This window comes from Cynocephalus volans, chromosome 4 (assembly GCF_027409185.1).
Source record: "Cynocephalus volans isolate mCynVol1 chromosome 4, mCynVol1.pri, whole genome shotgun sequence".
NCBI classification, from domain to species: Eukaryota; Metazoa; Chordata; class Mammalia; order Dermoptera; family Cynocephalidae; genus Cynocephalus; species Cynocephalus volans.
The window spans coordinates 10,740,827-11,029,184 of record NC_084463.1 but is presented as its reverse complement, the minus strand read 5'-3'; the positions used below and the strand labels follow the sequence as shown (position 1 = coordinate 11,029,184).

At 45.5% G+C, this 288,358-nt stretch overlaps 2 protein-coding genes, 1 long non-coding RNA gene and 1 pseudogene across 9 annotated transcripts; 2 read left to right on the top strand and 2 right to left on the bottom strand.

The window, feature by feature from the left end:
• Nucleotides 1–31,290: 31,290 nt before the first annotated feature.
• Nucleotides 31,291–48,299, bottom strand: NNMT (nicotinamide N-methyltransferase). The gene is made up of 3 exons (XM_063094415.1): nucleotides 48,011–48,299; nucleotides 46,925–47,132; nucleotides 31,291–32,438 (listed from the first exon to the last, which is right to left on the bottom strand). The coding sequence occupies exons 1-3, from the start codon at nucleotides 48,162–48,164 to the stop codon at nucleotides 32,009–32,011; spliced, it is 792 nt and encodes a 263-aa protein (XP_062950485.1). The 5' UTR covers nucleotides 48,165–48,299; the 3' UTR covers nucleotides 31,291–32,008.
• On the top strand, nucleotides 36,397–37,803 carry LOC134374940 (dnaJ homolog subfamily C member 8-like; annotated as a pseudogene).
• Nucleotides 48,300–89,126: 40,827 nt separating the features above from the next.
• On the bottom strand, nucleotides 89,127–272,219 carry ZBTB16 (zinc finger and BTB domain containing 16). 7 transcript variants are annotated; one of them, XM_063095889.1, is made up of 8 exons: nucleotides 271,462–272,219; nucleotides 270,856–271,025; nucleotides 266,465–267,822; nucleotides 180,703–180,800; nucleotides 151,175–151,261; nucleotides 101,860–102,030; nucleotides 96,697–96,864; nucleotides 89,127–94,688 (listed from the first exon to the last, which is right to left on the bottom strand). In XM_063095889.1, exons 3-8 carry the CDS (start codon nucleotides 267,730–267,732, stop codon nucleotides 94,459–94,461), a joined length of 2,022 nt encoding a protein of 673 aa, XP_062951959.1. In that variant the 5' UTR covers nucleotides 267,733–267,822; nucleotides 270,856–271,025; nucleotides 271,462–272,219; the 3' UTR covers nucleotides 89,127–94,458. The 7 variants fall into 7 exon arrangements, with proteins under 7 accessions (XP_062951959.1, XP_062951960.1, XP_062951962.1 ...); XM_063095890.1 differs by having other exon boundaries at nucleotides 270,856–271,022; XM_063095892.1 differs by lacking the exon at nucleotides 270,856–271,025 and adding an exon at nucleotides 268,715–268,749.
• Nucleotides 262,657–267,822, top strand: LOC134377254 (uncharacterized). Its single transcript, XR_010023436.1, has 3 exons — nucleotides 262,657–262,867; nucleotides 263,337–263,464; nucleotides 263,940–267,822. It is a non-coding gene; the product is annotated as an uncharacterized LOC134377254 (long non-coding RNA).
• Nucleotides 272,220–288,358: the final 16,139 nt, after the last annotated feature.

Below are 288,358 nucleotides of genomic sequence, written 5' to 3'. Positions count from 1 at the left end.
TATTTTTCTAAGGAGGAATGTCTCTCTCCTGAGGATTCCTGGAAAATTAACTCCTTCAGGGCTTCTCACTGCTCAGAAGAAATGGGCTTTGAGTAATCCTTTGCATCTTCATCACCCCGAGTGAGGCAAAGTGACACAAAAATAGTATTTTTAACAATGTAAGTGAAAGATAATATAAATACTCTTTTAAAATAATTATTATATTTTACTAGTATTTTTAGCAAGGACACTCTGTTTTATTATTTTTGAAACTTGAAAAAATACTTCAAATTAAAAAAAAAATTCAATCTGAGAGTCTAGCTTTATGTTTGCTTTAATGCTAGGTTTTGGTGGCTGTAAGAGTAGAAAAAGACCCTTCACAAATATTTATAGATTTAAATGGAAGAAGTTTATATCCCTGGCTGTTGTTTCTGAAAAACGAAACCCTATTTCAGTTCCATTCCCAATTTGTGAAACTGAGCAATATATTACTAACTTCGCTAATAAAAACCATTGTCCTTGAAAATTAATTGAAATTTTCATTTTTATTTTTAAGAAATGTGCTCCATTAGGAAGATTTTAAAATTTTATTCATTTATTAATATTATTATTTTTTCACATTCCAAGATGTTGTTGTGGAGCAGTTGGTGGGGGAGAGGTAAATAGGGCGGAAGGAGAGGGGGTGTTGTCGAGGCCCATGGCACTTCCTCATTCTGGCAGGGAAGACCAGGGGACTTCTAGTGGTGGCTTGGTCATTGCTGGGCTGGATGCAGATGTCAGGAGGGTGAGACTGAAGCCCTCAGCACCCCACCCCCGAGCTCAGGAGGCTGGGACACTTCCAGTGGCAGCTCGGTGGTCATTGCTCCATTAGGAAGTGCTCCGTTGGGAAGATTTTTGAAAAGCTGGAAAATTGTGTTCTTAGGAGTGATGACACACTGACATAATTTTTAGCAACAAAATATATCACAGTTAAAACATTTCTAAAATACTCTCTGAAAGTAGGATAATATAATCCTTGAACCCACTTAACTGGGTGGGTATATATAAACTGTAATATGTCACAATATGCTGAAAGCTAACAGACAGCAGAGGGAAACCCCATTCTGCTTTATGGAATTCTCTGGTCTGTCTCGAGACACATTGATGAACAGTGACCTGAGTGAAGCTACTGACTTCAATCTGTATTTTTTAAAAGTTTTTAAAAATTAGTGAATTAAAACAAAAAAAAAGAAATTGATGTTCTATTATTTTCTTCTTTCTATTTTGGAGGGGCCACTGGCTTAAATTGAGTTTTATTATCTCCAATAAGTTCAGAGTGACTCCAACATGGTTAATTCAGTAGCTAAAAGACATCAAGGACTCAAGTTCTCTCCATTTTTATGCTCTGCCATCTTCCCTATGGTTTTATTTTTTGTTCTCAGGTCTGACCCCTCACCGTTTCAAGATGGCAACTTCAAGCATCAATCCTCATCCAATAGTGCCCAAAGGCAGGGAAAAAAAGTTGGTTTCTCCTTGTCCATCTCTTTTTATGAGGGAAGAAACCCTTCCCAGAAGCCTTCATGAAGATTCCTTCTCATTTCTCATTGGCCAAATTACATTAAATATACACAACTACCAATTACTAGCATGGAGGATGAGTTCATAGACTTATCATGATTTACCTTCTGGGTTCACCAGGAGGCCTTCCTCCTCCAGCCATTCAAAGAAAATAATGATTCTGCTACCAAGGAACAACGAAGAGAGTGTTATTGGGTAGGGAACCAACGGTGTCTCACAAGCTTATGCAGATGTAATATTACAGAGAGTGAGCATGTTAGCAAATGGATATAGTTCCCAGGTAACACGATACCAGTTGTTTCATGCTGATGTCTTCTTTGCAGTAAAGGAAAACTCATACTGGATCTTGCATGAAATTATGGAATCATTATTTTCTTTTTATTCATGCTCAGAAAATACATATACAATGTGAGATGTACATTTAAGAATAAACTTTTCAGGGAAGACTTTCCAAACACTGTCACATCACATTTAGAAACTCAGAGTATTCCTTTGAATTTAAGTACTATGCTTCATGCGTGTCACTGAAAAAAAAAAAAAAAAAAGCATACAAAAAGCCACCCCAGGCTGATCATGAATTATGCCACATTTACCTATAAGTCGTTGATAATCTCTTATTCATTTATTGCTATTTGCTGCAAAAGCTAAATGTTTGTTTAACTGGAAAATGCTATGTTAATGTCAGACATTAGTGACCATTACCGAAAGAACCTATATTTCTTTCCTGTGAGTGTGGCACATATACAGGTGGTCTCAAACCTGGCATAGTCACTCTCAGAGAGTGATATCTAACATCATTCTGTGATATGCTGGCAAAACTCACATCCAACTAATGTAAACAGTATGTATCCTGAAAAATACAGAAGGCAGGATATAAACCCTCATGAGTGTAGGAATCTTTTCTACAACCATATCCCCAGTACCTGGAATAGTACTTGACACATAGAAGTTCAATAAATACTTGCTAAATGAATAAGTTAATATAAATGGAATAATACACCTGTTAATAATATAAGCTTCATTAATCCAAATAAACTGTGTTTCATCATTATTGAAATTATGCTGTCATTGGGATAATGTAGCTAGCTTGTATAAAAACAGCAAATGAATAGTGAGAATGTGTTAGTGTCTATTCAGTACATTTCTAACGGGAGAGAGAGACTACATTTGGTGGGCAAAAACATTCCCCTCAGTCTTCTTTCTATAGAGTAGGAAAGGTTTCTGTAGGCTTGCATATGGTGAATGAATCCCCTAAGACTATCCAAGCTGTGAACTGCGATTATGTGCCCACCAAGTAGGCCTTCAACCACTGATATGGATGTCTAGACACTCAATACTATGAGTGGGTTCTTTGGAAGAAAGTCACTTCCAGTCACTAGAAAAATATAGCCACCAATTTAAATTAATAAATTGGCATTTTGTGGTATATAAGAAACATCATGTCAATGCTTAAATCTCCAGTGTTGTGGGGAGGGCTAGAGAAGGCCTGCCTGTGGTGCCAGTTAAGAAAGGAGCTGAGATGTTCAGGGTTCTGAACCTGTTCGTCCCTCAGAACTCTCAGAACTCTCCTGTATCTGAAGCAGAACAGTACCCTGCAGGTGATACTTTCAAAATGACAGCTGGAATAGCACCCCAAATCCGATGGCTCCAGTTACCTGGACCCATCCCTGAATGAGCTGCTGGGTGACAAGGTAACTAAATTTTCCTCTGTGGGACATTCAGACCAGATGAAGGTCAGAAGGCCCATGTAACCCACTGACAGAGGCTTGCCACATCTCACACATAAAATAACCCATTTCTTCATTTTCCCCCTACCATGGACTGAATGTCCCCCAAAACTCTCTGAAGCTTAATCCCCATTGTAACAGTATTAAGAGGGTGGGAAATCAGACTATGGTAGTGTGCTAAGAGGTGAGGCCTTTAAGAGGCGATCAGATTGCGATGACCACACCCTCATAAATGTATTAATTCATTCACGAAGTAATGGGTTCACGGTTTAGTAAGTTGGAATGGGCGTGATGGCTTCATAAGGAGAACACATGAAGGAGCTCCAGCCATTCTCCTCGTGTGACACCCTGGTTGCCACGGGACCTGCAGACAGTCACCACCAAGAAGGCCCTCACCAGATATGCTCCCAGGGACTTTGGACTTCCCAGCCTCCAAAACTGTAAGAAATAAATTTCACTTTTTAAATAAATTACCAGTTTCAGGTATTCCATTATAAGCAACAAAATCCACCCCCAAATCATAAATCCTGGTTACAAATATTTATGATTTGTATCTGTATGAGGAGGCTAGGAAATTGTTTCAAATTATCTTAAAATATTTGGGAAGTTAAGATTATCCTGAAGCCTCCACAAATGAGTCAAGGAGTGAAATGGCTCTGTCCTCACTTCTGCTAATTATCTACTAAGGTGGCAACCTGCCCAGCAATAGCTTTCTCCAGTGTACCCTGTTTTTCAAGTGCGGGGACTGCAGAACACCTAAATCTTTTAATGCTTCCATATAGCTACGGCTCTAGAACTGATATGTGTGATAAATCTACACTGCAATCTCCTGGAAATCTGTGAAGACACTTGTGACTTCTCATGTGGATTGCAGCCAAAGGGAACATACAAGGGTGAGATCCTACCTGAGGAGGTCTAGAACAAGAAAGCCTAGGGTGGAGTCTGATCCATCATCTTTGAGGGGATTAGAATGGCAGCAAGTTGCCAAAAGGTGATGAAAAGCCTGGACTATTGCTGCAAAAAGATTTGGGACGTCTACAACTTAACCTCATTGGTTGCTAGAGGTATGGAATATGACTGTACTTATCCCACCTAGAAATCCAAGTCTAGCCAAATATTTTGAAATACCCTACGGCGATTAAGGCAGTTTTGAGACACCCCTGGGCTCTCCCAATCAATACTCGTGATGGATTGAGGGACATTCTTAAGGTAGTTGCTGGTTCCCAAGATCACTCTTTGGGTAAAGCCCTCTCTATATCATTAGGTGATGAAGCTGGCAGTGATAGGAATGTAGTTCCTGTTTCATTGCATGCATCACAGATTATAAAGGCCAGCTGAGTTATGGAGAGTGGCATCGATCCAGGTTCAGAATAGCTGGAATGTTTTACTAGATAAGGTGACCTTCAAAGACAGGGATAGAGGTGAAATAGATCAGAGAAAGGAAGATTCCAGAAGATTGTCCCAAGTAATATTAGCATATTTGAAGCTCACTTTTATTGGTCAGTTTTTCAGGGGCTTGATCAGCTCTGGATAAACTGATAAAATCCACCTTGTGGATTTCTAGAACTAGGCCCATAACCCGGACCACTTCCTGTGACCCAATCTACAGCTGACCTTTCAAAGTCCTTCTGTACAGCTAGGCATTCCTAGTTAGCAACACTGATATTTCCTGGGTTTTTTCCCTCAAAATTTCTGAAATTTTCTTCTGATATCTTAAAATTCAATATTTCAGATTGCCAAATTTGTATTTATTTTTGAAAAGTGCTTCAAAACTGACCTTGGGAGAAACAAAAAGAAGATCAGCCATAAAGCCACTAGGGATAGATCCATGAGAGCAGAAAATAATCAGAAGCATAGCTGAGAAATTTTCCATAAGCAAAGGTATAAATACATATAATATCTCAAAGCTAATAACCCAAGAGGGTAACTGGAAGAATATCTTCATGCAAAGCTTAACGAATATAAAGTAGTAGGGGGGCGTTGAGTAGAGAGTGGCTACGAGCAAACCTGTAATTGAAGGCATGGGTATGTAACTGGCTACACCAACGAGCGGTGGAGGTGGAAGGGATACTGCAGTGATAAATGAAATAAATGATGCTCTGTGGGCCCCAAGAGAGTTGCTTAGTAAAGGCAGATGAGTTCTACTACCAATTAATTTCAGGTTGGGAGTAAGTGTAATTGGGCTGAGTTTGTACCCAAATACGCCAACTTTAGCGTGCATTAGAATTACCTGGAGGGCTTGTTAAAACATAGATTACTGGGCGCCACCCTCAGAGTTTCTGATTCAGTAAGCGTGGAGTGGGGCCTGAGAATTTCTACTTCTAACAAGTTCCTAGATGCCGCCAGTCTGGGACCACCCATGGAGAACCACCAATTTAGAAAAATAGCAAAAAGGCTTATAACCATTCAGTTCTTGACTTAGGCACTCACATTCCACACAAATGAGGAACTTTTCATTTTGTGCATGTGTATCAGAGAGTTAAAAATCATATTACAAAAAAATGAAACAACACTTTTTCTAACTATAATTTATAAATCATAAATTTCTTTTTATGATTTAAAGAATGGAAGAAATTTAAAGTGGAAAATAATGGTAGGTAGAATTATATAAAAATGTAAAACAGTAGAAAAATGAAATTCCACAAAACCAAGACAAAAAGATGTAAGAGAATAAGAAAGATGTTGGCTAAAAATAGGGCTGCACATTTAAAGTTTAATATCTGTAATATATTGAGTAAATCTAAACCAGTTTCCTAGTGGGACCCATATGCACACAGACAGTTCATATGCCAGGAGAGCCAACATTAAGCCAACATTTGAAACACTAAACATTGCAAGTTGCTTAAAGAAATTAAAATGAAAACAATTATAAGGGGCCATTCAACACATATCAAATAAACAAGCATAAAGACAAATGAAAAAATTCAGTACTACTGAGACTGTTGGGAAATGGTTGCTGGTGAAAGTACAAATTGGTTGTTTTTTGGAGTCAGAGCCATAAAAAAGATCATACCAAAAAATGAATACCATATAAGTAATTCATAAGAACAAAATCATTACAAAAATATTTATAGCAGAATTATTTATAATAGCTAAAAAATTAAATTACCAACACACTCAATAGTAGGGAAATAGTAAAACAAATAATGCTATGTTAGCCTAATATTCATTCATTAGAAATGAAAGCATATGAAGATTCTGCAAGCAAAGTGTATTCTGCATGGAAATGTTAGGGGAAAAAAAGCACCAGACTTGGAGTCAGGAAGACCTGAAATTAAATGACTTTTGGTAAGGACTCAACGTCTTTGAACGTTGCTCATCTTCTAGCAAAGCAGTTTTCCTCTAATCCAGCAGTTTTCAAGCATTTTGACTACTACCTAAAAAATTTAATTTTTTGTCTTTTTTTTCCCTTTTGTGGCAAGAAGGCTTAACACAATAAGATCTACCCTCTTAGCAAATTTTTAAGTATGCAATACAGTATTGTTAATCACGTGCCCATGTCATACAGTAATCTCCAGAACTTATTTATCTTGCATGACTGAAACTTTGTACCCTCTGACTGTCACCTTCCCATTTCTCCTTCCCTGCATCCCTTGGCAACCACCATTTTACTGCTTCTATGAGTTTTACTATTTTACATTCTACATATAAGTGAGATCAGTCATACCTCAATAAAATGGTTAAAAAAAAAGAAAAGAAAAGGAAATTCTACATTCTGACCCACCATAAACACACACACACACACACACACTTCTACTAATGGTCATACATGATGGTCTAGTCTATTCTGTTCTCTTCTCCATTTCAATAATTTTCACTTCATTTAAAAATGCTAGTCACTAAATTGATTTCAAACCCACTGAAAGCTGGCATTACAACCAGCAGTTCACATAATACTGGTTTAATATATAGGAGTACTCAAACGTTACTGTCAGCCCTTCTCCTATCTCTCTCCAACAACCTATACAATATACCCAAGGAGAGCTCTAATAAAAGCCATGGCCAAAAGGAGCCATAGATGGCAGGAATTGTAGTAGGCATGCAACATTTACATCCTACCATATATAGGACGTATGTGTTGGGAGGAATAAGGGGATGGTCAATACAACTAGACTGGGTTAACTTGTTTCTTAGGTAGTGTCAACAGCTCTTTTGAACCTCTGTTAGGTTATTTCTTCCTTCCCTCTTCTCTCCTGCAGCTTAAAAACCCAAAGGCCATATAAGTTATTTATAAAAAATAAAAAAAATTTTTAAAAAAGTCACATTTTTAAGCACATCTATTTCTACTGGTTTGATTGTGTCAGGACAGGCCTGGAGGTATCTTCTGCTCAGACAAGGGGCTGGCTGCTCCTCCTGTCTCTAGTCTTGGCAAAGTCTGTGGTGGTCTAGCCCAGCTCAGAAGCCCTGGTTAGTAGTGCTGAACATTTGCCTGTGTGTCTTCTATGACTTACACTGTCCAAAATAGTGGTTCTCAAATTTTAATATACTTACGAATAACCTAAGTATTTGCTAAAATTACAAACACATATGCCTTATCACTGAAGTGTCTGACTCAGTGATGTGGTAGGTTCCAGGAAATTGCATATTTAACAAACACCGCAAGTGCTTTCTCCAAATTTGGAGAAATCCTTCAGCAGGGTCTACAGCCAAGGTAGAGGGCTGACAGGATTTGGGAACTGTCTGTGGTGGCCACCGCTACTTTCTATCAGGCATTTCCAAAAAATCTTAGTTTTATCATCTTTAAACAATAGGGGATATACTAGATCTGTAGACTTCCTTCAGCTCTACCCTTGTATGATGTGTCTATAAATAATAATATTAAATGAAAGAACAAAGAAGTCTTTCGTATATTGTTTTAAACTCTTTCAAAAAAGCTATAAATATAGCTAAAGTCTAGAAAAGATCAGAAAGATACATATGTCGTTTCATTATGGTGAAATCATGGATATACTTTACAAACTAAGCAATTGAAATATTAAGTGATTTTCTTTTGAGAAAAAAAATGGTGAACAACAATGACAGGGACACCAAGGAGGATGAGAACTAAGAATAGACCTTTGAATCTGAACATGATGATTATGACATCATTGGTGACATTAGAGGAATCAACTCAGTCCAGTGATGGGCATGAAAATCATGCTGGGGCGAAGGAGTAATGGGTGGGCAGTCAGGGAAGTGAAAAGAAGTGGAGTGAGTGTAGTTGGGAAGAAAAGGCAGAGTTAAGACGAGGTATCTTTCAAGCTAGGAGAGTGCTCTGTAGTGAGGCTGAAGTCCCGGGAGACACAGAAATTCAAACACATTGTAAGGAAGAAGACTTAACACGAAGATACGTGTTCTGATAGAGGAGGAGGAAGAGAGGATCTGCTGCTATTTGCTCCTCAAGTTGGGAACATCAGTCACCCTCTGAGCAGGGCCCACTCCGAGTCCAGTGTCATGACACACTTTTATTCAAGCCACATCCGGGAGGAGAAAACCGCCCAGCTAACAATCAAGGTTCGAGGGTTTAGAGGGGGGACATTCCTTACAGAACTGACATCTGTGCAAGGCTAATTCCCAGGACAGGCATCACTCCTCCATCATCAGCCGGGAGGCTAGTACCGCCTTACAGATGTGCTCGGGTGTGATTTCATTTCATCCCCACAACTCGGCAGGACATTAGGGGAGTGGGATAGGTCCTTTCCCCCATCCCCAAGTCCTCACCTGGATTCCTGCCAAGGGAGCCCATACGCAAAGATTAGTAGGCAACTGGGAAAGAGCACTAACTTCATTAAAGATGGCAGGACAAGAACCCAATATTCTAATGCAAGGGTCTGGTAAAGGCGGAATTGGGGGTGGTGAGCCCATGTCAAAGGTGGGGGCTGCTTTCTCCAATCCCCTATGTAAATTTGGGAGCTGAACGCTCACGGGTACGTGGCAAGAGAGTTGAGCTGATTCCAAAAGGAGCTCTGGCTCAGTTTACCAACTCCACTCAAGCAGGGATGGGAAAGGATGCGCGGGCCCGCCTGGTCTGCTTATCCACAGCAGCAGGAAAGGCAGAAGACGCAGGGGGCTGCCCCGAGCGCAGTGCTGGCCTTCAACCCTTCCTACCTAAGTAACCCCGCTCGCCAGGGGGCTCAGGAACTGGTAAATGGCTGACCCAGCAAATGTGCAACTCCTCCTTTCTTTGGGAGGAGCTAGTAAGGGGAAGAGAGAGAGGCCAGAGGTCTGGGGGTGGAAGTAGCCACTTGTGGGCACCAAGGCTAAAACGTGATACATAGAACAGAACAGAAACAGTCCCTCTTTTTTTTTTTTTTTGACACAAAATAGGCAAGGAGGTTATCATTATCTCCATTTTACAGATGAAGGAAAGAAGGAACAGAAAAGCTAAATGATTTAGTTATCACCACAAAGCTGGTGAATACTGACTGCGGTCTGCAGATGCCTCTCTCACAGTCAGTGGTGCTAATGGTGAGAAGACAGCCAGTGTCCTGAATCAACAGTTCCTGTAACACCCCCTGTTAATCAGCTGCCTGCTGCTGCTACCCCGGCGGATCCCCAAAGCATGCATAGACAAGGAATTCTGGCTGAAACACACCGTCTGTTACCAGCTAGGGTCTTGCTCTCAAACGTGCTCTTCTAACCAGGAGAGCTGAGGGGACACGTGAGTCTTCTTGTCTCTCCAACTCCAGGGCTAGACTTTCTTTCCCGGGGCCTCGTCCCTGTGCTGGCCGGGCCCCCAAGTCTTTCCCCTCCAAGACCAGAGTAAGGAAAGGGAAGACACTTCCCTCCTGAGGAAATATGCCATTTTGGAGCACCTGCCATCTAGTTTCTCTGGCTCAGTACCCTGACTTCCATGCTCCCTCACACAGCCCCGGTGCTTGAGGGAGAATGCCCCCTCAGTTCCCAGGACGGACCTTGACATTAAGGCAATCAGTGCAGTGCATCCCACCCCCGCCCCATGACCAGTTCAGGGATGGACAATGACCTCATCAGGGTCGATCAAAGTCAAGAACACATTTTCTGGGAGGATTCTGGAGAAAACGGCTACACTCTTCCTTACAAACTGCCTGAGGGACGTTCTTTTGGATGTGAACGAGGACGCATTTGGAGTTGAAAGCTACCTGGAGCCATCTTGTGGCCGCCTGGGGAAGTACATGCTGCGAAGGGCAGGGTGCAGAAATGCCAAGCTTGGGCGTTGTCGCTGCTGCTGGATCAAGTCTTGACTCAAACCTGGTATCTCTAAGCTTTTCAGGCATGTGAACCAACAAATCTTCTTTAATCTTAAGCCAATTTGAGTGATATTTTCAGTAATTGAAGATTTCTAATTAACATGTACTGTAACACACAAACATTAGTTTAAAGAGCCTGTACCACTGTTCCCCCCAATCCTGCTAGTTTTCCAAAGACAAGGTGACCTCCGGAGTAGGTCAGATTTTTTTCTGTATTATCCGCATGGGAGGGAAAGACGACCAAGCTAAGAAAACAAAAAGATCTTTGATGTCTTTCCTCCAACACACACGTATCCAAATGAAAAAGTAAACCGCCTGGTATATAATATCAAAACCTAAAACAATACTGTTATTACTATTAATACTTTAAAAAATAGACTTCAGTTTTTAAAGAAGTTTTAGTTTAACAGCAAAATTGAATGGAAGGTACAGAGATTTCCTATATACCCCCTCCCTCCACACATGCACACCTCCCCATTATCAACATCTCCGACCTGAGTGGTACATTTGATGCAATTGATGGACCTACATTGACACACCACTATCACTCACATTCCACAGTTTACATTAGTGTTCACTCTTGGTGATGGATGTTTTATGGGTTTACACAAATGTATAATGACATGTATCCGCCATTATAGTATCATACAGAGTATTTTCACTGCCCTAAAAATTCTCTGTGCTCTGCCTATTTATCCCTCCTTCCCCCCAACCCTTGGCAACTACTGATCTTCTCACTGTCTTCATAGTTTTGCCTCTTTCAGAATATCCTACCGTTGGAAGCACACAGTACGTAGCTTTTTCAGACTGGCTCCTTTCATTTATATATGTATTTAATTCTCCTCCATGTCTTTTCATGGCTTGATAGTTCATTTCTTTTCATCACTGAATAATATTCCATTGTCTAAATGTGCCACAGTTATTTAACCTTCACCTGCTGAAGGGCATCTTGGTTGCCTTCAATTTTTGGCAATTATAAATAAAGCTGCTATAAACATCCATGTACAGGTTTTTGTGTGGACATAAGTTTTCAACTCATTTGAGTAAATACCAAGGATCATGATTGTTGGATCTTGTGGTAAGAGTATGTTGAGTTTTGTAAGAAACTGCCAACCTGTCATCCAAAGTGTCTGTACCGTTTTAATTCCTATCAGCAATGAATGAGCGTTCCTGTTGCTCCACATTTTCATGTGTGTTTAGTGTTGTCAGTGTTCTGGATTTTGGCCATTTTAACAGGTGTTATCTCAGTTTTGATTTGCATTTCACTGATGACATATGATGGGACATCCTTTCATATGCTTATTTGTCATCATATATGGTTTGGGGGGAGATATTTGTTTAGTTCTTTGGTCCAAGTTTTAATTAAGTTGTTTTCTTACTGTTGAGTTTTAAAGTTCTTTGTATATTTTGGACACCAGTCCTTCGTCAGATATGTCTTTGGCAGATGTTTACTCCCAGTCTGTGGCTTGTCTTTTTATTCTCTTGACAGTGTCTTTCACAAAGCAGAAATCTTTAATTTTAATGAAGTCTAGCTTATCAATTCTTTTTTTATAGATTCTGCTTTTGGTGTTGTATTTAAAAAGTTGTTGCCAAACCTCAGGTCATTTAGATTTTCTCCTATGTTATCTTCTTGGAATTTTGTAGTTTTATGTTTTGGTCTGTGACCCATTTTGAGTTAATTTTTGTGAGAGGTGCAAGGTCTGTGTCTAGCTTCATTTTTTTTGCATGTGGATGTCTGGTTGTTCCAGCACCATTGTTGGAAAGACTATCCTTTCTCCATTGTATTGCCTTTTTCCCTTTGTCAAAGATCAGTTGACTTTATATGTCTGGGTCTATTTCTGGGCTCTCTAATCTGTTCCATTGATTTGTCTGTTCTTTTGACAGTACCACACTGTCTTGATTACTGTCATTTTATAGTTAAGTCTTGAAGTCAGATAGTGTCAGTTCTTCAACTTTGCTTTTCTTCAATATCATGTTGGCTATTCTGGGTCTTTTGTCCTTCCATATAAACTATAGAATCAGCTTGTCAGTATCTACAAAATAAGTTGCTGGGATTTTATTAGGATTTCATTTGAACTATAAGTCAAGTTGGGAAGAACGGATATCTTGACAATATTGGGTCTTTCTAATCATGAACATGGAATATCTTCATTTGTTTAGTTCTTTGATTTCTTTTATCAGAGTTTAATAGTCTTCCTTATATAGATCACATAAATATTTTGTTAGATTTATATCTAAACATTTCATTTTTCTGGGGTGCTAATATCTTTCAAATTCCACTTGTTTATTGTTGATATGTAAGAAAATAATTGACTTTTGTATATTAACCTGTATCCTGCAAAGTTACTATAATTGCTTATTAGTTCTAGGAGGTTTTTTTAATTATTTATCTTTGTCGATTATTTCAGATTTTCTATATAGATGATAGTGTCATCTGCGAACATGACAGTTTTACTCCTTTCTTCACAGTCAGTATACCTTTCCCCCCCTTTTCTTGTTTTATTATAATAGCTACAATTTTCCCCCCTATGATACTGAAAAGCAGTGATGACAGGGGACATTCTTGCCTGTCCTTAATCTTAGTAGGAAAGCTTCTCATTTTTCACCATTAAGAATGATGTTAGTTCTAGGTTTTTCAGATATTCTTCACCATGTTGAGGAAATTCCCCTCTATTTCTCATTTATTGAGAGTTTTTATCAAAAATGGGTTTTGGATTTTGCCAAATGATTTTTCTATAGCCCAGTGATATGGTGGATTACATTAATTAATTTTTAAATATTGAACTAGTCTTGCATACCTGGGATTAATCTCACTTGGTCATGGTGCGTAATTCTTTTTATACATTGTTGGATTTAATTCATTAAGATTTTATTGAGAATTTTTGTGTATTTTCTCATGAGAGATATTGGTCTATAGTTTTTTTTGTTTGTTTTTTGTAATGTCTTTTTCTGTTTTTGATATTAAGGTGATGCTGGCTTCATAGAATGAGTTAGGAAGTGTTTCTTCTGTTGCTATCTTCTGAAAGAGTTTATAGAGAATTGTTATAATTTCTCCCTTAAATGTTTGGTAGAATTCACTAGTGAACCCATCTGGGCCTGGTGCTTTCTGTGTTAGAAGGTTATTAACTATTGATTCAATTTCTTTAATAGATACAGGCCTATTCAGACCGTCTATTTTTTCTTGTTTGAGAAAATTATGTTCATCGAAGAATTGGTCCATTTGATCTAAGCTATCAAATTTGTGGGCATAGAGTTGTTCATAGCACTCCTTTATTATCCTTTTAATGTCTGTAGGTTCTGTAATGGCATGCCCTCTTTCATTTCTGATATTAATAATTTGTGTCCTCTCTTTTTTTCTTAGCCCGGTTGGAGGTTTATCAATTTTATCAATCTTTGCAAAGAAAAGCTTTTGGTTTTGTTGATTTTTTCTCTATTGATTTTCTGTGTTCAATTTCATTAATTTCTGCTCTAATTGTTATTATTTCTTTTCTTCTGCTTTTTTTAGACTTCATTTGCTCTCATTTTTCTAGTTTTCTAAGGTGGAATAAGTGATTGCTTTTAGATCTTTTTTCTTTTCTAATATATGCATTCAGAGCTATAAATTTCTCTTCGAGCACTGCTTTTGCATCTCACAAATTTGATAAATTGTGTTTTCATTTGCATTTAATTCAAAGTATTTTTAAATTTCTCTCAAGATTTCTTCTTTGACCTTTGTGTTATTTAGAAGTGTGTTGTTTAATCTCCAAGTACGTGGGGGATTTTCCAGCTATCTTTCTGTTACTGATTCCTGGTTTAATTTCATTTGTTTCAAGAGAAGGCATTGTGTGATTTCTATACTTTTAAATTTGTTAGAGAGTATTTCATGGTCCAGAATGTGGTCTGTCTTAGTGAATGCTCCATATGAGCTTGAGAAGAATGTACATTCTGCTGTTGTTTGATGAAATAATCTATAGCTGTCCAGTTACAGATTATATATTATATCCAGGTGATTGATGGTAGTTTTGAGTTCAACTATGTCCTCATTGATGTATTTCCTGCTGAATCTGTCCATTTCTGATAGAGGGTGTGCAAGTCTCCAAAAATGACAGTGGATTCATATATGTTTCCTTGCAGTTCTATCAGTTGTTACTGCACATATTTCAATGCTATGTTGTTAGGTGCGCACATGCTAAGGGTTGTTATGTCTTCTTTACCCCTTTATCATTATTTAATGCTCCTTTTTATTCCTAATAACTTTCCTTGGTCTAAACTCTGCCCTGTCTGAAATTAATATATTTGCTTCCACTTTCTTTTGGTTAGTTTTATCATGGTTCATCTTTCTCCATTCATTCTTTTAGTCTATGTGTCTCTATATTAAAGTGGATTTCTTATAGGCAACATATAGTTAGGTCTTGTTCTTGATCCGTTCTAACGATCTCTCTCTTCTAATTGGTGCATTTATACCATTGATATTCATGGTGATGTTCTGACAGAGCTGAATTAATATATACCATATTTGAAACTGTTTTCTATTTGTTGCTCTTGTTCTGACCTATAATTTTCCCTTTTTCTAAAAAATGTTTTTTAAACATGCCTTGCAAGGCAGGTCTACTGGCAACAAATTTCCTCAATGTTTGTTTGTCCAAGAACTTCTTTATTTTTCCTTCAATTTTGAGGAATAATTTTGTTGTGTACAGAAGTGTAGGTTGGTGGGTTTTTTCTTTCAACACTTTAAATATTTCTCTCTACTCTCTTCTTAGATGCGTGGTTTCTGAGGTAAAGTCAGTTGTAATTATCTTTGTTCTTATATAGGCAAGGTGCTTTTTTCCTCTTTTTTCCCCAAGATATTTCCTTTATCACTGATTTTTCTGTAGTTTGAAAATGATATGCCCAGGTGTAGTTTTTGTTGTTGTTATTTGTTTGTTTTCATTTATCTTACTTGGTGTTCTCTGAGCTTTCTGGATTTGTGATTTGGTATCTAACATCAATTTGGGGAAATTTTCAGCCTTTATTATTTTTTGTATTTCTCCTGCTTATTTCTCTCTTTCTTCTCCTCCTGGTTTTCTTATTAGATGTATCTTATACCTTTTGTAGGTGCTCCACACTTCTTGGATATTTTGTTCTAATTTTTTCAGCCTTTTTTCCCCTTTGTTTTCAGTTTTGGCAGTTTCTGTTGAGGTCTCCTCAAGCTCAGAGATTCTTTCCTCAGTTGTATTCGGTCTATTAGTAAGCTCATCAAAGGCTTCATTTCTGTTAAAGTATTTTTGATTTCTAACACTTCTCTTTGGTTCTTTCTTAGAGTTTCCACCCCTCTGCTTACATTGCCCATCTGCGCTTGCATGCTGTCTACTTTATCCATTAGAGCCCTTAACATCTTAATCATAGTTGTTCTAAATTCCTGGTCTGATAATTCCAACATCCTTGCTGTATCTGAGTCTGGGTCTGACACTTGTTCTGTCTCTTCAAACTATGCTTTTTGCCTTTTAGTATGCCTTGTAATGTTTTCTTGAACTGGGTACAAGGAACTGCTCTGAATAGGCCTTTGGTAATGAGGTGGTGAGGTGTAGGGGGAGGGACAACATTCTGTCGTCTTACGATAAGGTTCAGTGTTTAGTGAGCCTGTGCTCCTGGTCTGTGAACTTCACAGTGCTTCTCAGCTTCCCATGCCTTTCCCTGTAAGTGGTACTGAATGATCAGCATGAGCCGGAATTGGGTATTTCTCATTCCCCTGGTCAGGTAAGCTCTGAAAAACCCCTAGCAGATTAGGTTTTTATTAAATAGTTTCTCCTGATGGCAGAATGTTAAGAAAATCACCATGCTCTGGCATATTTCAAAATGGTCCCTTTCTTCTCCCCCATGCCTCCGGCATGAGGGACTTCATCTACCCTATTCACTGTGAGAACCACATTGAACTCTTAGAGGTAAAACTCGCACAAGTGTGGGGGCTCCTATGGATGGGTCCCCTTCGAGTTTTTAACTCTCAGAGTTGTCCATTCCAAGCCTCCAGCAATTTGTAAATTACATTTTGGGTTCTCCTACCCCAGTACTGGTTCCTGCAGAGGTTTCTGCTTATGGGTTTCTCCTCTAGTAAGTTATGATTCTCTGTATTCACCTGTCTCTCCAACTTTGGGCACAGCAGCTTGCCCTGTGACCTCACTTCTCTTATGGATCTAAGAAGAGTTGTTGACTCTTCAGTTTGTTCCATTTTTTACTTGTTGCTAGGGTGGAGTGCTGACTTCAAAGGTTCTTACATGCTGGATGGACTGTTATTACTTTTTTAACACCTCTCACTGAATGTTCCATCCCCTGCTATGATGGTTCCATCGTGTCTTTGCAAATCCCGTTTTAACCCAATTGTGGTGCTCTGGAGGAAGGACAAACCTTCAACTACCCTCATAAGTTAGAAAATATGACCACTAGACCCCACTGGTATAGTATAGTTTCTTCAAAGAAAGGAACAGTTTGCAAAAGATACAGAACTCTACCACATAGTATCTTGTGTCATCTGAGACAGTACAATTTCTAAATGTTTGAAAGTGAAGCCAACAAGAAAATTCCTATATTAGGAATCTTCAAATTCTAAAGCCAGTGGGGATAACTCTTCAACTTGCATTGAAACAGCAGCACCCACCACAAGCTCACCAGGTTTGGGAGGAGGCAGTAGGATTAGGTAAACCTCATAGTGATCCTTTGCAAAGAAGGTCTGGGGCCTCTCCCCTTGTAATCAGTGATTTTTCTTGCCCTAATGAAACTCAGATGCTTCTGATAAAAAACAATGGCTTTCAAGCCATTTGCAAATTCTGCCTAGAGGTAGAGGGAAAGGAAAAAGCTGTGCGCCACATCATTAATTTTAAATATCCTGTTTTGTTTCATTTTCAGAATGAAATGGTACGGAACAGTGTAATGAGCAATAGAAATATGGAACCAAGAAGCAATTATATCTTCAAAGGAGCAAAATGAGAGCAAATAAAAGGCCTCGTACAAGTTAGCATACAAACAGGCAGATCAGAACTTCATTTACAGAGTCCAGATACATGCCTTTTGGTTTTGTCTGTAAATTATCTTTCATAAACATCATGTTATATCACTGGAGACTCATTTCTGGGTTACAATAAAAATTAGATTTCTCAAGAGGCCCTAAAAAACCTCAAATTCAATTTCGCCAATATTGAATACCTCTTTAATCTGCAGCCATTGTGCTAGGCACTGGGGCAGCAAGATAAATAGGGCATAATGTCTACCTTCAAAATGCTTGCAGTCTAGTTAAGAAGAGAGAATTATACACAAATAACTATAATGTAATGTGTGCTGGGTGACATAGAAGATGGCACATTTAATCCTGTTTGAAAAGATAAAGAAAGGCTTTACAAAGAGGTAGGCTGAAACTGAAGCCATGCGACGCAAGAAAAGCTGGGACCAGCTAGAAGGTGTAGAAAGCTGGGCTTCAATCATTCAAGGAGCAAAGTGCCCTGCAGTCCCTCGGGAGTGGATGGGCATCAGAATCCATCTCTCTTTCTGAAGCCTGGGGCTAAGCCAAAGGTATCCACCAGCAAACTGGGACTATAATAGCTCTATTATAAATGAAATTTTAAAACTAAATTTTTAGAACCTTTCTGCTTGGAGTAACAGGAAGCAATAATTCTTGTATAAAAACAGAGACTGAACCTATGCTGTGCCTATGTATAACATCCCAAAGTGGTGCTGTATAATGGTACAGAAGGCCCAAATCCTTATATGAAGACCTGGTTCAGAACTGTGCATCTCAGAGGACCAGGCCGAGGCAATAGTAAAACCATTTAACAGGGAGAAGCAAGCATGGGAAAAATCCCCATGCATGATCAGTTTTCATACAAAAATTACAAAGCACATAATGACATCCATAATAAGGAGAGCTGCTTGGCAGTCCCAACTAATGAAACAAATCACACCTAAGGAAACAGAAATGATGGAGTAACTTGCCAAGTTGTTTTTAAAAGTTTGCTTAGAATCCTTAAAGAGATTAATAAAGAAATAGCATTCTTAAATTGACAACAGGTTATGAAACTGGAAAAGACATTTGTTAAAATGAACCAAAAATTATTGAAAATTTTAAAAATGAGGAAAAAAATTTAGTAGATGTGATTAAATAGTAGGCTAGATCAAGTAAAAGAGAATCAATATATTGGCAAAGAGATCTAAATAAATGTGGTAGAAGCTGGTTAAATATTCCCCAATTTTATCTCCTCTTCTTGGGCACATAAAAAAAAAACAACCCATATTTCCTGGATGTCCTTGTAGTGAGATCAGGGCCATGAGATTGGAATGTGAGTGAAAGTAATGTGTATAACTTTTAGGGCTGGCCACAAAGCATTCTGGTGATCATCTTCTTCCTTGGAAATCTTGAAAACCAAGCGTTGATGATGGCAGCATCACAAGATGAAAGAAGGTTAGATCTCTGAGGCACAGTGTGGAGGAGACCTGACCAAAGAGCCCCTCAACCTGCATCCAACTGTGACGTAGGCAAAAAAATAAGCATTTGTTTTGCTTTCTGAGTTTACTCGTTGTGCAGCATAGCATAGCCTACCCTGAATATACAGGAAATCACCCTGAATGCAATAAAACAAGATAAATACATAGAAAAAAGAAAACAAAATTATAAAAGATCAACTGAGAAGCTCCAACATATGTAGAATTGGTGTTCCAGATGGAGAGAATAATTAAAATAAGGGAGAGGAAATATTATAGGAGATACTGAGAATTTTTCTGAAAAAATATAAATATAGGAAAGATATAATCTGTAGAGTGAAAAAACAAAGTTATTTAGTGTGCTGGTTTACTTACAGTAGTACATTTCACCAAAATGATGCCCCAAAACAAACAAATTGACCAAAGCTGAGATATACACTACAATATTTTTGTAACTCTTTATTCATTCATTAGTTCTTTCATTTATCCATACAAGAAATATTGTAATGAACCCATTATATGTCACATTCTTTGAGAATTTACAATATAGTGGGTAATCAGAGAGGTAGGTGGCAATTACTATAGAGAGCATAGTACAGAGAAGGGAGGAACTGAGGGCATTCTGACACAAAATGGCATAATGCATTCAAAAAGATGCTAATAATCAAGTAAGATTGAAGTGAAGGAAACATGTAGGCAAACAGCTAGAGGTAATACTAGAATAGAAATCAGGAGCTAGATTCTGAACTAACACATCTGGGACACAGGTTGAAACCTTAGAAGCAACGTGCTCACTGGATGATTTCAAGAATGGGGAAATGTTTTCCTAAAAACAAATTTCTGTCCCACTCACCTATCTGAAATGCCAGCACAGCTCTAAGGAGCCATGGGTTTTGCCTTGGACAGTGCATTTTGCATACCTCTCCCCAACACACACAGGAGAAGAAGCATATCGGCCAGGTAGCACCACTGCTGTTGTCCATTCTCTTATCTGTGACACATTGCCTTCCTTACCACCTGGGAACTTTTCTTTATGTTGTTCTACTGCTAGGATTTTATTGTGACAAGTGGGGAATTGGGTACAATGCAAAACTGAGGAAGAAATATGGGATAGAAAATGGGTCAGAAAATGGGTCAGAGAATGGGGCTATGGAGGGAAGGATATCCAGGAGGCAGGAGAAGGGGGTGGCAGTAGGGTGGCAGGGCCATGAGGAGGGAGGGACAGCCAGCTGCTTGGGGCAGAAAAGTTTTGAGGAGAGATAGAAAGAGAGGGGGGAAATCTGCTATTGTGAGGAATGGGACTGCAGAAAGAAATTCAAAAACAGAATATTTAGGAAGTCTTTATGTTATGTAACATAACACACTGTTGCCTCAGGACACCTGGGAAAAGACCTGTGTTACCTTTCAATGCTTTTGGAGTCTGATTTTTGTTTCATTTTAAGATAATATTGGAGGAGGATGGTGACAAGGGGGCCCAGTTTTGGGGGGTTATGTATTCATACGCTGTTTCCTAATAGTGAAATTCCCAAGGCTATAGTACCTGTAATTGTAAAAGCAATCTGTTGCTGTGTGAGAAAGAGTTGGAGCCATCAGAAGTGGCCCGAGAGCAGGAAATATTCAGAAAAAGAAGGGAACTGGCTGGTGTGGGGTTAATGGAGATAAATTTCATCCACTTCATCATTTTGACCAGATCCATTCTCCTTGTACAAATGGTCACAAGGCCTTGGAGGAATTAGATGAGACCTGAATATTATAAATTATGGTCAAGGGAGAATTTGTTAAAGGTGAAAATGTTACCCACAGTTCTGGGGCTGTACTAAGACTTTGACTATCCTTAGAATGTGGGAGGGAGTGAAGGAACAGTCCTTAGAGAGGATAAGTTACTTCAGACATTCAAGGGTGGGAAGGAGGTGAGTTTGATGAAATCGTCAGAGCAATGCCAGGCAGGTGGGCCATGAGGGAAAACTGTGCAGAGCTGGTTCTTTATTCATCTTACAAAGGGGGATTGAGACAAATGCCAAGCACTCCCTCTGGCAGAAGGAGAATTTGTGCATAGGCAGTGATCGTCCCTTCTCTAGAGATCCTGGCCTTTCTGCTCCTGGAAAGGTCTGACAACCTGCTCTGATGTATGGAAATTGCTCTCACTGGAGACATTCCAGGGTCTCCTTCCAGCCACAGACATTCTAAACCGGCTCCCCGAATCTCCTGTGACCACTTGACGGACTCAAATGAGGATTGTAAGCAGCTCAGGATGTGAATGGCAACAGTGTTTTTTGAGAACCAAGTGCAGTTATGTTTAAAATCAGAATATCCAGGCCACAAATAAGGCTTTGATTCCCTCAGAGCTGAAAGGAGTTCCTCTCTGGCCAGAGGAGCTATAGATGTCCCTGTACCCAAGGTGATATTTCTTTTCATGCTCATTCATTCCCTGAGCATACGGTCATTTCCTCAAGGTTCGGCAGCCTGAGTGCCCTGTCAGCCAGATCATGTTAGATAACTCAATGGCTAGAGCTTTGCTCTGGTCCTTGTACTCTACTCTGACCCCAGAGAGTGTGAAGGATGATCACTGAGGTGTCTTCCCTATGGGGGCTTCTCCCATGCTACACATGACCTCCTGCATCCTGGGTGATTGAGGCATGACCTTATTCTTCCTGACATCATCAGGTGCCAGGCTGCTGTATGAAAGACCCTCATATCCCAAGGTCATGTCCCCTCTGGGCCCCAAACTTTGCTGTCTTGGTACCTGCCTTGTCACTCCACTGCTGTTGAGTATCTACCAGGGCCCCCTGCTGCGCCAGTGCCACTGTCTTCAGACAATTAGGTCCGATTTGGGTGATTCACTTGCCCCAGCTAAGTACAAACCTTCCTTGTTCCACCCATAAACAGAAAATCCTTCCTCCCACACAATAGCTTTGACCTCTCGCCTTCTCAAACCAATGAGTGAAGTCAGTCCTTGAGGGGATCATGCATCAGAGCTCCTGCCATTGACTCTGCTTCCTCTCTCTCCAGTTGGGCCAACTGCCACTCTCAGAAATTGATCAGCCAGTTATGCTGAAAGTCTTGTATTTACTTTCTAGACATTTCTCCAAAAGGGCTTAAATGCACAGGTAGGATAGCACAGCGTTTAAGCCCATGTGAAAGTCTTGCTTTCACCACTATTACTCTAGGCAAGTATTTCTATCATTGCTAAGCCTTGGTTTATCCATCTGTAAAGTGGAAATAATAATAGTACCTAACTCAAAGAATTCTTGAAAGCACTAAATGAGAAAATGCATATGGAAACTGCATAGTAAGATCGCCACATTAGTTTGTTGTTGGCATTATTTCTTATTGTATGCTAATCCCTCAAGGAGCTCAAGGTGTGGCCACCAAACACTAGTGGAAGAAAAGACACAAATTTCTAACTTCAATTCAAAGTAATGAAATGCTATAATATAAAATACAGTTGATTTGCAGATTCACTTACTCAATAAAACTTGTAAACCCCAGATCAATACTTACATCACTTTGGTGGTTATTTATAGACATGCACAGAGCGGTGAAAAATTTGAGCTGCTCACCGCTCACATTCTTAGCTGAGATTGAACAAGGCAACACCCTGTCTTCCTATGGCAGCTCTCGTACTGTTAACAAGTGTCCTTTTCATGGTCTAGCTGGTGCAACCCTCTACCTGCAACCTACACCTTGCTAACTCTATGCATTCTCTAGATCTCAGCTTAGAAGTCACTTTCTCCATGCATGCTCCCATATGACACTCTTCACACTGAATTGTTTTGCTTGATTTATTGTCCATCCTTGTTGCCTTGGTCAGTTCAAGCTGCTCTAACAGAACACCATAGGTTACGGGACTTAATAAACTTTTATTTCTCACAGTTCTGGAGGCTGGGAAGTCCAAGACCAAGGTGCTGCTAGCACATCAGGTGTCTGATAAAGGCCTGTTTCCTGGTTTGCAGGTGGCTGTCTTCATGCTATATCCTCACATGGCAGAGAACACAGCAAAGGAGTGAGGTCCTGTGCCTCTTTTTATAAGGGCACTAATTCCATTCCTGAGGGCTTCCCCTTCATGATGCAATTACCCCCTGATACCATGACATTGGGAATTAGGTTTCAACATATGAATTTTGGAGGGACACAAGCATTCAGTCCATAGCAGTCATCAATAGACCGTAAGCTCTGAGAGGGCAGGGACCATGTATGTCTGATTTACTTCGTATTCCTAGTACCTAGTGCCTGACACTTTGCAGGTGCTTATGAGCCTGTAGGAAGGGAAAAGAACAAGTTTACCCCAAGGGACTTGAGCATTCAGCTCACCTAGCCTATGAATTGGTGGAGTTTTCCATGAAGTTAAAGGTTGAATGTTCCAATCTCCACTACAGGGACACTTTCTCCCGGGTCCAGGTTTTCTGAGTCTCATACTCTCCTAATGATTATCAATTTGCCCTCCAGCCAGCAGGACCTTCTGTGAACTGTGAAACAATTGATTCTTCTCAAATGCACTAAGTGCACTTAAATGTGTATAATTACAGTTGCATTTTCTAGAAGGACACTAACTATCTTTAGTTCATGGATTGTACTCACTGCCTGGGAGCAAGAACCTGAATGGCACATTGCACTGGCGGGGCAGTGTTCTGCTTCTTTGCCTCATAGTGGGTCTTGGTGGAGTTCTTCCTGCTCACCCTTCAAGGTCCAGGCCTCTACCCTGCTCCATTACGGGAGGTCTTTCACCCTGATCTCTAGGGGATTAAGGGCGGGAGGGAAACACTAGACTATTTCAGGTTAAGTCTCAGAGAGTACCAGTGTCTTGATTCAGTGTCTGGTTTTGTAAGTTTAGAAACATAACTTGTCATTGATCCATGGTTGGTCTAGTCACTGATCTACACTAACCAGACTCATAAGAGACTGAGTCATAAACAGGAAGCAGACTCTTTCCGCTTGGTGTGAGGAGTGTACATTTTCAGAACTTGTGATGTTGGTGGTTGTGATCCAGGGCATTCCTGTCCTCATATCCCAGAAGGTCAAAGGACATTAGAAACTCTTGAAGTATGTTTTATTCTAGCTGTGCCCTGATATAAAGCAGAGAGATCATGGATTGTTATTCCCACTTTTTAAAGAGACTGAGACTTTTCAAAGAGATCTAAATGGATGTATCACTTAAGAATTTTTATTGAAAATGGTAGTCACTAAGTCAGTAAAACCTTAACTTGCTAATGGATGGGGTTCAAATTTGAACCAAATCTGGAGAATTCAGTCACAACATTTCTCTGTCCCTGTCTTAGCTAGGTTTTCCTAGGAGCAGAACAGAAGACAGGGATTTAGGAACATGCAATTTACCTTCAGGGAAGACTGGCAAGGGAGGGAGGAGAAAGCCAGGCAAAGATGTGATCTCAGGTAGGATCTAGCCTTGTCCTGATCCATGAGGGTGAAGGCACAGATGCATAAACTGCATTGTGTCCCCTTGCTGCAAGAGGACAAGACTTTTGAAGCCCCATGTCAGTCAGCAAAGGCCTGTGGACTGCCCCTGGTGGAGAGGGAGGGGGTAGTGGTCTATAACTTCCCAGATGAGGTGACTCCTATTAGCTAAGAGCAATTCTCCTGAGAAGGGGGCTGTGAACCGTGAGCCAACACCACTCAGAGCAGCTAGGGGCTGACCTGGAGAAGAGGGCCTAGGTGGGGCACTGTAGCATCTACCATGGTCACCAATCCTGTGCACTGTCCCTCTCACCTCTGGGCATTTTTGTGCTTGATCTTGTCTCCGTCTGGAACTTGTTTCCTTCCTTTTTTCTCAGGTAAATCTTATCTCACCTCAGACATCATTTCCTCCAGGAAGCCACTGCCAACTCTTCAAGACTACTCTGGACGCTCCTATGTGTTCCCATCTACACCGCATTACATATTAAAGCTGAGCACCTGCTTCTCTGGTGCCACCTTAACTATAAGCTCCAGGAGGTCAGGGACCAGGTTTGCCTTGAGTCCTTCTATGTCTAACACTTAGAGCCATTCCTGGCACTCAGTACATCCTTTTGTGAACAGGAATTCACAATGCTCTTCTAGGGGCTTTAAACTTGGAAAAAGTCAAGTTGCAATTACTAACTGAGCTAGTCCAGGTATATCACAGTAGAGGCAGGTGGGTGAGAGTGATACATTCACCATGTCCCCACTATCATGAACTGTGGGAGAGTTTTCAGAGAAACGTTATGCTTATGCTGAACAACAGCTGGTTTGCTTTGAATTTACAAGCACAGTGAACCTTGTCACTGATACTTCCCTTCTTTGCTTTGGGTGCTAGGAAGCTCAGAGCCTGAGCCCCTGATTAGGTAAAGGGAATGAATTTTCTAATTTTAAATACAAGCACCAAAGGTCCTTTCAAGGAAAACACCTTGAAAGCTTGAGGGAAGGGAAGCCCCAGGGGTGTGGTCTAGACTTGAAGAAGCAAGTGAAATAGAGAGATGAATACAGGTATTTGGGAGGGGAGGCAAGTGGCCAGAGAGGAGGGGGCAAGGGACCAGAGAAAGGGGGGCCGGCAGACAGCAGAGCAACAGGGTGAGGGGCAATTGGAGATAGTGAGTCACTGAGAAACTGCCCACAAGATTAAGAGCAAGGGTGCTAAGTATTTTAAGTTGCTGTGGCCCTATGCATGAACCTCTTTTTACTGTCCTGAAACCTCAGTAAAGTCTACTACTCATATATCCCTGTATTAGGGCCAGTGAAATTTCAGAAAATAAAGGGATCAGGATAGGTCTGGTCAAGGGTCATGTGGTGCAGAAAAGGATCAGTACATGCTTGCAGTGAATGATTCACAAACTGAAACATAGAGGAAGTGAGAGCTTTGGCCCAGGGGTTACCAGGAGAAATGCAAGTCACTGCCCCCCAAATTCCCTGAAAGATGAGAGGAATTATTATGGGTTATGTAAAGGATGAAAATTTGAGCCAACTTCACTTAAATCTTAAAGGATAGGATTAACCCAGATAGTACTCGTGTTAGAGTTCTATTTTAACAAGTGTTGTTCTCTGATTCATAAATCAGAAAATGTTGGATCTCACAGGTACCTAATTTAAACTCACTTTTTACAGTAGAGAGTGAGGCGCAGACAGGTGAAGTTGCTCGCCCTGATCACAGTCTCAATTTCTTCACCTATAAAATAGGAGGTTTTGACTTTTAATTTTTAAAATCTTCACTCACAAGCAAGATTACAAATTCTGCAATGGCAAGGGTTATGTTATGCGACTGAGATTTCTATGGCACTTAACAAATATTAGAGGGTGATAAGAGAGGACAGAAACTGACCCTTGAGAGGTAAGGGGACAATGAGCTGACAGCTTGCCCTGCTCCTTCTAGAAGGACCTACCTACTTCCTCCCTTTGCATATGTAGTGTTTACGTCCCTGTTCTCAGAGATGATACCAGTCACTGGGGTAGTAGGCTTCAAAGTGAGTTATTCTAGCTATGACTGATCTTTCTAAAGATTAACCTAGTTACTGTTTACAGTTGTTGTTGTTTTTTCTTTTTGGTGGCTGGCCAGTACGGGGATCCAAACCCTTGACCTTGGTGTTACAACACTGTGCTCTAACCAGCTTAGCCAACTGACCAGCCCTGTTTACAGTTTTTTAATACTCCTCTTGTGTTTAAACATTTAAGAGCTTTTCTCTGAAAGGAGAGAGCCAATAAGCTATGAGGAAAGAAATTATTTCCTGGTTTTCAACACTGAAGTCAGAACAAAGGCAATATTAACTCATAAATATTTGTTGAGGGTTTAAAATTCAACCCCAACTCTTGCCCTGAACTCATCAGACAGACACTATTAAAGTAAAAATTAAGGTTTTAAGCATAGAGGTTTGGAGCAACCTTAGCCATTAGGAAGACTTCTTCACTTTTTAAATATTAAATAACCAGGGTTTGAAAAAGCATGAAAACTTCTTTCCCTTCTTTGAATAACAGGAAATAGGTGGTTGGTGATGAGTTAACTGCATAATCTAATATTTAACATTTCTCATGCTAATCTGACCAAAAGAATCTGTACGATTTATTAAATTTTGCATTTTGTGTATAGACCTAGAAGGGAAAAATTTTAATGTACCTATAAAAATAATTATACATATTTTCTTTTTAAGGAAAAATATGCTGAATTCCCCTTCCCTTTTCCCTAGAAGCCTCATAAGTACAGTGTTCAAAAGAAAATACTGTGGAGAGGCTTCTGGTTTTGGAAGGTTTAACAAGTTTAATTCCTTCATGTATAAATGGGCAAATTCAGGAAAGGGCTTTAACAACAGTCACCTGCGCCCTCTGCTGGCAATCAGGGAGCCAAGGAAAGCGATTGCACTCGGCGGTTTTCTTTGCAATAATCTTCCATCAAAAAGAAAGCACTTCATCCATCGTGCACAAAAATTTTTTGAGAGAAGCTGACTTATACTTGGGAAATTAAAGCTATGAGAAAGGTGTGGTTTGTCTCATTTTGGGCCTATGTCAGAAGGACAAAAGGTCCTAAATGGCTGACTTGAGAATCCAAAAATCTAGTACTTAAGGGCCTGTAAGAATGCATTCTTTAGGATCTCCCTCAAAAGGATGTAAGTTCCATCAGGCCAGAGCCTGTGTCATCCTCAGTGTAGGATCCTCAGCCACCAAGCCAAATGTCTAGAGCATAATAGGGATGCAATAAATATCTTTTAATATATATTGGACACTCTGGATTCTAGGAGCCCACGGTGCTGACAGGTATAAAGTGCATGCAGGACAGGTTTTGAAGGCTGTGCTTACACAGTTCATTAAGGGAATCTTAATGAATGTATCAACATGTGGTTTCACAGCTGTCCTAGAAGGGGCTAGTAACACCAAAGTTACTTAATGCAGGTGGAGCATTCCTAATCCAAAATCCAAAATGCTCCAAAATCTGAAACTATCTGAGCACCAACATGATGCTCAAAGAAAATGCTCATTGATACATTTCATATTTGGGAATTTGGGGTTAGAGATGCTCAATCAGTACGTATTCTGCAAAGATTTCAAAATCTGAAAAATCAGAAATCTGAAACACATCTGGTCGTAAGCATTTCCCATACCCAACCTGTATCTATCACTTAGGTTACAAAATGCCTTCACAGGTATCTCATTTGATCTCAATACAGTCCTGGGAGATGATAATTATCTCTGTTTTCCAGAGGGGTCCTGAACCTGAGAAAGGTAGAATGATGTTCTTATGGCAATTGAGCGATTAAGCTAAGACTCAAGTGTTTTCTGTCCCTCGGTGCTGAGGTTTTTCCACCTCTTCTTAATCTCCATAAGATTCACTGGTCGCTTACACTCTCCACATTGGCTGAAGCTAAATTTAGAGGGGGAAGTTACAGCTTTCAGAGCTCAGCCTACTAAGTCGTATCATGGACATCGCTTTTATTACTCTTGTCAGCCAGACGGTGGGAATTACCAAGGCTGGGCTGCATGACATCAAATGGGTTAACAATCTTTTTTATAGCTTTCTTTCCCCAGCCGTCCCCCAGGATATTACACACAGACTTATGGCTCCCTGCACCATAAAAGTTTGCTTAGGGTGAGACTGAACAACACTTCCCCAGAAAGTAGACCTAAAAAAAACCTGAGCTGGATCAGCGGTCAAAGAGATTTACGAGTTAGAACCAGAGTGACCCCTAGTCCATGTTTGCTCATGATTTGGTTGGTCTGTTTGATTTCAGGGAAAGCAAATGAAAAACCAGAAGCCAAATGTTTGCTTAGGTCCCAGCTCCTCTCGGAGAACAAACCTGTGTGGTGTCAGATATCAGGAGGAGGAGTCACTTCACGCCTTTGTACACGGTGTTCCCCAGATTGCCCTTTTCTTCCCGGTGGCCAAACACACCCCGATTCAGCCTGCAAGACTCAGAGTAAATGCCACCCCTGCCCCCCATCACTATGCCTGCCCCTCCGCCCCACAGCATCCTGGGCTTGCTAATCTCAGAGCCCTTATCTGGCTGTGTTTTAACTGTTTGCATGTCAGTTTTCTCCAGTGGCTCTGAGTTCTTTAAGAATGGGGGCTATGCCTTTCATCTCTGTGTGAAAGAAAAATGTCGGCTATTAGAGAGGAGTTCCGTAGCCCAGAGTACAGCCCAGTGGCTTTTGGACTTTTTAAAAATCACAACTGATATGTAATAAATATATGTCACATCATGATCCAGTAACAAATATGTGTGTGTGTGCAGATGGATGGATAGATAAATTGATAGATAATGTTTATAAAATTGAAACAAAACTTCACAAAATAATATTACCTGAAGTGCTACTCTCTGGGGCTTTGCTTTCGAATTTTTTCTCTATTGTTTTTTTAAAATGTGTATTGGGGTGCACCAGATTGATTTTGTGACACACTAATGAATGGCAACTTGCAGTTTGAAAAATATTGGTGTAGTTGACACTTCATCTGCTGTCCCTCACCAAGGGGTTTTCTGATTTTCTGTTTGTATCTATTGAGGGCCTTAGAACTGGGGGAGGAAGAAGGAGTGTGGGGTTGGGGGATACAGCAGGAAAGAGAGTAATAGAGGACGGGTGGAACACAGAGGATGTAATGTTCTGCCTATCCCTGTTCAGTCCCTTGGGCCAGGTCGAGCTCCTGTAAGTAGCACCAAGTATTAGAAACCAACCAGACTTTAAAAAAGGAATTAAGTACTGACTCACGCAGCAACATGGATGGACCTTGAAAACATTATGCTCAGTGAAAGAAGCCAGATACAAAAAACCATATATGGTATGTGCCCATTTATATGAAATTTCCAGAATAGGTACTAGTTGCTACAGATATGTGGTTTCTTTTGGGGTCGGGGGTGATAAAAATGTTCTGGAATTAGACAGTGATGATGGTTGCACAACTTTGTGAATATACTAAAGACTACTGAACTTAAAAGGGTGAATTATATGATATGTGAATTATATCTTAATAAAGCTGTGATTTAAAAAAAAAAGAAACCAACCAGACTGTTCATGACAAACTTTACACAGACGTTCCTCACCTTACCATGAGATTGTGTCCCCAATACACCCATCGTAAGTTGAAAGTATCATGAACTTATTTTATTTTATTTTATTTATTTATTTTTTTTTTTTTAAAGATGACCGGTAAGGGGATCTCAACCCTTGGCTTGGTGTTGTCAGCACCATGCTCAGCCAGTGAGCAAACCGGCCATCCCTATATAGGATCCGAACCCGTGGCCTTGGTGTTATCAGCACCGCACTCTACCGAGTGAGCCACGGGCCGGCCCTAGTATCATGAATTTAAAATGCATTTAATATACCTAATCTACTGAACATATTAAACATGCTCAGAACTCTTACATTAGCCTATATTAGCTGGGCAAAGTCACCTCACACAAAGCCTATTTTATAATAATAATAATTAAAATTGTATAATAATAAAAATAGAAAGAATAGAAATAAAAGATCAAAATTCAAAAGTTGAAGTAGTTTCTACTGAATGCAAATAGTTTTTGCACCATTTTAAGTTGAAAATTCTTAAGTGGAATGTAAGTCAGGGACTGTCTATAAAATCTTGGGTACAAACAAGGTTGCTTCAGGATCTAGATCAGGGGTCTACAAACTACAACTGTTGGGCCAAATCCACCTGTCCACCTGTTTTTGTAAATAAAGTTTTATTGGAACACAGACACATGTTTTTGTTTGTAGTATATTGTCTATGGCTGCTTCTGCTACAACTGTAAAGTTGAAAAGTTGCAATGAAGACTGTATGGCCCACAAAGCCTAAAGTACTTACTGTGTGGCCCTTGGCAGAAAAAGTTTGCCAGCCTCTAGTATAAATGGAACGTGTTCCCTACCTCTCTGGGAGGAAAACAGCGTGGCTATGAGGCATCCAAGGCAGAACCCTGGGCATGGGCAGTATATTTCTCAAAACAGTCCAGCTGTCCCTCCCCAGCATTCTCAGGTGGAGCATGTGGACTAGCAGAAGCACAGCCTGAGCCGGAGGGGCTGAGCAGGTGCATTCTAGGTGGGACTGTTGCTGCAGGTGCACTACTGCCTTTGGAAGCACCTGGAAGCAATTGGGCTCTTACTGCAACTGCAAAGATGAGGGCTCTTGAGCCAGCTGACACAGGGGTTTCATTTGCATTCTCTGTGCCTGGTGCAGGAAAAATACATCAAGGGTATTAAATAAATATTTGCTGAATATTTCTTAAATCGGAAAGGAACTGGTGGCATGTGGTGTCCAAACTGAGTTTTATCACAACCCTTCTGAAAGGCAATGCCAGTAAAGAGCCTGGATGCCTGCAGCCCCCAACGGGAATCCTCTCTTCTTCTTAAAGATCAAGACGTCTTTTCTCAGGTGCTTTGGCAACTAATATCAAAGATGATGATTATAATAATGATTATAGCTAGCATTTATTGAATGCTTATCATTCTATATCCTTTATGTGTAGCAATTCATTTTAATTCTCTTAACAAAAAGTTCTATCTTAATCTCATTTGACAGATGAGGAAACTGAGGCACAGCACGGTTATGTAACTTGCCCAAGAAGAAACCCAAGCAAGGTTATGTAACTTGCCCAAGAAGAGCTATGCTCTTTGTAGCTTAAAAAAAGAAAATTGGAATGCTGGGATGAACAGAAATGCTGGATAGCTGTTCTCTGACCCCTGAGGCCAGAGTAGTCGTGGCACCAGGAGAGTCCAGCAGTGAAGGGCTGTGCCCAGGGCAGCCTGATCAGTGGAGGCTGGGGTGTGGGAGCCTCTCCAGGGAGAAGGCAAGAGTTACAAAACAGGAGAAGCCTGTTCCCAAGACAGGAGGAGGCAGCTGGTCCCCTAGGAAAGTAATGGTGAATAACTGCAGACATACTCCTCCTCCATAGGCAGATCTGGGCTTGAGCCACCGGACCTGGATGTTCAGGGAAAGTGAGATCTTTTGTAAACACAGGCAGTGAAGACTGGACATACCAGTTACTCATCTTTGGGTCCCAAAGCATAAGCACACACACAGGTGGAGGCCAGAGTAGGTGGACAATGAATTGTTCTTAGATGGACCAGCTGTGCCAACCGTGTCCTAGATGTGCCATGGGGCTCCAGTCACTTAGCCTCTCCTCAGCACAATGACCATGGCAGTTAGAATGTCAAAGGACCTGCTTTAATTGAGATTAATTAAGATCTGCTCAGCTTCCGCCCCACCAGCGAGAAAAGTCCTTCATTGTCGGCCATGGTGGACGAATAAGCTTGAGGAATCACCTCAAACCGTTCAATTGTGTAGCCAGCCTCTGTCACCGCAGCCTTTACTGCCTCCGGGCCCAGGGAGAGGCTGGAGAACCTCCGCTCGCCGATCATGTAGTAGCTGCTCTTCAGCGCATCCACGATCACCAGGAAGCCCCCTGGCTTGAGGAGGCTGCTGAGGTTCTCGAGGGCCGTGCGGAAGGCAGAGAGGTCTGGGCAGGCGGCGTTCAGGCACAGCGTGCTCAGCAGGCAGTCGGCCGAGAGCAGCGGGACGGTCCCCAGTGGCCGGCTCTGGGTGACATCACACTTCAGCACCTGCTTGACCGCCCGCCTCAACTTCTCCTCCTTCTCTGGCCCCTTGACTCTGAAAAACACAAGCCAACAGACAGCACTTGCTACCGCAGTCGTGAAGGCCCTAGATCTCTTTGGTCAGGGCTGAAAATGGCAGTGTTGTCCCAAAGGTGCCTCTTTAGGACCTTCTCTAATGGGAAAGCAGAGAAAGAAGAAATGAGGGATAATTTTGGTTCCTGAATGTGACCACATTACCCTGAGTTGGGTTGAATGTCTTTATAATAACATAGAAATTATAACAATACCTAGCTGCCTCCTTCTACCATAGACTTCCCTCCATAAAATTATTCTTTCTCCATTGCTTAATATAGTGCCTGGCTCATTTATTATTATTTATCATTACTATCCTTGTCCCCTCTGCCAAACTGCAAGACAGAAGCTATTTGACCCATATATAGCAAATAATAATGAGATTAATATGCTGAAACAGTTTCTTTGTAGTAGTTGCTGATCAGTGAGGGGGTGGAGCCATCCACAGAGAGTCTTAGAAACTGTTGATCACTACCCCACAGCTGCAGCCGGGGGTCCTCTGGAGAGAAGAAAACTGCTGGTTCCCATTCTCAGGCTCCAAAACAGTGTTGAACACAGAGAGTATGTTTTCTGCCAAAGATTGTTTTCTTGGTAGCCTTGCCAGGAGTTCTGTCCTTTCCTGCCAAATCAATGGCATTTGTTGTGAGAAAGTCAATTAATGACAGAAGAGAAGACAAAGGCAGGAGATAGAATAAAGTTCCTTGGATCCTTTCAGAATTCGTTAGGAGAGGAATGAAGGAACAAACTAAAAAATGATCAAAATTAAATAAACACATAGAGTACCCAAGAGAAACTGGAGCGAGGGGACAGACAAAGGAGAAAGAAGTAGCAGAACATCAGAGAGGTGAGAGAAAGGGAAGAAACATTGAGCGTGTCAGGTGTCCGGATAGCAGGAGTGATCACTGGGTACCCAACCCGATAAAGAAGCTAATCAGCAAAGCACTGGGAGCAGACCCGGTCTTGCACTCAGGGAACACATTGTCCCTCATCTGATACTGACTCCAGGAGAAGACGGCCACTTGGGCCACAAGGCTTGAAGGATGCAGAGGATGGCCCAACATCAGAGCAGGTGAGAGAGAGACTTACACTGGGACCATTTCTGGTCATGAGGAAAAGTCAATGTCTTAAATAAAACTTGCAGATTTACCTCCAGGTAGAATAATCTGAGATAGTGGAAATCAGTTGTGGGCATCCAATTTAAAAATTCAGTTAAAAACTCAAGCCTAGTGCATATAATCAGTTATTTGCAAGCACCCTTCATGCTTGCTATAATTTTCCATTTAAGAAGCTTAGCAATAAGCATATGCAAAGATGCTCACATTGTTGGCCATCAGAGAAATGCAAATCAAAACCATGAGATACCACTTTACATCCACTAGGATGGCTATAACACAAGAGAGAGAGTGGCAAGTGCTGGCAAGAATGCACAGAAACTGGAACCTATATACACTATGGGTGAGAATGTAAAATAGTCCGGCAACTTTGGAAAACTGTCTGGCATTTCTTCAAAAGGTTGAACATAGAGTTACCACAAGGCCCAGGAATTCTACTCCCAGGTATATGCCCAAGAGAAATGAAAACATATGTCCTCACAAAAACTTGTAAATCGATGTTCATAAATAGCCAAAGGGTGGAAACAATTCAAATGTCGATCAGCTTGTGAACAGGTAAATAAAATGTGGTATACACATACATTGGAATATTATTTGGCAATAACCAAAAAATGAAGTTCTGATACATGCTACAACATAAATGAACCTGGAAGACATTATGTTAAATGAATGAAGCTGGACTCAAAAGGCCACATATTGTATGATTTCATTTACATGAAATGTCCAGAAAGAGCAAAGCTATAGCAACTGAAAGCAGACCAGTGGTTGCCAGGGGCTGAGGGACTTGAGGGAAATGAGAGTGACTGCTAATGGGTACGGGGGTTTTGGGGGGGAGTTATAAAAATGTTCTAAAATTGATTGTGGTAAGGGTTGCTCAACTCTGTGATGTACTAAAACTATAAAACTGCACACTTCAAATGTGTGCATTGATTGTGTGGCATGTGAGTTACATCTCAAAAAGCTGTTAGGTTAAAAAAGAGGGAGAAAGAAGCTTAGCAAGACGTTGGTTTAGGGGAATTTCTACCAAACACTAACCTGGTATCTACACAGAGAATAAAAGTCACCCTTGATTGGGTCTACCTGCTCTGTTATCAAGGATAGAAATGGAAGTAAGGTGAACACATTGTCTTGATTTGTCTTAGACTTTTCTGGTTTTAGCACTAAAATTCCTATATTCTGGGTACTCCTTGTAGTCCTGGGCAAACTGGGACAGTTAGTCATCCTACAAGCAGGGAAACTGGTGACAAAGTTGCCACCAGCCTCGACAGACAGAACATGGATGATTTTAGTAGAACATTTTAAGAATAAAAAATAATAATCCAACACCATGGAAGTCTGTGAGAAACATAGATTTGCATAGGCAAATTAATCTAGGACAGAAAATTGTAAACAACCTATCTGCGTAGACAGATAATTTAAGTGCATCAGAAAGTTAAAGAAATGTCAACATAGTGTTCTTTTGGATGTGTTTAAAGATGATCTTCTTACTGGAACATTATGGGAATGTGTATTTAAGTGATTACGTCAGGAGCAGAAAGGACCTCTGTGCCCTCTTGTTTATTAAGCTATTTTAAAGACACAAGTTACCACAGAACTAGTACTTGCCAGTCAGATGATGATGGAAATTGTTCCCAAACTGTGACATACTGTGAAAGTCTTGAAAGCTCACAGAGAATGTGCCAATTTGAGAGGGAAATTTGTAAGAAACACACGCTGTCAGAGATACCTGCTTGTCCTTGGACATACAGCAAACATTGGTGAACTCAGTTGCCAAGGCAGCTGTGTAAAGATTACACCTCAGGGTTCCTTGGGACCTGCAAGTCCACCTGCAGGGAAATGGACTGCCTGGAGACCAGGCAATTACCAGGCAGCCTCACATTTAGCTCAAGGGGTAGGAAATCATCATACACCAGAAAAGTGTTAGGCTGTTTTACAGAAAGCTAACAGCGGTGTGGCGATTTTTCTAGTTCTATAGATCTACTCTTTCAAATGAATCAATATGCAAAAAAGGCAGCTATCTGCTCTGTAAATATGCTATCTATAAACCCCTGAGGGAGGTGGGGAGGGAGGGAGGAATGGAAAGGTAAAGAGGAGGCCTCCTGGGAAGAGCACTTTGTGAAAATGTCTTCCCATAGCCCAGCTAACTACCCTGCGATTTAGAGGAAGTTCTTCCTGCACTGTCTCAAAAGGCAGGTGGTGGATGAGAATCTCCTGGACAAGCTTTTTTCCATTATATTTGCCTCCACGGAGCCCCATCCCCAGAGGTTCCTACAGGCTCTCCTGAGAGAGAAAATCATCAAAACATGTCAAGGAAATAAAGGCTTAATAAGGTTGGATGTCAGTGTAAGAATTGTAAGAGCAGGGAATAATCACCAGTAAGCCTTTGGTACAGACCACACCTGAATCAGGTGAAAGACATTCTAGAAGGGTCTGGAAAGCAAAGTGCACGCATTTATTTACTTTACAGATATGTCTTGACTTCTGTTGTGTGACAGGAAGTGTGCTGGGCACTAGAGACACAGGATGAACAAATGAGAAAGAGATACTGTCCTATGGAGATTATGGTCTGGAGGGGGGAGAAAATTAATGCAATAATCATGCACAAAAATGGCAATTAAAACTGAGAAATACACAGAAGGAAAAGAACACGGCACTAATGGACGAATGTTGGGAGCTTGACTTGATCTACAGTATCAGGGAAAACTCCTGTAAGAGGAGTCAGATAAGAGAGATACAGAGGGTGAATATGCAGGTGTTAATGACGCCAAAGAGAGTAGGGAGAAGAGGCTATGCCAGCAAGAGGAAATAGCAAGCGTGGTGGGAAGGAATATGGAGAGAGAATGCCAGTGTGGCTGGATGGTGAGACAAGCGGGGTGGCAGGAATTTTGCTTTTTATCCTAAAAGCCATGGGGAGTCATTAAGTTGTGCTAAGGAAGGGAGTGACCTGATTGGATTTACATTTTGAGGTGATCACTTGGGCTGCAGAGCAGAGACGAACGGAGGGGAGGAACAGGAGTGGAGGTGGGAGGCCACTTAGGAGGAGAGGATGGCAGCTTGGACCTGGGTGACAGAAGATATTGGAAGAAAGATAGTGGCTCAAGAGGAATTCAGGAAACAAAATGTGCAGAACTTGGTGCTAGATTAGACATGGGACATGACAGAAAAGGGGACAACAGGGTTGACTTCCAGGCTGTCTTGTCCAATTAATGATATGATGGTGCTATTCAAAGAGCTAAGAATACCGGACATGGGGCAGATCTGGAGCAGATCATAACTCTACTCTGGACACACTGAGTCTGAGAGCTTTGAAACATATGAGTAGAAATGTTTACAATTTGAAGGAAAAGGCTAGTGGAAGGCTTTTCAGCCTGACTTGTTGACTTTCCCAGAAGGATAAATGCAGTGAGATCACCTATTTAAGACAGAGGCATCCTTATAAAAGGCAGAAACTTTTCCTAGGCATCACAATCATCGTGGCCATCGAGATTCTGATTTGGGCAGGGGAAATAGCAGCTGTGGGAGGCAGCAGGGCTCTGGGCAGCCGAGGCAGCACCGGGGACCTCCTCCGGGTAGGTGGATCACATAGAGAAGAGAGATTTGGTTCTAATGTCCAAACGTCAGATTGAAAGATCGGCCCATCCCTGTTTCTCTTACTTCAATTTGAACCCATTTGAGGTTCTTCAGATAGATCCTGAAGTGACAGATGAAGAAATAAAAAAGGGGTTTCAGCATTTATCCATATTGGTGCATCCTGACAAAAATCAAGATGATGCTGACTGGGCACAAAAGTGTGGACAGAGCTTACAGATCGCTACTGGATCAGGAACAACAGAAGAGGGCACTGGATGTAACTCAGGCAGGAAAAGAAAACATGGAACACTGTGAAAGAGCAAAAAAAAAAAACAAAGAAGGAAGGAAAGCCCACAAATGTAGAAAAGGATGATTCTGAGCTGCTCACACAAGCAGTATATAAACAGACCAGGAAGCTCTTTGCTGAGCTGGAAATTGAAAGGAGACGCCAAAGAGATGCATGAGAGGAAACGACAAAGGACAGAAGAGACTGAAGGTCACGGAAGAGCCAAACAAGAAAGGGAGTGGCAGAAAAACTTTGAGGAGAGTCGAGAAGGTCATGTGGACAGCTAGTGAACCTTCCAAGCAAATATGAAGGGGAAGGAAGAGAAGACAAATCTGACCCTCCTGAGACCCCTGAAAGCAAAAATGGAGCAGCATGAGTGACCACCGGGGGTCCCAGAACCTTCCGCCAGCCACCTTCCTGCTTTGAAGGACTTATTCTTTCCTCCCACTCCCCCCCAACATAGAGTGGTGCTTGCTTTTTAGTCCATTTTGTTTTCAATACAATTTAATATAGAACAGAGTAATTCTTTTCTGTATTGAAATGAGGGGCTCGGTCTAAAAAAAAGACCATCCCTACCCCCTACTCATAGAACAACCAGGACAAGAAGGTGCCACCACTCATGCTGCCTTCACTTCCTACAGCCTGGAACTCAGTGTTTTGTACTTGACTGAATTGTGATGGTTAGAAATGTGGTGTATAGTTTGTGGATCGACGGATGACAGGGTAAGGAAAATGTGATATGTATACACAATGGAATATGACTCAGCCATAAAAAAGGATGAAATTCTGCCATTCACAGCAACATGGATGAGCTTGGAGAAAGTTACGTTAAGTGAAATAAGCCTGGTGTGGAAAGAGAAATACCACATGTCCTCACTCATAAGTGGGAGCTAAGAAAGAACAAAAGAATAGAAGGGAGGAAGGAAGGAAAAAAGGAAGGAAGAAAGGAAGGAAGGAAGGAAGGAAGGAAGGAAGGAAGGAAGGAAGGAAGGAAGGAAGGAAGGAAGGAAGGAAGGAAGGAAGGAAGGAAGGAAGGAAGGCCACAATAAAATGTTGAACTTTCAGAAAGAGAGAACAGACCTATAGCTACTAGAGGTGGGAAAGGGGAAGGGGGAGTGGGCCTAGGGAGTAACTGGGTAAGAGACTCAAAGAATAATTATGATTTGTAATGATGAACATGCTACTAATATTGATTTGAGCATCACATACTGTACACAAATACTGATAGTCAACTCTGTACCCACAAATATTTATAATCAATTATGTTTCAATTCAAAAATAAATTTAAAAGTATAGTTTGTGGAAATCATCCGATCAAACATATTGCTTAAAATGATGCTGCTGTGACTTCAGAGACTAGTCTGGGCCACCTTAGGAAGCCCCTTTCCTTCAGTTGCTTGCTTTTTGGGTGTACCATCCTTTAAAGCCCCAGATTGGACAGGGAAGGCAGTATGGGCACACAGAGCAATCACTCAATGCCCCGAACCCAGTGGTGGCTGGCATGTGCTCTCTCATCTGACTGACCAGTGAGCATGACATGAGGCTCTGAGCCCAAACCTTTTCACTTCCCAAAGAGCTAGCCATCCTCTATCCAGTACCACTGTCCAAGCCTGCCAGCACTTGTTAGTGGTAATATTCTTTATGTATAGTAAATGTTTATACTGCCCCCAACAACAGATTCTGATTTTGAGAAAGAATATCAACAATACCAAATCCAGAGATGCTGTGGAATAGAGGTGGTTCACTGGTTTGTGGAACAAGTTTGGCATAGCATTTTTTTTTTTTTTTGGGCAGCTGACCCATAAGGGGATCTGAACCCTTGACCTTGGTATTACAAGTATCTTCTTAAATAGACAAGGAAATCTTGGATAGAGAGCATTTACTTCAGAGAACTGCCCCCTCTCTAGGTACTCAAGCTTTCTACTGGCAGGTATGCTGAGGTTAAATGGAGGAGCTGCTCTCTACAGAGGCAACCAGGAGGGTCTCCACCTTTTCCAGTCCCCACCTGGCTTCCCTAAAGGCCAAGGAGAGCATCTTGGATGGCACACCTGTAACTCATTCCCACCCACCTGTGTGCCCTGGCACACCTGGTGGAAAGCTCCACTCTAGACACCAGTGCTTCTCCAACTGTAATGTGCATACAACCCCTGGGAGATCTCATTAAAGTGCAGATTCTGATTCTGTAGGTGGCCAGTAGAGCCTGAGAGTCCGCATTCTAATAAGCTCCCACACAATGTCAACACTGCTATTCTGGGGACCACAAGTCTAAGCAATGTGTTCCAAGTTCCAGGGGCCAGAGGTTAATTAATGGTGTTTCTAGGATTTCTTAAGGGAAAGCTCATTTTCCTCTGTTCATGGTATAAGATTGAGTAGTTACAGTGTTTCATCTTCTGCCTTAATAAATGAATAGTGTGAAGCAAGAATTTGGTACCAATGTCTTACAACTTTTCATACAGTTGTAAAAATAAGTACTACTTAAATGTATGAGTCACACTCCAAAGGCAGAGGAATAGGAGACAGCTCATATTGTCTTCGGCAGCTGTCAGCACAAGAAATGGCTTCAGATAAAGAAGAAATAATCTTGGGGAAAATAGGTTGCAGGTTGACAGAGGTACTTGAACATGCAAGAAAGACATGAGTTGAATGGGATTATGATCATCCTCAAAATACTTGCCACAGGATCTAGCACAAGGATGAGAATGACAGTACAGGGCTTTACTGCCAAAACTACAGTTTCTCCTTCTAATGGAATGATTGGGAAGGGACAGTGTCTCAAGAGCCAATTAATTGTTCTAGCTGATGATTCTGGAATGAGGTAAGTAATGCTTTTAGTGAACTGCTAAATTTTAAAAGTTCATTTTGGAATGAGATGGAAAGGCCTGTGATGGTTAGGGAAATTGAGAACAAAGTTACAAAGGCTTCTTGACATATAATTTGGATTTTGGAAAAGTATGTTGTCTAACAATCACTGAGAAATTTTTACTCCAAACTGTTCCTGGAATTGTACAAATCCTGGGAAATTCCTTATTTGTTTAATAATTTTGGATATTGTCCAAATCCTCATAGCTCTAGGTGTTTTCCAATTAATGATACTTTTATTCTATGAATCACATAGTCAATAGCAAAGAGAAGTATAAAATTACTTGTATTTTGAAAAATGTATCTTCACTTTGAAGGCTATAGCCAGCATAAAATTCTAAGTAAGGGGTTTACAGGTTAAAATGGCATATGAAAATAGCCTCTCTCAACTTCTTACTAAATGCCAGGAAAAAATGAAGAAATATTTAAGCAATATTAAATAATTTTCTGGGCAGAAGCCAAGGGCAGCCCCCTCTGGCTGGAGCAGGCAAGAAGCAAAGCACACCTGGGGTCCTTGGCAGGAGCCAAGGGCAGTACCCCCCACCTGGAAGCAGGCAAGGAGCATGCCAAAAACACCACTACCATGTGAGTGAACCACCACAGCCACTGCCACAGTCACGGCTGCCACAAAAGCAGTTCAATGCCACAGCAGTAGCTGCAGCCACTGTGCAGGTGGCCCAACAGACACTTAACTGCATTGATACAAGGAGAGTCACCAGCAGAGACCAGAAAAAGAAGAGGACATCTCTCTCCTCAAAATCCACTTCAGAGTAATAGAAGAAGCAACTGCTCTACCAGATGACCAGATATCAACACAGAGATACTAGAAATATGAAAATGTGAGAAAATATGATACCACCAAAAGAATACAGTAATTCAGTAATTCTCAAATACCAGATCCTATAGAGCAAGGAAATCCTTGAAATGACTGAAAAGGAATTTCATGCAACAATCTTAAGGAAACTCACTGAAATATGAGACTACTCAGTTAGTCAACATAATGAAATGAGGGGAAAAAATCCAGGATATGAAGGAATAAATGTACAAAGAGATTAATACCTTAAAATAGATTGTAGCATGGAACTTTTTGTTCATGAAACTGATTCACTCAACAAAATAAAAAACACAACTGAGAGCTTAAGCAGCAGATTAGAGCAAGCAGAACAGAGAATTTCTGATCTTAAAGATAATCTTTTCAAACTAACCCAGGCAGACAGAAAAAAAAAAGGAAAAAGAATTTTAAAAAATGAAAAAAGAGAGCTAGCAGGCAACCATAAGCACACATAGATTTGAATCCTGGGCCTTCCAGAAGGGAAGGAGAAAGGAAAAGTCATGGAAAACCTATTCAATGAAATAATAATGGAAAACTTCCCAGGTATAGGGAGAGACACGGACCTTCAGATCCAGGAGGCTCAAAGATCCCCAAACAGGTTCAACCCAGAAAGATCCTTTCCAAGACACATTATAATCAAACTGGCAAAGCTCAAAGACAAAGAAAGAATCTTGAAAGAAGTAAGAGAAAGGCATCAAGTCACCTATAAGGGAGCCCCTAGCAGACTAACAGCAGACTTCTCAACAGAAACTCTACAGGCCAGAAGAAAATGGGATGATATATTCAAAATACTAAAAGACAAAAACTTCCTGCCAAGAATACTATACCCAGCAAGGCTATCCTTCAGAAATGAGGGGGAAATAGTATATTTTCCAGACAAACAAAAATTTCAGGAGTTCACCACCCCATGACCAGCCCTACAAGAAGTCCTCAGGAAGTCCTGCACCTGGAATCTGAAGAATGATAATCACTGCTATGAATACACAAGAAAGAACAAAACCCACTGGTAGAACAAAAATGCAAATGAGCAAGAGAAAGAAACTAAACCTTGCCACCACAAATGACACCATAATGACAGTGTAATAATGCCCCTACTTTACTTTGGATTTTAATAATTTCAGTCTTCTCTCTTTTCTTCGTGGTCGTCTAGATAAAGGTTTGCAAATTTTGTTGATCTTTTTAAAGAATCAACTTTTGGTTTTGTTGATTTTCTCTACTGTTTTTTTAATTCCCTATTTCATATATTTCTGTCGTAATCTTTGTTATTTCCTACTTATATTTTGGTTTAGTTTGCTCTTCTTCTATTTTCTTAAGGTAGAAGTTTACATCACCGATTTGATATTTTTCTTATTTTTAATATAGGTGCTTACAAGTATAAATTTTCCTCTAAGTACTGCATGAGTCCTGCATGCTATAAATTTTGATATGTTGTGCTTTGATTTTTATCTCAAAGTACTCTCTAATTTCCCTGTGATTTTTCTTTTTACCCATTGTTTATTTAGGACTGTGTTGTTCAATTTCCACAAACTAGTGAATTTTCTAAATTTCCTTCTGTTATTGTGGTCAGAAAACATATTATCTATGATTTTAGTCTTTTTAAATGTATTGAGACTTGTTTCGTGGCCCCCCTCCAAAAAAGAGAAAACCCTATAGAATCTACAAAAAGATTGCTAAAATTAATTAGTGAAGTCAGCAAGGCCACAGGACACAAGGGAAATATACAAAAAATCAATTGTATTTCTATATACTAGCAAACGAAACAAAAGTGAAATTAATAAAATAAAATAAAAATGAAATTTAAAAAATACAATTAGCAATAGCATTAAAAAACATGAAACACTTAGGAAAAATTTAACTACAAAACATTGCTGAGAGAAATTAAACAGGTCCTAAATAAATGGAGAGATAAACCATGTTTACAGACTATTCTCCTAAATTTATCAGTAAATCCAAAGAAATTCCAATCAAAGTCTCACCAGGCTTTTTTTTGAAGAAACTGACAAGCATATTCTAAAATTTATATCAAAATATAGTGGCACTAGAATTTCCAGAACAATCTTGAAAATGAACAATGTAGGAGCATTATACTACCTGATTTTAGAACTTACTATGTCATATGAAAGTAATAAAATATCAGAGTTAAGCAACTCTGGATGATAGCAAAATGTTAATTGGGAAAAAAATTAAAACCCCTAGTTTATACATACTGCTGTTTTATAAACATTTGTACCACCAATGAGTCACCCTGAGAACTTACATTTGACATCCACATTTACTACCAAGAAAGCAGTGTATCAACAGTATGTAAGAAAATGAATATAAAGTTTAGAATACTCCTAATAACCTTGAGAGGAAGAAAATTGCCAGAATTCAGCAGACCATTAATAGACAATCCGAGGTTAAAGAAATTTGAATATTGGGACCTTTCAAAATCCTCTCTACTAGCTACTTGAAGTTGTACAATAATTTGTTGTTGACTGTAGTCTCCCTACAGTGCTACAGAGCACCAGATCTTCTTCCTCCTGCCGAGCTGCAACTTTGTATCCACTGACCACCCTTTCTGTATGCCCCCTTTCCCCTACCCCTTGTCCATCTCCAGTGACCACTATTCTACTCTCTACTTCTATGAGATCAACTTTTTAGCTTCCACATATGAGAGAGAACATGTAGTATTTCTCCTTCTGTGCCTGGCTTATTTCACTTATTTTCTCCAAGCTCATCCATGTTGCTTCAAATAACAGAATTTTATTCTTTTTTATGGACGAGTAGTATTCCATTGTATTTTTTATCCAATAATCCAGTGACGGACATTGAAAATGGTTCCATAGCTTGGCTATTGTAAATAGAGCATGTGACAAGTGTTTGAGGTGATGGGTATGCTAATTACCCTGATATGATCATTGCAACACTGGATAAATGTACCTGAATGTCACACTGTACCCCATAAATATATACAATCCTCATGGGTCAATTGAGAAAAAATAAATAGAAAAAGAAAAAGAATTCCAGGACAGAAGTAGATTACAGGTTACCAGAAACTGGGGGGAAGGAATAATGGAAAGAGATTACATAAGGGGTACAGACTTTGTGTTTAGGATGATGAAAAAGTTTTAGAAATAGATACAGGTGATGGTCACATAGCATTGTGAATAAAATTAATATTAATTCCATGCAATGTATATCGACAAAATAAAATTTAAATATATATATATATATTAATTCCATGCAATTGTATGTTTTAAAGTTATAAAAGTGGCAAATCTTATGTTATATGTATTTTATCACAATTTTTAAAAAAAGAAACACTATTTTGAACACCATAAAGTGTGAGAAAAGACAAGCTTTAGATTCTAATTCAGGTTCCAACATTTTATGCAAACTCACCACATAAAATCTCTGATTTACATCAGGAAGGGCAGGAGGTATGGGGACTCCCCACTTTACCAAAGCAATCACTGTCGTCAATCACTATAGTAAAAGTTAAAAAAACAGAGCCTTATTTCTCTAGGGCTGTGCTATCCAGTATGGTAGCCACTAGCCACATATGACTACGAAGCATTTGAAATATGATTAATTTGAATTGCAATGTTCTATAAGGGTAAAATACACACCAGATTTTGAAGATTTAGTATGAAAAACTTAGTAATACTTTTTATATTGATTACATGTTGAAACAATAATATTTTGGATATATTGGGTTAAATAAATGCTAACATTAGAAAAAAAGAAATTCAAGTAGAAGCTGACATTAGAGTTAATTTCAGAAGATAGACTGACTCTCAGGAATAAACAAAAGTGGGCACGCAGATGGAAATCAATTATAAGTGCAATTATAGAGAAATGAATTGACCATCACTTCCTAAAGAGAGCGGAAGCAGGCATATTCTTTAGGAATATAGTAAACCCTCATGATTTTACATTGATCCCCGAGATTCAAGAATGTTACCTCAATTCTCCTTGTTCAGGTTCTGGAACGTGGGGGTCTTCCTCGATATCTCTCTCTCCTCACACCACATAACCAATCATTACCAGCTATTATCCATTCTAGCTCAACCATTAGTCTCAAAACCATCTACCTCTCTCCATCACCATAGTCCAAGCCACCATCACCTCTCACCTGGACTTAAATTGTCTCCTTCCTCCGTCTTTTGTTCCGCTGTAAGCCCCTCCAATCCATTCTCCACACAGCAGCCAGAGAGAACATTACAGATGTAAATTGGGTCTCATCACACTCTCCTGGCCATACCTCTAGTGCCTTCTCATTACACTTGAAGTTCATGATCTTTGACTTGGCCTAGAAGGCCCCAAACAATCTGTCCCTTGCCTGCCTTTCCTGATGTGAGTTCTGGGAGAGAAGGGCCCTGCCCTGTCCTGTCTACCATTCTGTCTCAGTAGCTAGTACTGTGGCACATTATAGTTGCTTCATATAGGTTTGTGGAATGAATGAATGCTACTTCCTTTAACCATGAGCCAAAAAGTGTTAGCACTTGTTTCTTGAGAGAGATTGTCTTGCCAGGAAATTAGAGACTTTTCCTGGGATATGTTAATTTAAATACAGACGTACTTTCCCATTGTGAATGAAAAGACAAGAAAAGGAAAGACAGGGGATGTTGTGCAATACATACCATGTGTAGCATATAAGCAAAATGGGGGAAATATAGCAAAAAGTGGATTGGGGACATGAGGAGGGAGAGAGTCATGTGAAAATTAAATCATGGGTAGAGGAGGGGAAAGACAGGAAAAGGTTTAAAAAAAAAAAACCCAAAACCACAAGAGCATAAAAACAGAGAAAGGAAAGTATGACTAAGCATATAAGAAATAGCAGACGGGGACAGCAGGATCCCAGAAGGAGAAATACTCGTCTTTTCATGCAGTTTGCAAAGGAGCCTGCAGGGTCTCGGCAATATTAACAGCAGCAAAGTCATGATGCTCCAGGAGGTTGGTCAGTTGGGCAGGAGAGAGGACATTGCAGGACAATCAGCAAAAGATGGAGAAAGACAAAGTGAAACACAGACCTGGCCACCTCTGACTGGCAGGCTGTTGTCAATTTCCTGTGTGGGTAGAAATCAATAATTTAAACAAAACTCACTTGCATAAATTTACTTCAACGTGGTAGTGTAAGATTTTGACCATGAGTTGTGAGTATGTAAAGCTCTAATTTTATGAATGGTGGGTAATAAACTCTTTTCAAATAATTCCTTTATGTTGCTTATATCGGTTTAAAAACCTAGTCAGCTTTTTGTTGTATCTGGTGGTGTCAGCACTGGCCACACTCACAGCCAATTCCTATGGGCTGGGATGACTAGCAACAGAATGGCACTGGGGTCAGGGGAGAGGGCAAGCCCTGATACCCAGAAGCTGCTGGTGAGGAGTTGGGCTAGCCTCTTACTTGAAGTTGTTCTAAAACTAGGTCCCATGGTACCTGACCCATATACTACCTCCACACCCCACAGGCCTGGAAAGATTTTGTGTCCATTCCTCTTAGCTCAGTATCCATCTCTTTGACTCTTTCCCTGTGTCTTTTCCTGTTCTGGTGCATGCACACACATGCATACACACACAAGCCCACAAACACATACACACACACACACACCTGTATCTCAGTTCTGTCTCTCTTTCTGTCTCTGTCTCTGTCTCTGTCTCTCCCCCCTTAGCTTTCATTCTCCATTTGGATTTCTCTTTTGTCTCTATCTTCCTGTCTCCCTTGTTTTTTCAACTTGGAATCTAAAGATAATTCTTGTTTCAGAAAAACCAACTATCACTCCACTCAGGTAGCCCCAGCAAGCCAAGAAGCAGACCAGTTTCTCTACCTGTTCCCCTCAAGATCACACACATAGGTCACCACTGGGGACCAGTCAAAGGCCCCCGGCTCCTTCTTCAGCCACTTTTCCAGTTCCTGCAGGTTCTGGTCTGTGTAGTCAGTGGCGATGATCTCCTTGAAGGATTCACAAGCAGAGAGGAGCTGGTAGATGGTGGGCCCAGAGCCGATGTCAATCAGGAGGTCTCCCTTCACACCATCTGGGTGGGACAGGGGAATGAAAAAGGGCAGTCAGGAGCCATGTGGCAGTAGACAAAGCTGAATTTACACTGTCTTCACTGTGATTGTGCTGGAGATCCCCAAAGACATACCACCACTATTCACAACTCTTCCCCTCAAAATTTTTTTTTAAAACATCTTTTCATTTTCTATTCCCCAATCCAAGGTACAGGTATGTTGCTGGGCTGTTTTAAAGTCTAGGAGATAGAAAAGAAGATCTACATCTGGTGTACAAACCAGTGATTCAGAAAGACTGCTACACACAAAAAATGTAAAACTATTAAGGAATACTTTTGGGGAAAATTAATTTTTATTTTTTTTTTTATTTTTTTATTTTTTTTATTTTTATTTATTTATTTATTTATTTATTTATTTATTTTAAATTTTATTTTGTCGATATACATTGAAAATTAATTTTTTTTTTTTTAAATTGACTTTACATAATGTCTTTCTCCAAAAACCTCCCAGTTCTTCATATATTGGGAGGTCTTTGTCTCATGCATATTCACAACATTCCTTCAAGTTAGAAACAGAGTGTTAGAATCTTCCTTTCTTATGTGGCCCATTGAGGTTAATTGGCTCCCTCAAGTCACCTAGCAAATCAGTGTAGACTCAAATACGGCACTTGGGCCCTCTGGTTTCCCTTTTGCATGACCAGATGAGATCATGGATGTACAAACACTTTGTAATACTGTAAAGTAGCTATGCCAACACCGGTTTTTATCCTAGTTAAATAAACAGGTGATGCCACAGAGGCTGTCAAATAATGATGACTGGACACAAAACCCAGTCATGCCCTGAGACTCTGTCTCTATCACTCAAATTTAGAAAAAGACACACAGGCAACAGACAAACTTACCTAGGCAGAATATCTTAAAAAGATTGTTCAGAACATGCCTCAGAATCTGGTTTTCTGCAGAGTTTTTGGTCCCAAAGTTGTAATATTTTTCTAGGTAATCCCGAGGGTTAAAATGGCTTAGATAAGCATCCTTAGAGGTGAAGCCAGATTCCATCGTGTGTCACTTCTGTGCCACTGGCCCACTGTCCTCCTTCCCTCTCCTCCAGAAGCCAGGGAGGCACCCTGCAGAAGTTACCTTCCTGAGTCTCAAGCTATCAATCTTCCTTCTGTATCAGTTCAGCCCACCCCTTAGAGATAGATGTTTGGTTAAACACTAACTGAGACCACAAATGTTCTGGCTGTTCTAGGAAGTGATGAAATTCCTGGGGAGGAGAGACTAGGAGAAGGTGGGAGTGGTAGAGGGAGGGCCCTGAGCTGTATGCAATGCTCGGCCAAGGGGTGAAGGACAGCCACAAGGGTCGCAGTAGGAGACATCATCTGGGCTCATCAGGGAAGTTACGCAACTCAGAGAAGAACTCAAGTTCAGAGAGGTGGATCGTCTTCCAAACGCATCATCATTCCTCTCATTCTTGCACCAATTCCCCCAGGAAAGAGAGTCACAAAGCATGGTTTAAATTTAATAATCTGAAAGAAAGAAAAGAAAAGAGGGGAAAGACAAGGACAGGAAACGCGTTCCAGGCTAATGAATGTTAGCCAAAGAAGAAATCTCAGAGGAAGTCTGGAAAGAGTAATTTTAAAAACCTGAACAAGGCTTTCTGCAAAGTCTAGGCAGCCGGCAATCCTGCAACCCTCCCTGTCAAACCCCCATCCCTGCCCTACGCATCTGCAGTTTCACCCCCACTCCCTCCCTTTGCTGAGGATCTGACAAGCACGGTCTCCCCAAGCCTCGCCACTCCCTTCAGTCACTCCACATCCTGATAGTTCTTTCACAGTGAACTTTAAGCCTCCCTCACTTCCTTTAAGAATTCCTTAAATTTCCATTTCTGAATTTATATTGTCCTTAGAATTCATTCCACCCAGTCAAGCACTTGATTTTATTGTGATATATTTGCTCCTGGTTTTGTCTCTGTCAAATTATCTTCCCAAGCTAAAGTTTATGTAGATGATAAAATAAATCACCAGCTCCTTTAAATCAAGGACTGTGGTTCTGTAGTCTTTATATTCCCTACTCAACATCATGGGTTGGTTCACCTACCAGGTGTTCAAAGTCCTTGTCAATTAATTGACTATTGTCATATTGTACCAGGAACAATTGCAGTGAGTGCCGAGCATTCCATGGTTGGTGACTTAGCAAGGGCCCATTTGGTCACAAGGCACAGAAACTCATTCAGAGAATCTCAAATAAAAAGATAATTATTATGGGAAACAAACTGCAGGGTTTCAAACTGTGCCTTATAAACCGAAAAATCATTAATCTTCTTTCTTTTTTTTTTTCTTTTTTACTCTATTTCTTTTTGCCTCTTTTTGAAGGGCTAGTGGTCTCTATTCTCTGAAACGGGCTTCTTCCTTTGCTCATATGCTGCAAAACGGTTCCATTCTGGCTGTTCTGAATGGGCCTCCACACCTGACCTTAGCTCAGTCATTGAGCCTGCCCACTAATTGGTGTGTGTGGTGGGGGAGGAGGACTAAAGAAAATCTGTGTGGTATTAAAGACTGCTCATTGTGGGAAATTGGATGCGGTAAGCAAATGGTGTCAGATTACTACAACTGTTGGGTCTCCAGAATCAATTCACAGACTTTAAGCAAGGTGCCTCTGGGCATGATCCTAAGACGCTGCTGCTGGAACAGAGCCACTTCCTGCTCTGCTGGCTGCCCTGGTAAAGAACGACAGCAGGGAGCACCCAGAAGGTCGAAAGACACAGGTTCCTATCCTGGTTTGCCAGCAACAGTTTGTATAATAGTCAGTTAGAAAAACTAACTTTTGAGACTCTTAAGCCTCAGTTTCAGTATACAAAATGGTGATAATAGTACCTGTTCTACTGTTCAACACAAGGTACTGAGACATTTAAATTATAGCTTCCCTTTTGTTGAATCCTTACCTTGGGAAATGTACCTATTCCCATTCATGGGCCAATTAACCAGGGAAGTTTAAAAATTGTGGTTCTATAGCTTCCATGTGGTCTTGATACAGCACCCTTTGCCCCTCATCCCATTAAAAATTTTTTCCCACCCTTTCCAGAAGTTCGCAAGATTTATAGTCAGGATCAGATTTTACTACGGATGAGAATCTGCTTTCTTGTAATGGCCCTCTACCTACCCTTACATGAATGTGTGATATCATTATGGATATATGGATGCACATATAAAGGAAGAAATGAAGGGTAAGAAGGATGAAGGGAAGGAGGAAGTAAGGAATGTGTGCCATTTCCATCTAGTCTGGAAGTCTGGTTCACTGGTGGCTGCTCTCCCCCTACGGTTTTCTGGTAAAGCACTTGGTTTATTATCTTAGGTCATGACCTCATGAGAAAGTTCTGCTACAATATTTAGTGTTCAAAAGATCAGAGTTGTAGGGAACTCTCTCCCAAAATGCCATACTCTAGATTTTAGAGGTGCTAGATCAAATCTGTTGCTAGAATATATTATAGAAACCAAAAGTATAAATAGTAGCCTTGCTTATATATTTGTTAGAAAAAAGGTTCCACGTATTGACATACCAGTTTCTAGTAATAGGTCTGACCCCCTCCCAAGATATACCCTCTTCCTGAAAACCACTAAAAATTCTGATAGATAGATATAAATTATATATACATATCTAATCTGCAGAAAAGTTTAACAGAATGTTAGACATAATTGAAGAGAGGATTTGTAAGTTGGAAGATAAGCTAACAGAAATTATCCAAAATGTAGGAGAGGGAGAAAGAGTAATGAAAAAATGAAAGAGAAAACTAAGAGAGAGAATATGGAGTGGAAAGGTCTAACATATGTCAAACTGGAATTCCTAATGGAGAAGAGAGATAGACTAAATCAGAATAACATTTGAAGCAATAAAGGAAGAAAAATTTCCAGAACTAATGAAAAATACTGTATCAGTTAAAATCTAATCAGTAGACAGTACCACATCAGCAATTTGAGCTGGAAATTTTTAATATAAAATTTAATACAAAGAATTATTTTATTTATTTATTGGCCACAAAACAAGTCTTAATACATTTTAAAAGACTAAGATCATAGAAAATATGCTCTCTGACATAATGTAAAGAATTATTAACTAAGTAAAAACTGGTTAACTACTAGAAGGGTAAAGGTAGACCCCTGGTGTAACAGAAGTGGCAAACACAGAAAGCCACTGGGGCTGACAAAACAGGGATTCAGGGAAAACTTACAGGAAGGGCCCACAGAACTGACAGAGCTCTGATGAGAAAGCACAGCTGCTGCAGGAGTGCTGGCCATCTGAGAAACCCAGGAAATGCTGCTGCAGGGAATCGCCATGCACTAAGCCACTGCTCGGTGAAGACAGTCATTGCTAGAGACTGCTCACAGCATCAGGCCCACAGCCAGACCTCAGGAAACAAACCCAGGAAGGAGCAAGTCTCTTCCTCCTCCTAAATCCTTGCATGTCCCTCCAGAATCCCCCATTGACAGAATCTAACAGAGGCAGCTGTCAAAGAAAGACTGGGTTTTCAGAGCCCACCTCTCACATCACAATTCAGAAGGTTGGACTGGAGTTGTAAAGCAATGAATTAATAACTGGCATGGATATCAATAAACAGAATCAATAATAGGTAATATTTATTGAGCACTTATTTTATGCAGGTACTGTTCTACATGCTTTACACAAATTAACTCATTAAATCTTTGTAACAGTTCGATAAAAGAATATATTTAGAAGTCCAGTGAATCTCAAGCAAGATATGTGAAATGCAATCCATTCTTAAAAATTTTATTAGTAAAACTACAACACCAAAGACTATAAAGATGTTAAAAACATCCAGAGAAGAAACACAGATTACCTTCACAAGTGACAGTTACACTGAGAGCTGACTTTGCAGGAAACCAGAAGACAGGAGAACAACATTGTCAATGGGCTAAAACAAATTCACTGTCAACTTAGAATTTTATAACCAGAAAAAGTCTGTCAACAATTGGGGCAAAAAAAAAAAAAATCATTTGTTGAAATCTTAACCCTCAACAAGATGGTATTAGGGGCCTTTTGGAAGGTGATTAGATCATGCAGATGGGGCTCTCATTTATGGGATTAGTGCCCATATAAAAAAGGCCCACAGGAGCTCATTCTGCCCTTCTACATGTGAGGGCACAGAGAGAAGGTGCTGTCTATAAACAAGGAAATAAGCCCTCACCAGACACTGAATATACTGGTCCCTTGCCTTGGACTTTCCAACCTCCAGAACTGTGGGAAATAAATTTCTGTTGTTTACAAGCCACCCAGTTTATGATATTTTATTTAGCATCCTGAATGGACTAAGACCCTACACATTCGTTTCAAGAATACATAAGCCATTAGTAAATTACTGTACACTAGCCCATAAAGTAAGCCTCAACATATTTCAAAGGACTGAAATTATACAGGGTATGTAAGGTATATTCTTTGGCTGATGCATTTAAGCTAAAAATCCAAAATAAAAAGATAACTAGGACACCCTTATTTGTTTGGAAATTTAAAAAACACACCAATAAATAAGCTGTTGGTTGAAGAAATCAGGATGGAAATTACAAAATATTTTGAACTGATTAGTAATAAAAATACAACATATCAAAATTTGTTGGTTGCAAATTTGAAGTGGACTGTATTTCACAAATGTGTATGCTAGTAAAGAAGAGAGACTGAAAGTTAACAATCAGGAAGTTAGGAAAAGAACAGAAAAATAGACATGAGTAGAAAGAAGAAAATAAGACAGAGAAGAAAAGCAAAGATAATAGGGAGGATCGATAACACTCAAAAGTTGGTTGTCTGAAAAGACTAATATGATTAATAAATTTCTGGCTGTAATGATCAAGCAAAAAAGAGAGAAATCTCATATACCCAATGTCAGGAATGAAGAAGGGACTTCATGGCAAATGCTGCAGACATTTAACAGATTATAACACGATATTATAAAGAACTTAATAAGTTCCTAAATAAAAATATAACCCTTAAAGAATTTAAATTGAAAATTATTGCCATACAAAACCTTTTGGGCAGAAGGCTTTGCCAGTGAGTTTTGCCATATATTCAAGAAATCAATAATTCTAATCTTACACAAACTCTTTCAGAGAATAGAAAAAAGAGAAAACACCTTTTAACTAATTATATAAATCTAACAAAACCTGAATACCCAGGTTATTTATGAAAAGAAAAATTACAAGCTAAAATCACCCATGAACACGAGTACAAATATCCTAAACAAATTATAGTCTCATCAATAAAATAACAAACACTTTTGGGTGCTTTTTATGTTCCTGGGACTGGTTTAAGCATTTTGGACATATTACTAAACTTTACAAAAATTCTGTGAGTTAGGGACTATTACTATCCCCTTTTCAGAATCTGAGGAAACCAAAGCACAGAGAGGTTAAGTAACTTGCCCAGGTTACACTCATGGATAGTGAAATAGCCAGGTTTTATACCTAGGCAATCTCCCTCAGAGCCTATTCTTTTAGCCGCTACACAGTGACCAAGGTGGGTTTATCCCAGGAATACAAGGTGATTTCACGTTCGAAAATCAATTCATGTAAATCATCACATTTACATATCAAAGGAAAAAAGTACTTTCTGATCCATTATGTAGATGCAGGGAAAGAAAAGAAGCTCAAATTCAATATTGATTCACAATAAAAACAACTCTTGTCAAACTGGTAATAGATTGAGACTTCCTTAATTTGGTAACGATTACCTACAGAAACCTCAACAGCCTCATACTTAATGATGACACATTTAAAAACTTTTCCTTCAACTTAAGGACAGAGACAAGAATACCAATTACTGCAGATCTTGAACAGTACAGTAGGTAAGAAAAATAAATTTAAAATGTAAGTACTGAAAAGAAAAAAGACAAAACCGTTAATATTAGCAGATAGCATGATGATATATATAAAAAGTGAAAAATAATCGACAAATAAATTACTGGAATTAATATGAGTTTAGCAATATTTCTGGATATAAATCAATATAAAATATTTTAAAAAATTTTAAACAGCAACAGTTATAAAACGAAATTTACAATAGACTTCATCCACAGTGGCATTAAAAAATACGAAGTACCTAGGAATAAATCCAGCAAAATATGTACAAGACAGTAATGAAGAAAATTATAAAACTTTATTGAAAGATATTAAAGAAGATCTAAATAAACAGAGAAATACACCACTTCACGGATTGGGGGACTCAACGTGGTAAAGATGTCATTTCTCTCCAAATTTATAGACTCAGTAAAATCCCAATTAAAATCCCAACAGGCTTTTTGTGAAACTTGAAAAGCTGGCTCTAAAATTTATATGACACTGCCAAGGCCAAGAGTAGCTAGTCTTGAAAAAAAAATAAATAAAGTGGGAGGACTTGCTCAACCAGATAAACTTATTATGAAGCTACAGTAATTAGGACAGGGTGGTATTGGTACTAGGATTGACAAGTAGACAAATGGAGCAGAGTAGAGAGCCCATAAACATACCCACACCTTTGTGAACATCTGACATATGACAGAAGTGATAGATTAGGTCACTGAGGGAAAGATAGACTTTTCAATAAATAGTGCTGGGATGGTTGAGTATCCATAGGAAGGAAAACGGAATTAGAACCCCACCTCACGCCACACATAAAATCAGTTCAGGTGGATTAACAAACTATGTACAAAGGACAAAACTGCAAAGGTTTAGAACATAATGCAAAAGAATATCTTCATGATCTTGGGGATAGAGAAGAATTTCTTAAACCAGACACCAAATCCATTAATCATAAACCAAAGATTTATAAATTTCACTACAATTAAAATGTCTGTTCAACCAAAGACACTTTAAGAGAGTGAAGAGACAACTCACAGAGTGGGAAAAGACATTACGACATATAATAAACTGACAAAGGACTGGGATTCAGAATGTATAAGGAACTTCCATGAATCAAAATGAAAATAAAGGAAATAGAAGACTTGAACAGACCCTTTATGAGAAAAGAAATCCAAATGTCCAAAAAAATCTATGAAAAGGCATTTAATCTCATCAATGAAATATGCAAATTAAACTGCAGTCAGATGCTACGACACAGCCATCAAACTGGCAAAAACAGCATCTGACCAGCGCCAAGGGCCTTGACCCACAGATATTCTCATGTATTCTAGTGGGCATGTTAATTGGTGCACCATTCTGGACAACAGTCTGGCGTTAACTAGTAGGGCTGAGTTTGTGCATACCCTGTGCCCAGAAATTGCACTCCTAGGAACCTAGAGAAAATCTGGCACATATAAATGTTCTTAGCAGCATTGTTTGGAATGGCCCCCAACAAGATACAATCTTAATGTCCAGCAACAGTAGAATAAATAAGTCGGAGTATCCAGCAATGAAAATGAACAAATCACGGCTATGGGCATCAACATGGGTAACTCTCCAAATGATGTAGGGTGAAAGAAAAAAGTCACAAAGACCTAATTTTTAATTCCATTTATATAAAGTTCAAAACAGACAAAAAGTGAACTATAATATTTAGTGATGCATAAATGGGTGGAAAAACTGTAAAGAAAAACAATGAAATAATTACTTTAGACATCAGGATAATGGTTGCCTCTGGGTGGTGTGGGAGGTGTGGGGGCGGGGGTTGTGCTCAGGCCAGAGGACGCAGGGGAAAGAAGGCATTTCTAACATTGTGCACTGCTAACCAGTGTTCATTTTATATTATTCTTTCTACTATATGTAAATGTCTTATGAACTATTCTATATGTATGATATATCTGATGATTTAAAAAATACCCTGAGGGTTGACATGCAGAGTCACTTGAAAGAAGCACAAATTCAGACACCAGAACTGGATAATACAGATCTTACCAAGTTTCCTCTCTGAGTCAGGACCCAGAGGGTTTCTTTTGACTTGATTTTACCCAATGGGGTTAAACCACTCAATGGCACTAAAGGATAAACAGCTATCTCAACAAAAGTGAGGCAAGGATGGACGGGACTGTCACCAAAACTGCAGCCAGCTCAAGTTTGCCCTGCAAGCTTCTCTCTCCAGTACTGGAAGAAGTCCTGTGCTTCAGATGACATCAAGGCCTACTTTAGATCAGAGGATCCCAGGATGCTTCAGAGATGACACAGACTCCATAGTCACTGACCTCTCTTTTGACACTCCGTGTATTTCCAAGAAACACAAGCACCCCCAGGTATATCACAGCAATTAGGAGCCTGCCCCCTTCACCTCCTCTTGCTGCAGTTGGGGCCAGGGGTCCACTTATGTTGCAGAGCCTCTTCCTGCTTCTCTGCTCAAACTATACTTGAGCCAAGTGTGAGTCCCCAGGTCAGAATTCCAAGGCAGAGACAAATTAAGCAACTCGTGGAGTTGGAGGTACCAGCAATTAGGGAGCCTTCCATGTACTTGGTAATTAATAATAAATAACAAAAATGATAATCAAAATGATAAGTCATCAAATTTGATGTGGTCCCACAAGGCCTGCTTTAGATTTTAATGAATACATATGGTGAGTCCAGGGGTGATTAATCTGAGCCTTAAATGCAGGGAGGTAGATAACCCGTCCTTGGAGTCCACAACCTCTCAGCTTTCCTCTTGTTAAGAGTTATGGCTTCCTGTGGGTATAGAAAGGAGGCTGTTCCATCAGACCACAAGGGGGGCACTGTATGTGCCCAGAGGGCTGCCTGCCCCCTGGTTCTAACAGTGCACACTTTCACAGAGCTTGAAAACCCACAGCCACAAAGACACTGATTCAGCCAGAAACTCTAGTTATCCAGCTATCTGGTTATCAGTACTCACCAGTCTCAAAATTTTAAATTGGCTACTGAATCATTGCTCAGATTACAGAAAGCTTTGAGAAGGATGCAATGAGGGGAGGGAGATGAAAGTCGTACAAGGTTGCAGCCTGCTCGGCTAAAGGAAGCAAAGTGATTGGAGAAAATAAATAGTGGGGTTGGCGGCAGCTGGGGACTACCTGGAAAAGAAGCAAATTCCCGAGCCTCCGTCAGGACCAGTTTCCGTAATCCAGCCACAAGGTGCCCAGCCACCACCCACCCCCACCACATGGTTCGTGAACTGCAGAGAGGTGGCATTGCATTGGGGTTGCAGGGCCTTTGGCAGAGCCAGGCACCAGCAGCTGTGCCATGGCAGGTGGCCAGCTTGCTGGAGATCAGCGTGTGCTGGGCAGATGTAATGCCAAAGTTCAGTGAGCCTGAACTTCAAGGTAGAGCTTCCACAATATCAGCTGGCAAATGCCGAGAACGTGGGTGGCTTCTGTGCTATTTGCATTATTTTGCTTTATTTCCTTTCTTCCTTGGTGTGACTCTCCTTTGTCACATGCTTACTTATAAAACTTACTGGAGTCTGATTTAAGGCTATCTTTTCCATGCCATTGATTTTTTTCTGGCTTCCTACTAATTGCTGTAATGGTATAATACCTATTTAAGACATCTGTTCTGTCACTACTAATGTTGTACAAATGTAAGGACAATGTATTTCATGCTTTTCTCCCTCTGTTTATTACCTATGTAAAAAGTGAATAGTTTTATGTTCCAAGTAAGATGTTGACTGAAATTGGATCTTGCAATTCTGTTTCTCTTTTATTGTTTCGTTTAGTTTTTTAAAAAGCATGGGGCTGGGTGATTAAAAGAAAATGCTTATTAAATTGGAAAAAGAGCAGCAACGGTGGAACATGGGCCTTTTAAAAAAATAAATAAAGATAGATGTAATAACCTAATGGAAATCAGATTCTGTAAAGGAAACCAAGCCTCAGAAGTAAAAAGCTGTGGTTATCAGCCTTCAATCTCTTGTCAGAAAGCTTCTAAAATGAGCTAAGAATCTGTATGGTAGAAGTGAATTCATCCATTTGATTCTATTTTCTTTCTTTCCTCCTCTTTTTCACTCTCATGCTGCCCGCACCATAGGCAACCATTCTAAGGTATTTAATGTAGAATGGGAGCCAGCCCAGATGCCCGGGGGGGGGGGGGGGGGGGGGGGGGGGGGGGGTCCTGAGACAGGAGCAGAGGGCCAGCCACGCCCCCACCCTCAACCAGGTCTTAGAATATGCTCATTAACCACATGTGTTTCCTTGGGGTGTGTGATTTATCTGCTCATGTCCTTTACCAAATTTCTGCTTAGATTTTTCTCATCCACTTTTAAGAGTTCTTTTTGAAATTAAAAAAATAAGGTATTTAATGCATATTCTTTTCGTTATGTGGATTTTTGGAAAATGTGTACCACTGCTGTGTATACATATAAGTTTATTTACATCATTTTCATATGCTTTTAAGGCCCCTTCACATTGTTATGTGTGCACGTGGTCCACTACTTCTTGCCACCACATAGTTCCCCATGATTTGCACTCCTTCATTTACTTGTCTACTCCCCCAGTGATGGACACCTTGATTGCTTCCAACTCCCCAACACAATGACTCCATAGACATCCATGTCTCCTCCATATAGATGCGTATGAGAACTTCTATGGAGTGTATTCCCAGGAGTAGAATTGCTGAGTAAGAGTCACATATTTAATTTGAGTAAGAGCCACCAGCTTGCCCCCAGCAAGGCTCCATTAGTCTCCATCCCCACTAGCAGTGCATGGGAATTCCTATATCACCACATCCCCTCGCACCCCCTTCACCAATTCTTGGAATGATCTACTTTACTAATTATTGCTAATCTAATGAGAATAAGTGAAGTTGTATACTTTTAAATTTTTACTTTCTCTGATGAGTTTGGGCACATCTACACATGCATATCAATGAGGTAAGCTAAGCGATGTAATATACCCCAAACCTCAGTGACTTAACAAAATAAATGCTTATTTTTTGTTCACATCCAGATCAGTGTGGGGGTTGGGGGAGGGGTACTACTCCAGGTGGTCACTGGGGCACTCACACTTCTTTTGTGTGGCTCTGCCCTCAACTGGGCCCTGGAGTCCTCCACTGGATTCTCTGCATCCAGCCAGCAGGGAGGGAAGAGAGAGCCCTCAGAGGGGAAGAAGATAACAGGAGGTTTGGGGGCCAGCCTACCTAGTGCCATACGTTGATCCATTCACATTCACACTCCATCACATGGCCTGAGGCAAGGGGGCTGAAAAATACAGTCTAGTTGTGTGCCAAACAAAAAACATGTAATTGGTAGAGTCAGACAATCTTGCCACAAAATGCTTAATAACTGGTGAGGTAAAGTTTCATCTTCTATAAATTTCCTGATCATATTCTTACTTTTATTTTGTCTTTGGACTTCATCTTATTATTGAATCGTATTAGTTCCTTCTATATTCTAGAAGGTATCAGTCCCCTGTTGGTTTTATCTGTTGTGAATATTTCTTCCAATCTGTCTGCCTGATCACCTAGGCTAGGATGTCCTTCCTCAACCTGGAATCTAATTTTTATGTAATCTAGTTAATCCATTTTTAGCCTTACGGTTTTTGTTTTTGAAATGGTGTTGGTTATTTGTTTACTATCTTAACCTCTGAATTCCTCTTGATTGTATTCTGTATAAAGTGTGGGAGTCTTTAGTGACTTTAACTTCCTTTGTTAATTTTCCTGTCGGTCCCCAATTTGCAGAGGAGTCACTTGTTTAGGCACAAGGAAGTAGGTCTCCCAAAGGAAAAGACACACTCCAAAACTAACTTCCGAGCCTCCAATTCTCCTTTCACAGCACCCAATTTTTCCAAATCCTGTAGTCCCTAGCCTAGAAAAACTTGAGTTCTCCAAAGCTCCAATAGAAATGTATAAAACTATTCAGGAAGCCCCTTCAATGGGCTGAAGAGGTAGGCAAGGGCCAGCTCATGGAGCATGTGTCTAGTGAAATGGTTGCAACATTAAAGGGTGCTAAACTGGAACTTTCTCAAATACACTGGAATTTCTAATCCCTCCCATGTTGTTTCTTGACTTTAATCTCTTGCTCACACTGTCTTTCTCCTTGTCTGAAGAGCCCTCTCTCCCTTTGCTTGGCTAAACATTTTTATCCTTAAGACTCAGCTTGGGCATTAATTCTAAGAAGGCTTCTCTGCCCTCCCTCCACCCCACCCCAGGGTTAGGTTAATGCACCTTTTCTGCATCACCCCGAATGCCCTGAACATCTCTCTCTCACTGAACTTACCACACTGGATTGCAATGGCCATTTGTCGACCAGATGATAAACTTTTTGGAAGAGCCTGAATCTGACTCAACTTTGTATTCCTACCACTTGCATGGAACCTAACACATGCATTGGCTTTAATAGCTGCTGAATGGGTCTGATGAGCTAACTATGTCCCATGCACTGCACTTGGCCCTCCTGCCCTAGCTTCATGGGCTTTAGGGAGGTTTTTGCTACAGCACAGAGGTCCCAGAAGAGTCTCTCTCCAGAAGCCAGCCATCCAGGCTACTTATGGGCCAGGCTACATCCCTAGCTGGACCCTGAGCCAGCAGATCTGGTTCAGCTTCCCTGGGCCTGCGATTCCATTGTGGCGGCAGGACAGTGCATATTATATATGGTTGAGTAAAGGTCAGGGTGCCCTGTGCTGATTGCACCCTCCTCGTCCTGATTCCCCCATTCAGAAGTCAGGGTCAGGGAGAACAGGAGAGCAGGCCGCAGGCAAATGAGCAGGCTGCGGACAAGCAAGGAAGGAGGAAGAATCCTCCCACCCCAATGGCCCTGCAGTCTGCCAAGCTTAAGACTCGGCTGCCCCCTTGTGCCCAGAGAGTGAAGGACAGGGGAAATAATCCACACATCCACAGACACACTGAGCAGGACCACCTGCCTTGTCCCACAGGAGTGGACCACCCACACCAGTCACTGCCTGTTATTTCCCTTGGAAGTCTGAGTGCCTGGAAGCCACCTCCGGAAGGGAAAAGAGAACAGCTTCAACATGTATAAAGGGGCTCCTCTGTGGGAGGCCCTCAGACAGCTTCTGTCTGCCTGTAGATTCTGCTTCCGCAGGCGTTCTCTGCTCCACTTTTGGAGAGTTCTGTTACAGAGGGTGGAGACTGCTGGGCTCAGCCCCCTCCCTCGGGTGCTCCATGCTGTCACACCACTGTCTGGCTGTGCATGTCCCCATCATGGTCTGTCCATCCAGGCATTTGTACGTAGCCTTCCCCTCTGCCCCACTGCCGCAGTTACTCTGCACGGTATCACCTGTTTATTTCCCTCTGAGGGCTCCTCACACTCTTCGAGTATCCCTGTCCTTACTTGTCTACTCTATCATTGTCTGCCTTTCCTTCCCAACTCGAATGAGGGTGGGGCCTTGTGTGACCCATCACTGTATCCTCAGAACACAGAACAGGGCCCAGCACATTGCAGACAGCACATGTTTCCTGATCGCTGTCTCCAAACATGCCAGATGCCCATCTCTGGCTCTGCCCTTGCTGCTGCTTCCACCTGAAATGCCTTCCACACTCCGGCTCACCTCCACCTCACTGTCTACCTGGCAACCTGTTTAAACATATTACCTCTTTGGGAAGCAGTCCTTATCTCCGCTAAATCAGGCATTTCTTTCTATGTGCCCTCGCCTCCTGTAACACTGCTGACTTTACTGTGCACAAGTCCAGCAAGGGCAAGAATTGTGTCATGTTTATCCTCATGTCCTTAGTGCCTGACAGGTTGCAGATGCTAAATAAAAAATTACTGATGATTTCTGACTACCCCTGAAGGGGATCCTAGAGCCCAGTGTCCTGACCTGCTTTCCTAGCTTGTCTCCCTCTGCTCTTGCATATGGAGCCCACCCTCTAGCCAAAGGAAACATCACATCATTCACCCAGCATCTTCCTAAGGCCCAGTTTTTAGCAGCATCCTTTCCTGCAGCAGGAATGCCTTTCCAACCACCATTCCCCTTTAAGACTCATCTTGGCTGCCACTTCCTCCAGGAAGTCTTCCCTGATTCCCTACCAGGAGCTAATCCCTCCCTCTTCTGTGCTTCCCATCATCACCTTGTATTAGAATTAGCAAACTCTGCCTTGTAGTAGAGCCTATGCCTACTCAATGGGGACTTTCAATATAAAAGCATGTTGCTTATTATTTCAGTGAATTGTAAACCCTTCATGGTCACTAGCCATGTCTTGCACATTTTGGTGTCTCCCTAGGTTTCATGTGGCCAATTATAATACCTACTTATAGGGGGCCCACAAAGTCTATATGATGACTTGGGTATCAAAGGAGCCAATAGCCTCCTGATGTGAATGCCCATGTAACTAACACCAGGAACTTGGAAGAACCTACCCCAGGATGCACCACTTAATTCTGGGTGGTCCTGGCTGGCCCACCCACACTTCGTGCAGTGAGGTGGGGCACTAGGCAACCGAGTCCTGCCTAGAGCATCTGCCCTGGAAACCCTCCCCGTGAGCTCCCTGCCTTGGCCTTTGCCTCATGCTTTCCCGTCCCAATGCAGCTTTCTGTCTGCACACTCCAGTGAACACTTGGAGCTCTCCATGGATAGGGTGTTAACACTCAGCCTCTGGTCCCATCTGCTGCAAGCGTCACCTGTTAACTAACTTCTGATTTGATCCCAGCCCCTGGAAATTCAACCTCATCCATCCCCCATATGGCATCACCACTCATGGGTCTAACACACCTTCCACTGTCTGAGTCACCACACACATACATGTGCACACACTCATGTGCATACATGAACACACACCGATATAAATACACATAGGCATGCACAGACACACACACACACACACGAGTATTAGGCAAAGAGAGCGCTTGATGTAGCCAACATATTTTGCTTTGTAGTAATGGGTAAAAAATAAAAACCACCAACGTCTGCTCTAACAGAAGGAAGAGAGGCAGAGAAGGTACACGGGGTAGAATGTGGTCAAGGACTGATATGGTGCAACTATGTTTAACATGAGGGCCAGCCCTGGGCAAAAGTTCTGACACCTAGCATGGGTCTAGCTCTATGCAGACACTCCACAAATATTTGCTGGATGAATCAATTACTTGCACACCCACCTCCCACTCCCTACCAACAGTCACCTCTGGCACTCCTCTGCCTGCTTGAAGCACTGGCTTGTGCTACCACATCAGGTGCCTGGTGCATTAGCAGTACCTCCTAGGGACAGTGCCCCAGCCTTTGTACCCAAGTGCCACCAGACAGTGGGTTATTTCCCCTCCAGATCTCAGCACATGGTAATTTCTTCTCTTCGCCTTCCATTCTTTCACCTAGCTTAGTCTTCACTGTCCTTTACATCTACTGATGTGTTGCTACTACCTTCAGAAAGTCATTCCCAAGTGGGCCCTGCCACAAACCGGGTTAGGTGGGTTGCATTGGACCAAGAAGGAAGACAACTTCTCTAGCTCTCATTAGAACTGGTTATTTCATGCACATAAATAAGGTCAGCCAAAACTTTTACATATACCACTGCATATGTAATTATTTACCAAGTGCATTCATATTATATCTTTGTGGTCTCACAATAACCCTGGGGAGGGTATTATTTATTTCTCATGAGGAAACTGAGGCACGTTAATGACCCACCAAAGGTAAGTAAGCCCGGGAGCCAAAGATGAAATCCATGTCTCCTGATTCCTTCTCCTTTCATGGGGTGGGGCTGCAGTGTTAGCAGGGTGAGGATGGAGGTGGTGAATGAACTCAGAAGCTGTGTGGTGTCAAATTGCCTAAAATAGGAGATTGTGGGGGGCTCTACCCTCTTCTCTCTGTGCAACTGTGTCGATCCCTCAAAACTAGGGGGAGCACAGCTTTATTTCTCCCGCACCCTGGGCCCTTAGTGGAGCATATTATAAACCTCTCGGTTTGAGATAAACATCCCTACTTACCTGGCAATTGTGTATAATAAGACTCTAAAAGCATTTGCTGGTAAGGGCTCTAAATAAAACTGACTAAATGGAGAGGAAAGCAAATGAGGTGGCAGAATGAGGGTTGGAAATCCTGCCCCCTGTGAGCTCCCAGCGCCTTCCAAGTCTGCTGTGTCAGTCTCTTCAGGCCACAAGGAACAACATGCTCATGTTGTCTGAGCAGTTGCTGAAGCAGGTCTCAGCTGCCCACTGAGCCTTCCCCAGCTTCTCAGTCTCAGAGCGTGTCTCCTGCAGGGCGTCACATAGGAAATTCTCTTCCAGGGGCAGCACAGAGAACCTCTTGTCCCCCACCATGCAGAAGCTGGTCTCCAAGTCCAAGCCCCTGCTCAGCACTGTATGGAGCAGGGACCTGAGGTCATGCAGGGTTCTTGGCAGGCCCCTCAGGATGGGGCAGCCAGCTTCGAGGCACAGGGAGGAAGTGAGGCAGTCTGGTGGGGCAGGACTGCAGGTTCCAGAAGCTGTTCTTTCCAAATGTCACATTTGAGCACCTGGCCACAGCCCTTCTTAACCTCTCCTCCTTCTCAGCTCACTCGTCTCTGGAATGGAGGAAAGAGGGGCCAGCTGGGTCATGCTCATCTCGAGAAACACATATATCTCTTCTGGCAATTCTCTGCCTCTGGTGCACAGACCCCCAGAATCTCAGAATGTCAGGCCACTCATTTTACAGATGAAGAAACGGAGTCCCAGAGAGAGACGTGGTGATGAAGCCGGCTATTGGCAAAGGCAAGCCTAGGGCCCCCTAACCCTGCAGTCAGCGCTCTTCGCACTCTCATTTCACTCTCTGCAATGTGTTCCTAGCAATTAGCCCATTCTTTCTCTGCCTGGGCCATGGCTTAGAACAACTCTGGCAAGGTCAGAAAGAAATGGGGGTCTGCCTGGAACCTGCAGAGCAAAACTACAACATGAGCTCTGTAGACCTTGCAGAGGACCTCCAGTCTCTCCATTCATTACCTGTCCCTCCCAGTGTCCCCTGACCACACACTCTACTCAGCCACCACATTGTCACACACATTCTCTTCCTACCTATACGTATTCTCAGGATACGAGGCTCATTCATATTGAAGCAGAAATAAAAGCTATCACTTAAAGAATTCCTCATTCCAGTTCTTCTGTATTTAAAAAGTCAGTCTTAAGCTAAAGGAATAAAGATCTAATGCACAACTCCAACCATCTTAACTGAGGGGCTGATATTTTGGGAGTGGAGGTGCTATGGTGGACCTTCCTGGTGCTCTGAAATTAAATAAGGTTAAGTAAATTGTCTTCCTCCTGCACACAGGATTGGCCTTAATTCTATCCCAACTCCAACCCCAGTGATGGCCTCTGTGTGTTTCACTGCTCCCAGTAGTGTAAGGTCACCTCATGAGACCCACAGGATTGAAGTCAAAAGTTTGGAGATTGCAATTGGAACAACAGGGACATGACCCACCGAAATGGATGCCTGCTATGAACAGCCAGCTGGCTGTGCCCCACCTTTCCACATCTGGGTGGGTGCAGACCCTGGGATTGGGGCCAGTTTCCTTGTGGCTGCAGTTTTGTCTCTAACTATCTACTTCTGGGCCCTCCTTTGGTCTTTACAGGACTCACATCTCACACTTCCTCTTTTCTTCTTCTTGCTGTTCCACTGACTCCTGCTTTCTTAGTCCCTATCTTCCTTGCCATTTCTACATGAGCCTCATAGAAAATTCCTGGTTCAGAGAGCTAAGTGAAGTTCCAGTATCCTGCAGGTGGTATAAAAGCAAACACCAAATCCTTGAGCTCACACACGTATTTTACCACTGGAGACCCGCTAAGTGCCCCCAGCATCTTTTTCACCCACTTTTCCAGCTCCTGGCAGTTTTTGCTGGTGTAGTCGGAGGCGATGAGCTTTCCCCTCAGTCCACCTGTTTTAGAACAGAAGCATTCTAAATTGTAAACACCAAAGCATGGCTTGAGATCCACTGAATTAGTCTATTTTTGTGTTGCTGTAATAGAATACCTGAGACTGAGTAATTTATAAAGAACAGAGGTTTATTTGGCTGATGACTCTGGGACAGCTGCATCTGGCACAGGCCTCAGGCTGCTTCTACTCGTGGTGGAAAGTGGCAGGCAGCTGGCGGGTACAAGCAGATCACATGGTGAGAGGCAGAAAGAGAGAGAGGAGGTGCCAGGGTCTTTGTAAACAACCAGCTCTCGCAGGACCTAATAGAGCAAGAACTCACTCACTACTCCCACCCCCCAGGGAGAGCATGAATCCATTCATGAGGGATCTGCCCCCATGACTCCAACAGTTTCCAGCACTGCCACAGTGTAGATCAAATTTCAACATGAGTTCTGGGAGGACAATACATCCAAACTCCATCATCCAAAAGGCTCTGCTCCCTCTAATCTGCTTCAACAGACTTGCTTAGCCATTTGGGAGTGTGAACTTTAGGACTAGGGATTTTGTCTGCACTAGCAGCCTTAGGCACCACTTAACACTGTCCCTAGCAATGGGCATGGATAGTTTGGGTGGGAGGGGAGTGTTAGAAGCAAGAGAGCTTGCTTGGTGGGGGGGGGGGGCGGATGTCCCAAGGACACCACTTTCTCTATTCTGAGCACTCTTCACCAAGCACCCTATGGCCCCACTGAGACCATCTAACACTCCAAAAATCAATCCATAAACATTTATTGAGCACCAACTGTATTCCTAGAACCTTGCTTGGCAGTGAGGGGACTAAAAGGAAAATACAGGGCCTGCTCAGAGCACCCCTGGTCTCCTCTTCCTATCTCCCCTTCTCTGTAGCCAGGGAGAGACCGGGTGGACACAAAATATCAATAGCATTTGGATGCTGGCAAGAGATTTCCAAGATGAACAGCAAGGCAGCGAGAAGAGAAAACTAGCTGAACCTGGGAGTCCTCTTATAATTCCTCCCCTGACCCAGCCGCCAACCTTTGATTCAGTAAGAAGCATCTCTCTCACCTGGGCCCATCTGCCTAAGCTTGAAGCTTTCGCCATCTGACCCCTGAGCTATAACTGTGGTTCTTAAATATCTTCAGATGGCAGAGCACCTGGGAGTCTCTCGGTCCTTTTTGTAGACCAGGAAACAGTCATCTCTGTAATTCTAATACACAAATTATGAACAATTTTGCAAGCAGGAAACATACCACGGCAGTAGTCGGATACATATGCAATATAAAATCAGAGCCATGCACATGCAGATCCAGGAAAAAAAATGGGCCATTGAACTCAGCAAGCTCATTTGCTCCCAGGTTCTGCTGCTACTCTTCATTTGCTCCCTGTTCATTGGTTTTATCTGTGGGGGACGGTGGCCGAGAAGTTGAGGCATGCATCGAAGGTTTAAGAAAAATTTATGGAAGAAAATTTTGAATTCTATCTGTTGGGATATGTTTTTTTCTCATGTGAATCATGAAAAGATATTGTTTAGTTTTAATGGTCTAATCTGCCAAGTACCATTCTTCTCCTAGGGACAAGTCTGAAAGCCACTGACTATGAAGTTTTCATGGGCCACAGTGGTAATCAGGCAAGTCAGTGTAGGCCACCGTGCATCTGGAGGGAGGCTTCCTACACTTTATGACGCCCTTGAGGTTTCTTTTGCCAGGGACAGGGAAAAAATAAGTCCACTCGGGACCATCAAACACCACAGCTTTTGCACTACATAGAAGCAGAAAATCTTAACCTCAGAAACTCCAGAGACATTGAGGGCCTCCCGCCATGTGCCATGGACATCAGGTATAACTAAACTCTTCCTGTAGGGAAGTTCCATACACTCTGAAGGCCCAAGTTCTTGTCAGTTACCTGGTCACCCTCTCCACCTCCCTCCCTAAACCTGCTCTAGGGTCGAAGAAGATCAGCTCCTGATTTGGAATTTGCATGGGCACCCTGCCCTTCCACAAACCTCTTCCAAGGTTGAAGGAGATCAGCAGCTGATTTAAAAGCAGCACAGGGGTCAACCCTGTGGCTCACTCAGGAGAGTGCGGTGCTGGGAGCACCAAGGCCGGGTTCGGATCCTATATAGGAATGGCCGGTGTGCTCGCTCACTGGCTGAGCGCGGTGCGAGCGACACCACGCCAAGGGCTGCGATCCCCTTACCGGTCACAAAAAAATAAAAAATAAAAAAAATAAAAGCAGCACAGTAGTAATTCAGCAGAAAATGGAGGAATTCCTCTCGCAAGGGATTCTGGCCAAACTTGAGATAGCCCAGGTAGGCTGTGGGCTCAAAATCCACCTGAAAAACATCAGGCGCTCTGGATTCCTGAAGAGCCATGGACGGCAGTGAGTTTGTCCAGGAGTGAACAAACAGACTTATCCCCTGGCCTCTTCTTGACCAAGCTCAGGCTCAGTAACCCTCCCTGCACCCCCAGCGCCTCCCCCAAACACTCGGATGAAGAACTGAACAGCCAATGAAGGAAATTTCCTGAACCCGCCTCTCCCCTCTCAGAGGCTGTTCACCTCTGTCCCAACCACGCTCCAGTCCAGTCCCCTCCCCCAGCCCAGAGCTTTGTCTTGTGTGGAAGGCTTTCCAGTCTCTTCTGCTACACTGTACTCCACTACCACAGCGGGTTTCCAAACTATTTGCCTTAATTTACATCTTTATCTTTTGTGTGTTTCTTAGCCACTAATTGTCCTCCATTTCAAACTAAGCCACAAACCTAATTTTTAAACAAAATCGCCTATGAACCTCCAGTGGATATGAGTGAAAATAGACGGAAGATGCCTTAGCTAGTGTTTTTGTCCGTTTTGTGTTGCTATAACAGAATACCTGAAACTGGGAAATTTATAAAGAAGAGAGGTTTATTTGGCTTACGATTCTGGGACAGCTGCATCTGGCGTGGGCCTCAGGCTGCTTCTACTCATGGTTTGAAAGTGGCAGGCAGCCAGCGGGTACAAGCAGATCACATGGCAGGAGAAAGCAAGAGAGAGGAAGCAAGAGAGAGGAAGCGACAGAGAGAGAGAGAAGGTGCCAGGGTCTTTTTAAGCAATGAGCTCTTGCAGGAACTAATAGAGCGAGAATTCACTCATTAATCCCCCCTTCCACCAGGGAGAGCATTAATCCATTCATGAGGGATCCACCCCCATGAGTCAATCAGTTTCCAACACTGCCACTTTGGAGATCAAATTTCCACATGAGTTTTGGAGGGGACAACACATCCAAACTCCATCAGCTGGGTTTTAATCTTGAGTGTCTTCTGAACCACACCCGCCCTGTACAATACCCTGGTTTCTGCCCAGACCACTGAGTGGATGCTGGTAATATTTAGTAAAGGAGGGAACACAGAAGAACAGGTTCAGGAGGGGGTGAGGAGGATGAGATGATGAGAAATGATGAGTGCAGATTTGAGCATGCCCAGCTTGAGGCTGAAAAACCTAATCTAACCCAGATACAGGGCCAAAACTCACAGAGAGATCTAAGCTACAGCCACAGGTGTTGTGGGACGAGCGTGCCAGAAATATTTGTCTTATAACTGAACTGTATTTTTTCAAGTCCCCATTGAAGTGAGTAGTAGACATTAAATCTCAGTCTTTTAGAGTCTCCTTTCACCAGGGGTGGGGGTGGGGAATGTACTTGGCACCAGGCACAGAAGCTGTCATTTGTCCATACAGTTGGCAGTTACTGAGATTACATTGTATGATCTGGTCCCACATCGCAGATTAACAAAGGGTTAAACATCCTCTTTACTCAATTTCTACATGTCCCTCTCTCTCTCTTCTATTTCCATTCCCCACTATTACACACTGAATTATGCCCCTACCCTATATTTATATGTTGACTTTAAAGTTATAGGTTGACTGTAAAGTCATATGTTGCTGCCTTAAGCCCCAGTGTAACTGATTTGGAAATATGGCCTTTAAAAAGGTAATTAAGATTAAATGAATCCTAAGGGTACGGCCCTAATCCAATAGGGTTGGTGTTCTTGTAAGAGGAAGGAGAGACACCAGAGATGTGCACACACAGAGAAGAGGCCATGTGTGGACACAGTGAGAAGATGGCCATCTGCAAGTCACAAAGAGAGGCCTCTGGAGAAACCAACCAGTCGGCACCTTGAGCTCAGACTCTCAGCTTCCAGAACTGTGAGGAAACAAATTTCTGTTATTTAAACCACCTGGTGTGTGGACTTTTGTTATGGCAACCCTAGAAAACTAATACACTCACTCAGGAGCAAGGGAAATCATTCTCCCACCCCTCATGGTGCTCTGGGCTGTGAAACAACTACAGGGACATTTCTCCTGCTGCAGCACCATGTTGAGAGTAGGAACAAGTCTGGGGTCTTGAGACTTGCTAGGCCATACCCAGGGAAAGGGTACAGGTTTCCTCTGGTCACGTGTTCCTAAATAAATGAGGATGTAGAAGAAATAAAAATGTAAAGAATAATACAAATTTAGCTAAATTACATATTGAACTCTGTAATAAGAAAATAGAAAATATACTTCCTTTTCAAGCTACACATGGAATATTCACAAAAATTGACTCTATATAAAGCCACAGAGAAATCCTAAAAACTCCCCCAAAGTAGAAACAATATAAAATACACTCTGATCAAAATGTAACAAACTAAATTTTAATTATAAAACCAGAAAACAAGAGACTTTACCACCCAGAATTTTTAAATTTTTCACTTAAACACTCTTGGACTAAAGAGGAAACCAAAGCAAAAATTGGAAAATATTAAAGAAAAAAAAATCCTACACATAAGAATCTATAGAACACAAATAAATGAGCAGAAAATTCATGGCCTTAAATACTTATATTAATGAACAGGAAAAAATAATAAATGAAATAAACATCCAAATCAAGAAGTAAAAAAAAATAATAAATACGTTTAAAGAAAGCACAAGGACCAAATTAGTAAAAATAAAAGCCAGCACTAATAAATGAATGAAGTAATGAGCACAGAAGCCATTTGGCAGTGATGGAGGGATCCGGAGGTGAGAGGGGGATGAGGAAATGTGGATAGAAGATGTAAACACCACTTCCAAGAGCTTGTCTGTGAAAGGGAAGAAAGACACAGGGCAGCAGCTAAAAGTGGATGAGCTGTATTTGGTAGAGAAACACTAAATATTTTGACAGTAGCAGGAAAGGCAAGAACGGGTGCCGATACAAGTCAAATTTACAGAGACAAACAAGAAACAGAGTTCACAGCTGAAAATGGTGTTTCTCCTGAAAATAGTGTGTACAGAGGTGCAGGTATTTGAGATTTGAGGTGAGACCCCTCTGGCAAATAAAAGGCAAAGACAGGGAAATACAGAATTATTAGGTATTGTCAAAGGCCCAGATAACTTGGTAGGAGCTCAGACTGCCCAGAAGTGACTTACTCCAGCATGCTTAGCAATCTTGGTGCAGGAGAAGAGAAGATTTTGGACAGATATAAGATTGGGATTTTTCTGGGCAGGGGAACAGAGGGTAAATGGACATCAAAGGTAGAAGAGACAGCCATCTATTCATTTATTCAAATACACTCATTGAATACCTCTTATGTAAGATAACAGGTTAACATATAAAAGCATAGATTCTGGAGGTAAAGTGCCTGGATTCAAAATCTGGCTCCACCATTTACAAGATATATGTCCTTGGAGAAGTTACTTAGTTTCTTTTCGCCTCATTTTTTTTCATCTGTGAAAACTTAAGAATAATAACTGATAGAGTTTAGATGTGTTGTGCCCGCCAAAACTCATGTGGAAATCTGAGCCCCAGTGTGACAGTTTGAGTCATGGAGGAAGATCCCTCATGAATGGATTAGTGCTCTCCGTAGGTGGGGGGAATAATGAGCGAGATCTCACTCTATTAGTTCCTGCAAGAGCTGGTTGCTTAAAAGACCCTGGCACCTCCTCTCTCTCTCTCTTGCTTCATCTTGCCATGTGATCTGCTTGGCCAGCTGCCTGCCAGTTTCCACCACGAGTAGAAGTAGCCTGAGGCCTGTGCCAGATGCAGCTGTCCCAGAATTGTAAGCCAAATAAACCTCTGTTCTTTACAGATTACCCAGTCTTGGGTATTTCTGTTATAGCAACACAAATGGACTAATATAATAACCTATCTCTTAGATTGCTGACAGAAGTTAATTCAAATCAAGAACTTGGAATAGAAGTTTCACTTCTAGTGAAATGACAGAGTAACAAATACTGGAATTGCTTTTCACCATAAAGAACTACAAAGCCAAACAAAACAAAGGACAAAACTGTTTTCAGGCACTGGACAACAGGCAGTGCAGGACCATAATCCCTGTGAGAAGGGTGACAGGTAAGTGAGCCCTATATCCACCAGCTCCCTGCCTAGGGACACCTTCCTGACTGCAATGCGGGAAGGCAGAAGCCAGACTGAGTCCAGCAGTCCTGCTGAGCTAAGAAAGCCACGACCACAGTGTGGAGCTGCTGAAGCAAATGAAGCTGGTAGGACTGGCTGCCAGGGAGGAGAAAGTTACGCAGAGAGGCCCTAAAAGTCTGTGTGTGAGGGTGTATTCAAGTGCTAGTGCTGCTGGAACAAAGCACCTCAGACTAAGTGGCTTAAACAACAGAAATTCATTTTCTCATAGTTCTGGAGGCTAGAAGTCTGAAATCAAGGTGTCGGCAGGGTTGGTTGGTTCTGAGGGCTGCAAGAGAGAATCTCATGCCTCTTTCCCTAGCTTCTGGTGGTTTGCTAACAATCTCTGGCATTTCTTGGCCCATAGATGCATGACCCTGATCTCTGCCTTTATCTTCACATGGTATTCTTTCTGCATATGTGTCTCTTTCCTAAATTTCCCCTTTTTATAAGGAAACCATTAATACTGGATTAGGGTCCACCCTAATGACCTCACTTTAACTTAATTTTCTCTGTAAAAATCCTATTTCCACATAAAGGTCACATTCTGAAGCATTAGATACTAGGATTTCAATGTATCTTTTTATGGGGATGTAATCCAACCCATAATAGGGGGTACCCCGTGGGGTTATTTGGTCAGGAATTGGGCTGCATATGCACAAGTTGAAACTTTGTAGGAGACTGGCTGTTATAGAGTTGAAAGTAGAATGAAAATACTAGAAGTCTAACAATGCTGGAAGTCATAATTCCACCCAGAATGGTGAGATCTCCTTATTACAGCATGTGTTATCTCAGCATTCAGTTGGGGCACCAGAAAAGTTACACTTGGGAATAAGGATCATGCCCTACAAAAAAGGCTATGTTAGACTCACTCTGACAAAGCCTAAAACAGGGTCGTGGAAAGCCTCTAATAAATTAACTGCCTGTCAAAACAAAATGCAACACTCTTTAAAAGAAAATAACATAATCCAGACTCCTTACAATGAATATATCACATGCAATACCTAGCCTACAATAAAAAATTACTAGATATGTCAAGGAGAAAAGAAATGTTACCCATAAAAATAAAAGGTCTCAATGGAAACAGACTGAAATAATCCATACGTCAAAATTAGCAGACCAGGATTTTAAAGCAGTTATTATACATGTGTTCAAGAAGTTAAAGGAAAATATAATCTTTATGAGCAGCAAACAGGCAATCTCAGCAGAGAAAGGGATACTTTTTTTTTAAGGGAATTCTGAACTGAAAATATAAGGTCTGAAATGAAGAATTCATTGGATGGTTTTAACAGCAGATTGGAGATGGCAGAAGTTAGAGTCCATGAACTTAAAGACAGAGCCATAGAATTTATCCATTCTGAAGAAGAGAGAGAAAAACGATTGAAATAAAATGAACAGAGCCTCAGTGACCTGTGAGAAAATACAGAACTCTCTGATATATTTGTAATTAGACTTCCTAAAGGAAAAGAGAGAGATAACAGGGCAGAAAAAATACATGAATAAAAAATGGTCAACACATCAACAAACAACCTACAGATCCAGGAAGCTCAGTGAGCCCCAGGCAAAGGAGTTCACACCCAGGCATATCATAGTCAAACTCTGAAAATTGTGAAACCAGCCAGAGAAAAATGACATGTCACATATAGGAGAACAGTGATATAAACACTGGCTGAGTTCTCATCAGAAACAGTGGGATCCATGGGCTGGCCTGTGGCTCACTTGGGAGAATGTGGTGCTGACAACACCAGGTCAAGGGTTAAGATCCTCTTACCAGTCATCTTTAAACAAAAAAAAGAAGAAAGAAAGAAATAGTGGGATCCAGGAGATAATGAAGGCATCTTTAAAGCTCTAACCAAACCAAAACTAATACACAAAAACCCTTCCAACCCAAAATTCCATATCCAGCAAAAATACCCTTCAAAAATGAGAGTGAAATAAAGACCTTTTTAGATAAATGGAAGCTGAGTGAATTTGTTACCAATAAACCTGTACTATAAGAAATAATAAAGAAAGCTTTTCAGGATAAATAAAAATAACACCAGATAGAAACTAAGGTCTACAGGAAGGAACAAAAAGTTGTAGTAATGACTTCTACTGCAAGTGATGATACCAAGAAGTCATTTCTAATTTTTAAAAGTACATGAATGGCACTGAGGTTATACAAGAAAAATTCATTTTTAAAAAATGCATACATTGAAGTGCGTAAAGGTGAAATGTCACGATGTCTGGAATTTTCTTTAAAATACTTCAACTGAAACAAAAAGAAGAGAAATGAAAGACAGAAGGGAGGGAAAGAAGGATAGAAGGAGCAAGTGTGGTAAAATCTTGACAATGTGGAATCCGGGTGATGGTTTTATGAGGGGTCAGTCATATCATTCCCTTTACTTTTGTGTATCTTTGAAATTTTTCATTATAAAACATTTTCAACACAGAGCTAAAGCAGTGTCTGGCACACAATGAGCATTATGTAAGTATTGGCATGTGTCATCTTGAGGATGGGGTGGCAAGCATAGTTACAGCGCTGGCTCTCAGAGAGCCCACATGTTGGGGAAAGAGCACTTGCACCATGACAGATAAACTAATAAAGGAGACAATATCAGAGGGTGGTAAATACTATGGAAAACAAACTTGAGATGCCATGGTCTGGTCAGAGCCCACCAAGAGACAACATTTGAGCTAATACCTGAATTATATGTAGGAATCAGGCCTGTGTGAAAGCTGTGCAGTCCTAAGATAGACCCAACCCCTGGACTCCAGATGTGGCCAGGGAAGATAACAATTAAAAAAATAATTTCCCAGGGGCAGGAGCCAGAGGCTTCAGAGAACAACCAATAAGGGAACCACTCCCAGACTTGATGTAGGGAACTGCATGTTACCCAGAGATACCAAATTTTGAAACATTTGCCGTGAATGGATGGAATTTTGGGTTATCTCTCTTTGGAGATGAGTATATTCTGTGTGTGGGAAGTGAAAGAAAGTGAGCCGAAATGCCAGGTACCATTCAAGCTTTATTAAAGAAAGAAATCTGCCGGGCTGTACTCAAAATGGAGGACAGCCCTGGGCTGCCCTGAAAATGGGGGACAGCACCTAACATAGGGCAGTGGGAGCTTATATTGGTATGTTGGTGCCAAGAGCTGGGTGATGTAATTCTGGGGTGGAGATTGAGTTAGGTCATGGAAATGGAGAGTTCTGCGCATGCAGAAACACCAAAAGTTTCATTTTCTCCAAAAACATGAGGCTTCTTATAAAAGAGAATGGGGGAGAGGAGGGGAGAAGGCAGATGGTGCCATTTTGTACTTGTGCTTTTCTAAGATGGCGCTGGTTATGCTGCGGATCTATTATTCCTGCCTTTTAAGTATGGGAAAAAGGGTGGAGGTCTCATTCTTCTGAAACTACTCCCTGCTGGAGATGGGCGAAGATATGAAAAAAACAAAAGATTTATGTTGGTGGGTAAAACAATTAGGTGGTGGGGTATTGGTTTTGTGTGGGGAGACTGTATTCCTCTAGGGAAGGGTCACTGTTTCTGAGGGGCTGATATCCTCCTTGCAGGAACAATTTGGCGACCTTTTGATTGGTGAAAGCCTGCATATGTTCCTGCAAGAAATTAGAGAAACACCAAGAGACAGGGACCAAAAAGTAGGATGAGGCACAGTTAGGGGTCCTAGTAGGGGCATAAGCCAGGGTATCCAAGGGTTCAGTGAAATGGTTAAGGTTGTTTTGGATCACCCCGGACTCATTTATGTAATAACAGCATTCCTCCCCCAAGAAGAGGCAGGTGCCTTCCTTCTCGGCTATAAGGAAGTAAAGGGCCCTACAGTTCTGTAAAGTGACTGTCAACTGTCGTGAGTGAGGTGACCTCTCACTGGAGGGAGGAGATGCTATCTATGCTTAGTTCTTCTGAGAGTTTTTGATAGAATTGAGAGGCAGAAGCAGGGCCCACTATGCCAGTCCAGTTGCAGGAAGGATCCCTGCCCCAATTAAAAAGGTACAATTAGTGCCCTATGGGAGTAGGGGCACTTCCTGGGGGGGGGGGGGACTGAAGTCAGTCCCAGTCCCATCTGTCTGGACAGTGATGTCAGGGATGAGCCAAACGAATATGCAAGGGAAATCGGGTTAGGGGGCAGGCAACAGGATAATGTAGTTTTACAAAGGAAATATATTCTGGTTTTAGGGCGTGGATGAGGAGGGGGTAAGTGAGTGGTAGCATTTGGTGTTAGTGAGGCAGAGTGTGGGCAGGCCCCACACAACACTGACAGTCCCCACTGAGGTGAGATTACAGGAAAGTGAAGAGACGTTTGTAGAAATGTTGCGGCTGCATCGACAGAGAGGCGGGTGACCACAAAAAGTTTCTTGTGAAGTGGGAGACAGATGAGTCTCTCGGGGACCAGTCTGATTCGCTGAGGACTGCATCATCCCTGCAGACCTGGAACCTCCATGTTCCAGGTAAGGGGGAGCACTGAGATAGGAGGAAAAACACGGGAAGGATGCGAAGGGTTAGGGAGCCAAAAGAATTTAAAGGGCACATTGCCACAGTGAAATTGCTAAGAAGCATCCTATCGATAGGAGGTAAAGAAGTGCCAGGGGAAATCTTCCTATAATGTTACAATCTTTTGGGGCAGCTGCTGCCAATCCTGTAGCAAGTACTAGAACACATGGTATAACAGTAGCTCTTGTGTGAAGGACATGAAACGAGTCTGCAAGAGTGAGAAGATAATCGCTGGGGAAAAGATCATCCTTCTTTTGGTATTGGGGGAAGAGCGAAGGTCCTGGAGATTTTCAGTTTTGTGGGTCCTAAAATGGATGAAGTGTAAGGAGATGTTGGGTTGGGGGTTGAGCAGAGGGACCGCTCTGGCTTGGTGTTAACAGATTCTTTGGGTAAACTCTCAGGTGCTAGTTTTACCAAGGATAAGTGATACCAAAGGGCCTTTCCTAGTACTTTTACTGCCGTGGGGGTGGTGAGAAGTACTGAGTAACGCCCTTCCCAGCATGGTGGGAGAGGCTTTGGGATACGGGTTTTAACATACACTTGCTGTCCTGGGCTCAGTTTAAAGTCTGAGGAGGTAGTGGGGAAAGGATAAGGTAATAGAAGGTTGGCCTGTTCCCGAAGAAGATTCCTAATGAGCAAAAGAATAGGGAGATACTGGCCTAAAGGCGATGAGCTGGAAGGGAGAGGTGTGAGAGTGAAGGGCCTACTGTGTATAAGTTTGAGCAACAGTGCGGGCCTGTGAATCCTCATAGGAGGGGCTACAAAGGAGGAGGCCATCCACACATTGTATGAAAGTGCTAGAGGTTGGGGGAAGTTCAGATAAGTCTTGAGCTAAGGCCTGGCCAGAAAGTGGGGGCTATCCCAAAACCCCTGAGGTAGTACTGTCCAAGTAAGTTGTTGGGAACAGCACGTGTCAGGATCAGTCCTGTACTAAATGGTATGAGCCGTTAGGCTTTATAACCAGAAGGATAGGTGTATTGAAAGGCAAGTGGGTAGGCCGTGAGAGATGAGAAGAAAGGAGTTTGTGTACGATGGGTTTTAAGCCTTTTAGGTGTTTGTTAGTGATGGGGTACTGTGGGACATTAGGGAACAAAGAGGGGTTCCACAATTTAACAAGGATAGGGGAATGGTGCATAGCAATGGAGGGAGAAGAAGCGTCCCATACTAGGGATTAACCTTGTCTGAAGGGGAGGGGAAGGTGGAAGCCTCAGGGGCCAGGTCTGGGTGTGACCTGTAACAGGAGTATTGTAGCTGCAGTTAAAGTGTTTAGGGTAAGAGTAGCTTTGAAATTGAAAAGAATGTTCCTTCCTATTAAGGGGGCTGGGCATTGAGGCATTATTAAAAATTTGTGTGTAAATTGGGTGTGATGTAGGGTACAGGAAAGGGTTTGTGTGATCCATGGGTGGTATTCTGATCCCATGACCCCTACTGTTGTGATAGAGGATGGGGTTGTTGGTCCTGCATATTCAGGAAAGGTAGAGTAAATGGCCCCTGTATCGATGACAAAAGAGATCAGCTTACCTGTTATGAGACAAGTTACCGTGGGCTCACGTGTGGTGATCTTCGTGGGGACCTCAGGCCCTGGGCCTCATCAATCCTCCTCCTGGGCCAAGCTGAGAAGCTCCGATAGGGATGGCCATGAAGCCAAAGGCTGTAGGTTGGGGACTGGGCCACTTCCTCTCTGGCAAGTGGCACAGTCAATCCCCCAGTGATCTGGCCATTTGCAGTGAGGACAGGTACAACAGGCCTGTGCCAAGTGGCCTGGTTGACACATTTGAAGCAGTTCTCAGGTGGCTTGCCTCTTAAGGCAGCCGGTTTTGGAGTATGTAAGCCATGGATGGCATTAGCCAGGAGCTAGTATTTGGCCTGATCTCTTTTATAGTTTTTTGAATATCAGGGGCTGATTGGGTAATGAAATCAGAGCATAAGAGGGCCATGCCTTCAGGGGAGTTTGGGTCTATACATGTGTATTCATGTAAAGCCTCAGAGAGGTGAGTTAGGAACTCACTGGGATTTTCAGTGGATCTCTGTGTGATTTCTCTAAGCTTGTCATAATTGACTGACTTGTGAGTAGCCTTTTGGAGGCTGTAAAGGAGGTGCATGATCATGTTATCCCAGAGATCTCAATCCCAATGGCCAGCCTGGTAGTTCCAATTTGGGTCCCTGCAAGGAATAGCAATGGTTCCCACAGGCTGCCTATTATTTTGAGCATGTACCTGAGCCACCATCCAGACCTACTCTCTGTACATGGACTCAGACAATTCCTTCCATTGCAGCCACTTCATGGAAGGGTTATAAAAAGCCAGAGCTGAGGCGGAGTTTTTACCTGATGAAGGGGGAGAAGAAGGTGGGTTGGGCTGAGGGTGAGCACCTGGAGGCCAGGTGTGGGGAAGAAAGAGAAATGTGGAGGGCTGACGGATCAGAAGATTGACCCGAGTCTGGAGGGAGAGATTGAGCATGAGCTATAAGAATTGTAGACATAGGACAGTTTTGACAGAGAGAAGAACGTGTTCAGAGATAGGAGAAGGCTCGAACAAGGAATCTCTACAGCTTTTGCTGATTCAGTGAGTGTCTAAATCAAGTGCCATCTTGTGGCCACTGGGATCCATTGTAAGAAGGCATTTGAGTTTTAATGTCTCCCTGGAGGCCAAGAAATTGACCAGGAGACAGCCCAGAGGCGTAGAGTGGCCCAGAGGTGTAAAGCGACCCAGAGGTATAGAGCGCAGAGTACAGTAGAAAACGGGATGGGACGTTTAGGTTAATGTCTACCTGGAGGCCAAGAAATTGGCCAGGAGATAGCCCAAGGGCATAGAGCATGGAGGTTTGGATCATGAGGATCCTGTGTAGAGGGTGAGAAAGGGCAGTCAGTCCTGGTAGAAGCGTGCCAACAAAGAGCATCCTCTCTGTTGTCCACCTTCTTTTCAAGAGAAAAAAAGCCACCAACCAGCTAATGAAATGTCCTTCAATAGCTGGGGTGCATGAGAAGAGTTCCCTTGGCCAGGCACCTGGGCTTTGTAGAGACCAAAGTAGAGAGAGTAGTCAGGGGAATCATAGAAGTAGGCAGGACAGACCCACTGACTCACCCTGAATTGAGGCTGGTGTTGGATGCATTGGTCTGAAATGGCAAAAGTAGAGAGTCCCAAAGGCATCTGGTTTCAGCAGATCCAGGAAGGGTGGCGGGGAGCCAATCAACGCAAGAGAGGGGATCATCTGATGGTCTGGCCAAGACCTTTCCCAGGTTTTTCGGCACCATAATGAAAGAAAGTGAGCTGAGACGCCAGGTACCATTCAAGCTTTCTTAGAGAAAGAAATCTGCCAGGCTGTACTCAAAATGGAGGACAGCCTGGGGCTGCCCTGAAAATGGCAGACAGCACCTAACACAGGGCAGTGGGAGCCTATATTGGTATGTTGGCAGCAAGACCTGGGTGATGTAATTCTGGGGTGGGGATTGAGTTAGGTCATGGGAATGGAGAGTTCTGTGCATGCAGAAACGCCGAAAGTTTCATTTTCTCTGAAACCATGAGGCTTCTCGTAAAAGAGAGCAGGAGAGGGGAGGGGAGGAGGTGGACAGTGCCATTTTGTACTTGGGCTTGTCTAAGATGCTACTGGTTATGTTGCAGATCTATTAATATTTAGTGACCAAAAGGAGAGATTGTGGCAGAAACTGCTTGCTCTTCACCAAAAACTAATCTCTCCTTATTCTAAACATAGAGGGAATACATTTTCCAGTCCCTCTTGCAGTTAGCTGTGGCTATGTGACTGAGCACTATGAAGTGGAATGTAAGCAGTAAAGATGCATGTCATTACTTGGCCAAGGTTTCTAAGAAGCCCTCTCCACACTCTCTCCCCACTTCTGGATAGATGCAGATGACAACAAGGCCCCCAGGAATAACAGACCCACAGGATGTAGAGAAGAGCCATCTACCAACCACCAACATTTACCTTGGACAGTTAAATTTCTATTGTGTTTGACCCATATTGTATTTTTGGATCTATTTGTTATAGCAGCCAGCGTTATCCTATACATCCAATGGAAGAGACAGGAACAGATGATGGGTAAGCAAGGGTTCTGTTTAGCACATTTTAAGTTTGAGATGCCTATTGGACATTAAAATGTACAAGTCAACTGTTGAGCTAGGGCTGGGTCTGGAGCTCACAGACCCCTCAAGCCTGTTCGCATACTGGGTCACAAACCCTTCACATGCCAGGCTGGGTCACCAGACCCTTCACACGCAGGTCTATGAGCTAGGTAACCGGTGAACAGATCCTTGGAAGCTGTAGGTTGGAATGCATGGCCACCAGAGGCAGACGTCAGCCAGGGCTGCCTGCGGTGCTGTGCAGGCACACTAACTCCACCCACACACAACTTATTTACAAAGAATGTGCTGCAAACTGACCTAAGGCGAGGGGACCTGATTAAACTATTCTATTTTCCCAACATCAACTAAGCAGTTGAATGTGGGATACAGTAGAAAACTCAAGAGTGAAGATATAAATTTGAGAGTCCTTGGCATATGCTAAAAGCAACATAAGTAGATGAGAAACCAGGGAGGAGAATGTAGGTAGACAAGGTAAAAGTGTCAAGTTAACCATTCAGAAATCATCCAATATCTAAAGTTCCAGTAAAGGAAGATGAAGGAGTCAGTCAATGAAACTAAGAAACAGCAGCCAGTGAGGTAGGGGAAACCAGAACACTGTTTCCAAAAGGAGCCAGTCAGTTATGTAGAAAGCTGCTGGGAGATTAAGTAAGACGAAGCCAGCTGTGATATTATGAAATATATGCTTGGTCTTACTCCCAGTTTCATGACATACCACTCCTAAAATTCTTGGAGTCTTCAAAGTGATAAGTGTCTTTTTGCATGCTAATGAGTTGACTGATGGCTAGCACCTCCTAGGTAAGTAGCTTCAGGATAAGGGCTGGTCACAAGAAAGACCGAGGCAGCATTAGAGGGTTAGAACATTCAGCCCCCCACTGCAGCCTTCAGGGAGGTAGAGATGGGCTGAAGACTAAGTTGATCACCAATGTCCAGTGATTTAATCAGGCATGCTTACATAATGAAGCTTCCATAAAAGCCCAAAGGACAGGGTTTGGAGAGTTTTCTAATAGCTGAACATATGGAGGTTCCTGGAGGTTGGCCTACCCGGGGAGAAGCTCCTTTCCCCCACATCTTACCCAGTGCATCTCTTCATCTGTATCCTTTGTGATATCCTTTGTAATAAACTGGTAAATGTGTTTCCCTGAGCTCTGTGAGCTGCTCTAGTAAATTAGTCATACCCGAGGACGGGGTCATGGGAACCATGCTTTATGGCCGGTTGGTCAGAAATGCAGGTAAAACAACCTGGGGCTTTAAATTGGTATCGGAAGTAGTGGGTAGTCTTGTGGGATACTATGTGGAGCTATCTCCAGGTAGACAGTGTCAGAATTGAATTGAATTAGAGGACACTCAGCCGGTGTCTGCCACTGGAGGATTGCTTGCTTGGTGTATGGGGGGGAAAAACCCCCACACATCTGGTGTCAAAAGTGTTGTGTGACTGTATTGTGAGAGTATAGCAGGAAGAAACTGAGTTTGTTTTTCCTATATTCAGACCAGCAGAGTAGCCATTGTATTTTTCAAGACAGAGCCATTGATGACCTTCATGACACCATTTTAATGAAGTAAAAGAGGTAAAACTCAGATCAGAAACTATTATAAGAAATATGGAAGATGACAGTGTCTATAGACAACTCAAGAATTTTGTTGTTCAAAGGGAGAGAGCAATTTGGGTGGTAGCTAAAGAGGGACGTGGGGTCAAAGAAAATTCTGTTAAAATGGGAAATGTTTATATGCTGCTGGTAATAATCGGGCAGAGAAGGAGAAATGGACGTAGCAGAGAGAAAAGTGCAGGAGCAAAGAGCTCAGAAAGACAGAGAGGATAAGATCCAGGGCCTAAGAGGAGGAGCTGACCTTTCATAGGAGGACAGACACATAATCCATTAGAAACTGGACACCCATACCACTCTTGGTCTCTCTTTATCAGGCTGGTCAGTGGTAGGGATTAAAGACGGTCCCTGTCTCCTGAAGGCAGGAGGAGAACAGGCAGGGAGGCAGGATGTGGGAGACCCGCCCTGGCACGTGTGAACCAGATGACCTAATGTGTTGTCCTTGGTGCTTGTTTTCTTTGCTGTCCTTTAGACTTCAGAGGAATCTAATTTAAATGTTCCCGTCTGGTGTCAGCTGTGCTATGGAGAATTCAGGGAAAGGTCAAGTACCAGGCATGGGATAGAGGGTTAGGAGATGCTAATCGGCCAGAAATTTCTGAGAGTAAGGTGAGCATCAATCAAGCTCAGTTCATGAGGTGCAGTTTCCCTCCCTCCCCCTGCCATCCGTGACTCCCTTCTTTCCCAAGTGGGGAGTCATGAAGGAAAGACTTTTCCTCTGCTTGTCCATCAGAGCAACCTCCATGCATGCACTTCTTCTCTCTCCCCACCTAGTGGCACTAGAAGCTCACTCTGCACCAGAGACCGCACTGGTCAGAGTGGCAGGAGAGACAAAGTGAAAGAAATGCTGCTTTGTTAAACAAGTGCTGTCAGGTGATATGGAGCCACTGCTTTTCTCTGAGAATCTCTACGGTTGACCAGAGCTCCAGAGTCCTAGAAGTTTAGCGTTGGGAGGGGTCTTCCAAAGTGTTGAGTTGCACCCATTTGAGATGGCTGGAGGTACCGAGACGGAAGGAGCAAGACAAGATGGCCCATCCTAAGATCACTTCCAATCAGATCATCCATAGACCCAAGCGTCCAAGTGTTGGGTAGTCTACTGGCTCTTAGACGACTGAGGCGTTAATCAGCCAGAGGGGACTGTGGAGGGTTTGGGACAGGCACCAGGCTCACTCACTGCATTAGAACAGCCATTCTATTTAAAGACAGGAAACAACTTCAGCGACCTTCCGTTATGTGTTTTCTAGGTTCTCTGAGGGTTCAGGACCTCAGGAAGTAGGAGTTCGTCCCCCCACCCCTCAGCCTCTTACTATCACCTCTTAGCTCTCAGTGAACAAGAACTGGGGGCAGGTACTCTGAGCTTCTGCAACACTTCCTCAGCCTGCCTGTTTCTTTCCCAGTAGCAAAGCTTTAGAGGAGCTGACTTACATCTGAGGTTGATCTTCCCTCAGTGTAAGATGAGGCCTCATGGACCCCTGGGGTGGGGACTGGTTGACAGCAGCTTCCAGTTAAGCCTTTTAGGGGTAGGAGTTGGATTTGACATGGCCAATTGGTCAGTGGGAGGAAAGTGGGAGAAAAGAGGTCAGGATGGAAATATTGACCCAGGAGGATTTCTGGAAAGGCCCAACTGAACTCCTTCCCAATTAGTTTGAAGTGTTCCTTCTCTGGCATAAATCTAGACTACATTCTCCGCTTATCCAGCCCTATCCTGACCCGGCTCGGTACAGCAAGGGACCTAAAGGAACCAAGGTGGCTTTTAAGAGGATGCGCAATCCCAGTTGCTTTCTGGGCAGCCTGAGCAGCAGAAGCACCTGCAGCCAGTGCCCCCTAGGTGGGGACAGAGTCCAGCAATCACTCCAGAACCCCACATTCCTGGGTCCCAGCTCCTGGGCCCTGCCCTGGAAATGACTGTCAAGCCATCAGTTCCCAGTCACAGGCCAGCCAGAGCCTGCCCCCACTTCTCACAGTTTTACAGCACTGTTGGCATTCAAAAAGCTGATTCACGAGCTTTACTCTGGTTGGCTTTGCAATTGCCTGAGGGATGGTGGGCTACGCGGTGGGCTACACGGTGGGCTACGTGTGTCCTCTGTTTTATAATTCTGGCCAAACCCTAGCCACCCCTCTTCCCCAGCGGGACAGCTACCAAGCTATTTTGAATTAGAGTGGAGCCTGGGTGCTTGATTCCACGGTGGTATGTGCTTCACCCTGATGGCACCCATCTGGCCTTCAGGATACTGCTGTGCCCAAGGCCAGAGACTGCTCTGCCTTGGGGGGCCTGAAGGCACTCACAGAAGCAGGCAGTGACAGCAGCATAGTTATGGACACTTCTGAGGCCCAGGATGGGAGAACAGGCAGGAAGCCATCACACGGGAGACTGCTGCTGGCCTCTACTCCCGCACTTCCCGGGCTGTGACAGTGGTGGAGGAAAGGGGAAGTGGCGAAGGTTGGACTTAGGTCTGCCCTGAGAAAGGCTACTGAGAATGCAGGAAAGTCTCTAGTCCTGACATTTCCAGCAAATTCTGGGCAAGCATATGAATGAGGCAGAAAAAGCTGAGAAGTAGGGGTTTTGATTCAACACAGGGAAGGACTTCTTTCCATGTGGTAAGGGGTGGACTCTGTGGGAACACACAACTGAAAAGAAACCACCAAGCCTGGGCGGGTTGGGGCAGTAAGAGGCCCCCTCTCCTTGACAGGCAGCATAGCAAAGAGGAAAGAACAGAGCTGTCTGGGGTTCACCTACCAGCTGTGGAATCACAGCCCCAGTGTACTTGTCTGTAAAATGAGGCTGGTGCTCAGTATCGTCCTGCACATGAGTTGTTGTGGAGCTGAATGGAAGTTCTTCGAGTGTCCTGTAAAGTAGAAGACCCCTCTGGTGGATGAGCTACCGTGTGTCCTGTTCTTCCACTCTGTCAAAGAGGCAGAACAAGAGAAGGAGTACCGTTGGGTCCAGGAGTAGTTATGGATGAAGGCAATGATTTCTCATTGTTGTCTGGCCCTGGGGGGCTCTGTGCCAGGCAGCATCTCTGCATCCTGCCTTCCTGGGGAGATGGAGCGGAACAGGGTGAAACCAGCCGGTGTACAGTTGGGTATGGCTGAAAGCGCCGCTTTGGTATTAATGTAGTCAGTAAATAAATAAAGGAGAGCTTAAGCTTAGTGTACAGCAATCAGTTTAGAACTACAGGGTAATTAGCGCTGCAGGGGGCTGCGGAGTCAGGTTTAAATGAGCAAGTTCACTTTCACTGAGACACCCCCTGGGGAGCAGAAAATGCAACCCGGAGAGGAACCCGCCCTCCTGCCAGCCCACGAGGGGTAGGGGCTGGAAGTGGGCATGTGGGGCTGGGCTCAAGACCATAGAAAGAGCTGGGAGACACACCCCTCCCCCATAAGCTGAAGTCCAGGTGTCTAAGTGTAGCGTCCCCCAGCCCCCCCACAGTGATACCCAGGCAATCCCTGACTGAAGCGCCACTATCCTGTGCCTGCTGCTTCCTGCTTGGACACGTGGCAAACACAGCTCAGGTGGCTCTGTGAAGTACTATGAGCACAAGTGTGGGGAAGCAGGAGCACCCCCCATCACTGAGCCTGACATGCATGCACACGTGCCCATGCAAATCATGTGGAGTTGCCTGGGTGGGCATGCGATGTGTTCCTGCTCATCCAGTGTCACTTGCTCCCGACATCTGCAAGCACAGCCCCAGAGTGCTAATTGCCTCTCTCCATTCCTCCTCCCTCTCCTTCATCCACTTATCCAACAAAGATTTACTGGGTGCCCACCATGTGCCAGACATGTTATGCTCCAGGAACATGAAGATATGCAACACAATTCCTGATCTCAAGGAACTTAAAGTCCAGTAATAGTGACCATTAAGAAAACAGATGATTATAGTGCACTGTGACAAATGGTACTATTGAGGCTCTGCCACAGTAGGGGTGCCTAATTCAGCCCAAGGTGGCGAGGCAAGGTGTCCCAAGAGAGAAGGTTTGAGCTGAAATGTCAATGAGAAGTTGAGATCACCAGAGAGAAGGGTGTGTGCATCTGTGCAGCTCCCAGAAGAGGAGAGAATAGAGCTCGGTGTGTTCTAGAAACCATCTGTGGTCCAGCTGGCTGCAGCAAAGAGTAGGGAGTTGCCGAGAGGCTCAGGAGTGATCCCAAGATGAGTCTGCGGTAGTGAGCAGGGGCTCTGTCACTGAGGGTTTCATGAGCCTTGTTGGGGAGTTTGAATTCCACCCTAAGAGTAATGAGAAGTCACCAGGGACTTTCATCAAGGGAGCGACATGATGCTATTTGCATTTTTGTAAAATCACTCTGGCTGCAGCAGGCAAAGATGGGTGGAGCAGAGGGAGGGCCGATCAGAGGCAGAGCACAGGTCAGTAATTTTCAGTCCTCTCCCCTTTCTGGTCTCAGGGGAGTGAGGGGCTCTGCAGTCAGCCAGGTGGGAAGGCCTGGCCATGCTGAGTGGATGGAGATAGCCTGGGACTTAGCATGCCTCTGCTAGCTCTGGGCTTTGGCTTTCCACCTTTGGCAAGAGGGGAGTCTCTCCAGAGCCACTGGGTGGAGAGCTGCTAATGCGGATGTGATCCAAGTGCTTACCTGAACCAAGCAGCCAAGAGTACTGGAGAAGGGAGGGCACTCTGTGCAGTACCGGAGAAGGGAGGGCACTCTGTGCCCCTGGAGAACACATGCGGGAGGAATTGCCCCCCTCCCCAGTGGCATCTCCCCAGCCCTGCCTCTTCTGACCCCAGCAGCGTGTCCTCCTGGCAAGCACTGTCCTGGAAGAGCTGGCCCACAACTGCGGGGGCTGGGGCAGAGGGCAGCTGTGGCCAGGGCTGGCAGGGAGCGGGCAGCCAGGCTGCCTTCTCCAGGGAGGGAGAAGGGGGTTGAGTTAGGCCACGGAGGTGGCGGGGAGGAGCGAGCGTTCTCAGGCTGGCCTGGCCGGGGCCCCTTTCTCTCCATGAGATCATATCTGGGTCAAAGAGCATGTAAAGCAGGCAGACCCCAGCGGTCACACAAAGCCCATTCAGCCCAGCCCCTATTCACTCACCTCCTCTCCCCCAGAGCCCGCGCCGCCTCGACCCCAGCGCAGCGCATAAGCCCCAGCTTTGATGTCCGAGAACAGAAAACGGCGATTAAATGTTGTTTTAAAGAGGGAGTGCTTGCTGCCCTCCCATCTGTCAAGAGAAAGCTGAGGCCTGGGGGAGGACAGAGAGCGGGGGAGGGGTGGGGAGGCCCTGAGTGTCTGGAGCTGGGGCGGAGCGTGGGGGTGAGGCCAGGCAAGGAGGGCGACCTGGGATGGCTTAGGGCACGGATGGGAGAGCAGCTCAAAACCAACACGGCTTTAGGCCACGGACGGTTTTCCAAGATGAGAAATATGAGAGGGAAAACAATGTGGGGCTGAGACATAAAGGCAAAAAGAAACCCCAAGGGAAAGAATGGGGCGGGAGATTGGGTGAGAGGACAGCAAATAGCTGAGGGGGAGGAGACATGAAAGAAAGAAGAGCAGAGAGAAAAGGGAGAGGGAAAGTAAAGACAGAGAACCCGACTTTTACACGGCTGCTCCTCTTCCTGGGAGGGTTGTCCAGGAGGTGCCTGTAGCTGCGGGTGATTCCAGCCCAGCAACCTCAGGGGCAGACAGACTCGGGTGGAGGCCCAGGAGAACAGGGGCTCTGTCCCCATAGAGCAGGCGGGCTGGCCAGGCTGCGGCGCAGGGTGGGGCGGCCCAGCAGTGCTGGAGGTCACTGGCATGACTCCCGGCATTGGCTCACAAACAGAGGGACCCACTGCAGTGGTTGTGGCCGGTGTCCCCCTGGGTCTGGATGAGGGGATGGGTTATTTTGGTCCGAGATGAGTAGTTAGGACGGCTTCAGACAGGTGCTGAATTACCACGTCTAGGATGGAGTGGAACTGGTTTTACAGCTAAAGACAGCAGGTGATGCTTCTATCCCCAGTGAGAGGAAAGAAGAAAGCACTGGGAAGAGGTCTTGGCCTGAGACAGGGAGTTGAGATGGGAGAGAACAATACCAGTCACATTTTGTGGAGATCCTTTATTGTTGGTGGCAATGCTGAGCTTGCTGCCACCCACCCTCTGCCATACCATCCCTGCACACAGCCACCTAGCCCTGATCTTTCTCAACAGGTCTTGGCTGCCACAGACCCAGGGACCTTTACCTGGGTGGAAGCTTCTTGCTGAGACATTTTTGAGCTTATCTGGCTGCTAGGAAGATGCTGAAGATGTCTCTATAAAGACTAGACAGGACACCCTGGGAGTCCTGGAGAAAGGGCACCTGATTTGATAGCAGGAGATCCAGATGTAAGTTCTGGCTGTCACTCACCAGCTGTGTGATCCTGTACAAGTCATCCTAACACAAGCAAACCCATTCCAGCTCAAGCCCCCTAGGATGTTAGCTCCATGAGGGCAAGTGCTTGTTTTGTCCCTTGCTGTATACCCAACGCCTTGCTGAATGAATGAGTAAAGAGCCTACTTGGTACGCTGTACGGAGGATCAAATGCTGTTAAGGTATTTACCACTATTTTTTTTAACTAAAAATTATTAGACAAATATGTTATTGAGTGGGTATGTGCCTTGTAAATGAGGCATAAAAGGGCCTCTTAAATAAGGGTGGATGTGTGGAATACAGAGCTTTCTTCTTCCCCAGCCCAGACAGTAATCTCAGTTCCTCTACAGTGCTCCCCACACAAGAAAAGGCAGAAAAAAACCAAAGCACTTTTTTTTAAAAAAGGGACACTTCAAGCCAGAGACAACTGAATTAACTTTATTCTCTTCTAACTGCAGATTCAAGGTATACAACTGAACATTGCTATTTTTCTTATGAGACTTATAAATAAAAATACAAAAAATGTTCACTACAAAAAAATCTACTGTTAGTAGGATGTAAAAAATATTCTCTTTGCTATAGAAGGCACAAACTTCACTTAGTGACACATGGAGAGAGAAAAAAACCTGCAGCAGTAAGTTCATTTTTTTCTTTTTTTAAATCTTGTCAGAAACACTGAAATTACAAAGAAACGCATCCATCTACACGAAACGAAGGCAGATGCGGAAAGCTGCAACCAGGACTGCACAACTTCGAGTGAACTGCTTGGGAACTAGAACAGATAGGACGGCAAGCGCAACTTGGGGAGCGGCAAGGTCGGGGCAGGAGGGGGAGCAGGAAAGGAGAGAGGGAGAGTAGATCAAACAGAAGCGGGGGGGGGGGGGGGGAGCAAAGGGGAGGGGGGAAGCAGAGGGGAGGGGGAAGGGGCAGGAGGGGAGGGCAGGGGGGAGGGGGAGAGGCGGGGGGAGATGGAGAGGGGGAGAAAGGGAGAGAGGGAAAGAGAGAAGGGAAAGAGAGAAGGAAAGAGGGGGAGAGAGAGAGAGATTGATTTGTACAAAAAGTAACCAGTACAATTGAAGAAACAAAATTGGGCAACCTCCTAAAATTAGGCTAAGAGGAGGTGCTGAGGTAGACATTAACTAGAACATCATGAATTAAAAACACTATTCTGTAATACAGAGCAATTGGACTGGCACTTGTGCTGTCACGACATGAGACAAGCCACGAAAACAAACAACACAACAAAACATAATATCCAAACCAAAAGGCTTAGTTTTGCTTGGTCCAGCAGGGCAGCAGGGCCCTCAGTGCTATAATTTACATACATATATATATATTTATTTTTATATATATGGGTCGGATGTCATGGTGCACCACCACGGCTTCTTAACCTTACAGAGATCATGCATCACACTATGTGAACAAACACTATGGTACACACCAGGAGGCTGGTACCCTGTCTGCAAAACGGGATGCCAAGGATTCGGGGAGACCACGGCTGCTGGCGACAGGCTGTGGGCCCTGCACCCCACTTCCTCCCCACCCTTTTCCCCTGACCCAACCTCCCTGGTTTGTCCTGCGCCCCTCACTAGGCCATCTCTTCTTCCTCTGCCCATCAGTCCCACCACTAGGGTTAGTCTGGCTTTTTATCCTCCCACTGAAATAACCAGGTAAGTGCCACCATTCCAGCCAAGCCAGCAAAAGCTTCAAGAAGGAGCCGAGATGGGCAGGGGGAAAGATGACTATAACACAGGTCTAGGCAAAATGAGTGAACAGAGTCTAATCTTCTGCTTTTCTGTCTTACATCTTGGTGCTCCAGTTCTCACCCTAGTTCGGCTTGCCAAGAAATTGGCCAAAGAAATTCCCCCACTCCACCACCCCTTGTGGACAGAGTCCAAAGGCAGCCCCCACCTCTGCTCACTCCGCTGTAAGGAGGTAAGCCAAGTGGCCCTTTCCCTTCACAGCAATTGTACCAACAGCATCCAGAAAGGTACCATACACTTGTGAAAAATTGCAGCAGTTTTTTTTTTTTTTTTTTTCTTTTTTCTCTAAACATGGAAAAACTGTTCAGGCACAAAGATTAAACAAGCCCGTGTTACATCCCTGGATTGTACTCAATCACTGGGTCCCCCAGCCTCCCTCCCCACCCCTGCACCCCAGATCTGCCTTCCCCACATCCATGGCCTCCTCCAAAGCAGCCCAAAGCAGCAATGATATTTACTATTTTATATATCTCTCTTGCTATATATATATATATCTATATATATGTCTATCCTATATACACATAGGATTTTAATGCTTTGAATGAGTGAAGGAGTGAATAGGGAAACAGCGCATGAGTGAGGGGTAAATGTCACCAAAAGCATTAAGGGAAACAGTTGTCAGAGCTGGACATGGAAAAGAGACTATTAACCAACTTGGGCTTTCCAGCCTGGAGAAGTTTCACTATGTTGGATAAGGCAGTAGCAAGTAGGGTGTCAGCAGTACTACAGCTAAAGGCAGTGAGGTGGCTGAAGGAGCCAGGTGGCAGAAAAAAGGGGGCAGTAAAAATACTCAGGTCTCACCTGGAGAGAGAGCAACGTCTACCCTCCTGGTCCCCCTTTGCTCCAGATGCAACTAAAGCCTCCAGATAGCTTCTTACCCTGCTCCTTGCCCACTAAGCATGGCCAAAAGGGCCTTGGTGACTTTGGAATTGTCATGTCTTTGTGGGTAGGAAGTTGGGAAAGAGGCATGTTGGACTTTATTTAGGTGTCTGGGGCTTTGTTGGGAGCAGAGAAGAGAGCATAGTAGTCAGGTGTCCCTGTCCAGATCCCTCAGAAACCACACTCCCTGGATGCAGAGTCCTCAGGGACAGATGGGGCAGGCAGGTGCTGATTTAGTACTATCCAATGCTGCAACACCAGATTACAACAATACTGCGTGGTTTAACACACAACCGCACACACAAAGCACACACACACACTCACGTACAAAGGGATATTTTGGTGGTGGTGGTGGTGGTGGTGGATTTTTTTTGTCTTTTTTTTTTTTTTCCTATTCACATTACAAAAAGAAAGGGCAAGGTCCTGTAGAACTGACAAAGGAACTAACAAATATTACAAAAATATTACAATTTGTAAAGATTAGCTCAACCCTCTCAGCTTTTATGAATGGGGTGGGGAGACCCAGGCTGAGTGGCAGGGCAGGGGTGCAAGGGGGGCCAGCTAGTTCTATGGAATAATTTGATTTTTTTTCCTTCCCCACCAATGTTGAATGACACCTTGCTGTTAAAAATACTGTATTCTGGGATTTACAGATCACCTGAGGGCCAGCTAGTCCCCCTTCCTATCCAGACTAGGGGAGGAAGCCATAGTGCACAATGATTTCTTACAGACTGCCCCTCCCCCAAATGAATTCCCTCTTTTCACATTATAAACACGACAACTGTCCTAGTCACATATTTCAAGTTTAACTTTTTTTCCTTTCCAAAGCACTAAGTCGATATTATAGTTGCAAAATAACATCCTCCCTACCTTATCGTCCCTAACCAACAGTCCCCCCAATCCACATCCCCCCAACACACAATTTTTAAGGCCTTCAGATTTGGTGGACGAGATTGAAGGGGAGGGCAGGAGGGACGGGGGCCGAGGGACTGGGTGGTCACAGCAGCACCTGTCCCTCCGACTTCCTATACTCCTCACGACCCTTCTCCCCAAAACCGCTTCCCTAAACCACTTGTTAAAACCTAAGATCAAACGCAGCCACAACTTTCTCAGAGAGAGAAAGGAAAGAAAAACAATAAAATAAAATAAAAACTCTTACACATAAAGCATGAGATGAAACGGAGGGCCCGTCCCAAAGCAAACATGCATATTACAAATGTGCTTTCCAAACCTCAGGGTGGGGAGGTTGGGGACAAGAGGGGTGGAAGAGCAGCTGAAGGAACGGGAGGCATGGAAGGAACAAAAGAACAACCGGACAAACATAAGAGGTAGCTTTTAGAAAAACAACACCCCCAGCCCTCCCCAACACAACACAGGCTGGGTCAACCCCAGACCAGCCATGAAAATAGACCAATTTTGGCACACAGAGGTGGGACCACACAGTCTCAAGGATCTGAATAATAGGCCCTCCAACCTGAATGACCCAGCACGTCACAAGAAAGGTGGGATTTTCTGCAGAGGGTTGTAGGTTGAACCAATGACTTTGTGCCCTGGGCAGAGCCTACAGTGACTCCTGAGTGCCCTTGTGGGGACAGTGAGACCCCAGTGCCCCATTCCCCTCCACCCACCTTCTCTGCCCTCCTGGCCTCACGTTCAGATCCTGAGTACTCAATCCTGTGCGGCTCCTTCCAGCTGGGAGGCTAGTCTCTAGGGGGCTGGGGGGGGGGGGGGCCTTGGCCAGCTGAAGTCTATAAAAACAATGATTAATTTACACAAGGAACAAAAAAGAACACCCTCCCCGGCCCTCCAACCCCCAACCAAAAAGAGATACGAGGGTTAAAAAAGCTCATGAGGTCACAAAAAACTGAGGTAATTCAAGTACAATGTGCTAACAGGGGACACAGAAAAGAAGCAAAACATAACACAAGGCCAAAGCGCTTTCAACTCCTCCTCCTCCTGGTGGACTGGGGGGCCCTGTGAGTCAGGAATTCTGTGCTATTCTCTGGACATGGGTTTCACCCCTGAACTCACTACGTCTGGGGTCCCCGGGCCCCCATATGTAAAGGGTCCCCGGTATGAGTCAGCGACTTCCTCCCCTGCCCAGTTCCCCTACCCTTGGGCGGGGTGACCCCCTCTCCAGGTGTAGGCCCATCCAGAGAAAGATATCACAACTTTCCCTTGGACAATGAGCCTTTTCACGGATTCCTTCTCCTAGGGACTGAAATAGGGTTGTAGGGATTTTTGTTTGGTGGGATATTATATATTTCGTTCTTATGTTTTTCCATTTTGGAAGCAAAAGCAGCTCAGCAGGAATCTTGCTCATAAAGGGGTTTGGTAGGGTGGGGTACTAGATTTATTTCTTTTTGGGTTCTCAGAAAGCTAAGGGTAGAAGGGGCTCTGGAGTCAGCCGCAGCTTTCTCCACTAGGGAACAAGAAGAAGAAGGAGATGCCACCCGACCCATGAGGGGCTGGAAACCCCCTGGGACTTGAGGACAGGTGGCAGGGAAGGCAGTGGGCAGGGAGTTGGGGAAGGGGACAAAAGCCACGAGGCCCTCAGCGACCACCCAGATGCAGCAGAGCAGAGGCAAGCAACAGATGAACCGAGCGGTGGGAAGAGAGAGCCCTTCCCCTCGCCAGTCTGCCAGCAAACCAGAGCTGCCATTTGGGGCGTCAACCAGCGAGCCAGCCCAGTCCCCATGCCCAGACCCTGCTCTGCCCCCTCCCTTCATCCTCTGAGGAGTCTGTGGAGGAGGGCGGGCAGAGGGCCTCTCGCCCACGTCCTGGCCTCCACCTCCGGACACAAAAGGAGGGTCTGGGTGGAGGGAGGAGAAAAATAAGCTACCATCTGAATGAACAAAACCACTCCCACCCCTGAAAATCAGGCAACTCTTTAGCCAGGGAAGGGAGTGGCTTGGCATCCAGGTCACCTGGAGCCCCAGAGAGAATCCAAGGCCAAACAGCTATCAGGTTTCCTTTCTCTTCTCTTTTTCTTTCTTTCTTTCCTTTTTTTATTTTTTATTTTTTATTTTTTTGCACAGTCCTTCCTTGACTTCATCTGCTCTAACGCTTCTTCCTTGCTCCCCGCTCCTGCTCCACCACCACGGGCCTCCCTTCACACGTAGCACAGGTAGAGGTAAGTCTTCTCTATCCTCCAGTCAGGCGGGATCTCCTCGGGCTTGTGGCCTTTCATGTGCTTCTGCATGGAGGAGAGGCTGGGGCAGTACTCTGTGCAGATGGTGCACTGGTAGGGCGAGGCGCCGTTGTGTGTCCTCAGGTGCTTAATCATGGCCGAGTAGTCCCGGGAGCGCTGGTGGCAGAGCTTACACTCAAAGGGTTTCTCACCTGTTGGAGGTGGGTGGGGAAGAGACAGGGCAGGAGAAAGTGAGGACAGAGGGAGGGGGCTGAGAGGGCCTTGGTCCCTCTAGCTCAGCACTCTCCAGCAGAAACTTTCTGCAATGGTGGATGCCCTCCCTATCCAATATGGTAGCCACTAGTCACATATGGCAATTAATGTAGCTAGTGCAACTGAGGAACTGCATTTTTTATTCTATTTCATGTAACTGACGTAAATAGCTTCATGCAGACAGTGGCTACGGGATTGCTCAGCACAGCTCTAGCCCCTTGCCCTTACTATTCTTAATTCTCCCAAAGGCACTGTCTCTTCCCTCTCTTTTGAAGGAAACAGATGTCTAGAAAGGGGGTAGTAGGCCCCAGAAGCCCTTAGGGATGGCTCTTCAGGACACAGTTCCATGCAGGGGGAGCAGGCGAATGGGGTCCTTTCAGGGCCACAGATGGTGGGGAGCAGGTGTGGGGGACATCAAGGGAACCCAGTCCTTCAAACATGCTACATCTGAGCATGTGTATTGGGCTGAAGCTCTAAGAACCTGCCCTGGATGCTGCCTTCTTCTCTGGGGCTAAAATGGGGGGGTGGGGGGAAAGAGAACTTGGGAGTACACAGCCACACCCTGGCCTGCTATCCCGACCTCCCCTCCACTACAGTCCCCTGGAGCTGAGCAGAGGGTATAAGGGAACCATGTTTCAATACGGTAATTAACTGGCCAGCCATCTCACTATCGATACTCCTCTGTGCAGAGGCCCCAGCAAATAATGAAGTAATGAACAGCCAAAGTGATCTAACTATCGACCAGCTATTTACAATAGTCACTGCCAATGCATTTAATGATCCGCCCGCCAGGTCACATCCCTAACAAGGGGCTAAGGAAACCCCAGGGCTCTGGGAAATCCTCTGGATTACTCTAGTTGTCAGCAATCAGCACCCACCCTTTCCTTGTGGCCCCAAGCTAGAGGCAAGTAAACAGAGCTCTGACAATATGCAGCTCTGCTTATCACTCGCTCTGCCCACTCCTCCCCTCCCATGCCAACACCTCCCGCTAAGCCAGCAGGACCTGCCCGAGGTCTCCTCTCCCACTTCCTCAGACAGGACAGCTGTCTCTGCTGATGAGAGGAGGCTTCCTGGTTCGCCAGGTTTCACCACCTCTTATCCTTAGGGGAGGTGGTTCTGCTTCCCTCTCAGTCTTCTTCTAAACGTCCACACTCCCCACAGCCAGTAGCATGCTGGAGGTTTAACAACCTGGCTCTCCAAAGAGCCCTGATTTGTAGTATTTGTTGATTGCCATGTTGTGAATACTCTCACGATAGCTGGTTTTAAGGAACCAAGGCGATGCCACTGAACTTGAAGTTGGGAAGAAATGTGCAAAATAGGTTTTCACAACCAAGTGCAGGCCAGCTCCAGGACTCTACTGCCCCCAACTTGGGAACTTCTGGATGCCTGGATTACTCGCACTTGTTCTGTCCTTAGACCCCTAGGGAAAACAGCTGCTCACATTTCTTTCATGTAAAAAGAAATGTAAAGGCACTTTGAAAGGATAAAACATTATACACATAGAGGGGTTGCAAAATACATCTGCTCCTCTAATCTCAGAACTGACCTCTAACTCAATAATTTCACAACCTTCATCATAAGCTAATTCAACACGTCCCAATTCTTACTCTAACCCTTCATCAAACCATCCTAACCTGCACTTTCAGCTAATGGGGCCAACTTAACCCTCTTTCAAGACTCATGAATAGACATCATCCTGCACGTCACTCTGAATCATTGGTGCAGCTACCTGCGGCTGGTCTGGGCTCTTGGGAAAGTGTGCTGTGATTGATTAGCAACGTCTACCTTGGCCCTGAGAGGGGTACAGTAGCACACAGGCCACGATACTATCCCTTAACAGAACCCCTCTTCTCTTCGGTTCAGCCTCAGACCATCCTCACTTGGGCTTCTCTGGAAAACCATCTGCTCCCCCACCCACCCAGGTCCCCTGATGGGTGCTCAGTATACCTGTGTGCACCCTATAGTGCGTCTCCAGCTGGTGCTTGAGGCTGAACTTCTTGCCGCAGCCATTGCACTCGTAGGGTTTCTCGCCTGTGTGGATTCGCTTGTGGCTCTTGAGTGTGCTTTCATCCCGGAAGCAGCTGCCACAGAACTCACACTCATATGGGTGGTCGCCTGTGGGGACAAGGGGCTGGATCAGGCCCTTGCCTCTCTCTGCCCCCTCTTCAGGGGACAGGAGGGCACACTCAGTGCACCAGGAGGAGGGTTGCCTGTATTCACCACCTCCAAAGATGACTTAAGCATCCAAAGCCTCTGTGGTTCCCCAGAGCAGGAAGTACCTATGTTCATGTGTCCATACGTTACTGTGGCTCAGTGGTCATCCGAGGGGCAAGGGCCAGTCCCATGAAAAGAGAATCCATTTGGCTCAGGGATGAACAGCAGTGCCCAGAAAGCAGGCCCCCATGAGGACAGAGCAGACCCGGGGCTTTGAGACCTTGTCCCTCTAATTCTCATATGACCTTTTCTCCCTTTCCTCTGGGTCAGGAGTAAAAGTCACTCCAGCCTGACTCCCCTAGCATCAAAAAAGTCTCTCCAATTTGGGGAACTTCTTATTGTCCCCCAAATACCTTCCGCTCTTTCCCTCCTCCACAGTTTTACACAGCTGGTTCCTCTGCTTGATTTGCTCTGTTCTCCCGGTGAACTCCTACTCATCCTTCAAAGCCCAGCTCATACATCATCCCTGTTGGGAAACTTCCCTTTAGTCTCCCAGACAGAATGAGTGACACTTTCTTCTCTGTCCTGAAAGAGAAGAAATGTCCAGCATTTTGTTCATTACAAGTAGTATAATTTTTTAAGGCATGTCACTGTCTCATTAAAATGGCCCCCATTTGTTGAGTGCTCACTGCTGTGCAAAGAACACACAGATCATATCATGTGATCAGGGTAACAACCTTAAAGATATTATTCTCATTTTACAGATGAGAAAAAAATGGAGATGCTTAGAGATGCCTGGATATCATCCCCAAGGTCAAATAACTAGTAAGTAGGTGAGTTGGGATTCGAGTTTGGTTCTAGAGTTTGGATACTGTATACTTATTGGGCTGCTAATAGACCCACTGTCCTGTATCTACTGGAATGCCCACCTTGCCTCTAGAATGGAAGTGCCTGAAGGGTATGAAGTGACCCTCATCCATCCCTGCAGCACAGGGATGACCCAGAACAGACACTCAGGAAATACTTGGTATATGAAAGTTGGGGAGAATCAGCTTTTCTCGGTCTGGAATCTATGCCCATCAGCCGCCTTTTGGGGTGTCCTGCTCTTAAATCCTTGGAGGGTAAGAGGTTGGGGTGTGGAGATTAACCATCCTGCATTTTGTATCCAATGTGGGGGGTTGGGGGTATAAAAGGTAAGAACTTACACTACTTATTTATTACAGGAGTGAAAGCACAGACAATAAAGATAGATTGATCACCTCAGACTTCGTTCATGAATATTTAAATATCGCTGATTCGTCTTGTCACTGTAATTACAATTTCTCTGGGCTGCATCTCCAACAACCACAGTTTATGGTAAAGAATGGCCCACTGTATTTCACTTGTCCCTCTGCAGATGTGCGGGGCTGCCAACCGTGTAATGTCCTCTGCATTTCATACATTTTCCTCAGCTGCTGAAGGTTTAAGTCATCCACAATGACCTACGTTTTTTCATTATCCCCATGTCAAACTGCGCTCGTGCCTGGGCATAAATTGTCCTTCTCGTTATAGACTTGCATGCCTGTGCCTTCACTTCCTTTTTAAAATGATATTTTACTCTCTCCTTTCTCTCCCCTCCTCAGGCCGCTAACCAAACCTCTCCCCTCCCGAATGCAGGCCCCTGTACCCACATAAATTCTCATCTCTTCTGATGGCTCTGAAGAGTTTTTAAGTCTCTGTGGGGAGTGAATCCTGGGGTCTGTTCACTGGCTGACTCTCTCGTGGGTGGAAGATGTGCAAGAAACACTGAGGGCATGGGGGGCGGGGGCGCACTTCCTTCGAGGAATCGAACAGGAGAAGCTCAGAACACAGAGCCCTCGACACCAGTTCACCCCAATGGATGGGGCACTGCTCTGGCTCAGAGGCATGGCCAGTGAGTCCCTCCCATGCAGATCTGCAGATGCACCAAGTTCTAGGGCTCTCAGCAGGGGAAACCAGTTCCAGCCCATTCTCGCTGCCAGGGCTATGCAGACTGACTGGGCCAGCCCCCAGCCCCATCAAACCCAAGGGGAGTGGAGCCCATGCAGACCCTGGCACTAATTAGTCGTGTGTCTAACAGAGCAAGGGCCAGTCTGTGTGTGTGTGTGCCCCAGTACCTCTCTCTGTGTGTCTGCACACAGGGCCCCGTCTGGTCTGACACCCAACTCCCCCTCCTTACCGAATCGGCAACAATTACGACTTTAATCAAAGATTCAGTATCCTCATTAAGATATAAATAAATAAATAAAGCAAGGGCCATGTGAGACTTCAGCCAGAGCCAGTAATTAAAATGTACATCGGCAGCCACCCAGCCAGAGAGGGGGTGGGAGGGATGGGAGGTGACAGGCGGGAGGACAGCTGCCTGTGTCCTTAAGAGGGGGGCCTTAAGAGTTTGAAAAACAAAAGGTTAAGACAGAGGGGTTTGTTTGATTAGATTTTTATGAATTTAATTATGAAGTGGATCTCACGTCAAATGAGTTTAAATAGGAAATCTGAGTCTGCCCAGGGAAAGAAATACAAAGAACTTAGGGGAAAAAAAAAGAAAAGTTAGCAATGCGCGTGTGTGCATGCACACACACACGTGCACACACCCAATTTTGAAGCATTGCGAGCACCTGGCCTGAAATCCTCACCCTGAGAGTTAATCGTGTCAGTGCTGCCATAATGTACACAAAACTGGCTGTAGAACTCAAAATCCAATTTGTGGTATGTTGATTAACTCGGTAGCCTTTTTAATGAGCTTGACATTAAGTGCAGGACAAACGAGACTAATTAGAGCCCCCTCTGGCCTGCCCAGTGCACCTGTGACCCCCCAGCCCCAATCTGTGCTTACCTGGTGTGTTCCCTGGCACTAGCTGAGCTCAGTGGCATCCTCCCCACCCGAGCCCCAGCCCCTCGGCTCCTCAGGCCCCTCCCCCCTAGCCCCTCCCCTCAGCACAGCTGAGAGTTTATTATATGATGAGCTATGTGAATCGGGGATCCATCAATGCCAAGAGCACGGCTGGACTAACCTACCAAACACAGCTGCCGATGCTAAACACCCAGCCACGGCAGCGAATGGGCCAAGAACAACGGAATATTAATGAGGCATTGTGTGAGGGGTGTGCAGAGCCTGTGTAGAGCTTGTGTGCACAGTGCCTCGCTGGTGTGAACATCAATGGGTTTCTGTGTGTGTGCTCCCGGCACATGTTTCCTAGCATAAGGGCTTCTCCTCAACCCTGCCTGAAAATAGCCACTCCATGATTGATACAAGGGCATGTGACATTTTTTTTTTTTTAAAGATGACTGGTAAGGGGATCTCAACACTTGACTTGGTGTTGTCAGCACCACGCTCTCCGAAGTGAGCAAACCAGCCATCCCTATATGGGATCTGAACCCATGGCCTTGGTGTTATCAGCACCACACTCTCCTGAGTGAGCCATGGGCCAGCCCACTGACATGTGACATTTTGATATCTGAGTTCTTAGAATGTGGCATGGGCAGAGCAAGGTGTATCCTAGGTGGATTTGGATTTAGCAGGGCTGGGATCATTCAAGTCACACGAAGCCAACTGATTTGACCTAGCGACATGCTCAGAGTGGCTGAAAGGTGACTGGACATCTTTCATAAGGCTGAACTTGGGGACCCATTGAGGGAGGTATTGATAGGAAGGTGCATACACCTGGAAGGGAGATGCTATGCAGTCACTGTACAGAACGTCCCTATCAGTATCCCTTCCTCCTCGACCCTTCCTGTTGGGCCCTGCCCTCTGGGACCTCCCCATCCTATCCTAGCAATTCTAAGTAGTTCTAAGCAAATATGGTGGTGCACAGGCATTGTGCTCCCCTGAAAAGAATGGCATCCAGAAGTGAGAGCCCAGGCAGGCTCTTTGGTGAGAATGCCTATTGGTGGCAGAAGAAGCCAGCTCAGTCCACGATAAATAAAGCCCTTCAGCAGCGTCTACCACCCATGCAAGGCCTGGCCTGCATAGTCAATCACTGAGCTGTGAGGACACTCACAAGAATTAGGAGAGAGAGGGTAGAGGCCTGCAGATTTTTATGCCCTCTCCAAAAGACATGAGCATATACTCTGTTGCATACCCATATAGAGACCTGACCTCATCCCTCCCCAAACACAGGACAGAAAACACATAAGCAGGGACATGTGCAGACTCAGAAATGGGAATCCCTTTACTCATGTACAGTCAGCGAAGACCCAATTCTGTGTTAGACAAAGGAAGGAATTTAAGCCATCTATGTCCCTGCTAGGGAAGACAAGGGGCTACTGCAAAGAGGCAAATGCCTCTTGGCCCTCAGGGACCAAGTGTCCCATCCCCCAAACCCAGAAGGTGGTGAGAGGGATTGGATAGTACCTGGGCACCTGGCCCAGCCTCCTTGACTCATAACCCCTCTCTTGCCCCATCACCTGGAATTGGCTGAGAAGCGATATTTCATGGCTCATTATTTAAATTCCCTTCGTTGTCTTCCCTTAGGTTAATGCCTAAGTGTAGGTCTTCTGTGATTGTGGAGAAAGGAGGACCGCTTCTTCTACGTGCCCTCAAGAGCCTGAAGCTGACTTCAGAAATGTGTGTGGATGGAGCAAGGGCCGCTGAGAATGAGGGGAGGTGCCACAGACAGAGTTAGAGACCAGCAGGTCAGCTTTTCTCAAAATGAGTTTTCGGTCCACCTGCATCAGAATCCCTTGTGAATACCGATTAATAATGGAGTTTTGGACCCCACTCTGGACCACTGAATCAAAATTTCTGAGAGTGAAGAGTCTATGTTTTTAATGAGCATCCTGTGTTGAGCCTGATAGTCTACAGGATGGTATTAGGAGAACGGTCAACATTTACCTGCGCTACAGGAAGCCCCAACATGTCCAACTCTTTACGTCTTTGGAGGTAAATGTAGACAATGGCCTCTGGGGCCCCCCACCAAGCCATCACCTGGACTGGCCTACCTGTGTGTGAGCGCAGGTGGCGTTTGAGGGCCGTGTGGCTGGGGAAGGTGCGGTTGCACTCGCTGCAGATGTAGCTGCGCACGCCCGCGTGGACCTCCATGTGCTGCTGGAGCGCGCTCTGCGCCTGGAAGCGCTTCCCGCACAGCAGACAGAAGACAGCCATGTCTGTGCCTGTGGGAGACAGCAGAGGGGAAGAGCCTCAGCAAGGTGGAAACACAGACCAGTTCTTTTCCCATCTGGGCTAGAGTGAGAGCCAACATCAGGACTAACACCTCCAACCCCATGCTCTGGGCAAATCCAGAGGCAGCCTAGGCCATGCAATGATTGAGCACCCAGTACATGGCTCCAGTGGTGGACAAACTTGATGTACGTCCTGCCCTGAGGGGACCTAAAGTCTAGTGGGGGGAGAGAAAGACATTAGCCAAATATATTGCAATGGCAAGTGTACATCTGTGGCTGTGTCAGTGCTATGTAGCAGAACCTGGGACAGGAGGTTGGGAGTCAGCATAGGCTCTGTGAACGATGACATAACGAAGAAAAATATGGGCCAGCCATTGTTCTAATGTAACTAATTTAAAACCACAACTCCAAAAGGTGGGCTCTATTATCCTCACCCTTCAGATGGGGAAACTGAGGCACAGAAAAATTAACTAAATTGTTCAAAGTTCCTTGGAGTTCATAAGTGGCAGAACTGGGAATCATAATGCAGGCAGCTTGTATGTGAATCCTTTCCCGAGGCTAGCTACAGACCCTGTTCTTTTAACCACTTCTCTCCACTAAATCATGAATCTTAAGGGTCCATTCATTCAACAAATATTATTTTGGTACCTTCTACAAGTAAGACCCTCTTTTTGGCTCTGGGGATATAATGATGGAAGAGCATACACAGTCTCTGCTCTCATCAATAACGTTACACAGCTCACTGGGCAAATGGAGGAGAGCGTTCTTGGAAGACAAAATAGTGCCTGTGAACACTCTAGGCTGGAAAGAATCTTGGTGGGGCGGAGGATCAGACAGGAGAATGGTGTGGCTAGGAAGAGGTGGGACAGGAGGCTCCAGGGGAAAGCAGGGACCGAGTCATATGGGGTTCTGAAAACCATGTCAAGAGCTTTAGGTTTCATCCTAAGACCGATGGGCAATTTTCAAAGGATATTAAGCTAATGAGTGACACGAGATTTTCATTTCTTTCTGTCTAGCCATTCCCTGAGCTGATCAGTAGCAAGTGTACCCCACAGTATCCCACAAAGAGAGGCTGATGCTTCCTTTTTGTTACTAACCCCTTTTTGATGCTGCTCTGGATCCATGGCCTTTCCGGCTACAACACCACGAGATGAAATGCCTAAATCCCTCATCTGAGTCCTAACTGGTAGCTCACTGCCCACCATTTTGGTTCTGTTTCCCTAAGCAGGTCAGCTCCCCTGCAAGCCCACCAGGATGTCTTTGCTGGCATCTGGGCAATGTCACCTGCATTCAGCCCTGCACCACCATGCCCTGTGTGAGGGACACAAGCAGGAAAAGTGGTCAGGCCTAGTGCCTATCAACCCAGTCCAAAGTGGAGGGAGGGCCAGAGCTTTAGCTGCTGGAAGTCATGGGCTGCTTGGTGTGGGATTCAGGAGCTCCTAGTGGAAGGTGGGGGTAAAGAGAAGGAACAGCATAAAGAATCTGCTACCTTCTTGGCCCACTGATGAAGACAGAAGATGGGAGGTCAGTCTTGCCTCCTTGGTCCCAGTTACGGCTGGGTTTGGGATGAACTAGTGGGAAAGCAAGGACCGTTCTCACCACTACCCCCCCCAACCCACCCCTCACACCCAGCCATGGGCCCCTCCTCTGCAGACACTGAAGTCTGGGCACCTGCAGCATGCTCCATTCACCAGCAGTCAGGAAGGCCAAAAGGAGAGGGGAATACAGCCGGTGCACGACTGCTCTGGCCCTCAAAGAGCAGAAGGGAGGGAACTAACATCGGCATCGTGCTAGGTGCTTTATTTACGTTGTCATTGCATTTAGAATTTGCAGCCCTACAAGGCAGGCATTCTTATCCCCATTTTTAACCAATGGGAGAACAGAGAGATGAAATAATTTGCCTAAGGTCACACAGTTAGAAAGAGGCAGAGTTGGGATCTGGAAACCTCTTGGTCTGTCTGATTTCAGAAACCATAAGGCTAGGCCCAATTTCACCTCTGGGCTGGCTACTTGTCTGGGTGGCTTCTTCTGGAAGAGGCCCAGTGACAAGTTAGGAGCACCAGTGCATCCAGGGCCCACTCCATATGATGGAAGGGGACACATGGAAAGAAGTGCTCTATGAAGGCAGTGAGTCCCTCAATGTCCAGTCCAGCCTGGTCAGCACACACAGGAGCAGAGTCCATCTGCAACATGTGCTGTGACACGGCAGTTCCTGCTGCTTTAACCCAATGGCCCCCAGCATACGCCCCCTCCCTGCCCTTAACTTCCACCCCACAGAGAGCCCCCATTAAGCCAGATGCCCTAACAGCTGCCTCAAATCAGTATGATAGAGCAGGCTTTCTGGGCAAGCCATGCCTTTTAAGAGCCAAGGCTTCTCCTTATGCATCCCCTGAGATCTCCAGCATGGAAGGCACCTGGGTCAGAGAAAAAATAAATGGCACCCCCAGTAGGACACCCTGAGCTTACAAAGCCAGCCAGAGGGGCTCCAAGCCAGGTACTGCCCATTAGTGTAGACCAAGAACCCTGCAGCACTCTGCCTCCATGGTCTTCCCCAGGCCCCAGGCTGTGCCATCCCTACCTCTCATGATGGCCTGAACTCACTTCACATCCATTCAGCCACTCACTGAACCACTACAAAGTGGAGGCATCGTGCAGGGTGACCAGGGCAATGCTGAGGCAAGCAGAGAAAGCAGGTCCCACACGAGTGGGGACACTGGCAACAACCATCCCGAGGACAGAAAAGGTGATTCAGAGATGGCTTAAGAGAAGACATGAGTTAGCCCCTGGGTATGTGAGAAGTTGAGGACCATGAGGTGGGAGACACAAGCCAGCCTAAGGAAACACTGCAAGCCTTTCTCAGAGCAAGTGGGGCTGGAGGACAGGTCCTGGGGATGGAGATACGCCGGGAAGTAGATGGGGTCAGGTCACAGAGGGCTGCACATGCCAGGCAATGCAGCACCATGAAAGGACTGGGGGTAAGGGGGTTATAGACTGAATGTTTGTGTCCTCCACAAAATCCATATGTTGATATCCTAACCCTCAAGATGATGGTATTAGGAGGTGGGGCCTTTGGGAGGTCATGAGGGTGGAGCCTTCATAAGTGTGATTAGTGCCCTCATACAAGGGACGCCAGAGAGCTCCCTTGTCCTTTCCATCATGTGAGGACACAGGGATAAGCCAGCAGCCTGCAACCCGGGAGAGGGTCCTCACCAGGACCTGACCATGCTGGCACCCAGATCTCAGACTTCTAGTCTCCAAAACCGTGAGCAATAAATTTCTGTTGTTTATAAGCCACACAGTTGATGGTACTTGGTTACAAGCAGCCCAAACTGGCTGAGACAGGGGTGGCACTATACGGTCCAACCTGTGCATGAGGGCAGAGCCTGCAGGTACAGCATGGGAAAAAACAGTGGTGGCAAGTGGCTGGAAGCAGGGAGAGAGCTACTGGCACTTGTGCTGCCACTGGAGGAGGGTGAGGACCAGACAAGGGCAGGGACTGCAAGGACAGGAGGCTCATGGAGAAATGAAATCCAGCGAGGTGGCAGGATGAGGCCTGGGGCCTGGGCTAGAACTAGGAGAATGGTACATATGAAGTTCTGGACCACCAGCTCTGCACCCTGTTGGCAGGTTTAAAGTTAAAGTCATCACCTGCAGGGGAAATGTTATGATGTCCCCATAGTGGCCACTCTCCCCTTCCTGGGACATTCCACAAGGTGCAGGGGGTCTCCCCTAGCCAATTATCCACCACCCAAGGCTCACCAGGGAAAAAATGGGGTCTCCAAGGCCCTACATCCTCTTACTCCTTTCTTCTGCTCAAAGACTGACAGCTATGATGATGGAACAGTATTTAAAAAAAAAAAAAAAAAAAAAAAAAGAAAAGCAAGAAAGGCAGAGGAGATGTGGATGAGACACAAGAAAAACTACTGGTGCATGCAAGTTAAAAATCTAGAGACTAGATTGGAGTTATTAAACAATTTGCTGTTGTTTCAGCCTAGCTGATTGTTCGCATGTATGATGAGTCGGGGAAGATTCTATTACACTGGTAGATTAAGCAAATAAATGCTAGCTTTTGGAAACGCATTAAAACATGGGACTATGGAAATAAAATTATCTAGAAAATTGTATTAGCAATTCATTAGCTGCAGTGAGATGTGCATTGGGTCAAGGGGCCCGACAGCATTAGACGGCTCTTATCCCTTCAACGCCTTAATTCTGTCCTCAGCTACGGAGGAACATCAGGCCTCTGCACTGGAGAGAGGGGTGGAGCTCCAACTGGACGAAGAAGATCTTCAGGAACCATAAGGTCAGTGTGCACAAGGGAAGAAAAAGAGGCACCGGGGTCACAGCTCTGCCATTTTCCTTGCCTTGTGACCCTGAGCAAGTCAGTCATTTAACTTCTCTGGATCATCTGCTTATCATTTGCATATTGCTTGTGGTTGCTGAGAACACCAAATGAAACATCCATGTGAAAAAGCTTTATAACTGTAAAGTGGTCACAGAGCCAATGCCACCCTAATCAATGCTTTTTATCTGAATTAGAAAATCATGTCTCTCCCTCTGGACAGACACAGACCCTCGTCTGGGTGCATATTATTGGTGAGCAAAGAAAGGGCTAGATTTCGGCCTCTGTTTCCCCCTCAGCTAGGCAGCTTTGTGAAGTGAACGACCTGGACCACCATTCATAGCAGCCCTGTACAACATATAAGCCTAGGTTGTTTTGTCAACTCTGGGCTGCTTCTTCCAGGAAGCTGACCCTAGGGAAGGCATTTTGGATGAGTTAAACCGTTTAGGACTCAGTGCCAAGGACATCATCTTCCTCCAAACTCTCACTGTTACAACACATAAAACCCTTTATTGCATTTGCTTTTATTTTTTTGTTTTTTGGCGGCTGGCTGGTAAGGGGATCAAACCCTTGACCTTGGTGTTCCAACACCATGCTCTAATCAGCTGAGCTAACCAGCCAGCCCTGCATTTATTTTTGACATTCAGCTCTGCCTACTAGATTGTAAGCCTCCAAAGAAGGAACTGTTCTACTCATCTTTATATCCCCCAATAAGTAGCACAGTAGGGCAGGGGCATGGGTGTGTCACGGTACAGAGACAGATGGCCAAGGCTGGGGAAAGCTCAGAACGAAGTGCACAAATGAAGCCACTACTGAGAGTTTCCAACAAGACTATCCTCGGAAATCAGTAACGCCAAGTAACCCACAGGCAGCTGATCTCATTGGAGGTCCTCATGTCTGTTTGGTGGGCTAGACAGGACCCCCTAGTTCTCCCTCCATGTCTGAGTTCTGTGGCTCGGAAGCAAAGACCCAAACCATAGAAGGATCAGTTTAACCACATTCTGCAGTGAAACAGTCAGAAGACCCCAGTTCTGACCCAGAGGGGCAGCTCTTCTTGGCTTTGTGATCCTGGGCCAGGTGGTTGCTGTCCTTGACCTTAGTTTCTTCATCTAGGAAAGGGAATTCACAACTAACATGTGCTTTCCAACACTAACTTCATAGTGCTCTTACGAGGCAACTGCAAATGTTTTGAGTATGTAAATCCTACAAAGGCATTGTTTTCTATCAATCTGTAAATTTTAATGTAAATCAGATACATAAATCAGCCTTGGCCTAAGTAAATAACGTATCAGGTCAAAGAATTAGCACCTCCTCTGCTCTTATGAAGAACGAATGGGGCTCAGTCTCAGCCTGGACTCCCAGGGTATCTTACCAAAGGGAATCTGAACTAGGAAGAGGGAATGGTGTGGCAAGGATGACTGAGGAGTGTGTTTCTAGGTAATGTGGGTAGGGTCTCTGCAAATATCTGGGACCCCATTTGCATCGATGCTATCTCCAGAGAAGGTGACTCACACAAGATCCTCAAGGGCAGCACAGCCAGTTTGGGCTTCAGGCCATGGACGATTCACAGATTCCCAGTTTAAAACAAGTTTAATTTTAGCAAAAAATGAGAGAAAGCCAGGCCAGGGTAGAACAGGAGACAGGAGGGTGACACAGATCTAGGGTATTTATTTCACCCAGGTGATGATGGGGTCTGAAATTATGAGACACAAAAACCCTCATGTTTACACCTGTGCCATTTCCATACCAATTAGCTCTTTAATAGAAAGGAAGGAACAGGATCAGAGGGGTACACAGCTGGAGAAGATGTTCAGGTGCTACACCTTCCTGTAGCAAGGCACTTATTATCTCCCGTTACAAGCAGTTTCTTAATCAAAGGAGCAGAGGGATCTAAATATACGCCGGCTTTTTTTGGTAAGCAGGCTGGGAAAGCTCCGTGTGCATGTGCTGGGGTGCATGTGCATGCCTGTGTGTGCGCAGCATACACTCAGACAACGGAAGGGCTCCTCACATCCAACCCCGCCCAACCTCACCCAACAAAGGGAGAGCAACTTCTTCTCCCCACAGGAAGACATCAAATTCAGGGGTGAAAACCTTCATTTAAACCGGAAACACCTCCCACCCTCCACTCCTTGCCCCCAAATCCTTCAGACATGTCTTTGTGCACCCTCTGACCCCCAGGATTACTCTTTTCTGAGACACCATCCCCAGCCATGGGCAGCTCTCATGACCACACACCAAACCCATCACTTAACCTGCCGCCTTTCTCCTTTCTCCCATCTCTCTCCTCTCTTTCCCCCCGGGGGCGTTGTTGAAGAAGGTAGAAGAGCTGTACCATCCACTCTACAAGAGAAAAAGAGACAGAGACAAGCCCAGAGCTGACTCACACCAAAGGCAGGAAGGTTCTGTCTGCATCTCAAGAGGACGGAGAAGGCTGGAGCGGAGGATGAGGAGCAGGCAGAAAGGAAACAAAAGCCCAGTCCACGATATCTACAACGGTTCCTCCCTTTTGACATGCACTGTGCTGTCATCTAAGGCCTGGCTCCTTGTCAAAGGATCTACTGGAGAAAGTGCCACGTACTCCCTCCTTCAGTTCTCTTCTTGGGCATGAGTTGCAAGATCATTTGGGATGAGCTCCTGAACTCCCCGCCCTCCTCCCAAGGCTAGCTGCGTGGGTGATGTGAGCCCAGTCTGCCCAGCTGAAGGAAGTGTCTGTCCACTGACCCCTGGGAATGTCAGCTGCTGGCCGGTGGAGACAAGTCCCACCATTCCCTTCACTGCCTACAACCTCTCTTCCAGTAGGAGTAGGATAGGCTAAGAAAATATCTTGGAAGACCCGCCTCAAACTAAATTAGCTTCAAGCTCATGCATGGGAGTTGTCTCCTGCATACAGAGACTCCTGCTGCTGGAGCACTCAGTTACATCTTCACAAACCAAACCAAGAGCCAAAAACCTTGGCATCTAGCCTTCTTGTCAATTCAGCCTTGCCAATTTTCAATCTCCTTATCTAGACCCTCCCTACCTCTTTCTCCTTTCTTTATCTGCTTAGGATCTGTCATATACATCTATATAACCTTCCATTTTCACAAGGGAAAGGGGGAATGTTATGGTTTCATATCATTAATCAAGGGAGCAGAAGTCCTCGATGGATAACAAAGAAAAGGCAGAGTTTGAGCAGCTGATTCAAATTTTTCAAAAAACTAAGCAGTAGATGGGTCAGTGATTACATTTTTCCAAACATGCACACACACCCAACTTTCAGTCTCTTGGGGAATGTGGCTGCATCCTCAGGCAGCAGCAGCTAGCAGAGCTGGCTCCCAGAAAACCCTGTATTTGTTTAGCAGTGAGCTGCAGACACAAGTGCATTTCATTACGCGGCACCTCCAGCTACAGTAAACAAATTTGTCAGCTCACTAGCTCATTAAGGTGCGCCATGGACATGGGGGATTTATTGAGACCTGCACAATAAAAGTAACATGAATGGATTTACTAATTTTGTCAATCACTCCAACAAACGAGCCAAAGAGGGGGAGAAACTAGGAATGGGGGACAAGAAAAGGGGTGGAAAGGAAAAGAAAGGAGGTTAAAAAAGAAGGAAGAGGGAAGTTTGGTTTGCAAGAGAGAAAATAAATGGGTTAAAATGGGACCAGATCTGTACTTTGCTCCTGGCTACACAACAACCTCCAGGTTCAATCTATCTCCTATGCTGGGCCACTCTTTCTAGGGTGCAGGGGTCTCCAGCAGAAAAGGTGCCAAGGGCAAGCTAAGTTACAAGATGCCAAGTCAAGTCCTGGCTCCCTGGCAGTGCCCATCGATGGGAATATGCTCCTCCATTCCTCCCAACTTTGCATCAGATATTGAATGAATGAATCTGAGGATTAAAAACTGCATTTGGGGAAGCAGCAGGCTCCACTACATCAGCAGAGACTGATTGCCTCTTCTGGCAGCCCCTTCCTCTTGGCTTCCCAGTGCAGTTGCTGGACCCTCCCAGACATTCCAGAATGAATTAAAACTCCTACCAGAAGAACAAGGGGAGGAATAGGAAGAAAGAGAGACAGAGAGAGACAGAGAGAGAGACAGAGAGAGGGCGGGGGGAGAGAGAGAGAGAGAGAGAGAGAGAGAGAGAGAGAGAGAGAGAGAGTGTGTGTGTGTGTGTGTGTGTGTGTGTGTGTGTGTGTGTGTGTGTGTGTGTGTGTGTGTGTGTGTGTGTGTGTGTGTGTGTGTGTGTGTGTGTGTGTGTGTGTGTGTGTGTGTGTGTGTGTGTGTGTGTGTGTGTGTGTGTGTGTGTGTGTGTAGTAGGGGGTGGTTGGGGTGGAAAGTAAATCCGAAGAGGTATGCAGCCCTCTGGTCTGTAACTTTCAAAATGACAGCAGGACTGGGGCAAAGGTCACGGGGTCTGAGGCCTTAAGCACCTCCGCCAGCTGTGGTGGCGAAGCCTGGAGCCCGCAGGACGCCTGCCCGTATAAATCAGTGGTAAGCAGCACCCGCTGGGGGCAAGGACAATGGGCCCCCACAGGGGTGGGAGGCAGGACAATGGGGCCCGGCCAGTGCGCAGGCCCGGAACAAATGTGCCCTGGCACCACGGGGGCCCCCATTTGTGAAACTAATTGGCCCACGATTGAAAAATTGGACCAACTTCAACAGCCCTGAGAGAAGAAGGGCAGCCTGCAGTAGCCTAACCTAGCCCTGCTCTGCACAGCCCACCCCGCCCAGCCCAGCCCTGGGGGACATGATACGGAAGCCTCTCAGGAACTGCCCATTTTGGCAGAGAGGTGCCTTTGAAATGGAAAGAGTCTGGGAGAATGACGGATTGGGGGATGGGGCAGGTGGCATCATGCCGACTTCAGGCCCCGTGCCCAACTTCTTTCCCCAAGACGCAGAGAAGAACTGTCTTGCCCAGTTTCTCCACACTGCTTGTTCTGTAGGAATAAAGCTCACAGGAGACAGACAGCCACCTGTCTACGCTCTGGGTTCCTAAAGTTGGACGGCTCCCTGCTTCCCTCATCTGGGGGCAGGCAGGGAGCAAACGAACATAGAGCTACATAGCATCCTACATAGCATCGGCTCCTTCCTGAGTCTGTCCCCCCTGGCATGTGTTCAGTTCTGTGTCCTCTGCGTGTAACTCTCCCAGTAAGAGGACTGTAAGAAACTAGGGTCCCTCAGTCTCTAACTCACCTGATCCTGGAGGCTTCTGGCCAAAGCAGCCCCCGTAGTGTGTGGTGGGAGGTCAGGGTGGAGTGTGAAAGGGCAGGCAGGATCATCACCCCCGCCTCTGTCCTCCCGCCCTTCCCTTCCCATGACTGTCACCGCAGACTCCCCGCTGAGCAGTGGGAGAGTGGAAAGCACGAGTCTTCAGCCTGCCCTGGAGTCCTGGCTCAGTGACTAACTCACTGGTGTTCTTGGGTAAGTTACAAGACCTCTCTGGGCTTCAGTTTCCTCATCGCAAAAGTGAAGGAGGACGTAAATGATCCTTGAAGCGTTGTCCCCCCATGCTAATATTCAATGATTCTAGTCCTATTAAAGAGGGTGCTGGCAGACTGCACAATCTTTTCTCCCACTGAGATGTATTTCAGCATTTTCTCTTTCAAAGCTTGGCTTTACAGCCTTCTTTTAGTTAAAGAAAATCCCTCGACTTCAGTAGGAACCACTTTCTTAGGCTGACAGAGGGACAGTCACAAGCAAGGCAAAAAAAGGATCTAACAGTGACCAAGCAGCCACGAAGTGTCAAACTCGGACTAACCTTTCTCAAGCAACCCTGTGAGACAGGGATTTTTAGGAAGATGGGGAAAGCAAGCTTTGAGAGAAAAAACGACTAGGTCCTTTCTGTATGGGAGCACCAGTTAGCTAATTAGGATCTCCCAGAACTGCCCATACACTGAGAGGCAGTTTTTGAGTAGCTGGGTCTAAGGGTACCTGAAGCCCCTCTGTGCCAGAAGTGGGCTAAGCTGGTAGGGTGGGGATAGGGGAGTAGGGGTTTTCTCTCCCACGTCCCCAGCACCAGGGTGATGACCACTGAGGAACCCTGAATAGAGGTTGGTCTCGTTTCCTTAGCACAGTGCCCAACACACAGCAGGCACTTAAATTCCTAGCAGTGTGTCCAGAACTTAATGGAGGGCATGGAGCTTCCACCTAAGATGTGATCCAATTTCATTATTTGTACAATAAATTTTCCCCAGGTCTCTTTCGTCTCTTGTATTCGTCACGTGTGTTAGACTTCTTCTACAGAGGGTCAACTTCTCCAGTTTCAGGCATCCCCAAAGTCATCCTGAAGACCCTGGGGAGAAATTGGGGCTCAGAAGCAGGGTCTTTCAGAAACAAACAAACAACAACAAAAAAAACCCAGCTCAGCTGGGCTCTTATTTAAAATTTCCAGTAAGCTCCAATGTATTCCAGAAACAGTGAGGTCAAGGCAGGAGGAGGTCCAGATAGAAGAGAGGAGACAGAGAAAGAGAGAGACAGAGAGAGAAAGACAAAGACCCAGAGAGACAGAATGGAGCGGGAGGGAAGCAGGGGTTATGGGAGACAGAAATTCAAAGTAAAATGAAATACTGATTGTTTCAGAACCATTTTGATATCTCACAAACACTGGGCCATGAAAAGAAAAACTACCCCATATAAATAAACAAAATAACAACAAAAAGAGAGGATGTATTCACTTTACTGACATTTTAATGGTTTCTCTTTCCCCCCTCCCACCCCCAGAAGATGATTACAAATTAAGCAGCATTTAAATGCTTTTTACTGTCAACAATTAAAAGGAGGGCTGTGGGCCTGAGAGTGTGGTGGCTATTCATTCCCACGGTAACCGGGCTCTCAGAGCCACCACAAGCCCTTCCCGTACTGTACTAAACACAATGGCCAAAAAGGGAAAAATGCCCATACCGTTAATTTAGCAGGATATTCAAAAGCAAATTAAAATATAAAAAGCCCTCAGCACAAAGATAGATATCGAGAGGGCAGGGCAGGTGAAGCTCATGGAGTTAAAGTCGCAGCAGCAAGAGAGTTTAAGCACAGTCTGATCACACCTTATTCAGGGCTCCTTGCGCTCATTTCATGTATTTATTTTCTGTGTATGTGTGTAGTGTAGTGTAGGAAGCATCAAGGGCAGAGAGGCTGTTTTGCTTTTTTAGGGACATAGGAATAAACAAGTAAGGGAGCCTAAGGGCTCTAGGCCAGACCAGGAATCAGCCAGGGAGTGGGGAGAGGTTCATACCAGTGCCCCGACCTGGGCTTCAACTGGGAGGACTGGACCCCCGACACTCAGCTCTCCAGTACCTGGTCATGGCCTTCTCCGCCAGGCCACAGGTAGAAACCAGGTGATCCTAATTTCACTTTATTCAGAGGAAAGCATTTCATTCCAGGTGGACCAAAAGAACATTTAGTTTTTCAGAAATTGACTCTCTTTTTCACTGTTCAAGCTGTTTCCCAAATCATGCTAAACCCCTGCCTGCCCCAGCCCACTACCACCAATATTCACATCTTTCTGAAAGGCTAAAACCCAGTCTGTGTTGGATCCCAGTAAATTGCTGCTAGAACTCCCTTTTAGCTAACTTGGTATGGTTTCTCAGAATCCATATGACAGGTACCTCTTAAAATCATGAAAACTCCATCCCAGAATAAAGGTAAAGAAAAGGATTAGAAAGGAAAAAGGAGCAAGGGAATCAGGGGGTATGGGATGTAGCTACCAATTTCCATCCCAGTTCTTCAGAGAGGAAGATGGAAATCATAGAAGTGAGGTGGCTATCGGGTAGAGGGCGAGGCTGGATTTAGAAGCAGCTGGGTGCATTTCAGTACGGTAAAGTTTAATATTCAGGAGAGGCGATGGAGAAATAAAAGAGACACGTCCCCTTTAAAAGGAAATATAATTTACAGTGTGCAGCCAGGCGGCCCATAGTTTCAATCTCGTTTACTATAGAGAAAACTCTGCTAGCTGTTCTCTATCCCACAAATCCGATTTAATCAGACAAGCCAGCCAGCGTGGCTTGGAGTAAAAACGGATAATTAGTAAACAGAGAGCTACTCCAGCGCTTCATTGGCATTCGAGTTGGGCTACTGTGTCGCATTTAAAATGCAGTCTGATGAAGTTTACAAAATCAAACCATTTGTTACTCCTATTGAAGAGGCTTCAGGCCACTTGCAATTAAATTGGAATTAGTGCTCAGAATGAGACACAGCAAATTCATACTAAAAAGGGATCTGACTTTGAGACATTTGACTTCACTTCAACAGTTTTCTGTGTGAGTGTGTGTGTGGGTGTTGCTAAAAGACTCCGCACTCACCTCGACTCTGCAGGGCTCCCCAACTCGGTGAGCTTGCCCCCCACAACCTGCTACTCTCTGAGGTGGCCGTGGGGGGGGGGAGCAGGGGGGCGGGAGGAACAGCTGACACCGGGGCGCCAGGCCCCGCGTTCACACCAGGAAGATACTGTACTAGGGAAAACTGGCCACAAAGGGCCATATGGCTCCCTTCTGCATTGAGCCTTTGCACAAGGGGGTGGAAGGGGGCGGGGAAAGCTGCCAGAAGGCACACTTCTAGGGGGCACTGGTCCCACCCACCTCAGATGCAGGCTGGCGGCTGTGGGGGGAATAGGGGACATCTTTTCCCCCGGTTGGCTGGGCTCCTGTGATGCCCTGCACAGGGAGGGTTTCACTCAGGACATCCTACTCACCAGCCCGCTCCCAATCCCATGCACTGCCCTTCTAGGCAGGAAAGGTGGGCAAACTCTTGTCGCAGCAGGGCTTCTTACGAGACACCCACGCTGTCCAGGGATAGCACTCAGGAGGTGGGTGAACTTGAAGGGGGGTAAAAAATGACATCTTTTTTTTCCCACCAACTTCCAACCCAAAATAAGCAGGTCCTTTGACTGGAAACATAAGCAACAAACCAGTCGTATTAGCAGTACTTCTAACTACTTGGTCACCCATAGATATCACAGATATTTTCACAATACATTGGAAATGTTGCAGTTATCTCCGAGTATCATTCATGCAAACCACTCCTGCAAAAAATATGGTAGTTATTCCTCGATATTTGATCATATTTCATCTTGATCGTGTTAGTTAATGGCATAACAAAAAATCACTCAGATTACTATATTACAAATGGTTTTGTAAAAAATCTTTTTTTATCTGTATTTCAAGTTCCATTATAATCCTGCATATTTTACTTTATGCATGTATAGACATTATTCTTAGGAATGGATGAAGGCTTCACCAGACTGCCCAAGGAGTTCATGGCACAAAAGGTTAAGAATTTCTGGTCTAGGGGCTGGGAGGAGGGAGAAATGGGAAGTTAGAGTTTAATGGGTTAAGAGTTTCCGTTTTACAAGAGGAAGAATTCTGGCAATGTGACGTACGGTGGTGATGGATGCACAACAAAGTAAATATATTTAATGCCACTGAACTGTACTCTTAAAAATGGTTAAAATGGTAAATTTAATGTTATATATATTACCAGAATTAAAAAATAAAAAACAAATTCCCCTGGTCTGAAGCTACCTGTACCCCTCCCACCCCTCTGCTGCCTGGAAATACCTAGACCAAAAACTAGTTTCATTCCTTCCAACTTTTCCACCTGCAATGAGGAAGAGACAGAACGCTCAGCCGCCCAGGCAGGAGGCAGGCACGACAGGAGGTCCAGCCTCCATCCTCAGCTCTGACACCAAAGAGACTGCTGAGCTGAGGAGCTGCTGCAAATTTGAGGCACTGTCTGCCTTTCCCCACCAGAATGAAAGCCGCTTGAGAGCAGCGACCTCACTTCTCTTATGCACCACTGGAGCACCTGGTCCTGACAGGTGTTTGATGAGTATTTATTGGATGGAGAGAAGAATGAATGAAGGATTAAAGAGATGAATTTTATTTCTCTGGACTTGAACTCATCTGTGAAATAAAGGGATAGGCTTTGTGATCCTTTCAAGCTCCTGCAGTCCTGAGGGGCTCCATCTGCTTGACAGCCTCTCCTCCCTACTGACCCCACCTGCCCCTTGCATGTGGAGCCCTAAGAAGTGAACAGTGGGTGTGTGCACACGGGTGGGGATGGCTGTGGCAGAAGCATGTCTGATGTGGAATACTGGGGGTGACAGGCCACTGCCTTCCTGGGCCCTAGGACTTTCTGTGGACTTCAGGAACGGTCCTGCCCCAGCCGCTGCACACGTCCCCTTCCTGTGCTTGGAGGAAGACAGTGGGCTCACTGTGTGTCCTCCCACCACACTGAGAGGAAATGGGTTGGAGGTGACAGTGGTGATCGAGGGGACAGTAAACAGAAAGACCCACTGAACAGACATGCAACGAGAAGGAGGCCACAGAGGCCTGAAGAAGTTTTTATGCTGTGTCAGGTGGCACGCAATGGCCTTGGAAGCCTGGAAAGAGGAGACTGTCCTTTTTGCTACTGAGGGAGAGAAATCTGATTATGGCCAAGAAAAAAAACCTCATGGTCCACCAGCCTTTCCCATTCCTCCCAGATCTGAAACTCCCCTCCTTCCAAACAGACTGCTTTCCTGGCTCACTAAATGTCTTCCAGGAAAGGAGACAGGGCTTGTGGCAGGCACCTGCAGGGCTTCACGGCCACACCAGGTGATGTGGGTGCTCCTCAGACAACTGATGGACAACCTGGTCCTCCCCTCCCATACCCTGACTCATGCAGACACTCCACCCCATGACATTGAGAAGGACAGTCTGCAGAGAAAGCCAGCCTCGTCCTCACGCTAAGAAGGAACTGAACGTTAAATGTCACATGGTGGCTTGGGGTTCTTCTCGTTTCCTAAGTGCCTCCCCTTTCACTTCCTCCTCTGGAGTTTTTGGGCCGCTCCCTGGCAGCACTGGCCCTGGAGGCGGAGACGTTCAAGGTGACTCTCTCCTGCCACTGGCCAGGCACCCAGGTCATAAACAGGAGTCAGAAGAGACCTCTGCTCTAACTATCCACCACCAGCATCACTTGGTTGCCGAGTCTTAATGTTCGTCCCTCCTCTGGGATTCCAGCCATCTCTGCTTCTCTCTCTGGGTGGCAGTACTTTTCTTTCCCCTGGGGGACAGTGTTGGAGAGTCACTTTGAGCACCACCCACTCATTTAGTCACTCACTGGCTCGTGAACCTCGCACTCCTTGGGCTCCAATTCTGTGCAGGCATCAAACACTGAGGCTACAATGCTAAGAAAACACTTATTGCACCCAAGAAGCCCACAGTCTGAGAGGTATAGAGCAAAGAGCCCAGGTTTTGAAGCCAGACCAACCCTGGGTTCAAATCCTGGCCCTGTCATTTATTCACTAGCTATACCATCCTATTCAAATTACCTACTATCTCTGGTTCTCAGTTTGCTCGTGTGTATGAATTGTAATCCCCACCATGCAAGGTTGCCGGGAGGATTAGAGATAATATATGAAAAGTGTCTTTCACAGTGACACATGGTAGGAGACTGAGAAATGGTAACAGCTTAGAACACTGGTCCAGTGGACTGGGTAAGGGGCATGGGTAGCAGATGTGTAAAATCAGTGGACTGTGGTGCTTTACCTTAGGGAGTCCTATGGTTTGAATGTGTCCCTCAGCCTTCACGTGTTGGAAACTTGATCCCCAATGTGGTGGTGTTGGGAGGTGGGACCAAATAAGATGTGACTGGATCATGGGGGCGGATCCCTCATGAATGGCTTAAAGCCATTACTGCGGGAGTGGGTTCTTTATAATAGGATAAGTTCAGCCCCCTCTTGCTCTCTCTCTCTCTCACCCTCTTGCCTTCTGCCATTGAAGATCAAAGAACGGTTCTGGTGGCAGCAGCTGGATGGGAGAACTTGGGAGGTGGGAAGGAGGTGTGAGCTTAACACTTTGGAGGTGCAGCTCTTCCTGGTGGTGAGAGGCATGGAGTGTTCTCTTTAAGCACCTCCTGGAGGGGGCCTAAGTACAGTTCACAGCACCAGTCTTAGTCACTAAATCCAACAGACATTTTCTAGTCTTCTTCTTAGCAGACTTCTCAGAAGCATTCAGAACTACTTTTTCATTTGTCAACCCCCTTCCTTTAGCTTCCAGGACATCACACCCTCCTGGTCTCCCTCCTGTTTCTTTCAGGGACTCCACTGTGGGTTGCGATTTTTCTGGAGGGCTGTAATATGTTGGGGTTCCTCTGGATTCTGTTCTAACCCATTCTCTTTTTATACACTCTCGTTATATAAACTCACCCACTTCCAGAGCTTCAGCGATCATTTATGTGATGACTCCAATATACGTGAGGGTACTTCAAAAAGTTTGTGGAAAGATTTGTACTGTCTTTTAATTCTATTTTTCCATGAACTTTCTGAAGTACTCTCGTCCATGTCCAGTGAGTGCCTCTCTTCTGAATTCCAGAAATACCTGTACATCCAAATGCTTCCTGGACACCCCTGTCCCCGACCCATGTCACTTACACCTCACTATTGTAATATCAAACTGCTCATTATTTTAATAAGAACAACAAAAAAGTTCTTTCTCCTCTAGTGTCCCCATTTCAATAAAGAACTCCACTTTCACCCAATTGCCCAAGCAAGATAAGGGAGCATATCCTAGATTCCTCTCTCTCTCAACTCTCACAACAGATCAATTATCAAATTTCTTAAGCCTTCTAGTATCTTTTTGTCCACCTCCACTACAACTACACTGGTTCAAACTACCATAATTTCTTGCCTAGATGATGGCAGCACTGTCCTAACTGATCTCCCTGCCTTTGGTTTAAACCCTCCAATCTATTCACAACTGTGTAGTCAAAGTAATTTTTCTATAACATAATCTGATGTCACTAACCTGATTAAGACCCTTCAATGGCTCCCTATTGTCCCAAAGGAAAAAAAGGCAAAACTATTTAAAGTGGTTTTCAGGGGTCTTTCACCATTTAATGCCCTTTACCTCTCCAGTCTCAGGTCTTAGCCCCCCACTCCCATTTTCAGTTCCATGAACTTGTCTTATTCTCTCCCAACCCTGAACATTTACCATGCTGACTCAGCCTGGCATTCTTCCCTTTCTCCCCCATCATCCCCAGCGTCTTGACTTAGTAATTCCTCCTCCCTCAGATGACACCACCTCCAGGAGGCCTCCCCAACTCCCCATCCAATGCCCCCAATATAACAATATTTACCCTGTATGTGACTTGCTGACTTATCTGTCTCCCTAGAAGGCATGAGACCCATGAGGACAGGAGTTCTGTTTTGCTCACTTCTGTATTCCCAGAGCCCAATATAGTAATAGAAACATAATGTGTTCAATAAATATTTACTTCATAAACAAATGAATAAAAAATTAAGTTAACCTATCAATATTTCCGTCGGCTTGAGCCAGAGTCCTTGGCAAGTTATGATTTCCAGAGCCCAAACCATTAACATTTGATTCTTAGCAACCTCATGTAAACACCCCTTCTTACCCTACCCAGCCTGCCACCAGCCTGGATTCCCTGTGAGTTGCAGGCTCCTGAGCCTATATGTTCCTTTATTTTTTAACATGTATTAGGTGTACATGCCTACCCTCATGCGTTAGGAACAGGGCACAGGTTCTCACGGGCTTGGTTTCTCCCCTTAGCCTGGAAGTATTCACTTATGTGGTACCCAGTGCAGAACTACCCAGATGCCTCTTCCTGATGGAGGGTCATTCACATCCAAGGGAGACCCAGATCTTTGGGTGGAAGGGCTGCAGAATGGAGTTATTGGACATTACTCCATGGCCAGCGCTGTTAGATGACAGCCAACAAGCACCTACAGTTTAGAACCTGACATCAAACCTGGCAACTCTTCCTGGCCACAGTGGAACAGGCCCCGAGGCTGCACATGTCCTTGGTGCCACCTCCTTCTCTTTGTCCTCTAAGGCCAGGGCAGGTCCTCAGCTCTCCCTGTAGGGCCTGCTTTGTGCGGTCCTCATGCACACAAGACGGCCCCAGGGCCAGAACCCTCTATCCCTGAGCAATGGGCTCCCCCAAATCACACTCTCCATCCCTCTTCAGAGAGTAATCGTGTATAATACACTGTCTTAAAGTTCAATTTCCACAGCAGGTGGGAATTCCCTAAAACAGGGCTGCTGATTGAAATGACAAAAGCTGTGTCACTAACGTACACATAAATTGTGACTTCTAACATCATCCTGCTAGGAAAATAAAAATTGATTTTTTTAAAGAGTTGAACAGGCTTTTGTCAGATTTGACTTGTTCTTAGCCCTGGCCGAAGACGTTCTCGTAGATCTAGAGATGACTGCAGTGCCAGGTGTCCTTGTAAGGAAATGTGACAACACAGGTAACCCCTGGGGGGTGATCAGCTCTCAGGCAAGGGTCCTGCCCATATCCATTCAGGGTCCTTCCTCTGCCCAGACACTGCTCATTCCTACTGCCTGATTTCCCCACCTCTCAAGTTCAAAGAACCCTGAAAAGTGAGAAGGATAAGCAGTGTTTACTTAATCATCTTTATGCCACTTTCTTAACATTTTTGGGGGAGCCATGATTTTCCAGTCAGTCCAACAGGCCACTGAGAATTAGAAAACATGGGTGGCACCCTCTGTTCATTCAGGTTAGAGTAACTGTGGGTTTGGAAGATTTGGGCAAAGGTCACTGAAAGGAGCAGATTTGAGGAAACCTCCAAAAAGTTCCCATTTGAGCCCAGATGGAAGTACTGTGCGGTTTTAGTGGGAGAGGCAAGAACAAAAGACCCTTTCATTCCAAAGATGCTTACATCAAGGATGGCTCACACCACCCCTCGCCCAAGACTGACTTCGTCCATCAGTGTTGTCTATGCAAGGAACAGCAGTCAACCCTGGATGGACACTGTGTGGTCACAGCCACTTTGTATAACATGGGTCTCCTCTTAGCACTTACCACTCCTTTACTCCTCCTCAGCTCCCTCATTCTCTAAACACTCCTGGGCCTTACATTCCACCCATTCTCCTTCCCCCTTCCGCCTTATGTCATTCAGCTGTGGCTGTTTTCTGAAACAATGGCCTATTGAGAGAAGACTGTAATACTGTACCAGCACAGAGAATGCTAAAGACCACCTCTTCCTCTGAGGAGCATATGCCTGGAGCGTAAAGCATTTTCATGCTGTCTACCCTAAGTGAACTATGGTGCAGTACATGCATGCACTGAAACAACACACTGTACCCCACAAATATGTCCAAAAAAATGTTAAAATTAGGAGAAAAAAAAAAAGAAATGGCCAGGAGGACTAATCAAGATCTGGGATATGAATGAGAGAGAAACAACCCCTAAATCACCCAACTATGACACTTTGGCAGCCTGAGTCTTATGTCTTCTGAAGTACCATGAGGGTGATGGAAAATCAGGACAGCAGGAGGAGACAGTGGAGTGGTAAAGGGGGATGCAATGTGGAGTACCTGCAACGCTTTCTAACTCAACTGCACCTAGGCCTAAGGTGTCTTCACCTATCTCTACTGGCATTTGTTTAACATGCAGTTAATTTTAAGTTTTAAGACAAAGCAACTTATTTAATCTCTGAACAGAAAAGGATCTGGCTTGATTCATCCAAAAGAGCTCATTCCCCAAAGGAGGAAGACCCCAACAATACAATTTAGGCAGTGCTGGATCAGCAGCCATACACAGTCTGTACAGAAAGTGTGCCTAAGATTGTGAGGACAGAGCGTTCATATTAATTAACATCCTCATAGAAAGAAAACTCTCTTCAGGGAGCATGTGTTTGATCACTTTTACTTACTCAGTGATCTTGCTGCTTGGTTATTCTCTACCCTCACTCCTAAGGAGCCAAAATGGATTCTGTAAAGGAAAAGGAAGTGGCACAGCCTTTGAATGGAGACCATCGGGCAAGAAAGGGGAAGGGGTAGACTCTTCTGTTGTGTGTTGGCCTCTGGGCTAGAAAACTGCCACAAAGCGTTGTGATGCTTACATATGTTCTGTGTCCCTCATATGCCTGTAAATCTTCAACCAGGGAAACAGGGAGATATCTACCTGGAAAATTTTTGTAACAGAATGTCCTGCTTCAAAGCTGGGTTATCTGGGGAGTGTCCCCAGAATAGAAATAAAGGACCCACCTTACCCAAAACTGTCTGTGACTACTGTGGTAACTGTCCCTTCTCCATCTCATTCAGTCCTCCAAGTGTCCCTAGATTGAAACCATGTGAGGAACAGCTGGATTGCTGATTTATTTATTTACTTATGTAGGAAATAATTAACCAGTTAATGGGGGGATACCACAAGGCAGTAGAGAAAAATAAGAATGCTGCTGGAGCTCACCTCCATTTACATTCATTAGGCACCTCTGTGACCTGTGCAGGATGGGTGCTCGAGATGCCCTGGTGAATGAGACTAACCCAGTCCCTGCCCTCGTAGAGCTTCCCGACTACTGTAGGAAACAATGATAGACAAATGACTACTTACAGAACTCTCAGGGTTGGAATCTAAAGTTAAGAAGGGATGGGCTCCGAGTTAAAAATCTCCCTATATCTACTCCTCAAACCATAAACACTCCTCCGCTCCTCTGTGAGAATGGGAGGCTATAAATGACGTCTTTACACACACTCACGTGCATGCATGTGCTCACAACGCCCCCCCCCCCCATTCTGACACCCACGGCACAGATATGAATGACTGCTATTCAGGGCCAGGGCCTGGGTTATGTCATTATAGAATAGCAGGCAAGCACTCGCTCCAACTTTCCTGTACTGGAAGTCTGCTTCTGCCTGAGCTGATTTATTCCGAGGACCATCTGGGCCCAGAGAACAATGTGCTCTCCAATCTGAATGATCGGCCGTATTAGTCATACCCTCTTAACTCGACCTCTCTGTCCCCTAATCTTTACACTTTCCTTCATTCCCCTTGACGGAGGCTAAGGACTGGCTCTCTTTTCTCACCTCTCCCTGGGCTGAAGAAGTTCGTCTGGGGAAAAAGAGCTTTGGTCTCATGCCTGTGGGTCGAGCAGTCAAATTGGGAAAGGCTAAGTGAAAAGAGACCTACAGCACCCCCCTCCAACTCTCCCGGCCCCACAACACTGTTTGGACATGGGGTAAGCTCACCTCGACAATGCTCACCCCAGGCTTCCCAGGGCTCCCAGGCCCCAAGCCAGATGGACTGAAGAATCAGTTCCAGGCAAGTCAGGTCCTAAAATCTCTCCCTGAATTGGCCCCACCCCACTCCAACACCCACCCACTCCCCAGCCTCCTGCATCCAGCTGGTACAATACCATCACATCCTTATTCACATTTGTCTTAAATTGTCCTCTAACTGTTTAACAGAGAGCAGATCTTTATTTCTTTAAAGCTACAGTTCCTCCAGAGTAGGGAAGCAAAACAACCTACTTTCATCTACCTCATGGCCCAGGACATAGCTAAGCTCAGAATCATAACTTGATTCTGCAGTAGGAATGAATAACCCCAACACAGAAACCCTAAATCTTTGGGCTGAAATACACAGCCTAAGATGCTGCTCCATCCCACCCCCAGCACCCTAACCCCAAGGTCTGGGCCTCACTGGAATGGGAAAGTGCTGGTCCCTGCTCAGATCACTAATCCAGCACCATGCACCTGGCTCAAGAAGTTCCTCTTTCGAATTTAACTTGAATGCTACAAGTTGCTGTTTATGTGTATGTTTGTGACCTGCAGTGCTTCGTTTTGTTTGTTCTTTGGTTTGTTTTTGTGCTTAACTAGAAAGGGAATTCTGATCTGGGGGATGTGCTGACCTTCAACTCTTCCTTCCCCACCGTGGTGCCCATGGGATGCACCCCCTACTGTTGTCTCCTCTGTTTGAATGGGGGGGGATTCAGTGCATCTGCCACTCTGCCCCAACCCCACGCACATACATGCACGCACATGCATGCGCACACAGATGCTCGCATGCCCGCATGCACACACGCGCATACAGACACAGACACTGCTCTCACTTTATGTCTTGCCTTGTGCCAAGGCAGAATTGATGGTGATGAGCAAAGGAGACAGCAAAAAACTCAAGCAGACGATTAGCTGGGTTAGGTTTACGGCAACAGGCAACAAACTCACTCATTTCATGTTTTGCAGAATATAAAAGCGCTGAAACATTTTAATTTTAAATTCTTATCATTGAATTTACTGCTTTTCTCTCGCAATGATTTGTGTTGCTTTTTAATTTTTACAGTCTCTACAGAAGCCAGATGCTACTGCCTAAGGACAAAATAATAAAAACCTACTGCAGTCATGAGTTATAGAACAAAAAAGAAACAAGCAGTTGACAGAAGTTAATATCTCAATTTAACAGTGCTGCTTTGCTAATGATCCTTTGATATGTGTTTATTTAGAAAGGTCTGATCTTGACCTTGAAGGCAAACTCAACCACAAAGTCTTTATGAGAAAAGAAAAAGACTTTATTTATAGATTGGCTTTATGTCAATCACTCTGGCAGCTGGTCCCAAAGTGCCAACCCACTGGAGGAAGGGGTGTAGAGGGAGACAGGGACAAACATCCCAGATAAAGTGCTCACTTCGGGATCAGTGTGGGAGAGGGGGAGGGAAAAAAGGGTTTTAGGGAACATAAGGCCCAGATGGGGCAGGGGCCAGGGGCTCTGCCCTCTGCTTCCTCTGGAAGGAATCAGGGTGCTTATATGATGGTACGTCAAAAAAATCATGGCAAAATAGAATTGAAAGGTAACGTGACTCTTTCCGTGAACTTTTTGAAGTAGCCTTGTATTCTCTCCAGACAATGAGACAGAACCAAGCATAATAAACCTCAGAAAAGACACACATGCAAAGGGATGTGGGGCAACAGAACCAGCAAGAAGGGTTCACCTGGGCTAGACTTCCAGAAAGGTCTGTGTAGTACAGCAGGCCCTTCTCCAAGAACTTCCCAAGAACACACGAAGGACTGACAATCCAATCCCCCCAGAAGCAGCAGGGCACCTGTAATCCCTTACAGCCCCGCAGGTTCTGTGCTTATTCCTCAGCCTGTCAGCCTCTTCTCTTCCACCCCAGGGCCAGGGCCTTGTTCAAAGGAGATCCCTGGGATGTGAGACTGCCGGGAGCTGGGCCAGGAGAGGGCTTGCTCGGCCTGGAGAGCCTCATCTGTCTGTGGGAATCCCTGTCGTGGGCCATGTCTTGAGGCTCCACCAGGTCCCTGAGCTTCTGGACTTGCTCACCTTTCAGGAAGCCTAGGGAGGCCCTTCTTTGCTGAGCAGTACCTTTGGCCCCTGCTGTCACCCGCCATGTTCTGCCCTCAACCTCCAAGGCTTTGTGCCCCACTTCTAGCCCAGGTGAACTCTACTCACATGGTCTCAATAGCCACTGGGAAGCTAATAACTCAGAGGCCTCCAGCCAAGACTTCTTTTCTGAGTGCAAAATCTCACTGCTCCCTGGATGTTCCACAGGCATCTCATACTCACTGTGTCCAATCCTGAAACCTACATGTCACCTCTCAAACCTGCTCCTCTTGCTGGATCCCTTCCTATGTTGGCTGTCAGTGCTAACATCCACTCTGTCACCCAAGCTGGATGCCTGGACACTGCCCTGAAGGCCTCTGTGTCCTTCTCCTCCACACATCCCAATTGGTTCATTTTTTATGATCTAAGTACTTCCCTGATACGTCCCTCCCTCCTCATCCCAGGGAGCTGCTGGCCTGGTCCAAGCCACCAGTGTCCCTCCCCAGGATTCCCACCAGAGGCTCCCAGACCCAGCTTATCTCCCTGAGATCTATTCTGGGATCTAACACCACCACCACAGCAGCCGATGGGGCACTGATCCGATCTCGTAACTTCCTTTTTAAAGGTTTCCAGGGACTCATTGTCGCCTATGGATAAAATCTAAGCTCCTAAACACGGCTTAACAAGAAGTGTGTGATCTGAGCCTGCTGTCTTGGTTGTGATGCTTAAGCTACTCCACAACCATTTCCAGACACACATGGTTCATTTCTTCTGCCCTTCTCTCCCTTCGTCCTGATGAATTTCTACTCCTTCCTTAAAACCTTAGGGTGTTTCTTTCTCCAGAAGCCTTAACTGTCCCCTGGGTATCTGCTGTGCACCCTGTCTCAGGGCTCCCACAGTATCCTGGGTAGAGATATCTCCATCACTGCGTTCAGCATTCTGCATCACAATTACCTGGTTATGTGTCTGTCTTTCCCACAGTTCTCGGCTCTCTGCATCAAGAGACCAGGTTTAGTCATCTTTGTATCCCCGGCATTTAAGCTCATAGTAGATATGCAATAAATGCTGAATAAATGAGGGGCCAGCTGTCTTAATTCTTCTGAAAATAATAGGGAATAGTGACACAAATCACTTAGTGACATGCCAACTTGGTGAGAATCTTTGGAGGAGGGGGTGTTCTTATTTCCCTCCATCTCCGGCCTCCCATAAGCCAAGTGAAATGTGCATGTGCTACAGGCTGCCTTCAGTGTAGATGTTTTTAGGGTGATAGCACTAAGTCTTGCCAGAAGGTTACTCTGGGCCCCAAACCAGCTGGGTGGGCATTCTCCTGCAAAAGGTCATCAGTCTCCAACTGCCGGGCTGGAGCAGCAGTCCTTCTCCCTGTCCTTGTCACCCAGCCTCCTTGTGACTAAAGATAACAGCCAATTCAGAGCCCCTGTTGACTCTAACAGCAATTCATCAGCCTGGTGAGGGAGGAACACAGGGAAAGAAGGCCTACCAGCCAGTCCGGGCGCAAGGCCAGCAGAGGCAAGACTCAAATCATGGACGACAAATGTCCCAGCCCACCCCCTAGCTCTGCTAGGAAGTCACCAGCACCAGAGCAGGGATGCTTTTGCGTTTGTCCCCATCCACCCAACGTACCAAAGCTGCAGCCTGTACAGGTGTACGTGTGTACAAGGGAGACGGGGTACTGGGGAGAGCCCGCATTTGTCCTCTTCACAGCTCACAGGCCTGCAGGACCTGTTCTCACCCCAGGTAAAGTGGGAAGAGATGGTAGCAAAGGGAAACCACAGGCTTATCTTGGCCTTCCTTCATCAGTGCTCCCACACCCCGACCCTGGCTGCACTGCTCCAGGGCTTCTCTCTGCCAGAAGCCCTTACGTTTCTGGGTGGCACCATGGACGGTGTCCTGGTCATTGAGTCCAGCCTCCGGCCTCTAGACTACTTCCGATGTGCTTAGCCAACCCTTCTTAAATAGGATTCACAGATAGTGCTTGAATTTTATAGCCAACATCTACTACTTCTAACATTTGTAATTACAAAATAATTCAAATTAAACTTTCAAAAAGTAAAAGAAGACCACAAAAAAAACAAAAAACAAAACGACTGGAGAAGATAAGGGCATGCATATACGCCCACACACAAGAGAACCAGCTCTAGAAATGGAGAGTCATCATCTCTCTTAGGAACATCTTTTCAACTCAGGAAGTTCTCACTAATGTCTAACCTAAGCTGCTGCTGCTTCAAAAAAGAAAACCAAACTCACTCCCTCTTATTGTAGGGAAAAGATCAAAGGGATCTTTCTCTTAGTTTCTATGCTCTTCCCTAGCACATCAGGCAACCTCTAGTTGGAATCAATTCCTTCCACCAGAGAGACAGCTGAAGGAGCCGCATATTTTTCCCTTCCGTTTTTTGGCAAGAGTCAATTCTGAGGTGTGAGTTCTTGGTCACCTGAACTGGAAGGTCAGGGGACCCTTCTCCAAAATCCCCAGAAGGAGGAGCCTGAGCTTTGTCATTAACCAGAGGAGGCAGCAACCGAATCCCACTTAAGAAGGGCAAGATGGCGACTTCTCAAACAGGTGATTTTACGGCAGGCAGCCAGCGCAGGTCCAGACTGAGTTACGCGTCCTTTGTGTTGAACAACTACTAGTTATCAGGTAAGTCATAAAGGAACATTCATAAAATTAGAATCACCACTTGTTTTTACAGCACTCATTAAGGGACATAAAAGGCAATTCTTTTCAGCATTTTGGTGCTGAATTATAAATTCAATTAACTGGACACAGTTAACTTCATAGATCCAGAAATCTTTTTGTCAAAGAGGCGACTCCCAACTATGAGCAGAAAAAGAGGACAAGCTCCTCCCTGGGCATTCCAGGCCCCCCATGCCACTTTGGCAGTCCCTCTGCAATCCTCCCTTCTATTTGCTTTTCCTCTTCACTCGTGCCTTTTTCTCTGCTTCAGGAAAGGAAAAGGATTTTGAAATCATGGGGAAAAAAACAAAGGCTTTGACTCCTTCAGCAAGAAACAGAACCTCTCTTCAGCCTCAGTTTACTCTGGCAAGAGTAAGAGCCATAGGGATGTTGTAAGAAGTGAATACAACGTAAGTAATATACTTAGCTGAGTACCCGGCACCTGGTGAGCACACAATTAGAGGTAGATAGTTATCAATATCATGTTCAGTCCAAGTTCCACTTCCTCTTCCAAAGCTTTCCTAGTAATTTAATCAGCATTTATTGAACATCTAATGTGTACCAGGCCCTGAGTCAGGTCCTGGAGATGGAGAGATGTCTAAGACACTCCTCTTACTAGGACAGTCCAGAGGTGAGACTAAATAGTGTGTCCTCGTTAACACAGTCCTCCTCTAAATTCCTCTCCATGCACCACCCAGGTGGGCATCTGATTACACAGTGACCTTTTGCTGGTCTCTCTGGCTGATTTATATATGTCTATATATAGTGTCTCGCCTGCAAATTTATGTGGGGATAGTAGGAAAAGACAAAACAAAACATGAGCACTGGCATCAGAAAGCTCCAACCCAGCTCTACAGCTTAAAGAAGCAGAGTAGTAAAGTCGTTTGAGTGTGAACACTGCAGTCATTCACTGTGAATCAGACCCCACTCTACCGCTTTCTACTGCTGTGTGACCTTGGGCAAGTTACCTAACTCCTCTGTGCCTGTTCCATTCTCCATAAAAACCAGGGTAACAACAATACCTATCTCACATGGATTTCATGTGGATTCAAGGAGACAATGTGTTAATAATACTTAGTACTACTTAGTTTCAAGCCAAGGCTCAATAAATATTAGCTATAATAGTTCTATCCCAGGGAGAGCTGCTCATGTCTAGCTCTAGTCTTCTTCATCTGGAAACAAGAATGTTCACCTTGAAAAATCGATATGAGGACAAAATAAAATAATCTGAGCTAAACACTGCTCAGCACGTGGCACTCCGTGACTTCAGCGAGAACGCAATTGATGCTGGTTTCTCCTCTCATGAGCAAGAACCAGATCTCACGGAATTTTCCTACCTTCCTCATAGTGCTGCTCAACAGTCCAAATTAGCATTCACTAATTTAACTTGAGTGGAAATGGAGGGGATAGAAAGGGTGAGGATTCCTGAAACTAGTCTTGAGAAGACGACTCTTTGCATTGCATTTTCACATGGGGCTGGTGGGATGGGGAGGACAAAAAACAGAACATTGAGAACATGAGTCTCATGCGACTCCTACAAATAACTAACTCTAGGCAGATAACTTTTTTGCCCGGATTTCCACTGGGGTTCAACAACCTGAGAGCTATGAGCGGAGAATCCCGCCGAGGCCTCACTTCACCATCCTGGGGTACCTGCAGAGGCAAGGCCACGTTGCAGCAGCACCCCACTCTGAGGTGTTACAACTCAGTGTCACAGCCTGTCACAGCTCTGGGAGGCCCCTATGAGCATAGGCAGGGACAGGGAGACAAGTGTCCACTGTTGGGCCACTCTTGAGCTACCACAGCAGAAGTGGATGAAGCCAACCATTTAGAAGGCTATCCAGCCCCTCAGCATGATGAGGGTTTGGGGAGGGGTACTGGCATCTTATACCTAGCAGAGAACATGCAGCCTCCCTCTCTGCAGAGTTTTAGGAAAGGGGCACCCAGCAGTTCCTCTGGGACGTGTGAGCACAGACTGCCTGCTCAGAGGCAGGGGGAAGGAGCCAGTGGTCCCTCAGGGGCCCCTCCAGCCAAAGGAATCTAGGAGTGGTTCCCAAGACTCAAATATGACAACAGTGACATTATGTTTATCTTCACTTGGCATCTGAAGTGTCAGGAAACGACTCGGTATACTAAAAGGAGCACTAGGAAAGAGGGTCAGGAGAACAAGACCCCAGTCCCCGACTGCAGCCTTGAGGCTATGTGACTCTGGGCAAATCCTGTCACCTGTTGGTCTCAGTTTTTTCATCTCTAACAGGAGAAAGTTGGACAGAGAATATTGAAGTGCCTTTCTACATTTTTACAGTTATGTTAAAGGAGAAGGCCCACCTCTCTCCTTCCTCTTTCCCAAGCAGTGTCCAGACTGGACAGTGAATGGAAGAAGGGAACTCTGGGGAACTTTGAAGATGTCTGGGGGAGGGGAGAGATGCAACAAAACCCCTTACTTACTTTCTTTTCTTTCTTTTTGAAAGTCACTCTGAGCTTCTTGGGACACAAAAGTATCTGTTAAGGTAAGTTAAACCTTCTCCAGATGAATTTTCCTGCTACTTTTAATTAAAAGTTCTTTAGAATTAAAAGGACACTATTCAGAAAAGGTTGAAAAAAATTTTCATTGACACTCCCTCCCCCACCCCCTCCCCCTTTTCCCAAGGAAAAGAAAAAGCTGTTTTGTGCACAGCTCACCCGGTCCACACTGTACAAAAGGAGGTGGGCTGGCGGCAAGACACATGAGATGACCCCTTGACCCCAGACCGCTGACAAGTCCTCAATGGCATAAATACCAGATAATCAATCACATGCCAGGAGGGCGAGTCCCCCTGCCCTGGCCCCGGCGTTGGGGTTTATGAGAGATACACTGTAAATAGACACTGGCTTCTTAAGAGAGGCCCCTTCGGCATTCCAGGGGCCAGCCATAATCCTGAACCAGGCCTGGCCAGATCCTTGACCATCTCGTTTTACAGCTTTCATCAGGAGCTTATAAAGCGCCTTTCCCTCCCAATCCCTGGCGGCAAGTTGGACTTCCTGGTATGAAATGAGGTCAAACCTTTGTGCCCCAACCCCCCATCCAAGGGGGGGACTCTGAAAATGACTGCAAAGAAAGCTAGGGAAGAGGAGGAACAGGAAAGTGGCAGGTCACCAATAAAACCCCAATGTGGTAGGGACTGGTAGGCGTGCACACGTGTGTGGGGGGTGGAGGGGGTGTGTGGGTGTGTGAGAGAGAGTGTGTGTGTGTGTGTGTGTGTGTGTGTGGCAGGAGCCCACCTGGACCTGGGGAGGTGATAAAGAATCAATAGCAATGATACTGATGACAGTGATAATAATAGTGACAACAGTTGTTCATGTTTGCTAAATGCTTAGTAAGTGCCTTACCCCATTCCAAACACTTCAAGTGTATCCTATTATCTATCTTCAAAAATACCTCTACGAGGTAGGCACTACTACTACTATGCCCATTTTTCAGATGAGGAAGCTGAGGCTCAGAGTTCAAATAGTTTGTCCAAGGCCACAATGACAGTAAATGACAGGAAGGATGAGATTTAAACCCAGGGAAATGACTCAGGTCTAGATATACCTCTACTCCAACCCCTGACTATGGATTTCTGCCTGGAAGGGGAAGATGTTGGAAATCAATCCTTCAGGCCAACCAGTACTTTAAGGTCAGACAGCAGCTGAGTCAATGGAGGCATAAAAGAAAGTTCTGATGAATGTGAGTCTAAATATCAATATACAACTGCTCCTCAGTATCTGTGGGGGATTGGTCCCAGGACCCGCCATGGATACCAAAACCCATGGATGCTCAAGTCCCTTATATAAAAGGGTGTATAGTATTTGCATATAACCTATGCACATCCTCCTCTATACTTTAAATCATCTCTAGATGACTTATAATACCTAACATAATGCAAATGCTATGTTAATAATTGTTATACTGTATTGTTTTTTGGTTTTTTTTATTATTGGTTTTTTTTTTAAAATTTAAATCCAAGGTTTGTTGAATCTGTGGATGTGGAACCCACAGTTATGGAGGGATATAGGGAGTGGGGTAGACTGTTATCATCTCAACAGAATCAAATTTCCAAGACAGCCAGGAACTAGGCTAGTTTCAGTGGAGAGAGTTTTTAACGCACAGATTCTGAACCCCTTTGTAGTGCAAGATTCTCATCTCTGTCCTTTAACCCACCTTGGACTCCAAGAGCCCTGGCAGTGAACACCAGGCCTGGAGTGTCTCTAAGGCAACAGAAGCCTTCTAAACCCTTGCTCTTGCGCCAAAGTTTACCAAGATCTTAAACTAAACTAGCCCCAGCAAACAGGGAAGTGGAGGCGGGGAGAGGAAGATAGAATCTCTTGGTAACTAATTTTGATAATGCTTTTGTTTCAAGGTCAAAGGTTAAACATGGCCACCCTAACCCACTTCTTCCAGAATTAAAGCACAGGGGAGGTTTTTCTGTGGCTTAGCAAGAGGGCTCTTTCTCATTGCTGGAGAAATGGTACTGACCAAGCCCTCTGCATAGGTGCCCGGCTGTTAGACTCAGCCTTGTGCTCTTTCGGATAGGACATCCCAACTCCTGGCTACACAGAGCTAGAGTTATTTATTATTAAGACCTAGGTGAAAGTAAAATTGGCACTTAAAAAATTTAAGAGTTCCTCTGTCTCACCCGACCGGCTTTTGAATAATGCTTCCTGAAATGCCCTAGACGGGAGAGGGGAGGAGAAATGCCTGGGAAGCCCATACTTAGAAACTGTAAGAATCACACACACAAAATAGCAGCCTTGGCTATAAGAGAAACCGTACATTGGCAGGATGTTTCATAGAGCGCAACGTACTTCCATACGTATTATTTCATTTGTGCTCCATAACAGGCCTATTAGGCAAGTGGCTTTTTTGACCCTCTTCTACCAAGGAAGAAACCAAGCCTCTAAACGGACAAGTGACTTGCCCAAAGTCTTGCTCCTAATACGGAGCAACACCAAAGCTAGAAATTTCTTTGTTCCTGTGACTGCAGTAGATTTATAGATAGGCATCTTCCACGAAGAAATATCGGATTCCCTTGCAAACAGGAGACCCACAACAGGAAGGTCAAAGGAAATCCTGGTCAGAAACGCCTGTCCAGAACTCAGCTTCCTGAAGCTTACCCCTGGGGAGGGCCTGCTCCTGAACAGGCAGGTGAGGGAAGGGTAAACCCTGGAGGCAAATGGGAAGCTACCTGGGGGGCCTGAAATTGAGGATTCCCTCTCCTTCCCTCCTACTCTGACAGAGAACCAATTTCCCTCCTCTTTAACCACTCCCCCCTCCCTGGTTCGGGGAACAGTCACCACCCTCAGGCAGAGAGGAGAGCTCCTGAGGCCTTGCAAGAAATGATTGTCCAAGTGTCAACAACCTGCTGCTTCCCAGAGCCTTGGGGTCAGAGGCCAGGAGGGAGCACAATGGCTTTCTGGAGCTGAAGGGTCGGGGAGAGGGGCCTCTGGGGAACTCCGGAATGCAGAGGCTCTGAATCCAGGCACCGGGGTCTCCTGTCTTGCCCTTTTATATCCTTCCTCCCTCTGCAAATCCCAGACACCACTAACCTCAAAAACAGGAGACCAAGAAAGGAAGGGGATTAGTAACAGCCCACATACACATGCATATACACAAAGGTTTATTCCACAAGAGGTGGCGAGCAAACCATTCATTGTGCCCACAAAATAAGTTTATCCGAAAGCAGGACGGTGAGAAGCAAATGCAGCTTGAGCATCTCCTCCTCCTGTCTCCAAGCCTCCCTGCTCATAACCCCATCAGGGTTGGGCACCCACCCTTTTTGCACCCACCAAGCATGCTACACAGGGCACCCTCTGTCCCTGCCCTCTTCTTGTCGTAAGCTCCTCAGGGCAGGCAAGGCAAGTTATCATTGCATGCCGGCACCTGTGCCGGTGGCTGGTGCTCAAAGCACAGCTGACGACTGAAGAAAGCAATAGCACAGTTTAAGGGAGCTCTTCTTCTAAAACTTTTAACACACCAGAGGGTATGGATCTGAAATGGTTTGTATGTGGGACCTGTCTCATCAATCCGTTCAGATGACACTGAGTCAAAAATCCTAGGATACCTCTCCTAACTTCTGTCCACCCCTGACACTGAACACTTAATTACTGAATGGACCAGCCTGCTTCCTTCATTATTTTCTCTATTATTCAAAATATAATAGTAATTGACTTGCTTTTTACTGTATGTGCAGGGGTGAAGCATAGCAGGTGCAAAAAAACAAGCCAGGGGAAGGAAAAAGCTAGAACAGGAGGCTGGGCACAGACTGGAGCACACTGGCACTGCAGGGCAACCCTGAAGCCAAAGCTCTCACAGGTTTTCAGAGGAGACATCACAATTATCATATCTGAAATTTGAATCGTGCCTTACCACTTCTGAAGATGCTATTTTGTTCTAAGATTATTTTGGTCCTCACATCCATCTTTGATGTATAAAGAGTAAGTATGATGCCCTAATTTTTTAGACAGGAATATGAGACTTGTGAAGGTTGAGTGACTGGTCCAAGGCCATACAGCTGTTAAGTGAAGAACAAAAGTCTGAATCCAGACAGATTCTTCATTCCTACTTCCAATCAAGATGCTCCCTTTACTGCTTTTGGTTAACCACATGACGAACATTTATTAAGTGACTCCATGGCTCAGATGTCACCCCTAACTCATGGAGTAGCAAGATGACCAAGAGCTGCAGCATGGTATGTGCATGGTGCAGGGGACTAGAAGGAGGGGAAGTTTTGGAAATGGTGCTACAGAGAAGGACACAACTGAACTGAGAAGACCCATGCCAGGCAGACAAGACACTTGAGAGTGTGGGTGTTAGTGGGAGACAATGGAGGAGAAAAACAGCAAGGAGAGGTTGGGAAAATCTAAGCAGCTCAGTATAAATGCATTGTAGGAGATGGCAAAAGATGAAGACTCTGACAGTGAAGAACTTTCTAGGTCATGCAATGGAGTTTGATCTTACCCCTGGTTTCCCATGAGAATCTCCTGGGGAGTTTTAAAAAACATCCATGTCTGAGCTCCATGCCAGAGATTCTGATTCAACTGGTTTGAGGTGGAAGCTCTTGCTCGGTACTTTTTTCAGGTTCCCCCAAATGATTTTACTGTCTAGCTGGCGTAAGGCAATGAGAATCCGTTGAAGGCTAAGCATGGGAGATGCAACATCAGGTGTGCATTTTAGATGCCAGGGCCATGGTGAGCAAGGCATCAAAACTCTGGGCTGTGCCCATCAACTGCGCACCCACCCCTTCACTGCCACCTGTGTCTGATAGAAGTGGGACATTCATTCAGAGACAACAGTGCATGCCACCACCCTGGGTCTTATATAATAAGCCTCCCACTTGGGGTCTTTCTCAGTGTCACTTGCCTATAGACTGACAAGCTGTAGCCCACAAACTGAGGGCCCTGAGAGATCAGGCAGAGAAGTAACATGAAGAAATGCTGTGTGCAGGAGCTCTGTGTTCCTGGCCACACAGAAAGGATTTCGAGCAGACAACAGGATGGAAAACTCCACAAACATTACCCTCAATCCCTAGAGCATATAACACATTTAATTGCCCTGTTTTGTTAATTATCTTTTTAGATAAGTGTATATATTTTTCTCTTCAGCAATGGTTAGCTTTCTGAAGGCAGGGTTTGGGCCTGATTTTTCTAGTTTGCAAAAATGTACAGAGAGCTTTAGAACAGCACAGCTGGTGGGCAAAGTGAGGTCTGGGGAACTCCAGGATATCAGCCCTGGGCTTGCTCCAGGGGCTCCTCAGGCCTTTATGGGGCCCTGGCAGCTCTCAATGCAGACTCTGACTCATGAATTGCTAAGGAGGGCCTCCTGGGACAGAATCTCCTACTCTGGAGAACTCCAGGAAAGGGCAAGACAGCACAGAGCTGTGGGTATACCAGGGGACAGGAGGAGTCTATTTCTTGGAGATAGCACAGAGTTATGGGTATACTGGGGGATAGGAGGAGTGGTCCAAGACCAGGGATTTCTGGGTTCTAGCCCACAGTGAGTCTACCTAACTGGCTGTGTGATCCTGGGCAAATCACTTAACCCTCTGAGGCTCAGGATCATGCTGCCTCATGCCCCTTGCCCCAGTTCTGAAGTCTAGGAGTCTATGGATTTTAGAATTCTAGGACCTCTAATTAGCCTCTCCCAATTCAAATACACTTAACACTGGGCCCAATATACTGGTACAAAAGTGGTAATTCCAGGCTCTAATCTCGGAAGGTGTGGGATGTGGTACTATGTTTCCCTGTTGGATGAGGCAAGTCCTCTTTCTGAGTAGCAGCCAGGTCCCCTCCTGATATCCAGGAGCATAAGATGCGGAGCTCAGCAAGTATTCCAGAACAGGGAATCCAAGCTAGGGAGCCGGACGAGGTCAGCAGCCAAGACCTCACCTTCTGGACCATATCTCTGGAGATAGGGAATATCAAGTTATTTCAAAATGGAAAAACACTTGGTGCTCATTCATTTGTCAAAAACCTCAAGTGTGTTTCCCAGAGGAGAAAAGTCAGAGCGACTCCAGGGCCCAAGGGGCAGCTTTTGGATGCACAGTCTCCCCCTTTTCAATTCCTGTAACTAAAATAAATATGGAAGAGAGAATTACCTTTAAAACATACTTAATACTTGAACACATTATCTCTACCTGCAGAAAAAGAATGTTATCTGATGGGATCTTCCCCATAAGCTTAATCAAATTGCTATCTTAAAACTCTCTGGAGTCCTGTGAAACAGTAATAGAAAATCCAAGGCAGAGGCTGGAAGCATTTTATATTTGTTTGGTAGAGGGAAATGTGCATCCTATCTGACAACAGGCACTTAGAGACAAAGTCATTTCCAATCTGTAATGGATCTTCTCCTAGTGGGGGCAGGGAATGTTTCCTCTGACCCAAACCTGCAATCCCTCTGTTAGGTAAGTTTTCCTAGTGTTCAGAGAAGAACATTCCAAAAGAAAAGTCTTTTCCCTATTGCCTGCTTGGGGTTTATCAACTCAAGGAAATCTTTCCTAGTTGGGCCCGGGACACTTAATGTACGGAGACGTTTAACTAGTTACTTAAATCTAGGTTTTAACTTGGTGAATAAATTGATGCCTATATTTTCCTTGGTCTGCCCAGCCCCTGGGCAGTGCCATTCGTTAAACAGAAGAGGTAAACTACTTGCCCAAATCCTGCCCAGGGCGAGTGGCCATTTGCAAGGCTGGAGAAAACCAAAGGGAAACAGCTTCTTAGAAGATCGAATGTGGGGACTGGATACGTTCCCAGCATCTCAAGCTTGCCTGGAATGGCAGAGTAAACAGCTGCTGCAAAACTGCTTGGCCAGCCCAGTCTATCTTGTTGACAGAAGCAGCGACAGGTAAGAGGTGATAATGTGCTGCATCTCTGTTAGCCACTTCTCCTGCCTGCAGTCCCTGAAAGGTATTTTGGATATGGGGTCTGGTTCCCCACCGCACAAGTAAGGCACAAGAGGACTTACAGATAAAGAAAAAGATTGGGTGTAGGGGAAAATACTAGGAAACCATTAAAATGATCGTCAAGATACAGGTCTGCTGGCAGGCAAGGAACAGATTACAAAATAACATACACTGCATATTATTGCCCATTTGTGTTTAAAAGAGAAATGGAATAAAAGTGGTGGGACCACAGGGGACATGTTTCTTTTGTTTATATGTACTTTCTCTTTTCTCCACACTGAACACATATTACTTGTGTGATTCTTCCCTTAAAATGGGCTGTCTGTGTCAATACTGTCCGTGTTCTGCCTTTGGCAAGAGTGACTCCTCCCAGGCCAGATGAGGGCTGGCTTTTCCTCTTGAGATCTACACAGAAGGCAACTGCGCAGTCTCCTGAAGGCTTTGCAAATGTCAGACTCACATCCTTCGCTGGCTCACGGTCCTGACATGATTCTCTCTTCCTTCCTTCCTGGTACTGACCTGATTCTCTCTTCCTCCTTCCCATTTCTAAACATGGAGGAATGGATAGGGCACGTCCCCGAGCCATCCTACTCTCTGCCGCCTTCAGTGAACAGAACTATTCCAAAGGTGCCACAGTCTCCTGCACTGTCTGAACAATCACTATTATGCTAAGTGCTCCCTGTCTAGACAATCTGGTGATGCAGCAGGTGTAGGGGATTGGGCTGAGACTGTAAAAACCAACAACACACCTGGAAGTTGCCTTTTATTTTCATTGAGATATAATTCACATACCATAAAATTCACCCTTTTAATGTCTTTCAATGTCTTCACAAAGCTGTAAACCATCACCACCACTATCTATTTCCAGAATATTTCATCACCCCAAAAAGAAACCCCATGCCTATTAGTAATCACTCACCATTCTCCCCCTCCTCAGCCCCTAGCAATCACTAATCTATTCTCTGTCTATAGATTTCCCTATTCTGAACACTTCATACAAATGGAATCACACAATATGTGGCCTTTTGTGTCTGGCTGCTTTCATTTAGCATCATGTTTTTAAGGCTTATCCACATTGTAACGTGTATCAGTATTTTCTTTTTTATGGCTGAATCATACTCCATGGTATGGATAATACCACATTTTGTTTATCCATTAAACAGTTGGTAGACATTTGTGTAGTTTCCACTTTTTGGCTATTATGAATAATGCTGCTATGAACATTCATGTACAGGATTTTGTGTGCACGCATGTTTTCAATTCTTTTGGGCAGGAAGTTGCTTTTTTAAAACAAGTTCTTGTTATTAGATTGTCGTCATTTGTTTCTCTTACACGTTAAAAAACAAACAAGAGTATAGGATATTTACATGATAGTTGAAAAACCTGAGACTACTAACTACTTGGGTTCCAGGTAAGTGATAGCTGCCTCTCCTTATCGCACCCAATCTCACACACATGCTTTTAGTGTACAGCTCTGGTCCCCCATCCTTAACCCACAGGCCTCACCAGCCCAGTCCTTCCTCTAAGCAGGAAACTGTACTGCAGCATATGAAATATTTAAGCTGCTTTTCTAAATATATACATTATTTAGCCTATAGCCTATAAAACATTTACATTGTTTTTCCCTCCCACCCCCAAATATCTGCATTATTTACAGTACAGTTGGGGAAACATTAACCTGTGTTTCTGGACTTGTACATTTTTTACTGTTCCCTTGTGTCGCTGGGGTACACAAGCTGTGAGAGGCAAGAGTATGAGTTTTCTTGCCCAAGTCACAGGGCAGGCCCTGGGGATGCAGGAGATAACACGGTGTACAAAGCCAGCTGGATAGAACTGCAGTCACACCTGTGGGCCTCTGGTCCCACAGAACCAGGAGGCATATACCCCATTATTTCTAAGGGGCAGTCCTGAATTCCAAGCTCAGTACCCCACCTACTGTTGATATTTAATTGCTCCCAGCATCTCTCATATGGGGAGTCACCCCCACTTCCATCTGGGCTCATTCCTTTTTCTCTCTGGCTTCTGTCATCCCTCCAGGTATGACCTCAGTCCTCACTCTGGTGTAATGAAAATCTCTCTTGCTACTTACTTCCTATGTCATACCCTGAGTGAACAGGACAGCAGTCCTGACCTCTGCATGCTGGCCCAGGCCCATTCCCAGTGTGCCAGGTTCTCCATCTGGCATTCATCTGTCCTAACAGTGAGAAACTGAGGCATCTGCCACTGTGGCTGAGCTATTAATGTCCTTGACCCCCTTCAAAACCCACCTACTTGTACTTGTAGGCTTTTCTTTTTAAAAATCCTCCTCTATAAAAAGAATGAGACCCAAAGGTGATATTTTTATTTGTAAAGTGACTTTAATTTTTAAAATTATATAAGTGGTACATGCCTGTAAATAATAATTATTATTCAAAAACAGATAAACCAGAAAGTAAAACACCCTTTGCCCCATAATCCCATTTCTAAAGATAATCACTGTTAATAAATATAGAATCTTACAGAATGGCTTCTGTATTTTATATTAAATGGGTTTAAAATATATAACTTATTTTTTCTAATCAGGTTTTATCACACAAAACACCATGGACATCTTTCCACACCAGGTACCATAATTAATGGATTCCTTGCCTTTGCACATTAGGTCTTTCTCAATGCTTTGTAATTACATACAATGTTGCAATCAGCATCCCTAAGGGAAGTTTAAAAATTGGTCTTGGGTACATAAGAGCCAAAGTTGGAGATGAAACACTGAGGGTTTCTGAGCATCTGCCACAGTGTCCCAGGCATCAGCCAATAGCAAGCCTGGCTGCCACGGTGGTTGAGAGACACCCTGACTTAAGTAGGGAACAACCCCGTGGCCCATCTCTGCAGCACGCACCTCCTAAACTTAGACACCTCTGACAAAATGCCAAGAGTGTGAAATCAACTCTCTCATCTCCTGGTTGTCTAACTCAGGAGAGGTTGTCTCCCTCCTCCTTTTCCCCCCACCTCCACCCCCCTGGGGTACCTCTATGTACCCTGCCTCTGTTTTGAATCTCTAAAATAATGTGACAAGTTAATGATGGTACAATTATCTAAATGTTTAACAGACATGTTATCTAAGTGAGTCGGATTGAGATTCCATCCCGCTGACAATAAACATCAATGGTAGAGCAGAAAGCGATAGGCAAATTATAGCAAACCCTGCAATTTCAATGCTATTAAATTTGGAGGAATAACAGCCTTGAGGCCTGTAAACTCTGAATAAAATAGGCCCTTGTGTTTGTCCAACTATTAAATCAAAATGCTACCAACATCCTAGAAAAAACAAGGCGATTTATGGCTTTTCAAGTTTCAGTTACACATTGGTTTTTATTAACTCCTTTTTGTCATCGGGCAGCTGGGGTGTCACTAGGGAGAAGGACAAGAAGTCAGAAAGGGAGGAATAAGAGCAGAAGGTGGTAGAGAGAGGGATAAAGGCAAAGCCTGGCGGACTGCAGACAGGAGCGAGGGGCGGCAAGTGGCAGCCGGGGGTCAGGGACTGAGGCTGATAATTGGGGACAATTCTGAAAGGGGAGGGGCAACTCTGAACAGTGGGGATGAGGGCACCCTGACAGGCCCATCAGATTCCCCACTGGGAATACCAATCCTGAATCTCAGTCCTGCCACCGAATGAGTCACGTTATTTAAACCTCTCAGACCCTGTGAGTCCTCACCAGTGGTAGAGACAGTGAATCCCACCTCGGTGGTGTATGATGATGACTCCATCGGATGATACAAGCGTGTAAAAAGCAACAGTGCCAAATAGAGACCAAGCTCTGAATAATAATCTTCAAAGATCAGATTCTATCATTCCCCTCAAATCTAGGACTTTTTTTTAAAATGTCATCTTTAATCTCTACTTCAGACATAGTAGGTATTTAATATATTGTTATTGAATAAGCTTCTAAATAAAGTGAGGGGAATACTTGTTCACTGGCGAGGGACAGAAACTTCAGACCTCTGAAAACAAGAGCAAGTGCGCAGCTACCGCTGTGGGGCCTGTCATCCTACATCCAGCCACTGGGCTAAGCCCTGGACACGTGTTATCTTACTTAGTCCTCACAACAACTGTCTATTATTAATCTCAGTTTACAAATATGAAAACTAAAGCCAAGAAAAATGTAGATCATTAATACAAGACCAGAACCACAGAACCCCCAGAACAGCAATGTTGCCCCCAATTCCCACTTCCCACATTTGAGAGGCAGAGAAACAAGGAAATGTGTCCCATGCTATAAAGCAAGTCAGTGGCAGACCAGGATAAGAACCTAGATCTCCTTTCTCCCAATTCATTATGGCTTCCAAATACCATGCTTCCCCCACCCCCACCAACCTCCAACAATAACGTTCAACACCATTTCCACCATGGTGGGAGGTTGGTGAAGGGCAGAGACCATGGGAGTCCTGCATTCCTATGCCAGGGCCCAGCATAAACATCTGGCATAAAGCAGATGCTCAGAATGTCTGTTGAGCTTCAACCTTTTCTAACCCAAACCTATCTCGGCTCAGCTCTCTTCCTCCAATCCCAAGATAACCAAACACCACTGATCCCCTCAAAGCACTGCCCAAGCAGCAATGCTACACATCAAAAGTATTGGGGATGATGAGTAGGCAGAGCACAGAGGATTTTTAGGGCAGTGAAACTACTCAGTATGGTACTACAATGGTGGAAACACGGCATTACACATCTGTCCAAACCCACAGGATGTACAACGCTGACAGTGAACCCTATGTAATCAGGAGCTTTGAGGAATAATGACGTGTCAGCGTAGGGTCACTGTAACAATTGCACCACTCTGGTGCGGGGTGTTGACAGTGGGGGAGGCTGTGCGTGTGGGAAGGGTATATGGGAACTCTGTACTTTCAATTCAGTTTTACTGTAAACCTAAAACTGCTTTAAAAAATAAAAGTAATTTTTTTAAAAAAATAGCACTGGGGCCCCTCTGGAAGGTGGCCAGAGGGGCCCAGGGAGCCACTAGGGTGAGGAGTGGAGGAAAAGGGCGGCTTGTCTGGGCCAGCAGGTGACAGCTGGGTTGTTCCTCCCTATGCCACAGCAAGCAGCTCCAGCAGAGCCGAGAGTCCTGTGCTTGGAAAATAAAACTCTATATTAGGCATCAAACATGCCTTTATAGTAACAGCATGAAATTAGGTCAAGAGTAAATCTATGCTGGGGCACTGACTGTACAAACAGCAGCACATGATCCTCCTCTCGAAGTGCCTATGACGTTCTGCGGCCCTTCTCGAGCTTGAGCTTTCTCGTGTCAAATTCCTTGGCACACCACGTGAAATGCTATACAAATCACCTCTGATATTTATAAAAGTCAAATGCTATTATGTTTTCAATGGGGAGGTCATGCCAACCTGCACAGAGTCCGCATGTCCATCCACCCCCATCCCCTTCACCTTGGGCAGAAATTTAAGACGCTTTCTTCCTTTTTCATTTAATGTAAAGTTTTAGGGAGATTAAGTTATTTCTCATTATTTGGCCCCTCTCCCTTCCCCCAACTCCTCTGGACCAGGCACTGGGAGGCTGCCCTTGGGAGGAGAAGCCAGAACAGTTGCTAATTTTCCCACTGCTGCAGGACCAGGGCCAGCTACCCTGACATGGCTCCTTGGTGCCCGGTGCTGCCCCTTGTGCCAGACCCAGGGCAGAAGAGAGGCGGCGCCGGCAGCCACACTGTGGGAAAGAATGTTCCCGCTAACCCTTTGAAACCCTCTGTCCCACCTGCTACTCCTGCCACCACTCCCATGGTCACCCACCACAGAAAGTCCTCCAAACAAGGACTCTATTTTCTACCCCGAAGTTCAGAGCCAGAGACTGTCCCTCGAGTTTTTCCCAAGCATCTTTAACATATCAGGAGTGAGAGAGAGGCCAGTACAATCAGGCAGCCAACACCAAGTTTGGAGACACAGTTCTGCACCTTCAGAGGGGATGGTCGTGCAGCTGCAGACTGTGTGTGTGGTATGTGTGTCCTCACTGCTTGCTCCTTTCAGTGCTACAGCAAGATGCCTCCCATCCTCCTTCACAATGAAATGGAGAGGATCCTTTGGGCAGGGTTCCCTCCAACGCCCACTCCCTGCAAGAAGAGCAGAGTCGGCGGCACAGGTCTGTGGTGGCCAGATGTGTCCACTTTCTGGACTGCAAGACCCTCTTGCAGTCAACCCTGAGTGGATGGGAACCAGCATCTGAACATTTGCATCTGCTTGAGTGGCTTCTCCTGTGACACGGGAATGTGGAAACTAAGCAACTTTTTCTAGGCCAGTAAAAGAAAGTCCTTATTTTGTAGTCAGAGTGGAGAGAACCTTGGGCTGAAAGTAGAATGTGTGGGTCCTAATTTTAGTTTTGAGTGTTTGTTCTTACCGGACCCCCTTTTTCAAATATGGGCTTCGATCCCCTGGCCTGCACATTAGATACGATGCCCAGGCCCCTGTGGGGAGGGAAGACAACATTAAACATGGGCTCTGGGGTGCAGGAGGCCAAGGCACACATTCTAGCTCTGCCCCTTTCTGGGTCTCAGTTTCTTCCAACGAAGACTAGGGAGAAGAAATGTCTACATTTTAGGACTTTAGCAAAGACTTAATAAAATCATAATTCAAAAATATCCAATAGAGTACAGCTATTGAATTATCTGTACTTAAGGCAAATCCAACCTACTTGTTCATTTCCTTCACAACACTGTAAGCTTCAGGAAGGCAGGCATCAAGTTCTGTTTACCATTATGTATTGAGTTCACAAACCACTTGGCATATAATAAGTACTTAAAAACTCAGAGAATAAGTGAATAAAGGAATGACAGGACAAATCAGTTGCAGAGGCTATTCTGATCTGCTGCAAACCTGAGCCACTAACCTGGCAGACCTGGTGGAACAAGTTGGGGGCTGGAAGAGAGAGTTGAATCGCTCTGGGGCAAGTCCAGAGTCTAATTCAACCTACCACCCTAGACCTGTGGAGGCCATCCTGAAACTTCCCAGCCCCAGAACTCCTAGACCTAAGAATAACCTTTGCCATCTTTTGTCGGCCTTTTTGCCTCTTTTCCTTACCAGGGAAAAAGCAGGATGAGATGGAAGGTCCTACTTGAAGCTGACAGGAGATCCAAAATACCCAGATTTCTAGTGATAGTAGACATGGGCCAGGACGCCACCAGAAAACTCAATATTCCTGAGCCACTGAGGGCACCAGCCACTGAGGCCTCCTCTAAGATGTGCCTGGTACTCCTGGAGGCTGGTACACCTGCTTAGTCCTGATCCCAGTTCTGTGGCCTGTCCAGCCTAGGTTTACACATCACCTGTTTAGATATCAGCAGGGGGTGCTTCCTCTGGGCAGCTTTGGGCATTCCAAGCCCCAGGACCTTAAGAGCTACTAAATCTGCTCCATGAGACTGTTTACAGAATGGAACTTCATTCTGCCCTCACTTCTCTCAACTGCACTTAGAAGGCCCAGTGGCTGTTAGCTCAATGAGCACATTGGAAATGTCTTCTTGGCCAGAGGACATAGTGAGGGTTCCTGGAAGACCCCACCTCCACCTTAGAAAAGCAGCCGTACACCATTCCTGCTCCTCCACCACCATCACCACCAATTTGTCCCTTCCCCTTTCACCTGCCTGGTGGGAAGATGAGTGCTCCCTGGGGCAGTGATGAAGACTGTGATGATGCAATGACAGTCGTCATCACCACCACCACCACCACTTACTGAGAACTTACTCCGTGCAGGGCCTATGCTGAGTGCTTTACATGGATTATCACGATAAATCCTCACAATATCCTTAATACAACGGACGTCATGATTGTCCTGATATTACAAGGAGGAAACCAAGGCTTAGAGAAGTTAAGCAATCTGCCCAAGATCATAAAACCTGTAAGCGATGGGACTAGAATTTGAATCTAGACAGTCTGACACCAGAGCCCAGGTTCTGGGTCACTATGCACCAAATACCCTGAACTTTATACTCTGACCTCAGGCTCCATGGAGTCCTTCTTCCCTGCAGTCTGCAAGACAAACCTACGCCACCTTGTCAGGGCCCAAACTTGCCAGTGATTAAAGCTCTCTAGAGATCATCCTATCTACTCCCCTACCTTCAGGCAGGCCCATTCTCCCCAATCAATCGTTTGCATCCCCACCTCTCCAGCTCCTCTTATCTCTCAGGGACCCGCACACACCAGCCTTAGCCCCAACCCCCATGTTCAGATCACAGGTAGGTGGCTGCTCTGGGCTCCCTACATACAGATTGAAAGAGTTGAAGGTTCCCACAGGTCACCCTCACAGCCTCCTCACTGAGACCTCCCATCTTCTCCCCAGGACATGCTGAAGACTGCCCTGAGCTCAGCAGCTGAGGTATCTCCCCTGCCCTCCAATTAACACCACCCCAACCTGTCTGTTGCCCGAAGATGGTTCAAGCCCCAAGTGGAGACGTACAGTGGCTTGAACAACATTATGATTTGTAAAACCCACACCTAATTAGTCTGACTTTGAATAAAGAGGGTAATTATTTTTAAATTTATTAACTGCTGCCTGGCCGGAGAAGTTTCCAGATCAAATGACATGGAGAAGCTATTTTTGTTCAGTGATGCAGCAATTTATATTACTGATCGGTCATTAAAACCTCTGGCACAAAACCACTTGTGTTTCCTGAGCCAAGATAGTGTCCATGTGTCAAATTTCAAACCCAGAGTATAAATTAAGCCATTAATGGTATTTATCAGTTTATCTGGACTTAAAGAGCTACTTACTAATTTAAGACATTCCCGATACAGAAACTAGAGGATGCACCAGGCGTGCATGTGAGTGTGCACGTGCATGTGTGTTTTCCTACTTTTATTTTACTGAATGGTGTAAAAAAATTCTGATGTGTAAATGAAGTACAGGCGTCTCAGGGAGCTGTTAATTCCTCACTGCTCTGCAACCCAAACATTTTGGAAGCAGCAGTGTTTTGCAATATGTATTTGTCATAATATAAAAGGTGTAAAATGATCTCTGTTTATCTTCTCAAAGTCTTCGTTGTACCAAAACAGAAAACTGAAATGTGACAACGAAGGCTGAGCCCAGCCCAACCATAACTGTGGCCTCCTGAGCACCAGCTTGAGCCCACTGGGATCTTGGGTGGAGGAGCCACATGAACCAGGACAGAAATCCAGGTTAAGTGGGGTCAGAAGGGTGAGAGGTGAAGATGCCATTCGCTTGGCTGGACTGGAACTGGAAATACTTTCTACTAAATTCATTTTTCAGCTTCAAGAATATCTATAAGATACCATAACCACCCATCCTATGCAATGCCCATATTAGTTCTATTATCTCCCCACATGGCAGCCTCGGGCATGGAACTCCCAGACCGCATCTGATTCAGGGAAATTGTATCCTATCCCAAGAGGACGACGTGGGCTGTTGGGACTTCTTAGTTAAATGGGTCACAGAGATCCAGAAGAGCTCTGCCCAGGACAGGGATGTGAGCTAAATGATCTGTAAACAGGACCTCCCTGAACCATTCAATCCATGTACCCAGGGACAATAGTCGATCAATGTGTGGACAGCTGGGGAATAGTGAAAAGAGCACTGAAGTTGGAGTTGGGTCAAGTTCCAGCTCTCTGCTTCCTGGCGGGTAGCACCTAGCCTTCATGTTCTCATCTGTTAAATGGGTATAATAGAGGAAAGTGTTTTATAAACTAAGGTAACAGAAACAAAATGCCATTAGCATTACTTTTACTCTCCCAGGGTCTCCACCCCTTCTTCTCAGGGCTCTCTCCTTGCTCGCCTGTTGGCCCTCCAGCAGTACCTGGCACCCAACTTGGCTTTTCCCACTCCAAAGCTTTAGCATTATTTTCAGCATTCCCTGTAATCAGGCCTCTGCCTTCCTCCTGGGTCCTATTTCCTAGAACCAAGACGGCACACGGATTTCAGATCGTATTCTTTCACTGATAATTAGGGGAGCCTGAGGATCCCTGAGGGTTCAACAGGAAGTAGCACCATGAGTGACAAAGGGGCTCTACCATGTTTCAGGAAGGGTTGGGGGTGTCACACAGGCCACCTCTCTGCCAACCCCAGACTGAGGGTGAGGCTGCTGTTGTGCCTGTCCTCGGCACCAAGCACTAAGCAGGCCTCACTCTAGGAAATGTCTGATGCTCTTGGCAGCTGGGGAGCTTGCCGATAGCTCACACCTGGGCTGGAGGGGAGCCGTTCTCAAAGCATCCACCTTGGTCTCTTGTCCCTAACTGGGATCCATTTTCTCCATTCCTCACCCTTCCAAGAGCTCAGTTTACTCAATCTATACTGAGAAGCCACATGTGGCTTTTTGAGTATGAGCCACATTTTACCTCAGCACAAGCAGGAGGTACTAGGTAGCTGACCTCTCTCTGGCGAAGCCCCATCCACAAGGTCTTGGTGAAAGACAAAGGACCCAGACTACCATCCTCAGATCCCCAGCTTTCTTCAGGAACAGGGAGTGTGCCTGTGTTGGTCACCGCCCTATCCCCAGCGTATGCCGGGCACATATGAGGGGCTTCATAACTCCCAGATGCCCCCCCCTCAGGGCTCAGCTTCCTCCCCAGCCCCAGGATGAGAGGGCAGCTTGCTCCCTGTGGCAGCAGTTTAATCTGGAGGGACTGAATTAAGCTGCTTGCAAAGCTGGCTCATAGGCTCAGTCTCCTTAGCCCCCAGATTAGAATTCTCAGAGTGGGATTCTCGGTTACACGTGGCCAGGCAATAAGAAACTGGTGGGGACTCTGGGAGACCTGGTCCTCTCCTGGTTTTCATGACAATAAGATCCGGAACCCTGGGCAAGATAACCTAACTAAAACACTCCCTTTGGCCACTTCTCAACAGACAAGCCACAGTGATCTTTCAAACAAATAAATCCAGTCATGATATGCTCCCACTTAAAACCCTACAATGAACTATTTTGCTCCTTCTCTATAAATGTTTGTGTGTGTGCAGGTGTATGCATATATATATATTTAAATAATTAAAAGATAATATAAATACTCATACACACACATATATATATACACACACATATATGAGAGATGGCATGTGTGATGCCAGTGACTGTTCCTGACACACAGCAGAGCTCACTTTTATTTACACACACACACACACACACACACACAAGCAGTTTTACTGAGATATAATATACATACCACACAATATACAATTCACTCTTTTTAAAGTACACAGTTTAGTGGATTTTAATATATTCAGAGTTGAGCAACCATCACCACAATCAATTTCAGAACATTTCCATCACTCCACAAAGAAACCTCATATCCATCTGCAGTCACCCCCATTTCCCACCAACTTCCCCAGCCCCTGCCACCTACTAATCTACTTTCTCTCTCTACAGATTTGCCTATTCTATACATTTCATAGAAATGGAATCATATCGCATGTGGCCTTTTGTATCTGGTTTCTTTCACTGAGTATGTTAACGTTCATCTATGTTGTAGTATGTATCAGTACTTCATTTTTTTTGTGGCTGAGTAATATTCCATGGCATAGAAATATAACAGTTTATTTATTCATTTATCAGTAGATGAGCATTGGGTTGTTTCCATATTTTTGCTATGATGAATAATGCTTCTAAAAACATTCATATACAAGTTTTTGTGTGGATGTATATTTTCATTTCTCTTGGGTATAAACCTAGAAGAGGAATTACCGTGCCATATAACTCTATGTATAATCTTTGGAGGAACTGCCAGACTGTTTTCCAAAGTGGCTGCACCATTTGACATTCCCACCAGTGTGTATGAGGATTCTGATTTTTCCACACCCTCGAGAATACTTGTCACTATCTGTATTTTTTATTGTAGCCACATCTCAGTGGGTGGTGAAGTGGTGTGTCATTGTGGTTTTGATTTGCATCTCCCTGATGGCTAATGGTGTCGAGCATCTTTCCATGGCTATTTGTCTGTCTTTGGAGATATGTCTGTTCAGATCCTTTGCCCATTCTTTGATTATTTATACTTTTATTTGTGATTCTAAGAGTTCTTTTTATTTTCTAGTTATAAGTTCCTCATCAGATATATGATTTCCAAATGTTTTCTCTCCCTCCCACGGACTCTCAGCACATGCAGTGAAAAATGCAGATTCCTTGCTAGGGCTGAGAGACCCACCTGATTTCTGCTCCCATCTCCCACTGCTCTCTGCACTTCACTCCCTGCTCTCTGGCCACACTGCTCTCTGGCCACACTGCTCTCTGGCCACACTGCTCTTCATGCTGCTCCTGGAACCTGTCAGGCTCCACCCGGGCTCAGGGCTTCTGCAAGTTCCCTCTGTCCAGACATTCCTCCCAGACACCTTCCAGTGGCTCACTCCCTCCCTTTAGGACTCTGCTCAGATGTCACCTTCTCAACAAGGCCTTCTTCCCTGAGCGTTGTATCCAAAATATCACTTTCTCCCTATCCTTCTCTACCCCTTATCTGGCTTTATTTTTTCTCAAAAACACTTACTATAACCTGACATTACATCATCTACTTAGTTGCTGATCCTGTCTTCCAGGTAGAATCTCAGTTCCCGGAGGGGAAGGAGTGTTGTCTGTCTTGTACGTTACTATATCTTAAACACCCAAACAGTGCTGGGCACGTGAATTCAACAAATATTTACCAAATTAAATACATCTACTACTATTTATTTATTGCTTACTATGAGCCCAACACTCTGTGAAGCATTTCAAATAAAATATCTTAGTTAATCCACACAACAACCCCATGCTGAGGTAGACACTATTATTACTCTACTTTTCTAACAGATAAAGAAATCCAAATTAATAGTTTAAGTAATTTATCCACAGACCCACAGATAGGAAGGCAGAGTCAGGATAATCCAGGCAGTCTAAGCTCTGAACGACAAAGCTCTACCCACACCTGTCCCCACTGTTGACTTCAGCAAGTCACACTCCCTCCTTTGGGCCTCAGTTTCCTCATCTGTGACATGGCAGTTGCCTCCTACCTTACAAGGGTACTGAAAGATTGGCCCAGTGGGATCACATAAGGCACTGAGTACAGTACCTGGCACAGGGAAAGCATTCAATAAGTATGAACGGCTGTGGTGATGATGACAACGACAATTATATGATGAGATGACACTGACGCTGAGAAATCAGTGCTTTGAAATCGGACACAGCTATATCGTTGTTAGTTAATATTGTTCAAATCCTTGTGTAGAGATTTCTTTAGACAATGCCTCAACTCCTGCAGAAGGTTACCAGCCCGTTGTGGCCACACGAAGGTTTCAGAGTTTCATCAGAGGGGGTGCAAAAGGTTTCCTGACCAAAACAAGGAGAAGCTTAGATAACATCACAGACTTTCTAAGGCCTTGACAGAAGCGTACAAGACATCTCGTGAAGATGGGATCTCAGTGGCCTGTTAGACACAGAGATGTTGGCCTAATCCAGGACAGCTGTTCTTGCAGGGCAACATCACACTTGTAAATTCCTGCCCAGCCAGCCCACAGGGAAGAGGAGCCACACAAGGCAGAAACCCATCCCTATGCACAGCTCCCCAGGAGATGACTGGACATCGTGTTTGCTAAAAAGAGGGTGACACCAAGATAGTTCATACCCATGTGCTGTCACACTGTGGAAAACCTGGAGGATGGGATTAAGGTCAACTCACCAGTATGGGTCTGCCTGTGCGTCTCCAGGGCATCTTCCTTTGAAAACTGGGCACCGCACTGATCACAGACGAAGGCTTTGGCACCCGCTGTAAGGAAGGAGAGGCAGTTACCACTAGAGCAAGAGTCCACTTGGGGACAGGGGAGGAGGGCTGGGCCAAAATTGTGCAGGTGGACACTAGTGGAAGGGGGCTGGACACCTGGGAAGATCCTGAGTCAGGGATAATCCATGGTCCCAGCAGCCAGCACAGACCCTCTCCTAGAGGTGATCACCCACCCTTTAGACAGTTCTAAAGGCCCTCGCCCAAGGCTCTCCCTAAGAGAAGAAGGCATAAAATCATAATAACAAAGATAAACAGAGTTGGGGTTCAGGTGAGACACCCCAAAAGAGAGATTCTGAAGGTCTAGCTCCAGGTAAGGGATGGACAGGAGTAAATGATGCCAGCGAGGGGAAAGGTGCCCTGTTGCCTAAATTATGCTTTATAAGAAAGTAGGAACTGCTGACGTTCCTCTGACTCAGTGTGTCCCAGACTAAGCTCACTGTCTACCCCCAGCCACCACCTGCATCTGACCACTGAGAAGCCCTGATGACTCCCCAGTGCCTTGAGGATGTCCACACTGCTCACCATGACTCACAAAGCCCTTCTGGGTGTGCTCATCTTCCCAGCTTCATATTCCACACCTCGCCTCATGCTTGCTCCCTGCTCTCCAGCCGCCCCTGAATGAGCCACATCCTTCCTCACTGCTAGGCCTCTGCATGTCCTCTGCCTCTGCGTCCCCCCCACACACCCCCGCACCCCCACACACAGTATAGCTGCATCAGCTTCGATTCCTGTGCCTCCACACCTGGGCAAGATGACCCTTCTTATGCTCCCAGTCTCGGCCCCTGTCACACTCTATTCTAAACACCTGTGGACCCGTCTCTCCCACCACCCTGTAGGCTCCCCGATGGAGAAACCATGTCATCCTGCACACAGCTGCATCTGCCTGACACAGTGGAAACCTATTACTGTACATATTTGAGGGATAAACAAAATTAATTCAGGGCAACTCAATTTAATAAACTGTTTTAGAACCATAATTTACAAGGCTCCAAGTGACAAAGGCACCATGTCAAGATGAAACAGTACTTTTCATCTCTGGGTAATAGTCTTCAGGGCTTTCATACATTATCTGGTCCTGGGGTCACCCTTGGTGAGCCTGGGCGTTTTTCTTCCAGAATGTCTTCTAGATGTATCTCTTCCACTGCATTTGGATCATCACTGCCCATCCAGGCTCTTGCTGCATCATGCCCAGAATACTGTGAGACTCAAGGGTGGTCACCCTCTGACCTGCTCAACAGATGCAGGTTCCTTGAGGGCCACCAGATTCCTCACATTCCACATTTAGGAAGAAACAATGGCTCACAATTTGTATAATTCCAATTTCTTCTGCTTGGCCTCAAGACCTTCCATAACCTGCCCCAGTTAGCCATCTAACTCCATAGGTAGGTCATCCTCACCGGCCCACACTAAATCCTGCTCAACCCTCCCTGAGTCTCTGTGCTCGAGCAATGCCAGTCCCATTCCCCTGTCTATTCCAACCCCATCCCATGTTCAAGACCAGAGTCTGTGCATACCACGCACTGCTCTGCCCTTTACAATCTGCCAGTGCATTTGGTTCCTTTCTACATGTCTTAGCACTTCTTTAAGTGTGCCCGGGTTTTAGTTTTGTATCAGAGCCTCATAAGTGTAAGAAGTGGTTCTGGCTCTTATTTCTAGCTCCTAGTGCTATTTTCAAACCACCTCAGATTTCTCGAGGCTTTACTATATACCAAGCATGATGCTAAGTGCTTAATATACATCATTTCATGTGATCTTAACCACCACCATTTAAAGTACAATGAACCCCATTTAGCAGATGAGTAAACTCAAGCTCAGAGAGGTTAAGTGCATTGCCCAGTGTCACTCAGTGGGCAATAGTAAAGGTGGATTCAGACCCAGGCAGCCTGACTTCGAGGCTTTGCTCTTAATCCATGTACCCTTCAGCCTCCTTAAAATTCCATCTGTAAAGATAAGCACTTCAAGGTAGGAAGGCAGGGTCTGGGCTCCCTTTCCTCAACTAGAAAGAAAGAAAAGAAAAGAAAAGAAAAGAAAAAAAGAAAGAAAGAAAGAAAATCCAATTTACCCATTTTATACATCAGGACTTTGTGTAAAATTATATTTGGAAAAATGATTCCACTACTTTTTAAAAAACTTTGAAAACCTCTGCCTTAGAATATGCTTAAGGAATATAACTCAAAACACAAGTTTACCAGTATAGACTTATATTAAACACCAATGAAAAGTTCTTGCCAGTGAAGAGCATGAGGACCCTGCAGCAGGTCTGGAATGTGAGGTCCTATGAGGACATCAACCTTGTCTATCTCATTCATGCCTATGTTCCTAATAATGGCCGGGATATACTCTAGTAGGTGCTCGATAAATATGAGTTGACTGACTGAATAAATGAGTGATAAAGTGACCCAGGGAAGATAATGAAACTGCTTTTCATGAAGAGCTTTAAAAATAAATATTGTCATTTGTCTTAGGTGCTGGGGTTGAATTTCACCTGGAGGCAGGGAGAATCCCGTAATGACCTCTGGGTGTCCCTTCAAGCTTTGGGGCATTCTCAAGCCAAGCACCTGGTCCATGGCTCACAGAGCTTTGAAGAAAGAGCCAAGAAAATTTCTCTGGCGGATGACAGCAACATAGACCCAAAGCATGTTTACGTTTCCAGAGGTGGCAACCAAGATCACTTTTTTACCAGGTCACACATGAAATGCAGAAAGTGCCTGGAAAAGCTTGGGCTGAGGAAGCCACACCTCCTTCATAATCAGAAACTGCCCCGAGCCCCAAATCGTTAGGCATCAATGATTTCCTGTGGATCTGTAAGGGATCTGATTCTGATTGTATTTCTTCCTTTGGTTCTATCTGTTCTCGGCTCGCTACAGAAGGAAGAGGGAGCAGAGAGGCCTGAGGAGAAGCACGGACGGGGAAGGGAGCACCTGTGGCCTGGCCATCCTGCAGGAGGCCCGACAGGACCGCAGGCTTCAAAGGGATGTGGTATGGCGGATTCTTAGAAAACAGCCATCAGTACGCAGCAGCAGCTTCTCGCTTTAATGACTGAAAAGCCAAGAGAAAGGAAGGCAGGTAGGAAACGAAGGGCCGGATGTACACCATCAGACAAGTGCCGATGAAGATAAAAACACATGAGCGTGATCTGGTAAAGGCTGCCGGCTTGGCCCAAGCCTGACCACATCTGGCTGCCTTCAGAGTCCTCCACACTCCATCCCCTCCCCCCACCCCAGCTGAAGTCACGAAACTGAGCTGTGTGAAAGTCCCCTGTCCTCAGTGACTCTGGGTCAGACTCCTCATTATGCATAAACACCGGGGACACTGGCTCCCACTGCAGTCCCCATTCATAAAGCCCCAGTATACCTCCCACCCCCACCCAGAGAGACTCTGACACCCCCCCCCCCTCAACTCTCCAGAGTGAGCCAGACAGCAGAAACAGGCAGTCCATGGGCACAAGAGCTGAGCAGAGAGAGACACACCAAATCCTATCTCTCCCAAGGAGGCTGTGCCTTTAAATTGTCTCTGCAACGGCTGGCTCAGAGGCAGAAATATTTGGCAGCCCTGAAATTAAAAGTGATAAATTTCCTCGCCAAGCTTTGATCAATAATAGAGGCCTCATCTGTTAATCAATAAGACAGTCTCTGCCTGTTTACTGTGCATATGTTGTTCACTGCTGCCTTCAGTATGATGTCAGGTTTGCATTCAAAGCAACTCAAGTGTGTATAAACCACATGGCCATTCCCAAAATGCATTACGGTGACATCATTCAGCCACCAATACATTTATAAAGCATCAATGGGTGGGGGTGTTGGGGGAGGGAAGGAGATCATGCCAGCTGCACAGGACGGGTGCATATGGACCTAGCAGCATTTACCCTCACATAATTTCCTGGGGCTCATCCTGGAGTGGGAAGAGCTCCGGGGACACAGCTCAGAGATGGCCATGACTCACCATATCCTTTCTACACATGGGGTTGTCCATTAAGTACATGCCAGGAGGTGGATTATAGTAAGTAAACTAAAGAGATGAAATCCCTGCCCTCATGGAGCTTACATTCAAGAGGGGAAGGCAGATTTTTAAAAAGCAAGTAAATATAAAATAGGCAAGGTGGTGATAAGTGACATAAAGAGGAATAAATTAAGTGAAGAGGGATAGAGGGGCTGTTATTTTGTACAGGGTGGTCAGGGAAGACCTCCCCGATGCACTGACGTCTAAGTGGAGCACTGAGGAGACACCACCACAACCTGGGAACGCCCACTCCAGGCAAGGGGAGAGTGGGAGGCAAGGTCAAGCAAGGGACAGACTGTGGGGAGAGAAACAAAATAGCACTTGACCCTCACGATCCTTCCCAGCAATCACAGATCCGCATGAACCAAGGAGACAACAGCAGGATCTAGAGTCAGGAGAACTGGTCCCAGGCCTGACTCAGCCACTCACTGCTGTGGCCATCCCACATGTCACCACACCTCGATGAACCTGTTTCCCAGTCTGTAAAATGGGGATGATCATGTCTGTCTGCCTCACAGAGGCTGCTGGGAGAACCGAAGGAGATGATGGACTTGAATGAACACAAAACTCCTTGTTAATCAAAGCATTCTGTGGATAGAAGAGATGGCCGATGCTATTTGCACCTTGGGAGGCAGTGGAGTATGGTTAAGAGCCTGGGATTGGGGTCAGACAGTTCAGAGTTCAAATCCCAGCCAAGCTAGTCACCAGCTGTGACTCTCCACAAGTTGCCTGATCTCAGCAAAGTGTTGCCTCATCTGCAAAATGGGAACAGCAAGACTAGGTCCCTCAGAGGGGTGTGACAAGGTGGGTAAAGTGCTTGGCCCAATATCTGACTAGCACGTGTACAGAACCAGTAAGTAGCAGCTACCATCATCACCAGTCATGATTCCTTTAAAGAAAGAACTGCCATTGTGCAATTAAAGTATGATTGATTTTACTGAAATTCAATGTACAGTTATTTGGGGGCCATTTGTCTTGTGCAAAGTGAGGCTCACGTTTGTAAAGACATACACCCTTTGTCCCTCTAATTTAAAGGTGAGTGACTGTTTTGTAGAGGGGAGCAGAAATGTCTGTCATAGGACCAACATGCCAGCAGCAGCAGCTATTCACCAACCAGCTCTTAAATCTTCCCTGACAAGCTCCAGGAGCCCTATTCAACCGCCCTGTGTTTTGGGGCTCCTTCTGTCTTCCCTAGCAGACCGTAAGCTCTGTGAGAGCAGCCTTGCACCTGTCTAGTGCTCTACTGTATCCCTGCTGCCCTCCACCCTGCCTGGCATGCAGCTGGTGCCCATTAAATGCTTGTTAAGCAAAGAAACTTGCAGGCAGGTTCCTGGGTGCAGAACTGGCCTGGGAAGGGGGCAGTGGACATGCAGGGCCCTGCCAGGCTGTCCCCTAGGGGGTGGCAGAGTCCTTATTCTACACTCTGTGCTCTCTACTGCCCCTTTTTAAAAACTCAAGGACTTGGTCTCCGGCTAGAACTCAGGCATTTCCAGGGAAAAGAAAGGAAAGGTTAGGAAGTGGGGCTGTCTGCTTCTTCCAGAGCAAGACCTCCTGCTCATCAGCCCATTTGAACCCAGCTGCCCAGTGCTCTCACCCTTGCAGCAACCCCACAGCCCCTCACTCCAGTACACTCTGTGAGGCCCCTGCCCCAGGCAGACCTTGGAAGGCCAGGATGGACCCTCGCCTGACTGGCAGTGATCTGCTGGGTGACTCCCCCACCTCCACCCCAGCACTGAGTTTATGAGATTCAATGTGCTCTGTTGTTAGCCATTGGGTTCTGAAAGAGACATTACACTGGGCTTTCCTCCACAAACCAAATAGGCCTCTCAATATGCATTAAATAAACAATGTGTACGGTTTCCCTAAAGGCAAGTATGTTGTTACGGAGTGAGAAAAGTTGTCATGTGGCATATGATTATTTCATTAACTTATTCTACAAGAACATTTATTGCCCCACCCAACATCATAATCCATATCCCATTGTTGTGCTTTACTGAGGGGATGATGTCAGTAGCAGGGAATGTGGAAACAGACAGACAGACAGACATCCTTGCCCGTGCCAGTATCCCAGGGACCCTGCAGATGTGGGCTCAAGGATGCTCTAAGCCCTACACTGGAGGGAGCAGGGAGCTACCTGACCATTTTGGGTTTTCCAGACCCCTACTTTTTCTCCCATTTTTCCCTGATCCCTCCAGAAGGTTAGACGGGGGCCAAAGGAACGGGGAGGGTACAAAGCAGGGTAAGGTTTGGTGAACAGAAAGGATGCAGACGCCATAGCCCAACTGGGGCGGAAGCAAGTCTGAGGCCTCTGTGTGTGAGAGCAGCTCTCGCTCTGTGCTAAGGAACTCCCCGACTCAAAGGTATCAAAGGAAGGACCAGCCAGGAAAGCACTCTCAAAAACAAAAAGCTTTATCTAGATGCCCAGGATTCCAGTAACAAGGAAGCTGAAATCCAGCAGAAGCAAGGACAAGCTCCCTGCAGCGCCCTCGCCCCTCCCCCCACCTTTGGCCTCTGCCCTTTGGCAAAGTATAAAGCCTCCTTCTCCACTCGCCTTCCTAACCAGAAATGGGGGTGGGGGTCCCCAGCATCTAGGAAGGGAGCAGAACATGCTGAATACAATCAGATGTGGGGTGGTGTCTCTCTGAAGGAAATAAGGCAGAAGCCCATGAAAGAAGAAAAAAATTCAAAATCCCTCCCTCCTCTCCACAGCCTCTCTTACACCCATGCTAATAAAGAAAAAAATAATAAATAAATAAATAAAACTAATGTTTGCCAGCCATCTAACGTTGAGTGGTGTCTCCTTTTTTTTAATTCCTTGAGATTTTAAAATAAACATCTTGAATGTTCTGATGAGATATGCATGCCTGCTTACATAAGGAAGTACAGAGTGTACCAAACAGCAGACCCAAAAAAAGCATAAGCTGTCAGAACAATGAGTACAGACACGGGGCATTTTACAACAGGCCATGGTGTACAGTTTTATTTACAGTACCTCTTATCAGACGGAGAACAGTACACTGGCTGCCAATTCCAAAGGCCAGCACTGCGTGTTCTTTCCCTCAAGGAGATGTGTACTCCCGGAGAGGAGCTGAAGCCAAACTCGCTCTCTTGCTCTTTCTCCTTTATCAACAAAACAAAAAAACCGATACAGAACCAGCGTTCCTGTAAGGTACACAGATGCAGCGAAGAGAGAAAAGAGAACGCAGGTGAGCAGATGCCAGCTGAGTGCAAAACCAGCCCTATCGATTGGCTCCAGGTACGGTGCAAGGGTAGCTGTAGTTGACAGCGCCTCCCCACAGCATAGGAGAGTGAATAATTAATGATGCAGAGCCCCAAATCAAAGGCAGGGCTGAGAAAGCCACCAGGAAGTTCTCCCAGGCTGAGCAACAGAGACATGCGAGTCTCCCGGGGTTTTCAGATCTCTAGAAGTCAGTTTCCCACCAGTGGCCTACAAACATCTAAATATCCACTCTGTAGAACAGACCTTGGAATGGGTCAGAAGCAATGCTGAGGCATCTCTACGTCTGAGAGAGCATTTCTTATCTTATCCAATAAACGTCATATGCCCAGATGGCTCCATGGTGCCCTTGGCTTTCCCTGAGATCCTGTCATCCCGCTCTCACATCCCACAGACAGAACACAGGTCTACCTTGTCCCTTATCCCTGCAACTCAATTCTCAGCCAGAGATACTTGGAAAGCTCCTTTGTCACCACTTTGAGCACCAGCAGGGAATCCAATAGGCACAGAAACACAGCCCACAGCCAGCACAGACACACACACTCAGTATAAAGCTGCACAGTAAGGAAGCTAAGAACACGATGTCTGGAACCAAACAAACTCAGGTTCAAGTCCCAGTTCTACCCTTTCTAGCTGTCACCCCAGGCAAGTGAGTACTCTTTTTCTGGGCCTGTTTCTTCACCTGTGAAATTAGTATCAGTGTGTTTACATCACAGGGCTGGTTGAGTGATGATTAATTTAAATAATATATATAAAGCCTTTAACACCATGCCTGGCTTACAGTAACTGCTCAATAAATGCTAGCTGTCGTGAACATCAACATCATCATTACTGCCATTATTTTATCCTCCGATGTCAATGTATAAGACACACATAGACATCAAGTGCATGCAACAGAAACATCACAACGTTAAACATATCCTTACCACCCCAGGCAAAACACAAAGAGAAATAGAAGGAAGAAAAGATGTCCACTCTGGACAAGTCTTCATTCAGCTGACTTTCTCTGGGGAGCCAAAAGATAAAGAAAGGAAGATGATACTAATCATTGTACACCCCCCAAGAAACCCCCGTATGAACCAACAACATACAAGTAAAGACAGGGTCACATCACTTTTCCCTGGGAGAAGATCAAGGAAACAACACCTCTCCCATCATCATTAATGGCCAATTTTTAAAGGCATTATCCTCCACCTAGTGCCTACCCAGAAGGTAACCAAGAAGTGCAAACCGATTTAAGGTTAAATGTTTGAAATAAAATACAAGTAGGATAGTAAATTTATTGCAGATTAAAAATAACATATAAATCTTTCTGAAGTCTGAGAGCACTGATTTGGGGGTTCACCTTCCCACTGCCAGTAACCCTCTGGTAACTTCCACAACCAGGCAATCAAGGTATGGTGGTAATCAGTACAAAGACACAAAAATCTCTTACTATAGGAATATCGGCCCCTGCTGTGATGGACCAAACTTCCTTCCAGACACACCGTGCCAACCAGGGGGTCTCTCCAAGGTTAATGGTCAGGCCTCACAAGCTGAAGTTCTGCAGCAGCTAGTGGCCAGACATAGCTTTGGGGTTCTTCCGGTCACTGGTGGCATGGTCCTGGCATCAACTTTGTGGCCTCACTTTCCTCCTTAAAATGGGGTTATTAATCCCCAAACGATAATTTAAACAAGAACCTATATGAAGTACCTGGCACATAGTAGGTGCTCAAGTCATAGTCATTAGTTTGATCGCTGAATAATTTCACTTCATCTAGCTGATGAGCTCCAGGAGCCCAGCTCCTGGCGAGAGCCTCCAGGAACTCTAGCCCGTAATATTTCCAGCCCCACAGCTCCTGGGGGAAGGCCCAACTGCAGTGAGTAAATGACCTGGAGACAGTCCATTCTCCGGGGCTCTTGTGTGCATAATACTCTTCTATTTGGGATGAGAGACAGGGCCACCCTTAAATGAGGCACTAGCTCAAAGAGGGTTCTGCTGGCCAGAGTGCCCAAGATTTCTCAAAGCACCACAAACAGAAATGAATTCAGGGTCCCCACTGTCACTGCCTGAGCTAGGTGACCCTTGGTGAGTACCTTTATCTCTGCATCTATAAAGGACAACTTTAAACTGGGATAGCTCTAAGAGAGAAGGAAAGATGAACGGGTGTGGTATGGGAAGAAACTGGACGTTCATGGGAAAGAAAGCTAAATGTAGCTGTAAAAGGGAGCTCGAATGCTTCCGACCTTGGCGATGGGGTGGCGCTGCTGGGCCATGCCAGCGCTGGGTTCCCGGTTCAGCCAGGGGCACTCTGCGCAAGGGCAATACTTTGCTCTATCAGGCAGGCAGAGTGGAACAGACAGTCCAGACACTGGGGAAATCATTAGCCAGAGGCTGACCCCTGAGTTCCAGGGAACACCTGGGCTTTCAGGTATTCATAGTTTTGTTTTTTTTAAGAGAGATAGGTTTGCAATCTTGGCTTGGTAAGAGGCTAGGTTAAAGAAAAAAAGTCAGAGAAATAAAAGTGGGGATTTCTACCATGATTTTATGGGGCATCTCCTCAACCCCTGGACACCAAAAATCATCTTCCTCCCGGGTCCCTGGTTGGGGATTCTCAGGTGAGAAGTTCAGAATGAAGAAAGGGGTGTCTGCGGGCACTGAGCAGCCCCAAGCTCTGCTTGTCACCCAAGCCTCTAGTCTCCTGCTCTCATCCTCAACTACCTTGCTCCTTCTTCTGAACCAACCTCAGGGTTCTCCACCACAGACCTGCACCCTAAATCTGGTAGGAGATTTACACACACACACATGCATGCACGCACATACACAGACACACACGCACGCACGCACATACACACCACTCTCCCCAGGGAAGATTCACAATACTGCCTGGACATTGGAAAAAAGGAAACTAGGGCCACTCCAGGGGTGATGGACAGGATTAAAGCCTGTCTACCCTACAAATTTCAAGCTAATACCTGCCACCACCTTGATCTCCCAATATCCCCTGACACCCCTCCAATTAAATTTGCACCTGAGAAATTTTCAGAGGGAAGAGAAGGCAGGGTTCCTCAGCCTTAAGGGCATTTTGGTCCTCACTCCATTTCTCCAAACTGGTTCCTCCCTCCCTCATTTCCTACTGACTGAAGAGTATGCCAAGTTCTCTCACAATGTTCAGACCTCTATATTGATAATTCCTTCAATCCCTCTCTTCCCAGAATCCCCTGTCCTTTCCTTGCTCCTAGAATCTCTCTCTCCAATGCCACATGCAATTGTCTTTGTGGTATGTATTTTAAGTTAAAATACTCTTAGGTAATCATACTTCAACAAATGGCAAGACACAAAGCATTTGAGAAAAGCCTTCAGACACTGTCACAAGTGTGATATCCCTTGCACTCTTCAAGAAACAAGTTGGCAGGGCTCTGCATACACATATCTGTCAACTGGTCCCTTGGCTGTGAGCTGTACAAGCCCTGCAGACGGGAGCTTCTCTTCTTCCGGCAACTTCACCTGGAAGTGATGCCACAGCCCTCCCAGATGTCCAGGCCAGACTGTGGGGAGAAGCAGGATTCAACCAAGCAGGAGCCTCATTGTCTAAGCTGGTCCCTTGCTATCTTCCCATCACAGATGGTTTAGTGGGAAGAACCTAGGCTTTGATGTCAATAGATATGAGATTTTGTCTCAGCTACCCACTAGCTACATCAAGAGCATTAGCAGTTTAATCTAAATCTTTCCTCACCTTTTAAATCCCTCTTATCCTGAAAGCAGGACTTCAAAGGTGCACAATATACCATTTAACTCTCCCAACAACTCTAAGATTATCCCCATTTTATAGATGTGAAAACTGACATTTAAAAAGCTTAGTTCAGGGCTGGCCCGTGGCTCACTTGGGAGAGTGCGGTGCTGATAACACCAAGGCCATGGGTTTGGATCCTATATAGGGATGGCCGGTTCGCTCACTGGCTGAGTGTGGTGCTGATAACACCAAGCCAAGGGTTGAGATCCCCTTACCGGTCATCTTTAAAAATAAATAAATAAATAAAATAAAAAGCTTAGTTCACTTGCTGAAGGTCTCATAGCCAGTAAGTATCAGAAAAGAAGAAACAAAACTCAATCAGGGTGACAGCATGGGAAGCCCTCCTAACCAGAAGGGCCTTTGATTACACAAAAGGTAGATTGAGGGGAACAGAAAAAGGTCCCAAAGGCGGTGTGGTGCACTCAAGTCCTCTGCTATCCTCCACGCTCTACTCACCCATTGGAGTCAGGAGATCTTCCCGCCAGGCTCCAAGGCCACCCCCTTCATTTCATGCCCTCTTCTCTGAGTGAGCCTCTGGCCCATTAAGAATGACCCTCACCTCCTGATCCAGGAATGTAACACTACCATCCATAAGAAAGAGCCTGCACTAGGAGCCAGCAGCACCAGTATTCTAAGATCCTGCTTTTCTGAGCCTCAGTTTCTCCACCTGCAAAATGGGCATCTCGATATTGGCCCCTCCCTGTCACCTAAAGCTATTAAAGAGAGGCATGAGTTCAAAGACATAAAAATGTGTAGGCTTCACAGAGGAAAAGATAACAACCCATCTTGAAGACTGATTTACAACAAAGCCCCAATTAGGCACATCCCTCAATGCTTGACTCCCTTCTCGGGCATTCTCTGTTTGACTTCTAAGCAAGCAAGACGCTCAATCATAAAAAAACAATCAATTGTATTCACTCACTGTAGAAAAATGGACTCACGCTGATGAATGACAGCAAACTACAAAGACTGAAATAAACAAGATTTCTTGGTTAACCTTCAGTCAACCAAAAAGTCCTTCTATTACACCTCCTCTGAGCATCCTAGTTAACCAAAGCCTTCAGGAGCAGATCCTCATTCTTGGCTCCAACGGTCTCTTCCCTTCCCCACTTCTCTCTGCGTGTGCCCCTTATAACTTCCCCTTTACACACTGCCCAAATCGGACCCCTGTCCCCAGAACAGCAGGCAAATTCAATTAGTTTAGACTGCGTATGTAAATTTTAGGCCCAGGTATCTATCCTAGACTCCAGAGTTGTCAGTTACTTTAAATTCATTAATACATATACGCCCCTAGAAGTTTCTTCAAACCAAGAGAGAAGAGACCAGCTTATTACTTCCACTGTTACTCTACTTTTGATGACAGCTAGCAAAGGCCCCACCTCCCAACTCACCCTTCACGACACCCACCACCCCCATCTCAGACCCTGCACCCAGGGGACTGCCACCCTCCCTCCCCTTCCTTGGGCCCCTCAGTGGCACCTCAAGGAGGCCAGTCTCCGCAGGCCTGCTGTGGCTTTCAGAAAACAGAGCATGCCTATTTTTAGACTTTCTCAGCCTAATAATACTCCCCAACACCCATTCAGCTTAATCACTTTATTGAGGACAAGAAGCGGACTCTCTAGCCCGGGTGCTTCTGATGTTAGGAAGTAGTAAAATGTTCAGACTGGTTAAAAATGACACTCATTGGCTTGCCTTTGGTGTTTCTGAAACCTTAATTGTAGCTCGGGCCGTGAATCTAAAGGACCTTGCAGGTTTCAGAATCTTGCCTTCTTACCCCCTGCACCATAACTGAGGTGTTACATTACAACTCCAGCACTGGCATTTTCAGGCTCAAAATTCAGAAGCCTCATGAAGCCACGCTTCTCAGAACAGAAATATTACCTGTCACACTTAATGCCCATTCTTAGTATGAACCAAACAAAAACACCTAACTCATCTTTTCGGCTCACCCCATGCAAAAGGTCCAGGTGGGGTAACCATTTCCCATCTTAAGTCCCTAGCATTATTAAAGTGCTTCTGACAACTAAAATGGCATCGAACTGCTGCTTAAATAGAAAGTTTTGTTTGGTGTAATTAGAGGACCTGCGAATCTGGTGTGTGTAGAAAATAGACTGTTGGGAGCTCTTCTGCATGCACCTTTGAGACCGTGGCTTCCAAAACTTTAGGATGAGACTTTGCCCATGACCTGGGGGCTGGGAATGGTTGGGCAGACTGGAAAGAAAATAGAAATGACTTTGCCTCAGAGGTTAAGGCTTCCGGATCAAGCAGCCCTGGAATTATTCCCCAACTCTGCTTCTTTCTTACTAGGTGATTTGGGGCAAGTAAACTCAGTTTCCTCATCTGTAAAATGGACATAACATAGTTACAACTTCACAGGGGCCTCATGAGGATGGAATAAAGCACCTGGCACCTGCAGGCCCTCAGCAAATATTGGCTGTCAACATAATTGTCATCTCTTGTCTCCTCCTTTTTACCATGGGCTCCTTAAGATAATGTGTTTAGTCTTTATCTCTTCAACCCTACCCAGGACAAAAAGGAATTTGGGCACTAGAATAGCTAGCCCCAGCCAGCTGCGTACAGTCTCTGACCATCCCTGGACATGTGGTAGGGAGCTCTGTGGACTCAAAGCAGTGAGCTGGAGCCTGCCTCACAGCAGGAGCTCTGAGGGGATGACTTCCAAGGTCCCATCCAACCAAGGAAGTGACAGCCATGTCTTAGGCTGGAAACTCACCCAGAGGAGGCTCTTGACACTCCTGGGCAGCTTCCCCCACTCACTCCTTTCTCCCTTCTTACCTTCTCAGGCAAGGTGCTTGAAGCACCTTCATAAACTTCCTGCTCTTTGGAAGGCACAGGCGAAAGGCCTCATTAACTTGCCTAGCTAATTTTACGATTTAACCAAATATCCCATTCCTGCCTCGATTCAGCCAGCCACTGACTGTGACAAACTTCTACAATTGTGAGATAGAGGATGAAGACGGTCCAAGCCAGCTGAAGCTCAAGTCCTGAAAACTGAAGTGGGAGATGGAGAATAGAAAAAAATAAATGTGTCACTTAAAATAAATAAATAAGCAAATAAATAAATAAATAAATAAAACAGTGTTACATATGCTCCCAAAGCAGAATTTTAGGCTGTGCAGGCTGAGAAGGGAAGAAAGTCATGCCAGCCTTATGGTGTCAGAAAGATGGAGTGCTCCAGTGACAATGACTCTTCCTGTCACCTGGGGGGCCAGGGGCTATACGGGCAAGCAGAGTTACATGCTGTCCTCTGAGGGGCATGATTCAATGCTGGTGGGCAGCTGGCCAGAGGTGAGACAGGGCCACCCAGAGGACATGTTCAGCTTGGCAAGGCCCCAGGGCCTTCCCTGCCCACTGAGCCCAGGCCCTGCAGATAGCAGCTTCAAGCTCCTGCTTCCTGATTAAGATTCTGGAAGGCACTGGGGTTCAGTGTGAGGATGGCATGTCCAAGAAAGTTTCACCATCAAGAATCCTAGGGGATAGAAAAGACCCAAGGGGGTTGTTGTATCTGTTCCATTTACACAGGCCTGCACCTCACCCACCCAGGATGGACAGAACCCCAGTAGAGGCAGAGGGCATGATTCCAGCCTTGTTACCTACAGTCAGGCCCTATTCTCGGTGCACAAGCAAGTAATGAAGACACTGCTCTGGAATCCTTCTTGCTCCCTGGTGAGCTCCAAAGCCTGCACCTGCCCCTCTCCATCCTCTATTCCAGGGCATCTGACTCCAGACTGCAAATCTCAATTGGTGCAAAACTGGCCCCTAGCAGGGATCTCTCAGATGTGCTGGGTTCTTCCCATCAGGCTCCAATGAAAGGGCCAGGGGTTCTGGACCATTCAGGCAGTAACCCCCAAGGGATAGCAGCCTCCCAAAAGATATGGCCTCCAGGCCTTTGTGTATCCTGGGCTCACATGAACGAAGGCAACTAAGGAAGACTCAGCAAATCAAAAGTTCCAGGGAGTTCTCTCTTTACCCATAGTTACCTTGTTACTGAAAATGACTGTGGCCGTGCATAATTACTCCAACAAAATGCAGCCGCCAATGAGCTCCCCGTGCTCAATTAGCTTATAATAGTCAGCGAGAGAGCTGCCTAGGTTTAATCCAACTACCCCAGAAGACTTCTTATTATCCCAACTACCTAATGAAAAGTTTAGAACTTGCTTTCTTTTTTTCTTTTCCCTGGCAAGTGCAAGAATTCCAATCAAAATGGGACTGGTTCAGGTGGAAGAGGAGGGAGCATGTGAACCACTGGAGAAAGGTCTAGAAGAGATGTCTTTATCAGGTGGAATCTGGAGAGAGTCAACTAAAGGAACCCCTAACTACAGAAGTTCCAGCCCCTCTCTCCCCTGGCATCTACCTATGAGGAGAGCTAGCTCTACCTTCATGAAAGGCGTAAACGAGGGCTTCACCCGTGGGGTCCAGAAGGCAGGCTGGGGTCCCAGGAGCCTCAGCTGAGACAGTTCTCACAGCTCCTCCACCTGCCTTCCAGGGTGACCAAGTCTGTCCTCAACCTCACCAAGCAGCAGCCCTCTAAGCACTGTTTTCTCAACCTGGGCTGTGTGGAGCTCTGGGTACTTGTAACATTTTGGGGTGCATCAAGTCCTACGTGAGAAATTTACAATATTCTGGGTCTGCACCCAATCTTAAGCCTCACTTTCACAGGTATGTTTGTTTTGTGGATATCTCAAAATGGAGGGGCCACCCGAAGTGGCAGCTTTGCATTTTTAACGCAGGGTTCTTAACCGCAGGTCAAAGAGGCTCACAACAGTCTTGAGGAATCTCAGGACTCTCAAGTGCTAGGAACTGGGCTTTGAGCCTCTTCAAGATGGCTGTGGGTAGAGGAGGGAAAGGAGGAGAGAAGAGATGGCTTGCCTGCCTGCAAGAGTTCTTGCTTCTTCTTGTCCCTAAAAGTAGGCCCACTTCCCACCATGGACTTCCTTCTGGACATTCCAGCAGCAAAGACTCCATCGAACCTCCTTCCCGAAGCCTTTCTATCACCCTGGTCCTTGGGAGTTTCACCCTGCTCTACACTCCTGCAGCACCCACTCCTTCCCCTTGTGGGGACAGTGAGCACACCCAGCCTTGCGTGACACTTTCCCTTGATATCCTCTCTGCCAGACCGCCAACTCCTTGCGGGTGAGGACACTGGCTTCAACTCCTCTGTCTGTCCTGCCGGGCTTGGCACACACTGGCCTCCAGTTCAATTGCTAGCTGGTGAATTAATTCATGAACTATCTCCCCCCAAAAGAGAGACACATATAGTGACTCAGAATAGTCATCATGGTTTCTCTGCTGCCCAAACTTTACCATCTGGTCCCCATTTGGCTGATGTTTCACTGCCCAGAGAAGGTTCCAGCATCACTGGTGTGTGCTTGAGGAAGATGAGGATGTCAGAGAAAAGATATAACTAGCCTCATGCCAAGTGGTCCAGTTTCACTGGACATAATCTGGAAGGTCAGGGAGGTCCCAATCTTCATGACATGCCATACTCCAAGACTTGGGAAGTCTAAGGAGCTAGTAACAACCCAAGTAGTGACAGCTCCCACATTTCTGGGCTGCAGAATGGGCCAGCTTCCCCCTTCCCTCCTGACCCAGAATCACAGTGTGCCTCCCTCTAGATCAGAGCACGCAGCTGGGTCACCCCACAGAAGCGACCACAGGCAGCTCTCTGATACCACCTCTCCTCTCTGTGTGGCACAGTGGTGGGGAGGAGAAGGGGAGCATGACATATCTAAGCTCTCCCTGGGTGGGAGAGCCACACACTGACCCACAGATCTTCCAGCAATGCTCCCCAGCCCTACAAGGCCATGCAGAGATGTAACGCCACACCTGAGCCACCACTGAACACACGCTTCTCCGACGGAGCAGGAAGAGGCTAACATGCTACACCTCCTGGTGGCCCAGGTGCAAGGCACTCTAGCAGCAGCTAATTACTATGCTGCCCCACCCAAGCTCTCCTGGGGACAGGGCCTTCCTGGTCTCAGCTCCCCAGTCTCCGAGACATCGTTTAGCTCTACAAACAGAAAAGCAGGCACTCGGACACTCAAACTGTATGAGGCCAGGGACCAGGTACAGCAGTATGGCATACCAGAAAAGCAAGGGGGATGGGCAGGAGACTGGATTTGAATCCATCTCTGCCACGTCCTGGCTTAGGCAAGTTAACTCTTTAAGCCTTAATGTCCTCATCTGCAAAATGGAATCAGCATATCTACCTTCCAAGGTTAATGTGAGATTAAGTGAGCGCAGATATGCAGGACACCAAGCACCGTGCCTGGAACACAGCAGACATTCAATAAATGTGCCTTTCTCTCCTTCCCACGCCCCTACCATCCATCCTGAGCCGTTCATTTATTTAGCAGTTTTTACTGAGAGCCTGCTAGGCGTTAGGCTGTGGAGATAAGATCCCTGCCTCCCTTCCTCATCTCCTGGTCCAGACTGCTGACTCCTGGGGCTGGAAGGAAGCAGAGGAGCACCTCAGGTCTATTCCCTATCATGTGCCCATGCACTGCACACACACCCATTCACCCATTAGTTTACCCAAAAAACAACTGAGTTACCATGTAGGTTACTATGCCAGGTAGTATGAGGCACACAGATAAATCACATGTTCTCAAGAAGGCTGGAGTGAAAAAGGACAAGCAAATAAACAGCTATTTAACAAAGAAGGTGACAGGTGCCATAAGAGAGGTAGATAAACAGCTAAGAGCCATCAGATGGGGGGTAGCCTCTTGCCCTGCCCAGGTGACAGACACATCCTATGGCTGAGCCGGCTGACTTTTAAAAGAGAATAGAAAAAGGAGCACTCGCAGGTCTGGCACCACTCCTAGCTCCTCAAAGAGGCAGGAGCTATTTAAAACAGCTAGAGGCAGGTTAGAGCCTTTTCTGGCAATTCCCAAAACTCGTGCCTCCTGGAGTGGACTGGGTAACTGGACAGAACCATTACTGTCAAAATCCTATCGATTTTTTAAAAAATCATTTTGCTGTTGCTGGAATGATAAAAGAATCTTGCCATTCAAAGGGAGGGTCCACACTTGGAGCAAGGAGGGGCAGGTGGGGGAGAGGAGGAGGGGATTAGAGGGAAAGGGAACCGCCCTACAAATAAGCATCAGGGCTAGGCGCAAAAAAACCAAACAGCAAAGGAAATTTATGCATACTAGTAGCTTTACTACCCAATTAATTCAGTAATTTCAAAAACAATTTTATTTATGTTCCATTTGCCACATCAAAAGTGAAAAAAAAAAATCCTACTGATGCTAAAATAATACCTCAAGGCATCTATTTTTAATCAGTTTTTGAAAAGGGTGGGGGGAGAGTTTAAAAAAAAAAAAAAAAAAAAGGTAGCCCCAGTTTCTATACAATCTCTCCCGGGCAGACCACCAGCCCTCAGAGAGAGAGCAAGAGAGAAAGAGAGAGAGAACACAGCCAAGCCCTCTCTGAGAGCCTTCCTGGCTGCTGAAAACCGAGCTTGTCAAAAAAAACAAATCCATAATGGCCCGAGGCTCCTCTCCAATCTATTTTCTGCTCAGCTGGTTTTAAATGAAGTTATTATGAGTCATTAAAACACCCGCAAGCCAGTGGAAGTCAGCCAATTACAATTTTAAATTTAGCCTGTTCTCTGCCCCATTCTCTTGTTTTCTTCCTTTGCCCACAGAATGCTGCTGCTGTTATTTTTTCCCTCCCTTCCTTTACCCAAAGTGGAAGAGACAGTTATGAAAATGCATAATACTGCCCTGAACGCAGAACCATTCATACGAAACTCAAATTATTACCTTAAAAAATGCAAACTTCTGCTCCCTACAAAGTCAACCCAAGGCCCACCCCAGCCCACCAGATTCCTCAGAAACTCCAGTCTGGGCCCTAAAGGTCACGAGGCTGTTTTTAAAGTAGAAAGGTTGTTCTGTGGGGTCTTGTTGAAAAACATTCACATCTATCACACAGAATCAACATGTTCATCGCTGAATCCAAGACGGGGAAACACACCACCAACATCCAAGAATTAAACGGTGAAGCTGAAATTCAAAGGTAAAGCTGACTTTGCAATCAAGCATGAATGTCGGTGGAAGTCACTGGATATGATGAGCTCATTTAGTTTTTAAATCTTCAAGGTAATGGTCTGTGCGGGCCCATTACATCAGAGGAACAATTTTGAGAATTTCATGTAAACGCTTCTCCTCAATCTCCTTTTTCTCAAGCTTGCACACACAAATGCACCCACGCACACACAGCTTCTGATTAGCACTCTGCCCCTCATTTCTGGGAACATAACTGCAGCCTGTCTATATCCTCCAACAAGTAAGTTCCTCCTACTCAATACACTGTCCAATCCTGTGGAGTCTGCAAGCTCCACAGAACAGACCCCAGACCTCTGCATATATGAGGGTACTTCAAACAGTTCATGGATTCATATTATCTTTGCAGTCCATTTTTCCACAGTTTTTGACGTACCCTCATACCTCCCATCACCTCCAGGCCCCTCTCCTCTCCAAGACGCACAGACTCACACCAGGAGAAGACCAGTCCTCTGCCCCAGCCAGACTCGCAATTCTACTGCCCCAGGAGAACCAAAGCCACAGACCTAGGCACCTGGAACACCCAGGAGAGAAGGGGATGCCATGCCATTTCATTGAGAGTCACAGAAGATCAGCGTGGAGGCCCAGATGCCACCATGCATATCTATCTGCCTGGTGGCCCTGGGTGAGATGGAACTTAGAGGTCTATCCCTCCCAACCAGCCTCATTGAGAAGAGGGTATAAAATACCAAGAGGCTCCCAGGCCCACTGTGACCAGTAACCATTTACCAAAAAGGAAGATTTGGGATGGCCCCCATAGAATATAAACCTGAGTGCTGTGAACACAGCTGCCCCATGCTCTGAAGGTCCCCAGGGCTGAGCAAATGTCACTATCCTATCCTCAGCCCTGAGTCTCTCCACTTAGTAGCTCCAACTGTGGGGCCTCCCTCAGCAACTGCTCACAGAGGTCCGTTCTTGCTGAAGTTCGTAAAGCTGAGGCTTCAGACCTCCCCCTGGCACTGGCCCTTACCTGGGAGGGGCTCTAGCACTTGATACTATAATTTTTTTCTGACAGAGGGCAACCAACATTGTGTAAGCTTCCGGTCCCACCAAACCCAGATCTGCTCCAGTAATGCAAACACTTTAATAACAGGATATTCATTTATTCAACAAACACTTATCAAAAGCTTTCTATGTGCCAGGCACTTTGCCAGATCATGGCATGGAGGATACCAACTACAAGGTGTCTGCTGAGTTCTGCAGCCAGGCATACGGTACAGACCTGTGCGAGTACAGCACCTGCAAGATGGGATTTTGAGTAGCAACGTCCAGGGAAGGGCTTGTAAAGCCTAACCCCGCCCATCTACTTGCCCATCCTCAACTCAACTTCAGAAGAATATCCACAGACCTAGGAAAAGCAGGAGCCAAGCCAGAGGAGCTCCATTCCGGTCCCTGAGAGTCAAGGGACAAGAGCCCACAAAGTTCCAGGTGCTGGGAGCATTCTCTGGTCACTCACTCAAGAGCCCTCCCAAGCCTCTTGTGACACTGTGCCGAACTTCCAAACTAAGAAACTTTGGTGGGGGAGAGGGAGACAGACACAGAGAGACAAAGATAGAGACACAAAGAAAGGGAGGGGGAGAGACAGACAGAGAGAGAGAAGACCAGCCAGGACAGACGGAGACAAAGACAGATGGAGACGTAAGAAGGAAGACAGAAAATGCACAGGAATGTCAAGGAAAGGCTGAAGCTGACATAGACACAAGGACAGGGACAAAGATGAAGTGAGATGAAAAGAGATTGGGGGGAAATGGAAGGAAAGGAGAAGAGCAAAGCTGAAAAATAAATACCTGCCACCACAGAGATAGTGTGACAGATGGGCAAGGCAGGGTCTGACCCTCAGGCGCAGCCTGGTTAGGGAGCCAGCAAATGGGGGCTGTGGGGAGGGGCAGCAGTAGAAGCCCACCCAAGAATCCTCCCAGAGGGTGCACGTGTAGGAAGCCAAAGGAGGGTGAAGAGGCCCTGGAAATAAGAAACGGCATTGCCTCTGGGTGGATCCCATGCAAATATCCCTACCATATAACCTCACTGTCCATTTATCCTCAGACAAAAACAAGGGCCAGCAAAGCAGCCCAGAACTTAGAAAGGATGGAAGAGCCAGGGAGGGGAAAAGCGCAAACATGAGAACCAACAGCAGACAGACAGACATCCCAGCATCCATCCCTCTAGGACACCATTCATTTCCTAAGAGGAGTGTCATCATCTAGCTGTGCAAAGTCACGTGGTGGTATGAAAGGGGGTGTGTGGGGGAGAAACCGCCCTATTTTGGGATAGAAAAATCAGAAAGAGAGAGAGAGAAGGAAGGAGGTTATTACATAATTTCTACTTTCTTTCCTCTACCCTTAAAGTAATGTTCTATCTGACAGGCTCCTCTCTGAGGGGGGAAAAATGACAAATCCAATCCAAAATTCAACAGCCTGTGTTCTGTTCAGAGAGCACACAGTGTACTGTACAGCCCATAAAACTCCAAACAGCCTCCAGACACTGCCGCAATCGTCCTCCATCAAAACACTTTGTCTTGCATACAAAAATAAGATACAGCGCTGAACAGAATACAAAATCAGCCCATTACAGTACAGGGAGACTGCTACTTAGCAACGAGGGGGCTCTAAAGCCTCGATGCTCTACAGGAAGCAAAATCTGTCGAGCCTGTTGGGCAAATGATAAACATTAGCAGTATTAAAAAACACAAAAGCCATGTAAATGGATAGACATAATGTGGAAACGAATTTATAGAATAAATTGGGATGGGGGACTTGCGGGGTAGGGGGAGAGGCTGGGATCCAGAGGGATAGAAGGAACGAGCTTCCCCAACCCCTGCTAAGACGCCATATGGAGACAGAGACATGTGTATGTATTTTGGGGGAGGAATATGTGAACCCCCTCTTCACACAGGGGCTGTAGGTGAAGGGGTGGGAGCGAAGTGATGAAAACACTGTTTAATACAATGACCTGCAAGGAACTTTCCAAACTTTCTCCCTTCATGTGGCCTGACATGAAAGCTTCAGGGCTGGGGGACCCAGGGACTCGAATCCAGTGGCACAGATGTGGAGGATTTAGCTGCCCTGGGGCGAGCATCGCACCCAGCACCATCACAGAACCTGATACTTGCCGTAAACAAGATCCCTGGCTAAAAAAAACAAAAACAAAAACAAAAAAACAACCCAGACAACAAAACCCAAAACACCCCATCTGGGCTGGAAAATCAGTATATTTCATCAGGTAAAGGGGAAACATACTCTGGCTGTGAATCAGCAGCAGGGTTTCGGATCCCAGCCAAAACAGGAGCTAAAAAGCAAAACCATATTCTTCTGGTCTCAGTTTAGGCTTTTGAGGCAGAAATTGAGAAGGGGCTGGAGGGTGGGGGGCAGTGAGGAAAGGGGGAGAGAAGGGAGGAAGAAAGAAATGTATTTTTCATCAGCCAGTGTATAATTTATAAACAGCATTAAACAGTTTTTGTTTTCTTTTTCCTCTCTCCCGTGGATGGGCTTGGACAGCAGTCAAGCCTGCATTAATTTCTGCTTTGGGTACAGTGTGTTCTTGGAGGCGCATCTGCAAGCGATCATAAACTCTCTGGAATGCTGGCAGAACATCCAGACCTGCCGGCAGGCCAGTGACGACACCACTCTGGGAAAAAGTTCGGGAAGCCGGCCAAATTCAGAGTAGGGAGAGAGAGAAAGAGAGAGCAGTGTGTTCAAGAGAAAGCTGGGGGAGCAGGGGGTGGCTTCCCTTCACTCCTTCCTCTCTCTCTCTCCCCATAGCCTGTGTGGACCCAAGAGAGGGCAGTTTGGCCTCTGAGTCCCCCATCTGATCTCCACTCTCTTAACCCAAACACTCGATGGTGCCCACCTCTTAAGGCATGCTGAGGAAGTTAAAGGACCTGAGGAAAGTTTCCTCTTGGTTATCTTCGGGTTTCACCCTGACGGCAGAAAGCTAACCAGAAGTAGGGAAAGCTGACGTCCATCAGAGAGTGGGCAGCGAGTGAATGAGTCAGTCGTGGGCTCTCACATGCCTGGACAACCGTCAGTCTCTTGCTCTGAGCAGACACCTAGTCAGGGAAGAGGAAAGTGAAAGGGAGGAGAAAGCTGCCAGGTGAGGAGCCATGGGTCCTGAGAAGCCATCTTTGGACCCTAAGGTGCCTCTCCACTCATCACCCTAAGGTGCCTCATACCACCCCTTTGCTTCCCCCACCTTCTCTAGCTCTGAGAGAAAGAACCCTGAAACCTTAAGCTAAGTGCTCCGTAAAAGAAAAAAATAAATAAAATAAAAAGACCCACAGATCTTAGCCAGCTGTAATTTTTTTCTTGCATCCTATCATGACAGGGGAAAGCACAAGAGAACCAATCTGGCAGACAGATGACCCAGGTCCCGGGTGATATGCGCCCCGGCCACCCCCATGCTGCTGCTGGAACTAGAAAACCTACCAGCCAAAGCCCACATCCTTTCCTAGTGGCTCTGGCTCTGGAGAAGAGCCTGGTTCAGGGCAGGTTTCTCAACAGGCATGGCTCAGAGTGCCGCGACATGGGCAAGGGAGGAGTGAGTGGGGGGAACCTGTGGCTGGCAGGATGGACTCCCAAAGAAGGGCTGTGTGGCCCATAGCAGTGCAGAAGGCACAGGCCTCTCAACATCCAGCCACACCCCAACACGGACTGCCAGGCTTGACTTTCTGCAAGGGATCTTATACATCCTGACATCCCAGCCTAGTCCATATCAAAAAGCCCAACAGTCCTTTCTATTCCAGAGGAAAAAAAGGGTCACTTCTTTACTCCATCTTTCAGTGGATCTCCAGTGCTTTGGGGAAAATGAAGATCATTCTGCCACTCCTGCCTGCCATAATCCTGTCCCATCCCTGCCTTCTAAACCCTGCACTCTCCTCTGTGCTCTGCACCCAGCCCACATTCCTTGGCTGAACTGTCCATCCCCATAGGTGGCTCAAGCTGCCCCTCACCGAGCCCTTTCAGACTGCTGCTCTCAGCATCGATTTAAGTCCGTCCACCCTCTGGAGGGAACACCCTCTCTTCTTGTGGAACTCTTGCCTGGCACTTCACACACACTGTCATCTGCTATCAGGACTTTGCAGCCACACTGGTCTTTCCTACTTGACTTACGCCCCTTGAGGGCAGGGGTGCTGTGGTTATTCTTCACTGTTAAAGCACAGAACCTGATGCCTAAGTGGTGCTTATTAAACATCTTCTGGCTCCAAAAATGAATGACACCCCCAGGATAGGAACAGGCCACATAAATACGCAAACTACTGAGTATGTAGCCAAACCAAAAACAGGGGCGAGCTGTTCTAGGTGTGCTCACTTATAATCCACCAGTACATTAAACCAAGCTGTGGGAAATACCACCTAATGGGAAAACTTACACTGGCCAATCTCAGAACCAATATGAGTCACTGCCTGAGTCTGTGGTCTTTGCATGGACCTCCCAAAGCCAGGAGTCACCTCTTATGTTAGAACAAGGAGAGGCAAGGAGACAGCAGATCCACCAATGCTTAAGGGGCAGGAGCCCACAGGGGATAAGGCAGTGAAGTGTCAGGAGAAAGGCTTCAGCATCATCTCAGGACACAGATTGGGGCAGGGGTAATTCTTCTCCTGCTCACTGCCACAGTCCTACACCAAGCTTCACCCTCCCACAGGGCCAGTTTTGCAGAGACTTGGAGGTCACCTCTCTTCCCACCCCAAGCCTCTTTCCAAATACTCAAACCCTTCTGACCCCCAAAACCACCTCTGAGAATGCAGGGCCTGGCAAGTTCATCTCATTAGTTAATGAATTGGGTTATTGTTAATTAATTTAAACTTATTGTTATCATCAGGTATATCTCATAAACACTGGATTAGTTAACACATTCAAATTGAAATAAAAACTTCAATTAAACTGAACATCCACTACTACCATTTAGGGTCTTTGAAAAAAACTATAAAAAAAAGTAAGAGGGAAAAAAGAAAAAACACTGCCTCTCAGAAGGGCCTCCTACAGGGCAAACTTCTAATTAAACAAATTGTCAATTTCAACACAATGAAAACTGATTTAGGAGTGTAAATTTAGTATTCCAGTCGCTGAAAATAAGAGCTCAAATTGTCAGTCTCCTACAGGCTGATTTCATGTGATAAGGAAAGGAAGAGGAGAGGAGGAAGAAGGTGAGAAAGGAGGAAAAGCTGCAAAGGAAAAGCAAGCTGGAGCACTGTCTTCCTCTCATAAATGACATCTCTGCGGAATTCAGTGTGGCCTGTTCTCAAGCATTGGAGAAACTCTCTTCTCGCCTCCTCCTTCACTGCCCCCCCTCCACTGCGCCCCCCCCAACAGATTAGAAAAAAAAAATTAATCGTGTATGATGACAAACTTGGCTCAGCACTCACTGTACATACTGTACCCACAAGGCTGGCTCCCAGCCAGACCTGGCCCTGTGCCAGAACTACAATAACAAACACAGGCAACGCTAGCCAAGAGGGGGTGGGGCAGCCAGTGCTGGGGAGCCAGGAAGCCAGCACCATTCAGCTCCGCTGAGCAGAAGAGAACAGCAGGAATGTGCCTGCCAAGGACAGCCACATTTAGGGGAGCTGCCGTGACCCCTACCCATATCCCAGACTCACTTCTACACCGCCTGCCCCTTAAATAAAAATGGTCCCTATAGTTCTGGGGCAACCATTGTTCTTCTAGGCTCTGCGCTACTGCTCCAACCGTTGGTTATCTTCTGTAAAATGGGTCCACATTACATTCCTGGAGGGGCCACTGTCTCTGGCAGCTCCCTGCACCAGAGCCTTCAAAACAGAACAAGAAAATCTCGCATCATCTAATGAAACATCTCCTCTAAAAGCTCACATAGTTCTGTTATCAGGCATCTGGGGGCAGGAATCAGAATCTGTAAAAGCACTGCTGGAATCTGCGAGAAGACCGAGCACCACCAGCCCAGCCCTCAGACCCCAACTCTGCAACAAGGCCAGGTCTCTCCAGAGACCCCTAGGCTGTCACTGCTTCACAAAGGAGCAAACAATTCAGGAAGTGGTCTAACCTCACTAAGTCTTTTGTGCTCTTTTATTTCCAAGACATCCTAGCACAGGGCTGAGAGGTATGCAGGACAAGAGAAAGAAAAGAAAGCAGAAATATTAGACTCTGCAGGCTATGAGCTATCTGCAAGGGTGAATTAAAACACTATTATGACTCCCCATACCTGCCCCATCACCAAACCCACCTTTACAAGGGCACTGGCAAGAGACCATCAGAGTGACAAGTCATTTGACACCATCAGCCTTCAATGTCCAATAAGATAGGCATGGAAGGGAAAAACTAGGAAACTGGGACCCAACTCCAAAGCCTCTGGGGTATCCATATGAGACCATGGGACCTTGAAGTGGCCTCTAAGACAGGACCAGAGTGCACTTCCCCAGGGAACTGCCGGCTCTTGGGGCGGGGGAGAGGGGGTGCAAAGTCACTATCCCATCTGAAGTGGGGACATGGGGCCCACCTGAACATATGTAAGTAGCCCCTCTCCGCCTGGCTGCTCCCACCAGCCCCACCAACACTACTGGCCTGTGATTCACAGAAGAAACAGTGGCTAACTCATATTTGGTCCCACTGTCTGGAAGTGGGGTGCAATAGGGGTCAGAAGGCCATATGGGGGTTGCCCCCAATGAGCCCTTCGGTCATAACAGCTCCAACTGCAGGAGAGTCCAGGCAGGAGAGCAGAGTCTCTCTGAATTGTCCACCGGCCGCCTGGGCTGCACCCACCCATTCATTCAATAAATATTTGTTGGTTCCAGTAATGTGCCAGGCAATGTGCTAGACACCATGGGGACAGATCCTGTCCCAAAGCAGCTTCTAGTCTGTTAGAGGAAGAAAGGAAAAGGGAAATTACATTTACCAAGAGCCTGTTATGTGTCATATAGTGCTAAGTATGTGATGGGAGCCCTACAACCTCTCTGAGGTAGGGTTAAATACTCTCATTTTACAGATGAGGATACTGAGACTCGCAGAGCTTACATTTCTTGTCCAAGGTCATATCTTCAGGAAGTGGGTGCCCAAATTCCTTCCCAAGTAGGGGAGATAAGACAAGACTATAAATAACCACAACAGAAAGAAGAAGACAGCACCCGAAGATAGCTTCAGATAAAGAAATACAGGCATCCAGAAGAAGGCATGGTTGCTTCCGGCTGCAGGTGGGGAAGAGGCAAGGATGGCATCGTAGAAGAGACCTTGCAAGATCTGGGAAGAGAAGGAAGGGCTATTCCAAGCAGACAGATGGGTGCACAAAGCCACAGAGCTCTGGAGGCAAGGGGCACACAGTGCAACCGATCCAGTGAATGAGTCTGGCTAGCACCCCAGACTCAAGGAAAGAGTAACGGGAAAGGACGCTCACTGGGGCGAGTTATGGAGAAGGCTATAATAACAGGCTGGAAAGTATACTGCTCCCTTCAAAGTGTCCAGAGCCACACAGGTGCATGGGACAGGGAGCAAAAGAAATAGCAGACCCACACTTGGCTGCTGGGGTTGGGAGGGATGGACAACCCTTTGGCAGGAAGTTCATGAAACCATACACACAGAGCCCTAAACAATGTACAAAGCTGAAGGGAAGCAAGAGCATACAACATGCAAGTCATGAAAACAGAACCTGAGTGCCAAACAGGTGCCAAACACAGGAATGTGAGTGCCTCAACTCAGGACTCTGGGCTGAGGGGGGACAGGTGGGCAGGACGAGGACAGCTCAGTGGAGGAAGGTGTCAGCATGTGGAGGCCCACAGGAAGGAGGAATGGGACATACAAAGACATGGACAGCATGGACATGCCGAGGTAGACAGCTGCCTGGCACAGCCAAGTCCCTGGATCTGGAAGAGGGCAGAATAGGAAGTGAGAAGGAGTTGGGGCACTTTAGGAAGGGCCGTGAAGACCAGGGAGAGCGATCACATCCAACACAGAGCTCAGCCACAGGGGCTTTGCTGCAGGGTGGTGGCCAGCTGAAGCACAGAGCACCACAGAAGGGCGTTTACAGGACTGGACATAAGACAGCTGGAAAGGGAGCAGAATGCAAACAGCCAGCCAGGCAGAAGCTTCTGGAGTGAGGTGATGGGACCTGCCCCAGGTCCCCTTTGTGCTCTTTTATTTCCAAGACATCCTAGCACAGGGCTGAGAGGTCTGCAGGACAAGAGAAGAAAAGAGAGCAGAAATATTAGACTCTGCAGGCTACGAGCTATCTGCAAGGGTGAATTAAAATGAAGGGTGACAGCTTCGGAAGTGGGGAAAAGGGAGGAAGATAGAAGCAGCAGCACCTGACATTGATTTGAAACACCAACTGCATGCCAGGAGCTTGCTACAGATGCCTTTAACATATACCCTGTCACCTAATCCTCAAAAAAAAGTTATATGTGCTACAAACACCTGCACCTGACAGATGCAGAAATGGGCTCACAATGGCCATATATCTGGCCAAGGTCACACACTTAGCACAAATCACAAACAGGATCTGAACCTTCATCTATCCAGTCTCAAAGCCCATGCTCATTTCACAAACCCGAACTGCCTAGAGGGTTGGTTACTTGAAACAAAGTGGGGAAAGAAGAGGCAGGTGTTGGCAGTTGCCTACATGCGGGGAAAGCAGATTAAGTAAGATAGGCCTCTCCCCTCCCCTAAAAATGGACTCCGAAGTTGGAAGACAAGGGAATTTGAGGGAAGAGAATATGCCCCTGGCAGAGAGGTGCTGAGACCGCTACAACTGAAGGCAGGTAACCCTTCAGCCTCGAAGCCATAGCATCAGACCTGCTAGATCCTTCCCACTGCCAAGAACACCTGGGCACACTGAATGTCAGGTGCTTCTCCTCTTCCCACACCTCATGGGGCAGAGCAGCTTTGCCCAAACACGAGCAAAATTACCAGCAGCCACTCAGTCAACCCCACTGGAATTGGATAGAATTAACTTGTAAAAGACAGCACACTATAACTAGCTTTGTGTTCCAACCTTTCTATATCTATTTAATTAAAGGCTCCTGTATAATGTGAACCCAATAATCAGATTCATTAGAAAACGAGAACCTAATTCCACAACTGTTTTGCTAATGAAACTGCAGTCTACTTTGGAAGGTAGATCACACGGGGCACTGGGTGCCAACGACGCTCTGGGAGACCCAGGAGAGCTTAAGGATGAGTTCATCCAGGTGGTCACACCGTCAGGATGGACTTTCTTCCCCATGAACGTGGAGGGAGGATCCACAGGACAAGGTGGACCAAGGCTCCAGCTGGCAGTGGGGGCATCCAGGCCACAGCAGGCTCTGAATGGGGGTGAAGGTGGGCAGGAGGTAGTTGTCTGTGCCTGAAGGGACAAGTTAAGGCATCTTTGCCTACCTGAATGAGCCAGTAAGTGCATTCTCAGTCGCAAACTATCCAGGAACCGCTTTCCGCAGAGCTCACACCCGTACGTCTTCATCCCACTATGTAGCTTCCTGTAGGGGAAAGGAAAACACAGGTTGCTGCTGCTCTGGCTGGACAGAAGGTGGGCCCACCCCTACCTGGGGGCTTTGCAGCCATCCCTCTGGCAGGTGACAGGAGGAAGGGAGGTAGGGGGCATGGCTGATGTTGATGGCACTGATGGAGACACATTGCTGGATCCTCAGACAGCGTACATCACCCCCTTTCCCATGGACTGCCAACAATGAAGTATCCATTCCTGGTCCTACCCAAGGACTAGAAGAACAGGGCACTTCCTGCTGCTTTACCCACTGGCACATAGGCCAGGGAAAACAATCTCATCCAATTTCAGAGGGGGAAGGAAGACACACCCACGACAGTCAGACAGACATAAAGCTCACTGCCAAACTAGCACAGATCATATGCAGAGGTCCCCTGGCCTCTGCTTACCTAGGTGACAGGACTGCCCTCGCCGAGCTGCACCTGTCAGACTCAGGAGGACTGCACCTGTGTCTTTTCTCTCTCCTCTCTCCAACTCCCACTCAAGTGGCACAGAGGTGCCTCTGAATAAGCTTATGAATGAACTGATATCTTTATGTACACAGATGCTTCTCTCGGGGCATCCAGATGTTCTTAGACCTACAGAGTCACCTGGCACACACACCCTTCCCCTGAGGCCCAGCTTTAGAGGTATCCTCCCTCTATGTCCTGCCCCCACAGAAAGAAGGGTTTCAACAAACCAACATCATTCTCTAAACCTAAGGTGGTAGTACTCATTTTTGGCTTTCCAAAATACTTTCACACACGTTATCTCATTTGGCCATCACTATGATTCTGTGAGGTGGGCTGGGCATGTATCTTCCCTTGATCACAGGCCCAGCCTTCAACAGTACCCAATCCCAACTTCCAACTCAGGGCCATTCCCACCAGACCCCCAGGCTCAGTTGTGAGCCCATAAGACACAGGGAACCAGGCAGGCCAGCAGGGAGCAGAGTGCTGAGAGAGGCTCTGAGCTGCCAGGTGTCCTGGAGCCCCAAATTTCCTACCCCCCCACCCCCACCCCCCCCACACACTCCTGTTTTCAGGCCCTTACATGCCCCTGCTGGATCCAGGTCCAGCCTGCACCTCTGCCCTAGTCTCTGCACCTTCCTCACAACTTCCCCAAGGACCTGAGCCCTAAGGACCAGCACAGTGACAGCCAGAGGCAAGATCTGTGTAGGAGGAGGGGCAGCCAGGAGAGAATGCAAAGCCTTCTGAGAGCCAACACCCTATTGCTATCAGAAGGTAAATGTGCTAAGACCGCAGTGAAGGGCTAGAGAGCTGGTGCTGATGCTAGATAAAACTGCAGGTGGGGAGAGGGAGTATTATACACTCAAGCCGCCAGTACCCAGACCTGGACCTCAGTGCCCAGATCATGATAATGAAACCAAGCCACCCACTACCACCCTCCAAATCCCAGAATGAGAACGTAACAGCATGTCAGAACCATGCGGTGCCCGCAGGTGAGCCTCCTTAGCACCACGGTCTGTGGGACACCATGGCATGAGGACAGTGTACGGTGTCCAGTGCGTGCAGCCTTTTGATAGGGATCACATACAGTTCTCTTCGTAGAACTCTTTCTCAATCACATTGTTTTGTTTGCTGACTTTCCCTTTACCGCCTTGCCAAAGACAAATGATTTCTCAATCACAAACACATACACACACACACCCCATCCATGACACCATAGTGCACCCCACCCCCCATGTTATCTCACTCCTGGCCACGGCTGATCTATCCAAATTGAGAAATATTAACAGTACAGAACATTTTAGCTGAACATCCTTAACTCTAAATATATTTCACAATACTGGGCACTGGGACATGTCCTAATAGGGTTTGGGTGAAGCACGTTTTAAAATATGCACCCAAGTATGTGAGTGCGTGTGCATGCACGTGAACACACACACATACACACACAATAGCAGAGTTTTCCTGTCACTTGCCCAGGCATGATAGATGTTTGCTTTTCTAAGAGATGTTCCGTGGAGTGGCAAAGGCTCTGTTCACAAGTAACTCAGCAGACGAATTTCCCACGCATTATCATGGTAAGGTCTGGTGGACTGCAACATATGGGTTTCAGTGTGATTTATTTTCATCCTTTTCTTCACTGATGCTTTGTTAGCTTCCAGGGGTGCCCACCTCTCAGGGGTGGCTGTCGGGAGGAACAGAAGGACACACATCCATTTGGATTTGTCTTCCAAAAGGACTCTGGAGTGACCAGTCTTTAGATTTGGGGAGCCACCACCAAGCTAAACTCTCCTCTTGTGCTCCTGTCTCTTCTCTCTGAGGGTTCTAGATCAAATCCCTCACCCTGATGAACACACTTTGAGTAACCCCATTGCCTTTACGTGCGAATGGATTTGTCTAGCAATTAGTGGAAGTGGCTATTCTTGGCCAACTGGACTGGCTTGGTGTGAAAGCTGATGAGCACTTGCCCAGTTGCTACAGAGGTAGCAGGGTACGGGGAAGAATGCCCAGTGAGCATCCCAAAGACCTGGATCCCGATCCAGAATCAACCATTACCTTGTTTTAAGACCTTGGACAAGTCACGTGATCACAATCTCCCTGCATTTTCTCGCTTGTAAAGTGATATGGATGATGTCTAAAATTTTGGGTGGAGACACAATTTTATTATTCAAAAGTCTTGCCCATATCCTTTAACTGGCCTCTAACTAAGGAGTTCCTACAAGGGGGCACTCTTACTTCCCTTGAGCCATGTCCCACTTGTCACTGTCCGCTATGTTGTCCTCTGATGCCTAGGCAGTCTAGGCCCAACCCAACAATCTATTCATTTTAAAACCTTCTAATCCAGATGACCCAAGTCTCCTCCTTGACGCACCTGCTATTTATCTTTCAGTGGAATAAACTTCCAGAATTGATCACCAGCCTTTCTTCAGAACCTCACTGTTGCCATCATTTCTCAGCCTTCAGAGACACAGGTGTCCCATCCTGTCCAATCCTCAGGATATAAAGCCTGCCCTGTGACTGACCCATGAACTCAGGGCCCCACACAGGTTGCTAGAAGTGAGTATGGTGTCCACATGCTCCCACACATAGTACAAGACACACACTTTGCCCCATTGGCAGAGAGACCTGGGCAAAGCACACACGGCTCAGAAGAGGAAATGAATACAACTACACGGGCTGGGAGTTCAACAGAGCCCAGCACTGATTTGCTGCATCTTTAATTATTGTTCATATACCAAAGGAAGAATGTGGAAAAGTGGAGGCTTCTCCTAATTCAAAGAAAAAGGAAATGATGGAGAAAAACGTGAGTTCACTCAAGGGACGTGCTACCAGCAGACTCTCTATGGCACAGTCTGCAGATCAGCCAACATGGAAATAGAATTCCAACTGGTTTCTGGAGAAAAGGTGCAAATTCGTATGAACTCGTGGTCTATTTCGTCTTCAGACAACAGCCTCCCCCGACTACATCATGCAACTGCAAAGCATTCAGATCAAATGGAAATCTATCCACTTCCTTCCTTACCACACACACTCACTTCTTCCCAGTCTGGTCTTGACTTTTCACAAGGTCTATTTGCTCATAGCCATCTGAGATCACCAGCCTCCACTGTGACCTCTAGTAGGGAAGGAGGTCAGCTGGGGACATTTTTGTACCTTTCTGCATACTGCCTTGGTGGATGATAGGCATTTTCACACTCTCTTCTCTGAGAAGAAGCCACACTGCTGAACACCACTTTGAAAGTAACCCAGTTCTAGCATGGTCCAAGCATCTCCATCCTATACTCAGTGGAAGATCCATCTCCTCCATACGCTCCAGGTCCCCACCACCCATTCTTGGGGAGCAGACTCCACTTCTCCCCAACTCCTAGTGGTGACCCACCACAGACCACACTTGGCCCATTACATAAACCCACCTTGCACGTAACATTTTTTTCACTCAAGTCCAAAAAGACAAAGAAAAAAATTAACCTCTAACAGGTTTCTGTCCGTATTCTCAAGAAAGCTGAATCATTATGAGAAATTAGAAAGATCTGAACCTTCTAACGAGTAACTGAAGAGAAGGATCCACTCCTTCTCACCAACTCTCAACCACGCAACTCTCACTAGTAAAACCAAGGTAGAAAGACACAAGCTCATCATCCAGTTTCATGCTGCTGCACATCTGAAAACCCATGAAGATTCTGCCTGCTTTAGACTGTAAATTCCATAATGGCAGAAGCCATGCCTATATTTCCTTTTCTTTAAAGGGATTGCTCAATGCTGCTGAAGAAATCCCTCTGTGTAAAGCGAGATCTAGGGCATTGCTCTCTTCATCCTAGCAACACCCCAAGTACAACAGCTTCATTGGCAGCCTCCAGTTCAGAACTGGACCCTGCCCTGTGGCTCCTAATGTCCACACAAGGAAGGCCAATGGCTATGCCATAGCAGCATGAAGCCTGAGCTTTAGACCAACCTCTCATCCTCAGCATAAGCCTCATCGACCCAGCCCACCTAGAAAAAGAACAGTGGGAAGGAGAGACCCAAGCCAAACTCCAGCCTCCCCACCCTCAGCCTGCAGAGAGAGTTGGCCATAACAGCTGCTCCCTAAGGGCACCCTTTATGTCTACTCTCTGTGGGAGCAGCTCAGCCCCCTTCCATCCCACACAGCCAAAGACCAAGGAAGAAGGCTAGGAGAACGTAAGGTCTCACTGCACTACCAAGTGCCATTAGGACTGTCTGGCTGACAGAAGAGCTCAAAGCCCAGCACTGCCAACACCAGATTTCTTCCCAAGTTCCTCTGCCTAGAGACAAACGGCAAAGTCGGAGCAGACCAACAGGCAGGGAAGGTGCAGAGAAAGAATTCACAGTTCCAGTAACTCAGTGACTGGGAAGCTGAGACTGCCTGACCTGTGAGTTTTGCTGGACAGACCAGCACTGGGAACTAGGACCTGTAACTGGGGACAGCACATGGGAGGCAACACCATTGCTGGACTACCCACTGCCCTCTCCCACCCAAGTGAGGAACAAAAAGTGCGGAACCCATCCTACAAGGGCTTTTATAAGATAGTCTTTTCCTTTTTCTTAGCTTAACTGGTCCATTCCCTACATCAACACTTGGACCAGGCCAGTGTAGCCCAGAAAGTCCTCCTAACTCACCCTGTCCTTGGTTTGAGGTTGCTCCACATGCAGAAGTCACCCCAGTGCTCAGGGTGCTTGCTTTCTGATCCTGTGACCATCAATTTGAACTACTCAGTGCTTCCAAGGGATACTGAGAACAGACATAGAGACCGGAGATTCTGTGATCAATACCCAAACCCAGCTCTAACAGACCCTGTCTTCTCTCAAGGCTGCCACCTACATGAGAACCAACACTCTCCCAGATTCTCTACTTACCAGGAGAACCCAGCCACTGTGCAAACTTCCTGGTCTGCTCTTGAAGGGTGCCTGGGACAACTGGCATAGACGTGCTGTGTGTGTCTCCCACACAAGGATGGTGTGGGGCAGGCTGCTTCACAGAGCTCTGCCAACGCTCTCAGTCTCAAAAGCAACAACTGACTCCTAAGCTCAGTGGGAAGAGAACCTCACCCTGGCTTCACTCACCTCTCTAAGTAGACATAGAATTAAGAGAGGGAAGAGCTTGCATACTTTGGTAATGGGCCTACCTTTCTTCCTTGGAAGTTCAAAACATACCTTCAATGTCCATTTACCTTGAATTCAAATGACAAAAGAAAGGTCACATAGTCAACAGGCACTCTGTGCTCTAATTTTATGAGGAAGAGATGAATAAAAAGTTATTAGGCCATCAGGGATTTCCTCCCAAAAGAAACTTCCGGAGAGACTGCAGAGTGTTTCCATATCTGGCCGATCTCCTATACTTTCTACATGTCTTTTTGTGGGAAAGGAATACTCTGAACAGAACCCGTTCTATTAGAGGTCTCTACCCTGAGCCAGAGTAGGTTATTCACAGGGCACTTGGGACACTCAGAGAACATTCCCTACCTTCTAAGGGTGAATCATATCCTCCTAAGGTCTCTTAATGCCCCCACCAAATGCCATATTCAAGGTTTGGTAGACCATTAGTCCCACCCACTGTCATTCTCCTTACACACTTTCTTGGAATAGTAAGTCCACAGTTCAAGACAAAGCCATTTATAAGTCCCTCCAAACTACCAGTTCCTTAAGAAAAGAACCATGTCCTATCTCTGCCTTCAATGCCCTCAGCACAGATTCAGGCAGCCAGAGCAGACATATGAGAAGCTATTGCTAGTGTGGAAATCTCCGAATACCTTGGGACAAAGGGATTCCTGAGCACTAAAATCTGGCCCTTGGGACTTCCTGGAATCGGAGAAAAGGCATGGTACCCCAGGGGAGAAAACGAAAGGATAGTTCTAATCTTGGCTGGTGAATGGGTCACTTTCATATTCTTAAGGCATAAGGGAAATTATCCTTTTACCCACTTTTTTTAACATTGAGATTAGACAGTCATTTGACAAGCTGTGAATGCTTAGCTGGTATTACCACAAATTATCCTTCTAGCAATAGACTTTGTTGCTCCTTGACTAGTCAATATTAATAAACATTACCGAATGCTTTTACAACACAATTTATTTTTTAATACAGCTCTTTATGTATGCCATAAAGTAAATATACCAATAAAAGCCAAGGATTTCAAACAACAAATTAAAAAAACAACCAAGAACTAACAGAATGGTAGTTAACGCCTTCCATGCTGCAGGTTTTGGGGGTACCCAGTGGGTTCCTCTCTGCTGGGGATCCAGGCCAGGAGAGTTAGGAGAAAGGGTGGTCATTTGGTTGTTTTGGAGCCTTTAAAATGTAGTGGAGAGAATATCAAAGAAGCAATGTTTTCTCAAGAACCATCTAGATAAAAAGTGTGGTATGTTAAATATATATAGGGCTGGGGAAGGGAGACCAGGTTTTCACTCCAGCTCTGCTGGTAACCATCAAATGACCTTGGGACAAACCACTTACCCTCTCTAGATTCCACATTATACCTTTGCAACAATGCAAGGGTTGAGTTAGATGATTTCTTAGATTCTCTCCAATCAGATTTATGGAACTGAAACATTGTGGAGCTGACACGGGTCTGTACTAAGCTGGGCTTTACCTCCTTTAGGAAGGATCCATACGAGATTCATCTTCTCAGTCTTCATAGGGGAAGAACCCAGAACATAGGGGCTCAGTGCATTTTTGATAAATGAATAAACAAACAAGAAAAAGGATTTGAAAAGAAAAATGTAGAGGTGGAAAAAATCCATCCTCTCTCTATACACACACGCGCATGCACACACACACACACGCACCAGTGCAAGAACAGTTATCCCTATCGTACAAAAGAGAAGCCCTCCACGGGATTTTTAGGAAAAAAGCCATGCATCTTTTCTTGGCCTGGGATCAAGGCCAATCTGCAGCCAACCAAAAAGTAGGAAGAACTATCCCGAGCCTTGAAAACATGAGGAAGGACCATGGCATTCCCCGCAGCCATAACCACACCAAGTACAGTACTTTCAGATAAGGCTGCCTGCGAGTGTTAAAATACAATGTCAGAAATGACAAAGGGCACACTAATCTCTCAAAGAGGGATCTTCATGACTGCTGAGCACCAGGAGGTCTGGGCTTCTGGCTGTTACGTAACCGGTCCTTTGTTTTAAAATACTGAGTTCTCCTAAGTCATTTACTTGAAATATCTCTATCAACAAATTTCACCAAGAACAAAAGTTTTTCATTTGTGCACTGGGCTATAGGATGATCTTATCGCACACAATCTCATACAGTCTCTTTCAACAAGGTCTTAGCGTGCTTATCTGCGAAGTTCCTGGTAGCCAAATATGATTGAAATGTTCTATTTATGCTCACTGGATTAAGGGGATATTGCAAAACTGCACAAAAACCTGGCAGATGTAAGCAAGGTATTACAGCATGGGCAGTTAAGATCTGAGGGGAAGGGATCAATATACACTTTTGTAGTTTTCTTTCTTTCCTTTTTTCTTTTAAGAAACCAGAAAAGTTGTGCTTTTAGAAAAGGGAATAGGAAAAATAGTAAAATGCCTTAAGATTTATAGCTTCTCTGAGCTTTTTCCAAACCCGAAACAGAGCACCATGCTGCCTACTTGATGATGTCAGCCCAAGGGAAACAAAAACAAATTCAAAATATTCTATCCAGATCCTAAAAGGCCGTATAAGGGAATTAAACTATGGTTATGGATGAACAGGGTTTTTGTTTTTTCTCTCTCTCCCATACAAGGCTTTTAACCAGCACAAATAGCCAATTTCTGGGAAAAAAATTTTCAAAAAGCTAGAAATTGTCTTTTATCTCCCTGTTTTGCCTGGGTATGTGGAGGAAACCTCTTTGTCTCTTAGTTTTCTAGGCTCATTTTTACGTTTCCACTTTAGCCAGGAAGCCAAAATGCTACCTTCAAAACCTACGGACCAGCCAAGGAATCTTAGAGATTGTTGAGAATAACCGAGGTTATTATTAAAGGCTTAGGAAGAAAGTTCCTTCGGAATTAAACCATTCTGAAAATGTTTTTAGTGTGTATTGCCTCATTCTTCCTGCTTTAGTACACTGAAAATTAAATTACTTTACTATGAGGATTCTGAGCTTGACAGCCATCACTCTACACATCAATTATGTACACAACCTAAGAGACTGGGCAGATTACCTGTATGGGCACCAACGCACATTATGAAAGTTATTGTTATGTGAATGAAGAAAAAAGGCAAAAACCAAGGAGACTTCTTTACTGGTTCTTTTTTCCTTCCTTCTAGGAAAATGCAAATAAAATCTAATCAAGTGAGGTTTTATAATAATGAAGCTAGTGGATTTATACATCGGGGGCATCCGCCGTTGAAAGGGCTTCCTAAGGACCATCTCAACTCCCCTGTGGCTGGAAAAGAGTGCGCTGTCCCCATTCTGTGGAGGTGGAAGCTGAGGCTAAGTGACTCACTCTCCCGTGTAAGCAGGTGGAAGTCTCCAGACTCCTGACCTCAGGATTGGCCTTCATGTTTACAAACCCAAGGAAAGACCTTACTACCTGCCCACAATGTCCTCCCCACGCCTCTGGGCCAGAGTCTCTCCCTGAAAGGTGCGGGAAAACCACCAGCAATAAAGGAGACACAGAGCATGCCTGAATTTACCTGACCTAATCAGATAGAAGCAAGAACAGAGAGGCCTCTGAGAGAAAAGATAAACTGAACGACCGACGGCACCCAGAGACAGAGACAGGCTGATCTCACAGGGACATGGTAACCTCCTTGCAGGGAGGGCATGCTGACTCGTCCCCCCCTGCTATTTACTCTGTATCTATCTGTTAAGCACCTACTGTGTGCCAGGTTTTAGGAAAGTCAGACTGCAGTTGAACCACGGCCCATCTAGGTAGGTTGTGCATCAACACTATTTTCCATTATTGAAAGAAAAAAAAAACTTTATTGATTTCCTTCATAGCACTCAACACAATCTGCAGTAATACACTGGTTTTTTATTAGTATTCTTTGCCTCTATCTCTACTAGACTGTAAGCTACATGAAGGCAGAAACCATCCACTGTATCCTCAGAGTCTGGCAAAGTGCATGGTACAGAGTAGGCATTCAATACATTTTTCTAAATAACAGCTTTATTGAGATATAATCCACATATCATAAAATGTATGCTTTTAAAGTGTACCATTTGCTGGTTTTTAGTATATTCACAGTACTGTCCAATCATCACCACTATCTAATTCCAGAAAATTTTCATATCCTTAAAAAGAAACCCTGTACCCATTCACAGTAACTCCCCATCCCTCTCAACCCCCAGCCTCTGGCAACCACTGATCTACCATCTTCCTCTATGGACCTGCCTATTGCGAACATTTCATAAAAACAGAATCACTTAACATGCGCCCTTCTGGGTCTGGCTTCTTTCACATAGCATAATGTTTTCAAACTTCACCCATGTTGTAGCTTGTGTCAGTACTTCATTCCTTTTAATTGTGGAATAATATTCCACTGTATGGGTATATCACATTTTGTTTATCCATTTATCAGTTGATGGACATTAGGTTATTTCAACCTTTTGGCTATTATGAATAATGCTACTATGAACATTCATGTACACATTTTGTCTGCAGACATATGTCTTCACTTTTCCTTGGTATATACCTAGGAGTGGAATTGCTGAGTCACATGGTACCTCTACATTTAACCTTTTAAGGAACTGCCAGACTGTTTTCCAGAAGAGCTTCCATGTTACATTACCGTGTTACATTACCATCAGCAATGTATAAAGTTTCTAATTTCTCAATACATTTTTGGACCAAAGGAATAAATCAATAAAGATTCCTTCTGCAGTAAAAGCTCCCAAAGAAGAGAATACAGTTCCGAGGCTCCTTTGATAAACTAGTATCTTCATCTGAAGACATATGTGCCACCTTCATGTTTAACAGAAACCCCAAAGAATGCTGTTTATATTTAGTTAATTTCAGAGAATTGAATGAAAAATGAAGAAAAGGGAAGGAAAACATCAGACAGCTCAAAGTAGGTGCTACTTTCGCATATGTGATTCCAATCCCCACTTTCCACCCCGCGTCCAGACTCAATAATTCAATAATGCACACTCCTTAAACAAATTCAGTTGAAAAATACGAGAGGGATCCTAGCTTAATTGCAGCCAACTTTTATCTGTCAGAAGGGATGGGAGCATGATTTGACAGTCCAACCGTCTCTGACGGGAAGTTTGAAAATATACTTAACAATGCTTAAAACAAAAATGCACCAATAAACAAAAATGTCTCAGGCAAACTCTAGGAGAGGGACCCACGAAGCTGGAGCCTACTGAGAAGACGGAAAAGCCAAGAGCAAGGGCCTCTCTTCCTGAGCTTGGTAGAGTGGGCAGGCTGCAAAGAGAAGTTCTGTGAAGGGCTCCCCAAACTTCTTTTTTCCCCCTTTTCTTTCTTTGTAAAAGAAGGCAGCCGTATTACTTTCTGCACAGACTCCTTGCAAAGAACAAACAAACAAAGGCTGGGACAGAGCAAGGCTCTTTGCAAGCTGCAGGTAATTAAAACGGCCTGTAAATGCCCCAGCAGAAAGCACTTCAAAGAGACAGTAATTCCAGCAATGGCCAGTCAAGACCGTGTGGTGTAAAAATTATGAGTTTTCCCAACGGGAAGCTTTGTGTGAAAAGGACAGGGGTTGGTGGCAAAGGGAGGGTGAGCCACACAGAGGAGGTTTTACAATTGGTGTCCATGAACAGTGTGCACAGGACTCGTGTGTGTGTGTGTGTGTGTGTGTGTGTGTGTGTGTGTGTGTGTGTGTGTGTGTGTCACACACACCGGCCAGAGAAAGGGGACGTGTGCATGTGTGTGAGAGAGCACACATTTATCAATGCCAAGATGGTCAAGCGTGTGGGCATGGAGATAAAAGGAAAAATAAAATAAAAGCAACAAATACGCATCCTCTTCCCCGCTGGGCCTCATTTTCACGGGAGAGAAGTACCAGGCAGCTTGAGTGCTCTTCTGGCTTCTAACTTGCAGGACTGCTAAGCACACATAGGACGTGTATAACACTGAGGATTCTGGCCCAATGAGCAGCCAAGGCCAAGCAGTGGCTCTCTGGATATGTCAGCACTTTTGGTTTCACAGCGTGACATGTAATAGAGAACAGCATACTGCAAGCCATGTTATCACAAAACAGGAAGAAGGCAGAGATAGATTCATAACTGACTCCCACTACATTCGCTGAGTCTCCTGTGCTACCTGCCTTGGTGCACTGTGTTTAGATGATGAAGGGACAGGTCCAGGGCATGGAGGAGGAGACGCTAAAGCCTCAATGCACAGGGACTTTGGCCCTGCTTTTCATAGCACACAATACAGAAACCCTAGGTGACTCACACTAGTGACCGCCTAACCACAATATTGCACATCTTTAAAAATAATCCAGCCTTGTCCCTGTCCCTAGAGTATTTTTTTGTATTCTCCCTGCAGAGACCTGATAGCCCTGAAGGGACATTTTGCCAGGCAGGAGGGCCAGTATCATCCCTAGGAAGCCTTCCCTAGTCCCCCCCTCCCTCCGCTCCCAAAGCTGATCCTCCATCCCACCGCCACTGTCTTTCACATGTGCATGTGTATGGCTGCACGAGTGGCACTGGGGGGCATCAGTTTGCTTCTCTGTGTCGCCAACCAGACAGGCAGCTACCTGAAGGCAAAGCTGTGCCTCATGTGTCTCTGTGTTCTCAAGCCTAGCAAAAGGCACAGCATTCGTGGGTGTTCACAAAACATGTTGTGCATGGACAGATGAGCACTGGTTGCGTCTCGCCTGCACTGTGGGTAATAAATAAATCAGGACCTGGATGGGGTACAAAACAGTGTTTAAAGGCTGGTACCCTACTCTTCCTCACCCTCATCAATCAGTCGAACGCTCATCCATCCCATAGGAGCCTCAAGCCTTCAGAAGAAGGTGGGAGCAAGCCTGTGCTTGCCCAGGCAGCAAGGAAACCAACACTGGCCAGCCGGTGGCTTTATTTCCCCATAAACAAAATCCTGCTCAGCCTTCCTCACAGCCCCACTCACTAACTCCTCCCTGACACTGCTGGCTTTAAGCCCACACATAAAAATGTCTTTTACTATTTTTATGTAATGAGCTTTCATTTTTCCTCCCCCTGTTTGTAAATGAGAAAGGAAAGCCCACCTCCTAATGGGGATGGGGGAGAGGAAGCAAAGTGGGATCTATTTTTAAATGGGCCATAACTTCATGAAAAGCTTTCTCCTCCACAATCTCCCCAGCTCCCCCTCCCCAAGCCCCCATGCCCCTCCATCCTCCATTCTCACCATTCAAAACAAGATGCATGGATTTTGGACATTTGATTACTTTTAAGTATATATTTTTCCCTCAAATAGACTGAATACAATGGTTAGGAAATGTGACAGAAAACTATTCTGAGCCATTTATTGCCTTAATACCCACCTTTGTCCAACAGGCAGTTTTGACAACAGCGATAAATTCCAAATTTATGTCAACAGAGCATATGTTGAACACCTCATTTCTGAGCTAAAGCGGCATGCTGCCCTATAAATCACCGTTCTGTTTGAAATGAAAGTAGATTACAGGCCTGTGTTATTGAGCAGTTAGAGCTATAGTCATATAAATCAGAACTTTTAACTCTAGGCAATCCGTTGTGCAATTAACTAAAGGGTACTTTGTCATTTCAAGGCTTGCGCACAGACTTGGCAGGGCACAGAGCTACTGGGGAAGGGGGCGGGAAGGGAAAAAGTTTTTAGGCAACAGGGAGGTTGTCAACTGCAGGCTCCAGCACACCCTGCAATGACTTACCTCCTCAACCACCACCACCCCAAGACCCTGTCAAGACTGTGTACTGACAAAGACAACCTCATAATCAGCATCTGCCACAAAGACATCATACTGAGCATTTGTCACCAAGTCACTTCTAGAAGCCCAAGTGCCTTTTCTTTCATTCATTAAGCATTTTCCGAGCACAAGCCACAAGCATAACATTGTCTTAGGTGCTAAGATGATGCCAGAGATACAGGAGCTGATAACAGAAATACAAACAACAATATTTAGATGATGATGATAATGCAGAGAATAAAGAAACATTTGTACCAGACATATTTGAGCACTTACAATGTGCCAGGCACTGTTCTGTGAATTTTCATGCATTATTTCATTCAATCTTCAGAACAACCCTATGATGCAGGCATTATTTTTATTTGTTTTGCTGAAGAGAAAGCAGAGGCACAAGGAAGTAAACAACTTGCCCATGGTCATTAAGCTTCTGAGTGGCAGAGCCTGACACAACTAGATAGTAGAACAGAAAAGTTTACGATCTCAGACTCTGACACCAACCCTTGTTTGCAGATTCCAGATCTACAACTTATTAGTTCTAAGTCTCAGTTTTCTCATCTGTCAAATGGGGCAATAATACTGTTACTTCAGAGAGTAGATAAATAAGACTGTGCATGTAAAATGACTTAGCATGGTGTTGAGAACATAATTTGCTGAATAAGTGTTAGCTAGTGTAAGGGTGAAGAAGAAGAAAGACAGACCTGTGTCCCCTGGCCAGTCCATAACCTAGCTGGACAAAGAAACAGAGCTGGAGAAAGAGCGGGATCCTGAAAGGAGGGTGTGGTGATATGCCTACATGTCAACAAGTGACCGACGTTATGGGTGTGTGGAGGAAGAGCAGATAAACAGTGGGTGCTGTGGCGGGAGATGGCTTGAGGACACGGTGAGACTGAGCTGGTCTTTTCAGGGGCTTTGCAAGCTCTGAAGGGCTCTATTCCCATGTTAGGGAATATTAAGAATGGAAAAGCTTTGGATGAGGAAGAGAGCTCCATGTGATGGAAGTATCACATGAGACAAGACTCAGCATTAGGAATGAGCAAGTCATGCTGGACAAGCCTTCGGGAGACTGCCGGGCTTATCCAGAGTATGCAGGTAGAGAAGTAGGTGTGGATAAGCTTGCAAAGGTGTAGAGTGGGCTGCATTATGCAGAGTTCTAAGTAGGAGGCTTAGGGGCTGTGGTCATTGAAGAGCCACCAAAACCCTTCGTGGAACAATGAAACTGGCTGGGAGTGGGAGGCTCAGTGTGGGCAGGGACCATGGAAGGAGAGAGACAGAGAGAAGTGCTCAAATTGAGAAGGACATTTGCAAAGACAGCAGTTAGGTCACCCTTCCAGAACAAAATGCTAACACGGTATCACTGCCACGCATCTGCAGGATGCTTCTATTTTCCAGGACGGTGCAAGAAAAGACAGATTGGCACAAACCATCTATCTCCACTTACTGCCTAACACAGGTGCCCGGCTCCATAGAGAACAAGTTACCGAGGCAGAGAACTCCAAAGAGCTGTTGCTTCCGTTTGCTACCTCCATCCAATTAAACACGCCATCAGCCACTCATTGGGATTCAGATGGCAATAAGCAAGCACGTGCAACAGGGGAGCTACACGGAGTCACTTCTTCCCATGCAGCACCCTGAGCTGGCTACTAAGTCCACTACGCCAGTCCACATGGCGGGGGCATGCAGCAGATGGGAGCAGGAATACTCAGGTCCCTTTCCCTCGAGCCCAGACAGGTTGATAATCAATTAGGTATTTATTTAGCATAGTGAAAGATACAACGAAAACATAAGATACCCCCCTGGCCTCTTGCAGCTTCAGCTGGAGAAGACACACGAAATCACAGAAGCCAGTATTTACGTTCTCAAACGTCACGTCCTGACTACAGTCACACACCCAGAGCAAGCGGGAATCGAAAGCTCAGAGTCCCCTTAAGGAAGGGCTCAGGAGACAGCAAGGACTTAGCAGGTACAGGAGAGGAGAAGGCACTTCAGACAAGGAGGAAACAGGCATGGGAACAGCCTTATTCCTGAACAAGGGGCAGCCAACCCCGAGCTGAGCAAAACAGAGCTGGGCTGAGTGAGCACCGTGCATTAATATCAATGAGCTTAGACCAGAAAGCAAGTCGGGGAGAAGGTGCAGTTGAAAAGCAGACAAGGAGGGAGCCATCATTTGCTCTGGACAGAGGAGAGAGGAGCATAGGACTGTGATAGCTCAAGAGAAGAGGTGTGACATGCTCTTGAAGCCCTCAGTGCTATCCTTCATATCACAACATACAGCATTACAGAACATCTGGCCTTAGAGACTGCCCAGACATTTGCTCCTCTGACCTCCTCCACAGCCTCCCATTCATGGAGAAGTGGATTCTTTGCAGGAATATCAGGGTGGTGGGGCCTTCCTGCCACTCACTCTGGGTTTGGTCACTTGTCAGGGTGCTCTGTCTTGCTCCATGGTTGGATGCCAACAAGGTAAGGAAATGCTGCAGAAACCGGCACCCTCCATAAGAATCCCCTATTACACATGCGTGGACAAGCAGGCATGTACCCCCACACATACCATCTCTCACCATCTGCTGAGCAACCTGCTGGTCTCTGGGGGGATAGGGAAGGCTGAGGAGAAAACTCTTAGAGGTATTTTTTTTTAATATCTAAAAAGTGGGGGAGCAGATGAAGTATGCAAGTTTCATTTAGAAAATCATTAAAGAACTATTATAGTAAAACAAGGCTTCCAGTTTCCAAATTAAGCTGAAACAATCACACTGAACAAACTGGCAGAGTGGTGAGTGAAGACGCAGGAAGGAAGTACGATAAAAATAAAAACTGGAGGAAAATAGGAAGTCATGAGATGCTGGGGAATTAGAAGCAGCCCCCTTCCCCTTCAGGACTGGGGAACAGCCCGACCCATCAGCAATGGGAAAACCACAACCCAGAAGTGGTCTGAAGCCTGGAGAAAGGTCTCTGTCGGTCTTCAGAAGTGTGGTCTCCATGTCCCATCCAGTGATGCCTCCATTCCCACACATCTACTGCATCTCATGACTTTCATCTTATAAACCCTCACAAAATCTCTTCTGGAGGAGTAAAAGGCTGGTGTCTGCCTCTTTTTGAGATAGAAATCTGGGCTGGGTGGGTGGACAGGTGAGGCATGAGACTGTCAGAATATGAGGAAGTAGTCCCCCTAAGAGAAAGAGAGTAAGGACTGGTAGTTCCATTCGTTCAAACCAAGTCAACACATATTTATTGCCTAGTAAATGCAAGGCACAGCGTTAGCCACTGCAGAAAGGTTCAGAAAAGTTAATACACTGGCTGTACCCTCAAGGAGCTTACAGTGAAGTAGGAATCACAAGACACATGCATATAAAAGACTTAAAAACAGTGCACACTAGTAACACATGACAAGTACAGAAAGAGGTACAGCTCCATGCTAGGTGAAAACTACTAAAATTGTGGAATGTAGGCTCCAAGCAACATAGCTAGAAAAGAGTCTCTTCTCTGTAAGGTTTGTTGCCATAGGAACTCCACACCCACCTATGCATCCCTCTTGCATCTTTCATATCCTCTCCTGGCCTCCACTGCAAAAGTCTAAGTCCACCAAGCTTGAAACACTAATCCTACCCACTCCTCAGTCCCAAGGATTGTCTTTCTCTAACATGGCAACCCCCAGGGTTAAAATCCATAACTGGCCCTAAGAGTTGACTCCTGTCTTTGTTTGCAACCTGCTTTTTCCTCCAGCTTGGAGATAAAGGGCTAGTGAATGGGCTGCCCATGGCTCCCATGCACCCTTTCATCCTGGGCCCTGGCAGGCCCCTTCCCAAGGGCCCCACAGGTCATGTCTATCCCTATGAGCAGTGCTGGCCTGAGCAGTTCTCTCTCCACCTCTCACGCACTCATAGCATGAGGCTGGCCATACTTACCACCAGGACAGGGAGATGCGCTCAGAGCAGCCAGGCAGCACCTCCTCCAACTCTGCCCCATTCCCTGAGTGAGAAGGAAGACTCCGTCAGGGTCTCAGAAAGCCCCCACCTCCAATGGGGTAGTTCACCACGGCCACTGCCATATTGTTTTTCCCACAGAGTCCATCCCATTCTTTCCACCCAAAGAGAAGGACATGGGCAACCTTAATGAAATAAACTATAATAGAGTGGGCAGGGAACTTCATCTCCCTTCCAGAAGACACAATCTAATTCATGCAGTAATTGCCTTGCTAGAAGCCTCCAGGCCTCTCTCCACGAGCGGGCTGGAAGGATTTGGAAGTGTCATGGCCTGGAAATCCTCAAGTCTAGTCATATAAATACTTAATTGCCATCTGAACATCCACATCGTGTCACTTCGGTATACCCAAGTGGGCAGCCAAGACCCTTCTCCAGTGAGGCTGAGTGATGAAAAGTACACAGGCAGCCTCTCATCCTTCTCGTTTGCTCTCTGCTTTCCTCTCTTTCCCAAGACACTTTCATCTTGGAGAGCTCTTCCTCAGGAGAGCTGAGGAGAGGGGTGTAGTGTGAGTGGGGGGAGCAAGGGCTTCTTTAACTGGCTGTTGACTGTGACCTTAATCACAACAATGAGCTTTAGTTTCTCTTTTGGTAGAGAGATGAGAATGGCAGGCTTCAAACAGCAGAGAATGGTTGGTCTCCTGAACAATGTACCCCAAAGGTCACCGCCACATGCAGGAAACAAGAGAAGACATAGACGCAATGTCTGTTTCCATAATAGTTTAACCTTCTACGAATCAGAGGGCTCAGAGAGCCTGAGAGTTCCCTGGTCCTTCTATGCACCCAGAAATAAATACGCTCAAGCATTCCAGATGGATCTCCTACAATATTTTTAAAGATCTCCAGAAAAGAAATGCCACAGAGAACATGGAACAGTTGTGGAGATCTGGGGGGCATAGGAGAATAGGACAATAAGTGTGAGCATAGGACATATTAACCAGGAAAGAGAGCTCAGTCCTAAACCCTAGAGACAACACAGTATGACCCGCAAGGTAGCTAATGCCCTTCAGTCAAAACAATGCTTGAGTCTTAAACATAAAACTAAACTGTCCAAGACAAAGTCATCCTCAGTAGACATTACTCTCAGGTGCCATGATGGGGACTAAGCCTCCCAAACCACACCCATTGGTAGGCAGTGGTCTGCCTGGGGATGACCCTCATTTTTCTTTTGGGGGGGGGAAATTGGAAAACTGATCTCTCTAGCTACCACCATGATTCATGCACAGCCCCAAACTGACAACACCAGAGGGTAAGAACCCCATAACATTCCAAATCAAGTAGGGGGAAAGCTCTCAGACTGTCACAAACTCACTGTAAGATGAACAACTTGCGCTCTCTAGGCCTCAGTTTCCCCATCCATAAAATAAGGATGTTTTCTCAATTCTGACAGCCTAGGGACAGATCTGTGAACTCATGAGTCCCTCCCATATGGGCACCACACCTGGAGCAACTCAAGCCAAACTCCATTTCCACGCTGCTTTTGGGTGGCCCTACCTAGAGCATCCTCATCCTCCAATCAATGGTAAATAACCTTTGCAAAATGCCAAGACAGAGCTTGAAGGCTAATGCTATTTTTAGCACTTCCTAATAGAGTCCAGTTATTTTTAAAACTGCACCCAGGTTGTTCCCACAAGGAAGACCAGTTAAAAGAAGGACCTGAGCAAGGGAAGGCTGGGAATGAAATCAGCACCCCTGACAACACTCTTGCTAAGGTCTAAGCCTAAGGATTTTGACAGAATTCCATGCAACCCTCATCTCTTATTCAGTCAGAGCCCCCACCATGAGATTATACACCCACAAAGTGAATTCGCAGCACTGCAGAGAAGGAGCCACCCCACAAAGAAGGGACTGAGGGGTGCAGAGACCAGGTGGGGGAAGAGCAGAGTCTCTTTCCTACGCACTGATCAAGAAGCTGGGCTAAACAGGGTCCATCCTGCCTGGCTTTCCAGGCAAAAGGGGACTTCTGCAAGTCACTTCCTGTTGCAGGAGCCCCTGAGAACAGCAAATGGAATAGTGCTGGCTCTCGTTTTCACAAGGACAAGCCATTCAGTGAGCCAGTTTCTTCTGCCTCGCTGTATTAGTTCCCTTCATCGCTAGAGCAAATTCCTATAGCCACAGTGACTTAAAACAACATGAATGTATTATCTTACAGTTCTTCAGGTAAGAAGTTCGAAATGGGATCCACTGAGCTAAAATCAAGGTGGCGGCATGGCTTCTGGAGGGTCCAGAGAAGAGTCTGTCTCCTTTCTTGGCTCATTCCTCCTTCTCTGACACTGACTCTTCTGCCTCCCTCTTCCACATTTAAAGACCCTGGTGATTATACTGATTACACTGGACCCACCTAGATAATCCAAGATAATCTTTCTACCTTAAAGTCAGCTGATTAGCAGCCTTAATTCTCCTTGCCATGTAACCTAACATATTCACAGGTTCTAGGAATTAGGATGGGGACATCTTAGGGGTGAGGAGGTCACTATTCTGCCTACTACACTCAAAAGCCATACATCAATAGGAGCAGGTTTTTCTGTCCTAATCTACCTGATGCCCAGAGGCTGCTATACTATCTACCATGGCAGCTGATAAAGCTTTCCTAAGAGGTGGAGTGTCCCATGGAGGGACTTAAAAGTCACCTTCCTGATACCCAGGCACAGTACCCTGTGAATTTCTGGAGTGCTGGAATGTATAGTTCCCACTGGCATGATCCACTTGCTATACCTACTTCTGTGTATGCACACATGTGTGTACGTGCAACACGTGTATAGAGGTGTGTGGTCTCAACCCGTGAGAGAAGGAATTACTGTGTGTACAACTTTGCTTCTTCTGTGGAATCTAGCACAATTCTGGGCACTAAATGAATCACTCAATAGTGGTGGCTTGTCTGATCCTAGCACCAATGATCATATCTATGGATTATCTGGATCCTAGGACCAAGGAACTGTTGAATCTTAGCTTTGGAATTAACCTGAAAGGTATTTATGTAAAGACAAATAGCACTGTGTACCACACAACAAGCACTTAATAAAAGTTTTCCCTCATTCTTCTTTCTCTAGTTCCATTTGTCTTATCCTTTTTCGTTGTTTAAAAAATAACTTCACAGATGGAGAGGGTAAGTTAAAATATGAGTAAGGACCAATAATGAAGTTTTAGAACATATGAGGATTTTCACTTCTTTGAGCCTTACCTATATGTCACCCATCAGCTTGGTGGTCACAGGAACACTAAATTTCAACTGTGTTAAATACCCTAACCGTGTGCTCAATCCTAGGTATAAAATGCTGTACCCAATTTCTCCAGTGAGTCATCAGCTGATCCCATTCCCACTTATTAGAAATAATAAATAACTCTTTCCTATCTTCACAACTTAAGTGAGCCTCTAAGCCTACGATACCAGAAGCCCTCTATTCCTCTATTCCACACCTTGCCTTATGCTACCACTGAGTTTGAAGACCAAAAAGTAGAAAAGGAGGAAAAAAGAAAAGGAGAGAGAGACCCAGGACAAAGCTGTAGTGAGGAAATACACCTCTGCTGGGCAGTAATGCAGCCAGAGCTGGAAGATCAAACCAAAGCCGCCAGAGGTTTGCAAGTCATTTTTTCCCCGTACTGACTTCAGTGCCAAGACAAACACCAGGGGAGAAGGCAAATGCAGAGATACGGTTGAGCTCCCAGAGTCCTACAAAATGAAGTGTGGAACCCATTCAGATTATGTGAAACATTTTTCACAGACCCACCCTTGCTAAGAAAAGCTGTCCTGAGCCAGCATCAAGGCACAACCAGCTGTGCTCCTGTGTGTCTAGAAACCACACTTCACACCTGCCCCCCTCTCCACACTAGAGCTTTTGGGCACACGTAAAAAGACTAGGCTGCTTAAGCCACCTCCACGGGAGATGTAAATATTTCCCCAGCCTGCAGGGGCCTCCAAGGAGAGGCACATGGGCCAGTCACCTCAGGTACGGTGTTCTCTGACAGCATCATCTGGCCATTAGCCTGGTCTGTGGTACTGAAGTAGTCATAACAGGTTTCTGAGGACCATAGGGCCAGGACATCTGAACCAGGATGGCCTCACACTGCCAGAGGAGCAATTTCCAGTGATACTTACCTGCCAGAAGACCCATTTCCTCTACTTAAAGTCCCGGACCTAGCAAGCCAGGGCCAAGACCACTGAGGCCCCATTTTCCTGCCTTACATGTGGGGTCACGGTAAGAGGGCCTGACAGGGAACCCTCATCAACCCTGATGGCTGCTGTGAGCAAGGATTTCAGCCTGAAGCTCAGGCCTTGAAAGTGAAAAGCCCTTCGCAGCCTGTTGGACCTCAAATACACCTGTTGCTTTTTTAATTCAACAATCAGAGTGGACTTTGGAGAGGTTAGGTCATCCCCTCCCAGTTGCTACCGGGCACTCAGCAAAGGAGGCATGGCTGAAAATGAAGATGGGGACCTTTGAGTGGAGGACCCAGAGCATTCTGCCAGCAGGCTTCTCCCGGGGCTGACCAGCACCACGAGGTGCCAGAAGGGCTGGGCAGACCTGGTGCGTAGCCAACTCCTCTGGTTCAAGGCATTAATTAGGATTGAAAAATGCACCCCACACATTTTGTAAATGGCCCCATTCACCAAGAAAACCTGGACACATCAGTGAGGCAGGGCACTGGTAGATTTTGTGAAGAAGAGAACAGAGAGATGGACAGGCAGCAATTGAGTTTGGTGAGATCTGGAAGGTTACCAGCCCTGTGAGTAGCTGCACTATAAAAAGAGTCAGACACTAAGTATTTCCTTTCCCATAAAATATTCATTGCCGCATGGAAGAGCCAAGAAGCCGAAACCTCAAGCATTTCTAACTTCGTACTGCAGTAATAACAGAGTTTTATAGGAACCTTCTGATTGTACTTATACCAGGCTATAAATACACTTCCATCTAAGAGAAAGGAGGAGAGACAATATCTAGCTCCTCTCAGAGTCTGCACTGTAACAAGAAAGACCCCAGGTATACCCACAACTCCATTTAGCATTTCAGCTAGCAAACAGCAGATGGAGTGATCCGTGGCACCAGTTCTTAACGGAGAGCCTGCCGAGAAGCAGCTCCACTCCTCCCACAAACAATGCTTAGGATGGACTCAAAACCTGGCTTATAAATTGTACTGCTATTGCTCAACAGTGGAACAGTGTCTGGAGCACTTGATATTCACTCTGCTCTTGGCAATTTACAGAGTGCTCTCCCATCCCTTCATCTTGAAAACAAGCCTGCAAAGGGGGCAGAGTGGGTGCTGTTGTCCCTACAGGGTAAGCAACTTGCCCAAAGTCACACAGCTAGAAGGCTGCAGAACCCAGCCAAGAACCTCATCCCTGAGTCTACCTCCATTTCCCTTTTCCTGCCACCACCCCTCCTGATAGACACTGAAAGGAAAAAGGCTAAAATACAGCTTGAGAGATGAAAAATGATTTGGCTGCATGACTCTGCCCTTTGTGAGTGATTTGGAAAATCAGTCAGTCTTGCAGGAGCAGTTTGTTCCTTTTTAGTTTATATGAAATGAGCCCCTGCCAGAGGTTACCATGATTGGTAATCTGCACACTAAACCAAGTGTTGAACATTCTAACTACTCACGTGCATTCAGCAGACACACAGACTAACAGACTTCATTTGACTACTCTTTTATAGCATTCTAGACATAAAGGTACCAGAACATTTGTCACTGAAGTTTCATTTGAGATTAAGTTTAAAAGTTAAAAGTTTTCCCTTACTTTAATAAAGGAGGTCCTACAGTTCTTTCTAACTTCTCCCCACCCAGTTAGATTTTGCTTATAAACTTTTAGTATGTCAATTCATTGACTTCCAATGACATCCTCAAAGAAAAAGAGTCAAAGATGCACAGTATGCAAAATCTCCGCATTTCCCCTTAGGTACACCTGTCACACCAATACCAGACAGATTCTGCCAAAGACTCACTTAGAGCCATTCAAAACCAATGAACCTGTCTGCATATTCTGAAAGCACTTTGAAGGGTGCCATTGCAAGATTGTCTCTGACCTGAAGTAAGCAGAATAAATCTTGCATCATCAGAAAACTATACTGGAAGTCTCTGAGAATTTAGTTTGGGTTGCAAAAAAAAAAAAAACAAGCGGGGGGGTAGGGGGGTGCCTACATCCCTACATCCCCCTCTGGGATTGTTTGTTCTGCCTAGTTCAACTTAAAGTTAGTGAGGCCCTCATGGTTTTTAATGGCCCTAAACGATTCAATGAATTTGGGCATTCACTGGTGGGCCATCTGGAGACAGGCCTGCCTATCTGCAAACTGGCAAACTTCCCTATTTGTTCTGTGAAACAATAAATGTCAATGAATTAGAGGCTTCGATTATTCAGAACATTTCCAGCACCTGATTCTCAAGAAAAACCAGACCAGTGAAAACAAAAGATTTTTGTGTGTAAGAATTTAGCAAAAAAGTTTGGACAAAAATGTTTTAAAGATATGTCCGAAGGTAGAGTTTCTCAACTTCAGCACTATTGGCACTTTGGACCAAATAATTATTTGTAGTGGAGTTGGGGAACGGGAGCAGGGAGACTGTCCTTTTCATTATAGGGAGTTTAGAAACACCCCCAGCCTCTATCCAGTACATATCAGTAACAACCTCCCTCAGTTATGACAACCAAAAATGTCTCTAGACATTGCCAAATGTGCTCTAAGGGACAAAATTGTCCCCAGTTGAGAACCAGCATCTAAGTAAGGGGAAACATTAAACCAGTTCCACACCTTCCATATCCCACTATGCAATCATAAACGGTAACCAAAATATCAGCCTTCATGTGCTGCAAGATCATGAAATGTCAAAGGACTCAATTAGTTCACAACTTTGTATTTACAAAAGCAGGAAAACATACTACTCTGTTTTGCAAAGTGTTTCAGCAAAGGTTATAACCAAAAGATTTTTCAGTTAAGCCTCAGTTAGTCAGAAAATATAATGAGGGCCGAGACTGTGGCGCACTCGGTAGAGTGCGGCGCTGGGAGCGCAGCGACGCTCCCGCCGCGGGTTCGGATCCTATATAGGAATGACTGGTGCACTCACTGGCTGAGTGCCGGTCACAAAAACGACCAAAAAAAACAAAACAAACAAACAAAAAAAAAAGAAAATATAATGAATTATCATAGCTTCGTCCCCAAATATTCCAGTGACCTGCGTTTTCTCTTTATGTGCACGTACACATATGCCCATGGTATCAACTTAAGCTAATCTTAGCCTCATAAAAAGATTCAAATATCAGCTCAACTATCAGCTGAAAGCATCTATTTTATTTAGGAGCAGTTGGGAGAGAGAATTGAGACAGCAACTGCAGAGGAGAGAAAACGAAATTTTGATCACCTCATTGGCTACTGTCGTTTTGGTTTTCCAGAGCTCGCTAATAAAAGCCGCCGCAAGCCTAGAGACTGTGGGCACCCTGTGTGCACAGTCCACCTATATATGTGGCTCATACAAATCCTTATGTGCATGTACTTGCAAGCGCACATCCTGACACATGCCTTGCCACCAATGTTGACACACATGAATCACACAGTCAAGCACATCCCCATTACGTTCTTGGGGCACAGCGTCTGTCCTAGATTCACAAGTACCACATCTCAACTAACCTGAAAATGAAAGTGAACGTGGCCAGGAGGGGGTGTGAAGATGACACGTAAATGCACCCCCCAGCCAAGACCCTCCATGCTGCTGGTGCACACAGGCCTCCAACACAGCTTTAGAGTTTTTCTCTCCAGGGACAAAAGTAGTTGAGGCATACTCTCCCCAAAGCCCCAGGCAGTCACAGGGATGGCACAGTTGTCTCAGGGGTCAGACCACACCCTTGCAACATTTGCTCTTTCCTCCCACAAGGCACGTAAGTCTGCAAAGCAAAGAGGCCTCTCTCCCGAGTGAACAAGCAGAAACTTTTCCTAAGTGGAAGAAAAGCAAAGCCTGCTCTTCTCTAGGCATCCTGTCTCTCCCTAGGACTATCATTAAGAGATAGCTGATTTCTACACACACCTTGCTCGTCTGAGGAAATCAATATGAAAATCAATTCATCCACTGATATATTTTATCAAGATACATGTGGCAATGCCACATTTCATTTACAGTGTAGCACTTGGGGAAGCCAAGGTCACTGGATAGAAAGCAGACTGCAGGAGGGAGGGAGGGGGGAGAAGCCCATATTCTGTGCTGGCTGCAAATAGAAAAGTGAATGAAATAGGAACAGAGATAGAAAAGGGAGCCTGGGGATGCAACAATTACTGTATGTAGGAGGCGCAGCGTCGTTCCAGCTTGCCAGCTTGTTTAAATGTGAAATAGTTGGTACATTTAAAATTCTAAGTATTTTTCTTCTGACCATGGCAAACTTAAAATGGTTTCACTAGCGTGTTGGTCAGTAGACTATAAAATATTTTTTAAGCAGAAAATGAAGAGGGGGGAAGAAAAAAGGTGTAGGAAGGGAGGAGGGAAAGAGAGGCCAGACAGAATCTGGGCAAGAGGACCATGACAAAGAATGAAAGGGAACAGGCAGGTGGGCCAAGGGACACGTGCCCGGAGCCAGCATAAGCCAGGAAGCAAATGGGAATTCAACAAGCCTCAGGGAGGAAAATTATGATATCTGCATGGCTGCAAAAGGGCATATTTTTAGTAAATCTGAAAACGATTTGCCACACACGGCACCATCCCACTCGGAGGGTTCTCCACCGGCTCCGGCGGCTGCGCCATGGATCAAATGTACTCAGTAATTGCAGAGTCACTGCTACCCTCTCACCTCTAAACAGAGCAGATTAAAATAGCAAGAACAGCTATAATAACAGGTTTGGGATTCAGCTTTTTACAGCCAGAAAAATGCTTATGGAAATAAGGATTTTGCTGACTCTTTCCAAAGTGAAGAAAAGGAGAGAGAAGTAGCCACTGGAGCTGAAGAGCAGAACTGTGCCTGGTGCTGAACCAGCCCCGGGCTGCCGCCAGCCACCCCATCCACACCGAGGCCAGAGATCAAGGTTGCCAAACAGACTCTGGGCACCTGAACGTACACCGGGACCCGTCCTCAACCCCGCCCACCCCACACCAGGGCCTGTCTTCTCCCATCCCTTCTTGCTCCAGGGTTCGAGGGTCCTGCAGACTCAGTGTTTGCAGTCAGCTTCCCTTGGGCTTCCCCCCATGCCCTAGTGGAGAGAGCTTGGGTAGGATAAATGGCACATTGGTGGCCCACTTCCGTAGAAGGCAAACTGACTACTCTAGCTCAGACCCCTTCTCACCCAGCCCAGGCTTTCACTGGACAGAAGCCTAAACCAGACACCTCTCATCTGGAGGACCTGAGCTTTGCTTTACAAGATCACAAGTCTCCATACACACCCAAGATCATAAAGTGCTTACTGTGTGCTAGGCCTTAAGGACGCTTTTATTGGCTTCACCTCACTGAATCCTCATAACACACCCTAGGAGCTAATGGCTGCTTTTACTCTCCCCCCCCCCACACCCCATTTTGCAGGTGAGAAAACTAAGGGTCACATGTTTAAGTAATTTGCCTAAGACTTGAAAGCTCAAAAGGTCAGAGTTGGGACTCGAACCCAGGACTTTCTGACTCCAGAGGCTGAGATCTTCACTCCACTCCACTGTGCCCATGAGGACGGCATCCCCCTTCTCCAGAAACATGGCTCATCCATCCTTCACTTGGCCACTGCAGAAGTGGCTGGGTGGCTGCCCACGGATCAAGCGAAGAGCAGGCTCAGTTGCTGATTGCCCCACCTCGGCCTGGGAGGGACCCCCCCCCCCCACAGAGGTGTTTCCGGATGTTCAGGCTGGTGTGGGGCAGGTGCAGGCGAGTTGCTGGTCACTCAGGGTCATCACCCTTCCAAATCACCAACACTTCAGGATCCTCCCAGGCTCTCCTAAGGAAGCCACACAGCTCTAGTGGCTTCTCACCCTTCATTGCAGCAACAGACACTGTGCTAAAGCCAGGGTCCGGATGGGGCAGTAACAAGAGGACAAAAAACTAAGTTCCTGCAGAAGGAAAGAGACTTTCCAAAGTCCTATCAGAATGAGCAAGAAAGGCTTAGATCTGGGCAACCCTAACTCCCAGCCACCCTGCGCCCTCCAGCAGATCTTCAGTAACTGGCCTCAAGTCACTAGTGGCACAGTCAGGAGGCTAGAGATGAAGGGAGGACTTCCCCACCCTCCATGCCAGACCCTGACTTTCTAAGGAGGACACGGCACTGAAATTCTGCAGCTCCAGCCCAAGACACATGCTGTGTTGTCAGGGCACAAGATTAATCACAAACCATTCCCAAAGCCCCACTCCTAAACTGCCAAGGGATCTACGTGGCCAGGGGCTGGCCGAGCGGGTTGAGGCTTCAGGCTTCACCAGAGATGGAGCAGACCCCCCCACCCCAGGCCCTTCTGCCTCCCAGCCCCTCAAAAACCCAATCCTCAGATCCCCCTTCTGAACCTTCCCTCCCCTAACTCTTGACAAAACTCCTAGTCAAGAGCTAAGACTCAGCCACTGCTTCCCACCCACCCACAAATGTCTGGCAGGTAAAGCATTTTGGCAGCAGAGGCAGCCATTTAACAAGAGGGTGTGTGTGTGTGTGTTTACTGGGGTGGGGGGTATGAGGGGCATCAGACTAGTACAGTGGTTCTCTAACTTTAGTGCACATTAGAAGTACCTGGGGAGTTTATTTAACACAGATTGCTGTTCCCAATCCAGGAATTCTGATTCTGGCCCATCCATGTGGACCGAGAAACTTCAACATGCATCCCACAGGATTCCAATGCAATGGCTCCGTGGGTCACTGTGAGAGCCCCTAGATCTATGGGCTACAGTAGAAAAGAAGAAACATCTAGAGTAGGGATTCTCATGAGAAGAGCTGCACCAGGAGGACCTATCACACATGAAGGGATTTGAAAATACTCATGCATATGTATCTCCTCCTGCCTTCATCCTGAGATGAAGGGGAGACTGTGCTGTCACCAGGCTCTGTGACCCAAGGGACTGGTTCAGTTCTTGCAAGGGGTGGGGGGGAGTGAAAGAGCCAGGAAGAGCTAACCCCAGGGCCTGAGGCAGAGTCCAGGAGCCAGCATCCCCTAGCCTCTGGATTGGGAACAAGAAAGGACAAGGTCTTTCACGATGCTTACGACCTGCTGGAGGAGAAGAGCCTATTACACCTGACACAATCAGGGGACACCACAGGCTCATCTCAAAAAATGTTGGACAGAGTCTCTGCTGTGGATTGGAAGGTGCAGAGATCAGAGTGGCCCCTCAGAGGTCTAGAACTCACTGGGTCCTCAGGCCAGGAATAGCTAACCTCCAAAAGGTCATTATGACCTAGGCCTCTGGTTCCAGCCAAGGACACCCAGGGTTTCGCTCCACTCTGTAAAAGTCTCTGGGGAATAAGCTGTCAGAACTTCCCTCGGGAGGCAGCAATGTCTGACAGCGCCCACTCTCTCATCGCACCAGTGTCATTTGGCCCAGATCCCTAACCCCACCCTGGATGAAGACAATGCCAGGACCACTTTCAAATACGATACTCAGTTCCCTCAAAACGGATGTGAGGGGCCTTTTCTGTTCTCGACCACGTCAGCCCAGCTCCTCCATGGTCGGATTTCCCAATAACTCAACATGTCCCAGAGGTGAGAATGAAGCTGGAAGGGGAAGCTGCCAGTGAAACTCTTCATGGATAACAAACCATACGGAAGGGGCTCATAAGGTCCATATTCTGTGGCTCCCTTCTAGCTATTTCAATACAGAGCAGCAGACTCACCTCGTTTTAAGACCAGATGGGGTAGAGCCAGCATTTGATAAGAGCATTATCTACACCTGGGCAAACGGGATGGATTTCAGTGAGAGAGCACAGAAGTAAAACATGCAGAGCTGGACAGAGCCCTAAAGTGGCAGACCCCATGGGCACAGCTCGTTCCATCCTTTCCATGTAGGAGTACACACTTGGCAGGGAGGGAGGCTGGGGTATGACTGAGAACTCGATTCCCAGTGTACTCCTGACCTCTTGCAGTAGCCCCCCTTATTCACAGGGGATACGTTCCAAGACCCTCAGTGGATGCCTGAAACCATGGATAGTACTGAACACTAGATCTGTCTTGTTTTTTCCTACACATACATACCGAAGACAAAGTTTAATTTATAAATTAGGCATAGTAGAATTTAACAATAATAACTTATAATAAAACAAAGCAATTATAGCAATATATTGTTATGTGAATGTGGTCTCTCTCTCTCAAAATATCCTACTGCACTGTACTCACCCTTCTTGTGATGATGTGAGGTGACAGAATGCCCACGTGATGAGACGAAGTGAGGTGAATGACGCAGGCATTGTGATGTAGCGTTAGGCTGCTACAGACCTTCTGATGACATGTCAGAAGGAGGCTCATCAGCTTCAGGGCATCCTGGATCACTGAGCCATGACAATGTCAATGGCTGGCTGTCAGAAGCAGATGATGTCGATGACTAATGTGTGGGTAGTGTCCCCAGTGTGGACACGCTGGACAAAGGGATGATTCACACGCCAGTGCAAGATGTCATCAAACAACTCAGAATGGCATGCAATTTAAAATTTATAACTTGTTTATCTCTAGAATTTTCTGTTTAATATTTTCATTGACTATGGGTAACTGAAACTGCAGAAAGCAAAACCACAGATAAGGGGGGACTACTGTAAAAACACATCAATCCCAGAGTTCGAGTGCGAAAACCCAGACTTTCCTTTATGAGGATCAGGGTTGACCCCAGAAGACCTCATCTAGCTCTCCAAAGCAAAAAGGGTTTGAAGCAAGATGGCACTCCTACAACCAGCAGCTCCCTGGACTCCCTCCAGCCAGCCCAGGCTCTGCCCCAGAAGGAAAACCAAAGTGGTACAGGGGGGGACTCCCTGGTGGGGGGAGGAGGGCGGGGGGAGGGCTTTCACCCCGGCTCTCCTGCAACCATCTCCTCCTGGTGAAGGAAATGGAGATCCCATTGAAGGGACAAGAAGTCCCATGAAGAAAGTCAAAAATGGAGACAAGGGTGCCATCATGGAGGAATGATGTGGGAATGCTGACAACCTGGGCACATCACTCAACTCCTCTGGACCCTGGCTGCCTCAGCTCTAACACGGAGAAGCATAATACCTCCTGCCTCCTGCCTCTAAAGGCTGCTCTGTGGTTACATGAGATCAGGAAAGAAACCAGAGGGGCAAAAATGTTAAAAATCAGTAAACCCAAAATGGGCAGAGGTGATAGGGGAGCTCTCTGAATTATTCTTGAAACTTCTCTATAAGTCTGAAATTATTTCATAAAAATAAAACACATGCTCTTTTCCCTAGAGGAGAGTTGAAATTGGGGGGCAGGGGTTAATTCTCTCTATATATCTTTGTATCGCTTAACTTCTTAAAATGAGTGTGTGCTGCTGTTGTCTTTTTTTTTTTTTTTTTTTAATTCCAACAAAACTATAAAGGAAAACAGGCAGGTGGGGAAGGTAAAGGATCTGAGATCTGTGCCTGGCACAGAGAAGAGGCCCAGTCACGATGAGTGGGCTCCTGCCTCCCTCACCCCCCGGCCTGCTCCCTTTGCACTGGGCGAGCTGGGCATGGACATCCATCCCCAGCCCAGGGCAGGCTCCCCGAGGTCAAGAGGTGGCTCTCAAACCCTCCTCCTCCACCACCCCCTCATGCTGCACTCTGCACTCGGTGGCCATTCAATGCCTGTGTCCGACTCACAGTGAGAGAGGATGAGAGGCTGGCACAGGTGTACCCTGACAGTCATTAGGACAGAGAGATTTTCATCAGCCTGGTTTGGCTTAACTGTCTCCCTCTGGTGCATGAAGCTCAGGTTTCAGGGAGGTGGCTGAGAAACGCTGATTTGCCAGTGGCCGAAATGGTGAGGGCTTCTCATTGCTATGGGCCCAAGGGGTTAATGTTTGGGGTTTCTTTCCCTCTCCCACCATACCCTTTCCAAATGACTGGCCTTAATCCCAGAGCTTAGCAAGGGTAGAATTCCAGAACACCTCAGTTCCGGACCTTGTTTAGTAGGGGGTGGGGAAAGAGATGCAGGGAGAAATGCTGAGAGAGGAGGGGTGGGAGAAGCACCTGGGGGAAATCTGATGCTGCTGCTGCACACTGCTGCCTTTCAGTCGCCACAGCCAGGGATGGAGGGCCACCCAGAGCCTGTCTTCTCACTACTCCTGGTGCAGGCACTGGTAATACTCATGTGTTAAAAAATAGAGAAGGCCGTCTGCTTCCACGAGTCACCCTGACCTCACAGTGATGGGCCTAACATCACACGTATGGTGGCTGGTAAATCGAACAAAAGTGACGTGGATATACTTGGCGCCACAAAGGGAATTGAACTGGACTTTGCTCCCCATCACCCCCCACCATCTCCCCAAAGCAAAGTGACCTTAAAAGCAGAATACATCTGCGGAAACCCTGTTGAGATTATTCATATGTTTTGATTCCTAATTCAGAAATAATAAGTGGTTCATGAGTTCCAAGTTTAAAAATACATGCATCATCTGGTCTCTGTCACAGCACGTGTCCCTCTGGCATGAGAGTACACCGCAAAAGGCTCCCTGTAGCAGCCAGGTGTCCCTAGATCCACTTAGCCACAGGTGACAGTAGTGCATGGCCCCATAGCTCCTCTTTTCATTTTATTAAAAAACCTTATTTTAAGGCCATTGTCCATAAGAGTGACTTAATTCCTCTGGAACACAGAGCTAAGAGACTGGAAAATTGTAAATCCAGCTCTTTGCTGACTGTTCCTCAGAAAGTGTATAAATGGGAACTTAGACTGTTTCAAACTCCATGTGTAAACCAACAGAGAGCAGTTCATCACAGTGTGTTCACAGCCAACAGGGACCCAAGACCATCCTCAAATATTCCTTTTCCAGCAAGACCTCTCTCATTCGATATAAAGAGATTCATATACATATATATACAGATACACATGTATGTGAATATATGTGTATGTGTGTACACACATGTACATTGTATATAGATGTATATGTGCATGTGTGTTTATATACACATACATATAAAAACGTGTGTGGATATGTGTGTGGGTGTGCATATGCGTATGTGTACTTACGTATGCGTATGTATACTTACGTATGTGTATGTACACATACATACACACACACAGCAGAGGTACCCCAAATGCTGTGTGTCTGAGTATGACAATGAGGTTTAGATTCTTATCTGGCATGTGGCACTGTCCTGGCAGCATGTTCAGCCTTCTCATCTGTAGAGATCTCCTTCTGAGGGGGCCAATGAACCTCCTTCCAATCCATAAAGCCCCAAAGCAGATCCCAGCAGCCATGCTATACTACATGACTGCTATGGACTTGTGTCCTCCTAAAATCAATACATTGATGCTCTCACCCACAATGTGATTGTATTTAGAGATAGGACCAATCAGGAGGTAATTAAAGTTAAATGAATCCTAAGGGTGAGGCCCTGATCCGATAAAGTTAGTGTCTTAAGAGAAGAGACACTGGAGAGCTCACTCTCTCTTCCTCCTCCATGTGAGGATGCAACAAAAAGGCGGCCACCAATGAGTCAGGAAGAAAGCCCTCACCAGAAACCAAATCCGCTGGTGCACTGATCTTGGATTTTCCAGCCTCCGAACTGTGAGAAGTAAGTTTCTATTGTTTAAGCTACCTGGTCTGGTATTTTGTTGTGACAACCCAAGCAGACTAAAACAACAGCTCTCACCATAAAGCCTCCAGTGAGTGACTGTCCAAAGGTGGACACCTACCCGAGCTGCATCACACAGACTCTCTCTTTCTAGAATCTGGGATACACATAGGGAAGTTTGAATCAGGCCTTGCTACATGTAAATCTGGGAGTCCTGGGGTGGTCATTTTCACACTCACTCTGTGGTCTGCAGAGATGCACATGAAACTAGATGCGCAGCCTGAACGTGGACAAGAAGGAGGACACTGCCTGCATTTCTGACAGCTAGTTCTTAGTCCCATTCACTCACCTTCCAAGGGCGGAGCTGCATTCCTGTCCTTGAGTTCCATGAAACACTCCTGTATTATGGCAAGTCCTCTTGTTTAGCTTAAGCTGGCATAAACTTTTTTTTTAATCGATAGCAAAGAGTCCTAATTAATATACATTAACAAAGACTTTATGATCTTTAAGAGCCAAAGCAGTGTCTATTAACCACCCTATCCCCACAATACATGTCCATATTCTATAGAGACCAACATCCATGGAATTGAAACCAACAGTTACATCTGCCAAAAGAACCCTCTACAAACCAAACACAGCCACGGCCCAACTCAGGCTCTGACAAAAACCAATCTTAAGCACCATGTGCTTCTCTGCTGGGCCACAGATGACACAGATTCCAAGGTGCCATGTCTTCCCCTCCTGTGTGCCTCAAATACAGGGCATGAGTACAGGAAGCAAAGACTAAAAGGCCGTTTCCATTTTTGATCCCACCCTCTCTGCCAACCATACCAGGCACACATCTGCTAGAATAAATGGTTGCTATAGAAATCGCCATTTTTGGAACAGGCAAATCCAATGTCTATGAAGAATGCAGCCATTTCAGTTCTCAGTGAAATCTGTGGACTTGGGGCTCAGGAAGTGTCTCAGACAACAGCCAGTACCTTATAGTCAAACTTACCAAAAACAGGGTCATGACACCTCACATCTCAGAGAACCCATCTTGACAGTCCAAAATGAACAGTTGCCAATGGGAACAAAGGTTAGGCTAGAGGACCCTGCCTTGGGAGTACAAAGTTTGGAGATGTCTGTAAAATGCTACAAAACTGGGAGTATACATAGAGGGAAAAGGTTTGGGATCTGGAATCAGACAGTCTTGATTTCAAATTCTGGCTCTACCACCTAAAGGCTGTGTGACCCTGTGCAAATTACTGACCCACTCTGTGTCTCAGTTCCCTCATCTGTAATGTGGAGATAATAGTCTCTATCTCATGGGATTGTTGTAATGATGAAATGAGACCATGGATGTAAGCATTCAACTAATGGCAGCAATATGACCAGTACTTTTTACTAAATATCTATGGTGCTAGCCAGAATCAAGAACCAGACACGGGAAAAGGGGGAAAAAAAAGAACCAGACATGGGACTAGCAAGACAAAGAACAGAGCCACGGATTGAGTGTTTTGATTTGGTAAGGAAATAATCTCCCCATCTACTGGCAGCCCAGCCAAGGATTAGACTTCCATTCTGGAGCCTGACTAGGGTTGCTAGCACTATAAAGGTTGCATTCAGAAGCTGTGCTGCCTTCAAGCTGGCTCGTACCCCTATGCACATCTCTTCCCAACTCTGCCTTCAGTGACTTTGCAGTGATAGCTTGAAATTAGCCACGGTGGGAGCATTTACACCATGGAAATCAGCAAATACTACAAATCAGTGTTTTTCCTAGCACATCAGTGGAAGAACTTCCCCACCAGGGAAGTAGGGTCTGAAAAATATTTGATACCTAGTGTTCTGTACAATTCTATGGTTTTTCTGAACATGGGTTAAGCAGGACTTGACAGGAACTGCAACTGGGCATCCTTGTTTGGTTCTCCAGCTTTCTTTCCAACCATTTCACTACAGAGATTGGCCCTGCCATCGCCCTGCCAAAGGAGACACCATCTTGGAGAGGCCAAGGCTGCATGGCTTCCCAGGAGAGAGGGAAGGAAGAGTCCTGGCAGCGGGTGGGAGACTTAAAGATGAAGGGTGCCCCACCCCCTCTTCACCTTTCTTGTTCTGCTCCTAGCACTTCACCCCAATTCCAGACCAGTCGCCATCACCATAATCTACAGACTCTAACAAAGGCCCCCAGGTCCCTCAGCAGGCCAACTTGGTTCCTAACACGACACTACCACCCTTTAGAGCCTGTGATTAGGTTAAACCAATAAAGCTCCAAAGAGATGCAGGGAAAGCAGGCAGGAGGGACTTAAGTGCGGTGGTTTCCAGGGATGAATTTGGAGCAGGGACCTAGAGGGAGAGAAGAGTTGAAGAAAAGGGCCCAATTTAGAAAAGAAACTTTCCCCATTTCACAGGACAGCTAGTGAGATATACAAAGAGATTTCTGTTTTAAAGGATGAGATACAGAATAGAAAAGGAAAGGAGACAGTGGGAAATAGAAGAGAAGAAGGAAGTTGAAGACAAACGAAGCTACGGGAGCCATGGTGAAGTCTGGTGCAGGGGAAAGCCTCCTAATGTGGTCTTTAACCCCACCTGCTCCCAGCCCACTGTCCTGCACCTGGTCCCCGTTCATCCCATAACATCAGAATGTGCTGCTGGCTATGCCTCCAGAGTCCTGAGAGAACCTCAAAAACAGAGACCTGGAGGATTGGGGGTGGCTCCAACAGCCTCCCTAGTCCCTGGGTAAGTATAGAAAGGACATTCGCTGGCCTCGGGCAACCAACCACCTGCTCAGTGATGGGAAGGAGCATCCCACCTCCTCTCTCCTTACGGATTTCCTCCTGGGGCCACCTAGCTCACACCACCGCCTTCAAGCAAGACCCTCCAACTGTGTCCACAGGACTCCGCCCTACTTGTAACTATTAGGGAACACTCTGCAATCTTTTTCTGAGAAATCCCTCCTCTAAATAAAGGTGCTTCTGACCCCAAAATGAATAAACCCCAATGGTGAGAGCATTCCTCACTTGTAGGGGATGCTAAAAGGAGTGGGAAACACTGGGGCATCAGGCAAGATCCCAGCTCAACCATTTCCTTCATGTGTGACACCAGGCAAGGCACTTAAGCATTCTGAGTTTCAATTTATCATCCGTGTTCTGACCTAATGATACCGCAAAGTTGTGAGGATTAACTAAAATCTTGCTTTTAAAGCACCTAACACAGCGACTGACATCATAATGTAGGTGCTCATAAGAGGAGAACAGCAACTCTTGTCGCTGTTAAAGCCCACACTCCCCATCACAGCAGCAACCCAAACTAAAGTCTTCTTTCTATCCAGGTGAGACCAGGAGTCCTCCACCATGCTTTGTCACTGCACACTGCAGTGATCCCACAGAGCACACACAGAGCACAGCACCTGCTGAAGTTCTTTCTTCCTAGCTTCTCAGAGAGCATGCTTGTGCACCATTTGGAGCAGAGTGGATGCTGAACTAGAGGGTCCCTAGTAGAAAATCCTTGATAGGAAAACCAACAGGCAAGTCCAGGATTTCCAAATGGGAAGGCAGTGGCAGAGATTGAACTTGTATACACACACACACACCCTGACCTCTTGGTCACAAAGGTCAACCTGAAATGTCAACCTTAACTCCAAGTCACTGTCTGATCACTTTGCTCATCCCCTAGTTTTGCTGCTCTAATCCAGAGTTCATTACTTTGAGAAACGTAAAACCATGAAAGTCAAGCGTACTATCTCATCACGGAGATGCGCCCCCTCCTTTTATTGGAAACATTATTCTCTTCTTAACTCTTCCCTCAAGACTGATTCTCTTCTACATGTTCTCTTAAGGAGGAGACAGAAAAAATGGAAAATGAGGCAGAAAGTCCAAGTTCCAGTCACTTCATCTCCCTGGGCCTCAGGTTCCTCAGGTAAGATAGCTGTCTGTCTGATCTACAAGTGCTAAGATTCCATGATGTGCACTTGAGAATTAGTCAAGACTATTAAAAAAAAAAAAAAAAAAAAATCCATCCCAAAACTCAGCCCTGTTTTCTCCAGATCCTATGGATTTTACAAAGTAATCAAATATGCAATATCCAACATGTTAATTTCAGACAAACACCTGGGGTCCTGTGATAAAGGCAGTTGTGTCTTTACAGCCAAGGATTAAAATTTCATAGTCATGATTTCATCAGTTTCTAACTACAAAGGATTAATTAGGAGTGAGAGAAGAGTTCATGGTTCGGGAATCCAGACCTAAGGAAAATATCTATCTCTGCTCTCCAGATGTCAGCACACACATGAATAAAGGTCTTTGATGAAAACACTTCTCATTATTCAGGGAACTCCAAAAATACTGGTTTATTTCATGGAATTAAGATACTTCTGATTCTTATTCATTCTAAAATATCATCAAAAGTCAATGAATACAACTGAATTATTATACTGACAATTGCTTGTCAAAATATCCTTCCTTCAAGACCCATTACAAATACACAGACCACCTCTACATAAAGTTTTCCCAAGATATCCTCAAACACCATGTCCAAAATGGAAACCTGACTAGCTTTCCACCCAGAACTTCTTCTATAGTCCCACCATCCACCAGTTATCAAAAGCTCAGGAGACTCTCTCAACTCCTCCCTCAAACCTTCCCGCCCTGACAATCAACAAGGCCTGTCCATTTCACCCCTACAGTCTGCCCTTTCCTCTCCACCTCCTTTTCTACTGCCATATTCAGTCTGCATTCTCTCTTACCCAAACCACTCAAATGGCTCCTAAGTGGTGCCCCTGACTCCAGGCTGACTCCCACATATCACCCCCAATGCCACACTCTGACTGCCCCTTCTAAGATATACTTCCCAGTATTTCACTGTCCAGAATAAACCTTCCAACAGCTTCCCCAAAATTTACAGAATAAAGTCCATGTTCCTTTGCTGAGCAAGCAAGACCTTTATAATAGGTTCAACCTCACTTCCAGCCATAGCCTCTACCTACCTCTTCACACTTCTCAAGTTCCAGCTAAATCATGTGGCCCACAGTTCTCTGCTCCCTCCTCCCCAGGGCCTTTGCACATGCTGTTTCTTCTGCCTGGAACGACTTTCCTTCTTGTCTAACCAGTGACCTTCCCCTCATCTTTTAAAACCTTCCTTAAATGTCCCCTCAGCAAAGTCTCATCTGCAGTCCCTCCCAAAACATAGTCACAATTGCTACTTTGCCTCTGTTTCCTTTATACTTTGTTCATTTTATTATCATGTATGTTGTACTATAACACAGACATGTGTAACACAGAGACATGTGTGTTATGTCTGTGTGTCTGCCTCCCCCATTAGCTTATTAGATTCTTGAGGACAAGAACCAAGTCTTTGGATTTCTGTATCTCCACTGTCTGGTATACAGTAAGACTCAATAAATACTTGTCGAATAAATAAGTCAGATGTGTCCATGCCCCTCTTGGAGCTTCCACTGCATTTTCTAATTGTATTAGGGAACATGTTTAATTCTACCTCTTATTACAGCAATTTGTGTACTAGTCCTAACCTCACATTAAGAGCTGGGAAAAGGATTTGCCTCACCAGGACTTCTGCAACAGAGCCAACCACATCTAGTAGGTATTCAATAAATATTTGAGGAGTTGAATAAAGTTGGTTCAAAGCTACTCCCCAGTAGACACCTTGCGCTAAAAAAAAAAAAGACACAATGCTCCATCACCTACTTAGGAGGCCTTGGGAGATTTCCAAATGCCCAAATATCCATCTTCTCAGCGGAGGGTTACAGAAGGTCAGATTCCAACCTGAGCATAAGGAAAAGTTCAGCAAAGCTGAAAAGGGAGACGGCACCATCAGGACAGTGGCACCCAGGCATGAACATGTCGATCACCCCTCATTTCAGCTAGACCGTCCATTAAACACACTTAAACACATGCACCCATACACTTACTTCTTCCTTCTAGAGCTTTCTGCCCCCCATTTCAGCAAACCTTGCTGCTGGGAGCTAGTAGTAAAAATTTTCTTGCACATAAAAGAAGATGACAACATAAACCCATCTGCAGTATCTATTTTCAGTGATTTTGATTCACTGCTTGATGGACAGGGTGGGGAGGGGTGCAGCTGGCTGTCCACCGCTCTGAATGAAAATGTGAAGCCTCGGTGCACTCTCCTGAAATCAACATGTGAACTCACGCATGTACACTAGAAGCCAACATGGAGATCCCTTCTGCAGAGTAGGGGACTGCCTGCCTCTCTGTCCTTCTCCCCTCCTTTCCTCTGAGAAAGATAAATTAGCAGGCTGTCAGCAGAGGACAGCCAAAGCAGTTGTGTTTCTGTAAAGGGGTAGTGGAAGTGTCTTTGATTAATGAAGCCTTAATATGCGGCTGTTAGACAACCTCTCTTCAGTTGCTCTGAAGGAAGACAGATCCCTTCAGACAGGCTTTAAAGAGAAGGGGAGAAAACCTGGTGCACACCCACCACCCCACCAAGAGTTGTCCTCCACAGCATGGGGATGCTGGGAAGAAGCCGGGCACCAGGGACTCCTGTTCTAGGGACAGGAATGTGGTGGGACCCATTTCTTTCCCCTGGAAGAATGTGGGACTCACGCCTGCTCACTAAAACCAACACCTGCCAATGTGCTAAGAGTCCTCTTGAAGTCCCAACAATAGACATCAAAGCTGATGTTTGGAAGTTGAGATAACAAGAAAAGGGAGTTTAAAAAAAAAAAAAAAAAAAAAAGGCGGAGGGAGGGAAACAACATCAACAAAAAGTCTGTCTCACCTTTGACCTCCAAGAGGCAACAGACCAAACACTTTAAGCTACATTGGAGGACACACACTGTCCCTGCTCTGGTCACATCCATATATAAAAGTGATAGTACATTTCTCTGCAAGTCTTTCCCAGAGACAGTAATAAGGCTTCAGCTCCACAGGTGAGGGCAGAGAAATTAAAGGGGTATATAGATTTGCAGCAATACTCCACCCTTACACAATCCTCTCCTACCTCCCTCTTAACAAAAGAAGAAAAGAAACAAAGGAAGGAATCAGTGCCCATGAGATCTTTATTTCTGTGCCCATCAGGGTGGGATCTGCAGGAACTCTATGAAAATCAGCACAGGACTGGAACAGTCCAGGGAACACATTAACTTTCACCCTGGCTTCTGTCCCATATATTGAAAAGTATGTTCTGTTCCTGGAAAGAACTCTGATAAGAACAGAAACAAACTTTTTTTTACAAACACTGGCTTAAATCATCTCCCTCCCTGCTCCCTCTAGAGAACTAAGGCAGGAACTCAATAGCAAAGACAAAGATCAAACAGGTGGGAGAACAGTAAAAACTTTTTTAAATATTTCAGATGTTCAAAAGTCTAAAAAGTAATATAGCAAATGACCCATGTACACTGAAGGCCCCTGGGTGTCCCTCCCTAATCACTTTTCCCTCCCATCCCCTCATCCCAAAGCAACTTCTCTCATAAATTTCCTACCTCCAGTCTTCATCCATCACTCTTTCAACAAACATTCTTTGGTCTCCTGCTTTGTGGCAGACATTGTGCCAAGTATCAGGGGCACATTCTCCAGAAATTATCTCCAAGAAAATCATGATATTCTAGACTCCAGTATTTCTACTTATTTCCTGAAAATACACCATTGAGATAGAAATTTCTATTTCTACTAAATCACCCAGAGGTTATAAGACAGCCCATGGGATGAGTTTTTTGGTAGTAATTTTATCCCTACCACCCACTACTTCCACTAATAAATCAGCTTTCTAATAGAAAAGGACTGGGAGCTTAGTAGCCCTTGTACTTAAAACCTGGCTAATATAGCTAATATTGATTGCACAGATTTTTGTTGAATGACTAATTGAATGAATGAATGAATACACAAATAAAAGAATGAATGCCAGGTTTCAATTCAAGTTAACTAACTGGATGACTAAATGGCAAATTTATGGCTGCCCCAATAAACTCAATAGAGTCATTTTTAAAAAGACAGCCCTAACCAGCTTTATTTAGGAAGAGGAAAGGACAGAATGGGTAGTCAAAATAGAATGAGGGATAATACAGAAAGGTAATTCATAGAATGTCTGTATTTTTTCAACCTTCTTTTCCTGAACAAACTTTCTAAATCCCAAAGTAGAGAATAATAGCTTCACAGGGATCATGACTGACTTCTACTTGTCCTACAGTACCTCACTCAAAGCAAGACACTTGTCAGGTACTCGATAAATATCTGTTGAGTAAGCTGCCATGAACTCACTTTTGGGGATGGGTCATGATCAGAAGGTTCTTAGATTGGGAATATCCTGAGATCAAAGCTAGCAGCTCTGAAATTCCTTCTTCCCTAGTTCTCTCCCCTTTCTTCTTCCCAAAATTCTAACCAGTTTCCAAGTCAATACCTGAAACTAGTTTATGCCAAACACCTGCAGTGTTGGATGTCAAGGCCCCAAACTCCTCTTCTGCAGGATGTCCCAGTCTCGGAAGAGTGTAAAGGAGAAAAGAATGCAGGAGAGTTTGTGTGTTTAAGTTACTTATGTATTCATAAATGATTATTACACACTGATTGCTAAAGACAGTGTAGAATTCAAAGATGAGACAAAACAAGGCTTTTGCTATCAAGTGACACTCTAAGGAGAAAAATTAGACATGCATAAGTATTTCTGCCATAAGCCAGAAAGCAGTAGGTACCTTGAGCAGCAACAGTGAAGTATGTGGAAGCAGAAATGGCTATATGGAGTCAGCATTTTGACAGCTAGGTCTTAAAGACTGGGTAGGGCTGGAAGAAAGAAATGGGGATGCCTTCTAAACAGGCAGCTTTTAGGGGGGTCTCTTCAGAAGATGGAAATATTTATGCTGCAAGTGCATGCTAAAAGCATCAGAACAATTTTCCCTGTAGAGATAAGGGGCCCTCAGAATACAGTGGACTTCTTTATAAGAAAAAAAAAACCTTCTAATATTATTTATTCTCACCATTCTCTCCCCATCCCCCACCCCACCTCTCTCTTTCATTATCTAAATACTCTTCCCAAATTCAAATTTTAAAATGTGGGGCCGAGCCCGTGGCACACTCGGGAGAGTGTGGCGCTGGGAGCGCAGCAATGCTCCCGCCGCGGGTTCGGATCCTATATAGGAATGGCCGGTGCACTCACTGGCTGAGTGCCGGTCACAAAAAAGACAAAAAAAAAAAAAAAAAAAAAAAAAAATGTTTAAATGTGATCATCAGAAGCTTTATATGATCCATTCTACAGACAGCATTGTGACATTTTTAGTTAAAGCAATAATAAAAATGTTACATGATAAAAGGAACCATAATCAAAATTGTAAAAGAAATGATAGACTCAGAAAAATACGTGCCATGCATATTTTTGACAGAAGGATTAATTTTTCTGATTTATACAGAAAGAGAACCAACAAATGTATAGGGAAAAGGCAAACACACAATAGAATATCATGCAAAAAATTTTTAATTTTTGATGTTGTCAAATTTACCCATCTTTTTCTCTACATCCTTTGGGTTTTATATATGCCCTTTTAAACATCTATCATATTATTTAAAATATATTACACCCCACCCCACCCCCCAAAACACATCTGACAAATGAACATGAGAGAAATTCCTTCTTTACTGAAGTGGGTCTAGAAGCCTCAAGAAAGAACAGAGGCTTGGGAGAAAAAGGGAAGAGGAAGAATGTGTCTCAACAGTAGCCAACAAAAACACTCAAGATAAATAAATTTGGCATTCTGGCATCTGTGGACCCAGAAAAATTGGACTCCAGATTAACTTAATTAGGAAAACCTCCTACAACAAACCAATAGCACCAGGAGAGGGAGATGGAAGAGGGGTGTGAAAGACTGAAGCACTGTCAAAATAGAGGTGTTGGAACTGCATGTACGAAACAACTCCCAAAGGAGCTTGCAGCGCATCGTAGGACACGGTGGTCCCTGCACCTCATTCATAATGTTTGCCTTGGCTGAGGTTCTAAGCCACAAAAACAACTGTACAGAAGGAAGCAACTGATTTAAGTGAAATCATTCTGGAAACTTTTAACATTTTTAGAGTCATTTCATGAAAGGACAATGTAGTTAATGTTTCTCCCTGGAAGAACAATCTTGTGGTTAGCAGCACTGGCCAGATTCTCTCTCTCCCTATCGGCATGGAGTCAAAGAGAGACAGAGAAAGAAAAGGGGGATTTCAGAAAGAGAGGGGAGAAAGGGATAAACAATTTAAGGAGCACAGCCAATTATATACATTGGCTTTAATTTTGAATCTACTACTTAAATACCATTGGAACTGCCTTTAGCTCTTTGGAAACTACAGTGTAATTAGGTTCACTCAACTTAACTTAAAACATGTCCAGTCATTAAAATTTTCTTGATCCAGCCAACTTATTACACACACACATCCATATCTCTAAGCCAAAAGTACATCATGTCCCCAAGAAACAGCAAAAACACGTCACTGCTTTCAGAAACCATGCTTGTATTTCATGACCTTCCTTAAAAGATAATGTTCTCACGATTAATTAATTTATGAATAGTTTTCCCCCCAACATACACAACAGGTTCCATGCAAATTCTTGAGCTTTTAAATTATACTGTTAATGAAAGCAAATAAAGGCAGTTAAAAGGCAATTTGCTCAATTGGTGTTAATATTTAAGCACAGCATGTGTAAAAACAAGATCACAGAATTCAGTTTTTACCAAGAAAACTTTAACCCAACTTTGTTTCCAAAAGATCAAATGAGTTACCAAGAATCTTTCTTTCCTCTACCCTTCAGCATCAGGTAATGATGCTTTTTATTAAGTAAATATTTCACATTAACCTCATCAGTTTCTATCACTTAGAAATTCCAATCTATAAAATCAAATCAGCTTAATCATGTTTAGATTAGATCCTGCATCCTGAAGGCAAACTAAATTGTTTGCATCTTCCCTGTCCTTGGCACATTCACGCACCGGGATTCCAAGATATCAGAACAGAAAGGTTCGGTCGCCTCCCTATTCCTGTAGTCTGCCCTGGTTGCCAGACTCTCCTTCTTTGAATCTGCATCACTGAAACCAACATCCCAGTCTTGGCACCTCTGCAAATTCTTTTAAACCAGCCTCACACAAAAGCCCTAAAAGTTTACTGGCTGGGCAAAAGTTGTTGCCGTGGCTTTCTTTCCCGTAACTGTTCCTAGATTCCCCTATGAAAGAGAAAACTATCCAGGTCAATTTAATAACATGTAACTTCCCTTGGTGACCCCAGATTGCTGCTCTGGGTGTCTATGCACAGGTTACCACAGAAGACCACTTTATGGTCTGGGTGAAATCTCAGCTCTCCGAGAAAGCCTGAGTCCCTCAAAGGGATAGGAAAAGGGGTCAGCTTTTCTATGACACTAAGGGTGCCCACCAGGAGCCATAAATACCCCCCCAGCACACACATACACACATAATTCCCCACATTCTTCATGCTCCTTCTCTGAGAGTCTAGTTCCCTCAAAATACAGTGTTTCGAAGTCTGGCAATGTTGGCTCTAGTGCTGAAGTCTTCAAAGTATTTGAATTGGTAGGCTCCTTCCAGAAGTCCTCGTGCAGCCCCACATGCTCCTTTCCCCCAGTGCTGGCCGTTCTAACACACCTCAGTTTCCCTCAGCACTCTGCCCAGCTGTCCAACCAAACCTCAACATATCACATGCAGAGAGAACTAAGTACCCCACAGAGCCAGCCCAGTTCACACTACACCAACTCCATGAAGCCAGTTTTCTGTCAGGACATGCCCTGTAGCTGCCTGAAAACCTACTAGGTGAGTGGTCCCTGGACATTCAATCCCTAAGTCTCTCCCCTCCCCCAATTCTTCTTTTCCTCCTTCCCTCTACCCCTAAGTCGCTCTTCCCCCAAACCATTTCTATTCGATTAAGGTGACTGGTCACAGCAAGGATGTTTACATTAGGCTCACTTCCAGGCCGTAACCTGTCCTGAGGGAACACATTCCTGATCAGGGCAATGGAAAAAAACATGCAAAACATCTGGGCCTCTCTGTGCTCCCCAACTCCGGCCTTGGGGGACTCCATTAGCAGGGATCTGAGATGCCAAGGAAAGGTACAGACGAAGACCTGGCTAAGCCAAAAATGTCACACTTCAAGGCACAATGATCTAATCTCACTCACTACAAACCAGCTATGACTTCTGGGGAACCAGAATTTTCCAGAAAAGCAATGAGGTCAGGGACAAAGTTCCTTAGACAACCGCCACATTCAGATGGAGAGATATTGAAGGGTTAAAGTGAACTCCACTAAAAGAAGAAACAGATAGCTCTTCTTCCTCCGCCTGACTCCCCTCCAAAGCCTCCCCTCCCATAGTGCCAGGTCCCAGCTCAATTAAGCCTGACATGAGTTAGGATGACAAATCTGCCCCATCCCTGCCCCATCCCCACCCCAAAAATGCACTGACCTACAGATGCAGCAGACACAGGAGACAGGCATAACTGCAGCTTGGTGAAGCCAGGTCTGGCTGGGTACCTTTGTCTGCCCATCGACACCAAGGCCAGCCCGTCCCAATATCCACAGAGAAAATCCAAGAGGGCGTTAAGAGAACAGCCTAAGCAATTAGACAGACCTGGGCTTGATTTCCAGCCATTCAACTTAAAAGCATGGGCTAAATACCTAACCTCTTTGAACTTCTCTTCTGTAACACCAGGATGCCAAAGGCCTGTTGTGGGGACCTAATGAGACCGTGTGGACCAACGCTGAGCTCGGAGGCTGGTACACTGTAGGTGTTCAACCCACAGCAGCCACCCCACTCACGTCTAAGGAAGAAAGCAGTCACCACTGTCATGAGCCTTCATCAACCCCTACTGGCAATTTCCTAATAGCTCAGGAATCTTTTGGAGAGTTGAGTGGGGAAGGGAAGAGTGGAGGGGAAGGAGGGAGAGGAGCTCAAAGTTTCACCACGATGCTAAAGAGAACTTCTTCCAGAATAAGAAGGCAGAGAGCTATTACTGAGGAGACAGTGAATAAGCACATGGCCATCAATTCCTCTCGAAAAATCAGATACTGTGACCGCTGCTGCAATAATAGAAGCTGGCTCACAGATTCACACTGGGCTTTTAAAATAAGGAAAAAGACATGAAAAAGGATTCCTAAGATGCTGGTGATCATAGGTACCCTGCTTCTGAGCCAAAAGACTCAGGAGCAGCTTTCTAATGGCTGGAAATATTTTGCACACCCAGCTGCTCTCTGTGCCCTCTTTTGTCAGGCCCTGGGGTCTCAGAGCTAAAGCGGGCACCAAAAGGCCATCTGGGGCTGCTGCCTTACACACAGAAGTTTAAATAGCTCAGTGAATGAACTCAGGAATGAATGATAAAGCCGTATGGTCTCTGCCAGCCTCTCCTCTCACAAGCAGACTTCAAACTCTCCAGCGTCTTCTGCAATGAATGCTTCCTGAGTGCAAACCAATAATAAGAAGAAAAAAGGTGGAAGGTGGAAAACAGATCCCATTACAAGGAAGGCAGACTTTAAAAAAATAAAAAAGCTAGCCCTAAATTAGCTACCCTACGAGGATACTTCAAAAAGTTCATGGAAAAATAGATTTAAAAGAAAATATGAATCTTTCCATGAACTTTCTGAAGTACCCTCATATTCTCTATTTGCTCCAGATTAATTTGAAAATCTCTTCCCTCAAATAGAACAGAAAGTAAAAAAGTATACTGCACACCACCCCCAAGCTCCCCCACCTCCTCAGCCCAGCTCTGTCCCTCTTTGAAAATCATTTGTCTCCAAGGTCATTTTTACTAGCATGTTACAGAATTAAGAGTATTTAACTCTCCCAAGATGCATACATATATATCCATATCACACAGTAGAGAAAAAGTCCACGTTTTGCACTCACCTTGGGGAAAGAATCCAATCTTTTAGTCACTTCCAATAGCTACACAATTGTTCTTTCCGGGGTGAAAATTTTAGCACTGCAATCACTTTGGTAGGCTCAAAAATCATGCTATTTGGAGATGAGACACCACGGGAAGAAAGGATCCCTTTGAAAAGTGACCTGCACAAAGAAACTCTTGCCAGAGTCACTGGATTTGTCCACTCTAAACAACCAAGCATTTCATCACCAGGGAGGTGAGCACACAAGAAAACAGGGTTAATCCGAGACTTGAGAGAGTTAAATAAGATTTAAAAGCATAGTGTATTATAGTGCACGTTACAAGGTCTATAAAGTTCTCCTCTGGATATCATCAGAGACAATACACAAACAGGGAATGAGTCTCATGACTCCCGAGGTCCCTTCCAGGACCTGGATTATAATCCGCCCCCCTATGCCTAGGAAGTGGTCACTTCCACCAGGCAAGCAGATCTCACTCAGCCTATGACCCTGTTCGCAGTGTGACCTTGGAAAAGTCACTGCCCACCCTGGGAGTCCGTTCCCTTATCTCATCTAGAAAACCAAAGTGATCACCAGGTCCCTGCGCCTCATAGCTGGATCACTGTAAAAGGCACTTTTTCAATGTGTATGTGCATGTATCTCCATCTGCATCCTGCCCCTCCCCGAGTCAAACTAGTGGAGATGAATCTTGTCAAAACTACTGTGTTTCAGGAAAAACAAAAAACCACGTAGCGGGAACTGGGGTACGATGGCTCACATGAAGGGTGAAATTGTGGGATCAGAGGAACCTCCAGTACAAAAGAAGAAAGACCAAAGACATGGGAAACTACAACATTTTTAGAAGTGATAAGGGACTAGGAAGGAATGAGAAAGAGCTAGACTTCTTTTCCATCAGAAAAGAGAAGATGGTGAAACCACAGACTAATTACACAGGTTTCTTCTAATGAAATATCCAAAGGAATCCAGAGCTAAGTGTTGGGTTTTTATTTTCTTTTTGGTCTTCCCATATAACCATCATAATGATGCTTCTTACAAGGTAGCAACAGAAGTAGGGGCTACGGTGACCCTAAAAGAGGGTAAACAGAGGCATGAAAGGAGCCAAGGGGGATGGGATGACTAGCCTGCTCTTTCTAGAAGCGACAGAGCAGTTCAGTAGAGAATGCCACTGTGACACTGCTGAGAACGGAGGCAAAGAGACACCATTAAGACCAGCATTTTTCTCCTAACAACCCTCCCTCGCTGTTAAAGGTTAATACAGACTGGAGGGGTAAGGAGTGGTGGAGTGGGAAAGCGAGGGGATACAAAACATTATGCAATATTAGAACGCTACTTTTATTTTAAAAGCCATCATGTGTAAAGCATTAGTGTTTCTGAAATTGCATTCTTGAGTTAATTAAATGGACAATCTTTTATACATAAAAGTGAAAGAAAGCAATTAAAAGCTAAATGAAGAAAAACCACTTTCCCCTGGTGATCTGGGCTACCCCAATCCCTTTGTATTAACATCGAGCAAAGACAAGGATCTCCCCAGAACCACTGTCCAAATGTCTCTTTTATGGTACCCTCGGTGACAGTTTAAGAAGTATTTGTCTTCCTTCTAAGTTTACCTACGAGACTGTTAGGATAAGAGGAGAGGATGGTGGGAGGAGGAAGGGACAGGGAAAAAAAACCCTCATTTAAGCACAATTTATAAACAAACAAGGGGACCCAGAGACAGGCCAGATCTCTGTCTTAGATGAAACTAAAATAGATACCCCACCTCTTTTTTTGTTACCTCCACCAAAAAACAGCCCCACCCAATGTTCCACCCAAGAGAATTAATTCAGAGTTTCGGGCTACCTGGCCAACCTCAGCTCTCAGGCTTGTTGCAAACATCAGAGAAGTCTATTTGGATTACAACAAGAAAAACTAAAATTAGTTTTCAGGAAGAACTTCCTAAATGTACTGCTATGTCCACCTAATAGGTGCCAAATCACAACTTGTCTAATCTTTTACAAATGTGCCTTCCCCAGGTGGGTAGGTGGCTGGCTATGGGTAATGTTGCTGGCCTGCTCTGCAAAACAGGCCAGAGAAAGGTAAGTACCACTGCCAGTATGGTAATCGACCCTGATCTCGGGGGAGACAGTGATGACAGATTCCCCTGCTGATACTCAAATGGACTTAATCCTTATTCAGAATGGTTGTGATTATTCTGGTGCCCCTGCAAGAACATCCAAATGACAAGAGAACTAGGTTTCTCTTTGGTATCAGCAATAAGCATGAATTAGTCAATGTCCTTTCACCAGAATGGTTTTCCAGTGGAAACATGATACAGAAGCTACAATGACATTCCCTATTCTGCAGATGAGTGGGCTGAGTCCCATGGTGAGTTGCTCCCAGGACCCAGGCCTCCTGGTTCCCAGGCCACAGGATCTCCTACCTCCTGGCTTCCCAGAGGTCCATATATCTTCAATGAATCTGACAGTCATCCCAGAGGGATTTTGGAGGATGCACAGCAAACCACAACAAAACAGTACCAATCCACTCCTCCCTCCCACTCACCCTGGTAGCACAGACTCCTACAGGGCCCAGCGCTGACTATTGGCTGCTCCAGCATACTTTCCTTTCCCTTCCTCCTATGGAAAAAGGTGTAAGTGGAAAGAATGGCAAAGTAGAAATGACCTGGTCCGGAAAGAGTGAGAAATGCTTAAATCCTGGGGGCTGGAAGTGAAGGCCGACATCTTTCACCAGCTAACTCTGCCCTTCCCTGGCTAGTAGGCAATGTCTACAGGCTCATACATGCTTGGTATTTACTTACAAAATCATGCTAAACCACTCCCTACTCTGCTTCTTTCCTTTCTGCCTTCAAAGTAGGAACTACTATGAGACTGAAGAGCATAACATAGTAGTTCCCAGTTTTCTATAAATGTTCAGCCCAGGATAAAACAGAAAATCTAAACCTCTGCATAATCTAAATGCATCATTGTAGGAAAGACCCTCAACGTTGCCATACAGGTGGCTGCATTTAGTTCCTACTTCCTTCCCTATTCGCCCTTGCAAAATGAGCTCAAACTGGGAACCTTGGCCAAAATACTGCTCTGAGAGGAAGGAGGGTGAGAAGAGAGAAGAAACTGGCATGGATAACCCACAAATTCAATTATTCAGCCCCCACACAAGAAAGAAGAGTTTGTTAAATTTCTCTTTCATGCCCCCAGCTCCAAACCCACACACTAGGGTCAGGGAGGGTTGTTCAATAAGCCACCGACCCCACCAAGGCCCCCACACCTCCTTTCAAGATAGAAGGCCCAACATCGTTGGCTCCAGCTAAACGCCCCCCTCTGCTCTGCGGTTGAGTTCATCATGGGCCCCAACTCATGAAAGGAATTCAGGATGGGTTAAACGTTACCTCCATCTCCACACCGCATCTCCTAAACCATCTGATAAGCGCTAGAGAAAACATCCTGTGTGCAAAGGTTTAGATGCTGACACAGGGTGGGGGAGCACCAACGACACGGGGCCCACGAGGAGTTAATCCCCCGAGAGATAGGGGCCCACTCTTTGGAAAGTTCAGAGAAAGCAAAAAGAAAAAAGATTCCACCGGCTGTTACATGTGGTTACCAACACACAAATGCAGGTAGAGACTCTACAGCCCAAAGTTAAGAAAACAACCACCAAAACTTCTTTAGTCCTAGCAGACGATACACACTAAAAAAGAAACGAAAAAAAAAAAAAGCGTATTTAAGCAGAATGTTCAGACAACTGGTAGTTCTGGTGAAGTCCGCTCCTCTGTGTCCCTAACCCACCACCAAGTCACACCATGCTTTGGGCTCAGGCCAGAGGTTGGAGGAGGCTACCTTCTGAACTACAGTCACTTTCTGTCACAATTCCCTCCCTACAGAGTCCACTCTTGTCCCTTCTTCCTACAACACAGAGCCTGGCCCAAAGGCAGGAGAATGTCCCTCCATTTGAACCTCAATAATCACAGTGCTGTGGTTCAAAGCAGAAGTAATTATCGATGCAATAATGGGCCACTGTCCAGACCTCCTGTTTCAGCACCATTGATACAGTAATGTTTGCCTTCAAATGAGATCTTTTAATGTTTCCAGCAGCTGAGAGGAGCAAGACATAATGGTTCGCAAGGGCACATTTGACTGGATCGGTGAATATGGACACACACAAAGAAAGATTTAGCTGGCTCTGTTGCCCCTCCCCAATGCACAGTTGGCATTGGGGGGCTAGGACGAATGTTGGCGAGCATAAAATCTTCCAGCCCAAGAAGGGAGCCATGCAAACAGCTGCAGGATTGGACTTCTTTCTGGAATTGCCCTAGGCTCTCCTACCTATAAAATTCTCCAGGCACCCAATAAATAATTAAATGACTGTTTACCTCTTACTAAACCACACCTCAGGATTATAGGGCCAACTCCTGGGCTATCAGCAAAAAGCATCCATCTTTCTACATATGCCAACACCATCCCAGAAACACTGGCCCAAGCATTTTCCAATAGGTTCATTTCCCAGAAAGTAGGAGGAAAGGCTTACCTGGAAGAAAGAAAAATCTGAATAACTGATTCCCCCTTTTCCCTCTAAGCACTCTTACTGCTGCTGTGATGGATGAGAAGAGTGATGATGAACGACAGACCTTTCTCCTGAAAAACCCCAGAGTGGGAAAGCCACCAAGGAGCCAGAGGACAGCCCATGCATAAAAAGGAAAGAGGAATATGTTAGGAAGAGCAACTCAGCAGCCTCAAACCCCAGTGAGACTTAAGCCCAGACTCAGTTGCCAACAACTCGCCGGTCCCTTAGAGCCACAGTGAGAAGGCCTTCCCCAAGCATTTCTTAAGGATTTTCTTTTTCTTCGAAAGGGTGATAGCAACTGAGAGCACATCTGCTGGGCCGAGCGGCTGAGGCTCGTGTCTCAAAGGCCTGTGAATGAGGATGTCCCCACCATTACCTGCATGTTCACTGCCAGCTCTCACATGCTCAGGTAAGACTCACAACAGAGCAAGACACAGACCACCAAACCAAAGGAAAGAGGTCCTCGCTGCCAAGACCAAAAGGCAAGGGAAAACGTGACTGTCCCAGAGATTTCCATTCCCTAGAGCAGCACCCAGTTTCATAAAGAGAATAAGTTAAAAGCCACTGGTAAAGCCTCTCCTGCCCCCTCCCCATCTGGTGCATCACTAATTCCTTTATCACCACCATAATATATACAAAAATAAGCAACCCATATATAATTTACCTCCATTTGTGCAAGGACATGAAAAATACAAAGAAACAAAATCAGTCCTCTGCTCTCAAGAAAAGAAAGAAGGATAAGGGAACTAACATTTACTGGGCGCTATAATGACAGCCAAGATATCAACATGTATTTTTTTCATTTGATCTTCACAATAATATTACAATATTATCCCCATTTTACAGGAGAGGAAACTGAGCCTCAGAATGTTTAAGTGATGGGTGTAAGGACACACATCTTAAAAAGTAGCCAAACTCTCGATCTAGGCCTATCTCAGCTCCAAAATTTGGCTCTTTCTACCATACCACACTATACCACTCTCTTTCAGTAACTCAGGTTTCTATCAAACTCCTTGAAAAAAATCTAGTTAAATAAATGAATCAATCAGCCCTAGGAAAATATGCCTCAGTGGCCCCAAAGAACTTCAATGTTGAGCTGGAGAATATAGGAAGGGCTGGATCATAACTCAGTGAGTATTCTAAATAATAAACATAAAACCAGCTTACAACACTCCTAGCCATAGGGACCCCTCTGGCCTCCCAAGAGGCTGGCCCACACCAGCATCTCCTTGTTAAAAACTATTCAAGGGTCACTCACCATCCCAGGGGTCTGTCTGACTCCCCAAGCCGGCATTAAGTTTTGTAGAAGCAGTAAATCCCTCATCTTTAGAAGTGAGGAATCTGACAGTCATTGTCTGGCCCTACCCTAAGTTTCTAATTATCTCAGTCTTATAAAAGATTAATCATTTCATAAACTGAAAGATGCTAAGTCTCCCAAAAGGGTCAATCAGAAAGGTCAGAGTCAAAAAAAATTTTTTTTTTAAATAAAATTAAATAAATAAATAAATAAAATAAAAAAATAAAAAAAGAAAGGTCAGAGTCACTTCAGTTCTTAGTACTCCTTGATAACTAAATATCTCCCCAAAAAACTAAAATAACTAGAAGGGTCCTCACTGAGTTTCACCTTTTTTCATCTGTGCCTGAGTGAACTCCGAGGAAAGCTACCAGCTTCCCAATACCCCCAGATCCCCACACTGCCCCATGACCATACGCCCCTGAGATGGAGGATGAAATGCTTGCTTGAATCAGTCTTGGTTTAAATACTTTTATCATGTGGCCAGGCCAGGACTACAAAAATTAGATAAAATATGAAATACATACCAGTCCTCTCAAAATAATCAACTATCATGTCTACTATTTTATTGGTAAATAGGAGGTGCAGAGGGTAGTGAGAAAATAACTTTTTCACTGGAAGCCCTGGATCACTGCACAGCCTTTCAACCAGCTGGGCAGACCCAGCTCTGTCACCCTGGGTTTGGACTGGTGTGGTCAAGCTCGCCAACCCCTCCTGCCTCAACCTACCTCCACCCAATTTTAAGTGTCACCTTGGGCTGAACACAAGCACGGAGCGATGACTGAATAAGCCATTGACCATCCCATGGAAAATAGAAAGGAAAAAGACATTTTGCCACTATTGATTAAGGAGAACCTGCCAATCTGGGTTAAAAAACACATAAACAAAAAAATCAGATCTCAGAACGCATTAGTGTCATAAAGAGATCAAATCACAGTCCACACGAATCCCAGTGCAAAGCAACAACTCAAGCTGTGCTCACCTCTGGAGTGCCCTACAAGGGAGCTCATGTTTCTTTTTAAAACGTTAACTCACTTTTTGGCAAAACAAAGCAGTGCTGACTGTTTATGTGTGAGTCCACTGGAAGTCACGGAACCCAAACTGGGAATGGAAAAAGCTGAAAACTTCTTAGAAAGGTACGGGAACACTGGAAGTGCATGTGCCCTTGGCACCCACAAGAACACCAACACAATGCCTATTTTACACCTGACATTGCCGGTCTAGAGCAATATGTTTGGAAATGCCTGTTTTTCTAACAAATCCCTTGGGCAAAAATGAAGTTGTATCACTGCTGCTCTTTTCCAAAAAGAGAGACCCAGTGAAGGGGACCCAGGCTGTCTCCCTGCTTTGTCCAAAGCTGAGACCACCTCATACCCCTCACCCTCCAACACACAGAGTTCACTCACTTGAGTTGACACTGCACAGCTTTGAGAACCACTAACTCACCAGCAGGCTGGGTCACAAGACCAGTATCATCCACTGGTTAAACTAAAACTCCAGTGGAGACAGGTTAAAATGCTTGTTTCTTAGCAGCTGATTTCTCATTGCCTTTTTTTTTTCCCCACCGGAAAGCAAGGATCAGGGAAGATCAGGAGGTTGGAGAGAATGAAACTAGAGTAAGCCAGGTATCAAGAGAGAGGATAAATCTAAACACCTACACTTCTTTATTATAAACTATACTTCTTCTTTTAACTGACCATATCATAAACATTATAAAATAGATTTATGATACACATATATGTGTGTGTGTGTGTATGTGCGTGTGTGTGTGTATATATATATTCAGAATATCAGAGTATCTGCCTCCCCTCCTCATGGGGGAAAAAAAAAATCACAGGCTATGAGACCACTGTTTAGAAGTGTAATTCCATACTCAGAAAAACTAAAATCAATATCTCTTGTAGCACCTCTCTTTCCCCTAGTAAGATCATGGTTGTTCTAGGAGGATACAAGCTTCTGAAATGCAGCCTTAACAAACAGAACATTGCTCAACTGTTCTAGAGGCAGGTGTCATAAACAAGCAGCCACATGGCAAACATATTGATTTCCCAGCCCTTATCTCACAGCAACCAGTGCTCAGTTACCAGGCTACTTTAATATGTAATTTACTGCAGGGAGAGGAGAGCAGGGCTGAAGATGTCTGAAATATTTACTGTAGAATTCGGCAGTGCCATAGAGGCTTGCAAGCAAATATGAAGAATTCTGGCTTAGAAACCACAAATAATCATTAGCATTTCTAAACTGTTGAATGAAAAGGCCCCCAAACCTCCTCTTCCCCTACCCCAGAACCCATTATTCTGGTGTTATTGAGCTTCATCAACTGTGTTTATGCTATGAAAATCAGCTCACCAGCACCTTTATTTAAATACAAATGCTTACTTTCTGCCAAAACAGTCCGAGGAAATTACCTCCATTTATTATGTGTGTTAAATTGGACTCTTCCCTTGCTTCTCGGCCCACCGGACTCAAGATAAAAATAAAGAGAACAAGGAGGTTAGGATTTCAAAGCCTCCCATGCTGGTTTCTACAAGACTCATGAGAATGTCAGGAGTTAGCTTCTTTTTTTTTTTTTTTTTTTTAAATTTAAGTCAGACTTTTTATATATTCCAAGCTGCAAAACACCAAAAAAGATCCAACGCTAATTAAAAGCAATCAATGTATAGTTACATTAAGTGGGAAAGAAGCTCTGTGTCTGGCGTTAAAGGTTGTAAGTTTAAAATAAACCTAGAAATGCCAAAGTTAAGTTTTATCGGATCAGAGCTAACACGCCCACACGCCTGGTACTATATATATGGTAAGCCCATACCTTACATGCTGGCCATTAAACCTTCAGAAGCACGGAACAGGGCTGTTGGCTGCGATGGAACCATGGGGGCAGAGGAAACCCATTTCCAGAATTTATATTTTCATCTTGAAAGTCTAACTTATTTGGGCATAGATTTTCACTTTGAATTTTTTTAGGAGTTTTTAAAATTTTCATTTAAATAAAAACCAAACAAAGAGGAAGAGAAGAGGAGCTGGAAAAAGTTTCTGTTCAGAACCTCACAAAATCTCTGACTACACCTGCAACCAGTTGCAGGTAGACATGGCACATTACAGATGGCGAGCATAAAACCTCTCCAAACCTGACCACCTAGGTACCAAGTCTAAAAACATAAACATCTCTTCTAAAATTCTCAGAAATTTTGCAAACCTAGATTGAGTTTCCTTTTTTCACTGAAACCTCCTTGTGTTGTAAGGCCACAGACATTTTTTAATGACTTGAGTGCAAAAAAAAAAAAACCAAAAAACAAAAAGAGTGGAAATTTTCCTAAAACTTCCCTCTAGGAAAAGGTCAACTAGAGAAAGTCTCAGCACCAAAAAGGGGAAGACTTTTCTAGAATCATATGAGTAATAAAAACACAGGGCCTCAACAAATAATCATAAAACTTGAGAGACAACACCTAATAAAAATAACTTTAGCCAATAATAATGATGGTTAAGGACAATGCTTGGTTAATGATAAATACTCAAGACAAAAGGCAATGTGTTTTTAAAAAAATTTAGCAAAGGATTTTTAACAGTATGATGTTCTAGTATTTTCCAAGAAATTTTTGTCTCAAGTGCCAGGTATTACAATTAACATAAAATACATTTGTATTGTGGTGAAAATATATATAATATAAAATGTACCATTTTAACCATTCTTAAATGTACAGTTCAGTGTCACTTAGTACATTTACAGTGCTGTGCAACCATTGCCACCATCTAGCCACAGAACTTAGTCATCTTCCCCAGCTGAAATAATGTACCCATTAAACACTAACTCCTAATTCCTTTCCCCAGCCACTGGTAACCTCTGTTCTACTTTGTGTCTTTATGAATTTGCTTCAATAGGTACTTCATATGAATGGAACCATACAATATTTGTCCTTTTGCAACTGGCTTATTTCACTTAGCATAAGGTCTTCAAGGGTCATCTGCATTGGAGCATGTGTCAGAGTTTCCTTCTTTTTTCAGGATGAATAATATTCTATTGTACGTATATAGCACATTTTGTCTATTTATTCATCTGTCAATGAACATTTGAATTGTTTCCACCTCTTGGCTATTGTGAATAAGGCTGCTACGAACATGGGTGTACAAATATCTGTTCGAGTTCCTGCTTTCAGTTCTTCTGGGTAAATACTCAGAAGTAGAACTGTTCACAAAGTATATTTTCGTCCGTTTAAAAGGAATCCATCATTTGTGCTTTGATATCCAACACTCTCATCAGAACCAAAAAAAGAAAAAAGACAGAATTAGATTAAAAAACTAAATTCAACAATTTGCTGAAGCAGAGAGCCATGCAGAGGGTACGTGGTAACAAAAGTGCCTGTACTGTGTGCTACTGCTGCCGTATTGTGGGGACTTCAGGCTGAAACCCCCTTGCTTCCTTGCTTGATGGCAGTGAGAGTTTTTAGTTCAATATCAGAAGTGCGCCTTTAACAAAGGATTCATAGAGTAAAGGGAATGCAACTGAACAGTTTAACAATTTCAGACAACAGCGTTAAAAACATAGGCATACTTTTTGACATGACCTTATTTAAATGTACTGGGGACTTACTGAACTAGGCAGCATGTGAAAACTAGCATGCTGACATTTTAGGACATACGAAAATATGCAGCGCAGGAGGCCACAAAGATCAATTTTCCTCTCTCTTAACAGTTTAATAACTTAAAATAACAAGATAAAAATTGTGTTTATCTCTTTTAGATACGCATATTTTAGAGGTTTATGTCTCACCACAAATCAGAATAACAGATAAGCAAAACCCTCCAAATTTTAGTGAAAGCCAAGACCACATCATCTCTCCACTGTCCAAAACCCGGCAACATACTTCAGAAACTCTACTGGAGAGATAAAAACTAGAAACAAGGGAAAAGGCAATTTTAGGTTCCTCCAAAGGGATGTTTGGAGCTTTAATATTAAAATGTTCCTGGGTTGTTCAGACCATGAAGAATTTACTTTTTCATAGAACAAACTTTTCTTTTATACTACTTTTTTTTTTTTAATACAGTGTCTTAAGTAGATCTTTTGGAATTTACAAGATAAATACTGGTAATTTGATTCTTATCTTCTCTAAATCCAATTCTAAGCCAATTTTGTGTAAAGGACACTAATTATAGCCTACAGGGAGAGAAAAGGTAACCTATCAGAGAGAACACACTTGAAACATTTAAAAGGCAATGGGACCCTGAAAAGTTAAATAGATTTCAAATCTATTGGAGTAAGAATAATAATTAGTTAAATGGAAATTATTCTCAGGGCCTGGTCTACTTCCCATGGGTACTTCAGAGTCTTGTCAACACAGTGCCCAAGCTTGCTGAGGATAAAGGGACCTAGGGTTTTCTCTCTTCCTAAGGCCTGAGACTAGCAGTTGTTTTAAAAAGACCTAGCCTTGGTGAGTAAAACTACGAGAAAGAGGGAAAGAGAATCAGATCTTCTTGCAAATGGCTAAATTCTGCTTTGTGAACAGGTCTCTTTCTGCCTGCTCCATATCTATGTATAAGAAACTGGTTACATAAGATGCCGTGCTTTTCCAATCTAAGCCCTAAAGATTACAAGGACTGTGACTATAGCATGCACGCATATACATCTTCGTTCCTCACCACTCCTACCTCTTTGTGCTATTTTTCTTGGCCTTGGTCACAAAAGACAGTCATGTGAAAAGGATGCCATAAACCCCATCTGACGTTTGCAGGCAGCTTTAGGGATGCCAGAAGAGGCAGAAAGGCCCCAGCTTTTCGGGTGTTGAGCCACAATGACCTGCAGCCTGGTGCCGAGCACCCTGGAAGGACTCCTGGGCTAACGAGAACACACAAGCTGGTCAAGGAGTCAGTGAAACAGACCCTGGGAGGCCTTGGCCTTTGGAAATCCTTTCTCCCACCCAGGATACTCAATGAGCTAATAACTCAAAACATCTCACTAGAACAGTTTTTCATTTCAAGACTACTCCAACCATTGAAGCCCCTTTGGCTCAGGGACCTCATGCATCTGATGGAGAGGCAAGCAGGTTTGAGATGCAGCCCATCCAGTTCACCAAGTCATAGGCCCTGGTGAAGAACCACATCCTCCCCCAGGAAGGGCACCTTCTCTAATTCACATAAAGGCCTGTGTGCATTACTGGCAACCATGACTGAGCCCACACAGAACTTTCTGAACAGCAGTGGTTCTCTCTGGAGGCTCCCACCTCCTTCCTATTGCCTGTGCCCCCAAATTTCCCATTGGTCCCTTGAAGCCAGTTCCACCCAAAAGCCACGGTATTAAAATCCGTGAGATAGGGCCGAGCCTGTGGAGCACTCGGGAGAGTGCGGCGCTGGGAGCGCAGCGACGCTCCCACGACGGGTTCGGATCCTATATAGGAATGGCCGGTGCACTCACTGGCTGAGTGCCGGTCATGACAAAAATATAAATAAATAAATAAAATAAAATCCATGAGGTGGTCCAGGCACCTCTCATCCACGAGTAGTACTGACCTTTCTGAGAGGCCTGTTCCAATATAGAAATGTTTGAATGGAGACTATTTTAAATGGGTCTGCTTTCTTGATTCCTTTTTCTGCTAGTTTGCTATTGGAGTTTAAAAGCACTACTGATTTTTGCATGTTGATTTTATATCCTGCAACTTTACTGAAATTGTTAATCAGTTCTAAGAATTTTTTGGTAGAGTCTTCAGATTTTTCTGTGTACAGGATCACGTCATCTGCAAACAGGGCCAGTTTGACTTCTTCTTTCCCAATCTAAATGTCCTTTATTTCTTTCTCTTGCCTGATTGCTCTGGCTAGTACTTCCAATACTGTGTTAAATAGGAGTGGTGAGAGTGGGCATCCCTGTCCTGTTCCTGCCCCCTCTCAGGATGATATTGGCAGTGGGTTTCTCATATATGGCTTTTACTGTATTGAGATACTTTCCTTCTATACCCAATTTGTTAAGTCTTTATCATGAAGGGATGTTGAATGAACCAACATCTCAGGTTGCAAGTGGGCAAATTTTATTTTGTGTTTTACTAACAAGTCCAAACAAAAATATTTTTACAGGCCTGTGTTGAAGAGCATAGGCCCTTAACTGGAGGAATGCTCAAAGTCTGAACAAAGACATCTTCACTATTCCAAACACACAAATACAGAAAGAAAAAGTATCTCTTGACAATCAGTTGACACCACCCAGAACCTTGCATAAGACGTATTGTCCCAAAGAGCGAGCGTGATGCCTTTTCTATAAACCATCTAGAAAATGGACATGGGTTAAGTGGCAGACATCAGGCTTTTCATTTTTCTTACAGATTAGTCCATCCAGAAACCAGGCAGAGAAATCAGGGCAGGCTAAAAAGGAAAACGTCCTTTACTGTGTCTTTCCAATCTTTCTACAGATTCCAGCTACTTCCAGCTGCTAGACACAGAAGTAACCTGAGGGGTGAGAACAGGCAAAGAGATTTGCTGAGGCCACGTCTACTTTCCAAGCCAGTGCCCCCCACCCTTACTCGGGGCACTCACTCCTCTCCTTCTAAGTGTCCTGTGGCTTTTGCTCACCTCACTGTTTATTCCCCACCTCTCTGGAACATGGGCAAGGACCAGAGAGGGGGATGTCCCCTTGGGAACAGCAGCCGTGGTAAGTGTAGTAGAGGAAGAGAGTGGAGCCCGAGAACAAAAGTCTGAAAGGAAACTCGGCCCCTCTAGCAGGGGGACAGCAGCTCCCACCCATACGTGGTCCACCTCCTCACAACACAGACCACCCAGAGCTTTTGAGACAACCCAAGGCTTTCTGGGATGGGCCTGAATTTAACCACTCCGTGCCACTGCTGAACCGTGGCAATGATTTCTCGTTCTGAAAATATGGTCCCAGAGATACAATTAAAGGGCACAAACACTTGGGGCCTCAGCACCCCATGTGGACTCAGCTACTGGAAGTCAGGGCGGGTTCAAAGCAGACAGAATTGTCAGGCTGGTCAGAGTTAACCAATGTAGGGCTGGCACTGGTCGTTTTGTATCTTCTTTAAAAGGGCAATTTTGGGGTGTGGTGTAGTGTGTGCGTGTGTTTTCATATATCCCACAACCTCAAACTTTAATCCTTCAAATGTTCTTCTGAAAAATTTTTCTTCCCTTCATCACATAATGTAGACCAGCGGGTGGCAGGGACAAAGGACCCCCAAGAGCCAGGGAAGTGTAGAAGGAAGATTGGGGGGACTAGACAGTGGGGTCCCCACTTTTGTGCCTCAGACTCATAAAAGGACTATGGCTTGGTCAGTTTGAAAGGAAAGAGCCCTGTGGAAGCCACCCATGTGTTATCTGACCTAATCCTTACAACAGCCCTGTATGTTAGGGAGGTGCTATCACCTCCCACCCCGCCCATTTTAGAGATGCAAAAACTAAGGATCAACAAGAGAATATGGGGAAGGGAGGAATCAAGAAATGGAAGCTACAAGGAACAAAGAACTCACAGAAGTTCATTTTTGTCTATGAAACTGCTCTTTGGAGAGATGAGAATGCAGGGAAGAAAGAGGAGGCTCCTTCTTTTGTCCCCAACCATGGCTGGAGTGAGGATGACTGGACCGTCAGGAGAACATGAGGGAGAAAGGAATCATTTGCTTCAACACATGACAGCATCAAGAGACCGTGTCCCACCCCCCCACCCCCACCACCAAATTCGTTTTAAGGAGCAGCCTAAACACACACGTGCTCCAGTCCTGGAGGCAGCCCCTGTGCACGCTCACCCTCCTGCTCTCCCAAGCCAAACGGCCAATGACAAAAAGCTCCTTCAGTGCTCCGGGTGCCCCTACCTTTTGTAGCAAGCCTTGGATGGCCTGAATGCACAAACACAGTGCCTTTTCACCGCAGCCTCTCGGGGCTCCTGTTTCACTGGGGCCATGAAAGAGAGTACTGTAAATAAAAGAGGCCCGTGTGACCTCCCCCTCTGGCCAGATCTCCTTCTGCTCTACTGTATCAGAGCTGCTGGCCACCACGGCCCCAGACCCTCTGCTCAGCCCCCACCCATGCCCCAGGGGCACTGAGGGGCCACAAGACCAGGGGATGAGGCTGGTTTAGGGGTGTCTGTGAGAAGGGGTGTATAGATCTGGCTGGTCCCAGTGACTTGTAAGCATTTAAGCCCTTGTTTAAATGGCTGCAGGGAGAATCATCCCAGAACACCACTGCTTGACTGGTTTAAGAGAGGGGGAGGGGAGGCCATTTGGTTGTGTTCTCTTTGTCCAGCCAACTGGACAAAAACAAGCTCCGGAGGAGTGGGCTGGGAGATTGGAGTCCACCCTCAGTCGCCACCACTAACAGAGGACACTGTCCCAGCAAGTCAGAGGAGTGAACAGGAGCTATGTCATGCTAGGTGCAGTGATATACTTAAAAAAAGAAAGAGAAAGAAAAAGGAAAGAAGAGAGGGAGGGAGGGAGGAAAGATTGGGGAAAAGAAAGAAAAGAAAGGCACAAAGAAGGGCAGAAGAGGCATCTAAATTCACAAGTATGGAGAAAACACAAGCCAAACCCTCGGGATCCATTCAGCCATCTGCCATAACTGCCCGGCATCAGCATTTATTGAAATTGACATCCACAGGCTGAGAACTGTCTATTGGGTGCTGGGGCAGGGAAGACATGAGAATATAGTGAAAGGTTCTCTATTAAATGTTCATCATTGCTTTCATCTCCACAGCTAGATAGGAGGCTATGCAGCCTTTTAACCCTCCCACTACAACCACTTTTGATTTTCACTAGTACCACCTTAGGGTAGGGCAGGGGTGAGGGAGCTTCTCTGAGAGCCATACACATTTTTCTTAAAATTTCCCACAAAGGTAAAAGTCTGCAGAAGAAAAGCAGAAACAAACTGAGAGTTGGGTAGGGACATTGGGATCTTACAGGAAAAGGGCGGCAGGGAAACCACAGGGCACTCAACCCCCAACCCCCCCACCAACACCACCACCACCAGGAAAGCAGGAACATGGGGGTCTTGGGCCTCTCTCCTCTGCAGCCCAGGACCTGCCCACTCAGCAGCCAACAAAACCAAGTCCTTTTTTGAGTTTTAAATTGAGTTTCCCAGGATTGAAGGATAAAAGGGCTGGGTCTCCAAGCCAAGGATTCAGAAACTCTTACCTTCCCAGACCTCAGCCTAGCTCCAGACAAGGCTTGAGCCACACAGGGCCTCCAAAACCTTCTCACCACCAGAATGTCTGGGTACCTTTGTGATGAGAGGTTGGCGGGAGACAGGGAGCTCCTCTGGCCAGGCCAGGCATCCCTATTCCTCTTCCCACAACACCAACAGCCTCCTGGGTTAGCCAGGCAAGGCCTCAACTCAAGCAGATCCAAAAGTTCAAGAGGCAACCCTGTCTTACCCCATCCTGCCTGAATTAGGACCCTAGGAACAAAACAATGACACTCCCCCCAAAACACTCTCAGGCTTCGGGTATCTGAGTGACAAGAATGCCCTAACCCCACAGAAAATGCACCGCGCTAGTCGAGGCAAGACCCCTGCCCCAACCACCCACAGCTTCTCCTGTCAGTGAACAGAAGACAGATCACAGGGAGCCACACTTCATGACTGTGGAGTAGCCACTCTGCCACCATGGGCCTCAGTTATTTGTCCACAAAATGGGCATGGGAACCATAATGCCACTTTTCTTGCCTGAGAGCTGTGAGCTGAACCAGCTGACCTCCTAATGTCCTCAATGGATCTAAGATCTTAATTATAGGAACAATCTCAGCAGCAGCAAACAAGAGCAGTCAAGTGACCCAGAATCAGCCACTTCCTACCCTGAGCCTGGCTGGCTGCCCCAGGGAGGCCCCAAGCAGAGTGATACACCTGCACTTGGCATCTGAATGCCTATAAAACCTCTGGACCTTTACATGGCAAATACCTTGGGATTTACCTGCAAAGTCTAGCTAGAAGAGAGAAAAAGAGGAGGAGCGGCCAGGCCTTCCTGCCCCCTCACCTCCGTTTCCAGCTCATACCACCAGGTTTACAAATTCTGCAGAGAACACAGCACTCTGGCAAGCGCAGATGCAAGAAGATGATTCCCCAGTGGGTACTTAAGGACTGCAGCTAGGTTATCTTCCCCTCTGCTCCCCCACCAGCTAACTCAGCAGACCTGTCTCTCCCTGGCCAAGCCCAAGTTGGAGATGGAAAGACTTCTAAGCAGCCTAGAGTGGATCAATAGCCTCCCCATGTCTTTGGGATCAGAGGCTCCCTCCACAATTCAACCCACTTAGTACATTGTGGGTCATGACCCTGTGCTACCTGCCAGGTTGGACACTGGGATAGAGAAAAGAAAAAGCCACAGTCCCTACCCTCAAAAAGCTTTCAATCCTACTGAAGAGATGCCATGTAAAATAAATGTAGTGGTATAATAACCAGGCTAACCAAACCAGCAGACGCAAATGTGAAGCCCTTGCCTGCCAAAGATCGGACACCTGCCTCCCCTCCAGGAAGTAATCCACAGACAAACCCCGAATTCAGAACCAGCAGATGCTCACCCCTTGATCCCTGCCTGTGCTCCCAGCAAAGCCCTCCCTGTGGGCTCTTCCTCAAGGACTGTTTCTTATTGGGCTGTAGTCCACTCAGTGGGTTCTGGGTGGAGGGTGAGGAAAAGGGGAAGGAGGATCCAGCTGCAGGGGCTCATTGTCCTTGTCCCCAGGCTGCCTACTCATTGTCACGCAGCAGGTACACACAGGCTGTGGTGTATTAATACCTATGTCTACACAACAAGGCACTGTGTGGAGGGCCCACTGGCCACCTCCCTTCCATAGACTTCACACTCCCCCAGCCCTTCACTCCTGCCTGGCCTATTCCTGCCACAATGAAGATGCCAATTAAGACAAGATTTCCACCGATTAAAAAAAAGAAGAAAAGAAAAAGATAAAAGAAAAGGCTCCAGAGCAAAGATGGTTCTGTCTTGACAATAACTGAGTCTGGACCTGTTTCTGGGTACCCCTTACTACCAGTTAACCCTTTACCACACTGAAGATATTTAGAAAGCTCAGCCCACCCCTGCTTCATAGGAACACTGCCATCCATCAGACGACCACCATTCCTTAAACCAACAAGATTTATGGAACACCTACAAAACCAGGGCACTAGACCCTGAGAGGGGAGTGGAGGAGAGACGGCTGTATAACTGAATAGGACCCCGGATCCTACCCACAAAAACGCAGGGCTTCTTAGGGAAGAAATACACAGAAATACCAGTAGTAAAAATTCAAGCTTTGTCTAGACCTCTTTTGGCATGGGAGTTCAAAAGAGGGACATATTATTTCCAATTAGTAGCAAACGGGAGGAATGAATCAGAAAACATTTTATGAAGAATGCATTTATGCTGGAGCTTGAAAGATCTGGCCCTGCTGCAATGAGAGGAGAAGCATGTGACAAGGAGGAAAGGAGGAGAGTTTCATCCCACAGCAACATGTACTGAGCTGCTTTATACTGGAGAATGTACTAAAAGGTTGTAGCACAGATGTGGAAAAGATGGTCCCTGCGGTGAGGGGTGCACATCCTAAGGTATATGCTGAGAAAAGGAGAAAAGAGTGGAAATGCAGCTGGAATCTAGAATGCTTAGTGCCAAGCTAAAACTGCTCTAGTTTCTTCTCTAGAATAGGTAATAGGGAGCCATTGCAGGTTTTTGAGCCAGGTGACATGATCAGAACTCTGCTCAGGGAGAATGTGGCAATAAGCCGCAGTGGGGGGCACTGCAGGAAGGCTGGTCAGGAGTCCAGGTCAACATCTGGTTCAGTGAGAGTGGGGACATTGGTTAGAGAGGCAAATGGTGGGGGTGGAAGGCAGAGGAAAGGTAGGAGCCACAGATGACGCTAAAGCCTGCAGGCGGGGTGCCTGGGAAGAGGACAGACCCTCTGGCAGAATGGGAGGCACAGAAAGATAAGCTTCAAGAGGGACGGTGTTGAGCTAGCTCGAGTGCTCTGCGTTCTAGTTCCTGGCAGGACTGGTGTGCCCAGCAGGCAACCGGAAAGGAATGTGTGAAACACAAAAAAAGACAAAAAAAAAAAAAAACTAGAGATAGAGATCTGGAAGTCATCCATAGACAGGTGCTCGTGGAAACCACGAGACTGCCAAGAAAGAGACTGCAGAGAAGAGAAACAGCAGAGACATCTTCTTGGGAAGCACCTGCATTATGGGTGAGAGGGTCACATTCCAGCCTGACAGACACTGAAAATCCACCACCTCCTCCATGACAGGAGAAACTACCAGCACTTTGCAGATGAGGACACAGACTTTGGGGGCCAAAGTGCTTGGCATTTAGAAAGGAGAAATATTGGGATTCAAACACAGATCCTGCAGCTCTATCCCCCAGATCACACTGCCCCTCGGAGGGAGTTTCAGGGGCAGACAGGAGCAGAGAGATCAACAGGCCCAGTGCTGGAGTCCAGGAAGGTGCACTACTTTTGAGAACTAGGAGGTCACAAGTGACTTTTGAAAGACAGTGTTAACACAGTTGAGGGCTTTTAAGAGCAAATGAACCTGGAAATCCAAAGCTGGAGAGAAAAAACTTGTGAGCACCCAAGTATTCCTTTTAACAGCACCCACCTAATGGGTGGTTGTGAAGACAGAATGTGTTAATGTAGGTAAAGTGCTCTGTCCATAATAAATGCTCAATTAGCAGTTTTTTATTGAGTACCTACTACATACGTGTTCAGCATGTTATCAACAGGTAACATAGGGACAGAGGATAAACCACGATTGCTATCCTCACAAAACTTATATTTTAGTTGAGGGGACAAAACATAAGCTCGAACAGTTTAACAGCAAAGCAGCAGAGGTTATAACCAAATGGTACACACTTTAAATGCCGCAGGACACAAAAGAGGAGGAAGCCAGAGAACACCAAGACAGAGAGACAACACCTTCCAGAGAAGCCTGACTTGAGTAGGTCTTGAAGGCTGGATGGGATGGGGTAGACAAGGAGAAAGAAAGGACAACCCAGGTGGGGGGGGGGGGGAGTAGTGAACGTCAAAAACAACAGCACTTTCTTTCCAAACCTGCTCTCCTGGCATGGCCTGCCTCCTACCCAGGGCCAAGCGTGCACTGCTGCGTGATGTTTGCAAAGGGTACAGCACAGATGGGAAAAAGGACAGGGGTGCACTGAGTCTAATGTTTCCATTCAATGTTCCTCACAAGTGGGCTCTGCAGGGTAGTTCTCTCTCCCGCAAAGCAGGACGTGGACTGAAGGCACATCCTGCTTTGCAGAGTTCCTAAGAGAGGTACGTACTTCAGAAAAACGTCAAGCACCCAACCTAGGCTGCCTGCAAGGCTCTTACCACCCCACCCCACCCCCAAATACACAGAGAAGGCTGGATGCCAACAGAAGGACCCAGCATTCTAAGCAACCACATGGTCTCACCTTCCCCCAGGTTTGCCTTCCATTAAAATCTCTATCATGAAAAAATAGGAAAAGAAAGAAAAAATATTTAAAAAACAGAGAAAAATGAATAAAAAAAGAAAGAAAAGAAAAGAAAAGAAAAAAATCTCAATTACCCAACCTCCTGCCAACAAAGCCTTACAAACACCCAGAATGCTAGCATGGCACTCAAAGCATTCTGTGACCTGGCCCCAATCCACCTTCCCTGCCTATTCTCCCATCCTATCCCACACCCATCCTCTATCCCAACACACTACCCTGTGTATGGTCCCTAGCCCCACTCCTACACTGCCACACCTTTGCTCACCTGCTACCTGGAAATGACAGCTCCTATCTCCACCTATTCAAAGCCAAGCCGTCCTCTAAGAACTGGCTAAATACCACCTCCTCCATGAAGCCCTCCTGAATCTTCTATCAGAATCATTCAGTTCCTCTCCTCTGCTTCCCCTATACCTCACTTATATAATAGTTGAGCATATGGTCTGATGTGTACGCATATACACACACATGCACACACACACACACATATAAATGTGGCTGCCATTTCTGTTTCACTGTGAGTTCTTACAGAGGTTTATTTATATCTCTGCACAACCCCCACAGCACTCTGCAACCATTAAGCACACAGTAGGTGCTCAGTAATGTTTTTTGAATTGAATATACATGGCTAAGTCCTCACTGTTCTGGGGACTTCTTCAAACCATGGGTGGCAATCCATTACTGAGTCTTAGTTAGCATTTTTAAATGAAATAAGATAGAACAGAAGAGGAAATATTAGAATGTGTAGTAAAGATAAACAGCATTTTGTTGAACCTTTGGTTTGAGGTATGTTTGCATGTGTCCTGAGTTGGGATGGAAAATGTACTGCTTGCTGTGGGCCACAGCCTCTGCTCTATGATAAGCCAACAAATTAAAAATACAAGTTATTTAAAAAAAAAATTCAAGTTATCGGAGGTATCGTTGAAAACATAACTTCTAAAGAATTTGGGGGCGGGGGCGGGGGAGATCCATCATTACACACTCTGTTCAGTAGCTACCTACCATAGCTTTAGCACAGAATCATCATGGTAGGGTTTTGAAATTTGGATAAGAGCCCTCCATCACTGAGCATTCCAGCAAATCCCCTAGACTCTGCTCACTAGGGCGGGAAAGCACATGGCTCCAAGGTGGGCAGATCTGTAACTAGCTTTATGACTAAAGGGGATCTAGGATTTAACCCTTGGTTAACCACATGCCTGAGCAGCAGTTAATGTAAACATTGACTGTATCTTAATGCCAGAAAGCAACATTCCCAGATGATCTAAGGCAACGGAGCCTCTTCCCTGGATTGCTAACTCGAGGCCCCATTCTGAGAAGAGTGTCTGATCAGGGCTTGGCTGGGGGGCTCCTCCCCTATCACCTATCCTTCTCACCACCTCCCACTAACTCCCACCACTCTCCCTTCATACCTGGGAATGAGCCTGGCCACAGATCTCTAAATTAGTTCAAAAGTCTCCCTCTTCAGGAGCTCTTAACCTTCTAAATAATGAATTCCTTAGCCCTAATGAATGCAAGAAAAAGGATGATATACATTTCTCTGTTGCTTTAAGTTACAGCTAGCTGGACACTTTGAGGGAAGAGCAGCCTCTAGCTAAAGGGTCAGATAAGCTAAAATCAATATAAGCCACCGCCTCCAAATCTTTTAAATCACCACCTTCTCTCCCCTGACCATCCCTGAGCCAGATCCCTACAGTGGGCATGGAGCAACCTCCAAGCCTAGAAATGACCATCCATTCAGGTTAATGGTAAAAGAGAGATCACTCCCCCGTGCCCACTTTAAAAAATAAAAAATCACTGCAGCCTCTGGGAGCAGACAGCCAAGGACAAGTGAAATGACCTGAGAATATGCAATGGAAACAACAGGAGGAAAATACTTCGAGGACATATTAATAGAAGTATAACATCTTAAACAATGGAGGTGAGAACCTGGTTCGTCTAGAAATTGGTCAAAACCACCTAGTTATGTCACTGAATGAAATCACCCTGATGTGATCAGATCAGATTTATAAGACCTAGAAGTATATAAGAGAGGGTTATGACAGTGACAAGAGGGATTGAAATCATGGTATAAGGGAAACCACTGCCTAAATAGGGAAGACATGGACTTCCTTACAAATATCACCAGGGCTAGGGCCCAGAGTTTCTATGACCCCACAGAGCAGAATTACTGGGGGGTATTAAAAACACTCTCAAAATAGAGTGAACTACTCAGGGAACAGTAACATCCCTCTCCTGGGGGTCCAAAGACAGGCAGGGTGGCACAGAACATGAGAGCCTCAAAATGGGGCTGGCCCCCGACGTCCCTTCCAGCCCATCTCCCATCACAGCAGAACAGGGCAACACCAAAAGTCAGGGTACTGGATTCTGTCACTGCTAAACGGGCAGGAGGCACAGCACTAGGGCTCACCTATTCATCTGAATGGGCAGTGGGTAACTGGAAGGACGAAAGTTATGTTTTCTACCACTGCTCCCAACAACCAGCCACTAGGACATTAGAGAAGCTGGTGTGGCTTCTTTTCAAGCCAGAATCCTCAAAACCAATTTCTTAAAGCTAGCCTCCAGTGACCAGCAGGTTTCAAGCAGGGAAGGAGGATGTCTACACCGCCTGTTGAAATTCAACCTACACTTAGAAACTGTTTGTTTTATTTTGTTTGGGGTTAAGGGTGGTAGGTGCCAAACAAGACTGTCCCCCTTTCAGCTTCTCTTTTTTAAAAAAAGACAAAGAGAAGAGAAAAACAAAACAACCAAACACCCATAGCCCAAGGCCGTGCTGCGCTGTGGGCGGCCTACATGAGCTTCCTTTATCCAACCACAAAAAGGCATCAGTGGAACCAGCGAGGGGCCCTGGAACGGCGTTTCCAAGCCCGGCCTGCTCCTCCTGTTGAGGTTAGCAGTTACCCAGGGGCCAGGAGCCACTCGGGCAAACAGCCCGTGCCCCTCCTTACACAACGCCGGGCCCTTATCTCCCGGTGCCACTGTCGGTTTGTAGACATTGCGTAGTGCTACAACCACAGCCAAGACTGGCCCGCGGGAGATAGCTGTCTCTGCCCGCTATCAGGGACGCAGGAGGGGAGACCGGGACGGTTAGCCTGAATTCAGACCTTCAGGTTTCTATTAAAAGAGAGTCAGAGAGACGGGTAACAGTCTGACGGACCAGCTTCATAGTGTCACTTCCTTTGGTCCTGATGGCTGACGCCCCCTCTCTTCAACCCCTCTCTCCCAGCCCTTCCGCCCACTGAGAAGAGGTGGCAAGGGCTGATTTTGTGTCATTTCATCAAATCTTAGTAGAGTGCCAGGGATGAGTCACCAGGGAAAGGTCTCCTTAGGGACTGATGACCACCCTCTAAACTCCTTTTCAGACTGACTCTTGAAGGCAGGAAAGGAGCTGGATGCGTGCTTAGTGGACACAATATCAGCCTGGAGAGCTCCCGGCACATCACTCCCCTGCTCAAACGCCTTCAAAGGCTCCCAAATGCCCCAGGATAAAGTCCAAAAAGAACAACAGTTACAATGATTCAATTAATTGCTCTAGGCACTGTACAGGGTGTGTTAAAGTGCATTACCTGAAACCCTCAGCATATCCCACCCAATAACCCCACCGTAGGGATGAGGAAACTCCAGTCCATAGTGCTTTATGGCCAAGATCATACAGTTTGCAAGTGGCAGCATGAGAATCCAAACTCAGGTTTGCTGGGCTTTAGGACCTGTTCTCGCCACTCCTCTAGGCTGCCTTCTCTCCTCCCCAACCCGGCACCTCAATCCCACCCTAACCTACCATTCCAGTATGAATCACCCTCATTCCCACCAAAGGAAGCTATTCCGTACTCTATCCCCGGCCCTGACCACGATGTTCCTTCTTTCTGTCCCCATCTTCAAATCCTACTTATCCTTTAATATCCCATTCAAATGCTACTTTATCCAGAATCCTAGCACTTATCATAACTGCCATCACAGTTACTTGTAGGATTGCTGGCCAAGTATCTTTCTCACCATTAGGAAAGCGCCACGAGAGCAGAGGCCTCGGTTCTCTTGCTCATCACTGTACTCCCAGGGCCTACCCTGGCGCCCAGCACACAGCAAGTGTTTAACAATTTTCTTAAATTAAAAATGAATCACTCCAGTTAGACGTCATTTCATCTCTGAATATATGTATCTACTGTAATCCTTCCATTTTCTACTCTCTATCATAGCTATCAACCTACACATTTTTAAGTATTTTAATGCCGCTGTTCAAATTGTAAGCTCCTCAAAGGCAAGTCCCATATCATTAATCTTTTTATCTCAAAACCCCTAACACAGGGCATTACCCGTAAATGTTAAGGACTCGGTGTACATTAGTCTACTCAGGCTGAGCAGCAAAGAGGTGAATGAGTACCCCAAGAGGTGAGTCACCATGTCAAAACCCACCCAGCACCTCTCATAGAAAAAGATTTGAAACTGCTCTCAGGTCAGATTCTCATCTTACCTCCTCCTCGGCAAGAAGTGGGGAGCAGCCCCGGGCAGTCACAGGCAGGTTTGTGAAGGAGGAATTAAAGTAGGTTGGGAGGGAAAGATATGAGTTTTAGCCCTTGTTTTGCCACTAGCTTGCTGTGTGACCTTGGGCAAATCACAGAACCTCTCTGGAACTCCACTTATTCCTCTCTAAATAAACATGTTGAAATAAACAATTTTAAGGGCCCTTCCAGGTCTAACATTCTATGATTCTTGGTCACCTTGCGAGCCCACACCTACAAAGCAGGTGAAGAGCTATGAGTGCCTTCCTCAACAGGTGGCAAGAAAGAGGATGGAGATAGGGACCCTTAGTTTCCCCTTCTACACTGTTCCCCAACCTTCAGAAAATAAACAAACACACCTTAGCCAGTGATTGAGCCAGTCCCTCTCACTAGCAAGAATGACGAGTATGATATGAATATGGATCTGAAGTACATAAAAGGGAGAAAGCAGATACTGAAATGGATTTTCAATAAGTAACTTCCCTCTAAACTGAATTTTTTCCCACATTTGTAGACTTTCACAGATCCAGTTTGGGAGCATTCAAATTAGCACAACCTGGCCTTATATACTGTGCAAAACACATAGTAAGCATTTTGCTTTTATTTATGTCATCAATGGTTTCAATGGGGATGACTCATCCTTCCTCTTTAACACTCTGTTCTAATATGGTTTACTATAAATAATGTGGAGAGAGAGAAGCAGAGCACAGGGCCCTGCACAGCCAGGATACAAAAGAGCCAGGTCTAATAGCAACCCTAAGGTGAATCTCAGCTCAGCCGATAGGCAAGTGATGGCTCAGTGGAGAGGAAAAGCAAACATGCCTCCCTCCACTATCCAAGTGTTCAGAGCAAGGCACGTTGTTAGGAAAGAGGACTAATGCACATGGAGTATGTGCCACATACCAGACTAGGATTTGAACATATGATCTCCTTTAACCTTCCAGAGCCTTCCAAAGAAGTGAAGTCAGGATTCAAACTCAAGCCACCGTGCCTCTCATGCCTACTCCCTTGGGGCGTATGGATCAAAACTCAGTGCATTCTTTCCAAACCCAAGCAACATCCACTGGTGTTAGTCCAAGTTTTTTAACAATAGAAGTGCCTCCCAGGAGCCCAAACTCACAGAAAGCCAAACCACAAATGCAAAAACACTACAGCGATAAGAGGAGTCTTCTCCAGGCTCGGGCACTCAGCAGCAGACTCCTTCCTCACTGGGATTCCAGCCACAGCAGCTGGAAATCACAAGCCCCTTGGCTTTGTCCACCTCCCACCCAAGAAGTAAGGCTGACATTCACCCCAGAGCTGAGCTGACAAGCCCTGTCCGCACAATCCTTCCAGAATCTGCCTTCAGAATCAAACACAGCCGCCCAACGGTGCTTATCATTCACCAGATCTGTCACTGAATTATTTTGGCCAATTCCAAAAGTCAAATCTACCCTCCCGAAAGACAAGGTAAAAGAAGGCAGCATAAACTTCAGAAAGCATTTGGAAAGATTTCCAAAACGCCTGGAGGTGTGGCAGCATCATAGGATTAAGTGATCATTTTTTAGGCACGCTGCTTCTTCACAACGGCAGCAGCACTTCACAGAGACCTTTCTACACACAATGCAATTATTCACCTATTATTTCACCTGCTGGCTGCTAGCACAGGGTTAGTACTATCATCAAGTTAGCACTGCCCAAAAAAAAGATTTCACTGGTTTCTTTCATAGTTTCTTCCCTGGGCCAAAATAGCAAACCACTGTGCTATGCACTTTATATTTTGTCCTCATAACCACAGACACAGTGGTCGTTTTTTTACCAGACAAGGAAACGGGCCTCAGAGAGGCTGAACAACTTGCCCAAGACATACAATTAGTATACTCTGGGGGTTTTGTGGGGGGGTTTTTTTTGGGGGGGGGTTAGGGGGCCCGGCTAGCCAGTACAGGTATCCAAACCCTTAACCTTGGTGGTGTTAGGCTGTGCTCTAACCGAGCCAACCAGCCAGCCCAAGCCTGGGTTTTCATCCAGGGAGCCTCGTTCTAAAGCCTCGTTCTAAAGCCTGTGTTCTTCATATCGCTGTACTCTGTCCATAGAAAACACCACTTCTACCAACTCCCAGGCAACCCCCAATTCCCGGGCTGTATTTCACTATCTTTAGCATCTCGTGGACTTTGAGCTAGCTGTTTCAACTTCCCTGTAAGTATGTCCCAGTAGATACCCCGTGCTCTAAATAGCACCCTCCATGATCTGCAAACATTACAAGGACATCAAAACAAAGCTATCAGTTGGGTTCCTAGCTTTAGCAGCCAGTCTAAACTCTTTTGTTTGATTCTCAGATAGCTTATTGACTAGGTGATGGGGTCAGAAGTTTTCTTTTCACCTAGTCTCTTCAAGAAGAAGTGGCAAATTCAGGACAGTTAGGAAAAAAATCCACCCATTTAGGAATTCAGATGTACATAGTTTTAGGAAGCACTGATTATTACCAGCCAATAACTGATAGGGGTGGGAGAGGGTTAAAGGGAGAAAAAGATAGGAACTAAAGGAACAAAGATTACCGACACCCTTTCCCCTCTTGTATTATCGTGGGCAGAGGCAACCCACTTGGTGAAATGTTCTCAGAGACTCTGCATGTCTACATGAAGAGAAAAGTAGGTGAGAGCAGGAAGCTGATCATCTGTGTGATAAATGCAGCTGCTGTATTTAACAAGATACCTGCATTCTTCTACAGGCGCATCACCCAAATCTGAAAGAGGGTCCTGTCTCCCCACCTGGTCCCTTCTTCCTAACACACCACCCCTCACCCTGACCCCAACAGTTTATCTTTGCATATTGCAAAAACTGGCATTTATCAAGTAATCTACTCCTCATAGATTGTTAAACAGACCACAGGGGTTATCAGTTGGGCTCATATAGGAAGATAAACAGCAACCTCTTATGCAAATAGCACTAAGAATGTGGGACTGGCCGCAGGACAAAAGCAGAACTTAGAACATGAATCTTAACACTTTTTTTTTAATTCCAACCCTGGAAACCTACAAGAGCTTGAGAAAGATTCTCTGGGTGGGTCTTCCCCTCCATTTCTTGCAGGGAGAGGCAGGTGTGTCTGTAGGTCCAGCCTGCTTTGCAGAGAAGAGTGGCGGCCTCAACGTCTGACTGACACAGCTCCTCTCTCTGGCCACAAGCTTTTCCTCCTCGCAACAGCCAGTTCATGTTTCTGAGATTTGAGACTCACTGGAATGTGCTTTGCTCGGGTTGAGGAGATGTAGGACTGAGAGGGAGAAAAGGTGTTCCCCAAGGCAAGAGTGAAGGTCAGAGTGCGGTAGGAAAAAAAAAAAATCCATGGGAAACCAGGAGTTTTGGGTTCTGTGATGCAACACTCGTGACCAGGAGATGTTCTGTGGCTCTGCCTGTGTGGGGAAAGAAGCAGACGGCAGCTGGAGGTCCAGGCGGCATCTTTTCAAATGTCTCTCATTATTTTAAGGGCAAACTCACATCAAGAACCAAGAGGTGAATGGCTCCAAGTGACAATAGAATTGCACTCAGAGGGACAGAGCAAGCTGCTTCTCACACCAGGCTGCAGGCTGGGGAGGGGCGAAATGGGAGCAGAATGACAGAATCCAGGGCTGGCCAGAATGAAAGACTGAATGGAATAGGCTAATTTACACAGGAAGTAAGCACTTACCAGACCCTTCATCTCAACACACAAAACCCTCGGCCATATCTGGAAGCAATTACATCCAGTTAACATGATCTGCTTGCCACTAAAATTAACTGCAAACAGAAATATTTTTCACTTTTGCAACATGGGATGCCCAGGTTTGGCCTATTCTGCCTCACCCCCACCCCCTCCCAGCCATTGAATCTGGTTGCCGGAGAATATTTTGCAGCTACCCAGCTCAAAAAAACAAAAAGCACTCTTGTAGCTGTCAGAACACAGAAAGTAAAACAGCGGATAATTATGAAGGGGGGTGAGATGGGGGAGAGGAAGGAATGAACACTGTTGTGCCAGAAATTGAGGAAAGGGGCCAGGCACATGGGCCCTACATGGCTCGGCATCCCTTATAAGTCCAGTCTGGGTTTCCACACTGAACTTCAAGGAAAGAAACATGTTTTTAGAGTCACTCGAATTAGCAGCGGCTTCACATTGTTTTTAGGTACCATCTTTATCCCTTTCTGCCAAGAGGGTAAGGGTAGCGGGATGCAGGGAGGTAGACTCACAAATGTTAGAGGATCCTTAATTTAGCAGATTATTGAGGGGACAACTGTCACAATGTAACTTTTGCATTGAACATTTCCAATCCCTATTCTACAAACACCTTCGAAGCAGCTTTCACCCACCCTATGCAGGGCAAGAGCTGCTTTTAATTATTCCACCTAAAGGATGAAGAGAAAGAAGCCTAAGAGGAGGTGAGAATTTGCCTCCTGTGAGTGTGTGTACCCAGAAATAAGCCAGTGTCCTGTTTTCTAGAACTTCAGGTCCAACTGCCTCTCTTGCTGACCACTCTAGTCCCTTGTCTTTGTACCCAGCCTGCAATCAGATAAGAACTTATTTTTATTTTTCCTTGAAGTGCTGTCAACTATACCATAAATGCCAAAGGCAGATGGACAGATTGGTTTTAAAGTTCCTGAGGAGGCGTCATCTCCAGCTCCTTCCCCTGCTGGCCCCTCTTTTCTGGGCCAGGCCCTGGCATGCATCCCCTGAAAGTGCAGTTCACTCCTTTGTCACCAGGGGCCTTTAAAACATCAGCGGCAGCATCAGCAGCAAAAGTAACGCATCCGTTCGTTCGCCAGACAAGTCACAAACATCGTTTCTCAAAAAGAGTCAGGCAAAAGTTTCCCTCAAGAATGAGGTCAGACACTGCTGTTCTCTGCAGAAATCACATTTAAAAACATTACTGGGGGACGGGAGGAAGAGACAACCTACGTAGCCTTTCTTTAAGGACTTTGGGCTATGATAAGAAAAAAATGATCTCGATATGTTAAAAGGAAAAAAGTGCTATGCTATTCTTTTTAATTTCATAAAACTTAATTTTACAATGAGAAAAAAATTAAAGCACGCACATCCTTACACAATCTGAGGCCATACCACCAGCCTGATGCTGGGCTTTTTATTCTACATGCATCATCCCACTTAACAACACTGCAACCACACTAGGCATTAGATGTTACTAATTCCATCTCACAGACGAGGAGGCGGGTGGTTAGGTATCTTGCCATAGTCACACAGCTTCTAAGAGACAGAGGTTGAATTCAAACGCAGGTTCAATTCCAGACACAATGTTCTCCAGCTTCCCACCATTCTGCAGCCAACAACAATCATAGAAATGCAAGGAAAAGCATCTTGCTCTGAAATCTCTCCTCCCAGAGACAGCCCGTTAATACGTGGGGGCATCTACTTCCCCCTGACACACACACACACACACACACACACACACACACCTAGGTGCACTTGCACGTACACACATGCACACACACTCAGCTCTGTCACTGCACAGCCGTCCAGGCATGGAAATGGTTAAGTCGCCCTCACTGCATAAATCAAAAGTTCAAGGCTGCAACATACCACAATGATTCCCTCTTTACATATGACAAGAACCAGAGAGGGGCTGAAATCCCAAGCATCCTGCGCGGGGTCTCCTCGGCCGCACAGGTTATGCCGCCAGGGTCAGGGCCGCGGACCTTTAGCGGCAACATTCATTTCCTGAACAGGACAAGTTCTCCTGACCATAAAGCTAATAGGAACTTCCTCGCCTGGCGAGCTCTGGCTGACAGGGCTACTTGTCACTGGCCACGCAGGAGGACAGCCCTGGTTCCCATTAGTGGGTTATGATGCCAGGTGCTACTAATAAGGTACATCGGCAAGAAACAAGAGCCTGCTAAGTTGAGTCTCCAACTCTGGAAGTAATCAGGCCTGGGCTTCAGGGAGGGGCCTTCTTTAAAGAGATGGGTGGGAGAAATGGGGGGTTAGTTATAGTACACCTCAGCAGCATCTAACCTCCTGGATGGTGTAAATAAATAAATTTCCAACAATGCCTCACATTTCCCCCAGCTACCATAAAAGACTCCCCCAAATTAATGCTAATAATGTTTTCCCCAGCACTCTGGGCCTGATGGATCACCCTGAGGGCCATTATGGCCAGCCACATCTGCTTCTCACTATGGCAAGGAGAGTTTTGCCAACAAGCCTAATGGCATTAAGATCACAACGCTCAGCTAATCCATTCAGCGAGCAAGGCCAGGAGCAAGGCCGGGCAAGTATGGCAGGGGACTCAGCCGCTCCCTTGTCAGTCTGGGGTCACAAGAGAAGTGGGAAATAGGGAAGCCACCTCACATTTGAGTCCCTGCTGTGTGCTTTAGGTTACAAGTTTTTTGGGTTTTTTTATCTCATTTAATGTGTGTAAAAAACCACATTGAGAAATAGGGGCTAACCTCACTTCACAGAAGAGGCTACTGATGGTTCAGAGAGGTTAAGTCATTTGCTCAAATACACAATGTAATGCTAGCATTTAAACCCAGAGTCTATCACACTTCAGTCTTCGTGCGTCTGCAGTACCACCCTGCCTCCCACAAAGACAATGGCTTGATGGCGTGTTTGTCCTCTTTTTAGCATGCCTGGTGGCAGTGGTTTGTGTGCATGTATGTGTTTTTACTTCTTATTTCTGGGAGATCCAAATGGCCCTAAAGTGGGGAGAACTCTAAAATCCACTTTGACTGGCCCAGAATTTCTCCTCTTCATCAAAATGTCTGGGACCAAGTTTCTAATAACTTCCTCAGCAATGCTGTGCTGTTTCAGGAAGTTCTTTCTCTTACCTAACTTGGATCCTTCCTGCTGCAATGTTATACACAATCTGTTCATGAAGAAGAAAATCAGGTCTTAAGGACAGAGTCGAAAGTGAGCTAGGAATTTAGAATTAAGCAGACTTCTGAGAGTTTTTAGCCGAAGTTTCCATGCTGACAATAAAGTACCGGATCCCCTCCTTGCAGCTGCAAAGATAAGCCTCACGTAGGCAAAACCCGACCATAGTTTTTCCAGACTGAGCCAGCATAATAAGGACACCGGGGCTTTTAAGGGGAAACAGTAGAAAAGGGAATTTCTGATTATGCTGGCATGAAATTAACTGCATGGGATTTTTATTTTTGTAAATGGGTTTCTTTTTTTCTCCCTTTTTCTGTTTTTTGAGTCAGCATAAAAGGTCTCTAGCACTAGAAGCTGGTCCTTCTGTGTTGGTAAGAGATGACATAGTACTCCTCGGACCCATGTGGCCTGGGACTCTAAAGACCTGAAACCCTGAGCAGTAAGCGGCACTCTCACTATCTTCCTCCTCTCAAGAAGCCACCAGAGGAAACAAAGCTAGAGCTGGCGAAGCAATGAGCCTCATGGTCACCCAAGCTGTGGGGGCACAGATCCAGGTACCACCCTTTACTGCTTTACTACAGACAAGTCCACCAAGCTCTCGGGCTTCTCTGGGCCCACCAGGGAATGTAAAACTAACACCCACCTTACAGGGCAAGGCAGCTAGAGGGCTTAAGGAGATACTGACTGTGAATGTACTTAGCACAGAATTTGACATAGATCAAACATTCAAAGTGATGTTTGCTGAATCCACTCTTAGAAGCATCCTGCATTGGGGGTAGGGGGAAGAAGGTAAGGAGCTCTGGAACACTCAATACCCACAAGCCTGGTCCCAAGCTCTCTTTCAGTAAGGTGTTGTTCGTTCTCCTCACCTCTGCCATGACCTCACTGATTTGCATGCCTGGCCATGTGCACAGGCAACAGGACACTGCATCGGTGAACCATCTTGTCATTTGGACCTGCTGGCAGTGGAGCACTGCCCAGCTAAATTTAAACAAGAACTGGAATGACTCACCAGGCCTCACGTTAATGGGACAAAAAGTACCCTGGCCACCATGGTACAAAAGATCAGTTTCTCAGGGAAGATGCAGGTGCACAATGTCTCGGTCCCAAACATGCGGCGCCCAAGGTAGCAGTTTTACAGCACTGTGTGAATTGATGCCCCACGCTGCAGAACAGCCTCTAGGGGAAAGCAGAATCTGGACCAACACAAACTCATTTTTACCCTGCACAGCCAGCGTGACCCACTTCACAACAGCAATGACAATAGCAAACACCTATGGAGCACTTACTTTGTGTCACCATTCCTTACACAGGATATATACTCACTGATTAATCCTTATAACAACCCAGTGAGTAGGTACTGTTGTTATTCCCATTTTACAGAACAGCAAACAGGCACAGAGAGGTTAAGTAACATTACCACAGTCACACAGTTGGTAAGTAGCAAAATCAGGATTCTGACCTGATTTAAAATGTACTATGTATAAAATCTGGGGTTGAAGGTGGGGTTGGGGGGCGTGTTGTGGCAAATGTTTCTTTCTACTAAAGAAACTGCCACAGAGTCAGCACTTTCAGCTAACACAGCAGAAACAGAACTGGACTAAGAAAACCTTTATTTATCATGGAAAATTCAGAAACCCTCCAATGGGCAAACTGAGGCACACCTGTATTCCTTTAGCAAGACTAAAGTCTTATACTTGGGCTTTCAGTTGGACTTGTTTTAAAGTCATTAATTTTTGAAAAAAACTAAAAGTTATTGCAAATGTTTTTCTAAAATATCAAATTAGCAAGAAATCAAAGAGCTGTGAATGGAGTTTGATCTTAACAGTTTAGGATAATCACTATTTTAAAGATTCATAATAGTTTTCCTAGAACAAGCAGAAGGAAAAAGTGTTGCTGAACTATTGTTTCCCCCCCTTCACCCCCAGCAACTAGCAGCTACATCCAATAGTGACAGCAAATTAAAAAGGGATTCCTCACTAAGACAAAAGAACAGGCAACTTTCCTCCATAGGAAATAAAATAAAAGAAATCATCTTCAAAAGTTTCAAGAGTTAAGTCTAGATCCCAGATGGCTCAGTAACCCTAAGCAGGTTAAAGTATTAAAAAATGAAATCCAAAGAAAATCAAATCAAACTGACCCCCTATTTATTTCAAGCTGGCTGAACTGCCAATCCAGATTCCAAAACAGAGTAAAATTCAATTAACTAAAAAGACTCATGAAGATATAAGTGGGTGCACAAAGGGTAAAAGGATTTTTTAAAGAGCTCAACAATATAGAAATAGCTCATCCACATGCCTAGTTTTACAAATGAAGAAATTAAAGCTCAGAATGAAAAAGAGACTGACAAGGGTGACAGAGATAAAAAATTCAGACCTAAGTCTAGAGCCCGAGCCTCCATGACAACTGGGCACACCACTGCAAAGCCTCTGCCATCTTCCTATCTCTACAACCAATGACCTCTCCAAGAGACCAGATTTCCAGCAGCCCAGAAAATTAGAAACTTAAGTCATTCATCACCCCAAAAAGGATACTTCCTGGAAACAGAAATGGATTCAAAAAGGATTTGGGCAAATCTGTGAATGACAGAGCAGCCATAAATAGCTACTAAAAGAAGCTGGTATACACACCTGACCTTTAGGATTGACGTCAAGGAAGATGGCCCTATGGCCTCCAACAGTGATATCTTAGGGATGGTGTTGGCAACCAAAGACTAGGTCAGATGGGTCTGGTCCAGAACAGCAGTGTCCATGTTCTTATATGGCCTGCAGCAGAGCACGCAGGACTGAGAATTACAAGGCAAGCTGAGCGCCTGGCTCTGTCCATTTATAGCTGTGTGACCATGAGCAAGTCACTTGCTTGCTTCAAATCTCATTTTTCTCATCTGTCAACTGAGGCCAATTAATGGCTCATAAGCCCCATTCCAAAACACTTGGGTGCTTCAGAAATCAGACTGCTCAGATTTTAGAAAGGTACTCTGGTACCTATAGTGTTTAACAGCCCAAGTGGAGTCTAGGGCAGCACTCTGTAATCAAACACATTAATATTTTTGCAGGAAAACATATGAATATTCAAAATAAGCAAGATAAATATAGCCTCACATCAGTTCAGATCAGGTTTTGCCACTAAATGACTTTGCTGCAAACTTACACAAAGCCTTTTAGCTTTTAGAGCTTTTTAGACTTCATAATCACAAATATGGGATAATAGAGCTATACCCCCTAAGGAAAGGCTGCAAGCTTAAGAAAAATAAAGTCATTAAAGGTATTTTGCAAAGAAGAAAGTCTACAACTGATAAAAGGCACTATTAACATTATTGCTGTTGTCATCATTATTCCATAGCATAACCTCTTCCAAACAGAACTTGGTTTGACATCAGAGGTACCTGGAAGAATGAGGAAAGGGAGCCAAGAATTCCAGGCAACCTCTAACCTCCCAAAAGTGGCCTAAACCAAGGTCAACGGCTATTGGTCCTCTACATGGTCAGCCACTGAAAACAGAGCAGCTGGCCATTTGAGAATGACCAAGGCAAAGGGCCAGGCAGAATTCTGACATCTCAGCCATATAACCCATGCATTCCTAAGAAGATTCCGGGAAGGGCTGCGCACATGGGTCCTGGGAGCAGGCTAAAACCATTCCTTATAGGCCGACCCCGTGGCGCACTCGGGAGAGTGCGGCGCTGGGAGCGCAGCAGTGCTCCCGCCGCGGGTTCGGATCCTATATAAGGATGGCCGGTGTGCTGAGCGAGGTACGCCAGTCACAAAAAAAAAAAAAAAAAAAAAAAACTATTCCTTATGGTTCCTGAGCAGCCCTTCAAGAACTAGGCAAGAGGTGCTACTGTGTCTGTGCAAGATGAACACTGTAGCTGACTTAAGGGGCTTGTCTGTATAAAACCCAGAGGTTCCTAGGGAACCAGACCCCACTCTACTTCAGAAACACATTAAAACCAGCCAGTATGAGCCTAAAAAGACTGCAGGATGTAAAGGAGGACTATGTTCACACTTAAATCAACCATACTGTTCCCTGTAATCTCATCACATATATATATAACTCTGAGAATGATAAGGAGCACCTGGCCCAGTTGAGCTGGTCCCTCGGCAATATCCAGACAAGCCTACATGCCATACTGCTCTAGCCTTTCAGCGAGAGAAAGAGACTGAGCCTAGAGGAGGAGAGTCCAGGCTTCCAGAAGCCTGATATGACCCTCCCGCCCTCAGACATTGTCCTCTGTTGTGAGTGCCCACTGAGGAAGATTCTGGGGTCCAAAGCTTGGTCTTTCACCTGCCTGGAGAATGCTGCTGGTCTATCGGATCTCTCTGTTCTGACTTCCTTCTCGTTCTTTCAGGTAAGTAAGCCCCATCTGGTTTACCCAAATGGTGTCTCTGTCTGGTCTTCCCATCGATCCATGACCACATCTGACATTGCCTTTACATCTTGCCATTGACTACAGGGACCACAACCCACAACTTCACTAAGTTTTATTCAGCTTGGGATCAAGTCATAGGGAAATCTATTGATGTGATTCCCTAAAAAACTCCCCTTCCTGCCTCACTTCCTAATACCCTGCCCTAACTTCCTCTCCATTCTTTTTTGCCCCCCAAGAAGAAAAGCCAGGATAACTGCTAGGTACTTAATCTTTACCAACTCTCTAGCCTATTGGCTTAAAAATAAAATGAACCCTGTAGACTATTTCATCATGATCATCACTGTTATAATTCCAGCCAATTTCACAGATTCTGGGCATCAAAATCTCCCACTCTGATTTTTTTGTCTTGCCTTTTTGTCGGTACTGGTCATAGTGATGCTTTTTCTTCCACCAGAGCATTTCTCAGAGAACAGTAAAAAACAGAGAAGTAACACATTAATCCTGGAGCTTTGAGGGTAAAGAAGAGGAAAAAGCCTTCCACAAAGTGCATCTAGCTGGGAGCTAAGGGGCCAAGCACACACAGGAATATTTTTTCCCCTTCTTGACTTCTTTAGACCCCCACAGCTTCCTACAGAAGGCACTGCCCCCAGCTCAGCTCACTGGGCTGCAGCAGCTGACTTTCCACCCTTAGTCAAAAGCACATACTCCCTGTCAGAAGCCCACGGTGTGATGCCGAGGATTCCAGCACCAGCGCCTCACCATCACAAGCTCACGAGGACAAGGACATCCTCAGTGCCACCTCACAGCCAACATAACATCAGTGGAAGGTAGCGCTGTGGACACTACGCACTGGAACTCAAGAGCCACGGGGATGATGCAGAGACGAGACCCAAACAAGGTAGGGGACAGAAGGGTCAGTTCTTCACCTGTGCAATGACTCTGTGCCAGTCACAGCTCTAGGGATTTCTGGTTCTTACTTCATTACTCCACCACTAACTCTTGTTGACCATCTCCATTTTAAGAAGTGAGTAAAACAAGGGTCAGAAAAGGTTAAATAACTAGCACTAGCTCTCACCACTAGATGTGGCTAATTCCACCACCCGGGCTCTTCAGAATATAACACGGCCAACCCTCCATCTCTCCCCAGAGGAATGAGGGTCCCACCGAATGGGAACTTGGAACTCCCAGAAGAGTAATAACTTTTGTGGCCCTCTTGGGTAAAGAAAAGCAAACAAGACCCAACCCAACGTGAGTCAGAAAAAAATTACTTTCCATCCTACCTCATTTCTCGGAGCACATAGGTGAAATAATTCACATCCGGAGAAGTTGATAAATCTATCTGGTGAAGTTTGGGGAGGGAGTTTCCTCGTTAGGAAAGTTTGAGCAAAAACAAACACTACCTCGGTCTATTTCTATGAGGTACACGCATCAAGAAAACACACCTCAGCGGCAGTTGGTTATCTTTCGCACCCACTGGAAAAAATTGGCTTCATCATTTAGCTCAGCGGCACTTTCCACCAGGTAAGTCTCAGAGCTGCCGATTAGGCAGTGTAGGAGCAGGTTCCGGCTAGGGGTGATTAGATCGATTTCCAGAAGCTTTCACCCCAACCCCACCCCCTCTCTTTATATCCCCCATACGTGAGCAACAGAGGAATGGGACTGGAGGGAGGGGGGTGCAAAAGTGGAGAATCCATCCAAGATCAGCAAAACAGCAGGCTAGAGAGAGTGCAGCGAAATGCGATCATTGATGACCACAGAAAACTGGATTTATTGACACCATTTACCCAGCCCAGGGACTGAAGGTAAAATGAGAGGCATGAGGTTCATGACAGAAGAAGGAAAAAACCAAACTCACTACTGACTCCTTCCCTCTGTTATTTACTTCGCTTCTGATGAGCAGTCCTCAAAACCCTCTGTTCTGTAGACATGATCCTCTTCAAGACTGAATGACTCCAAGAGGCAGCAAAGTCCAAGGGGGTTAAGATCTGTATTTGAATCCAGCTCTGCCTCTTACTGTCCACGTGACCCTGGACAAGTGTCTTTATGTGTCAGTCTTAGTATCTTCCTATGCAAAAGACAAACACTGCCTACCTCACAGGGCTGCTGTAATAAAAAGGCAACTCCAGGTAAAGCACTTAGCACCGAACGAAGCATATCATAAGAGGTGAATGAACGGTTATTTCACAGAGAAGGAAACAGAAGCCAGAGGGAAGCCAGTGCTAGCTGAAGTGGCATTTAATTCAATGTGAGCAGAGATGGGATAAGAATGAGACTTTACAGGCTGCAAAACCAAGACTCTCATATCCATCCTTCCCCTCTGAATTTAAATCAACTGCTCCTAAATAGGTTTGAAGGAATAGAGAATGAGAAGGGAGAGGGAGCAGCAAGAAGAACGTTCACAAGGAATGACATTTGGAACCTGCAGCTGCTCTTGTGGCCTAAGCAGCATCCAGCCACTCCCACCCTCTGAGCTGCAGACAGCGACAGTATGCCTTTGCAGGAACCACTGGGTGGGAACCTGGACACCTGCAACCTGGGAACTTGGCCAGATCCAGGCTACAGAAGACCCTCACCCTGTAGCGCATTTCCTCCTCTCCTTCCCTCCACTTTGTCAGTTACTCCAGGAAAAGGAGAATAGACCAAACAGCAGAAAAAACAAATAGGATCCCAAAAGCAAAAAGAAAGAGAAGGTCTTAGCATGAAGCTGGGCCCATGACTTCCCCAATATTTTGGAAAGACCCTAGGGCCCCTCATCACACTCTGAAAAATGTGCCCTCCTACCCCAGGACTTCAGTAGAAGTGTTATTTTGTTTGGGTTGGGGTTTTTTTTGTTTTGTTTTTTTGGGTTTTGGGGCTTTTTTTTAACAAATAGCAAGGAAGACAGGGGAGCCAGGCCCCGACTTGGAAGGAGCCATGGTGTGAAGGATGGGTGTCAGAGCCAGAAGTCCAGCATCAGGTGCAGGACCAGGATGGGCCTACCTGTGCTGCTCCACAGCCTCGTTGTCTGGCAGCTCGACCCCACACACGCTGCACTGCTCCCCGATGGTCCGGCTCTCGGACTTCATGCCCACAGCCAGCTCCCCCAGCTTGCTGAACAGCTCCCTCTGGATGAAGCCCTGGGGCAGCAGCCCCCCATAGGTGCTGAAGTCCATGGAGACGGCCAGGGCAGGCTGCACATGCAGGCCAGAGGTCACTGAAGATGGCATGCTCAACACAGCATCAGCCTTGTGGTTGGGCAATACAGAATAGATGCCCAGATGTTTCTCAGCTGGGGGCGCTGAGGGCTCCGGTCGGCCAAGGGGGCCCTGGACAGCCTCAGTTGGGGGTGGCAGCTGCTCAGCACTTTCCTCTCGCCCATAGTGCAGCTCCCTAGCACTGGTGATGACGCTGCTTCGAGTTGGAGTCCCAGGCCCTTCTTTGCCCCTTTCCTCCACCTTGTCCCCCATCCCTCCTGAGAAGCTGGACTCGGCTGCCCCAGGGCTGTCCTCGCCAGGTGCCTCATCCACCTGCATCATCTCTGTCTTCACCTCAGCCACCCCTGGGTGCCTCCCACCCCCAGCCAGAGCTGGCTCCTCAGGCCCTGCAGGTGGCTGAAGAGTTCCCTGCAGGAGAGACTGTCCTATGGTCATCAAACTGTCCACTGCAGCCTTGGTGGGACTCATGGCTGAAAGACCAAATGAGGCGGAGGCAGAAGGGCTCTGGTCCACCATGGGCCCAGGAAGGCTCTGTCCAGCCACACTGGCATACCCACTCTCCTCGCTGGAATGCTTCGAGATGAAGATGTTCTTGAGGTACCGAGCCTTGCGGTCCTCTTCTTCTTCGGGCCCGCCGTCAGCCATGGTGGCCTCTGTGTCATTGTCATCTGAGGCCTGGATGGTCTCCAAAATCTTCAGGCACTGCTCCTCCAGGTACTCGATCTCCAGGATCTCGGCTGCATACAACAGGTCATCCAGGTCCTCGGCCTTGGCTTGCAGCGTGGCCGTGTATGCATACTCCAGAATCTGCTGGAAGGTCTTTGGCGAGAGGAAGTCCAGAGTATAGTGCTGGCTATTGCGGTGGAAGAGGATCTCAAACATCTTGCTGGTGCAGGCCAGCACCGTCCGGTGGGCGTGAAACTCCTGGCTGTCCACCATGATGACCACGTCGCACAGAGTCCCGGCCAGCCGCATCTGGTTGGCTTTGCACAGCAGCCCCGTGGGGTGGCTGGGGTTCTGCAGCTGGATCATGCCCATCTTCGTCAGATCCATGGTGCACCCCTCGGCTCAGGCATGAGGCTCTCTTTCCTCCCAGGCTGTGCGTGTCAGAGCAAGGTGGGCTTCCTGGGCCAATGGAGAGGACTAGAGGAGAGAAGGAAGAAGCAAAAGAGATGAGAGAACAAAAGGCAGATTCATTAGTGTCCCTAAAAGTAAGAATTCAAACACTACAATATGCCTGCCTGCCCCACCAACCCACCAAGCCCCCAGCAAGAGGGTCTTAGAGATTTTAATGGAAGGAGCTTCCTAGAAATCTACAAATCTGCCTTTACAACCTCAGGGATGATCAGAGTCAAGAGAAGTTTCTGCCACAGCATATGCCTAATTTACTGCTCTATGACACCTACTGGATAAAGTAAAATGAAAATTACAACAAAATCCTGTGAGTCCTGAGCTCTAAGTCTGACAGTAGGGAGTTCCTATGCAAAGCCAACATCCATCATGTGGAGGTGCCCAGCACTTACTTAAAATTAACAAAACATTAACTTAAGTACTCAACTTCACTCTCCACCTTCTGTACAGCAAACCTCATCTTCAAAACAAAGTTTTTCTGAACTCTGCCTCACTGTGGTAGCCCCAGGAGCACAGTCAAACCCAGCTGGGACTAGCAGTCTGCAGCCTGCAGCCTCAGCCCACAAAAATCTATGGGCAACAGGCTCTCCTCCCCCAAACCCATCGTCTCACCAGCAGCTAGTGCCTTCCTGGGCCTCTGTCCTTCCACTCTTCTCAGGGCCACAAAGGACTGACAGACCCATGCCCTGACCCCTTCCTTAGGCAGTACCAGGAATACACACACACACACATAACCCACACAGCTAACTTGGGTCACTTCCACCCATAGGTGCCTCAAAATTATTGTGTATGTTATCTAAAATCTGGACTTCGTGTGTGTGCGCGCACACGCACGCATACCAGCCAGAGAGATTGTGTGTGTGTTAACATACATGATCACACTTATATGAGATGCCGCACTTACCTTCCTGCCCACAAGTGCCCAGTGGACAAGAGACTCTATAAAAATGAAGAAAGATGAGTCAGGAAGGTACGGAAAGAGATCACAGGAAATATGCTCCCCTACAGCCAGGAGTGCTCATGCTAGGCTGTGTATGTGAACTCCAAGTATGTCCTACAAGCTCCCAGGAGTCAGCAAGTCCTGTGACTAGGAGCAGCAATTGATGCTAGGCATGGCTCAGAGGTGCTAGAAGTGATATTGGCACCAGCATCTATGGTGTGAGTTACAACCAGTATGAAAGCAAGACAGGGCTGGGAGACAAAGGCCTCTTCCAGAACCTGTTTGGAATCTATAAAAGGGCTCTGGGACTCCGAACCCCATTTAAGGAGTGTTGGAAAGACCTCACAGGCCCAGGTCCCTCCCAGCCTCCTCCTTGCTTTGGCCAATATTGCAGTGAATGAACAGGGAGCAAAGAGAGGTCTCACCCTCACTCTTCAAACGCTGCTTGCCTCCTCCCCCAAAAGGAGCTCTATTGGCTTCGGAACCACAAAGCTCACGCAGAAAGGGTTAACAAGACGGCTGGTCAAGACACTTTTGCTGCCCACCCTGGGGTGGAGACCGAGGCCGTCAAGGGTGGGGCGTCCATTCATCCGCGCCCCGCCACCCTGTGCTCCCCCGCAAACATAGGGGTTTCGGAGAACTAGCAGCCAAGAGACTGGAAGCTTGGCTACCTGAATTCCCTCCCCAAAACAAGCTCTCTGGGTCCTGAGGGAAATCAAGGTGCCCTCGGGCAGCCGACTCCCCCACCCGCCGCTCGGCACCCTCGATCCGGCCCCCGCTGGCTGCAGCGTCCTGCCGGGCGGCGCTAATCCGCCCGAGCTCCGGGGATCGATCGCGTTCCCACACGCCCCCGTTTCGCAGAGACCCCCACAGAGACGTGGAGGCGACTTCAGCAAACTTGGGGAAGCAACTTTTTCCCGGGCAGACAGACGCCTGAAAGAAAGGAAGCGAGCTAGGGTAGAGGCAAAGCGAAAGAGACGGGGACGGGAGGCGAGAGCCCGGGCGGGCTGGACGCCGCGGCGAGAGCGGCTAGGAGGCGCACCGCCCCGCGGCGGAGGGCAGGCACAAAAGCCCCGCAGCGAGTTGTGGGAGGGAAGCCGAGAGGGGTCTGCCGGCCCTCCCTCTCCGACCCAGGGCCGTGACCCCCGAGAGAGACGGGCAGGGTCCCCGGCCTCGGGCCGGCGGCGCCAGCTGCCAGCGTGCTCGGCCCAGGCACGTTCCGGGCGTCCCGGAGAGGCGACGAGCGAGTCGGTGCGGAGCGCGTCTGTGCGTTCCAGGGGTCCGCGGGCCGGCGGGATGGTGCGCATTTCCTGCGCGTGCGGGAGTGTGCGAGAGGCTGTGCGAGCGAGCCGCCGGCGCGCCAGGATGGGAAAGGCATCCCGAACGCATCAGGTGCAGAGCCGGGGCACCCACCGAGCGCTGCCGGGAGCGCAGGGCGAGCTCCGGCGCCACGGCCGGTCCCGCCGAGAGCCGAGGAGGGCCCGGAGTGCTGGAGACCCTCCGGGGCTTCCCTGGTGCCCACCCTCCAAAAGGGGGATCAAGTCCAATCAAGAAAAAAGAGCTCACCACGTTTTTTCAAAGAGAAACAAAATCCAAACGAGTCCCAGTCCTGCCCACCTCCGCCCCCAGATCCATTCGTCAGCTCCTCCGAGGCTAGCTCCTAGCCAGCCGGCGAATAAACACACAAATAAATAAACCACAATCCTATCTCGCGCCCGCGCACCGGTCCGCATTCGTATGAGCACCCACCGGCTCTCGTTTCCTCCGCCAGCCCCTGGCGGTACAAAGCCTCCGGATCCCCAACCCTCCGCTCGCGCCCTCAGCCCCGGCTGTCCTCCACCTCTCACCCCGACCGTGCCCTGGAGAGGAAGGGTTGGGGAGGCAACTGCGCCCAAGCTGACAGCAAGAGCTCCCCTTCTAGCAGACCCCCAAGCGGCAGCGGCGACGGCTGCAGCGGCAGGAAGGGAACACGCCGAATAAAATAAGGCACAAGCCCAGCGGCGGAGTGGCCGAAGCGAGCGCGCCCCCCAGACCTCTCCAGCCCCGTGGCGCCCCGGCGCGCGGCGCTGGCTGGGCTGTGCGCCCCTCCCCGGCCCCCCACTCACCGCTGCCGAGCCGGGCGCCGTGGGGTGGGTGTGCGTGCCTGTTGAGGGGTGTGTGCCTGGGTCGGGGAGGGGTGTTGACGAGGAACTGTTGCTCTCGGTGTCACGGCGGCAGCGGCGGCATCGCCCGGCAGTTCGCAGTACCCGCTCTCATCGCCCTCAACTCTTCTCTGCTGCGAGGTTAGCAAATCACCACCGGCTGCGGCGCCTCCGCCGAGTCCCACGTCAACGCCGAGCCCCCTCCCCTGCGAGGCCCCGGCGCCTCTCCATCTTTAGTGCTGGCGGCCGAGCCCGGCTCCCTGCCCACAGCTGCCCCCCTTCCCTCCCCCCTCCCGCGGCGTCCCCGGGCTCAGCCCGCCCACCCCACCCCCCCCGCACTGGCCGAGCCCGCGCGCACTCCCCGCCCCACCCCTCCTTCCCTCTCTCCTCCCCTGCCTTCCCCGCGCTCGGCGCTCCGGGCTTCGCCTGACATCTAGCTGCTGTGGGGCGCCGGCGGCCGCCGCTCACCGGCTGAGCGGAGAGGAGAGAAGGGGCTGGTGGAAAGGAGTGCCGGGGACCCGGAACCCTTAACAGGGGCACTGAGGGGGAGGGGCGAGGAGCAGCCCCCACCTTGCTCCTAGGATTTCAATCTCCACTGGACACCAGTTTTGTTTTTCTCCTTGGTGCTCCAGGGACGGAGTTTTGTCCCCGGTGCCAATGTTTGCCCTAATTCAGTGTATGTCATCTCGCCTTTCACTTTTCTCCGGACTCCGGGCTGCAACCCCAGTACACCCTGACATTGGTTTTAAAAGGTCGCTTTCCCAGCCCAAGTCCAGGCCTCTTTCTCATGCATCCCGGCAACTGCGCGCCTCCGGGCACGAGCATCCGAATTGCGATAAGTCTCGGGGCGCAGAGTTCGCTGTCCCTCATGAACTAGGTGCCAGAGGTTCCAAAGGGATCTCGAGGAGGGGAGACGCCCCGTTTTAGCTGTCGCGTCGTTGGAGAGAAACTTTTCTCCCTTCCAGGCTTGGGCATCCCTTTGGCCCTGTCCCCCAGCAGCCTGGATGGAAATGGTTCCCGAGAACTGCGTCCTGCTCAACGCACAGTCTGCAGGGGGCGGGTGGAGCGCTGGAAATGCTCAGGACCCCTCAGAAGTGTTCCTCCGCTCAGCTGGCTGCCCACTTTAGAGGGTAGAGTTGAGATCACTAAACCCGGGGTACAGCCACCAAAGAAAATTTGCCCTTCCTCAAGCTGCTGAAACCTCCCCTCTTCCCTTTTTCCCTGGAACTGGGCTAAGGAAGGGAGCAAGAGGTCGGAAGCGCTCTTCCAGGCGTGGTTGTGGCCTCCGACTAAAGTCCAGGAGCATTGAGGGATGGGGAGACGCCATCCAGGGGTCTAGACACAGTCAGCCCCCCGAGGTCATGTGGTTTTAGCAACGCTGGGCTTTAGTCAGCGTGTCCTGAGTCTGCACGTTCTGTCCGTGACTCGCGGGTGGGCCAAAGGTTTTCCGCAGGACTCAACATAGAATCACATCTCCATGCGTGCCTCTGGCACTGCCCCAGACCAAGAGTCAAGCCCGAAGAACTGCAGGGTCATGGAAGGTGACAGAAGCTGACTAGAATCAAAAATTTGCACCTGGACCAGGAAGGCCAGGCGGCATAGTTTACATATCCAAACTGATCTGGGTTCACAAAAGCTGCTAATGGGATAGTCCCAAGGACAGGTCATTCCATCTCAGCTCCTGTCTCCTACTCGATGAGAAAGTGCTCAGACCAGCAGGAGTCGGGAGAGAGGAGAAGATGGCAGGACAGCACACTTGGAAGTGAAGGAAAGCAACATAGGGGAGGGAGTCCAATCCCTGGGTATTTATTTGATTAACAATAAAGAGCAATCCCTATTTAGAGACTACCTATTTTTTAGCTAAGGTCTCTGCACTCTGTTAGAGGAAAAGGATTTAAAGTCAAGGAAGAACTGGTCTGCAAGAGAGCAAGAGTGGAGGGCTGGCTGTAAGGACAGGAGAAAAGACCATCCTAATACCTCACCAGGAAAACAGAAGAAAGAATCATTAAACTTGTTGAGCTTCTGCCTAGATGGTGCCTGCTGGACGTTGCTGCCTAGCTGTCCACAACCACCTACCAGCCTCTACCCAGTGCAGTAGCAGGAGAAGCACACAATTAACCCCTGATCTTAATCTCCTGTTAATCCTCAAATCAGAGAAAGAGAGAATCTCTGGAAACAATGGGAAAGAACAATCCCTCCATAGCCCTGGCCTCCCCTACCCCCATGGCATATCCACTCTATGTGAAAATCTCCCCTGCTTCATAAACTCTACCCATTAAAAAGCCCAGCCCTTGTTAGTAAGTATTAAAGAGAGATTAATGCCTGAGTTTAAGAGGTGGAGAAGGTAACGAAAAGGAAAAAGGCGAGGCTGTGGGCTGAGTGCCAGCGTTGGGCTCCAAGCATTTCCACTTAGCACTGAAGGCTGGCTGCACAGCAGTTTGATAAGGTTTATTGGGCCCAGATAAAGCAGCAGCAGCTCCCCCACCAAAACCGGCACCATTTATAGCCAGAGCTATGTCCTTGGGTCCTGGGAAGGCTGATGAGAATCCCTAGTTCAGAGATTTCATATGGCAGCACCTAAAAACAAACAGGATGGAAAATTACAAGAGAAACACTCTCTCTCTCTGTTCATGAGTTTGTTGTGATGTTTTTTTTTAAAAAAAAAACTTTTTTTCTTGAAGGGGAAGGGTGTGGTAAGGGAAACTGGGGCATCAGTTTTCCTAAAAATACAAGAGACCTCTATCTTAGGAGGAGGTCATGCTAGAGACAAGGTAACAGATGAGTTGACCTTCATATGGAATTCCAGTGCCAAGTCTTATCTCCTCATCTCCTCCTTTCCTATATATTTTTCCTATATACCAGGGGCAGCTTTTCAGAGCTCAGTTAGTGGAAGATTCCAGAAGGTATACTGGGTCTAAGGGATCATACAGGAAGGAGACAGTGGTAGTAACAACTCATTCTGAGCACTGAATGCGAATCTTAACACATTACCTGGGTTGTTAGATGTGATCCTCATAACCACCCTGTTAATGGAGGTGCTATTATGTTCCCCATTTCTGCAGATTAGAAAACTGAGGCGTGGAGAGGTTAAGTGCCTTACCCATAACTGTGGATCTATTAGACATCAGAGCTGAGACTTTAAATCAGATCATTCTGACTGCAAAGCTCATGCTCTTAACTTCTAGATTATACAGCCTCTAGTGAGACAGATCAAGGAAACTAGGGCTTTTAACTCCTCTTACTCCATTGAGGTCAAGGTGTATGCAGCAGCCAGCCAAGCTGAGGACCGAACAGGACCAAAAGGTTCTCAGCTTGGCCAGCAGGTAAATAGACATATTCCCCCAGAATCTCTGCACTTTTCTTTCTTCCCAAGAATCTCAGGCAGAAGTTGGGGAAGGAGTTTTGAATTATGACAAAACTTCAACTAAACAGATACTCAAGAAGTTTATAGGGGTGTTTTGTATATTCTGATTGAGCATGAATGGAATGCTGCAATTCTTTTTGTCCTAACTCATACTCATTCGGAAATTTTTTTTTCAATTTTAAAATTTAAAAGGAAACATTTCCCCCAAACCTTGTGATGAGTGGGGAATGAAGCATGTTCAGAGATGCATGCAGGCCACAAAGCCCCTGAGTAGAGAAAAGGTTGTCTGCTCTGCAGCAGAGAACTCCAGGTTGCCACTGGGGGATGCAGCAGGGGTAGGTAAGGCTGTCCCATTTATTCTCAGATCTTTACCCCACTGGGGAATCGAAGGGGAAGACACAGCAAGCCTATCGGCAAAGGATCTTATACTCTTGCAGTCCTTCAGATCCTCATTCCAGACATCTATGATATAGATGCAGGTGATGTCAAAAATCAGGCAGAGTAGAATTTTCTCCTGCATATGGTGAGGTATACATATGTTGACATTTTTCTTTGTTTTCTTTCTGTTTTGTTTTGTTTTTTCCCCCCCAAGTTTAACTCTTTCACATCACTTCTTTAGATGCCCCCTTCAAAAAAGCAGAGGGGAAAATGATCAAATGATGTGTGTGTGTTCTGGTTAGTTGGGGCCCAGAAAACCAAATAAGAAGATGGCTTCTTTGACTAATACTTGCCATCATCTGTCTTTCCCTCACAGAAACCTGATTAGTGGTATCTACAAACCTGGGCTTCTCTTCCAGGTGCCAAGTAAGGCTGAGAGTAACGTTTCAAAGGGAGTGGGGGGAGGGCATATTTTTTAGTTCCTGAGGCCTTGGGTCACTGTGACCCCCAAGATCTTTGTGATTAAGGAAGAGAAAGTTCTCTCTCTCTCTCTTTCTCCTCAACATATTGCAAATGGTGTTGGGACCTAATGTTGTCAACTCGAATAGCAAATCTGAGTTGTTATTAGTGCAAAGATGCCCTGAGGGGGTAGGCAGTGTGGATGAGATCTGCGATGGATGTTATGGGGAAGTGTGTTTATAATTATAATGGGATTTAATGTACACTGGGACCAGATGATGGCAGCCATTTAAAAAAGAGATGCTTAATAAGAGAGGTCCCTTAATGACAGGCAGCAGGGCTCAGGTTATTATGGAAGAAGCACAATGTTTCACTGGGTGTCACAAACCACGTGCCAGGTTTTATAAGGTTCCTAACAAAGCTTTGGGGTAAGACATAGCAACCATTGCTATCAGCTATTGAGCATAATGTTTTAATGTTGTCTTTGAAAGAGGCATATAAACTTAGAGAAAGGCATTTTCTCCCCTTTGGATATACACACTCACATAAGCACAAATACACAGACCCCAGGCCAACATTGACTAGTTTTTTGTGTTTCTGGAAATCTGCTTTGTTCTGAAAAAGACTCAATTTCAAAACCAAAATTTTGCAGCTATCGAGGGGTGCGTTTTTCATATAGTCTGCATGAAATGAAGCAGCTCAGTTCCCATTATGGGTAATGGGAGTCCCACAGCTAAATCCCCAGGCACCATGCTGCAAATTAACCCCCAAATCCTCATGGGGAACCAGGGGCTTTTTTAACTCTCTGGTGTTTCTTGGGGGGGGGGGGGCGGTCAGGAAGAAGGGAAATATGTAACATTTTCTTATGCCATTTAACTTCAAATAGTCAATTCTTTAACTTTTGAGTTGTTTAACATTATGGATTTCAATGCAGTGCAGTTGTTTTACCACAGGAGTGCTACAGTTATGGACAAAGCCTGGAAGGGCTTGCGGGGAGAAGATCATGCACCTCGAAGGTGCCACCAGGGGCAACACAGTTCAGAAATACAATTCCATGTCTGCAACCAAGTTGTATTACTCTAGGTATATGTATATGTGTATCTCTGATGTGAAAGAAGTGTATGAAAACTACTTCGTTCATATAATATATGGTTATTGTGTTTCCTGTTCACAAAACATGAGATGGCCAGCCTTATAGTCCTTCAAGCAGAGTATTTCATTTATCCTGACAGGGAGAAAAGGCAAGGGATGAGGTAAGTTAAAACTTCGCTACAGCCACACACTCTCAGAAGCTGAATTTCTGGAGAAGGTACTCTTCAAATAGAACCAGGATATCAGGATACACAAGTGCAAGATGAAATTATTTTACTCAATGACAGGTAATTTAAGCCAATTATATTAAAATTAGTATAGTAAGACAAACTCTGATACCTGTGGAGTGGAATTCAAAATTTGTGTGAATTTTCAAGGTGAAATGAAAAACTGCCTTGAAATTCTCCTTTGAGAAAAGCTCACTGCCTTTTCCCATTAGGGCTGAGTGGTCGGGAGACTGGGGATGCCCTGTGAAAGCCGCAAAGGCTGTTGTGGGCTCCGAGCCAGACCCTTTGACTATGCCAGGCCATGTTCATTTGTCTCTTTGGAAGTCATTGCTAGATCTTTGATGTAATCTTCACCCCACCCTCCAGCCAGAATTAATTTCTTCCTTCTCCATAAGTCCCTTAGCACTGTTTGAACATTTATCATAGTATTTTCCACCATCTGCCTTGGATCTGACTGAGTTATATGCATTCTGACCACCCCCTTCATTGTGAGCTTCTGGAAGGCAAGGCCTCAGTCTTGTTCAATTTGATATTCCCGCTCTCAACCCCCAGAGCTTAGCACACTGTCAAGCAGAGTAGATGTAACTGTTTGTGGACAAATATTGAATGAATGTTTGTATTGAATGAATTGAATGAATTCATGAATGCACGAATGAATGAATGAATGAATGAACATAGATATCAAATGTTTTAGGAATTCGGGAGATGGGGGATCATTCTATATTCAAACATTTAGGGCATAATTCTTTATAGCTAAGGGGTTTTCACCAACCCTTGAAAGATGAATGAGCTATAGATAAGGGTTGAGGATGTCTGTAGAATTTAATTGTGTACAGATCATTGAGGGTATAACCGGGTTCTATTTCAACTGATGTCTTCCTCAGGGGTCTAGAACCAAGCTTTTCTAGGAGCTTTAATAAATATTTATTAAATTGCATTGAATTGAAATGAAATGAATTGATTTAAATCACATTGTTCATTACTCCCACAATGGCCTCATTCATCCCAATCCTAAACAGCTCTTATTTAACCAGTTCAGGGCTGAGAGGAGAACATCTGATCTCCTGCTAGGGCCACCAGAAGGTGTAAGACTGCTGACTCCAGCGCTAGCATGTGAGACATACATTAGGCACTGACAGACTCGCTCTGCTATTGCCAGGTGTGGGAGAGACTGACTAGCTATTGCTCAGACTTCTTCCTGAGCACTCCCTGAACTATATTTTCTGGCTTCGCTTGCAGTTAGTTGCAAGCCATATGACTGAGTTCTGGCCAATGGATTGTGAGCAAAAGCTCTTGTACCACTTCCAGGACTGTCCCATAAAAACTTCCACATGGAACCTTCCATCCCCATTCCCTTTCTGTGACTTGACTCCATGAGCATATAGACATCTTGGGTGCTGAGTGATGAAGATGGCACAGCCAAGATGGAAGGAGCATCAATCCCTGAATCACAGCTTGGAAGAAAGTTGCCTACCTGTTAGTAACACCCATTTGGGTCTTTGTATGAATAAGAAATAAATGTTTGATGTGCTGAGTAGAGTTGCCAAATAAAATCAATAAATTCAAATGTTAAATCTGTATTTCAGATAAACAATCATTTTTTAGTATAAGTATATCCTAAATATTTCATGGAACACAGTTATGCTAAAAAAAATAGTCATTTATCTGAAATTCATATTCATTATTATTATTTTTTTATTTTTTATTTTTTTACTAAATCTGGCAACCTAGTCTTTATTATATATTTTGAAGTTTGTTTATTATAGTAGCTAGCAGCAGGGCCACAGCACCTGAGCTGGGATTCTACCTGGGACAAGGAGATGCCCCCAGGTCCTCCTGACAATTAGATTACATGTGGTACATGCTGTGTGGACAGGGCCCAGGGGAAACACGAGAAGATCCTGACAGTTGATAGTTTATTCCTATGAGCCTATTTTCCTTTAGCTGCCTCTTCCACTAGATCGTGAGTTCTAAGGGGGCAAGGATGGGACAGATAGGAAGGCATTGTGATGTGGACCCTATTCAGGACTTTGATCAAGCCAATGATCTCATCCTTCACGTCCTCCTTTGTACCATAAATATCCAGTGTAGCATAAAGGCTGAAAGCTTGAGCTCTGGTTTAGTCAGATGGTTCTGTATTCATTACTATGTCCACCACATAGGTCCTGGGTGATCTCAGGAAAATTACTTAAACTCTCTGAGTTGCAATGTCCTCACCTGTGAACCGGGGACAATAATAGTACCCACCTCACTAAAGTCCCTTGAGAATGCCCAAGGGGCTTAGCCCACAATAAAAAAATCTGAAAACTTTAGAAGTTATTAGCAATGATGTCAGGAAATCTTCCTTTTCACTTTCTGCCTACAGAATGCCCTGTTATAAATATTTGGGGTAAAGTCTCGTGATAGATAAATTTTAAATCTCTTTTAAAGAATGAATCATGACCTTTGGTTCTTGGCTTCTAATTGTGGCTGAGTGCAACTGTTAGCGGCCCTATTCTCCCAGTCTCGTCCCGTTTATTCGATTGGGAGCGAGGCAGGGTGTGCAGGGGGGTGGTGTTAATTTTCACCTCCTAGCATGACATGTTTATTAGTGTGTACATACGTTCCGCGCAGCAGCCTGGTTTCCTTGAGTTAAATAGCAGTCATGCCCAACTGGCTCTCCATGTACCATTACTCCAAGTGATTGAGCCAATTTCTCCCTCTGCCATGAGTTTAAGTTGTAAACCTCTCAGCCAGACAGGGAGGCAATGATGGGCTGCCTGTTGTGATTATTATTAACCTTTAGCATTACACTCACAAGACCAGGGGGTCTACAGAGAAGCCCAGGGTGAGGCAGGCGCAGACTCTAGGCTCCCATCCACCCACCTTGGTCCAGACTTTTTCTCTTCTCAACAAGAAAGGCAAGCATGTGAGTGTTTGCTTTGACCTTGCAAAGAGGCTCCAGCCCACCAAATCTGGGTGAGTGATCCCTTGTGCTGGGTGAATGGAGAAATGTTGGGTGTCCTCTGTTCCATTTGGAAGAGGATAAAAGGAGCATTGTGGGAAAGCTGGAAAAGAGACCTATAGGTGCCTTGATATTCAGAAATCATTTGCCAGCCATAATTTTTTCTCTTCGCCACGTATTTATTAGCCAGATTCTAAGTTATCCCACTGAAACTTGCAGAGACAATGGCCTCCTCCTAGCTGTTAGCTGGCTCAGAGGGACCATGTATATCTAACATAATTATGCTGGGAACCAGGAGTCACAGAGGGCTGCAGGGATAGGAGAAAGTGTTAAGTAAGCTCTCTATCCCAGATCCACAGCTGTCCATTGCTTTCCGTCTCTCAGCCCATATTTCTTTTCCTTTCCTTCAAGGAAAAAACCTTCTCCCTTTTTGATTAATCACAAATTGGCAGGGATGGCAGTTCCCTGAATGTGGGCAGGTTGTTTTGCTTTTTGGAACAGTTGCATTTCTGCAAAATTTCTGAGAAGAAAGGAAGCCATCCCCCAGTCCTGGGATATTTGCATTGCTTCTTTGTTGAAAATCTGAGCGTACCCATGGTCTGGCACTGGGCAAAGTCTGCAATCAAAGAAAAAATAATTCTGCCCTCAGGAAGGTTACAGTCTAATTAATAAGCAAGGCTGGAATCAGGAAGGGCGGGTGGTAGGAGGCTTTGTGTTGTTGCTTGTTTTCCAAAATAAAAGTGGATGGGGGAGGATAAGGCATTGGGGACGACAAGCATTGCACAGAACTGCTTGTGCTCAAACATAACAGAGAAACCAAAGAAGCCCAAACCTGACTTTTCCAGGTCTTCTGATTTTGCTAAGCTCCTGGCCACAGTCTCCTGCAGAGGCCCCTGCCAATAATAAACTCTGTAGTTTATGTAGAGTGAATATTGATTTGATAGGCTTAAACAAATTTAAGCCATGCCTTTAATTTATTTTTAACATGACATTTATTGAGTACTACTTAGGAGGGAATAACCATGGCTAGCACATACTGAGGACTCACTCGACACCGGGTGCTGGTCCTTACGTGCGTCATCTCCTTTACTCCTCCGAATAATCGATCCCATGAGGTGGGCACTTTTGTTATTCCCACTTTACAGCTAAAGAAACTGAGGCATAGAGATAAAGCAACCTTCCTGGGGACACTCCCCTAATGGGCAGTCAGCTGCCACAGACTCCACACTCGACCACTTGTCCTCCTGGTGCTTCCTCTTTGGGTTAATTTCCAGTCCTGGTAGCCAAGGCATTTGGTCCTTCATCAATAGAGAAAGAGGTGGGATGAAGTGGATTTGTAAACCACTGAGCACTTCAGATCTAGTCACCAGGCCATGAGGAGCAGGTGGAGAGCTTCTTTGTGCCCGCACCCCAGCCTCCTGGAGAGCAAGAACACAAGTCTGTAACAGCCTTTCCCTATAGCCTGGGTTTCTTCCCAGTTCCCTGCAAATAAAGAGGAAAAAGTAATTTCCCAACCTATCCCTTTGGGAAAGCAGTAGAGGAATAGTTGGGCAGGAACTTTACCAAGAGGCATGCTTTGTAGTGACAGAATGTGGGGAAAGATGTCCCTGGTGCTAGTGTAACATTGCAGGAATCAAGAGAATGAGCCCAGGTCCTGGAAGGAAGTAGTTAAAGGCCCTAAACAGGTTGGTTGTAATGGTGCATTCTGATTTTCTTCCTTCACAGCCTGTGTCCTCTAGGTTGAGAGGAAGAAATGAGCCAATGGGTTAATATGAAAAATCGGTAGGCTGGTAAAGCTGTTCCATTTATATATTTCTAAAGGACCCACCAGGCACTCATGCCCACTCATATGCATTAGGTATGACCAGAAGGCCAGGTAGTTCACTTTCCCATAAGCATATGACTTGCCCTCTTCAAAATACCTCCTAGACTCTTAAAACCAAAAGGGACTTAAAACATCCTCTAGTCCAACCTCATCATTTTATAAGAGAGGAAGCAGAACAGAGAAGTGGTACAACATTCCCAAAGCCATATGGCCAGTTGGATCCAGGACTGTTCCAGAGCCAGTTTGGAACCATCATGAGAATGTCATTGAAGCCATTCAGTCATTATGGGAGATCTTTTAGAATTACCTTCTGAGTATAGCATTAATCTTCTGAAAATCTCCAGTCATAGAATATCTTGGCCATAGAGGGAAGATTTGATTTTCAGAACTAGCTCAAGACGGTGATGAAGCTGGGTAATAAAATTTGAGGTCACAACCCAGTAGGATTGGGGAGCAATGAGGCTGAAATTCTCCTGTAGCTCATAACCCAGCAATAACAGCAACAGAGCTGAAAGACATGTATCATCTTCATCAATGTGACTAGTTAGAAGCATGTATTATACCTTTGGAGATACATGTTATCTCTCTCTATTTACCTATACATACACGTATACACACATAGGTAAATACTATATAGTCATTCTGACATGCTAGTTTAAAATTGATCCTGTTACTTGACAGTCATGATTCCTATACGCACAATCCACAAATGTGTTCTTTGGGGCTTAGTGATGGTGACGATTCTATGGAGAAGGAGTGTACCATGTCAGAGCCTAGGCTTTGCAGTCATACTGATGTTAGTCTCAAACCCAGATCTGTCATTTAATAGCTGTGTGAAGTTTGGCACATTTCGTAACTTAAGCCTCAGTTGTCCTCACCAGTATAATGAAGATACTTAAGGTCTCTAACTCTGAAGGAGTTAAGGAATTTGTGATCCCACGTTTGTAAGAGACAAAGCTGGAAGTAAACCCGGGTCTATCAGATTCCTGGCTCTTTCCTGGACCATGCTTAGAGAAACAGAGAGCATTTCCCAAAGAAGAAATGCCACCATTGAGATTGGAGATGAGGTGTATACCCTGTCCAATCTTTTCTTTTTAAAGCTATCACTTAGACCCTGCATGAAAGAAGCAAATATTTTAAAATTACATATGATTCTAGTGATGTATATGTTAGACTTCAGTAAAAAATAAAAAAGAAAAATCTTCTCCCACTACTTCACCCATATCTAAAATAAAAGGCCAAAAATATTACCAGTAAGAGAAATTTGGTGAAAAGCAGGCAAGACTGTAAATTGACTATAGTCCATGGCAAGACATGGATATCATTGATTTATTGAAGCCCCATTCTGTAGGAGCTCTTGGTCGTCAGAAGAGATTTCTTTCAAGGGAAGGCATTCCAATAAACTACACCAAAATTTGACTGTATGGAATCCCTTTTCAAAGGAACTTAATATCCAATTTTTCCAGAAAGACAATTTTCCTTTATTGAGTTTACTCCCTGGTGAGTGCCTGCAGTAACAAGGAAAAAAATAATAATCACCATGGAGGGGTAGTAGTAATTTTTTTCTCCCCCAACATCTCTTTGGAATGTTTGCTTATTGCTTTTCCATGAGGAAGTGTTGGGAAAATAGAATAATTTAATCAGGCCCCCTTGCCTTAGGTCTAGTTGGGGGTGGTGCAGCCCATTCTTTGTAAATAAGTTGTGTGGGGGTGGAGTTAGTGCACCTGCCTGGCTGGTGTTGACTGCCTCAGGCGTCTGCCCTGTGTAGCCATGCTCTTGAACCTACAGCTTCAAGGACCTTTGAATAGTTTATCCAGCTCACAGACCTGCATGTGAAGGGTTTGTAACCCAGTCTGGACAACAGGCTTGAGGGGTCTGTGAGCTCCAGACCCAGCCCTAGCTGGACAGTTGGCCCAATCGGCAGGATTATGGGCAGGTAAATGAGCTTGACAATTGGTGTAATCTGCGACAGGATTCTGAGCAGGTACAGGAGCCAAAAGCCCTTGGGAAGAAGGAGGAAATGTGGCTACTTGTGAATATACTCTCCCCTATGGCCACCTTCCTGTTGACTGGGATCTGGTTGCTGCACACTGTATTGCAAGGCAGCATAGACCAGCCACTACAGCAGAAAACCCCTTGGGAGTGGGAGGAAATGTGGCTGTCCTTGAGCATGTGGTGCCCTGTGGCCAGTTTTCTGCTGATCAGAGCCTGGCTACTGCTAACCATACTGCAAACTGGTTGAGATTTGTGGCAGAAAGCAGAGTTGTTGGAAGCATGGATAAATGTCCTGGAGGACGACATGCGGCGACTGGCCACTCCTGCCCCAACTCAGGAAAGACGACCAACCCAGTGGTGAGTTGGGGGAAATCGTGCGTCTCCAGGCACAACCTGCTGTGCATGAGAAATTGAGACATGAGCAGCCTATGGGACAAGACGGACAACCGCTGGGTGATCCATAGGTGACCCAGTTCACCACCTATGTCCCATATACCCAGGCTGAACTGGCTGACTTGGGGAGACAGTTCAGGCAGAAACATGGGGAGCCCCTGCTGCTTGGCTGTTGCGGTTATGGGACCTAGGGGTGGATAGTGTGATGTGCTCTGGAGAGGAGGTGGAGAAATTGGTCTCCATCACCATGCACCCATCCCTGAGGCAGCAGCTGTAGAATAGCCACAGGTATGCACAGTGATGAGGTAATCACTCCTTGATGGACTGGGCGAATGCAGCTGCCCAAACTGTGTGGATTGTGAGTAAATGGCAAACGTATGCTGAGTTGGTCCAAATCATTCAGGAGCTGGGGATGTGGCAGTCCATGTTTAATGTGAACACTTGTGGCCCAGACAATGAAAACTTTACAGGCAGCATGAGAGACATAGTGCTGCAAAATGCCCGTCAACATCCTTTGGGTTACTGATGGCCATACTGGCCCCATACATTGGTCATACTATACATGAGGTAACGACCACGATAGCCAGCTTGGGTGAAGTAGAGGATAGCAGATAAGCAAAGGGGTCCAAAAGGTTGCTAGGACCAAACCCCCAAGAAATGTCCAGGATTTTATCCCAAAGGGACCAAGCAAGACTAGCCATAAGCAGCAGATGTGGCTTGACTTGCTTGCAGCAGGGGTTGATAAAAAGAAAATTGACCAGCAGCCAAATGCAGTCCTGTCTGCCTTGTGGCAGCAATTGTGCCCTGAGCAGCATTTCACCAAACATCCGGAAACAGGTAGCAAGGTATGCTCAGTGGATTTAAAAGACTTTTTGGTTGCTCCCAAGGAGAGAGATGAACTGTTCCATTTTGATTAAGGAGCGCCAAGGTACTCATCTTTTGGGGGCAGGCGAGGACCAGAGGCCTCATGTTGGATTGGCAATATATTGGTCGAGGCCAAATGTGCAGCGTGTTTTGGCATTGGTGGATACAGGTGCAGAATGTAGCCCGATATATGGCAATCCAGATAAATTTCCAGGGGCCACAGTTTGTTTAGATGGCTATGGAGGAAATACAATTGAGGTCAAAGCTGTCTCACTGCCATTGGGCATGGGAAGATTACCTCCTCATGTATACACTGTATATATATCTCCCGTAGCTGAATACTTCTTGTGTATGGATGTACTTTATGGTTTGCACCTGCAAACAACAGTTGGAGAGTTTCAGCTGTGATTATGGACAGTAAAACCTGTGTTATGAGGATATGCTAAACATGACCCACAGGTGTTACCCAAGCCAAGACATGTGTTAATGTAAAGCAGTATCGCCTACCAGGAGGACATACAGAGATAAGTGCCATTACATTGGAGTTAGAGAAAGTTAGCATTATTCATGCAGCTCATAGCCCATTTAATGCTCCAGTATGTCCAGTGAAGAAGTCTGATGGTACCTGGAGAATGACTATAGATTATCGAGAACTGAACGAAGTAGTGCCTCCTATGCATGCAGCTGTGCCTTCAGTTCACGACTTGAAGGATCAGCTGACGACTCAGCTGGGAATTTATCATTATGTATTGGACCTTTCAAATGCTTTTTTCTCTATTCCAAACTCAGCTGATCACCAAGATCAGTTTGCCTTCACCTGGGAAGGAAGACAGTGGACCTTTCAAGTATTGCCCTAAGATTATCTGCATAGCCCAACCATGTGTCATGGTTTGGTGGCTGGGGACCTAGCCAAGTGGACTAAGCCCAGGATGGTTACAATGCTTCACTACATTGATGATGTGTTACTAACCTCTGATTCTCTTGCAGATTTAACCCAGGCAGCTCCAATGCTGTTAAGTCATTTGGAACAATGTGGGTGGGCCGTGAACACAGCCAAAGTGCAAGGACCTGGGATGTCAGTCAAATTCCTAGGAGTGGTCTGGTCAGGTAAGATGAGAGTCATCCCAGAAGCTAGTCAGATAATGTATTGGTACCAATAACTCTTCTGTCTTTTCACCCATAGTGTTCTGGCTGCAGGCACTGCACCAGAGTCGACTGGGTACATACATACATTGGTGTGATCATCTACTGAATATGCATTGGACTACCCATCAGTATGACTGCAGGATTCCCTTGGAGAATCACACCAATGGTGACTACTAACCAGACATATGCAGCTAATAGTTAAAAGGACAGACCTACAAGCCTTAAGGCATATTGAACAGACAATAGGTTATGTAAATAACCTTGTAAATAAATATAAGGGTCATTCATCCTTGCTAAGGGAACATCAGGAAAGATTCTGAAGGCGTATATTGTACTGCAAGGGATCCTGAAGGGGTGGATTGTTGGGAAAATAGAATAATTTAATCAGGCCCCCTCACCTTAGGTCTGGTTGGGGGTGGTGCGGCACATTCTTTGTAAATAAGTTCTGTGTGTGTGGAGTTAGTGTGCCTGTGAGGCCGGCTGTGACCTGGCTGGGGTTGACTGCCTCAGGCGTCTGCCCTGCAGGGTCTGCTCACGAACCTATGGCTCAAAGGACCTTTGTGCCGGCTACCTAGCTCATAGACCTGCGTGTGAAGAGTTTGTGACTTGGTCTGGACAACGGGGCTTGAGGGGTCTGTAAGCTCCAGACCCACCCCTAGCTCAACAATTGGCCCAATCAGCAGGATTACAGGCAGGGAAAAGAGCTCAACAGACGGATTGGAGAGAGCATGGTTCAATGACCAGGACATTAGATTTCCATTCAGAAGACCTAGATTCAAGGCCATCTGTGCCCAACACTATCTGTGTAACCCTGGGCAAGTCACTTAACCTCTCTGGGCTTTAATTTTTCCCTCTTGTAAAACTGGCGATATTAGATGGAAAAAAATCTTTGACCATTTAAAACTACTTGCTCAGTTCTCTGAGAAGAACTCTAAAACTGTCTCAAATTTGCATTCTGACCTTTGAGCAAGTTACTTCCCTTCCCTGGGCCCTCAGGTTCCTTGTGGATAACATAAAGATGATGAACTAGTTTTATCACTAAGGCTCCTCTACCTGTGAAATTCTGTAATGCTCTGTGAGCTCTATCAGACACACTGAAATTACGTGCTGGCAGCTTTTGATGGAGAGAAGGCATGAATGTGGGTTTGTTTTAAAGAAAAAGTCTCTCTCTCTGTCTCTCTCTCTTTCTCCATTACAGCTTTGGCCCCCATCATGAGGGAACCCAGGTGCTGGGGAGCCCTCTATACACAGGAGCAGACCAAATGGAGAACAAAGCTCTGAGCAAGCTGGGCTTCAACTTGGACTGGAAATAGTAAGGTGCTTCTGCCAATGATGGTTCTCTGTAGTTCTAGAAAGGAAAGGAAATATCAGTGGTGAAGCCATGGCCAGGTCACAGGAGAAGGAGAAGGAGATGAGGGTGGCAGCTATAGTTATAGGAAGGTTTAGCAGTGACCCAAATGAAGTATCCTTGCAACAGAGAAGAGGATGCAGAATTAAATATAGATATAGATATATAGATACTTTGAGTCAGGTCTAGAAACACATTTGTTCCTCCCTTGTTCAGAAATCATGCCCAAACACCATACATCTAACTCAAAGCAGATAACTTACCTAAAGGTTGCTAGTTCCCACCTCAGGACCTTTGCTCTTGCTGTCCCCCCTGCCTCGCACCCCACCCCCCTCCCCTGGACTGCAAATGTCTACCCCCAGCACACAAACTCTTGTTTCTACTGATCCTCATCTTCAAGATCTCAACTCAAACAGCACTTCCCCAGAGAGATCCTCCCTACAACTGCCCTATCTGGACCTACCTCCTGCCCCTCAGGCCCTCTGCCTTGTTTGATTGTTTTCATAGCACTTGTTACTTCTAGAAATTGTTTCCTTTGTTTATACAATTGCTTGTTTATTTCCTGGGTTCCCTGCCTGGAGCCTCCCTAGAGCTCCCCTCTAGTTAATGTAAGCTTCATGAGGGCAGAGGGCTGGACTCTTTGATTGACATTGTTGTATCCCAAGCACCAGAACAATGTTTAGCATAATGTGGGCCCTATAATAAATATTTGTTCAAGGAATAAAAGAACAAAACAAGAAATGTGCTTTTTTCCCCTTCTTTCCAGAAAGACTTTTAAGCAAACAAGCAGCATGTTCTTGAGAATGCAGGATTCAGGCCCAAGTAATTAACAGCCAGGGAAGTGAGAGGTATATGTCCTTCCACAGGCTCCGATGTAGCGGTGCCATTTGCATGCGGCACGGCTACCCAAAGAGACATCCCCATGCATCACTATGTCCCTGCTGTTGAAGGACAGGCCAGCCAAGGAGAAGGCAAAATGAATGATAAGGCCTGAAATTTATATGGCACTGTACCTAGTACTTTTAAGTAACAGCATTTTACCATTTTATGAATAAGGAAACCCAAGCTCATAAGGCTAAACAACTTGACTAGATCATAAAGTATACAGTTGGAACTTGAATCCAGGTCCACCTGCAGTGCCAGTACTCTTGCCTTTGCATTTAAACATTCTACAAATGCATACGGGCCTGCTGGCTGGGAGAGGTCTCAACTGCGCCCCCTACAGTTAGGTGGGTAATAGTACCCGTGTCGGCGGGGCCAGGGCCAGGGCCAGGGAGAGGCAAGTGAAGCAGCTGGGGGCAAAATTTAAAGAGGCATCATTCTCTGGGGGCACTTGCACGATTCTGAGAATGATGCCTCCTTACATTTTGTACCATTCACACTGTGCTTGCCTCACCTTGTCCTGGCCCTGCTCATTGGAGCTTTTTGCAAG

Bases quoted from the DNA above. Each gene is read 5' to 3' on its own strand.
- ZBTB16 (XM_063095889.1), bottom strand. From the start codon at position 267,732: ATGGATCTGACGAAGATGGGCATGATCCAGCTGCAGAACCCCAGCCAC. The intron at 102,031-151,174 runs GTGAGTTGACCT...TGTCTCCCACAG, and splicing joins GCACAGGCAGACCCATACTG to GCACAGACATGGCTGTCTTC. The intron at 96,865-101,859 runs GTAGGCCAGTCC...TTGTCCCCACAG, and splicing joins CCACCTGCGCTCACACACAG to GCGACCACCCATATGAGTGT.
- NNMT (XM_063094415.1), bottom strand. From the start codon at position 48,164: ATGGAATCTGGCTTCACCTCTAAGGATGCTTATCTAAGCCATTTTAAC. The intron at 47,133-48,010 runs GTAAGTTTGTCT...TGTCCCACCCAG, and splicing joins TTTTAAGATATTCTGCCTAG to ATGGTGTGAAGGGAGACCTC. The intron at 32,439-46,924 runs GTAGAGAAACTG...TGTGTTTTTCAG, and splicing joins TGTGATCTTGAGGGGAACAG to AGTCAAGGGGCCAGAGAAGG.